Genomic DNA, 288,358 nt, shown 5'->3' with positions numbered 1-288,358 from the left:
ACATCGGCAGGGCCCAGATACAGCGGAGTGAGAAGGTCGGGGCGGATGAGCGGCGAGTGTTTGTGACGAGATGCAGTGAATGTTTATGGCGGAGGAGCGGTGAGAGATCGTGGCGGAGGTGCGACAGATGAGGGTATGGGGCCCAGAAGAGCCGAGGGCCCAGGGACAGCACGGGCCAGCCCACACTGCGATATGTGTGCGTGCTAGGTTCGTGCAGCAGAGCAGGTCTTCAGTCATCTTGGTTAATCCTTGCCACTGGACCAAGACCTAGCTCTGTCAAGCCCATGAGGTGGCTGGTGTGCAACGGTCACCACACGTTAAAAAAATTCACGCACAGGCATCTTCCACCCCCTCAATTGGAGTTCAGGATTGGAACATCGGGTCCTTCATTGAAACATCTGTGAACTCATGTGGAAGCAAGTCATCCTCGTTCAAGGGACCGCCTATGATGTGGTATGGACTGCTCAATTATCTGAGGATTTGTGGATGGCACTGAATACTGTGCAATCATCAGCAAACATCCCCACTTTTGAAAAGGCAGAAATGAAAATAATTCAAAGAATGAAGTGCAGCAAAGTGATTCTTCATATTAATGAGCCTGAACCTAGTGCAATGGAATGGTTAATTTCAGAGTTACAGTAACCCATAACTAGGCTTCCAATGTAATCAGGCATAGGTGTTGATTATCCCAGGCCATTCTTGCACATCTGGTGGCTATGCTGAATAGCATTGGCAGAGATCTGGGAATCTGATTTTGCTACATAAATAGTGGGTGGCAAAACCAGGAAATCTATAAATTTACTGTTGTCGATATATGGATAGAATTGAATAATATTGGTGTAACTGGAGCTCCTTCAGTATCTCAGCAAAGTTATCCAGTGGACAGGTGACCGATGGAGCTAAGATATTCCTGTGATCCTCATGCAGTGCAACAGAGTAATGAAAATATTGACCCTGAAATTCCAATGTCCCGGGTGCGTACGAAGTTTCTACCCGGGAAGGCATCAGAAAAGCCGGTTTTCAGTGCGCAATGCGCATACGCTGAAAACCGGCTTTTCCAATCTGTCAAGTTTCTGGCATGACAGATCTCGCGCATATCAGGAGCGAGGACACTTGCAGGGCAAGATTTCCGATATTTACGCATATCTTGCCCTGCAAATGTCCTCAAAAATCTTGCACCTGAAAAAGCAGGCGTATAGCCTACATTTACAGGCGCAAGTATATAAAAATACTACAAAAACTGTTATGTATGTAAACCTGTAAATACCATGTCTAACCACCAGAAGGCTTATTCCCTGTCGTCCCAAGGGATCCCACAATCCCTTGGGAGCACCTGAATACAAGGAGACCTCACAGGCTGGAGAGGCACTCTGAGATCTGTAATAAAGGACTGCGGTCACACCTTACTTTGAGCTTGCAGTATCTAGTCTGACTCTTTATTCAAGACACAACAAAAACATTTTAAAATAAAGTTATAAAAACACATTTTATTGTTTAAAAACCCTCCCTGATACGGTAAGTTTATTTTAAGACATAATTAAAAAAACTTTTTTAAAAATTGGGAAAATATTTCTTTTCATAAGACATTAATAACTTTAATTTAAATGAATCTTAAATATGTAGTGTATATTTTTTATTCGTGTTTTGGGTGTTTGGGGGGGTTTCTCATTCATAGTAATAGGAGTTTCGGACTTAGGAAACTCCTATTACTATGAATGTGAATATACTATACCTGATTGGCTGCCCAGAGCCATGTGACTTCAGCTCCAGGCCTGCGCATGTCCCGACGTGCAAGCGCTGCGATGTGCAGCAAAAGGAGGCCTGTGTATCGAAAAGTCGAGCGGGCGCAGCACCTTCAGGTAGGTGCGTATTGTTTCTCTAAAATCTAGTCGAACACCCGCAGAAAGGAGAAAACGGAATTTCTGGGCCATTATGTAGATCTGCTGAATATTGCAGGCACTCTTGAGTATTATTGTCCCTGTTCTCATCGGTTCAAGACCATAATCACTACAATATGTGGAGGAAATAATGTGAACTGTTGCAATTATCTGCATAAAATCCCATGTTGCTAAATAGGAAAGGTTCACCGTTGGAATTGGATGAAGCCATATGTCACATGAGTGGGTCTCACATTTGTCAGTGCACTACTTGCTGCTAGGAAACTAGGGTCAGTTTGTAAGTGTCAGGAAAAATGCAGTATTGATTTGATTAGACCCACATGTTCAAAATGCCGCAAATTACGATTACAGTTATGTGATTTTAAGTTTATTTTACACATGTAGTTGCATGTCCAAAAATGATAAACTAAAGAAACTGGCATTTCCATTTACACCTCATCTAGACTCATCTTTTTTTTCTTAACTTGGCCCATTACCAACCCCTTTTGGCTTGTACCATCATCCCTTTAGTCTCTTAGTCTCTTTTGCCTTCCACCCTACCATCCCTTTTGTTCTTTCCTCCCCTCCCTCCACCCTTTCCCTGCCCCGGCACTTGCTTAAAAATCTGTTACATCTCTAATTTTTTCCAGTTCTGATAAAAGGGTTATCGACCTGAAACGTTAACTCTGTTTCTCTCTTCACAGATACTGCCTGACATGCTAAGTATTTCCAGCATTTTCTGTTTTTATTTCAGATTTTTAGCATTTGCAGTATTTTGATTTTGAAATAAATAATAACATTGCTTTTGAAACCATTTTTTTTTTTACCCTCAATGTGTTCTTTCTAATGCACCATCCCCTCCCAATATCATTTCCCATTTCTCAGCTAAGATTATGGTCAAACTATTTATTTCCAGGGTTTTGTTGATTCTGCTCACCACTTGGAGATGTACAAAAATGGCCAGGGTGACTCGGATACTTCTCCTCTTCTAACCTTGACGTGGCACCTCCCCTTAATATTGGTATCAAAAATGTACTGAGAAGGGAACTGCAGGTGAGAAACATGGTACTGTACTGTGCTACCATATTCAAGTACCAGTTTGTTATGATCACAATATTTCCTCAGCTGACTGCAACAGAAAATAAAAATATATAACAGTACACTTTTGCATGTTGCTAAAGTGGAAATTTTTCTTGCTAAAGCATAATCTAGTGAGTACTGGGAGTCTTTTGGTACATCGCCCAAGCGGCCATTCATGTGTGAGACAAGATAGTTATGCTTGGAGGATATTTCGCAATGGAAAGATCGGCAACTGAACCAGATCCTGTTCCCACCTGACATCCAAACGAGTATCACTGGATAACAGTCAGGGGTGGTTGATTTTTGCCTCTATGACTTGGAGATACTGAGGTCAATTATAATGCCTCACCTGAGGTTAACTAAATCACCATAGACGAGGAATCAAGCTTGGGACATAGAAACATAGAAAAATAGCAACATAGAAAATAGGTGCAGGAGTAGGCCATTCGGCCCTTTGAGCCTGCACCACCATTCAATATGATCATGGCTGACCATGCAACTTCAGTACCCCATTCCTGCTTTCTCTCCATATCCCTTGATCCCTTTAGCCGTAAGGGCCACATCTAACTCCCTTCTGAATATATCTAACGAACTGGCCTCAACAACTTTCTGTGGTAGAGAATTCCACAGGTTCACAATTATCTGAGTGAAGAAGTTTCTCCTCATCTCGGTCCTAAATGGCTTACTCCTTATCCTTAGACTGTGACCCCTGGTTCTGAACTTCCCTAACATCAGGAACATTCTTCCTGCATCTAACATGTCAAATCCTGTCGGAATTTTATATGTTTCTATGAGATCCCCTCTCATTCTTCTAAATTCCAGTGAATATAAGCCTAGTTGATCCAGTCTTTCTTTATATGTCAGTCCTACCATCCCAGGAATCAGTCTGGTGAACCTTCGCTGCACTCCCTCAATAGCAAGAATGTCCTTCCTCAGATTAGGAGAACAAAACTGTTCACAATTTTCAAGGTGTAGCCTCACCAAGGCCCTGTACAACTGCAGTAAGACCTCCCTGCTCCTATACTCAAATCCTCTCGCTATGAAAGCCAATGTGCAATTTGCCTTCTTCACCGCCTGCTGTACCTGCATGCCAACTTTCAATGACTGATGTACCATGATACCCAGGTCTCGTTGCACCTGCTCTTTTCCTAATCTGTCACCATTCAGATAATATTCTGCCTTCCTGTTTTTGCCACCAAAGTGGATAACCTCAAATTTATCTACATTATACTGCATCTGCCATGCATTTGCCCATTCACCTAACCTGTCCAAGTCACCCTGCAACTTCTTAGCTTCCTCCTCACACCTCACACTGCCACCCAGCTTAGTGTCATCTGCAAAATTGGAGATATTACATTCAATTCCTTTGTCTAAATCATTAATATATATTGTAAATAGCTGGGGTCCCAGCATTGAACCCTACGGTACGCCACTCTGCCATTCTGAAAAGGACCCGTTTATTCCTACTCTTTGCTTCCTGTCTGACAACCAGTTCTCTATCCACCTCAATACATTACCCCCAATACCATGTGCTTTAATTTTGCACACTAATCTCTTTTGTGTGGGACCTTGTCAAAAGCCTTTTGAAAGTCCAAATACACCACATCCACTGGTTCTCCCGTGTCCACTTGTCTAGTTGCATCCTCAAGAAATTTTAGAAGATTTGTCAAGCATGATTTCCCTTTCATAAATCCATGATGACTTGGACCGATCCTGTCACAGCTTTCCAAATGCGCTGCTATTCCATCTTTAATAATTGATTCCAACATCTTCCCCACTACCGATGTCAGGCTAACCGATCTATAATTCCCTGTTTTCTCTCTCCCTCCTTTTTTAAAAAGTGGGGTTACATTAGCTACCCTCCATTCTATAGGAACTGATCCAGAGTCTATAGAATGTTGGAAAATGACTACCAATGCATCCACTATTTCTAGGGCCACTTCCTTAAGTGCTCTGGGATTTATCAGCCTTCAATCCCATCAATTTCCCTAACACAATTTCCTGATTAATAAGGATTTCCTTCAGTTCCTCCTTCTCGCTAGAACCTCAGTCTCCTAGTATTTCCGGAAGGTTATTTGTGTCTTCCTTAGTGAAGACAGAACCAAAGTATTTGTTCAATTGGTTTGCCATTTCTTTGTTCTCCATTATAAATTCACCTGATTCTGACTGCAAGGGACCTACATTTGTCTTCACATATCTATAGAAGCTTTTGCAGTCAGCTTTTATGTTCCCTGAAAGCTTACTCTCATACTCTATTTTCCCCCTCCGAATTAAACCCTTTGTCCTCCTCTGCTGAATTTTAAATTTCTCCCAGTCCTCAGGTTTGCTGATTTTTCTGGCCAATTTATAAGCCTCTTCCTTGGATTTAACACTATCTGTAATTTCCCTTGTAAGCCACGGTTGAGCCACCTTCCCCGTTTTATTTTTACGCCAGACAGGGATGCACAATTGTTGAAGTTCATCTATGTGATCTTTAAATGTCTGCCATTGCCTATCCACCATCAACCCTTTAAGTATCATTCGCCAGTCTATCCTAGCCAATTCACGTCACATACCATCAAAGTTACCTTTCTTTAAGTTCAGGACCCTAGTCTCTGAATTAACTGTGTAACTCTCCATCTTAATGAAGAATTCTATCATATTATGGTCAATCTTCCCCAAGGGGCCTCGCAAAACAAGATTTTTAATTAATCCTCTTTCATTATACAACACCCAGTCTAGGATGGCCAGCTCTCTAGTTAGTTCCTCGACTTATTGGTCTAGAAAACCATCCCTTATACACTCCAGGAAATCCTCGTCCACCTTATTGCTACCAGTTTGGTTAGCCCAATCAATATGTAGATTAAAGTCAACCATGATAACTGCTGTACCTTTATTGCACGCATCCCTAATTTCCTGTTTGATGCCATCACTGTTACTGTTTGGTGATCTATACACATCCCACTAGCGTTTTCTGCCCTTTGGTGTTCCGCAGCTCTACCCATACAGATTCCACATCATCCAAGCTAATATCCTTCCTTACTATTCTGTTAATCTCCTCTTTAACCAGCAACGCTACCCAACCTCCTTTTCTTTTCTGTCTATCCTTCCTGAATATTGAATACCCCTGGATGTTGAATTCCCAGCCTTGGTCACCCTGGAGCCATGTCGCCATAATCCCAGTTACATCATATCCGTTAACAGCTATCTGTGTAGTTAATTCATCCATCTTATTACGAATGCTCCTCACATTGAGACACAGAGCCTTCAGGCTTGTTTTTATAACACTCTTTGTCCTTTTAGAATTATGTTGTAACGTGGCCCTTTTTGATTTTTGCATTTGGTTTCTCTGCCCTCCACTTTTCCTTATCTCCTTTCTATCTTTTGCTTCTGCCCCCGTTTTACTTCCCTCTGTCTCCCTGCATAGATTCTCATCCCCCTGCCATATTAGTTTAACCCCTCCCCAGCACTAGCAAACACTCCTCCTAGGACATTGGTTCTGGTCCTGCCCAGGTGCAGACCGTCTGGTTTGTACTGGTCCCACCTCCCCCAGAACCGGTTCCAATGTCCCAGGAATTTGAATCCCTCCCTCTTGCACCACTCCTCAACCCATGTATTCATCTGAGCTATCCTGCTATTCCTACTCTGACTAGCACGGGGCACTGGTAGCAATCCTGAGATTACTACCTTTGAAGTCCTCCATTTTAGTTTAACTCCGAGCTCTCTGAATTCAGCTTGTAGGACCTCATTCCGTTTTACCTATATCATTGGTACCTATATGCACCACGACAACTGGCTGTTCACCCTTCCCCTCCAGAATGCTCTGCAGCCGCTCCTTCTGATCTGTGTGGCTTATTGCTACGGTGGACCATTGGTGGTTAATACAGGGCTTCTAACCAATCGGCCCTAGAATCAGGTGGATTTGATACAAGGATGTTCCTGATATTCCTCTGTAACTTCAGCAGAAATTACATAATTTCTGCCCACATCTTTATAACCTGGCGCTTTAATAATTTAATAACATTGTCCTAGATTTTAAACAAACAGCACAAAATGAATGTAGATGAGGCAATTCATTTGCTCATCTTAACTCAGCTACTCAGAACGTAAACCTGCAGTCCTCTATCATCCTATCCATTAGGCTTTTGACTAGCACTAAGGGTTTTGCTTCTGTTCCTTTCTTGTATGTTTATTTTAAGTGTTAATTACACTTTGTGGGAAGAATTTTTTTCAGACATCTCAGCCATAACTTTGCATTCACCAGTTTGAATTTATGCTCCCCTGTCTTACTGTTGTGATTTACTCTAGAGTACTACTCTCGAGTAACCTTTCCTATACCTGCTAATATATAAGTTTTTGACTGCCTCCTCTGTCTCCCTCCCGCAAGGCTATAGAGCCCTATTTTCTTTAATCTACCGTCATAGCTTAGTCCTCTGATATTGGGAATTTGTTTTATGGCATTTTTCTGTACTGCCTCCAGTTCAATTGCCCTCCTGTCATTAGATACTGGGCTCTGCTGAAAATGGGCAAACTCCAAACCATCCACATTTTGGAGCATTGCATGAGAGTATGCATCTTTCAAAATTCAATACTTAGATTAATTTGTTACCTTTATATTTAAATAATTAAGCAAATTTGCACAGGAGAATCTTTTCTCAACAATATATGTTTCCTTTTGATATGAAATAAGCTGGAGGTTGTACTTTAATAATCAATTACCCAATTTTCAATGGCCCAAAATCTTTAGCATAGAATTTGTGCTTGTGGGCACAGTGACATAGAAACATAGAAAATAGGTGCCAGGAGTAGGCCATTCAGCCCTTCGAGCCTGCACCACCATTTAATATGATCATGGCTGATCATATAACTTCAGTACCCCATTCCTGCTTTCTCTCCATACCCCTTGATTCCTTTAGCCGTAAGGGCCACTAATGTGCTGTGTTATAGAGTGACAGGATGTGGTTGAATCACATACTGAGTTCAGAGTTCATGACCCACTGAGGGAAGTGGCGAGCAAAGGCCAGATGTTTCTCCCCATGAGGAAGTAATCCTCAGATGTAAACTCAACCCAGACTGCACTCTTGCATTGTACAGAGTTACATAAAAGAATCAGCAAAGGACTGAGAATGTCACCTACCTGCCTTTTTGAACAATGATACAGTTTGGATGGAACTGTCCCTCCCCCATCCAATTATTAAAAAAAACATACTGTCAATCCTTCAAAGCACTCTTCACAAAATAATATTTATGTAGTAATTTAAAAAAAGTATATCTTATTTAATTCACATCTTTTATTTCATTAGTTCATCCACCACCTGCGACCAAAAGTGTTATGTTCAGAATAAATCCACAAGACTGTGTTGTAAGCTCAAACTGTTGTGACCTTGGTCTCTTTATTCAGACTCCAGAGTGGGGAAGCAGCATGGTGGATCACCTTTTATACCTGCTAGCCTCAGGTGACCCTTAGATCTCCCACAGGTGTGCCCCCTAGTTGCAAGTCTTGCACATTGGTGAGGTTTACATACATACATAACATCACTCCCCCCCCCGCAAAGTCTTATGTACAAGTTATTTGCAAGTTGAGGCGATCTGGCGCCCTGCGTCCCCGGGTCAATCACCTGAGTTGAAGTCCTGGCATGGGTGAGTTGGTTGGTTGTGTTGTTGGGTCGCTGGGGGCCAGGTCCTTTTACAGTGGTTCCGGGTTATCTGTAGTTTGCAGTTTGGTCTGGTCCAAATGCTTTCTGTGTTTGCCCAGTTCATGGTTTCACAACAAATGCTCCATTTTCATCAGAAACACTCCATTCCCCTCTTTGGCTAACACAGTGCTAGCAGCCCATCTGGGGCCCTTAACATGGTCTACATAATTTATTATGATGTTGTGTGGAGGAGCCGTGCAATCATGGTACATTCTCTGTTGATTGAATACGGAAGGCTCAGTTCTGAGTGATTCTGTCTGGTGACTGCGTAGCATCCGGGATCGCTGGGTCTGTAGGGAATCTACTGTGACACGTGTGGTGCTTGGCTTTATGATTTGAACTGCCTGCTCCGAACTATTGTCGCTGTCTGGCAAGCCAAGGATGGGCGATGTGGTGGCGGGAGACCGCGTGGTCCCTGTGGATCCTGGACCATGGTATGGAGGCCCCGGACCACCAACTGTGTGTAGCCTCACTGCCTTTCTTTGCAACGTTGCAGGGTTGCCCCATAGGGGGCAATCTGATGGGATGAGCATTTTGTTTTTGCGACGGATAAGGTGCAACATCCCGTCTAGCGGTTCGCTGTTCTCAGGCAGTAACCTGGGATCCTGGCTGGTCCAGGTCCTAAACTGGGGGGCCGTTACGGTTGACCCTTCGCTTTCTAGCACTTCCACGACAATGAGTAGGTCTGCAGGCTGCGCCGTTTCCACCCTGGTGGTGGGCAACAGTAGCCAACTGAGGGCATTAGCACCGTTTTCAGTGCCTGGCCTGTGGCAGATCATGTTACAGTGCACAGACGGTGTTGGACATTCTTGAAACAAAGCATCGATAATGGTGCCTCTGCTCTCCCAAAACTGTGGGATGGGCAGCTTGTCTGACTCGAGCAAATATTGGGACACTCTTTGGTACATCTCTTTTGTCCCGTGAACCCAGACTACTGCCTTGGTTAACTTATTGGCTACATGGGCAACCGGTTGGGGCTCGCCTGCTACTTTGGCTTGCTGTACAACACACCCAACCCCGAGTGATAACACATCACTTGCTACAATTACTTTGTTAGATACATATACAACTGGTTGGTGTTCTCCCGCTACTTTGGCTTGTTGTAAGGTGCCCCCAATCCCATATGATAACACATCATTGGCTGCGAAAGAGCCCTCACATGGGTTACATAGTGCAAACAACTTATTGGAACGTGGTGGGTTCCTGGCCTTCTCAGCGGTCGCCCCTTTACCTTTGCACCAAACCCAGTCATCTTCCTTGCTGGGCAACACATACCTCTGTTTCATTGCGGTGACATCCCTTGGTCTGGACGCTCTCTCGTCCCGTGGTCTGGACGCACTTTCGTCCCGTGGTCTGGACGCACTTTCGTCCCGTGGTCTGGACACACTCTCGTCCCGTGGTCTGGACACACTCTCGTCCCGTGGTCTGGATGCTCTTTCGTTCCGTGATCTGGACGCACTCTCGTCCATGTCCGTGATGCCGACTGCCGCGATCTTCCTCCCCAGGGATTTTGCCTCTGGCGTCGGGAAGACGCATTCGGATCGTTTCGGCTGGAGTCCCGCTGTGCTTGGTCGACCTAAAGCCTCTTCAATTGTTGCGAAAAGGTCGTTGGCTTTGGGTGGTGGGTACCACGCCTATACCGTTGCTCGGTTGATCTTTACCTCCTCGTGGTCACGATGAGCAGCCTGTGCCTCGGGGATCTGCAAATGGATCTGCACTTCGATGCCTGGTTCAGCTGAAGGTGATGGTTTGCTCAGCCTTTGAGCAAGGGAGACGTCGTACGCCGGAGAAGGTACACAGAGGTCTTCCCAGTTCCATCGAATCTTCCCCATCGACCTTCTGCCAAGCAACGTTGGCTCATCACCTGAAACAATCCACAGTGGTAAATCGTGCACCGCTCCCTCATGGGATACTCTTATGTCTGCACAACCAATAACTGGTATCAGTTCCTTGGTGTAGTTGCGCAGCTTTGCCTGAATCAGGATCAGCTTGGGTCATTGTGCTCTGTCGCCCCACAGCCTCTTGAACGCCTTCTGGCTCATTATTGATTGACTCGTTCCCGTGTCCAGTTCCATGGAGATTGGAGTGCTATTGAGTTTAACTTTTAACATTATCGGAGGGCTTTTGGTGGTGAAGGTGTGTATCCCATACACTTCCTCTTCATCCTCAGGTTGAGTTGCCTCTCCTATTCATTCAGCGTGATCATCGCTGGATCGGTCGTCCTTTCCTGACTCTGCCATGTGGTGAGTCACAGGTTGTTTGCACATTCGCTAGAGGTGCCCCATTGTTCCACAGCCCTTGCACACATAGGGCTTGAATCGACATTGATGAGCTCTATGACTGCTCCCGCAGTGCCAACATGGTGTTAATGGATACGCATTCACGCCCCACGGCGGATTCTGAGTCACCCTCGGCCTAGGTCTGGCCTCTGCAGTTGTGTGGGCCCTGTCCTGTACAGTTCTGCCTGCTGCAAACATTATTTTATGCACAGTACTTGCTGGTAAGCTTCGATTCTGTGAAGATATCTGTTTCGTGTTATTGCTCATGGATATGAAGGCCTGGGCTATCGAGATGGCCTTGCTCAGATCCAGGGATTCGGCAGACAGCAGTTTGTGAAGAATGACCTCGTGGCCGATTCTAAGCACGAGAAAGTCCCGCAACATTTCCCTCAAAGATCCTGCAAATGCACACTGTCCCGCAAGGCGTCTTAGGTTGGCGACAAAGCTCGCCACGTTCTGACACTCGGAGCGATGGTGTGTGTAAAAGCGATACCTGGCCATTAAGATGCTCTCCTTTGGCTTGAGGTGTTCCCAAACCAGCGCACACAGCTCTGTGTAAGTCTTGTCCGTTTGTTTGACCGGTGCCAGCAGATTTTTGAGGAGGCCATATATCGAAGACCCACATATGGTGAGGAGAATCGCCCTGCGCCTGATCGCCGACTCAGCCGTATCCAGCTCGTTGGCCATGAAGTACTGGTCGAGACGCTCAACAAAGGCTTTCCAATCATCACCCTCAACAAATCTCTCAAGAATACCAACGGCAACCATTACCACGTGAAAGTTCGTGATCCGTTACTCGTCGCCAATTTGTTATGTTCAGAATAAATCCACAAGACTGTGTTGTAAGTTCAAACTGTTGTGACCTTGGTCTCTTTATTCAGACTCCAGAGTGAGGAAGGAGCATGGCGAATCACTTTTTATACCTGCTTGCCCCAGGGTGCACAGGTGACCCTTAGGTCTCCCACAGGTGTGCCCCCTAGTGGCAAGTCTTACATATTGGTGAGGTTTACATACATACATAACAAAAAGGATAATCCATATCTTTCTAGGCCTGAATTAATCTCGCCCTCAATTGGTTGCTGGCTCAGAGATGATGCTTCCCTCACGTTCTGCAAATATGAGGTATAGCTCAGTTCCGTGGTGTAAAGTAAATCCTGTGATGGATCTACAACTGACCCTGTCTACATCATTTATTGACGGAGGCTGTGTTGACTACCACTCTATTCCTGAACATCACTGGATCAGCGCTTCATGTGGGCCAAGTAAAGCCGGAGCTCACTGGGTTCATAGACAAAAGAATAGTGTAAGATAGGAAAACAAATTTAATTGTCTTTGGTTTAATGGATAGCATCTTGTCCAGTGTCGTCAATGCTCTAGAAAGTTGAGATGGCATTGTAGGTCCCAGTAAAATCTGACACACATAGGTGGGAGGACTGGAAACCGTCAAGGAGAAATTTCTAAAATATAATATTTCTAACTTTTTTCCCCTTTTATCCATATAGCTACTCTGAATAATATTTTCTAATTTCTTCTTTATTTGTACAAAACTATTATACTCCAGCCTTTTGAAAAAATAACACATGCCAGGTGCAATATTTGCTGAGCTAAACAAAATCCTAGATTTCAGTTTCTTTCTGATGTCACCTCTGTTAGCGAGATCATGTTAGCAGTGTTTGCAGCATTGTTTTGTGATCGTTTTGTAAGGTCAATCTATTTTGGGCTAGCAAAGTGAGCACTGCCTCCTAAATTATATATCTGAACTGTAATCATGTCACTCCACTGATTTGCTGAGAAAAAATGGTCACATTGTTACATTGAAACTGCATTCTAAAAACTGCATATGCCGTCACTGACTCTTCTCGATGGTATTGGAAGTCACATAGTTTTTAAAAAACTTCACATCTCTATAAAGTGTATACATTGCAACCTGCACTGTAGCTTTTTTCGTCACTAATTTTCTTTCCTCCTCTCCTGAGGGTGTTGATCCCTTGCTGTGGTATAGAAGCAGACCAACTGCTGGTATATAGTCAAGTGGTCTTTCTCTCTGTTGTTTGACCCCTGAGCGAATCATCCTCCCACACATCCACTTAATTGCTAAGATTGCTTCCTTGCTAACCTGCCACCTCCCTAACATTCCTGCCTCTGATTGTACCCCTACTTGCTTCCACCCCGAATCGTCTCTGCCCTTACCCTCGTAGTCACACAAGCCCTAGTCCATGCCTGAATCACCTTGAGGTCAATTTCTCTTAACGCAATCCTAGGTCACTAAAGAAATAACTTTTGTTTATATAGTGTCTTTTATGACCTCAGGTGGTCCCAAAATGCTTTACAGCCAATGAAGTACTTTTGAAGTGCAGTCACTGTTGTAATCTAGCCTCCACAAACTTCAACTTATCAAAAGCACAGCATTCTAAAGCAGCCATGATCTTATTGAATGGTGGTGCAGGCTCGAAGGGCCGAATGGCCTATTCCTGCACCTATTTTCTATTTTCTATGTTTCTATGTTTCTATGTCCTGACCTACATTCCCATTATCCCCATCATTCCAAACCCCTCCAGCTCCCTATGCCTCAGTGAGTTGACATCAAAATTCTCATCCTAATTTTCAAATTCTACCTTTACCGCAAAACACTTCATGCTTTTCACCCTGTACTCACCATCGACTCCAACATTACTGACTTCTCCTGGTCGCCTGTCCCTCCTCTCCAGCATTGACAGCCACTCATTCAGCCGCTATGGTGCTGATTTCTGGAACTCTCTGCCTGGCTCCCATTGGCTTTGCATTTCCATCCCTGCTTTTAAAAGCCTCGAAACCTTTCTCTTCAGCCAAGTCTTCAGTTCCCCAATGCTAATATGTTCCATTTCTCCCCTTCTCCTCTTGCATAGCATCAACCATTCTGTTTTCCTTCTTAATGTAAAACACTTTGGGACGTCTGGCTGCCAGGAGATACAAGTTGTGCTTTGTTATACTGCAATAAGTACAGGTGGCATGTGGCATAGCAGTGTACTAGTGAGCAAATACAGGCATTCATCCCCTTGTCAAATTTTGCAAAAATAAGCTTTCTGTTCTGATCCAGCATAAAGGTCAATATTCCATAATTTATATGTAGATATGAAGGACATATATGGATTTTTACATCAATTTGCACAACTATTTTTAGATGCAAAGAAGCATCCTATATAATGAATCTTGCTTGAGCCTTTGAGAGCTGTATGCTTGAATTGGCTTGAGCTTTTCCATTCCAAGCATTAATCTTGTTGGACCATCCACTATATCAGCAATAACCATAGTTCAGATTGAGGTATTGTGACAAAAGCAAAGCATCAACTAATAAAACCTGTGAGTATTATAATTTTATAAGGCTTTACATAAAGTAAATGTGATATAAAAATTGATTTCAGCTAGGCCAATAGTAACTTACTGTGTCTGATTACTTCTGTAAATAAATCTTACCTTTACTTGTAAATAAATTTAACCATTAGTTTTAGCCTGAAATGAAAGGTATTTACAATCATTTTGAGCGTGCAGAAGAGTGTGGTGGGCGTACAGAAATATACTGTAGTTAAGGAGTAATTTTTAGTTCTACAATAGACGATCCATTCTACTAGATTACCGCCCAAGCAATGAAGGTGAAAATGACACCCATAGTCTTTTTCACCCTTCCCTCACAAAAGTTTCTACTCCTACTGGATACAATTCCATATGCACCAGCAGCCCTCTTGCTCAAGCTGTCATTCCTCATTTGTAAATCGAGATAGTAAGTGAAAGCAGGTTAATTAACTATGGGGAATTGTTACATATGTAAATTTGTATTTACTCTGTTCAGCCACCAGAGGGCTCATCCCCTGGAGTCCCAAGGGATCCCATAATCCCTTGGGAGCACAGGTATTTAAGGAGGCTTCACAGGTTGGAGAGGCACTCTGGAGACCTGCAATAAAAGACTAAGGTCACACTTTACTTTGAGCTCAGTGTTCAGTCTGACTTTTTCTCCATACACAACAACTGGCAACGAGATACAGATAGTGAACCCAAAGGTGCAGAGAACAGTGGGCATCCTGGAGTAATTTTCGGAGGGAGATGATTGGGAAACTTTTGTGGAGCGACTCGACCAATACTTCGTGGCCAATGAGCTAGATGGGGAAGAGTGCGCTGCCAAATGAAGGATGATCCTCCTCACCGTCTGTGGGGCACCAACGTATGGCCTCATGAAGAATCTGTTCACTCCCGCGAAACCCATGGAGAAATCGTACGACAATTTGTGCACACTGGTCTGAGAGCATTTGAATCTGAAGGAAAGCGTTCTGATGGCGAGGTACCTACAAAAGGTCTGAAGGCCAGGAGTGGTGAGTTAGGTCATCGAGTTAAGACACCTTGCAGGACATTGCGAATTTGAAGGACATTTGGAGCACATGCTCAGAAACATTTTCGTACTTGGCATTGGCCACGAAAGCATACTTCGCAAACTTTTGACTGTAGAAACCCCAACCTTGAGTAAGGCCATAGCGATAGCCCAGGCGTTCATTGCCACCAGTGACAATACGAAGCAAATCTCTCAGCACACAAGTGCTGCTACAAGTACTGTGAACAAAGTGATGTTGTTTTCGAATCGTAACGTACAGGGCAGGTCACACATACCTGCAGCTGCACGTCCGCAGATGTCTCAGCGTCCACCATCAAGGGTGATGAATGCAAGGCCATTAACACCTTGTTGGCGCTGCGGGGGTGATCATCGTTTCCATTCAAGCCGATTCAAAGCGTACGTTTGCAAGGGCTGTGGAACAATGGGACACCTCCAACGAGTGTGCAGGCGAGCTGCTAAGCCTGTAAAACCTGCAAACCATCATGTTGCAGAGGAGGACAGATCTATGGAGGATCACGACGAACCAGAGCCTCAGATAGAGGGGGCAAAGGTACATGGGGTGCACACATTCACCACGAATTGTCCCCCGATAATGCTAAATGTTGAACTAATTGGACTCCCGGTGTCAATTGAGCTGGACACGGGCGCGAGCCAGTCCATCATGGCCAAAAAGACTTTCAAAAGGTTGTGGTGCAACAAGGTCTCAGGGCCTGTCTTAACTCCAATTCGCATGAAACTAAGAATTTACAAAAAAGAACTGATTCCTGTAATCAGCAGTGCTACCGTAAAGGTCTCCTACGATGGAGCGGTGCACAAGCTACCACTCTGGGTGGTACCGGGCGATGGTCCCACGGTGCTCAGCAGGAGCTGGCTGGGAAAAATACGCTGGAACTGGGACAACGTCTGAGCACTATCGCCCGTTGACGACACTTTGTGTACCCAGGTCATAAACAAATCTCCTTCGCTATTCGAACCAGGCATCGGGAAATTCCAAGGAGCAAAAGTGCAGATCCATCTAATTCTGGGGACGCGACCCATCTATCACAAGGCAAGAGCAATACCGTACATGATGAGAGAAAGGGTAGAGATCGAGCTAGACCGGCTGCAAAGAGAGGACATCATTTCCCCGATCGAGTTCAATGAGTGGGTCAGTCCTATCGTCCCAGTACTCAAGGGAGATGGCACCGTCAGAATCTGTGGCGATTACAAAGTAACTATCAATCATTTCTCCCTGCAGGACCAATACCCACTACCAAAGGCTGACGACCTCTTTGCAATGCTGGTGAAAGACGTTCACGAAGCTTGATCTGACTTCAACCTACATGATGCAGGAACTGGAGGAATCATCGATGGCCCTGACCTGCATCAACACGCACAAAGGTCTTTTTGTTTATAACAGATGCCCGTTTGGAATCCGATCGACGGCGGCGATATTCCAGAGAAACATGGAAAGCTTACTGAAGTCGATCCCGCACACCGTGGTCTTCCAGGATGACATCTTGGCACAGGTCGGAACACAGTCGAGCATCTGCAGAACCTGGAGGAGGTTCTTAGTCGACTCAACCGCATGGGGCTCAGGTTAAAATGCTTGAAATGCATTTTCCTGGTGCCTGAAGTGGAGTTCCTGGGAAGGAGTGTTGCGGTGGATGGCATAAGGCCCACCAACGCGAAGACGGAGGCAATCGAGAACGCACCGAGGCCACAGAACACGACGGAGCTGCGGTCGTTTCTGGGACTCCTGAACTTTGGTAACTTCTTACCGGGTCTCAGCACACTGTTAGAACCACTGCATGTCTTACTACGAAAATGGGGCAAATTGGTTTGGGGCAAAAGCCAAGAAAATGCCTTTGTAAAAGTGAGAAAATTGTTATGCGCAAACAAGTTGCTTGTGTTGTTTGACTCATGTAAGCGTTTGGTACTAGCATGTGATGTGTCCTTATATGGCGTCGGGTGTGTATTGCAACAAGCTAATGATTTTGGGAAACTGCGACCGGTCGCTTATGCCTCCAGGAGTCTGTCTAAGGCTGAGAGGGCTTACAGCATGATTGAGAAAGAAGCGTTTGCGTGTGTTATGGGGTAAAGAAAATGCATCAATACCTGTTTGGGCTAAAATTCAAATTGGAAACTGACCATAAGCCACGAATATCCCTGTTCTCCGAGAGCATAGGGATAAATACCAACGCATCGGCCCACATCCAGAGATGGGCGCTCACGTTGTTCGCATATAACTACGCCATCCGCCACAGGCCAGGCACAGAAAACTGCACCGATGCTCTCAGTAGGCTGCGATTGCCCACCACGGGGGTGGAAATGGTGCAACCCGCAGATCTAGCCATGGTTATGGAAGCATTTGAGAGTGAGCAATCACCCGTCACTGCAGATCAAAACCTGGACAAGCCAGGACTCCTTATTATCTCTAGTCAAAAGCTGTATGCTTCACGGGAGCTGGTCCAGTGTCGCAGTGGAAATGCAAGAAGAGATAAAGCTGTTACAGTGGCACAAAGATGAAATGTCTATACAAGCAGGCTGCCTTCTGTGGGGCAATCGATTGGTGGTCCCCAAAAAAGACAGAGACACCTTCATCAATGACCTTCACAGTACTCAGCCAGGCATCGTAATGATGAAAGCGATAGCCAGATCCCACGTGTGGTGGCCTGGTATCGATGCGGACTTAGAGTCCTGCGTTCACAGATGCAATACATGCTCGCAGTTAAGCAATGTACCCAGGGAGGCACCGCTAAGTTTATGCTCTTGGCCCTCCAAACCGTGGTCTAGGGTACACGTCGACTGTGCAGACACATACTTGAGTAAAATGTTCCTTGTGGATGTAGACGCGTACTCCAAGTGGATTGAATGTGAGATAATGTCGGCTAGCACGTCCGCTGCCACTACTGAAAGCCTGTGTGCCATGTTTGCCACTCACGGCTTACCCGATGTCCTGATGAGCGACAACGGGCCATGTTTTACCATTGCTAAGTTCAAAGAATTCATGAACCGTAACGGGATCAAACATGTCACATCTGCTCCGTTTATACCAGCATCCAATGGTCAGGCAGAGAGAGCAGTGCAAACCATCAAGCAGGTCTTGAAGAGGGTAACTGAAGGTTCACTGCAGACTCGCCTATCCCGAGTCCTGCTCAGCTACCGCACTGACTGGGATCCCACCTGCTGAACTGCTCATGAAAAGAGCACTTAAGACAAGGCTCTCGTTAGTTCACCCTGATCGACATGAACAGATAGAGAGCAAGTGGCTTCAACAAAGAGCATATCATGATAGCGCAAATGTGTCACGCGATATTGAAATCAATGATCCTGTATTTGTATTAAATTATGGACAAGGTCCCAAATGGCTTCCCGGCACTGTCGTGGCCAAAGAGGGGAGCAGGGTGTTTTGGGTCAAACTTTCAAATGGACTCATTCACCGGAAACACTTGGACCAAATCAAACTCAGATTCATGGACTGTCCTGAACAACCCACCTTGGACTCTACCTTTTTTGATCCCCCAACATACACACCAATAGCAACTAGCACCACGGTTGACCATGAAGCAGAACCCATCATCCACAGCAGTCCAGCAGGGCCCAACACACCAGGTAGCCCAGCAAGGCCAGCTGCTCAGCAGCCCAGCGAGGGCTCAACAAATGATTCAACAACACCAGCTTTCACACGGAGACGATCAACCAGGGCAAGAAGGGCTCCTGATCGACTCACACTTTAAATAGTTACCATTATTGAATTTTGGGGTGGCGGGGGGGGGGGGGGGAGGGAAAGTGTTGTTATATATGTAAACTTGTATTTACTCTGTACAGCCACCAGAGGGCTCATCCCCTGGAGTCCCAAGGGATCCCATAATCCCTTGGGAGCACAGGTATTTAAGGAAGCTTCACAGGTTGGAGAGGCACTCTGGAGACTGCAATAAAAGACTAAGGTCACACTTTACTTTGAGCTCACAGTGTTCAGTCTGACTCTCCATACACAACAGGAATAATACAGCAAAGGCCGATTTTATCCTCATTTGACAGCCATACACTTACAATTTCCAGCATGTATTGCCACACCATGGTCTGAAGCAGAACACTTGACTTATGTTGTTCCCTCTTGCTAGCCATGAGCTGCTGAGAGCAATTCCAATGGCCACACAGCTAACCTGACTCAGATTAGTTAATTCAACAGAACCTGGATATGAATTGCTTGATTTTACACGCTCACTACCAGCCAAGTCACGCAATTATTCATTAAGAATCAGGAGAGTCTTGAATATACCTTTAACACAGAGCTTTTGAAGGCCTGAGTCAGTTTTATTACTTCATTCAAAATAAATGAATTAACAAAATGTATCATTTTCATGAATAAAGTTTGCATGGCAATAAAGATGAATTTGGCTAAAGGTGCTGTTTTACAAACATACCCAACATATCTAACCAGTTTGTCCATATGTTCAGCATCTGGTCTGTCCTAGTTATGAGGTACCATCTTATATTGTTTTTGTCATGTATCTCACAATACTGTATATAACTGTATCTTACCATGCTATACATGACTGTAACTAGATATGACCTGTAGCCACAAGCATATTTTACCACCAGGGCTGCACTTTCAGGAGACACTGCATGCCTGTTCCACACAGATATATAAAGGCAGGTCTCAGGCAAGTGTGGCACTCGAGAGCTGTGAAATAAAGGTGCAGGTCCAGAGTGACCTTGACTTCAGCATGTGCCTCGTGTAAGTCTGTACTGCAGGGTTAGGACTTTACAGTGGCGACGAGTTACAGGATCACAGAATCCACAGAATAGCTACCAACGGCTCAGATGAGAAATACAATGCTGGAGACAATTGGGAGGACTTTATAGAAAGGCTCTAGCAAAGCTTTGTAACCAAAGACTGGTTGGGCGCCAAAAGGCAGACAAGAGAAGAGCCCATCTCTTGACCAGCTGTGGCTCGAAAACATATGCCTTAATAAAGGACCTGCTGGCACCTGAGAAACCAGCAAGCAAGTTGTTTGATGAGTTGAGCACCTGAAGCCAGCGAGCAGCCTACACATGGCCAGACACAGGTTCTATAACTACAGACGCTGTGTGGGCCAGAGCATACCCGACTTTGTGGCGGAACTTCGGAGGCTGGCTAGTTTATGTGAGTTCTCCGATGAACTAAGGAGAGAAGTACTGAGAGACTTTTTTATTGAAGGAATAGGCCACGCAGGCATATTCCGAAAGCTTATAGAGACCAAGAACTTGACCCTAGAGGCAGCAGCGCTGGTCGCACAGACATTCTTGGCAGGAGAAGAAGAAACGAGGTTGATCTATACTGCGGGCACAACAACTAACGAAACATCGGAACAAGGGGTTCACAGCGTGAAATGAGCCGCTATCCCCACACACAGACAAAGACAGGAGAGCAGGCCTTCAACAGCAGGCAGTGGCACCAGAAGCCATCAAGGGCCAAATGAACGGCCGTTCACACCTCATCAACCCACAATGCGAGCAATCAACTACAGACTGAGAGAAGCTCAAGAGAGATCAGCCAGACGCAGCTCATCCTTTGGAAACAATAGAAGCGGTCTGTGCTGGAGATGTGGGGGAAGGCACTCAAAAAGGGGGTGTTGATTTCAGCATGCTATTTGCAGAAACTGCAGCTATACAGGGCATCTGGCTCGCATGTGCAGAAAAACAGCAGCTCGGCTGGTATACAAATCGGAAGGGTCGGAAAGCGGACCAGAAGACGGTGGGGACAGTGTCCGGGACGCCGGGGTACAGCGGATCAACACGATCAATGTCCACTGTTCTTACAAGACGCCTCCAATAATGATGAGGGTCCTACTCAACGGGATACCCGTCAACATGGAACTGGACATGGGAGCTAGTCAATCTCTCATGAGCATCCAACAATTTGAACAGCTGTGGCCGCACAAAAGCAACAGACCAAAACTCACAAGGATCGACACCAAACTAAGGACCTATACCAAAGAAATCGTTCCAGTCCTTGGCAGCGCCATGCTCTCAGTCACACACAAAGGGACGGTGAACCGACTTCCCCTGTGGATTGTCCCCGGAGATCTCCCAGCACTGTTGGGAAGAAGCTGGCTGGCAAAACTAAATTGGAAATGGGATGATGTTCACGCCATGTCGTCAGAGGAACGGACCTCCTGCTCAGCAGTTCTAAGTCATTTTGAACATCTCTTTCAGCCAGGTGTGGCAACCTTCAAAGGGGCTAAAGTTAAAATCTACATCACACAGGATGCTAGACCGATCCATCACAAGGCTAGAGCTGTGCCTTATGTGATGAGGGAAAAGATTCAACACGAACTGGACTGGCTTCTGCGGGAACGCATTATCTCACCCGTGGTATTTAGCGACTGGGTAAGACCCATCGTCCCCGTCATGAAGCCTGATGGATCTGTACGAATCTGTGGGGATTACAAGTCTACCATAAACGGAGTCTCCCTACAGGACCAATACCCGCTGCCCAGAATGGAGGATCTATTTACCACATTGGCTGGAGGAAAACTTTTCTCAAAACTAGATCTCACATCTGCGTATATGACGCAAGGACTGACCGAAGAGTCTAAGCTATTCACCACCATCAACACACATCGAGGCCTTTTTATGTACAATCGATGCCCATTCGGCATCAGGTCAGCAGCTGCTATATTCCAGTGTAACATGGAGAGTCTGCTCAAGTCCATCCCGGGGACGGTTGTGTTTCAAGATGACATACTCATCACGGGCAGGGACACCGACTCCCATTTCCGCAATTTGGAGGAAGTACTAAGTCGATTGGATCGGGTAGGCCTAAGAGTTAAGAAATCCAAGTGTCTGTTTCTCGCGCCCGAGGTTGAATTTTTGGGCAGAAGGATTGCCGCTGATGGAATCCGCCCAACAGAATCCAAAACCGAAGCAATTCATCTGGCACCCAGGCCCCGGAATGTCTCGGAACTGCACGCCTTTCTCGGGCTACTCAATTACTTTGGGAACTTTATGCAGAACTTGAGCACGCTGCTGGAGCCTCTCCACGTGCTACTCAGAAAGGGGTGCAATTGGTTTTGGCGGGACGCCTAAGAACGCGCCTTCAATAAGGCACGCAACCTTCTATGTTCCAACAGTGTTTTAGCCTTTTTTGACCCAGGTAAAAAGTTAGTTCTTACATGTGATGAGTCAGCGTACGGGGTCGGGTGCGTTTTACAGCATGTCAATGATGCGGGTAAATTACAACCCATTGCTTATGCCTCCAGGTCACTTTCGCGGGCGGAGCGCGGGTACGGTATGGTTGAGAAGGAGGTGCTCGTGTGTGTGTAAGTTGTCAAAAAGATGCACTAATACCTTTTCGGGGCCAAGTTCACATTAGAAACCGACCACAAACCCCTCACGTCCCTACTATCTGAGTGCAAGGCAATAAACGGCAACGCCTCGGCGTGAATTCAGCGGTGGGCACACAGGCTGGCGTCTTACGACTACACAATAAGGCACAGATCAGGCACAGACAACTGTGCCGACGCGCTCAGCAGGCTACCCCTGGCGACCACGGAAGGGTCCGACGAACAGGACTGTGAGATGGTCATGGCAATCAATGCCTTTGAATCCACAGGTTCACCCATGACGGCTCGCCAAATCAGAGCCCGGATGACCAGCCAAATCTGCCGAAGGCATGTCGACCAAGTAAAAAGTAGATTCACCAACAACACTGCAGAACCAGAGGCAGACTACAATGTGGAATTCACACCACACCTGGTGGACAGACAGGTGGAACAACCTGAGGAAAGGGCAGTCTCAACAGACAGCCCAGGTGAGATACCAGCAATCATACTGAACAAAACAGATAGCCCAGACGAGATACCAGCAATCACACCGAAAGAAAAACAGGCACCAAGGCAAACAACTGAACCACAACTAAGACACTCCACACGAGAGCGTAGACCAATTGAGAGACTGAATCTATAAAGACAATAAGACCTTGGGGGAGGGTGATGTCATGTATCTCACACTACTGTATATAACTGTATCTTGCTATGCTATACATGACTGTAACTAGATATGACCTGTAACCACAAGCATACTTTACCGCCAGGGGTGCACTTGCAGGAGACACTGCATACCTGTTCCACACAGGTATATAAAGGCAGGTCTCAGGCAAGTGTGGCACTCGAGAGCTGTGAAATAAAGGTGTAGGTCCAGAGTGACCTTGACTTCAACATGTGCCTCGTGTAAGTCTGTACTGCAGGGTCAGGACTTTACAGTTTTATTGTCTGTTAATTTTTGTATGTTCCTACAAGTTTTGTGCCTAACAAGGTGAGATAGTTCTAAAGAAAAAGTAGGACCTATTAGGGACCATAAAGGTAACCTGTGTGTGGAGGAGCAATACGTGGGTATAGTTCTTGATGAATACTTTGCATCTGTTTTCATAGAAGAGAGGGACGATGTAGACATTGCAATCAGGAAGCAGGAGTGTGAAATATTAGATGAAACAAACAAAATGAGAGAGGAAGTATTAAGGGGTTTAGCATCTTGGAAAGTGGATAAATCCCCAGGCCCAGATAAAATGTATCCCAGGCTGTTAAGAGAAGCAAGGGAGGAAATAGCAGTGGCTTTGACCATCATTTTCCAATCCACTCTGGCTACAAGTGTGGTGCCGGGGGACTGGAGAACTGCAAAAGTTGTACCGTTGTTTAAAAAGGGAGAAAGGGATAGACCGAGTAATTACAGGTCAGTCAGCCTAACCTCGGTGATGGGAAAATTATTGGAAAAAATTCTGAGGGACAGGATAAATCTTCATTTAGAAATACATGGATTAATCAAGGACAGTCAACATGGATTTGTTAAGGGAAGGTCATGTCTGACTAACTTGATTGAATTTTTTGAGAAGGGAACAAGGAAGGTCAATGAGGGCAGTGCGTGTGATGTAGTGTATATGGATTTTAGCAAGACTTTTGATAAGGTCCCAAAAGACAGACTGGTACGAAAGTAAAAGCCCATGAGATCCAAGGCAAAGTGGCAAGTTGGATCCAAAATTGGCTCAGAGGCAGGAAGCAAAGGGTAATGGTCGATGGTGTTTTTTGACTGGAAGGCTGTATCCAGTGGGGTTCCACAGGGCTCAGTACTAGGTCCCTTGCTTTTTGTGGTATATATCAATGATTTGGACTTGAATGTAGGGGTATGATTAAGAAGTTTGAAGACAAAAATTGGCCCTGTGGTTGAAAATGAAGAAGAAAGCTGTAGACTGCAGAAAGACATCAATGTACTGGTTAAGTGGGCAGAATAATGGCAAATAGAATTCAATCCAAAGAAGTGTGAAGTAATGCATTTAGGGAGGGCTAAAAAGGCAAGGGAATACACATTAAATGGTCAGACACTGAGAAGTGTAGAGGAACAAAGGGACCTTGGAGTGCATGTCCACAGATCCCGGTAGCAGGACAGGTAGATAAGGTGGTTAAGAAGGCTTATGGGATACTTGCCTTTATTAACCGAGGCATAGAATATAAGAGCAGGGAGGTTATGCTTGAACTGTATAAAACACTAGTTAGGCCACAGCTAGAGTACTGTGTGCAGTCCTGGTCGCCACATTACAGGAATGATGTGATTGCACTAGAGCGGGTACAGAGGAGATTTATGAGGATGTTGCCTGGACTGGAGAATTTTAGCTATGAGGAAAGGTCGGATAGGCTGTGGTTGTTTTCTTTGGAACGGAGGAGGAGGCTTAGGGGAGACCTAATTGAGGTGTATAAAATTAGATAGAATGGATAGGAAGGACCTATTCCCCTTAACAGAGAGGTCAATAAACAGGGGGCATAGATTTAAAGTAAGTGGTAGGAGGTTTAGAGGGGATTTGAAGAGAATTCTTTTCATTCAGAGGGTGGTGAGGGTCTGGAACTCATTACTTGAAAGGTTGATAGAGGCAGAAGCCCTCATATCATTTAAAAAGTATTTGGATATGCATTTGAAGTGCCTTAACCTACAAGGCTACAGACCAAGAGTTAGAAAGTGGCATTAAGCTGGATAGCTCTTTGTCGGCCGACACGGACACGATGGGCCGAATGGCCTCCTTCTGTGCTGTAAATTTCTATGATTCTATGCTGTGAATGATCAACAACAACTTGCATTTATATAGTGCCTTTAACATAGTGAAACATCCTAAGGCACTTCACAGGAGCGTTATCAAACTAAATTTGACACTGAGCCACATAAGGAGATATTAGATCAGATGACCAAAAGCTTGGTCAAAGAGGTAGGTTTTAAGGAACATCTTAAAGGAGGAAAGAGAGGTAGAGAGGCAGAGAGATTTATGGAGGGAATTCCGGAGCTTAGAGCTACGGCAGCTGAAGATATGGCCGGCAATGGTGGAGCGATTATAATCAGGGATGTGCAAAGGGCCAGAATTGGAAGAGTTCAGATATCTTGGAAGGTTGTTTGGCTGGAGGAGAGTACAGAAATAGGGAGGGACGAGGCCATGGAGGGATTTGAAAATAAGAATGAGAATTTTTAAATCGAGGCGTCACTTGACCGGGTGCCAATATAGGTCAGCGAGCACAGGGGTGATCAGCTATACTCCATCTGAACTGCCCCAATGACATGCCTTAATCCGTGATGTTGCAGTACTTTTAATGAATTAAAAGCCATATGTTTGAGTTTCAGCCTCCACTATTCTCTTCTCTGTAGCCCACACTTATCTTAGACTGAAAGGTCAATTTTGCCCAAGTTCTCTGTCAATCCCACTCTGTAAAATTGTTGGCCAATTTGCAGGAATGGCCTCAGGAAATTCTGCAGAGTTAATTTCTCTTACCACCACTGGGTGCCAGCTCAAAATGCTCCTTCTGGAGCACTGCTGGATATCAACCTACATATTGATACTTGGTCACAAAACAAACTGATACATGAATGCACTCAAACACCAGTTCGGTGGACCAAACTTGGTTTAAGAACATTAAATTTATCTCCGGTTGTACAAGTTCAAATACCAAGTCCAGTCAGTATTGTCTGAATTCGCAGTCTATGGTGTGTTGACGGGAGGTGGGGAATACTCCATTACTGGGTGAGTCATAAAAAAACAACATTCATGGTATCCGTGGAAACATCCATGGTCTGTACGGTTCCGCCAGTCCAACTAGTTTGACCAACGTGCATGTGTGAGGGAAGTAAATAAGGGGAAAAGTATGCAATGGAAATCACAATGGAGAGGGAGAAAGAGGCTGCGAAAAAAATCCCAAAAGCCTTCCACAGCTGGTAAAAATATAAAGCTCCTGTTCAAGCCAGCAGGGCGATTGTCTGCGAGATTAAAAAGTCTTCCCTAAGGATTCATTTTACCATCTGTTTATAGCAAGATACCAAGTGACACTGGTCACTTCAGGGAAGTCTGACCTTCTGCTTTGCTCCTGAGATTACAATGGTATTCATGACTGAGGAGTTCTCCAACAATGTGCCAATGCAAGTTTTACAGATTTCACCCAGAGGGGGCCAGGGAACTTCTGAAAAAAGATTTGCTTTTATATTACATTTATGTCACTTCTCTCATCAATATTTAATTTAATTTTTTTCTACATGTTCAGTAATTTCTCAAATTCCTTTTGCAATTGCTATATGAGATGGTGACCCATTATATGTAGGAATAAGTTAAATTGAGTCTACCATCTGAAAACATGTTTATAAATTGCTGCTAACAACATAATACCATACATATTTACTGAAAGACTCATATAGATGCTACGGCACATTATTTTGATGACATTAAGTAACTAATTTGTCACCGCACTCAAAACTCTGACTTGGAATTTATTTTGACTGCAATTACATCATGATGCTATCTTACAACAAACCTGGTTCGATAAGGTTGTTGACAAGTTTTACAATTTAGCTTTGCTTTTCCTATTTTCTCCAAATTTCTTCTCTACCAGCAGTGACTCGTGCCAGAATATGGTTCCATCGATGCTAACAGACCTTCATTAACTTGCCCAATGGGCCACTCGTTAGAGAAAAAGGAAAAATTAATTAAAAACAGTTAGTCAAATTTAAGTGTACTAAGAAACTGGAAATTCCACTTCTGTGAACTCGAACCATTCAAAGTGCCGAAGTTACAATTATCGGTTGTCAAGTGACTGAAAATAGTTTCTTTTAGCAAAGTGTATAATTGCAGAACAGTTACATTTACAACAAATGATAAAGTACTTCTGTGATTATATTTACCAACTTTAAAATATACATCATATATTAGATTGTCTATTCTATTCTTATGAATGTAAATTATCTATTTCAAAAATATGTTTCTAATGGCAAGGTTTGTAAGTGGATAAAAATGTTAGTTGTTGCAAGGTTAGGTCAATGCTGGTTGTTGGGCATAATCTTCCAGCTCATGACCATGTGAACGTTTTGTTGTTCATCAAAATAAACTGCTCTTAAAACTATGCTGCTCAGCTTCAGTCTCTTACATAGTATTACATAGTATTTACAGCACAGAAGCAGGCCATTCGGCCCAACAGGTCCGTGCTGGTGTTTATGTTCCACAGGAGCCTCATCCCACCTTCTTCATCTAACCCCATCAACATATCCTTATATTCATTTCTCCCTCACGGGTTTATCTCACTTTCCCTTAAGCGCATCTATGCTAGTCGCCTCAACTACTCCTTGTGGTAGTAAAGAAATTACTCCTGAATTTCCTATTGGATTTATTAGTGACTCTTATATTTATGGCCCCTAGTTCTGGACTCCCTCGCAAAGGCAAACATCGTCTCTATGTCTACCTTATCAACCCCTTTCATAACCTTGAAGACCTCTATCAGGTCACCGCTAAGTTTGCTCCCCTCCTCTCAGCTGACTTTTGTGATGCCAGGGTTCTACACGAACCAGCAGCCCTCCAGTGGCCATACTTGATAAGTGGGCCTAGACAAGGAGCTTCAGCACAAAGGTCAACCATGGGAAGGAAGGGAATCAATGTCAACCAGATCCTGTTCTCACCTGACATTCACACATTTTAATCATGACATTGTGACACAGCAGGTACTAAGAGGCTATAAAGTAACTTGTGTTTCAGAAAATTGCACAAACTACTGTTACAAACAATTTAAAGAAACACTTCAGGATAAAGTTCCATTGTGGAATTACCTTACAGGTGCTTGAAAGGGTAGATGTAGGGGAGTACTTTCATTTTTCAATGTCCTTCCCTCCTCTTCTGAATACATTGACTCATATTGTGGTGAGGTTCATGCGTACTGGGCATTCTCCAGTACCTCACTCAAGTAACCATTCTTCATGTGTGAACACAGGAACAGGAGTAGACCACTTAGCCCGTCAAACCTGTTCTGCCATCCACTTGATCATGACTGATCAGTACCTCAACTCCATTTACTCACCGTTGTTCCATATTCCTTGATCTACTGATCTCAGTCTTGAATAATCCTAGCATCCACATCCTTTTGGGGAGCGTGTTCCAGATTTCCACAGTGTGAAAAAGTGCTTCTTGATTTTATTCCAAAATGGGCGAGCTCTAATTTTATGATTATGTCTACCAGAGTAAATATTTTCTCAGTATCTACTTTATCAGATTCCTTTATTATTTTTAAACACCTTGATTAGATCACTCCTCAACCTTCCAAACTTAAGGGAATACAAGCCAAATTTATACAACCCGTCGGCATAATTTAACCCTTTAAGTTCTGGTGTAATTCTGGTGAAATTGTGCTGTACCCCTTCCAAGTCCAACATACATTTCCTGAGGTTTGGTGTCCAGAACTGAATGCAATACAGCAGATGGAGGCTGACCAAAGTGCCGTACAACTGAAGCATTACTTACAAACTTTTGTATTCCAACCCCCTTGAGCTTAGACAATGAGTGTTTGAGTGTTGGTAGGTTAGTTGATTATTGAGGAACACCATACCCAACTCTGATATCTTTCCTCGCCCAATATTTCCACAAATGTATTTTACAATGGCACTGACTTGATATCAATTAGGAGTGGGAACCTTGGCTGATTTTTCCCTTGTCTAGCCTAGAGGCACTGAGGGCAATTATAGTGTCTGTATTGCCTCTGGCTGAGATCTGCTGACTCAATACAGATCAGGGATTGAAGCTGGGAATTTCCTGTTCTATAGGTCTCAGCAGTTCAATTATAATTCAATCATTGGGGGAGACAGAGCAGAACTTTCAATGACACATTTTTTCAGCTCAGATGCATCCAAACCGGCATCAGGAGCAACCTAAATGCCCAGCTAAGGATTTCCAATGGAGTCACTCACAAATTTTCTTGGGATACTTATTATTAAACATATCAAAATCAGCTCTTTCATAAAGCATTTGAATAAAATAAGCAGTTTAATTTCTTCCTAAGGTTTGTTTGTTATCCAATGTGATGTACTAACATGGGGCCTGAGGTGGTTTTGTTGTAAATCGGCATGCAAGCTGCTTCTGGATTGTATTTCACAGTATAGTGGTATGATATTCAATATATACACAGTGATTTTAGCTTTTGTATATTATAGTACTAATGCATTATCAAGTTCCTTTCAATAAAAACTTATGTTGGAAAAATATTAATATACAAATACCAACAATAGGTTAACAATACACATTGATATTTTTGGTTAATATTTTCTTCGTTGGTCATTCACTCAATCTTTCATTCACATTCCCTCATGAGAATTACTATTTCAAAGCAATCAATTTGCTTTTGGGAACTGAGAATGATAGAATCTCAGGAATTACATCATAGGGAGCCATTTGGCTGTTGAACCTTCCTTATCCCGCACTCTTGGGATCTGGCTTGTACCGAACAAGGGATTTTGCCGAATGAGGGGAGGTCACGTGTTTGGGTGGACTGCACCTTTAATTACTTTTGCTGGGGTAAGTATGTGTGTATGCCGATTGACTGGACTGACAGTCAGTCAGTCAGTCAGCCAATCAGTGTGCAGGGGGGCCAGAAGAGCCAGCGGGCCCAAAAAGCCAGTGGGCCTTGGAACAGTTGGTGGGTCCCGACGAGCCGGCGGGCCACAGCGGGCCTCAGAACAGTCAGCGGGCCCCGAAGCGTCGGCCTTCCGAGAAGAGTCGGTCCGACCCCCCGAGGGAGCGCTGTGGGGAGGAGCGGCCGGCCCGAGGACTGTGGTTGCAGGAGTTCCAACAGGGCATCAAGGTGAACGCAGCCAATTGAGGAGAAAGATTATATTGGTGAGTAGGATTTTGACGGTCGCGTTCTGCGCATGTGCCACCCGGTGGCCGGGAATGGTGCCGGACGAGGGGTGATGTCGGATAAGGGAGTCCTGGATAAGAGAGGTTCAACCTGTATTATTTTATATTCTTCCTTTCCAAATATATATCCAAGTTTCCTTTACAATTGTGTTATTATCTCTGCCTTAGTATCAAATGATGGTCAAGCATTCCATACTTTAATAACTCCATGTGTGAGAGACAATGACTCACACAAGGTAAGTTTAGAAACAGATATTGCTATCCGGTTGCTTTGTAATTCGCTAAGATTCACATCTTTCTGTATCCCTTTGCACCACTAATGAAGGGATGTTTGTATTAGACACTGAGTACTCGTTATCTATCCACAGAGAGTTACTATTCATGTAAGATTCTTTAAAATACTCAACCAGAATGTAGCAAAAATCATAGGTTTGTATATGGCTTTGTTTCATCAGACACATTTTTCAAAAAGCACGTTGAGACTCCCCAATGAACTTAGTGGGTAAAAGCACCTCTGAGCCTCAGTCTGAGCCCAGGTGTACCCCTGAGCAACAAGGACCAAGACATTTCTGGGTTCAAGCCCTGAGTGAGATGTTAGAGGTTATGGAGAGCGGGCAGGGAAGTGGACCTGAGTCCATGATCGGATCAGCCATGATTGTATTAATGGCGGAGCAGGCTAGAGGGGCCGTATGGCCTTCTCCTGCTCCTAATTCTTATGTTCTTATGTCCTTAGCTAGAGTACTGGAGAGGTTGATGCAATTGGCCTCATTGTCCTAAGACTATGGAACTAATAAATCAGCCAGGATTGTTGTTCCCAATCACTATCCAATGACTCCCGATAATTTATACAGCTGCACTCACTGTTGAGTTGAATTCCTAAATGTACATTACTGTGCTGAAGTTGATGTTTACACATTTACTTTGCAGCTCTCATGTTGATGGCATAACTAAGGTAAAGAAGTGGGTTAAGCCAGTGCCTTTCCCCTTTTGGTAGCAATAAACGTTGATGGTGGCCAACAAAACAATTTTTCACTTGCTGAATTGCATGGATCTTCCCCAGCCATTGGAGAAGATCTGATGGCAAAGTATAACTTAAAAAGCAACTACTCATGTGCAAGTTTGCACAGTTGCTTATGTGCTTTTCAATGTTATGGAATCCACATTATAGACAGGGTGCATTCCACGGCACCTGGCACCTGGGGCAATAATATAGAATCACTTCAAGTATTAAAAATGCAGCAGAAAACTCCCTGGAACTTTCTCCCCAATAAGCTGTTGAGGCTAGGTCAATTGAAAATGTCAAAACAGAGATTGATAGATTTTTGTTAGGCAAGGGTATTAAGAGATATGGGGCTAGAACCTCCACTTTTTTTGCATGCTTAACGCCCACTTAATGCCCATTTTACCGCTGAAATGACGTATAATGTCCATATATCACCCATTCTGCACAAAATGGAAACTGATGGGCTTTTTTAGGAGACTTATCGCCGACGTTATTTTCCTAATCGGTTTAACGCCGAGAAAAAATATCACTGCCCACCCACATTTTTGGGCGGGATCAGCAGAATGGGCAAATTCAACGCCTATAATATCGCCCAGCGTCACTTTCCGCAAGGAATTAACGCCGAGATTCAATATTAACGCCCGCACACTGTTTTTTGTCATAAAGAGCATATTTACCCAAACTAGCGGTCATGGAGACCACCCATCTTCAATTTCACCACCTCGCACACATATTGCCCACAATATCGCTCGCTCAATAAACCGCCCACAAAAAGTGGAACTAACCGGAACAAATGCCAACGGTGTGGCTGGCATTTGTTAAATCCCACTCTTATGTGAGGAGCTGATATCAGAAAGATTTGCCTGAAAGACACACTGCTGTGTGTGTGTAACTCAGACATCAATGGTGTTCATCACCTTGATGCCAGTTAAAGTTTACGTTGATTGATGTTAAGTTGTATTTAACCCTTTCATGGTAAGGAATCACCAGTGTGTAACGGTCCAGCTATCTGAGACAATGCGCAACAAGGTTATGTTCAATAACAAAATTTTAATACCAACATTGGTCTGAAATCATAAGTATCACAACCAATAACAACCAACCTCAGCCCACACGCCACTTTTTCCACCATTGACATAAATCACATGTTCAACATGTCCAGCAACACAGAATACAAAGGCAAAGCAGGAACGTGGTCCCCAGCCCCCATACATTGCAACAAATTGCATACACCCAGATGGAGAGAACACAGCCATCACTTGCGCAGATGCACCTCAGTTTCCTTCACCCCTCTCCTTCTCTCTACCTCCACCCCTTCCCCTCCTCGCTCCACGGCGCCTGGCCGAGGAGCTCCTCAGGTGGTGTCTCATTGGGGGGGATGAAGGCAGATGCATTGGTTGCACGGGTACCAGAGTGGGGGGAGGGGGGGCGGTGCTGAGGGGGCAACATTTCTCTGATGCAGAAGCAGGATCTTGGTCCTAGCTCTCATCTGTCGTTCGCAGTGGTGGTGCAGAACCTAGAGGTGGAGTGCCGTGCTTGGGGACCACTGGGAGGCCTGTGGCAGCAGTGTTCCTAGCTATCGCATCCAGGGACTTCGTCATGCGCAGAATGTACTCAGTCATGGTGGCCAGGTGTCAGGATATGCCCCCCAATGCTTCGATTAGCTGGTCACCATGTCTACAGTCCTCCTGGACAACTGTACCATCTCTCCGCTGTCATCGTCGCGCTCGTGGAACAGACCTGCCGCGCCCACGAGGCCTCCATGGGATCGGCGTCATCCTGGGGACAAATGGGGTGCCCTGTGGAGAGGTGCTTGGGGCCGGCAACTCCAGAGTGGAGGGGGGAATAACCGGAGGACCATTAGATGGCCTTGGGGTGGAATGGCTTCTAGAGCATGGCGATGCAGGTTCTTCGAAGTCCGCGCTCTCATCCGTCGCGGATTGACGGGCGACAATCGGAGCTCCTCTGCACCAGATGTAGTAGGATCATCCGCCGACTCCTGCCCCGCGCCCCCACCTTCTGGCTTCTGTGGCCTTGCCTGGGGCCGCGCTGCTGGCTGAGCTGCAAGACACAAATGAGGTTATTAGAGGAGAAGGAGGTGCTAGGGTGACAGAGCATATGCACGACAAAAGCACCACCGCTCTCAAAATCATTGCAGGCATCACATTTCATGATCATCAACACATTGTGGATTGCAGTGATTTTTCATTAGGCCAGCTTTATTTCTATGACACTTTTAGCAATCATATGTCATATATGATTGTTCGGATATGAGTTGGTGTGGCATCTATTGATTTTACATCACGCAATGGTATAAGCTTTACTCATGTGGCATCACTTCAGGGTCTGCAGATGCGTCCGTGGCTGTCCGGGGTGCTTCCCCACGAGTGCGAGCACCCGCTCCTCTATCTCTGTGATGTCGCTGGGGACTGGTGCCCCCCCCCCACCTGTTCGCCTCTGCATGGATCTCATCATCAATAGCTTCTTCTGTAAAAGGTGACAGGATGACATGGCATGAGATCATTGCGTGATATCATTGCTAGGTACTGTCACAGACACTGATACAACACATAACCGACAGATGTAATCATGATTATTATGATTATTATCATTCTTTTCCTAAAGACGTACACCGTGACCGCAGGCTTTGAGTAAAACGTTCCCGGTAAAAGTGCAAGACCTCACATCTGCTGATAGTCGCTCATGACTATTACAAATCAAATTATATAAATACATAAATACATGTAAATCAATGTAATACTTACTTTTGCGGATCCCACAAGGTCGTTCCATCGTTTGCGGCATTGGTTGCCCTCACGCACCTTGTTGGTCGCCGACGAAACCACCTCTGTTATCTTGGTCCATATCCTCTGGTAGGCCTTTGGGGTGGGCTTCCCACACCCTCCATGTGTCAAATCACCCCAGCATTACTCGACCTCCTGCAGGAGGGAGGCATTTCCCTTGTCTGAGAACCTCCTGGCTCTATTGCGGCCTCCAATGTTCTCCTCTCCCACCTCCTTGCTCTCTCCAGCGTCAGTCTCCACAGCGTGCTGTGATGCCTCCCCCTCTTCCTCCATTATACGACAAATTCGGTCAAATATGTGGCTGGTAACAGCTACTTTTTGTTTGCCTAATTACTGTGAAGCTCTAAAGACTCCCTCCTTCCTCCCAAAGCAGCCACACCACACCCAGCCACACCTTCAGTCCCTCTGAGCTCCCTCTTTCTCTGTCTCCTCTTCTGCACATGTCATGGTGACCCTTGACCTCCAGAATCGCGGGAATCGAGTGTTGCCATGCCATTGCTAAGGACGGCCACACTTTATGGCAGAAGATCAAAAAAATTTAACGCTACCGCCCATTTGATATTGCTCACGGTAACGCCCATTTTCAAAAATGTAAACTAGGTGTTTTGAGAATGGGTGAGAGACCAACGATCTGAAAACACTTTTTTGCCACCCATGCCGGAAATAACGCCCATTTTTGGGCGATAAGCACAAAAGTGGAGGTTCTAGCCCATGGAGCCAAGGCGGGTAAATAGAGTTAAGATACAGATGAGCCATGATCTAATTGAATGTTGGAACAGGCTCAAGGGCTGAACGACCTAGTTCTGTTCCTATGTTCCAAAAAAATACACTCAACTGGTGCTAATCTTGAGGGAGTGATGCATTGTCAGCAAACACCTTTATTGCAAAGATGGAGACTGGCATTCTTTTTATTCCTGCATGTTTTATATTTAATGCTTGTTGCCGAACTTGATATTTGAGTCCAGCTGTCAAGAGGTAAGAAAGTTTTGACAAAATGAGATATGAAAGACTGAAAGCACTTGAAACCTACAAATAATCCCACTCCTTTAATTCCACCCAAACTTGTGAACACTGCAGTCTAGTTGCTTCTGACACAATGACATTTCCTTACCTTCTTGTTAAAGATTACTTCATTGTCAGTGCTTTCATATATCAGAAGAAAAACATTAAAAAAATGAAAGAGACAATCCATTGTGATTCAGTAACTGTAAAACCCGTGTGTTTCTACCTCTGATAATGGGTGTACAGCTGCAAAAAATTGTCAAAGCCTCTTGCTTCAATTGTGCTTTCATTGTACTCAAACAGACAGTAAAAGTCGGCGAGTTGGTATTTGTGGAAATGTTCAAACTGTATAATACCAACTAAAGAATATGCAATGACGAATTGCCATGAGATACGTGATGGATACAAAAAAGGCACAAATAAAAGGCTGCCGAATAGCTTTGGCACCATCTGGTATGCAGGCCAGCTGGCTGAAGTTCATCTCCTGGTCTGTGCTGAGTTGGCTGACTGCACCTAGCATACACAGTTGAGATACGAGAACCGAAGGAAGATGTAAAATACATTTAAAAAAAGTGAAAAATGGAAATAATATAAACAAATGTGGCTGGTAGCTCAGGAAGCTTATCCAGTGGATAGCTGAGCCATACAGACTAGAAAGATCCCTGATTCAATCTGTGGGCTGACATAGAGTTTGTTGATCCGAGCCAGGGCAATGACGGCTGCAAATAGTCTTAAGGGTTAAGGAGTGGGAAAATCAATTCATGTTTTTGCTCTTCATTACTATCCAGCCATTTCTACTGGAAGTGTGCATGTTTGATGTTGATCAAGAACTGTATCAATTATGGTTGTCATGCCCCTATGACAGAATAGCTTGCCAGCACGTACTGTTAAGGCTCAAACTTGAATAATGACATTTGAGTGAGGTATCAAAGGAGCTGTAAAACTGTAAAACTGTACCCAAGGAAGGATTGCACATCTTCGAGAAAGGAAGGGGAGAAAACTAGCCAAAGAAATAAAAAGAAGTATGGCTGCACTTTTCAACATTAGTATGTGCTGTTCTAAGCAAGAACTTGTAGAATAAAGATACAGAGCTAAATGTTACACTTTTTGCATATCGCCCAAAAATGGACGTTATTTCCGGCGTGGGCGGTAAAAAAGGGTTTTCAGATCATCGGCTTCTCGTCCATTCTCAAAGCACCTAGTCTCCATTTTTGAAATTGGGTGTTACTGCGAGCGATATGAAATGGGCGGTTGTGTTAAATCTCTCTGACCTTCTGCTGTAAAGTGTCGCTGTCCTTAGCAACGGCATGGTAATGCTCGATTCCCGCGATTCAGGAGGTCAAGGGTCATCATGACATGCGCAGAAGAGGAGACAGAGAGAGAGGGAGGCACTGAAAGCGCACGTGGCTGTAATGTGTGCTTGTTTGGCTGTTGTAGGAGGCACTAGGGAGATTCAGCAGCAGCAAAAAGCCTACTAAGCATCAAGAACATAATTGGCACCGAGTTTTTGTGCAACGAATAAGATATAACATGGAAGGGATGGTGGAGGCTCTGGAGCTGGTATCCAGGAACACTGATGGCAGAGGGCTCCCAGTGATCCCGGAGCACGGCACTGCACCCCAAGGTGCCACACCCCCATTGCCAATGACACGAGAGCTAGGAGCAACATCTTGCTTCTGGCTTGGAGCACGTTCCCACCTTGGGACTGTCCTCTCCCGTATCCGTCCAAGCAGTGGTTTGGCCATCATCCCCCCCCCCAATGAAGCAATGCCTGAGGAACTTCTTGGCCAGGCGGCCTGGAGTCAGGAGGGGAAGGGGAAGGGGTGGAGGTGGGAAAAAGAAGTGCGGGGGGGGGGGGTGGGGGGGAGGGTTGGTTTTTACAGAAATACTGATAATTTCAGACAAATGTTCAGTTTAAATGTTTTTTGTTTAACAAAACCTTGTTGCAGATCGGCTCAGATAGCTGCACCATTACATTCTGGTGATTCCTTAACATCAAAGGGTATAATTAAACTTAACTTCAATCAACTTAAACTTTAACTGTCACCAAGGTGATGCCCACCATTGATGTATGACCTGCACACCCAACAACATGTGAGCCTTGTAAATAACACCAACGTTCTTTCAGGCAAAGTGATCATTGATGAACTCCTGACATAAGGCTCTTGCAGCTATCATGCCACCACCGGCCCTTTCATGTGGTCTACAGGGGGCCAGAGGCATGGCTTCAGTGCCAGCCTGATTGTTTGGGCCAATTTCAACATCCGCCTCCTCGTCCTCCTCTTCCTCTCTCTGGTGAGGTGGACTGTCAGACTCATCGGGCAATTCTTGTCTCCTGATAACCAAGTTGTGCAGCATGGAGCACACCACCACGAATTGAGATACCTGCTCAGAGTGATATAGGAGCTCGTCTCCTGAGTGGTCCAGGCATCTAAAGCGCTGCTTAAGCAATCCAATCGTTTTCTCCCCGATATTGCGAGTGGCTCTGTGGCTCTCGGCTTCGGTGTGAGTGTCACACAGGGGCGTCATCAGCCAGGTGGTGAGGCCATATCCTTTGTCACCAAGCATCCAGCATTGACCTTGTGGCTGACTGTTAAACAAGTCAGATACAGTGCTCTCACGCAGGATGTGAGCATCATGGAGGCTTTCCCCGAAATTTAGCATTCACTGCCAGTATAATTTGCTGGTGGTCGACAACGAGTTGGACATTCAAGGAGTGGAAGCCCTTGCGGTTCCTGAAAACCTCTACATCCTGAAAAGGTGCCCACATCACGATGTGCGTACAGTCTATTGCTCCCTGCACCTTGGGGAAGTTTGCAATTCTGGAGAATCCTAGAGCCCTCTCACTCTGTGCCTCCCTGGTCATAGGGAAGCTGATCAAGTCCCTCCCGCATGCATACAGGGCTTCAGTGACCTGTCTAATGCAGCAATGTGTGGCATGCTGAGACAGACTGCAAATGTCGCCAGCTGAGGCCTGAAAAGAACACGACGTGTAGAATGGCAGTGCCGTCGAAACAATATAACCCGTCTTTAAAATATCTTCTCCCACACTCCTCTCCTGGTGCCTGCAATAGATGCACTTTGTGAAACTCCCCACATCCTCACTGTCAGGGTGTGTTTCCACTGCTCACTGTCCAAGAACAACAGACATGGTGAGATTGGAACTGAATCATGAACATTCACTACTGATTTGCAGAAAGAAAGCAGCAATGATTTGAAAGAGCGAGGTGATTTACTTTCTCTGTTACCTTACACTGTCCACACACTTTGACCTTGATGGATAGTGCAGTACTGATGGTGCTGGCAGGCTGCAGATCTCCCCTTATGAGCTGGCATACCTCAGTGATAACCTCTTTGTGGAAGCGCAGTCTCTGAAGGCAGGTGGTGTCGGGCAAGTCGAGGTAAGACCGCTTGTCCCTGTACTTGCAGGGGGTGCAACGTCTGGTGCTCCTCATCACTCTGGCACGTCTTACATTGGGCACATAATGCTGTGGAGCGTACCTTCGGCCATCTCGAGTCTGCAGCATGTAATTGGTAATCAAGAGAGGATGAGAAAGGACAGGCCCCATTGCAATAACTCTCTGTTTTCCACCGATTGGTCACAAACAATGAATGTCCCGACGAAGACACCTATTAAATTCCAATCGGTCACAGTATGGTCAAGATGTTTGTACAGATGTTCACATCAACCCTAATGACCCCCAGAGTACATCTGAACTCCCTCGAGGTTGAAGCACAGCAGCCTTTTAAAGGATGCGACATGTGATGTAGAACATGGCGTCCATAACGATCTGATTAGTTCCGGTTAGTTCCACTTTTTCCGGGCATTTTTTTGGGCGAGCGATATTGTGGGTGATATGTGTGCGAGGTGGTGAAAGTAATGCTGGCCGATCTCATGGCCATTAGTTTCGGCAAATGTGATCTTTACGACAAAAAAAGGTAGGTGGGCGGTATTATTGAAATCTCGGCATTAATTCCGTGCGGAAACTAACGCTGGGCGATATTATGGGCGTTGATTTCACCCATTCTGATGATTCTGCCTAAAAAAAGTGGGTGGGCGGTATTATTTTTTCCCGGCGTTATGCACAGGGCGAAAGTAACGGTCGTCGCTAAGTTTCCAAAAAATGCCCGTCAGTTTCCATTTGTGGCTATATGGGCGTTATACGTCGTTTCAGTGGTAAAATGGACGTTAAGTGGACGTTAAGCATGCAAAAAAAGTGGAAAATCTAGCCCACAGTGTTTTATATTTGTGTTAAGAGAGCTCTTTTGGAAAAATGACATAGAAGCCATCAAACATTTAACGATAAATTAAACAAGTAGGAACAGGAGCCAGGTTTTAGAAGACTGAACAGGAGGGATGATAAGCAAAGTGGTTACAGATTGTTATATACAGCACTTCGTTGTAGGTTAAATGCCTGGATATCATTGAGGAGACTAAAAATGATACTGGTCTTATTTGTATGTTCTTCATTTGTTACTGAAATCTCAAATATGGAATCAAACATCCTTTAGGAGTAAATATACAATACAGGAAAAATGTGACTTTCTAAAGGATCATGCTGTTGAATAATTATTTTGAACATCTGTTAGTTTGGCTCAGTTGGTAACACTGCTGCCTTTCTGGTCAGAACTATGTGGGTCAAGCCTCACTCCAGAGTTTGATCTCAGGTCACTGCAGTACTGAGGAAATGCTGCAGTGTCTGAGGTCCAGAAACTTTGGATGGAACTTTAAACAGAGGTCCTGTTTACCTGTTTAGATGGTGTTAAATATCCAATGACACTATTTGAAGAAGACCAAGGAGTAATCCCAATGATCTGGTTGACATTTTTCCCATAACAAATATCATCAAAACCAAATTGACTGGTCATTTGTCTCTGCTTTTTGTGGGACTTTGCTGGTGCAGAATGGCTGCCATGTTACTCACATTGTAACATAGTCACTTCATTCCAAACTGCTTTTTTTAATGTAAAGTGCAAGATCATGACATTAATGACAAGCTGAATATAAATGTAAGTATTTATTTTAAAAGTGGATTTAAGTGAAATTATACTTTGTTTTTTCTCTTGTTGCTAGAATTCCAAAGGTGCATTAGGAGGAATTAACCTGCTGCGATGTAACACAAACCTTCGTCAATGAAAGAAGATCAGTAGCTCATTTTGGGCAGTTCTTCTCAAGTGGACTTTAAAAACAATGGTGTACTGAGCCAGGATGTTCCTGGATTTAATCTCTTGTTGATAATTTTGTGAATCTCAGCCAGACTGTCAGTGTGGCGGTGAGGTACCACAACTGTTCTCCGTCTTCCTGAATTGAGTAGGAAGCAATATCAAGTCCTGATTGTTATCTGAAAACTTCTGTTATAATGGGCCCAAGTTTCGAGCAGTGTCTAAAATGGCGCAGCCCGGACCTGGACGCCCGTTTATCGCGCCACAAAGTGCGCCTAAAAAAACCTCACCTATTCTCCGGCTCCCTGCAGGTCCTCTGGAGCTGGGCGCGGCGCAGCATGAGCTGTGGGGGGGCGGAGCCAGGTCCCTGCGCAGAAAACAGTGCCGGGACCTCTGCACAGGCGCGCTCCAGGCGCCCAAAACTGTGGGAGGGGCCCGAAGCACGCAACCCCTAGCCCTGGCCGAATGGCCTCACTGGGGCTGCGTGGATAAGGCTCACCTCCCGCCCGGCCCGACCCGACTTGACTCCCGCTCCCCAGACCGGACCGGACCCGACCCCCGCTCTCCACCCCGCCCCCCGGCGACCCGACCTCTGCTCCCTTCCCCGCCCCCCGGCAACCCTACCTCCACTTTCCCCCCCCCCGACCTCCGCTCCCCCCCGCCCCCCGACGATCCAACCTCCGCTCCCCCCACCAACCCGACCTCCGCTCTCCCCCGCCCCGGCGACCCGACCTCCCTCCTCCCCCCCCCCCCCCCCGGCGACCTGACCTCTGCCTCCCCCTCCCCCCTCCGGCGACCCGACTTCCGCTCCCCCTCCACTGCCTACGGCGACCTGACCTCCGCTCCCCCCCCCTCCCCCCGGCGACCCGATCTCCGCGACGCCCCCCACCGACCTCCGCGACTCCCCCCCCGACCTCCGCGACTCCCCCCCCCCGGACCTCCGCGACTATCCCCTCCGACCTCTGCGACCCCCCCGACCCCTGCCTCCGCGACCCACCCCGGAACTGGGACCCGACGCCACCTACCTGTAAATCCAGCCCGAAGTCTTGGGCCAGGCCGTTCAGCCTCCTTCTCTCCCTCCCTCCCCTCTCCTCCCCTCCCTGCCCTCTCCCTCCCCTCCTCTCCCCTCTCCTTCCCTCCCTCCCTCGCTCCTCTCTCCTTCCCTCCTCTCCTTCCCTCCCTCCCTCCTCTCTCCTTCCCTCCCTCCCCCTCTCCCCTCCCTTCCCCTCCTTCTTCTCCTCCCCCTCCTCCCCCTCCACTCTCCTCTCCTCCTCCTCCTCCTCCCCCTCCCCCTCCCCCACCCCCTCCTCCCTCCCCCACCCCCTCCCCCTCCTCCCTCCCCCACCTCCCCCTCGCTTTCAGAAACACAGACACTGACAGAGAGTGAGAGACACACACACAGACAGACAGAGAGATAGAGACACTGACAGAGACACACTGGGGGGGACCGTCCCAGCACGCTGTTGGAGGACACCCAGTGCTGCAGTCGGTAAGTAGAAAATGTTTTATTTATTGATTTTTAATTTTTTTTTATTTTTTATTAATTTTTTTGATTGATTTATTGGTTGATTTATTGATGTATTTATCATTTATTATTGATGATGGCTCTTTATTTGTAAAACTGAAGTGTTTAATGTTTGTAAACTTCCCTTTAACCGCCTCCCCCGCCCCGCATTCCCTACGTCTGATTTGGAACCTACGCCTGATTTTCGAAGTGTAGACAAGGTTTTTCTGAGCGTACAAAAATCTACACTTACTCCATTCTAAGTTAGTTTGGAGTATGTTTTCACTGCCTAAACTTTCAAAACGGGCGTAAGTGGCCGGACACGCCCCCTTTTAAAAAAAGAAATCTGTTCCAAACTGAAACTGTTCTAACTGACTAGAACTAGAGCAAACTAAATGCCGAGAATTGCAATTTCTAAGATACTCCATTCTAAACCAGTTGCTCCAAGAAAACAGGAGCAACTCAGGCCGAAACTTGGCTCCATAGTGTGTGTTTGTGTGGACATCTGATTTGGTGCTGTTGTAAAGCCCCCTGACTTGAATATAAATTGCTAGCTTCACTTTCCAGGTTCAAACTGTTGTGTATCTGTAAAGCATGCACTCCCATGTTCCGCCACCAGGGAGCTCATCCCCTGAAGTCCCAAGGGATCCCAGCATCCCTTGGGAGCACTGTATATAAGGCGGCCCCTAAGGCCTGTTCCTCATTTTGGAGTGTCTTATTAAAGACTGAGGTCACTGTTATTTTAACCTCCCTGTGTGCAGCCTCATCTGTGTTCGGAACACAATACAAACATCAAGAACTGACATTTGCTGATGCCTGTGCAAGTCTACAACAGCATAAGTTAATACACAAAATGAGAATTGTTCCATTTCTCTGGCTTAATAGCCATCACTTGCTCATCACAACAATTTACCAAAAAGAAAATATAGTTTAGTTTTATATTTCTTCTAATTGAGTCACTGCAGGAGAAACCAGAGAATTGTGAGGATGCTTAAAATGTTAGACCTTTGATTACTCAGCCGGTTGTCTGAAGTGTCACCAGCTTTTTAAGTGGCATTTTTTTTAAAGATCAGTCCTTAATGCTTAAATAATTAACCCCAGAGCAGCGTAAAAGTTTAGAAACAGGAAAACAAACAGAAAATATCAGAAATACTCAGAAGGTAGGCAGCATCTGACTTGCTATGTATTTCAACACTTTTTAAATTCCAGAATTCCAGTAAAATTTATACTATGTTTATATTATGTCTACAATTAGAAACAGGGATCTACTAGGAGAGGTCTATACACAGTGGAATGTTATAAGACTCTTGGTTAGATAAACATTGGTTGCTGGAGTGAACAAAATGCCCCAGAAAAATGAATGAAATCCCTTTTCATTGATCCAAATGACAAGGCTAGAGGGAGATGAAAGTCTGAAAGAAGTAATCATCTACATGACAGAAAACCAGCATGTTCAATGTTTTCAGAAAAAGTTATTAAATTTGATACAACAGAAGGAGGGACACTTGGAGTTTTACAATAATTATATTCTGAAAATTCTGAGTGATAGAAGGCCCATTTCTCGGCAGCCACCGGGCAGGAGTTCCGTTTTTGGCGCCTGATGCCTCCAGGTCCCATCGGGAGCCGCTTTGGTCGCCGTTGTGTGGGCGGCAGCGGGAGTGGCAGTGGGCGTCAGTCGGCGGGCAGGAGCGGAACTCGCCGGCAAACGTCATAAGAGTGCGTCAGGTGGAGGCCTCGCCACTTGGGTTTTTTTCGGAGGGCCTCCACTGCACATGCGCGGGATTTCGGTGTTTTTTTTTGCAGTTTTGGGGATGGGACCTGTAGTCCTGTTGTGGCCCTTGTACGCTAATTGAGGAAGTGCTCATGGCCATAAAAGGCGAGCACTCAATTGCACAAGCGAGGGGAGAGGAGAGAGAGGAGACAGGAGACAGAGAAGAGAGGAGACAGAGGTTACAGAGAAGAGAAGAAAGGGGGAGAGAGCGAGGAGAAAGAGAGAGAAGAGAGGAGAGAGAGAGGAGAGAGGATACAGAGGGGACAAAGGAGAGAGTTGAAGATTAGAGAGCAGAGGTGGCATTGGAGAGGGGCCAGTCTGAGTTGCAGAGGGGGCAGTGTGAAAATTTATACCCAGATTCTTGAGCAGCCATTCCTCTCATCATCGAGGATGAGTGGGCAGAAAGCGTCAATGAAGACTGGCAGAACCAGGCCCAGAGCTCCGTGATTCAATGAGCAGGAATTGGAGGTGCTCGTGACAGAGGTGGAGCGGAGGTACAGCGAACTCACCCGGGATGGGCGTGGTAAGCCTCTACCAGCCCAATATCGATGTCTTTGGATGGACATAGGTCAGAGGTCAGTGCAATGGGCAACATGGAGTGGGATGGGGACCAATGCCGCAAACAGTGGAACGATTTGGTGGTGGCAGCTAAAGTGAGCACAAATTTATTTGCACCCTCCTGTCCAAGGCCAAAAAGGTTGCGCGCGCGATGTGTGTGTATGGGGGGCATGAGCAAAGAGGGTAAAGACTGTAACATTTCTTTGTGCAGAGAAAACAAGCAGCCAAACAAGCAGCCTGCGTGCAACGGGAGGGGGCCCACAAGATGTGGTCCAATTGACCAGGCTGGAGGAGCATGGTGGGACATCGCCACATTCCAAACACAAAAGTTTCTGCAGATCTGGTGCTACCGCAGGGTAAGGCTACCCTCATCTCTGTTGTCAATGATGGTCATAGCATGAAAGTATATGCAATGTTAAGGCACTCGCGGTTGAACATACACTTTGTTGCCCATTGTTGGTGTGGACATGTAGTGATGGAACTCCTTGCTGGTAAAATGTGAGATGGAACGGCTCACATCTCACTTTCACCACCAGCACCCCCCCCACTCCCCCATCCTACAGATTGAAGACTGAAATTTTGTCCTCTACTTGCAGATCTGGAGAGACCATCGACCTCTGGCCTTCACAGATGCTGTCACACCCCAGCATCTCCCACCCCGATGTTCTCCACACCCGAGGACACCGGATCCTTCCTGCACCCCCAGGCCACATCATCCATGTTCATCGCTCCCACCTTCGCCACCCAAGGCCAGGAAGAAAAGGAGAGAGAGGAGTGAGAAGGGCCCATATTTGTGGCCCTTCACCTAGAGGATCCGGAAGCGCCTGACATGAGCCTCCTGCCAAGTCAGCCAAGTATCCGCAGAATCTCAGCAGCGGGCTCAGATTTCCTGGGATTTCCAACAGACTTCATCCAAGCATGCTCAAGCAGGCACAGAGTCCGTGGCTCAAAGGGAAGCAAGGCCCCACCACCCAGCAGCAGCAAGCAACCACCTGCGGATGCAGAACGGCTTGCTCTATTTAGCCAGATGGGCCAGCAATCAACCACCGGCGTGGAGGTAGGTCGCGAGATGCTGCAGACCATGGCTAGGATAGCTGCTAGCATTGCCAGAATCACTCAGCAACACGATGAAAGGATGGAGTGCCTCCTCACAGTGTTGGAGAACACATCAGAAAGCGTCAAGGCCATTAGGCGGGAGATGGCTTCTGCACACGTACTGCAAGCCCCCGACCCCACACCATCAAGGCACACAGATGTGGAGAAGCAGGAGATCCTGGTGCCTTCAGTCCCGCGCCCTACGTTCTGACCGAGGCGTACACGTCTGCATACATCCCGCTGTCCTCCTGCACAACCTCTTGAACCGGAGGCAGTGAGGGGCAGGGGAGGGCCACTCCGTCGTGTAGGCATGGGGAGCAAGAGGAAATTGGGCATAATTGCAAGAGGGGGAAGGGAGGTGGTGGTGCTGGGTAGAGGGGTGGGTGTTGTTTCCTCGTGTAAATATATGTATATGTCATAATATTATGTAATGTTTGTCATTGTGCACTTGTAAATACACTGACATTGTTGACCCTGTTTGTGCCTGTGTCATTTTAACATCATATGTGTGGTGCGTTGCGCCAACCACACTTCTGTCCCTCAGGTCATCTGCTTCATCAGAAATATCTTCCCATCCACATCTGACTGCAGTGTATAATGGGTCCTGCCATCAGACCATCGCAAGATGACAATGAATGCAGGAAGGCTGCCATTCAATTACTCTAGTTTACCAAGTTGCAGGGCAGACCTTAAGGCTTGCACTTCAACCCTCTTTTTGCGAGTCCAAACATGGAGGAGTGCCCCCCCCGCCCCCCCCACTCCGAGATGACATGGTCATCAGTTACATTGCAGTACATTGTGCGAGACAATGAATGAATCAGCTTGGATGTACAAAATATGAGATGCTGAACACTTTTCAGTTACTCCTCATAATTTTCCATTTGCCATTGGCCTTCTCTTCTCAGTCTTCCTCACTGCCATGCTCCACCTCAGTCGACAAGCTCCCCGCTGGAGTTGAATTAAACTACAGAACCAATGGGAACCTGTCCAACCTTCGCCAGGCTAGGTCCAAGACCACCCTAATCTCTGTCATTGAGCTACAGTACGCAGATGACGCCTGCGTCTGTACACACAAAGAGGCTGAACTCCAGGTCATAGTCAATGTATTTACTGAGGTGTACGAAAGCATGGGCCTTACGCTAAATGTAATACAAAGGTCCTCCACCAGCCTGTCCTCGCCGCACAGCACTGCCCTCCAGTCATCAAGATCCACGGTGTGGCCCTGGACAACATGGACCACTTCCCTTATTTTGGAAGCCTCCTAATAACAAGAGCAGGCATTGACGACGAGATCCAACACCGCCTTCAGTGCGCCAGTGCAGCCTTCTGCCAGCTGAGGAAAAGAGTGTTTGAAGACCAGGCCCTCAAAGCTGTCACCAAGCTCGGTCTACAGGGCCATAGTAATACCTGTCTTCCTGTATGGCTCAGAGACGTGGACCATGCATAGTAGACATCTCAAGTTGCTGGGGAAATACCACCAACGATGTCGCTGCAATATCCTACAATTCCCCTGGGAGGACAGATACACTAGCGTCCTCGTCCAGGCCAACATCCCCAGCATTGAAGCACTGACCACACTTGATCAGCTTCGCTGGGCAGGCCACATAGTTCGCATGCCAGACACGAGACTCCCAAAGCAAGCGCTCTACTCAGAGCTCCTTCACGGCAAACGAGCCAGAGGTGGGCAGAGGAAACGTTACAAGGATACTCTCAAAGCCTCCCTAATAAAGTGCGACATCCTCACTGACACCCGGGAGCCCATGGCCAAAGACCGCCCTAAGTGGAGGAAGTGCATCTGGGAGGGCGCTGAGCTCCTCGAGTCTCGTCGCTGAAAGCATGCAGAAATCAAATGCAGACAGCGGAAGGAGCGTGCAGCAAACCAGACTCCCCACCCACCCTTTCCTTCAACCACTGTCTGTCCCACCTGCACAGAGACTGTGGTTTTTGTATTGGACTGTACAGCCACCTAAGAACTCATGCTAAGAATGGAAGCAAGTCTTCCTCGATTCCGAGGGACTTCCTCTGATCTCAATGAAGGACTTTCAACAAGATGCAACAAAAAAGCCTCCATTAGCTTACACACATTTCAGTCGGTTTTATCACATCAAATTTAAATATCACCATCAGCAAGAAAGTAATGCAACTTCTTTCCAGTAGTCCCACTGATATGGTGCAGAATCCGACTCGCTGCCATGATGTGATGGCACTCCCTCCCAGCCGATGTGCCAGAGCTGCCCAATTCCACTGCACTGCTGCCTCCCTCCCTCTCTCCCACCCGATCTGCGATTGCTGGCCGACTGCCGCCCAGCTCAGACCTACTTTTCCAGAGCGGTCCTTCTGGCGGGCGGCAGGTCGGCTGGAGGCCACGAAAAGTGACCAAAATACAGATTCACAGACATCCAGCATGGGCGGGTGGGACGCTGTGACGTGGTCAGAACCCTTCCACACCAGGATCCTGCCGGGTGCAACCTCCACAGGAGATGGGCGATTCCAGCGATAGGAATCGCCCAGAAAACGGCCATTTCTGGCGGAACCTCGGCGGCTGTGGGCGGGACACGATGAAAATCGGCCCCAGAGTGATTTCACTTGTGATCACAAGTTGGTGTTGGTTTGAGCCATACATATTCGAGGGTTTCATATCCAGTTTCTAGTCTGCTCTGTGTAGTTGTAGTTGCCATAATTCTCTTTGTTGCCTGGGCCTAGAAAGGGGGAAAAATCAGCCTGTAGGATTGTCCGTGATCACAATCTAATCATTCCCTGATGCACGATGTGGATATTGGGTCTGGGCGAGGACAGGATTAGGCTCTACTGTCACGCCTCCAGTGGTCGAATAGTGTCGTCTCACACATGAATAATGGTCATAGAGTGAGGTATCAGAGGGCTGCCAATCTCTGGGGTACTGCAGTCAAGCATGGGGTGGGGCAGGTGAGTTAGTAAAGAAGCAACAAATGATACACTTCGAGCATAAGTCAAAACTGTGGTGATATCATTAACTGAGGTAGGTCTAGTTAGCAAGGGTTCAATTCAGCATTCAGTAATTTGTTTGTGTTCTTGCAGACATCAGAGATTAGGTTGTTTTCAATTTTATGGCCCCTCTGACCTCCAACATGCAGTATTAACCAGAGTATTATTCTCAACATCAATAAATAAAAGGATTGGGAAAGAAAAAAAAGCTGAAGGGGGAGTTGAGGATTTCATTTTTTACTATCAGTGCTTCATATTCACATTGGCTTTTCCTGGAGATCACATTTTTTTCTGCATTCTTCCTGTATTTGCTTTGGGGTTTTAGCTTTCCCTGCATATTTTCTTATATACACGTGCACACAAATGTTACCGAGAGTAAAACTGTTTTAATACCTTTATATATTTTCAAGAGTCCACCATTTTTATTAATAGTTATGTTATTGATATTTATAACTTTTTGTTTACTCTCAAATTGTTTCTCTGCTTCCTGTTATAGTATGTTCTCTTCTGATGCTTGTGTGTATTCCTCTTCTGCTGTTTCCCTATTTATCCTCTGATATTATTTCATTAATTGTTCTCTGCTGTTTTTTTAAATTCTTCCTCTTTTGGTGATTGTCACTCTCATTTCACTTTCCCTCCAGTGTTTGTGACAATGATGTCCTTCTTGTTTCATGCCTTTTACCTGCTTCACCACTGCCAACTAATGTGCCTACCTTTTTAATTTTTTTATGGGTGACACTGGCAAAGCAGTATTTATTGTCCATACTTAGTTGCACTGAGAGTTTTAAGAGTCAACTACATCGGATGGGACTGGAGTCACATGTCTGCCAGACCAGGTAGGAGTCCCAAGTCCCTTTCCTGAAGGACATTCGTGATCTAGTTGGGTTTTAAATATCAGCTTTCATGGACATTTTCTTTGGTTCTAGCCTACAAATTGAATTAAATGTTTTAACTTAGAATGGTGGTAAGAACTCACAACATCTGGGTTGCTAGTCCAGTACCATAACCAGTAGACTACTTACTGTACCTTGGCTGCCTTGTTTTATTTGCTCCTCCTGTAGCCCACAAGATCAGTTAATCAACACTACTGGGTCCAGGAGGTAGAACCATCCCAGTCACTATGAGATTAAACTGTTCTATTCCTTTTGTTAGTCTTACACTGCTTTTATAATGTAGAGGGGGTTTATATAGCCTTGTCTCTTAGTAGTGCCCATTGACACGTGCTGTGAGTACAATTGCCAGCAAACATTTGTCCAGGTGGAGCTGGAAGGAGAGGGCATGAGGGAGATTAATCAGGAGAGAATAAGAAGGTGGCAGATAATGATGCGGCAAGGTGCAGCTTTTATAGATTGGTCAGAAGAGCAAGTGAGCAGATTGGGTTCAAGGGTGACATGGAATTGGATAGGGCAGAAGAGGGACAAGGAAAACATTGGACGAATGCATTATGTACAGCTGTCCGTTTGAAATGTTTTATTTTTCATCAAGAAATGTTTTCTGTAGTTTCACATGACTATATGAGCGCAGTTATATATTTTAAAATTCTCCTTTATGTTTCCATTACAATCAGATTTCATATTCTATGGTGTTCATTTGTTAAGGTAATTGATCACTGGCATTGTCGCACTGAAATTGATCTTTTTTCAATAGAACAATGTAGATTATGGGGCAATATAATAGAAGTGTTTAAAATTATTAAAGAATGGGACAAGGTAGTTAGAGTCCAGTAGTCGAAGGGTCAAGAATGAGGGGCCATATGTGCAAGATTAAATGTAAGAGACTTAGAACAGAGGGTAGGAGAAACTTCCTCACGGATCTGTGAGGCTGTGGAATTCACTTTCAGGGTTAGTGGTTCAGGCAGAAACTATGTCAACATTCAAGATTAGATTGGATAGATGGATGAAGGAAAAGGGATGTGAGAGCAGGGTGAGTAAATGTGATTGAACTATTTCCTTGCATGGAGGGTGAGGTCAGGGACTAATTGGACAGAATGGCCTGTTTCTGTGTTATAACTTCTATGTATAATCACACAGATTAATTTCTCCTCATTTTAATTCCTGTATCCTGCACTTGGAGTCAAATTGATTCTACATATATTCTTCTTTTTGTCAGAATAGAATTGAAATACTAACAATAGAAAGACTAACACACGAATTAATTCGTACACTTCTTTCAATAAATCAGCAATATCTAAAGATTTAAAGATAAATGGTTCATCTAAGAACTTGGTCTTTTCACTGATACTTCCCGATCCACGGATTGGTTGATGATGAGTAATGCACAACGCTGCACCATTAAAACTGCATTACCGAATCCCTTTTTTGGTAACAGCAATCAACACGAGAAAAAGATAATAACAAAAATCAGTATTTAGGTATTCTTTATTTTATGAAGAAATGTGCTGTAGTTTCCGCACAACCAGAAATGGAAGGGGGAAAAAAATCAAAAACGTGTGACTTACACTTAGATTCCCCTTTCAAATAAAAATGGGTGTTGTTTTTCCCCCTCTGATCTGCAGTGCAATTATGTCACGAATTGGCAGGCTGCTAGCGTGTGAACACATTCAATGTTGCCAACTTTCAATCAGCAGGAAAATTAAATGGATATAAATTTACATTATATTTTGAGCTGGAGTTTAAAAAAAATTTGCAGATACTGATTTGAATAGTTACACCCTTGAGCTGAGGTAAAGGAGGGGAGGAGTGTATTGTTGGTGAGGCGGGGGCTGAGCGCTGGCGGGCGAACACTTGCCCCTTTCAGGGGGGTGATTGTCTCTGACATTGTGTGTGGCGCGGCCCGGCATGCAGTGCAGCTCGGTGCCAGCCCCCCCAGCGCGAGTTGCGATGGAAGCGCCGAACGCCAGCCCGGGATAGAGAGAGAGAGAGAACGCTCGAGCTGGAGCTGGAGCTGGGCAGTAGCAGCGGCGATCCCGAGCCGCGCTCGCACTCCCCGCCGTTCGCTGCATACCGCGCACCATGACCGCCAACAACACCGCTGGCTGCCGCTTTGCCGATTACTTCGTCGTCTCTGGTCTGGACATCGAGACCGGCTTGGAGCCGGACGAGCTCTCGGGTGAGTGTCTCTTTCGGTACATAACCTAAACCCCCAGCCGCTTCTGTGATTGGAGCCGAGCAGAGCGCAAACTTCAAAAAGCTCTCAGCTACCTGGCGCATTGCACTAAAAATAAATGCACAGCCAGGAGTACTTCAGAAAAGTCTTTCGGAATCCCAATGAACAGAAGTAAAGATTTGAATGGTTCGGTAGCTCTTTTAGTCCACATAAAGCCAGCGTTGTTGCCATCGACTGTTGCAGGAAGTGATGATGGAAGAGCTGCCTTTTGACAGTTCGCAGTCCCTGGAAATGGAGTTCGCTTTGTCCACTCTTTATTTCACAGCAGATTCTGAAATGTACAGCATCACTGTTGGTTTGGTATTTTGAGCCCTGTAATAGTTAGGCAAGTTTTCATTAGTGCAAATATATATTGGTGGGTAACTCAACTTAGAGAAGTACTGTGATTTGTAGTTTAAAAAATGCAATTATATTCGTGCCTACAGTGATACAACTGTAAACAAAGGCGTTATATTTAACTAACGTACATCAGCATGTCTTGCATTAATTCACAACGTGAATGTCTGCATGTGACTTTACACAGATACGAAAACCACTTGTGTGTGGTTATCAGTTTCCTCTTTTGACCATATTAAATAGGTCGCGTACTAACATTTCTAAGTGATCCACAGGGCTTCTGGTGACTATTTTAAGCTATGACCTAGTTTTATAAATTGTAACGTTTTGAACAAAGTCCTGCTCGGTGTATTGAAGTCTAGCTATCGGAGGTATAATTAGTCTTGCTCCTGCTATACTACATTTTTGATACATAAAAAAGGTACAGCAAATAGTTGCAGCTTCTAATTTCACGATTAATATTTTGTTTGTGGAATTAAACGCACTTCCGATTTTAATGCTAATTCAGTGTTGCACTTATTATATGGTACACGCTGCTGTGTTCTTTATCAGAAAGTTTATCAAGTACACCAAATTTTCTTGACTCCTAAGTTTTGCAGATATATATTTCAAAGAGTGTCTTAAAATTCATGTACTGTTGCATCAATCCTGTACATGAATCCTTCCAGTGCTAAATTTCACTTTTTCATGTTCCACTTTTTCTTCAATCAGTTAGGTAAACTAAAATGTTCTTTAAATTTCTATAAGTACATGTTTATAAATGAGTATTACAACAGTGTGGAAGTATGCTATTTTCTGAATAAATTCAAACTTTTTGTTGTGAAAAATGCTACTGTAGGCCTTATCAGAAAGTATCTTTGTGTTGTACACTGCATTGTATGTATTTGTGTATGTTAGTATGCAATGCATTCAATTTTGGTCTGTTTCTGAATATATAAATTTTATAAATCCAGTAGTAGCACAGCTCTTCCTGTGCACATGCGTAGTGCTTAGTATGATAAAGTTGCTTGAGATATTAGTTATTTTGCCTGGTGAATGCAGTGCTACTTTTATTTTTGTGTTGGATTACATTGGCTTGAGCAATCTACACAGTCTTGTAAACAATAGAGAGATCCTTAGAGGTGGTGGGGTGGGGGTGGGTTTGAATCGTCTGCATTCAAATTGTCCTTGGGGTCCTTCCACATCAGCTCCTCTCAAGCGAGGCTCTAAAAGGATGATGTCATTGTAACTGAAACTCTCTACAGGAAGACAGCAACTGCTGCATGCATCCCTGGGGATGCTGAAGGGCCAATCCTGGCACAGGCTTTGGTATTTAGCTAATGCGGTTGTGGATGAACCGAGAATATTGCTGGGATACCAAAGAATATTATTATTTTCTTAGTTAATGCATACAGCTGCTCTTGATTTTAAATGGTTTGAATGAAAAGCTTTAAAATGTGCACCAGTGTATTCCATTTCCTGTGCAGCTCTATTGCTAGAATGAATGATGAATTTAAATAAAAAATATACACGGAATAACCAGGCTCCTATTTTCATTCAAAAAATTCTGCTAAGAAAACAATGCATAGACAGATGTTTTTACAGGCTTAGGTTTCCTTTGTCAGAATATTTGAGTTTCCAGGGGGCATTCTTTTATAAATTGCTTTCAGATATTATAATTGCTATTCTACTTATTTGGAACCAACTAGATGTTACTTTTAATGTGGTGCAATTTGTATTTAGAACAAAATGTTAAAGAATTGCAGAACTCCTCCCATAACATCAGCAAGTCTACCATTTTAATGTACAGCAGCAAAGGGGTACAAGCTGGCATATTATTCATGGTTTCAGCAGTGGCTTAGTGGTAACACTGTCACCTGAATGTGAAGGTTGTGGGTTCAAGCCACACTCCAGGAACGAAGGCCCTGTTTGCCCTCTCGGGTAGACTATAGTGCAGTGACACTATTTTGAAGAGCAGGGGAGTTCTTCCTGGTGTCCTGGCCAATAGTTATCCTTCAACCAACACTACTATGTTGCTGTCACGTTACTGTTTGTGGGACCTTGCTATTCGCAATCTGGCTGCTGCATTTGTAAAGTGCTTTTATTTTTTCTATGGCATTTTTTAAATGTCTACTGTGTTTCTACAATCACCAAGTTTAAGAATCTTCAAGTCAAGTTATTGAGTAATCTATAATTTTTATTTGCTTAGTATAGAGTGCACACACACTCCTTGCTCACTTAAGTCCAGAGAGTTTAGGTACAGGTTGGCAGAGACTTGGGGACCCAGAAGTGTGCATAGATGTAAGACTCTAGATTAATCAGGTGAGATCGTGCAGCTTATGACACATACAACTGCTAAGCTTTCTGCTTGTCCAGCTAAGACCATCCGACCAGTTATGGCATTAGCTTGCAGAGTTATTTGAAGGTGAGTGCAAAGGTTGCCCTTTCTTCTTTTGAGGACCCCCAGTTTCTTCATACCCTTCATTGCTCCTATGTGAGATCAGTTTCAAAACTCTTTTCTGAGGTCTGAATGTTTCTCTTGTGTCTTAGTGACGAAAACTGGATGTGGTTACAAATCTTACAATTCGCTACTTGCCAACAATTTGGAACATGAGTTTCTTTGTCCTTATTTGCACTCCAGTACGGACTACTACCACCCAGTATGTATGTTACTTTGTTACACAACTGCACTGTATCATGATTGGTGGTATTGCTAAAAATGTCAGGAATGAGACAAAAATTGACCCCTCTTTTCAGGAATTGGGCCATGTTTTATTGCCAATCTTGTTTTATTTCCCAAATTAAGAGTAACACAACAGTGTGGAATTTATTTTGCTATGTGGATTTCTTTTGCCCCTTAATGTCAGTTGAGCTAGAAGAAAAGCACTTTTTAAGCGTTTAAATAATATGCCTGATTATATTGGTCTAACTTCTGTCTAATTGAACTATTTAATGAACCATGAACTCTTTGGAAATGTTTCCATCTTCACTTGACTGAATTTGGATCAGAGAGATTTCATCGTTAAGCATTAAGCTGAGTAAATGAATAAAATATTACAGGTTGAACCTCCCTTATCTGGCACCCTTGGGACCCGGCCTGTCCCGAATGAGTAATTTTGCCGGATGAGGGGAGGTCACGTGTTTGGGTGCACTGCGCCTTTAAGTGCTGTTGCTGGGGTAAGTGGGTCTGTGCGCCGATTGGCTGGACCGACTGTCAAGTCAATCAGTCAGCCAATCAGTGTACAAGAGGCCCCGAAGAGTCGGCCCGACCTCCCCCGGAGGGAGCGCTGTGGGGAGGAGCGGCCGGCCCGAGGACTGTGGCTGCAGGAATTCCAGCAGGGCGCTGAGTAGGAGGCAGCCGATCGAGGAGAACAATTATATTGGTGAGTAGGATTTTGACGGGTCGTGTTCTGCGCATGCGCTACCCGGCGGCTGTGAATGATGCTGGATAAAGGAGTCCCGAAATAAGAGAGATTCCACCTGTACTTAAATGGAAATAAAATAATGTGCATGGGACATGAAAGACTTCTGGGCGTCCTGATTGACAATAAATTGAAGCTATCGCAACAATGCTCGGTGGCAGTGGGTAAAGCAAATTGGAAATAAAACCAGAAAATTCTGGAAAATACTCAGCAGGTCAGGCAGCATCTGTAGAGAGAGAGAGTTAACATTTCAGGTTGATGTTGGGATGTATTGAAAGGTCAATACTCAGCCAAAATAGAGGGATAATCCTGCCACTTTATAATTCATTGGTGCGGTTGCACGTAGAATACGGTGTACATTCTGGTCTCCACAGTGCAAAAAAAATATTGCAGCTATTGAAAGGATACAGAAGAGTGCAACCAGAATGATGGAGGGATTGGATTATGAGGAGCAGTTTTATAAATTGGACAGGTTCTCAATGGAAAAACGGTTGTGGGATGATATGATTGCTGTTTTTAGGATTCGAAAGGGACAAGATCATGTAAACCATGACAAGCTATTTCACCTTGTCGAACCAGAGGCTATGGTCTGCGCTTGAAGGGGGAGACAGTAGAAGCAATTGGTATTAATTAATTCAACTGCAAATTAGATAGACTACTTTGAGCAAGTAACATTTTGGGATACATGATATGAGTAATTTGAGACATGGCATATGGTACGTGTAGCATGCTTGGGAGAAAAAAAGTGACTTTGGTCCTAAGGTTCCCAAAGCTCTCCACCACATGTCCTCTCTGGATCTGTTGTTGACGAATTGATACGGATTGATTGCTATGATTAGTGAACACCTAGGATTTGAGGAAGGGGGGGAGAAACAAAGGGATGAGGTGTTCAAGAGGATTTTATCCCTGGTGTGGTTTTTTTTTTTGCTCATCAAGGCAAGGGCTATTTATGTTGGAAATTGAATTCTTTCCCAATTTGGGCACTGTGCATCATGCAGAATAAAGCTGCAGGCATTTTTATGCTGTTGCCAGTTTTGGAAGAGTATCTGTGCTGACTTCCTCGTACTGCTCCTGCACCATTTTACTATTTTCACCTGCTACCATATGCTGGTCAGAAGCAGAGCTAGCAAATCTAATGCAGTGCAAAAATAAATGGTGGCTGTTGCTGACAGGAAAAAGTCAATTGGCCCTTTTTTCTTTGCAAGCACCTTTTTAAAAAAAAATCCTGCTTCACAACCAGATAAGGATCAATATTGCATTTTACATTTTCAGCCATCTACACAGCCTCCCATTGGAATTGCCAACTAGTGCTAAATTAGGGATAATTTATAACTAACATTATAGACCAGTGTCAAAGACAGGTTCTCAATGGAAAAAGAGATGTCCTTGAGACTTTTTAATTGGTTTTTTTTTTGGAATAACTTGGTTGGTACTGTTAACACTTAGTAGATTGTATAGATTATCTTTCTTTGATCGTGCACTAGGCCAAGAATCTGTTGCAGTCGATGTACTATGAGTTATTTTTCCCTGAATCTTCTCCTCCCCCCCCCCCCCCCCCCCCGGATCATTACCTCTGGTGTCCCCCAAGGATCTATCCTTGGCCCCCTCCTTGTTCTTATCTACATGTTATCCCTTGGCGACATCATCCGAAAACACAGCGTCCATATGCTGATAACGCCCAACTCTACCTCACTACCATTTCTCTTGACCCCGCTCCTCGGTCGCTAATTTTCAGATTGCTTGTCCGACATCTGGTTCTGGATAAGCAGAAAATTTCTCCAATTGAATATTGGGAAGATGGAAGCCATTGTTTTCGATCCCCGCCACAAACTCCATTCCCGAACCACTGACTCAATCCCTCTCCCCAAATTTTGTCTGAGGCTGAACCAGACTGTTTTGTAACTTTGGTGTCATATTTGACCCTGAAATAAGCTTTCGTTCGCATAACTATGACCGTCTATTTCCACCTCCGTAACATTACCCGTCTCCGTCCTTGCCTTAGCTTATCCATTGCTGAAGCCCTCATCCATGCCTTTGTTACCTCTAGACTTGACTATTCCAACACGGGCCTCCCACATTCTACCCTATGTAAACTAGAGGTGATCCAAAACTCGTCTGACTGTGTCCTAACTGGCACAAAGTCCCGCTCACCCATCACCCCTGTGCTCGCTGACCGACATTGGCTCCCGGTTAAGCAATGTCTCAATTTCAAAATGCTCATCCTTGTCTTCAAATCCCTCCATGGCCTCGTCCCTCCCTATCTCTGTAATCTCCTCCAGCCCCACAACCCCCTGCCCCTTCCCCCCGAGATGTCTGTGCTCCTCCAATTCTACCCTCTTGAGCATCCCTGATTATGATCGCATTGGTGGCCATACCTTCTGTTGCTCAGACCCTTAGTTCTGGAATTCACTGCAGAAACCTCTCTGCCTCGCTACCCCTCTTTCCTCCTTCAAGACACTCCTTAAAACCAAGCTTTTGGTCATCTGCCCTAATTTCTCCTTATGTGGTCCAGTATCAAATTTGTTGTCTCATAATACTCCTGTGAAGCACCTTGGAATGTTTCACGACGTTAAAGGCGCTATATAAATATAAGACTCTGGATCAGTTCCTATGGAGTGGAGGGTAGCCAATGTAACCCCACTTTTTTAAAAAAAAAAGGAGGGAGAGAGAAAACAGGGAATTATAGACCAGTCAGCCTGACATCGGTAGCGGGTAAAATGATTGAATCAATTATTAAGGATGTCATAGCAGCGCATTTGGAAAGAGGTGACATGATAGGTCCAAGTCAGCATGGATTTGTGAAAGGGAAATCATACTTGACAAATCTTCTGGAATTTTGTGAGGATGTTTCCAGTAAAGTGGAGAAGGGAGAACCAGTTGATGTAGTGTATTTGGACTTTCAGAAGGCTTTCGACAAGGTCCCACACAAGAGAGTAATGTGCAAAGTTAAAGCACATGGGCTGACGTGGATTGAGAACTGGTTGGCAGACTGGAAGCAAAGTGTAGGAGTAAATGGGTACTTTTCAGAATGGCAGGCAGTGACTAGTGGGGTGCCGCAAGGTTCTTTGTTGGGGCCCCAGCTGTTTACATTGTACATTAATGATTTACATGAGGGGATTAAATGTAGTATCTCCAAATTTGCGGATGACACTAAGTTGGGTGGCAGTGTGAGCTGTGAGGAGGATGCTATGAGGCTGCAGAGTGACTTGGATAGGTTTGGTGAGTGGGCAAATGCATGGCAGATGAAGTATAATGTGGATAAATGTGAGGTTATCCACTTTGGTGGTAAAAACAGAGAGACAGACTATTATCTGAATGGTGACAGATTAGGAAAAGGGGAGGTGCAACGAGACCTGGGTGTCATGGTACATCAGTCATTGAAGGTTGGCATGCAGGTACAGCGGGCGGTTAAGAAAGCAAATGGCATGCTGGCCTTCATAGCGAGGGGATTTGGGTCCAGGGGCAGGGAGGTGTTATTACAGTTGTACAGGGCCTTGGTGAGGCCACACCTGGAGTATTGTGTACAGATTTGGTCTCCTAACTTGAGGAAGGACATTCTTGCTATTGAGGGAGTGCAGCGAAGGTTTACCAGACAGATTCCCAGGATGGCGGGACTGACGTATCAAGAAAGACTGGATCAACTGGGCTTGTATTCACTGGAATTCAGAAGAATGAGAGGGGATCTCAGAGAAACGTTTAAAATTCTGACGGGTTTAGACAGGTTAGATGCAGGAAGAATGTTCCCAATGTTGGGGAAGTCCAGAATCAGGGGTCACAATCTAAGGATAAGGGGTAAGCCATTTAGGACCGAGATGAGGAGAAACTTCTTCACCCAGTGAGTGGTGAACCTGTGGAATTCTCTACCACAGAAAGTTGTTGAGGCCAATTCACTAAATATATTCAAAAAGGAGTTAGATGTAGTCCTTACTACTAGGGGGATCAAGGGGTATGGCGAGAAAGCAGGAATGGGGTACTGAAGTTGCATGTTCAGCCATGAACTCATTGAATGGTGGAGCACGCTCGAAGGGCCGAATGGCCTATTCCTTCACCTATTTTCTATGTTTCTATCAAATTGGCAGATTTTTTCCATCTATTCTACACTTAAATTTTGCTTGAACCATACAATTTTTGTACTTATTCAAAAAAAATCTCTTAAGATTTTAGGTTTGTTGCCTGTCACATATGCAATCATTCTGCCTTGGTTAGAAATCAGAACTGTTTGTTTTGACTAAGTATTCAGAATTGTTTGTTAACTAAGTTATCAGTTCAGTCTCTGCTCCATGACAACAACAACAACAACTTGCCTTTTTATATAGCACCTTTAACATAGTAAAACATCCCAAGATCCTTCAAATGAAATTTGACACATTGCCACATATAGAGAGCTTGGTCAAAGAGGAAGGTTTTAAGAATTGTCTTAAAGGAAGAGAGAGAAGTAGAGAGGCATAGAGGCTTCAGGAGGAATTCCAGATCATTCCACACTCTTTGTGCAATCAGTTTGCTACCAGAATACTTATTCCTGCACGGCATTGCATTAAACTAGGTAAAGATTGAGGTTAGTCAATCCTTTGAATAACTGACGAGAATAAGCTTCTCTCAGTAATGTTTTGTGTTTGATTTATTTTCTTTATTTACTGCGTATAAATTTATATGGTCAGGGCAGAGATGAATAGATGACTTGGAAAACCTTTTTTAAATTGAAGAATCTGTGAAGAGTCGCAGCTCATAGTGCAGGAACATTGAAGAGTAGAAGAGAAGATGCATAAATCAAGAAGTAGTAGTTCGATTATCAAGCCTGGGTTTTAAAAGTCTATAGATTGCAAGAGGAAAGAAAAGGCTGAGGAAGGTAAGAAGTTCCATAGATTCTGAGGTCCTGGGAAAGATTATAGGAGATGGTGCCATTTCAATAACAGGAAAGTGCTTGTGAAGAAAGTTGATTTAAAATAGATAAAAATTGGGAGCTAGAGGTGAGAAGAACTGGGCATTGTACAATACAACGTTGTTTGTATCCTCTCCAGGAATTCGAGACGTGGAAGCCGATACCATAAATTATTTTAAAAGGATGTTGGACAGGTACTTGAGGCTGAGGAATTTACAGGGCTGCAGACAAAAAGCAGGGATGTGGGACTTAGCATGACTGCTTTTTGAAAGAGCCAGTACAGACACAATGGGCCGGATGGCCTCCTACTGTGCTGTAAGTTTCCAATATTCTAGGTGCTTAAAAAAAAAACTCCAGAGTTTGCTGAATTGGCAAAGTTTTTGATGACAAAATCAAAGTGATGCAAAACTTGACTCAGTTTTCAAGCAGACTTATGTTGTAACCTTTGACCCTGATCTGTTTTCTATCATAAAGCAATTTCTTGACACAGCTGCAAACTAGTTGTTAAAATCTATGAACTGGATAAATAGTGAAGGCCTCTCCATAGTCAGAAATTACTTCCATCTACTATACAGGTGTGTGCTCAATGGTCCACAATCACCATCTATACAGAAGACCTGTCAATAAAAAGCTAGATGCCACAGATATCTGCCAGATGATTCCTCTATTCACACTTGTAATAAATGAATCATTCTTACAGTTTCCCCCAATCTCCAATATATTTTGATGAATTATTAGGTGAGGGATGTCAGTGCTAGGGACTGGAACTGCTAAATGCAGCATAAAGTCCTCAGCTTTTAAATAACCCTTACGGCAGAATTGTGAATCTTCCATTTCCCACACCAGTAATCTTTTGACCTTTCTGAGATTCCCAATTTGTGTTTTATCGTAGGATTTTCGAGACTTGCCATTTGGGTTTAAAATGGATTCAGTTTAAATGAAAAGTAAGTGAAGCTCCATTTTATGTGGATTTATAACCTTAATCATAAATCATATCAGCACTCCCCAGTGATGACCTTTATGCACCGATGGGGGTTGAGACAGCCCTGCCCAAACTCTTGCAATGTGCTAATCAGCTGATACTGTGGCTCAATAAACATCTTTACCATTGTATATCTTTCACTTGGTCCGTTCTGCTGCTTTTTGAAGTAATCCTGGGTTCGGTACAAGGATAAAATTGACGAGGTTGCTGTTCTCATTTTCAATACTGCCCATCTTGAGGTTACTTTGGTCAAGTTGAGAAGAAGGTAGGCTAGAAAATGTAAAATTTTAAGGTTTCAATAACAATTGATCAGTCGGTTACTCCACCTTGTATGTAGTTATTTCTCTTTTGTTATTTGACTTCCAGTGTATTCTGTTAAAGTTTTTTTTCCTATTTGTCAAATGTACGGATGTCTAAAGTTGGTTTTATTTTCAAATATCGTTGCATTATCTCCAGGTGGCTCTCCAAACAAAGCCCTTTCTTGGATTAATACTGCTTCTAAGTTCTCCTGTATCTTATTTTCTTTTTGGAAAACTCGTCTCTGGACAAGTTACTCCATGGGTTGGATTTTCGAGCAGTATGCGACCATTTTAGCACTTGGGCGAAACGCTAAAATGAGTTTTTTTGCGCTAAACAAGGCAAACAAAATTTAGTGCCAGGGCGGAACGTTCGGCAGTGGTTTTGCAACGGCGCTAAAACTTAGCGCCCGCCCGATTGTTAAGACGTCAGTCGTCCTGCAACGCTGCGCTAGTACCCCGGCGGAACTTTCGAGCATATTGCTCGATTTAGTATCCACCCGCCAGCAAAAAGCTGTCGCACCCAGGGCGCCAACGGTGCCATCTTGAAAACCGAGGATCGATAAGTTTACTGCTGTTTTGTAAGAATATATTGTTGAAGTTAATAAAAATTTAGAACTTTACTGCAGTACTGATCTTTTCTGCAACTCCAAACCTGAATATATCCTTGGCATTTGGAAGGAATAGATGATGTCACTTTTGACCTTGCTTTGGTGAGTAATAATATGTTGTTAAATTTTCTGTTCTGAGCAAACTTTTTCTTGTGTTTATGGATCATTCTGGCAAACAGATGTTGCTCACTTCATTGGCATTATTGTGCGATTTTCTTCTCTTCGAAGCCAATAATGGCTCACCACTGTCCTGGCTGAGATCAGCAAACTTCACGCAGGCAAGTGGGTTAAGCCTGAGACTTTTATGATCTGCAGACCAGTTTTTAATGTTCCATTTTCTTCATGTAGTGAAAGCGAGTGGAGGGCTAGGGAAAGGGATGGCCAGGTGCAGCCTGTTCTGACTAATCATCCGTATGTGTGGAATTTCTGGAAGGTTCACTGAACCATCTGTCATTGTCTTGGGACATAAGCCAATAATATAGTGGCCATTGCTTTCAAAGAATTGGGAGAAGAAGGCTGCGTTTTTCATAGTGAAGTGATGTAAAGGACATTTAAGGACATTTTAAAATATGGGGGCTCTACTATGTCTGTCATTATTCCTGGCTGCTATATTTATACAGCGTCGAGCTGCAAGACGCCTTATTGATGATCATGTTGAACGTAATTGAAGAGGTCGCAGAAGTATGGGGAGGAGGCCTTACCCCCAACGAGTTTACAGGGAACAGCGCTTACACAGGAACAGCCGGCGCAGACACGATGGGCTGAAATAGCCTCCTTCCGTGCTATAAATTTCTATGATACCTGCAGCTACCTCAGGCGCTGCGCTTACGAAAAGAAGTGCTGACTGAGATATGACAACTCATAAAGGCAGACCAACAGCCTACCAACAGGACTGCACTGTCCGTCAAGGTGAAGGTGACTGCGGCACTTGCCTTCTATGCCTCCGGCTCCTTTTAGCAGGGGACATATACTCCATCTCCCAGCATGCTACACATTGCACATTCGCCAGGTGACCACGGCACTGTACGCACGCAGGATGGACTTCATAAACTTCCCAATGACCAAGGAGGCCCAGAATGAGAGGGCTGTAGGTTTTGGATGATTTGCTGGCTTCCCCAAGGATTATGAGTGCCATTGACTGTACACACATCGTCCCGTGGGAACCTTTACACAATCCAGAGGTTTACCGAAACTGCTACTTCTTTACTATACAGTATAAATGCACACGAGGCCCATGCTTGAGAGAAGGTCAGTCTGTGACCTGTCCTTTATTCCTTAGCACTCAAGTGATGAAGGTGGGTGGAGCTTCCCCTTTTATACCTGAAGGTCCAGGTTAGGAGTGTCTCCCACCTACTGGTCATTGTTCTCACAGTGTACAACTTAGGTCCGATTATACATGGATTACAATGCTGGTTGAATACATGACATCACCTCCTCCCCATAGTCTTATTGGGATCACAGGTTGAGTGTCTCTGGTGGTTTGCGTTCCCTTGTAGAGCACCTGAGTTCGGGCTCCGGTTGTTGGGCGCTGGCCTGAGTGTCTGCTGTTTGCGGTGCCTCAGGCCTATCCAGACTGCCCACAGTGATTGGGCTCTCCTCCCTTTGGTTCCGGTGTGTGGTCACTTGTAGTGGAGTGAATTCTACATCGTGTTCTTCCTCTGCTTCTTCTATGGGGTTGCTGAACCTCCTTTTTGTTTGATCCACGTGTTTGTGGCAGATTTGTCCATTGGTAAGTTTAACTACCAGAATCCTATTTCCCTCATTTGGGCCCTGCAGCGCAGTTGAGGACAAAAACAGCATCATTTACATCAATACATCGCGGCCTCGCATTCCTGTCATGGTAGTCATATTGTGGCTGGCGCCTGCTCTCGACAATTTCTTTCATGTTGGGGTGTATAAGGGATAGCCGGGTTTTGAGCGTCCTTTTCATTAGCAGCTCTGCGGGTGGAACCCCTGTGAGCGAGTGTGGTCGGGATCTATAGGCCAACAGAAGACGTGATAAGCGCCTTTGTAGGGAACTCCCTTGGATTCTGAGCATCCCCTGTTTGATGATCTGCACTGCTCGTTCTGCCTGGCCATTTGAGGCCGGCTTGAACGGTGCCGTTCTGACATGGTTAATTCCATTGCCTGCCATGAAGTCCTGGAATTCAGTGCTTGTGAAGCACGGGCCATTGTCGCTGACCAAGACGTCCGGTAGATCGTGGGCGGCGAACATTGCCCGTAGACTTTCTACTGTGGCAGAGGATGTGCTTGAATTTAAAATGTCACACTTGATCCATTTGGAGTAGGCGTCTACTACAACCAAAAACATTTTTCCCATGAAGGGACCTGCGTAGTCCACATGGATGTGTGACCAAAGCTTGGCGGGCCATGGCCAGGGGCTAAGGGGGGCTTCCCTGGGCGCATTGCCCAGCTGGGCACACGTGTTGCACCTGTGAACACAAAGTTCCAGACCTGCGTCTATCCCTGGCCACCAAACGTATGACCTGGCAATTGCCTTCATCATGACAATGCCCGGGTGCTCATTGTGGAGTTCTCTGATGAACACCTCTCTGCCCATCTGGGGCATGACGACACGGTTTCTCCACAGTAGGCAATCGGCCTGAATCGAGAGTTCATCCCTGCGCCTGTGAAATGGTTTAAATTCCTCAGGGCATGCCCTGTACGTGGCTGCCCAGTCCCCATTCAGAACACATTTCTTGACTAGAGACAATAGCAGGTCTCTGTTTGTCCAGACTTTAATCTGACGGGCTGTCATGGGTGAGCCTTCACTTCCGAAAGCTTCAACAGCCATGACCATCTCAGCAGCATGCTCGGTAGCCCCCTCAGTGGTGGCTAGTGGGAGCCTGCTGAGTGCATTGGCGCAGTTTTCTGTGCCCGGTCTGTGCCGAATTGTATAGTCATAGGCGGCTAACGTTAGTGCCCACCTCTGTATGCGGGCCGATGCGTTTGCATTTATGGCCTTGTCGGCCAAAAGGGACGTTAGGGGTTTGTGATCTGTCTCCAGCTCAAATTTCCTGCCAAACAGGTACTGGTGCATTTTCTTTACCGCATATACACATGCGAGCGCCTCCTTTTCTACCATCCCATAGTCCCTTTCTGCCTGGGACAGACTCCTGGAGGCATAAGCTACCGGCTGTAACTGACCCTTGACATTGACATGCTGCAACACACACCCGACACCTCCGGAACCCTCAGACAGAAGCCGAGCATCGCTATAATGAGAGCCATATAGCCAGACGCAGCATCGTCGAATGGACAATTGGAGTGCTCGAGCAGCGCTTCCAATGCCTGGACCACTCTGAAGGCTGCTTACAATACTCCCCTCAGCAGGTCTCTGAGTTCATTGTGGTGTGTTGCATGCGACACAACTTAGTCATCATGAAGGGACAGGAATTGCCAATGGGGATTGCAGAACCACCTCAGGAGACGGGAGGAGGGGGAGGAAGATGACGAGGAAGAGGAACCTGGCAAAGAACCCATGCCACCACCAACCCCACCACAACCACAGGGGAGGCATCGTGGAAATTTCGCCTCTGCAAAAGCCTTAAGTCAGTAGCTGATAATTAAATGCTTTGCTTGAAGGGTGAACGGCACATTTGACCGCTGCCTGGCCACTCTATATCCCACCATGTTGACTATTCCCCCTCTTATTCTGCAGATGAGACACTACACAGAAATGGTTAAGGTAAACAACAGATTTTATCTAAAATGTAAACTTTTCCAACTTTGTAAATGTTAAAACAAACTTTAAGCATTGAAAACTTTTATAACTTAACTTTAACATCATTTGAAAACTTTTAAAACTTTAACAAAATAACAAGAAGAACAACAACACAACAACCCATATCCCAATGTTTTTAGCATCGGGTGTCCTCCCTCGCCTGCTCCCCCTTCCTAAAGTGGCACCAGTTCGTGCAGCAAGGTGGCCAGAGTCCTGCAGATATGCGGGGGGAAGAGACCTTGGAAATGCCATGTAGGGAGATGCTTGGGGTATGGAAGGCCCAGCTTCTGACTGGCAAGCCTCTTGTTTGGCCTCGCCACTCACGGATGGTGTGGTCTGCATGTGACACTGGAGAACTATCAGCACGTTTGCATTGACTGCCTCGCAGGTTTCATGGCTCGCATGGACAATCTGTGACCCTACCTCCGTAAGGGTCGCAGTGCGTGTTGCGATGCTCGTGGGAATCCTACCCAGGACCTCGAGGAGCTGTCGGCTGAGCTGGACGCTCTCCCTCGACAGTGACACCATGTCCAGTTGGACGGCAGCCTGTCTGTCAGCAGACCGACTTTGCTGACTCATCCTCCGGAGAGACGGCATATGGGATTCGACCCCAGAACTGCGTTGCTGCAAGCCACTAGTAGTCCCAGGAGCCTCGGATATGTGAAAGCCCGAGCATGTTTGCTCATCCTCGGGTGACATGTTTCCCGGTGCCAAAAGAGGTGTGGAGTACATCTGCTTTCCTCCCCGCCCCACCCCCTCGCAGTCGGCTCATCAATTGTGTCTTCCTCCTCCTTACTCCCGGGCCCCCCCCACCCCACATGATGGCCTGATGTGGAGGGTTCATAGGAGGCATGTGGTGCCTGTGACTCTTCATCTGTAAGTAGAAAGCAACAGACCAGTGGTTAGCAGCAGGGAGGGGTCAGGGTGACATGAGGAAGGTCACCTAACACAGGCTCATTTGAAGGACTGCCGCTTCTCCATTATATGTAGTCCATAGAGACTACATCATATTGCCCCAACCCTAGTCCACAGACACGGCATCACATTGCATCAACCCAACCCAGGAAGTGTGCAGGACTTACCAGAACCTTCCAGTCAGGGGTCAGCACCCCCATGGGCAGTTGCCCAACTGTCGGCGCCGATGAGGCCTACCACTTGCTCCTCCACATGTGTGAGTGGCAAGGTGTGAGCCCAACCACTGCCTGTTCGCACCGGTTAAGCGACTTCTTTGCCTGTAAAGATGGAACTGAGAATGTTTACCAGAGGGTCCATCTCTTGTGGCACATACAGATAGCCACCAAAGCACTTATACCATACTGTGTGAATGTAATACAGTTGTACCTCTCCAGTCCGGCACCCTCGGCGCCTGACCAGTGCCGGAACAGAGAATTTCCCGAACCACAGGAGGTCGCGCTTACCGGTACCGGTGGACAGCGCCTGGACTCCTGTATGTGAGCGCATGCTGGCAGCTTGTGGGCGACTCCCTCAGCACCCACGCACGCACTCACTGACTGACGGGCGCTCCCAGCCGATCGCCGAACACACTGATTGATCAGCCATTGCAGCCGATCGAAACTTTAAAAAAAATAAACGCTCCTCTCCCGCAGGCCCAACTAATGCCAAACCGTGGATGTTTCAGGATGAAAGAATCCTGGACTAGAGAGGTACAACCTTTACAGTCCTCTGTTTAATTGCCTTGGAAGTTGCACGTGGTTTATCAGGAGGACATCGAAGTGCAGCAACATCTTAAGAGATCTCAGAAAGCAATCTTAATAATGTGTAAAGATCATTCATAGCAAATAGTCATGCATTTTAGGAGGTAACTGACAGAGATCTGAGACCCAGCAAACAGCATCAGAACAAATAGGGTGTCAGGTTTATAATTTCAGTAATGAAGGAGTACATGAATGAAAATGGTACTCTGACGACCTTCGTGAGATGGTAAAAAAATTTTCTACACTGGTCCGCTGTTCTTGCTACAGTTCCGAAGAAAGAGACCTCCTCTGCAATCTCCGCCCAGATTTTTCTAAATATTGCTGGGAGTGGTCTACTTCCACCCCTCCTACGTAGATTTCCCCATCTGCTCCCCACAGAAGTAACCAGTGCGCCGTTTGTCTCCATAGTGAACCTTCTGGCCCGTTGCCTATCTTCATCAATGTCTCTGTGCTGCTCCATGGTCGAAATCCAAACTCAAATGGCTGATTCAGCCTCTGGTGTACTGTGCAGATACGGGCGCTCCCTGCGATCGGACAGCTGATCAGAAGCCCGGGAAGAAGAAAATAGATGTTTCAAAAAAATCGCGCATGCGTAGAAGGACCGATTTTTTTTTTTTCCATGGCAGAACTTTCGGCTCCGATGCACAAAATCTGTTGTGCAATGCAGGAGTTAGCACTAACGCTAATTCTCATTGCCATTTGGTGAAAGTTGCGTGCTCTAGCGCTAACGCTGACCCGGTGTTTTTTAAAAAAAAATTCTCCATGATTTGCGCCCAAAAACGGGCAAAATTGCAAAAACCGGAAAATCCAGCCCTTTATCTTTGATTGCTGCTGGTAAGCTGAATCGCACCTTTTTTAGTTGATGCAATGCCACATAATTTACCTAAAGACCTGCTAACCTTCAGAGAATTCTCCTCTTTTCAGTACAAGAACCAGATAGTTGTGACTCAGTAACTTAGATTAGTGATCTGTATAACTTCCCAGGTAAGATTAGTGGCTCACCAGCTGAATTGCTGTGCATAGACAACAAACTGTGGTGTTTTTGTTTCCTGTTGCAAGTATCAAATTATTCTGCCATACAGGTCTTGACAGGCCATAACATAACATAGCCGAGTTAAGGAACTCAGTGGAGCTGGGAGGGAATTTGAACTTGTGTTCCTCCACTTATGTTCTTGTTTGTTCTTCCACTGCACAAATGTTATCTATTTATTTAATGTATGCAGAGTTGGTACAGGTGCATCGTCCCGAATCTGAAATTCCGAAAATCAGACATTTTGTGCATCGCAGATGGAGTCATCTGGAATCCGGAATTATTGTCCGAAAACCGGATATTTTTGAGGCGGCCAAGATGCTGCCAGCGGGCAGCGAGGGACGAGCGCAGTGCCGGGGGGCCGCACGCGGTGGGAATTAGCAGGCGGTAGGAATTGGCGGGCGGCGAGGAGCGGAGGATTGGCAAGCTGAAAACCCAAAATCTGGCACGGATTCGGCCCTGAGGATTCTGGATTTCAGTCGTTGTACCTGTATATAATTTTAGCCTTCGAGCATTGTCATCACTAGCCTGCGAAGTGCGTAGGCCATGATATAGTTTAATTAGTGGGCATGAATCAACAATGTAAGATATGATTTGTATTTACCTGCATTTGTTTTCGTCAGTAAGGCCCAAAAGGTCTTCAAGGCCCACTGTCTCTGTCCAGTCCGACAGTGGAGAAGTGCCCCACTACGGGCAATGACCTTTTGATTTATAGGAAGTTGCTAGAATTGGTCTCAGCATTTAGGTTAAGGGGAGGAAGAAAATTAGGTCGGGTTCTTGCTCTAAATTGGCAGGAAATGACCTGGATGACGTACTGGAGCTTGAGTAGCACCTGTGGGACAATTCTTCAACAAGGTGTTAGTAGCTTCAATAGGAGACTGAAAATTGGTGAGAGTTTTTTTTAAAAAAAGGTGAAAAATAAACCTTTGATTTCTTCATGAGGTTACCCATTTGCCATCGCCCCATAACTACATACGTATTATGGAATTTTTTTTTACTAATCACCATTATTCCTGGAAGTTTATTTTTTTAACGTAATGACCCACAAAATGTGTGGGTGTTTTTACGAGTTGGTGCGGATCACACTAGGCCTTCTCAGTAGAGGTAATATTTACATGTTCCGTTTCAACTTTTTCCTCCTCCCCCGCCTCCCCCACATGTTTGTCATTTGCTACCAAAAAGTATGTCCAACAACAACAACAACTTGTATTTATATAGTGCCTTTTAACGTAGTGAAACATCCCAAGGCGCTTCACAGGAATATTATGAGACACCAAATTTGACACCGAGCCACATAACGAGAAATTAGAACAGGTGACCAATAGCTAGGTTAAAGAGGTAGGTTTTAAAGAGCATCTTGAAAGAGGATAGAGAGGTAGAGAGGTTTCGGCAGGGAATTCCTGAGCTTAGGAGCTAGGCAACAAAAGGCACGGCCACCAAGGATTGAGCGATTTTATAATCCGGGATGCTCAAGAGAGCAGAATTAGAGGAGCGCAGACATCTCGGTTGCGGGTTGTGGGGCTGGAGGAGATTACAGAGATAGGGAGGGGCGAGGCCATGGAGGGATTTGAAAACAAGGGATGAGCATTTTGCTTAACCGGGAGCCAATGTAGGTTAGCGAGCACAGGGGTGATGGGTGAGCGGGACTTGGTGTGAGTTCGGACACAGTCAGCCGAGTTTTGTATCACCTCTAGTTTACGTAGGGTAGAATATGGGAGGCCAGCTGGGAGTGCGCTGTAATAATCAAGTCTAGAGGTAACAAAGGCATGGATGAGGGCTTCAGCAGTGGGTGAGCTGAGGCTAGGGCGGAGACGAACGATGTTATGGAGGTGAAAATAGGCGGTCTTAGTTATGCTGCGGAAATGTGGTCGAAAGCTCATTTCAGGGTCCAATATGACACCAAGGTTGTGAACCGTCTGGTTCAGCCTCAGACAGAAGTTGGGGAGAGGAATGGAGACAGTGGCTAAGGAATGGAGTTTGTGGTGGGGACCGAAAATAATGACTTCGGTCTTCCCAATATTCAATTGGAGAAAATTTCTGCTCACCCAGAACTGGATGTTGGACAAGCAGTCTGACAATTTAGAGACCGAGGACGGGTCGAGAGAAGTGGTAGTGAGGTAGAGCTGGGTGTCATTAGCGTACATGTGGAACATGACACACTGTTTTCGGATGATGTCGCCAAGGGGCGACATGTAGATGAGAAATAGGAGGGGGCCAAGGAAGAGAAGTAATTCTAGGTGATTCTCTGGCTACGATAGATAAATACGAATGGAACCAGGCAAGTGCAGTCCCACCAATTGGACGACGGTGGAGAGGCGTTGGAGAAGGATAGATTGGTCAACCGTGACTTGTCTTCAGCCTTTGACAAGAAGGATGAGGAGGGATAGTTTTCCATTGTCACAGTCAGAGTGTAATTTGTGACTTTGATGAGAGCCATTTCGGTATTGTGGCAGGCACGGAAACTGAATCGGAGGGATTCAAACATGGAATTGCGGGAAAGGTGGGCACTTTGGTGAGGAATGGGAGGTTGGAGATGGGGCTGTAATTTGCAAGAACTGAGTAGTCGAGAGTTGGTTTTTGAGGAGAGGGGTGATGACGGCAGATTTGAGGGAGAGGGGACAGTACCTGAGGACAGAGAACCTAAAGGATCCCAGCTATCATGGGAGCCAAAAAAGGAAGTTGGGTAATCAGCAATTTGGTGGGTATAGGGTCAAGGGAGCAGGAAGTGAGTCTCATGGACAGGATGAGCTCGGAAAGATCATGAGGAGAGATGTGGAGTCAGGGCTAGGGCAGGGGGATTCTTCGAGGAGGTTTGGCCCGGTGGGCTAGGGGAAGGAAGGGAAGAGGCAGAGGCGGCTGAATGGATAGTCTCAATCTTGGAGACAAAGACGTCTGAGCTCCTCACCCTTATTGTCGGAGGTGAGGGTGGAGACTGGGGAGAGGGGTTTAAAAAGACAGAATAAGAGTCGGCCTTTATCTTTGCAATCCAAAATGATTCTGGAATAGTGAACAATTTTGGCAGACGAGAGCAGGACCCGATAATGCTTTTGGTGGTCCAGCCAGATCTGGCAGTGAATGTCTAAACTAGTTGTCCGCCATACCTGTTCAAGTCTGCGTCCCTTGGACTTAATGGTGCGAAGATCAGGGCTGTACCAGGTGGAACGGCCAGTGTGAGACAGAGTAATTGTTTTAACAGGGACTAGGGCATCAAAGGTGGTGGTGAGAGTGTGATTAAGCACAGGTAGCAGCAGAAATGTCATGGTGAATGGAAGGCCAAAGGCTGGACAATTAGAAGTTCATAAGCGCAGTTGTAAGAGAGTCAGGTGAGAGATTTTTCTCGGGGCGGACACTGAAGGAGGTAGGTTTTGGGGGGGGTGGGAGGTGGTGGAAGGGGAACGTTGGTGGAGAGTGATACGAGCAAGTGGTCAGAGATGGCCTTATCTGCGATTGACACGATGGGAGTAGCGAGGCCACGAGAGATGGCAAGGTCGAAGGGATGGCTGTGAATATGGGTTGGGGAGTTTACATGAAGGGCAAGATTAAGGGAGGATAGGAGGCGAGTGAACTCCGAGGAGAGAGAGCATAATGAATTGAGATGGAGGTTGAAATCACCGAGGGTGAGAAGTCGTTTGGTGCACAGTCAGAGAGAGGAAAGTAGTGAAGAAAAATCGGTAATAAAATTTTTATGGTACTTCGGTGGGCGGTAGAGAATGAGCATTTTAAATCAAAGAGAACAACAAGGAGGAATAGCAGAGGATTAAAGTGAGAAATTTAAACAGAACATAAGAACATAAGAATTAGGAACAGGAGTAGGCCATCTAGCCCCTCGAGCCTGCTCCACCATTCAACAAGATCATGGCTGATCTGGCCGTGGACTCAGCTCCACTTACCCACCCATTCCCCGTAATCCTTAATTCCCTTATTGGTTAAAAATCTATCTATCTGTGACTTGAATACATTCAATGAGCTAGCCTCAACTGCTTCCTTGGGCAGAGAATTCCACAGATTCACAATCCTCTGGGAGAATAAATTCCCTCTCAACTGGGTTTTAAATTGGTTCCCCCGTATTTTGAGGATGTGTCCCCTAGTTCTAGTCTCCCCGACCAGTGGAAACAACCTCTCTGCCTCTATCTTGTCTATCCCTTTCATTATTTTAAATGTTTCTATAAGATCACCCCTCATCCTTCTGAACTCCAACGAGTAAAGACCCAGTCTACCCAATTTATCATCATAAGGTAACCCCCTCATCTCCGGAATCAGCCTAGTGAATCGTCTCTGTACCTCCTCCAAAGCTAGTATATCCTTCCTTAAGTAAGGTGACTAAAACTGCACGCAGTACTCCAGGTGCGGCCTCACCAATACCCTGTACAGTTGCAGAAGGACCTCCCTGCTTTTGTACTCCATCCCTCTCGCAATGAAGGCCAACATTCCATTCGCCTTCCTGATTACCTGCTGCACCTGCAAACTAACTTTTGGGGATTTTCATGCACAAGGATCCAAAAGAGTTTCATGCACAAGGACCCCCAGGTCCCTCTGCACCGCAGCATGTTGTAATTTCTCCCCATTCAAATAATATTCCCTTTTACTGTTTTTTTTTTCCAAGGTGGATGACCTCACACTTTCCGACATTGTATTCCATCTGCCAAACCTTAGCCCATTCGCTTAACCTATCTAAATCTCTTTGCAGCCTCTCTGTGTCCTCTACACAACCCGCTTTCCCACTAATCTTAGTGTCCCCTGCAAATTTTGTTACACTACACTCTGTCCCCTCTTCCAGGTCATCTATGTATATTGTAAACAGTTGTGGTCCCAGCACCGATCCCTGTGGCACACCACTAACCACCGATTTCCAACCCGAAAAGGACCCATTTATCCCGACTCTCTGCTTTCTGTTAGCCAGCCAATTCTCTATCCAAAGAGAATCAAATATAAAACATCCGGTCTGTTTTCTGTCAATTCTCTACTTTAAGAGGCTTACACCTCTCCTACAGAAAAAAACACCGAATTTAAAAATAACATTTGGTGGAAAACTGAGACGATTTTTAGTGAAGCAGAGATATGGGAGAAGGAAGTGAGAAAGCAGGCTCTGATACTAGAGAACAAGTACAGGAGTGGTCAGACTTCCTCCATACATTATCAATAGAGCACTGTTTTAAAAATAAATACTGGAACTCTATTGTACTACCCAGCATAATTCAAGTGTTGTGATTAAAATGTCATTTAAATAGGATGGCAAGAAATGCTCCTGAGCTAAATGTGTCCTGGTAACTGTACAATGAAAAGAAATGAAACCCAGAACCAAGCCAAATTAATCCTGGAATAAAGGGTTGCTTTGCCCAGAATTTTGAGTCATTCTCTCTTCCCTTTCTTCCCTTCCCCATGCAGCTTCTAGATTCTGCATTCAATTGTAAATAACGTGGTTTCCTGTTTTTGTGTATGGCTGTTTCCACAATATTATGTATAGAACAAAATGGATTCTACACCTTAAGATGCCAAAACTGCATTTAGTCACTCCATTTCTTTTTTTCTCCTGGTTGGATACTAAGGTTCCAGTATTTTCAAATTAACCTATTTAGGATGTGGGCGGCCCTCACTGATTTGGATCATACGCAGTAGTTTGAGGTCCTTCGGAGTGGGAACTGTAAATATGCACTATTAAAGTTAAGTTGAACCTGAACCAAGTCAGATACGTAGTGGACTTTTTGAAGGCAAAATAGTGAAGTATGATGCAGGACTGTGCCAATGATGGACAAAATATGAATGGTGCTTTATTATGCATGATAAAGAGGAGAGTATTGCTTCTTTTCTGGGAAGATGAATAACATTCGTGTACATATTAAAGTTTTTTGCTATTGTTTCCCTGATGAGCTATTTTTCCTGTAACTTCACTTGAGTGGTTTTTTTTCAGTCAGTTATTTTTCTCCTTTTTACTGCTAATGTTCTACATAAGAACATAAGAACATAAGAATTAGGAGCAGGCCATTCGGCCCCTCACGCCTGCTCTGTCTGTTAGTGAGATCATGGCTGATCTTCTACCTCAACTCCACTTTCCTGCAGTGCCCCCATATCCCTTGATTGCCTTAATAGTTATAAATCTCTCGATCTCTGTCTTGAATATACTCAAAAGACTGAGCCTCCACAGGCCTCTGGGGTAGAGAGTTTACCCCTTGCATGTTCCCTTTCCAGAAGTCAATGAAAATTTGGAGTACAGTTTCAAGAGTGTCAGCTGCAGGTGGGCACCAACTTAGTCTTTTTTTTATCTCTATTGGTTGGCTATCTGGCTGCATGGTTTGTATGATTCATAACACTCACCACCTTTACCAGCTGAACCATCGGGAGATGACTATGTTTTTTTTAATTGAAGGCAGGAAGCATCCAAGAAAATGATTCACCATCAGAATTTTCAAAATAATTTTTTTTCTAAGGAATGATTTTAAGAATACCAGGGTTCTACTGATGGCTCGGAGATTCCTGGATAAATACGGTAAATGGTGTTAGCGACAGTCTTGTACCCTCATTTGTGCTGAGTTGATTTCATCATCATAGGCAGTCCCTCGGAATCGAGGAAGACTTGCTTCGACGCTTAGCATGAGTTCTCAGATGGCTGTACAGTCCAATACGAGAACCACGGTCTCTGTCACAGGTGGGACAGACAGTGGTTGAAGGAAAGATTGGGAGGGGAGCCTGGTTTGCCGCACGCTCCTTCCGCTGCCTGCGCTTGATTTCTGCATGCTCTCGGCGACGATACTCGAGGTGCTCAGCGCCCTCCCGGATGCATTTCCTCCACTTAGGGCGGTCTTTGGCCAGGGACTCCCAGGTGTCAGTGGGGATGTCGCACTTTATTAGGGAGGCTTTGAGGATGTCCTTGTAACGTTTCCTCTGCCCACCTTTGGCTCGTTTGCCGTGGACGAGGTCCGAGTGGAGTGCTTGCTTTGGGAGTCTCGTGTCTGACATGCGAACTATGTGGCCTGCCCAGCGGAGCTGATCAAGTGTGGCCTGTGCTTCAATGCTGGGGATGTTGGCCTGGACGAGGACGCGAATGTTGGTGAGTCTGTCCTCCCCGGGGATTTGTAGGATCTTGTGGAGACATCGTTGGTGGTATTTCTCCAGCGACTTGAGATGTCTACTGTACATGGTCCACGTCTCTGAGCCATACAGGAGGGCAGGTATTACTATGGACCTGTAGACCATGAGCTTGGTGACAGTTTTGAGGGCCTGGTCTTCAAACATTCTTTTCCTCAGTCGGCCGAAGGCTGCACTGGCGCACTGGAGGCGGTGCTGGATCTCGTCGTCAATGCCTGCTCTTGTTAATAGGAGGCTTTGATTTAGCTGTTTGATGTTGGTGGTGCTGCATTTGACTTCAGTGTCCTGTTTGGGGGAGGCGTGGTGAACGGTGGAAGCAGGAAAGGATAGGCCAGGATTGATCATTATCGAGTAACATCCTTATGTGTGGACATCGTATGAGGACGCTATTAGGCTCAGTTCCACATTCAAATAGTCTCAAACATATGAAGAATCATTGGTTGTAAGAGGTATGTGAGGGTTACTGGTGCTTCTGGAACTGTATTGTCCAACAGGACTCAATATCTTCAGGATAGCATGAGAGGAAATTAATGTTACTTTTTCTCGACCAAGTCTGTTATTTCTAGACCACTGCAATGTGGCTGTATTGCAATTGGAATCAGTGTTTTGGTGAAGAAAACCACGTGTGCAGACATTAGACCTGCCTTCTGCTACATCCTGCCTGTTTAATCATAGTTTTGACTTGGGTATTATCTCTTCAAAAGAAGAATTTTCAGAGCTGGGGGAAGGCAGAAAATAGCTAAGGATTTAACACCAAATGAGTCTGAACTGTAAAGCCATTGGGAGTTGGGCAGTTCTGATATTGCCTTGCTGATCTTGATATTGCAGCTGCAGCCTCCTGTTTATATATGCGTCAGCGCTGAGTGGTTGTGTCATTCTGGTTCAAAATGTAGTAATTTTGTACTGAGCAGCTGCTAATGGTGTCAGCGTGCTTCCTGTGCTCCTGACTTCATCATGTGATGCTGACGCTACTGTTTCTTTTATTGTGTCAAGGAGCAGGCTCTGAGGGCCCCACTACTTTGCTGGGGGGGAGGCGAGGAGTGGGTGTGGCTGTCTGTTTGTTTTTTGCCGAATGAATATGGAGGAATTTAGAAAAAAAATTGGACCATACAGAATGATTAACAATTCAACAAAATACTTGGGACCCCGCCTTGATGGCCTTACCGCCCACTGCCACCTGCTGTCGCCGACTGCCGCCAAGTGTTGCTGCCATTTTCCTCTCTCCCAGTTTCCACTTGAGCTGAGCGGGCGGGAGTGGGGCACCGCCGTGAACTACCCGCTGATGGTCTGGCGGCCATGTCGCGTAAGTGGCCTCCTGCCCGCCGAGATGCCAGCAGGGAGAAAGACCGCTGCATGGAAGCTGTTCTTACCCCGACGGTAGGCATAAAAACCTGCAAAAGGTTAGTGAACAGCTTTTAATTTTTTACAGCGACTTACCTGGATGGGGTCCCCTGAAGGTGTTCCAGTGATTTTTTTTTTTTCTGATGTTTTTACTTTTCACCCTCCTTGGGCCAGACTCTATCCTCGGTGACACTTGGGCGGCAAGCTCCTTTACCCCTGAGATTGAGAGCTCCCACCCACTGCCACCCAGATTGACAGCGTAAACTGTTATTTTGCCACCAGGCGGTACTGCCACCTCCTTTGAGAGGAATCTTTCAGGCAAAGTACCACCTGGTGTCTCAGCGGCCCTTTGGGCGGCAAATGGGCGGTAACCTTGCAGCTCATGAAAACCAGAGCCTTGGTCACTATGCAGACATTAGTCTTGAAGTCCTTTTTATTTTTTTAAATTTTCAATTGTAAAATTGGCACCACTATATTTTATGTTAATGTCTACAGTGAATGTATACATTTTGCACTGATACAGAAGTTTGAGGTAACTAAACGACTTGGTTGGTATTTATATTAGCTAATTGTGCTGTGCTGTAGGATATGGGCTTGCTCCCAGTCTCGGCTGAACAGCGGCAATGCTATTTTTTAAATTGTCAGGGGAGGGAGAGAGGAAGGAAGCCTAAAATAAAAATTAGGAGCAGGAGTAGGCCAAACACCTTTCGAGCCTGTTCTGCCATTCATTAAGATCATGGCTGATCTTCGATCCCAACTTCACTTTCCCGTCCAATCCCCATATCCCTCGATTTCCCCAAGAGTCTAAAAAATCTATTTCTAGCCTTGAATATACTCAACGACTCAGCATCCACAACCCTTTCGAGAATTCTAAAGATTCACAACCCTCAGTGAAGAAATTTGTCCTCGTTTCAGTCTTAAATGGCTGACCCCTTATCCTGAGTCGATGTCCCCTAGTTCTAGACTCTCCAGCCAGGGGAAGCAACTTCTCAGCATCTGTCCTGCCAATCCCCACTCAGAATTTTATATGTTTCAATAAGATCACCTCTCATTCTTCCAAACTCTAGAGTATAGGCCCAATCTGCTCAATCTCTCCTCATAGGATACCCCTCTGTGAACATTCGTTGCACTGCCTGTAAGGCATGTATGTCCTTTTTCAGATAAGGAGACCAAAACTGCACACAGTCCTCCAGAAGTGATCTCACTAAAACCCTGTACAATTGTAGTAAGACTTCCTTACTTTTGTACTTCAGCCCCCTTGCAATAAAGACCAACATACCATTTGCCTTCCAAACTGTTTGCTGTACCTGCATGCTAGCTTTCTGTGTTTCTTGCACAAGGACATCTAAATCTCTCTGAACACCAACATTTAATAGTATCTCACCATTTAAAAATATTCTGTTTTTCTATTCTCCTATCAAAGTGAATAACCTCACATTACCCCACATTACACTCCCATCTGCCATCTTATTGCTCACTCACTTAACCTGTCTATATCCCTTTGCAGGCTCTTTGTGTCCTCCTCACAGCTTACTTTCCCACCTAACTTTGTATCATCCGGAAACTTAGATACATTGCACTCGGTCCCTTCATTTAAGTCATTAATATAGATTGTAAACAGCTGAGGCCCAAGTACTGATCCTTGTGGCACCTCACAAGTTACACTCTACCAACCTGAAAATGACCCGTTTGTCCCTACTCTGTTTTCTCTCCGTTTTCAAATCCTCCATTCATGCTAATATATTACCCACAACCCCATGAGCCCTTATCTTCTGTAGCAACCTTTTATGTGGCATCTTATCAAATACCTTTTGGAAATCCAAATATACTACATCCACTGGTTCCCCTTTATCTACTCTGCTAGTTACATCCTCAAACATCTCTAATAAATTTGTCAAACATGATTTCCCTTTCATAAAACCATGCTTACTTTACCTAATCATATAGGGCTAGAATTTGCACTGCATATCCGACCGGTTTCTCGGAGGTATTGGTCGGTTTGGGTGAAAACTGGGTTTGTGAAAATTTCCATAGAGTTCCGCTGGCGGTTTCGAAATACCACTGGCGAGCGGACCGCCGGTGTGCACCATCCAAAGACCGCTATTGCCCGATTTTTGACTCAGCGGTGGCCCGTAGGCAAGTAGAAAAAAATCGCCCATGAGAAACAGCGGGAGCTGGGCGGTAGGTAAGTAACCCTGCAAAAAAAGGGAAGTTAATTGGTTTTTAACAATTATTTTAAAATTCTTTTACAATGATTAAGTTGAAAAGGGTCCTGAGAATGTGTTCTGATTTTTTTAATTTTTAATTTTATGTTTTCTGGAAAAATTATATTTAGTGTTTTCCCCCCTTCTAGGCCCAACCCCGCAGCCTGCTCTAAATTTTAGTAATGACTGCCCATTTTGTTTAAGAACCGCCCAATTGGCCCAAGATTGCGTTTTCTGCCGTAAGGTCCATTTTTTTTCGCTGGGCGGAATTTTTTCCTTTTGCTGTGGAATTTTCTGCACGTAGTAATTTTAAAATCTTAGCGGTATTTTGGGCAGCAATCTGGCACTTCTAGCCTATTATGGTTTTCTAAGTGGTCTGTTACCACTTCCTTAATAAGAACCTAAGCATATAAGAAATAGGAGCAGGGGTAGACCAGTAGTAGGCCGATAAATCCCAAGGGCCTGATGGACTGCATCCCAGAGTACTTAAGGAGGTGGCCTTGGAAATAGCAGATGCATTGACAGTCATTTTCCAACATTCCATAGACTCTGGATCAGTTCCTATGGAGTGGAGGGTAGCCAATGTAACCCCACTTTTTATAAAAGGAGGGAGAGAGAAAACATGGAATTATAGACCGGTCAGCCTGACATCGGTAGTGGGTAAAATGATGGAACAATTATTAAGGATGTCATAGCAGCGCATTTGGAAAGAGGTGACATGATAGGTCCAAGTTAGCATGGATTTATGAAAGGGAAATCATGCTTGACAAATCTTCTGGAATTTTTTGAGGATGCTTCCAGTAGAGTGGACAAGGGAGAACCAGTTGATGTGGTATATTTGGTTTCAGAAGGCTTTCGACAAGGTCCCACACAAGAGATTATTGTGCAAAGTTAAAGCACATGGGATTGGGGGTAGTGTGCTGACATGGATTGAGAACTGGTTGTCAGACAGGAAGCAAAGAGTAGGAGTAAATGGGTACTTTTCAGAATGGCAAGCAGTGACTAGTGGGGTACCGCAAGGTTCTGTGCTGGCGCCCCAGCTGTTTACACTGTACATTAATGATTTAGACGAGGGGATTAAATGTAGTATCTCCAAATTTGCGGATGACACTAAGTTGGGTGGCAGTGTGAGCTGCGAGGAGGATGCTATGAGGCTGCAGAGTGACTTGGATAGGTTAGATGAGTGGGCAAATGCATGGCAGATGAAGTATAATGTGGATAAATGTGAGGTTATCCACTTTGGTGGTTAAAAACAGAGAGACAGGTTATTATCTGAATGGTGACAGATTAGGAAAAGGGGAGGTGCAACGAGACCTGGGTGTCATGGTACATCAGTCATTGAAGGTTGGCATGCAGGTACAGCAGGCGGTTAAGAAAGCAAATGGCACGTTGGCATTCATAGCGATGGGATTTGAGTATGGGGCAGGGAGGTCTTACTACAGTTGGACAGGGCCTTGGTGAGGCTACACCTGGAGTATTGTGTAAAGTTTTGGTCTCCTAACTTGAGGAAGGACATTCTTGCTATTGAGGGAGTGCAGCGAAGGTTCACCAGACTGATTCCCGGGATGGCGGGACTGACATATCAAGAAAGACTGGATCAACTGGGCTTGTATTCACTGGAGTTCAAAAGAATGAGAGGGGATCTCATAGAAACTTTTAAAATTTTGACGGGTTTAGACAGGTTAGATGCAGGAAGAATGTTCCCAATGTTGGGGAAGTCCAGAACCAGGGGTCACAGTCTAAGGATAAGGGGTAAGCCATTTAGGACCGAGATGAGGAGAAACTTCTTCACCCAGAGAGTGGTGAACCTGTGGAATTCTCTACCACAGAAAGTTGTTTAGGCCAATTCACTAAATATATTCAAAAAGGAGTTAGATGTAGTCCTTACTACTCGGGGGATCAAGGGGTATGGCGAGAAAGCAGGAATGGGGTACTGAAGTTGCATGTTCAGCTATGAACTCATTGAATGGTGGTGCAGGCTCGAAGGGCCGAATGGCCTACTCCTGCACCTATTTTCTATGTTTCTATGTTTCTATACACCCCCTCGAGCCTGCTCTGCCATTCAACACGATCATGGCTGATCCGCTCATGGACTCGGGTTCACCTCCCTGCCGCTCCCCATAACCCCTTATTCCTTTATCGTTTCAGAAACTCTCTATTTCTGTCTTAAATTTATTCAATGTCCCAGCTGCCACAGCTCGCTGAGGCAGTGAGTTCCACAGATCCACAACTCTGAGTGAAGAAGTTTCTCCTCATCTCAGTCCTAAATGGCCACCCCTTATACTGAGACTGTGACCCCTGGTTCTGGACTCCCCAGCCAGAGGAAACATCCTCCCTGCATTGACCCTGTCAAGCCCTGTAAGAATTTTGTATGTTTCAATGAGATCACCGCTCATTCTTCTAAACTCGAGAATATAGGCCTAGTCTACTCAATCTCTCCTCATAAGACAATACCCCTATTCCAGGAACAGTCTGGTGAACCTTTGTTGCATTCCCTCTTATGGTAAGTATATCCTTCCTTAGATAAGGAGACCAGAAGTGTACACAATACTCCCAGGTGCAGTCTCACCAGGACCCTATATAATTGCTGTAAGACGTCTTTACTTTTATACTCAAATCCTCTTGTATAAAGTCCAACATACCATTTGCTTTCATAATTGCTTGCTATACCTGCATGTTAGCTTTCAGTGATCCGTGTACAAGGACACCCAGGTCAATCTGAACACCAACATTTCTCATATTCTCACCATTTAAAAAAGAAATACTCTGCTTTTCTATTTTTCATATTAAAGTGAATAACTTCACATTTCTCCACGTTGTATTCCATTTGCCATGTTCTTGCCCACTCACTTAGCCTGTCTATATCCCCTTGAAGCCTCTTTGCATCATCCTCACAACTTACAATTTGGATCATCAGCAAACTTGGATATATTACACTTGATCCCCTCATCCAGATCATTGATATAGATTGTGAATAGCTGGGGCCCAAGCACCGATCCTTACAGCACCCCACTAATTATAGCCTGCCAAGCAGAAAATTACCTGTTTATTCCAACTCTCTGTTTTCTGTCCGTTAACCAATCCTCAATCCATGCTAGTACATTACCCCCAATCCCATGAGCCCTAATTTTGTTTAATAACCTCTAGTGTGGCACCTTATTCTGAAAATCCAAATACATCACATCCACTGGTTTCCCCTTATCGATTCTACTAGTTATAACCTCAAAAAGCTCAACAGATTTGTCAAATATGATTTCCCTTTCATGAATCCGTGTTAACTCTGCCCAATCCTATTATTATTTTCGAAGTGCTCTGTTACCATGTCCTTAATAATAGATTCTAGCATTTTCCCTACTGATGTCAGGCTAACTGGTCTGTAGTTCCCCGTTTTCTCTCTCCCTCCTTTCTTAAATAGTGGGGTTACATTTGCTACCTTCCAATCTGCAGGAACCATTCTAGAATCTATGGAATTTTGGAAGATGACAACCAATGCATCCACTATCTCTATAGCCACCTCTTTCAAAACCCTAGGATGTGGGCCATCAGGTCCAGGGGATTTACATAGAAACACAGGGCCCAAGTTTCCACATGATTTGCGCCTGATTTTTAGGAGCAACTGGTGGAGAACGGACTATCTTAGAAATCGCAATTCTTCACATTTTATTTTCTGCAGTTCTAGTCAGGTAGAACAGTTCTCCTTTGGAACAGAATTTTTTCTTCAAAAGGGAGCGTGTCCGGCCACTGACGCCTGATTTCAAAGTTTCCACAGTGAAAAGGTACTCCAAGCTAAAGTAGAATGGAGCAAGTGAAGATTTTTGTAGAACTGAAAAAACCTGTTCTACACATTAAATAATCAGGCGCAGGTTACAAATTAGGCGTCCAGAACGAGGTGGGGGGGGAGAAGGGAACTCATTAAATTCTACAATAAATCCTTATTTATACTTCTACAAATATTATACAAATAAATCCAACCTGAATAAACATTTATAAGCAAAGAAAAGATTAAATAAACCATCTTCCTACCTGTGTGAAAGTGCTTCAGGCACGGAGAATTCTGCAGTCAGCCTGAGACGCCCGTTCTTCCCGCGGTGGGGGGGGGGGGAGGGGAGAGAAGGCGCCCGTTGTTTCCCGCGGAGGGGAGAGGAGGATTCCGTTCTTTCCCACGGGGGTGGGGGGAGGCGCCCGTTCTGCCCGCGGTAGGGGGGAGGAGGGGAGAGGAAGCGCCCGTTCTTTCCCGCGGAGGGGAGGGAGGGGAAGGAGACAGCGGTTTGCTGCCGCAGAGGGGAGGGAGGGGAAAGAGACAGCGGTTTGTTGCCGCCGCGGAGGGGAGGGAGGGGAAGGAGACAGCGGTTTGTTGCCGCCGCAGAGGGGAGGGAGGGGAAGGAGACAGTGGTTTGCCGCCGCGGAAGGGAGGGAGGGGAAGGAAACAGCGGTTTGTTGCCGCGGAGGGGAGGGAGGGGAAGGAGACAGTGGTTTGTTGCCGCGGAGGGGAGGGGAAGGAGACAGCGGTTTGTTGCCGCGGAGGGGAAGGAGACAGTGAGAAGGCTGCAAGTGCTGATGTGCTGATGGTAATGTGCTTTTATTTAAAAAAAATTCAAAAATTAAACAGCTACAAAGAACTACAAAAATATCCTGTGGAAACTTGGGCCCATAGAAACATAGAAAATAGGTGCAGGAGCAGGCCATTCGGCCCTTCGAGCCTGCACCACCATTCAATAAGATCATGGCTGATCATGCACCTCAGTACCTCTTTCCTGCTTTCTCTCCATACCCCTTGATCCCTTTAGCTGTAAGGACCATATCTAACTCCCTCTTGAATATATCTAACGAACTGGCATCAACAACTCTCTGCGTAAGAGAATTCCACAGGTTAACAACTCTCTGAGTGAAGAAGTTTCTCCTCATCTCAATCCTAAATGGCTTACCCCTTATCCTTAGACTGTGACCCCAGGTTCTGGACTTCCCCAACATCAGGAACATTCTTCCTGCATCTAACCTGTCCAGCCCCGTCAGAATTTTATGTTTCTATGAGATTCCCCCTCATTCTTCTAAACTCCAGTGAATACAGGCCCAGTCGATCCAGTCTCTCCTCATATGTCAGTCCTGCCATCCCGGGAATCAGTCTGGTGAACCTTCGCTGCACTCCCTCAAGAGCAAGAACATCCTTCCTCAGATTAGGAGACCAAAACTGTACACAATATTCCAGGTGAGGCCTCACCAAGGCCCTGTACAACTGCAGTAAGACCTCTCTGCTCCTATACTCAAATCCCCTAGCTATGAAGACCAACATGTCATTTGCCGCCTTCACCGCCTGCTGTACCTGCATACCAACTTTCTATGACTGATGTACCATGACACCCAGGTCTCATTGCATCTCCCCTTTTGATAATCAGCCGCCATTCAGATAATTTTCTGCCTTCATGGTTTTGCCACCAAATTGGATAACCTCACATTTATCCACATTAAACTGCATCTGCCATGCATTTTCCCACTCACCTAACCTGTCCAAGTCACCCTGCAGCCTCTTAGCATCCTCCTCACAGCTCACACCGCCACCCAGCTTAGTGTCATCTGCAAACTTGGAGATATTACACTCAATTCCTTCATCTAAATCATTGATGTATATTGTAAATAGCTGGGGTCCCAGCACTAAGCCCTGCGGCACCCCACTAGTCACTGCCTGCCATTCTGAAAAGGACCCGTTTATCCTGACTCTCTGCTTCCTGTCTGCCAACCAGTTCTCAATCCACGTCAATACATTACCCCCAATACAATGTGTTTCAATTTTGCACACCAATCTCTTGTGTGGGACCTTGTCAAAAGCCTTTTGAAAGTCCAAATACACCACATCCACTGGTTCTCCCTTGTCCACTCTACGAGTTACATCCTCAAAAAATTCTAGATTTGTAAAGCTTGATTTCCCTTTCATAAATCTATGCTGACTTGGACTGATCCTGTCACTGCTTTCCAAATGCGCTGCTATTTCATCTTTAATAATTGATTCCAACATTTTCCCCACTACTGATGTCAGGCTATAATTCCCTGTTTTCTCTCTCCTTCCTTTTTTAAAAAGTGGTGTTACATTAGCTACCCTCCAGTCCATAGGAACTGATCCAGAGTCGATAGACTGTTGGAAAATGATTACCAATGCATCCACTATTTCTAGGGCCACTTCCTTAAGTACTCTGGGATGCAGACTATCAGGCCCTGGGGATTTATCGGCCTTTAATCCCATCAATTTCCCGAACACAATTTCCTGACTTATAAGGATTTCCTTCAGTTCCTCCTTCTCTCTAGACCCTCAGTCCCCTAGTATTTCCGGAAGGTTATTTGTGTCTTCCTTCGTGAAGACTGAACCAAAGTATTTGTTCAATTGATCTGCCATTTCTTTGTTCCCCATTATAAATTCGCCTGATTCTGACTGCAAGGGACCTACGTTGGTCTTCACTAATCTTTTTCTCTTCACATATCTGTAGAAGCTTTTGCAGTCAGTTTTTATGTTCCCGGCAAGCTTCCTCTCATACTCTATGTTCCCCCTCTTAATTAACCCCTTTGTCCTCCTCTGCTGAATTCTAAATTTCTCCCAGTCCTCAAGTTTGCTGCTTTTTTTGGCCAATTTATATGCCTCTTCCTTGGATTTAACACTATCTCTAACTTTCCTTGTTAAACATTGTTGAGCTACCTTCCCTGTTTTATTTTTACGCCAGATAGGGATGTACAATTGTTGAAGTTCATCCATGTGATCTTTAAATGTTTGCCATTGCCTATCCACCGTCAACCCTTTAAGTATCATTTGCCACTCTATTCTAGCCAATTCATGTCTCATACCATCGAAGTTACCTTTCCTTAAGTTCAGGACCCTAGCCTCTGAATTAACTGTGTCACTCTCCATCTTAATAAAGAATTCTACCATGTTATGGTCACTCTTCCCCAAGGGGCCTCACACAACTAGATTGCTAATTTGTCCTTTCTCATTACACATCACCCAGTCTCGGATGGCCAGCCCTCTAGTTGGTTCCTCGACATACTGGTCTAGAAAACCATCCCTAATACACTCCAGGAAATCCTCCTCCATCGTATTGCTACCAGTTTGGTTAGTCCAATCTATATGTAGATTAAAGTTGTCCATGATAACTGCTATACCTTTATTGCGCGCATCCCTAATTTCTTGTTTGATGCTGTCCCCAACCTCACTTACTACTGTTTGGTGGTCTGTACACAACTCTCACTAGCATTTTCTGCCCTTTGGTATTCTGCACCTCTACCCATACAGATTCCACATCATCCAAGCTAATGTCCTTCCTTACTATTGCGTTTATTACCTCTTTAACCAGCAACGCTACCCCACCTCCTTTTCCTTTCTATCTATCCTTCCTGAATGTTGAATACCCCTGGATGTTGAGATCCTAGCCTTGGTGACCCTGGAGCCATGTCTCCGTAATCCCAATTATATCATATTCGTTAATAGCTGCCTGTGCAGTTAATTCGTCCACCTTATTACGAATATTTCTCACATTAAAGCACACAGCCTTCAGGTTTGTCTTTTTAACACACTTTGTCCGTTTAGAATTTTGCTGTAATGTGGCCCTTTTTGATTTTTGCCTTGGGTTTCTCTGCCCTCCACTTTTACTTTTCTTCTTTGTATCTTTTGCTTTTGCCCCCATTCTACTTCCCTCTGTCTCCCTGCATAGGTTCCCATCCCCCTGCCATATTAGTTTAACCCTTTCCCAACAGCACTAGCAAACACTCCCCCCTAGGACATTGGTTCCGGTCCTGCCCAGGTACAGACTGTCCGATTTGTACTGGTCCCACCTCCCCCAGAACCGGTTCCAATGTCCCAGGAATTTGAATCCCTCCCTCCTGCACCACTCCTCAAGGCACGTATTCATCTTTGCTATCCTGCTATTTCTACTCTGACTAGCACATGGCACTGGTATTTATCGTCTTTCAGTCCCATTAATTTCTCCAGTACTATTTTTTTACTGACACTAATTATTTCGGTTCCTCATTCTCACTAGATCCTTGGTTCTCCACTATTTATTGGAGGTTTTTTGTGTTTCTTCCGTGAAGACAGACAGACAGTATTCCTCATTATAATTTCTCCTGTCTCAGCTAGTAGTGGACCAACATTTACTTTAGCTATTCTTTTCCTTTTTGCATTTCTATAGAAACTTTTACAGTCTGTTTTTATGTCTCTCGCTAGTTTACTCTCATATTATTTTTTCCCTTTCTTTATCAATTTCTTGGTCCTTCTTTGCTGAATTCTAAAATGCTCCCAATCCTCAGACTTACTGCTCTTTTAGGCAACATCATTATAAGCCTATTCCTTTGATCGAATACTATCTTTAACTTCAAAAGATTGTTGTTTCCAACACTGTGTGGCTGAGATTAATTCAACTAAAGATCTTTCATTGATTCTTTTACTCACCAACTAGGATGCTTCTATTGGGCTACTCGTTTGAGGGTAGGAGATGCAAATTCTCTCTCTCTTCTCCTCTCCCTTCCCCACACAAAATCATTGATTTGACTCTGTTACGCTTTGGTAACATTTTGTTAGCTTAACAAAGTGACCATTCAAATGTGTGAGCCGACAGTGTGTGTTGGCTGCTTATTCAGCTATTGAGGCCTCAGCCTGATCCTGTCTGCAATTGCATGTTTTCTGACCGGAATCAGTTGTGATTAGGAGTGTTAACCGTAGCTGAATTTTCCTCCCCATCCCGAATCCAGAGGTGTTGAGGCCAGTGCTAGTACCTCCAATGATATGTGGCTGCGATCAGCACAGACAATGAATTAGGACTGTAGTCTCAAACTGTAACCTAATGTGAAGTTTGGATCTCCATTCCTGATCAGCAGATAAGGTGTGCAAATGAAGTTAGCAATTTTACAGCTGTTTACACTGGGCACTTAGCGAATTTGTAACAAGTGCAAGTTTGTACCCAAACCCACAGCACAACAGACTAAAAATAGCACAGTAGCTGCTGGGGAAAAAAGACTAGCTTTCATCAGATATTTGTTTTTGTTATGGTCCAGTGAAGATTGGAGTGACCTTAGAATAGTAAATTTAAAAAAAATGTTGAATACTAAAATGGCTCATTTTTATTTAATTACAGGAAGCCTAGATGGGCGAGAATGAAGTTTAGTTCTGAATTCTGTTTCATCAAAAACCTTTTTTACAGCCACAAGTAATTTAACTCTGTCAGAAGTAGATGACAGTCTCGCAGAGAGGCGATCCACTCCGATAAAAGTACCAGTCTTCATTTTTAGATCTTTTTCTGATGACTGTATTTTAAGGATCTGTCATTAGTCAATGTGATGATGCTGTCGGTGATCTCATTTAAGCTGCTGTTGCTGTTGGAAACAGCCTTGGTTGTTAGAGATGGTGAGATGGCAGAATAAGTCCAGTTGGATGGTCAGAACCTTTTTCTCTGAGCAGCAACTTTTCCCTGTCCACACAAGACTCCTTCCATAATTAATCTTTTTCACAACAGCACATAGCAACATTTCTGTAGCAATGGCTGGACCTTAATGTTTTATTATGGCTGCATTTATTTCAGTATTTTTTTTAAATGGCACGGCAAAATTACACAACACATCTGCAAAAATGTTATTTATGACTTGGAGCAGTTATGTTGAAAATAGTTCTACAATTGTGCATCTCATTAAGAATGCACACTTTTTTTGATTCATTTAAACTGTTAATTAAAAGTATTACAAAAATGATACATTTAATTTAATGTTCAGGTAAAATGAAGAATTCAAATGCTGATTTACTCTGATCTTTTAGCTGTGTAGATCAATAACAAAACATTATGAAATGTCCTTCAGTACTTGATGGGCCTGGGGACATTTAGTAGCCTCTGATATTCATATTCTGACTTTCACTTCTTATGAATGTAAATGCTTGACATTTATTATTATATATGTGTCTGTTTACACGGTGGCTGTGAGCATAGTTAAAGTTTCTTGGTATGGTTGTGCTTGCATGGAAGCAATGTGCGTTTGCGGATGGAAGTGACCTTTTGATTGATGGGACTCAGTTGGGTTGGTTAGTTGAACAAGGTGGTCCTAATCATGCTTGCTTGGTTGTATTGGAGCTTACTCTGTGCCTTGGGAATATGCCTTGGTTGTTGTTCATCTCTTTCCCCCACACCCAGATAGAATGAATAAGATCATATTTACATGCACAAAATTGAACTGACAATATTCTACATCTGGATATTGCACTTGTTTTAATGTACACTTATGGCACAGTTACTCTGTTTATTTTCTAGTTTTAACCGGTCTCCTGAAGATGTCTTTTTTTCTCTTTCCATCGCCCTCCTCCCCAAGTTCTGGGTTGTTTTTTCCCCCCCGTGTATTCTGGTGATTCAAGCACTTACTGCTCATTGGAATATTCAACATCTCGCAACATGGTGCAGTCAGTAATGAAAACAGAAAACGCTGTACATGCACAGTACGTCTGTCAGCATTTCTGAAGAAAACATTTCTTGTGTGAACTCTTTGTCAAAATGGAAAACTGAATGACTAGTGAGCCCCTTTAATAGGACAGAACTAAAGGTAGGGGATGGGTGGAGAGACAAAAGAGATAATTGAGTTGAATTGATTTTTATTGAAAAGCTGGTGAAAGAGTTATGAAAATTATCTGAGAGGTAGTGAATATACATTAAAAGATCAAAAAGACATGGAATAGCTAATGAAAGAAACTGAAAATCTGATGTAAGACAGAAAATGATGGGAACATACAGCAGGCTGTAAGTACTTGTTGGTGCTGATACACACCTCCAATGTTAACTTAGTTCCCCAACAGACCCACTGCACAACGTTCCCTCTAAGCTGCGCGGTCATGCTGCTCTCTGCTGGTCCTGCGCAGCCCGGGACCGAATTTTTCAGTGTTAAATTTTGCGCATGCACGCAACTGTGAATGGGCCGCGCAGCCTCTTTAAGGGGCCATGCACCCAAAAAGAATCGGTGGGAGGGGCGGGTTTTGGGGACACATTGCTGTTGCACATCCCACAATTCTAAGAAAATGGAAGAGATAGTTAAAGTCTGAAGTGATAAAGTCAATCTTCAGAACAGAGGACTGCATGGTACTTAAGAGAAAGATGCTGCCACTAAGGCCATCTTCACCTCCCCTCTCCAGAGGGAGTATTCTCTGCAAGATACACATGCTCATTCTTCCATCAACGTGACTTCCAGTTGTCGTTCCATAACATGTTCCCATGTTATGGAAAGATGCTGCGCTTGAAGCTTGTGTTGACCTTGGTTGGAACCGTGTCAGAGGCCTCGTGGAGATATCTGAGTGGGATTGAAATGGTAAGCCACAGGAAGGTTAACATCACAATTGCAGACAGAATAGAAGTGTTTGGCAAAGCAGTTAACCAAACTGAATTTGATTTATTTGATGGCGAGAAGACCATACCATGAGTATTGAATACTGCATATTAGATTAGAGGAAGTATGTGTACATTTTTTGAATTGAATGAATGAGGTTGTGGGAAAAAATGAATGAATAGGTGTTGCACCTGCTGTAATTGCATGTTATGGAAAGACAACTGGAAGTCACGTTGATGGAAGAATGAGCATGTGTATCTTGCAGAGAATACTCCCTCTGGAAAGTGGAGAGGGGAGGTGAAGATGGCCTTAGTGGTAGGATCATATAGGTGGTGGAAAATTATCTGGGAAATGTGGAGGCAGAAGGTTAGGATGAAGGTTACCTTCTGGTATGAAAGGAGGTGTGGGGAATGAGGTGAATAAGGCCAAATACTTTGTCAGCTACTGCAAAAGGGAAGCCTTGGTTAAGGAAAAAGGAGATCATTTCAAAAGCTCCTTTGCCAAAAGTGGAGTCATCAGAGTCAATGATGATTGGGAAACTGGGAGAAACGGTTGGACTTTGCAAGAAGCAGGATGAAAAGAATCTATAATCTAGGTAGGTTTGTAAGTCTATGGGCTTGTAATATATATCTGTTAAATTCCCATTGCGAGAGATTTGAGGGGGAAGAGATAGAAAGAAAAAGTTTAGGAAGGAATGGAAGCGTCAGAGATTGACTGTGTAAAGGTGACAGATGGAGGGAAATTGGAAGCATACAATGAATAAAATTCTGATAATTAGAGTAAAAACAGGAAGCAGCAGTATTGGAGTCATCATGTAATACAGGGAGAGATTGAGAAGGATTGGAGCAAAGGGTGTTCAACGTACTCTATATTTAAAAAAAAGATAGTCATAGTTGAGACTCAAGCAGGTTCCCATAGTGATATTCTTTTCCTGGAAGAATTGATCAGACAAGTTATTCAGGGTGAGAAATTGCTCAGCCAAGCAGAGGAGACGGTGGCTGGAACTGGTTGGATTGCTGTTCAAGGAAGAAGCGAAGGACCCATTGACCATCCTAATGAGGAATGGAAATGGAAAGAAACCAAACATCTGTGGTTCAGAGATGATGATCGGGATCAGGGAACCTGAACTTGTCAAATTGTCAGAAGAATATTGGATCATGTGAGTCCTGATTTGGAAAAGGGCAGAAAGAATAGTCAAGATAAGAGGAAATTACTTCAGTGGGACAGGAGCAAGCTGAAATAAATGGTCCGTTGGGGCCTCTTTTGGGGAGCATATAAAAATCTGTGGAGACCAACAATCTTGGAGGTGCTGTGAGGGGAAGATCTCTGGAAAACATGAGATACATGGCGTTCTGGAAAATGATGGTTTGGGTGTTTGGGCGTCGGTATAGTCAGTAATTAGATACTGTAACTGATCACAATCTCTTCTGCATTGTAAGATGGTCATTAGAACAGGGTATTTAAATCATTCCTGTTAGACTTTTGATGAACTTTTTTGTTCCCAAATCACAAAAGTTAAGTTATAGTAACTTGCGTGTCTCAGCTATTAAAATACATAGCCCAAGTTTTGAAGATGAATTGTGAATCTGTTATTTTTGTCGAAGTTTTTTTCTAAATTGTTTGTCAGTGGGAAAATGCAGCACTTCTCATGCATATGCTAAATCATAGCACATTCTGAGCCAGGCATACAAGGGACAGATGTGAGCAGAGAGCAGCTGTGTATCAACAGCAAGACTCATGCCTGTGTTTGAAATCTAAACCCAGCTGGTGTATTCAGCCATCATGTGTAAAAAAAGACTTGCATTTATATAGCGCCTTTCATGATCACCGGACATCTCAAAGTGCTTTACAGCCAATTAAGTACTTTTGGAATGTAGTCACTGTTGTAGTGTGGGAAACGCAGCAACCAATTTGCACTCAGCAAGCTCCCACAAACAGCAATGTGATAATGACCAGATAATCTGTTTTTGTTATGTTGATTGAGGGATAAATATTGGCCAGGGTACAGGGGATAACTCCCCTGCTCTTCTTCAAAATTGTGCCGTGGGATCTTTTACATCCATCTGAGAGAGCAGACGAGACCTCGGTTTAATGTACCTTCCAAAAGACGGCACCTCCGACAGTGCAGCACTCCCTCAGCTCTGCACTGGAGTGTCAGCCTAGATTTATGTGCTCAAGTCCCCGGAGTGGGATGTGAACCCACAACCCTCTGACTCCGAGGCGAGTGTGCTACCCACTCAGCCACGTGTGAAAGAATTTATCTAGTTCTTTGGGTTCCTTTTTCTTTTGTTGCTGTGTGTGTTAATTGTTTGACATGAAGATTGATGTGTGAGCCTAGGGTTGGGGGAGTGGTGTTGGAATATAATTCAGTCAGGGTTCCTGCTACAGCTTACTATTCAGTAATCTCTGCTCACAATTACGGTACCTGTGTGCGGACATCTTTTGGGGAGGAGATTGGGCTCTGCTTTGGTGTTCCAGCAATTAAGTAGCTTGCGACAATTTAAAATTCACAAATGAAAAATGCTCATTGGGGTGAGGGCCAGAAGAATGTCTGCCACCTGTGGAACTCCAACGGGAAGAATTGGTGCCTTAGGAAGGAGACCAAAAAACTTGGAGCAGGTGGAATAACAGCAAACTCTACTCTGTTAATTACAGGCAGCATTTTTAATCTCCAGCAACCAATGTTTCTTTAAGTTAATCATAGGACATATTAATGTAAATGCTGGCATAATAATGTTATCTATTCCACCGTACTATTCTGCCAAATTGAAACTGCTGTTTTTTTAAAAATTGAAAAACCTAGGTCAAGGGTCAAAATCCTTAGATACTACCAAGTTGTGCATCAAGGTTCGCTGAATGTTATTGAGAAAGAAAAACAAGAAAGACTTGGATTTATATAGCGCATTTCACGACCACTGGACGTCTCAAAATGCTTTACAGCCAATTAAGTACTTTTGGAATGTAGTCACTGTTGTCATGTAGGGGTGAGCAGGGTCATTCGCATCCCACCTGTATGGTTACAGAAGAGAATATAGTAGGTACACATGTTGAACTCTGGTTCTGAATTTTCCACTTTGCAAAATGGGATACAGTTCTTATGCATGCTTTCCCATTCTTTAATTTCCTCCCCATTTCTCCTGAAATGTTGATTCATATTGAGATACAGTTCCATGGGTGCCAGTCACCATCCTGTACCTCTGCTAAGTTGTCCTTTTTCTAGTAATGTAGTCGATCAATCCTAAATCTAATTTTGTATTTACTGATCTTTGAGAGTCTTGTGGTTCTTATTGACTGAAATGTTTATAATGCTTCTAACTCATTCTCAAGGACCATTAGATAGTGCTCGATACTTGAGTTTCAATTGTCCTATTAATAAATGGAACCGTTATTGGCTTTGTGCTGTTTGGCAGGATTTCCTGTGCACTGGTCTGGTTGCTCAGAGTTCACTCAGTAAAAGCAGATCCTGTGAGGCAGAGCTGGTGCTGATTCAACACTGCAAGATATGTGCAGTACTTGTATCAATTGTGTATTGATTCAAAATTAATGCAAGATTAGAAATGTTCTATTTCCTTTGTAGTGCTCTGTGGCCGGAGATAGATATATTCCACTTGTCTTGCACTTAGTTCACTATGTGTGTGTGTGTGTGTGTGTGAGAATGGTTGCCTCCATGTCATTGCACAACATAAGTTGAAGGATATAGTCCGTGGCTTACCTGTCAATCATATGCTCTAGTTCCTCTGCTCCTTCATCATCGTGTTTACTGTCGGCTTAGCTCAGTGTTAGCACTCTGAGTCAAAGTTAAGGGTTTAAGAACCACAGCAGGACTTGTGTTCATGATTCTAAACTGATGCCTAAGTGCAGTATGGGGGGACGGGGGTGGGGGCGGCGGCGGGTGTGGGGAAGGACTGCTGAATTTGCAGAGGGGTTATCTTTCAGATGAGATGTTAAATCAAAATGATCTCATGACACTTTGCGAAGAAGAGTAGGGAGTTTTCTTGGTGCCTTGGCCAACATCCACTGGTCATGTATGGGATCTTGCTGTGTGCTTTGCCTACAAACAATGACTACACTTCAGAAGTAATTAATTGGCTGTAAAGCACTTTGGAACAAACAGACAACGCCAAAGGTGTTATACGAATGCAAATTTTTCCTTTCATTTTTCTTCATCTTATTTATGCTTTTCTCCTTTTATATTTTTCTTTTATTGCTCTTTTACTGCACTCCTCCCGTGTTTCTCCTTCTGTGCCCTACTGTTCTATGTTTTGGCTTGGATTGGAAAATTGTATTTGGGTTACATGAAGATGGGTGGGGAGGTGATTGGACATGGAAGCCACATTTTATGCTGTTAGTGGAGGGATTGGATTCTGAAGTTGTATTTTCGTACTGCAGTGGTGGGGGTGCTTATTTTTCAGGCTACAGGCAGATTAAGCCTGGAGGCTGAATTTTTGGGTGACTAATGCGGAGCACTGGTGTTCAAGGATAGTGCCTAAGGAGGAAAGCCAAACCATTTAACTGGGAGATCCAAATCTCAGGAATCGAGAGGACTGAAAGGTACGTATTATAAGTTTTATAGGAAAATTAAATCTTGCCAGCTTACATCTAATACCCAGGTGTGACAGAAATAGTCTGACATAGCCTTCCTCTATTCGGAAAAGTTTTCCGTATATCACTACTATACCTGTACCTCCATGACATGCTAATAATAAATCAGAGGATTTGTTGTTATAGCAATAGGGATGTTTATGCTACTTAGGGGACATCAGTACCACTGATTTACAATGACTGAATAATTAAAATTCAATTTTTATTAAATAGCATTCTGGGATTTTTTTTTAACTGGTCCTTTGTGCATTGAATTCCACAAATATATAAGTAGTGACGTCCATTTGTTTAACTGGTGAAGAGATTCAGGTAAACAGAATATTTGTGTTCTGTCAAGTATGTTGGGAGATAAAAATAGAAACTGGCATTCAGTTTCCAAGACTTTATCCTTCATTTGCTTTTAAAAATAAAATATGTTTTTGGGTGGGATAATTGGGTTAATTTAGATGACAGTATGCAACTGTTATCTTACCATTTTTTGGAGGGCCAGTATTGCATAATGACCAGATAATCCTGGCATTCATCAGTTCCAACTCTGATAGTATGTAAATATCTCCAGTGCTGCACTGATGCTGGCTAACAGTTGCGGTGGTTTGGGCTTGATAATGATGGCCCCTGTGGTTATTTGGTGTGCTGGCGTCATCAGTTGAGCCCTGCATTCTACTTATTCAAATGTGAATAATGCTCCACTTAACCTCTAGTTCCCCTCCTCAGGGAAAAAGGAGTTATTATGATGTTTTATCATTCTACACATTTTAAGCTTTGTGTTTTTTGCCGAGGGGATGTCTGTCTGCAGAAATACACTCCACTGGGGATAGATGATCTGATTATACTTCCATCACAAAAGAATGTTGTCATAATGATATTTTAGCTTTAATAGGAGAACCAACCTTCTGACTGAGCATATGCAAGTGCCAGTGTTCAATGCTGGGAATTGTAGTTTCTTCCTTGTCAGCCATTCTCCTACCCCTCCCACCCCTGAGGACATTGAGTCCATTTGTAATGCGGCTCTATTGGTACTGTCACCCTACAATACTTTGCACAAGTGGTCACACTTCATGTTCGAGGCCTAACAGTGAGTGTTGGCAGGCCATTTGAGCACATGATGAGCCTGTCTTCAGTTGATGTCAGAGGCTGTTCTCCAGTTTGTGATTTATTTTACTTTGGCTTCTCCCTATACTTTTTTGTTTTGTGCAACTTCTATGTACTTTCTCTGGTTGAGAAGATGGGCTCTGGATCTGATTGCATTGAGTATCAGTCAACTTTATTTCTAATCAACTCTTTTTTTTTTAAAAAGGGTGTCACTTGTATGGTGGATAGAGGAGTATCGATGGATGTGTTTATATGGACTTCCAGAAGGCATTTGATAAGGTTCTGCACAAGAGATTATAGGCAAAAAGGAAATCATGTGGAATTGATTGGTAATTAGTTGGAAGGTTGGAGACAGAGAGTAGGGATAAAGGACACCTTAACCTCGATGGTGGGAAAATTATAGGAAAGAATTCTGAGGGACAGGATAAATCTTCATTTAGAAAGACACAGATTAATCAAGGACAGTTGGCATGGATTTGTTAAGGGAAGGTCATGTCTGACTAACTTGATTGAATTTTTTGAGGAGGTAACAAAGGGGTTCGATGAGGGTAGTGTGCATGATGTAGTGCATATAGATTTTAGCAAGGCTTTTGATAAGGTCCCACATGGCAGCCCATGGGATCCAAGGCAAAGTGACAAGTTGGGTCCAAAATTGGCTCAGAGGCAGGAAGCAAAGGATAATGTTTGATGGGTATTGTTTTGACTCGAAGGATGTTTTGAGTGGGGTCTCGCAGGGCTCAGTACTAGATCCCTTGCTTTTTGTGGTATATATTAATAATTTAGACTTAAATGTAGGGGGTATGATTAAGAAGTTTGCAGATGATACAAAAATTGGCTGCGTGGTTGATAATGAAGAAGAAAGCTGTAGACTACAAGAAGATATTTATGAACTAATCAGGTGGGTAGAACAGTGGCAAATGGAATTCAATCTGGAGAAGTGTGAGGTAATGCATTTGGGGAGGGCTAACAAGGCAAGGGAATACACATTAAATGGTAGGACACTGAGAAGTGTAGAGGAACAAAGGGACCTTTGGAGTCATGTCCACAGATTCCTGAAGGTAGTAGGCCAGGTAGATAAGGTGGTTAAGAAGACATACAGAATACTTGCCTTTATTAGCCGACACATAGAATACAATAGCATGGAGGATATGCTTGAACTGTATAAAACACTAGTTAGGCCAGAGCTAGATTACTGCGTGCAGTTCTGATCATCACATTACAGGAAAGATGTGATTGCACTAGAGAGGGTACAGAGGAGATTTACGAGGATGTTGCCTGGGCTGGAGAATTATAGCTATGAGGAAAGATTGGGTCGGCTGGGTTTGTTTTCTTTGGAACAGAGGAGACTGAGGGGAGACCTTATGGGTTGTATAAAATTATGAGGGGCCGAGATAGAGTGGATAGGAAGGACCTATTTCCCTTAGTTGAGGGGTCAACCACCAGGGGGCATAGATTTAAAGTAATTGGTAGGCAGTTTAGAGGGGATTTAAGAACATAAGAAATAGGAGCAGGAGTAGGCCATTTGGCCCCTCGAGCTGCTCCGCCATTCAATAAGATCATGGCTGATCTGATCATGGACCCAGCTCCACTTTCCTGCCCGCTCCCCATAACCCTTTACTCCCTTATCGCCCAAAAATCTGTCTATCTCTGCCTTCAACATATTCAATGACCCAGCCTCCACAGCTCTCTGGGGCAGAGAATTCCACAGATTTACAACCCTCTGAGAGAAGAAATTTCTCCTCATCTCAGCTTTAAATGGGCGGCCCCTTATTTTTGAGGGAAAATATCTTTACCCAGAGGGTGGCGGGTGTCTGGAACTCACTGCCTGAAAGGGTGGTAGAGGCAGGAACCCTTACCACATTTAAAAAGTACTTGAATGTGCACTTGAAGTGCCGTAATCCTCAGGGCTATGCACCAAGAACTGGAAAGTGGGATTAGACTGGATAACTCTTTGTCGGTCAGCGTGGACACGATGTGCCGAAATGGCCTCCTTCTGTGCTGTAAATTCCTATAATTCTATGACCCGTGCTCTGATTGGCGGCATGTGATATGTGATGTTCCCCAGGGATCTGTAATGGGGCTTCAGCTTTTCAGCATATATATTGGCTTGGATGAAGGAATAGAGAATTGTATATCCAAGTTTGCTAACTTAGCACAGACAGAGGATTATACCTGGGACATTCCTGGTCTATAAGGCTCATTTATTCAATGGAAAAATTCTGCAAATCAATGCTATTGATAAATTTACATGGTAAGTGGGTTCTGAAGAGTAAAATAAATGAATTCATACAACCCCTTTGTGATGAGTTGGCTTTTCTACAAGAATATTTTAGTGATTCAGTTTTGTGTCTTGCATTTTATCTGTCACAAATCTATCTTAATCTGAATTATTTATCTATTTTGATCAGCATTGAATTAGATTTTTAGTGCTGTGCATATTGGGTTTTCTGAGTATTCTCTAAATCAACTCAAATGGTGCTTCTACCTCTTTGCAGTAATGATCTTATCCTATTCAAACCGAGCAGCCAAAGGCTGTTGTAAGTGCTTGTGAATGCAGTTTATTTTCCTATAGTAAAAGTTCAAATCTTCTTACACGCTATGATTATTGAATAGCCCAGGGGGCATGTTTACTAAATGACTATCCATGGAGCAATTCAAATAAGTCTTTTTTTGTGTGGGAGACCTTCTGCTTCCAAGTACACTCTGTTATGCTGTTTGGAAAGACTAAAGCATCTAGTTTGTTGCTAGTTAAAGGATGTTCATTAATGCCAGTGAGCAGGATATGCTGGCTTGTGCCAAATAAAACTTGCATGTAACTGGGATTGGTAGACCTAGTGTCCTGCTTCCCTTTCAATTAGAATCATAGAATTGTTACAACACAGAAGGAGGCCATTTGGCCTATCAAGCCCGTGCCAGCTCTCTGCAAAAGCACTTCAGCTGGTCCTACACCCCTGCCCTTTCCCTGTAGCCCTGAAATTTTTTTTCCTTCAGATACTTATCCAATTCCCTTTGGAAAGCCACAATTGAATCTGCTTCCACCACCCTCCCAGACAGTGCATTCCAGATCCGAACAACTCTCTGCATAAAATAGATTTTTCTCATGTTGCCTTTGGTTCTTCTGCCAATCATCTTAAATCTGTGTCTTCTGGTTCTCGACCCTTCTGCCATTTGGAACAGTTTCTATCTACTCTGTCCAGACCCCTCATGATTTTGAATACTTCTATCAAATCTCCTCTCAACCTTCTCTGCTCTACGGAGAATAACCCCAGCTTCTCCAGTCTATCCATGTAACTGAAGTCCCTCATTCCTGGAACCATTCTCGTAATTCTTTTCTGCACCTTCTCTATGGCCTTTGCCCTCCAGTTGAGGTCGGACCAGTGTTTTATAAAGGCGCTTCATAACTTCCTTGCTTTTGTAATCTATGCCTCTATTTATGAAGCTGAGGATCCCGCATGCTTTTTTAACCACTATCTCAACCTACCCTGCCATCTTCAACGATTTGTGCACATACACCTCCAGTTCTCTCTGTTCATGCATCCCCTTTAGAATTGTACCCTTTAGTTTATATTGCCACTCCTCATTCTTCCTACCAAAATATATCACTTTGCACTTTTCTGTGTTAAACTTCATCTGCCACATGTCTGCCCATTCCATCAGCCTGTCTATGACCTCTTGAAGTCTGTCGCTATCCTCCTCACTGTTCACTATGCTTCTAAGTTTTGTGTCATCTGTAAATTTTGAAATTGTGCCCTGTACACCCAAGTCCAAGTCATTAATATATCTCAAGAAAAGCAGTAGTCCTAGTACTGACCCCTGGGGAACACCACTGTATACCATCCTCCAGTCTGAAAAACAACCGTTCACCACTACTGTCCGTTTCCTATCACTCAGCCATACTCATATCCATGCTGTCACTGTCCCTTTTATTCCATGGGCTTCAACTTTGCTGACAAGCCTATTATGTAGCACTTTATCAAATGCTACATCAACCACATTGCCCTCATCATCCCTCACTGTTACCTCATCAAAAAACTCAATCAAGTTAGTCGAATATGATTTGCCTTTAACAAATCCATGCTGGCTTTCCTTGATTAATCCACAGTTATCCAAGTGACAATTTTGTCCTGGATTATAGTTTCTAAAAGCTGCCCCACCACAGAGATTAAACTGACTGGTCTGCAGTTGCTGTGTTTATCCTTACACCCTTTTCAAAAAAGAGTACGACATTTGCAATTCTCCAGACCTCTGGCACCACCCCCATATATAAGGAGGATTGGAAGATTATGGCCAGTACCTATGCAATTTCTACCTTTACTTCCCTCAGCATCCGGGGATGCATCTCATCAAGTCCTGGTGACTTACCTACTTTAAGTACAGCCAACCTTTCTAGTACCTCCCCTTTGTCAATTTTTATCCCATCCAAAATCTCAACCACCTCCTCTTTCACTGACTGTGGCAGCATCGTCTTCCTTGGTAAAGACAGATGCAAAGTATTCATTTAGTACCTCAGCCATGCCCTCTGCATCCATGGATAGGTCTCCTTGTTTGTCCCTAATTGGCCCCACCCCTCCTCTTACTACCAGTTTACTATTTATATGCCTAAAGAAGACTTTTGGATTCCCTATTATGTTAGTTGCCAATCTATTCTCATACTCTCTCTTTGCTCCTCTATTTAGAAACATAGAAACATAGAAAATAGGTGCAGGAGTAGGCCATTCTGCCCTTCTAGCCTGCACCGCCATTCAATGAGTTCATGGCTGAACATTCAACTTCAGTACCCCATTCCTGCTTTCTCACCATACCCCTTGATTCCCCTAGTAGTAAGGACTTCATCTAACTCCTTTTTGAATATATTTAGTGAATTGGCCTCAACAACTTTCTGTGGTAGAGAATTCCACAGGTTCACCACTCTCTGGGTGAAGAAATTCCTCCTCATCTCGGTCCTAAATGGCTTCCCCCTTATCCTTAGACTGTGTCCCCTGGTTCTGGACTTCCCCAACATTGGGAACATTCTTCCTGCATCTAACCTGTCTAACCCCGTCAGAATTTTAAACGTTTCTATGAGGTCCCCTCTCATTCTTCTGAACTCCAGTGAATACAAGCCCAGTTGATCCAGTCTTTCTTGATAGGTCAGTCCCGCCATCCCGGGAATCAGTCTGGTGAACCTTCGCTGCACTCCCTCAATAGCAAGAATGTCCTTCCTTAGGTTAGGAGACCAAAACTGTACACAATATTCCAGGTGTGGCCTCACCAAGGCCCTGTACAATTGTAGCAACACCTCCCTGCCCTTGTACTCAAATCCCCTCGCTATGAAGGCCAACATGCCATTTGCTTTCTTAACCGCCTGCTGTACCTGCATGCCAACCTTCAATGACTGATGTACCATGACACCCAGGTCTCTTTGCACCTGCCCTTTTCCTAATCTGTCACCATTCAGATAATAGTCTGTCTCTCTGTTTTTACCACCAAAGTGGATAACCTCACATTTATCCACATTATACTTCATCTGCCATGCATTTGCCCACTCACCTAACCTATCCAAGTCGCTCTGCAGCCTCATAGAATCCTCCTTGCAGCTCACACTGCCACCCAACTTAGTGTCATCCGCAAATTTGGAGATACTACATTTAATCCCCTCGTCTAAATCATTAATGTACAGTGTAAACAGCTGGGGCCCCAGCACAGAACCTTGCGGTACCCCACTAGTCGCTGCCTGCCATTCTGAAAAGTCCCCATTTACTCCTACTCTTTGCTTCCTGTCTGACAACCAGTTCTCAATCCATGTCAGCACACTACCCCCAATCCCATGTGCTTTAACTTTGCACATTAATCTCTTGTGTGGGACCTTGTCGAAAGCCTTCTGAAAGTCCAAATATACCACATCAACTGGTTCTCCCTTGTCCACTCTACTGGAAACATCCTCAAAAAATTCCAGAAGATTTGTCAAGCATGATTTCCCTTTCACAAATCCATGCTGACTTGGACCTATCATATTACCTCTTTCCAAATGCACTGCGATGACATCCTTAATAATTGATTCCATCATTTTACCCACTACTGATGTCAGGCTGACAGGTCTGTAATTCCCTGTTTTCTCTCTCCCTCCTTTTTTAAAAAGTGGGGTTACATTGGCTACCCTCCACTCCATAGGAACTGATCCAGAGTCAATGGAATGTTGGAAAATGACTGTCAACGCATCCACTATTTCCAAGGCCACCTCCTTAAGTACTCTGGGATGCAGTCCATCAGGCCCTGGGGATTTATCGGCCTTCAATCCCATCAATTTCCCCAACACAATTTCCCGACTAATAAGGATTTCCCTCAGTTCCTCCTCCTTACTAGACCCTCCGACCCCTTTTATATCCGGAAGGTTGTTTGTGTCCTCCTCAGTGAATACCGAACCAAAGTACTTGTTCAATTGGTCCGCCATTTCTTTGTTCCCCGTTATGACTTCCCCTGATTCTGACTGCAGGGGACCTACGTTTGTCTTTACTAACCTTTTTCTCTTTACATATCTATAGAAACTTTTGCAATCCGTCTTAATGTTCCCTGCAAGCTTCTTCTCGTACTCCATTTTCCCTGCCCTAATCAAACCCTTTGTCCTCCTCTGCTGAGTTCTAAATTTCTCCCAGTCCCCGGGTTCTCTGCTATTTCTGGCCAATTTGTATGCCACTTCCTTGGCTTTAATGCTATCCCTGATTTCCCTTGATAGCCACGGTTGAGCCACCTTCCCTTTTTTATTTTTACGACAGACAGGAATGTACAATTGTTGTAGTTCATTCATGCGGTCTCTAAATGTCTGCCATTGCCCATCCACAGTCAACCCCTTCAGTATCATTCGCCAATCTATCCTAGCCAATTCACGCCTCATACCTTCAAAGTTACCCTTCTTTAAGTTCTGGACCATGGTCTCTGAATTAACTGTTTCATTCTCCATCCTAATGCAGAATTCCACCATATTATGGTCACTCTTCCCCAAGGGGCCTCGCACAACGAGATTGCTAATTAATCCTCTCTCATTACACAACACCCAGTCTAAGATGGCCTCCCCCCTAGTTGGTTCCTCGACATATTGGTCTAAAAAACCATCCCCTATGCACTCCAGGAAATCCTCCTCTACCGTATTGCTTCCAGTTTGGTTAACCCAATCTATGTGCATATTAAAGTCACCCATTATAACTGCTGCACCTTTATTGCACGCACCCCTAATTTCATGTTTGATGCCCTCCCCAACATCACTACTACTGTTTGGAGGTTTGTACACAACTCCCACTAACGTTTTTTGTCCTTTGGTATTCTGCAGCTCTACCCATATAGATTCCACATCATCCAAGCTAATGTCCTTCCGAACTATTGCCTTAATTTGCTCCTTAACCAGCAATGCTACCCCACCTCCTTTTCCTTTTATTCTATCTTTCCTGAATGTTGAATACCCCTGGATGTTGAGTTCCCAGCCCTGATCATCCTGGAGCCACGTCTCCGTAATCCCAATCACATCATATTTGTTAACATCTATTTGCACAGTTAATTCATCCACTTTATTGCGGATACTCCTTGCATTAAGACACAAAGCCTTCAGGCTTGTTCTTTTAACACCCTTTGTCCTTTTAGAATTTTGCTGTACAGTGGCCCTTTTTGTTCTTTGCCTTGGGTTTCTCTGCCCTCCACTTTTCCTCATCTCCTTTCTGTCTTTTGCTTTTGCCTCCTTTTTGTTTCCCTCTGTCTCCCTGCATTGGTTCCCATCCCCCTGCCATATCAGTTTAAATCCTCCCCAACAGCACTAGCAAACACTCCCCCTAGGACATTGGTTCCGGTCCTGCCCAGGTGCAGACCGTCCGGTTTGTACTGGTCCCACCTCCCCTAGAACCGGTTCCAATGCCCCAGGAATTTGAATCCCTCCCTGTTGCACCACTGCTCAAGCCACGTATTCATCTGCGCTATCTTGCGATTCCTACTCTGACTATCACGTGGCACTGGTAGCAATCCCGAGATTACTACTTTTGAGGTCCTACTTTTTAATTTAGCTCCTAGCTCCTTAAATTCGTTTCGTAGGACCTCATCCCTTTTTTTACCTATGTCGTTGGTACCAATGTGCACCACGACAACTGGCTGTTCTCCCTCCCTTTTTAGAATGTCCTGCACCCGTTCCGAGACATCCTTGACCCTTGCACCAGGGAGGCAACATACCATCCTGGAGTCTCGGTTGTGGCCGCAGAAACGCCTATCTATTCCCCTCACCATTGAATCCCCAATCACTATTGCTCTCCCACTCTTTTTCCTGCCCTCCTGTGCAGCAGAGGCAACATACCATCCTGGAATCACGTTAGCGGCCGCAGAATCGCCTGTCTATTTCCTCTAAACTTTCTATATTCAGCCTAGTTCTCATATTCTCAGCCTGTCATACGCCCCCTTTTTTCTGCTTCATTTTACTCTCTGTCTCTTTCGTCATCCAGGGAGCTCTGACTTTGGTTGTCCTACCTTATTTACCATGCTTTGTGCGTTTACAAACATGCACTGTAAACGTAGCTTAGACTTTCTTCTATTCTCTATTCGCCTGACCTCACCTAAAACCATACAATTTCTTACTCTAGTGCTATCTGTCTCTCCCAATTCTTTGTGCACTTTGTTTCTCATTTCTAACACTACATTCTGGTGTCCAACCCCCTGCCAATTAAGTTTAAACCCTCCCCAACAGCATTAGCAAACTTTGCCGCGAGGATATTGGTCCCGGCTCTGTTGAGTTGCAACCCGTCCGGCCTGAACAGGTCCACCTTCCCCAGAACCGGTCCCAATGTCCCAGGAATCTAAAGCTCTCCCTCCTGCACCATCTGTCCAGCCTTTCATTCATCTGCTCTATCCTCCTCCTTCTACACTCACCAGCTCGTGGCATCGGGAGTAATCCGGAGATTACTACCTTTCAAGATCCTTCTTTTTAATTTCTTTCCGAGCTCTCTAAAATTTGCCTGCAGGACCTCATCCCTCTTTCTACCTACGTCGTTGTTCACCCCTCTGCCCCACAATGTTCTGCAGCTGCTCGGTGACATCCTTGACCCTGGCACCAGGGAGGCAACATACCATCCTGGAATCACGTTAGCGGCCGCAGAATTGCCTGTCTATTTCCCTAACTATCGAATCCCCTACTACTATTACTTTCCTGTTCTTCCTCCTTCCCCCCACCCCTCCCTCACAGCTGAGTCACCCATGGTGCCATGGACTTGGCTCTGCCTCTACTCGCCAGAGGAATCATCGCCCTCACCAGTATTCAGTATTGTTTGCCTCTCGTGTCTTTCTGGTTTATTGTCTCCTTCTTTCACCACTTTTCCGTGCTTCTTGATTTCTCGCTCTGCTTACTACAAGAAAGAACTGATTGGTGGTTCAAGGAAGTAAGCATTGGAGGGCAAGTCAACCTACAGCGCACACTCCTTCCCAAAGAGCTGCTTTGGAGAAAGACCGGTCACTTTATGTGCGGTATGATTTCTTTGGAGTTTAGCCTTCAGAAAAGCCTTCACAAAATTCTGTTTCAATTTTTCTTGGTTCCATTTATTGAGAGAGTGAGAGACTGCGACTGGAGTTCTTGGAAGCTCTCAAGTCCCAGATACTTTTCCCCCACACACACCGAAACCAATTCCCAAGACGGTTAGACTGGAGTCACTAACTCAGTCGTCTACAAAGGGTAACAAATTAACCTGCCAAAGTCTTTCAATATTAGGCAGCACTGTTGCATTCCCCTGACCCAGGCAAACTCCAGAAACTGTAATTGAACTATCCGAACCCGAGTGTATGGATAGCTATAATTGCACTAAATGTGTGCCAGTCCCATAAAATATGTGTATGTATCTTAAAATGAGAAAATTGTGATTTTTGTTAACTGCTTCATGGCTGTTGATTGTTGCACCCTACACTGCTCAAAGAAAATGAAAACTCATAAAGCATTGCTCCTATCTACATCCAAGCTTAATTTTGCTTGCTAGTGCAGTACAGGATGGATGGCGTGTTATTAGACATATTTTCGAGTAATCCTATCGTAATCATCATATCGTCTCCTCCCAGTGGCTGAAGAGCTCATCCCAGAGTCGCAATGCAGATTCCGCCCATTAAGGGGTACAACGGATATGATCTTCACCGCGTGACAAATCCAAGAAAAATATAGGGAGCAGCATCAACCTCTGTACATGGCTTTCTTTGACCTTACAAAGCCCTTCGACTCTATCAACCGTGATGGATTGTGGAGTGTCCTTCTCAAATTTGAATGTCATCAAAAAATTTGTCACCATCCTCCACCTGCTTCACGATGACATGCAAGCAGTGATTCTTACCAACAGACCCAATACAAGTGTAGACCGGGGTCAAGCAAGGCTGTGTCATCGCACCAACACTCTACTCATTCTGCCTCACTGCAATGCTTCATCTCACCTTTAACAACCTCCCCGCTGGAGTGGAGTTAATCAAATTCATTGGCAGGATAGGCGCACCAGCGTTAACGTTCTCTCTCAGGCCAACATCCCCAGCATCGAGGCATTGACCATACTCGATTGGCTTTGATGGACGGACCACATTGTCCGCATGCTCGACACTAGACTCCCGAAACAAGCACTCTACTCCGAGCTATGTCACAGCAGGCGAGCCCCAGGAAGGCAGAGAAAACGCTCTCAAAGTCTCCTTGAAAAAAAGTAACAACCCTACCGACAGGAATCCCTGGCCCAAGACTGCTCAAAGTGAAGGAGAAGCATCCGAGAAGGCACCAAACACTTTGAGTCTCTTCACCAGAAGCATGTGGAAGCCAAGTACAAATTGCGGAAGGAACGTACGACAAATCAAGCACCCCACCCACACGTCGCTCCAACCACCGTCTGTCCCACCTGTGATGGAGACTGCAGATGCTGCATTGGTCTCATCAGTCACCTTAGAACTCATTTTAGTGTGGAAGCAAATCATCCTCGACTCTGGGGACTGCCTAAGAAGAAGATGTGCAAATCATAGCAAGACTTTTTTTTGCTGTTGACTGCTTTGTTAATTGTACTCTATCTATACTGAGTAAAAACAAATAGTGAAGATAGCTGGTAGAATGGTTATTCTCAGAAAAGGCTGGCCTATTTCTGAGAGGCGGCAGTTGGAGGACTTTGGGCAGTCCAGGGAGCATCGAGAGGCCTATAAAGGCCCAGCGCTTCGGAGAGGCAGCAGTCGGAGGACTTCGGGCAGTCCGGGGAGCGTCGAGAGGCCTATAAAGGCCCAGCGCATCGGTGAGGCGGCAGTCGGAGGAGTTCGGGCAGTCTGAGGAGCGTCGAGAGGCCTATAAAGGCCCAGCTGATGCAACTGCAGCAGGGAGAGAAGGCAAAAAAGAAGTGGAAAGAAATCGAAAGGTGACGTCACAGCCAAGGGGGTTGGTGATTGGTAAGTAGTTTTTCTTTTCTATATCAGTAACATTTAGCATTGTTGTTGCCAATTTAAGTTTATCTAAGGGTTAAGTCATGGCAGGACAACTCGGACATGTGTAATGCTCCTCCTGTATTATGTGGGAAGTCAGGGACGCTTCTGGTGTCCCTGACGACTACGTGTGCGGGAAGTGCATCCGCCTCCAGCTTCTGACTGACCGCATTGCGGCACTGGAGCTGCGGGTGGATTCACTCTGGAGCACACACACGATGCTGAGAATGACGTGAATAGCACGTTTAGCGAGTTGGTCTCACTGCAGATAAAGGGTACACAGCCAGATAGTAAATGGGTGACCAACAGGAAGGTTATGCAGCGGTCATACCCCTACAAAACAGATACACTGCTTTGGGTACTGTTGGGGATGACTCATCAGGGGAGGGCAGCAGCAGCCACGTTCATGGCACCATGGGTGGCTCTGCTGCACAGGAGGGCAGGAAAAAGAGTGATAGGGGATTCGATTGTAAAGGGAATAGATGGGCGTTTCTGCGGGCCGCAACCGAGACTCCAGGATGGTATGTTGCCTCCCTGGTGCAAGGGTCAAGGATGTCTCGGAGCGGGTGCAGGACATTCTGAAAAGGAAGGTTAAACAGCCAGTTGTCGTGGTGCACATAGGTACCAACGATATAGGTAAAAAGCGGGATGTGGTCCTACGAGACGAATTTAGGGAGCTAGGAGCTAAATTTAAAAAGTAGGACCTCAAAAGTAGTAATCTCAGGATTACTACCACAGGATAGCCCAGATGAATATGTGGCTTGAGGAGTGGTGTAAAAGGGAGGGATTCAAATTCCTGGGACATTGGAACCGGTTCTGGGGGAGGTGGGACCAGTACAAACCGGACGGTCTGCACCTGGGCAGGACCGGAACCAATGTCCGAGGGGGAGTGTTTGCTAGTGCTGTTGGGGAGGAATTAAACTAACATGGCAGGAGGATGGGAGACAGAGGCAAAAGATAGAAAGGAGAATAGTAAAAGTGGAGAGCAGAGAAACCCAAAGCCAAAAACAAAAAGGGCCACATTACAGCAAAATTCTAAAGGGGCAAAGTGTGTTAAAAAGACAAGCCTGAAGGCTATGTGTCTCAATGCGAGGAGTATTCGGAATAAGGTGGACGAATTAACTGAGCAGACAGCAGTTAACGGATATGATATAATTGGCATTACGGAGACATGGCTCCCGAGCGACCAAGGCTGGGGACTCAACATCCAGGGGTATTCAACATTTAGGAAAGATAGGCAGAGAGGAAAAGGAGGCAGGGTGGCGTTGCTGGTCAAAGAGGAAATTAATGCAATCGTAAGGAGGGACATTAGCCTGGATGATGTGGAATCGGTATGGGTGGAGCTGCGGAATACCAAAGGGCAGAAAACGCTAGTGGGAGTTGTGTACAGACCACCAAACAGTAGTAGTGAGGTTGGGGACAGCATCAAACAAGAAATAAGGGATGTGTGAAATAAAGGTACAGCAGTTATCATGGGCGACTTTAATCTACATATTGATTGGACTAACCAAACTGGTAGCAATGCGGTGGAGGAAGATTTCCTGGAGTGTATTAGGGATGGTTTTCTAGACCAATATGTCGAGGAACCAACTAGAGAGCTGGCCATCCTAGACTGGGTGATGTGTAATGAGAAGGAACTAATTAGCAATCTTGTGCGAGGCCCCTTGGGGAAGAGTGACCATAATATGGTAGAATTCTTTATTAAGATGGCGAATGACACAGTTAATTCGGAAACTAGTGTGCTGAACTTCGACGGTATGAGGCGTGAATTGGCTAGAATAGACTGACAAAGGATACTTAAAGGGTTGACGATGGATAAGCAATGGCAAACATTTAAAGATCACATAGATGAACTTCAGCAATTGTACATCTCTGTCTGGAGTAAAAATAAAACGGGGAAGGTGGCTCAACCGTGGCTAACGAGGGAAATTAAGGAAGAGGCATATAAATTGGCTAGAAAAAGGAGCAAACCTGAGGACTGGGAGAAATTTAGAATTCAACAGAGGAGGACGAAGGGTTTAATTAAGATGGGGGAAAATAGAGTATGAGAGGAAGCTTGCAGGGAACATAAAAACTGACTGCAAAAGCTTCACTAATCTTTTTCTTTTCATATATTTATAGAAGACAAATGTAGGTCCCTTGCAGTCGGATTCAGGTGTATTTATAATGGGGAACAAAGAAATGGCAGACCAATTGAACAAATACTTCGGTTCTGTTTTCACGAAGGAAGACACAAATAACCTTCTGAATGTACTTGGGGACAGTGAGTCTCGTGAGAAGGTGGAACTGAAGGATATCCTTATTAGGTGGGAAATTGTGTTGGGGAAATTGATGGGATTGAAGGCTGATAAATCCCTGGGGTCTGATAGTCTGCATCCCAGAGTACTTAAGAAAGTGGCCCTAGAAATAGTGGATGCATTGGTGATCATTTTCCAACAGTCTATTGACTCTGGATCAGTTCCTATGGACTGGAAGGTAGCGAATGTAATACCACTTTTTAAAAAAGGAGGGAGAGAGAAAACGGGTAATTATAATCCGGTTAGCCTGACATCAGTAGTGGGGAAAATGTTGGAATCAATCATTAAAGATGAAATAGCACTGCATTTGGAAAGCAGTGACAGGATCAGTCCAAGTCAGCATGGATTTATGAAAGGGAAATCACGCTTGACGAATCTTCTGGAATTTTTTGAGGATGTAACTAGCAGAGTAGACAAGGGAGAACCTATGGATGTGGTGTATTTGGACTTTCAAAAGGCTTTTGACAAGGTCCCGCACAAGAGATTGGTGTGCAAAATCAAAGCGCAAGGTATTGGGGGTAATGTACTGACATGGATAGAGAACTGGTTGGCAGACAGGAAGCAGATAGTCGGGATAAACTGGTCCTTTTCAGAAGGGCAGGCAGTGACTAGTGGAGTGCCGCAGGGCTCAGTGCTGGGACCCCAGCTCTTTACAATATACATTAACAATTTGGATGAAGGAATTGAGTGTAATATCGCCAAGTTTGCAGATGACACTAAGCTGGGTGGCGGTGTGAGCTGTGAGGAGGACGCTAAGAGGCTGCAGGGTGACTTGGACAGGTTAGGTGAGTGGGCAAATGCATGGCAGATGCAGTATAATGTGGATAAATGTGAGGTTATCCATTTTGGGGCAAAAACACGAAGGCAGAATATTATCTGAATGGCGACAGACTAGGAAAAGGGGAGGTGCAATGAGACCTGGGTGTCATGGTTCATCAGTCATTGAAGGTTGGCATGCAGGTACAGCAGGTGGTGAAGAAGGCAAATGGTATGTTGGCCTTCATAGCTAGAGGATTTGAGTATAGGAGCAGGGAGGTCTTACTGCAATTGTTCAGGGCCTTAGTGAGGCCTCACCTGGAATATTGTGTTCAATTTTGGTCTCCTAATCTGAGGAAGGACGTTCTTGCTATTGAGGGAGTGCAGCGAAGGTTCACCAGACTGATTCCCGGGATGGCTGGACTGTCATATGAGGAGAGATTGGATCAACTGGGCCTTTATTCACTGGAGTTTAGAAGGATGAGAGGGGATCTCATAGAAACGTATAAGATTCTGACGGGACTGGACAGATTAGATGCGGGAAGAATGTTCCCGATGTTGGGGAAGTCCAGAACCAGGGTACATAGTGATAGGATAAGGGGTAGGCCATTTAGGATTGAGATGAGGAGAAACTTCTTCACTGAGAGTTGTTAATCTGTGGAATTCCCTGCCGCAGAGAGTTGTTGATGCCAGTTCATTGGATATATTCAAGAGGGAGTTAGATATAGCCCTTACGGCTAAGGGGATCAAGGGGTATGGAGAGAAAGCAGGAAATGGGTACTGAGGGAATGATCAGCCATGATCTTATGAAATGGCAGTGCAGGCTCGAAGGGCCGAATGGCCTACTCCTGCATCTATTTTCTATGTTTCTGTTTTGTCACTGGCAGAAAGCAAATATCCATTTGTGAATATTGTCGCCTTTCTTGTCGGGCTGCAGGGAAGAAATTTCTTGCTCCTGGAATCAAGATAATTGAAAGAAATGCTAATATCCTCCATGTATAAGACTTGAGAGCTGTGACCTGTCATTTCTCATACGACCAAAGAATGGCAAGTATTTATGACAAGAACATGAAGTCCCGTAGCTTCACCTCAACATTTTGTATCAGACTGAGATTCCGCTCTCCCTGGCTCCATCAAGTGCAGAAATTTAAATAAATAGACTATTTTCCTATTTGTGTAAGTGCTGAAGTTGGTTTCTTCTTCACAGGAAATTGCTTACTGGAGGAGTTGCTAATGTGAAAATGACAATTCATTATAATTTTATTCCCTGGAAATTAAAATGTTTTAATTAAAATATGAATCAAAATCGGAGTTCTTGCACCCATGTCCTTGATAACAGCCATGGTTCCACTCCTGATAATTATCTATTGACCCTTGCTAGACATTAAGACTAGCTACTAGGGTCATTAATACCTGTGTCACTGCCTTTTGAAGAGAAGGGAGAAAATAAATATGGCTTGTAAACTGATGTTCATGGACTTAGTTTTCGAGAACAATTGTAACGGCAGTTCTAGTTTGGGACCCCTTATTTGCTTCGCTATGGTTTTGTGTCTGGATTGGTGCAGGGTTTTAATTTTGTTGCAGTCTACCTTTGTCTTTCTGGGTTTTAAGTCCCATCAGTTGGCGGCCAATGTCTTGTATTCGAATGAGATTACTCATGCTCGGAAAGCAAAAAAAACCTCAAGCAAAATTATTAAATCAAGCAGAGCAACAGTCAATAAATCTGATGCATGCACTTAATGGACTTTTATTAAATTTCTGTTTGAAATTCTGATTTTAAATGATCCTGGGGGAATCTTCAGTTACTCACAATAATGCTCTCAATTTAACCCTGCACAAAATTTTCCTTCATGGGTTTTTTTTTCTTAAGTCTTTTTGATTTGGTAATTTCTTGTATTTAAAGAGACTGTGAAGATTTCTTGCTACTGACTGCAGTGTACTGAAAATTAGAAATGCAAACAGATGAAGATCTTGCTCATTTGCCTTCATAACAACAGTGATTGCACTGAAGAAAAGTAATTCATTTGAAATGCTTCTCAGCCATGTGATAAGAAATTCGATAAATACAAGTCTCTTGCTCTCTGTTTTGTAATAGGAACATAAGAAATAGGAGCAGGAGTAGGCCATACGCCCCCTCGAGCCTGCTCCGCCATTTAATACGATCATGGCTGATCTGATCATGGACTCTGGTCCACTTCCCTGCCCGCTCCCCTTAACCCTTTAAGCCCTTATCATTTAAGAAACTGTCTATTTCTGTCTTAAATTTATTCAATGTCCCAGCTTCGACAGCTCTCTAAGGCAGCGAATTCCACAGATCTACAACCCTCTGAGAAAATCAATTTCTCCTCATCCCAGTTTTAAATAGGTGGCCTCTTATTCTAAAATCATGCCCTCTAGTTCTAGGCTCCCCCATCAGTGGAAACATCCTCTCTGCATCCACCTTGTCAAGCCCCCTCATAATCTTATACGTTTCGATAAGATCACCTCTCATTCTTCTGAATTCCAATGAGTAGAGGCCCTACCTACTCCAATCTTTCATCATAAGTTAACTCCCTCATCTCTGGAATCAACCTTGTGAACCTTCTCTGAACTGCCTCCAAAGCAAGTATATCCTTTCGTAAAGATGGAAACCAAAACTGCACGCAATATTCTAGGTGTAGTCTCACCAATACCCTGTACAACTGTAGCAAGACTTCACTGCTTTTATACTCCATCCCCTTTGCAATAAAGGCCAAGATTCCATTGGCCTTCCTGATCACTTGCTGTACCTGCATACTAACCTTTTGTGTTTCATGCACAAGTACCCCCAGGTCCCGCTGTACTGCAGCACTTTGCAATCTTTCTCCATTTAAAAAAATAACTTGCTCTTTGATTTTTCCTGCCAAAGTGCATGACCTCACACTTTCCAACATTATATTCCATCTGCCAAATTTTTATCCACTCACTTACCCTGTCTGTGTCCTTTTTTGCAGATTTTTTGTGTTCTCCTCACACATTGCTTTTCCTCCCATCTTTGTATCGTTGGCAAACTAGGTTACGTTACACTCAGTCCCTTCCTCCAAGTCGTTAATGTAGATTGTAAATAGTTGGGGGCCCAGCACCCCACCCTGCGGCACCCCACTGGTAACTGATTGCCAACCCGAGAATGAACCATTTATCCCTACTCTCTTGTTTTCTGTTCTTTAGCCAAACGTTAGAAAATTAAGCAATATTGGGGATTGGCTATCGTTCTCCCTGCCCCTCTCCCAACTCTTCCAAAACCTGAATTGGCAGGTGACTCTAGGCATCAGCATTGTCTAAGTGATCATAAGAATGTAAGAAATAGGAGCAGGAGTAAGCCATCTGGCACCTCGAGTCTGCTCCGCCATTCAATAAGATCAAAGCTGATCTGATCATGGACTTAGCTCCACTTTCCTGCCCGCTCCCCATAATAACCCTTTATTCCCTTATCGCTCAAAAATCTGTCTATTTCCTCCTTAAATATATTCAATGACCCAGCCTCCACAGCTCTCTGGGGCAGAGAATTCCATAGATTTACAACAAGAAACTCCTCCTCATCTCCATTTTAAATGGGCGGCCCCTTATTCTGACTCTATGTTCCCTAGTTTTAGTTTCCCCTATGAGTGGAAATATCCTTTGCATACACCTTGTCGAGTCCCCTCATTACCTTATATGTTTCAATAAGATCACCTCTCATTCTTCTGAACTCCAATGTGTATATCTTCCGAAGTCAACCCCTTCATCTCTGGAATCAACCTAGTGAACCTTCTCTGAACAACCTCCAATGCAAGTATATCCTTCCTTAAATATGGAGACTAAAACTGTACGCAGTACTCCAGGTGTGGCCTCACCAATACCCTGTACAGTTGTATCAGGATTTCTCTGCTTTTATACTCTATCCCCCTTGCAATAAAGGCCAACACTCCATTTACTTTCCTGATTACTTGCTGTATCTGCATACTTTTTGTGTTTCATGCACAAGGACCCCCAGATCCCTCTGTACTGCAGCACTTTGTAATTTTTCTTCATTTAAATTATAATGTGCTTTTCCCACTCACCTTAGCCTGTCTATATCCCTTTGCAGATTTTTTGTGTCCTCCTCACAATTTGCTTTCCCACCCATCTTTGTATCATCAGCAAACTTGGCTACATTACACTTGGTCCCTTCATCCAAGTCATTAATATAGATTGTAAATAGCTGAGGCCCCAGCACCGATCGTTGTGGCAGACCACTAGTTACTGTTTGCCAATCGGAAAATTACCCATTTATCCCACCTCTCTGTTTTCTGTTAGTTAGCCAATCCTCTATCCATACCCCCAACCTTGTGAACTTTTATCTTGTGCAGTAACCTTTTATGTGACACTTTATCGAATGCCTTCTGGAAATCCAAATACACATCCACTGGTTCCCCCTTATCCACCCTGCTCGTTACATCATCAAAGAACTCGTTAAAATTTGTCAAACATGATTTCCTTTTCATAAAACCATGTTGACTCTGCTTGATTGAATTATGCTTTTCCAAATGTCCTGCTACTACTTCCTTAATAATGGACTCCAGCATATTCCCAATGACAGATGTTAGGCTAACTTGCCTATAGTTTCCTGCTCTTTGTCTGCCTCCTTTTTTAGGAGGCATGTGGGGATCATTTAAAGTACACTGCAAGGTCCTGATTATTCCTTCTCATTGATTGTATGCCTCCTCTCTGTTCAGTACTGTGATTGAGCAGCAGGTTAAGGCTGTTTGTTCGAAGGAAGCGTAACCTTCAGTTGAAGCAGGAACCAGAATCTGGCCGCTCGAGGTATCGTTCACTTCCTTATTTCTTTTTGGCAAGCTGGAGCAGATTTATTTTATGAATTGTCTTTCTTATCGGGAATTTTCTTGTGGATAGAACTTTTACGAGGTCATTTCCATGTTAGTGGTCATTTTTTTTTGTGGAGAGAATGTAGCAAACCCAAATAGGGTTTCTTCTCGTTCTCTTTGTCAATTCATTTTCACTTCCTCTTTGAATCCATTTGGGGACCGAAATCGCCCCTTTCGATAACGCCTCTGACCGCCGGAAAGCAGCAGCCACGGGGCAGCATGGAATGGCCGCTGACTCTCCGTGGAGGGGCCGCCATTTTAGAAATTGCCCTTCCTCAGGAGCGGAACGGTGTCCAGGATCCCCTTATGAAATTGCTCTGGCGATATTGCCCCTTACCTGAAATTGCTTTTGCTGTCGGTGCACTCTGTGAAATGGCGGCATGGCCGCCCTTCAAGGGGAAGATGCACTGCCATAGCTGGCATGTTGTTTTTTTGGTTGGCCGACTGCCATGACAGCCCGACTATTATGCCCCCAGGCTCAGTGGACCTAACTAAAATGAATGCAGAGTTCGCAGTGGCTCTTCCCTTTAAGTGAAGGGGAGAGACGTTGTGAAGCGCCAGCGCGATGATGCCCCGCTAGTGTCGGCCACAGCGCTCCGCTGGGAAAACCCCCCCGAGAAGCTGACTGTCACCGGATATGCCACCGCATCTGAACACTTCAAAAACGGGAGATGCGCCCCGTTTCCGACAGAGGACAATTTCTACCCCTTGAATCCTTGCTGTGGTATAATATGATGGTGACCGTTGTCCTCTATTGCTTTGTCAAAATAGCATTTTTTTTTTATGAGCCTCGTTGGTGAGTGTCAACGAGCTATTGGGTCACGATGGGGTGTGTCGGAGTCTGGGGTGTCACTGCCTAAATTAATCATTCTATCACCTGCATCCATCTATGACCACTTCTTGATTGACCTCGTTTGCGTGGAGCCTTTCCTGCGCCTCTTGCGGACGAGGTTGACGGGACTGGCTCTGCAAGGGCCGGGCGTGGAGGTCGTCCTCTCGGCTTACGCCGATGACGTGCTCCTCGCGGTAGAGGATCCCGCTGACCTGCGGAGGATGCGTGAGTGCCAGGAGATTTACTCGGCCGCGTCCTCCGCCAGGATCAACTGGGAGAAATGTTCCGGACTCCTGGTGGGTCAGTGGCGGGTGGACTCCCTGCCGGAGGAGCTCAGGCCTTTTGCCTGGAGCACGACCCATCTCCTCTATCTGGGAGTCTACCTTAGCCCCGACGAGGAAGCCTGGCCGGCGAACTGGCAGGAGCTGGAGGCCAAGGTCGCCGCTCGCCTAGGGCGCTGGACAGGACTGCTCCGAGTGCTGTCCTACAGGGGTCGAGCGCTAGTCATAAACCAGCTGGTGGCCGCAATGCTGTGGTACCGGCTGGTCACTTTGACCCCTCCCCCTGCGTTTGTCGCCAAGATACAGAAGAAGCTGGTGGACTTCTTCTGGAACAACAGGAAGCACTGGGTCTCTGTCGCGGTCTTGAGTCTCCCGCTTGAGGAGGGCGGTCAGTCGTTGGTGTGCGTCAGCGCCCAGCTCGCGACTTTCCGTCTTCAGACCCTGCAGAGATACCTTTACGTCGAGCCCCCTCCTAGGTGGTGTGCTCTGGCGAGGTATTTCTTCCGCCAGCAGCTCGACCTCAATTATGACACGCAGCTCCTGTTTGTGAACTTGGGGGGTGCCAGGACCGCCCTCCGGGAGCTGCCTGTCTTTTACAGGGAACTCATCAGGGTCTGGAACAAAGTCTCCACCAAGCGCAGCTCTCCGCCGGCTGGAGTGGCGGCCGTCCTGCAGGAACCGCTGCTCGGGAATCCGTACCTCCACGGCCGAGGCTTCATGTGGCGGTCGGAAGAGAGGGCTGTGGCTGGTGAGGTGACCAGGGTCAGGGACCTGCTCGATGGCGGAGGAGCGGGCTGGATGGCGCCAGTCACGCTGGCGCGGCGCCTAAATTCTGCCAACGTCCGCCGCGCGGCCGATGCCATCGAGTCGCTAAAAACAGCTCTGGGCCCTGACTCCGTTAGGTGTATCGAGGAGGCTCAAGCACGTGGGGAGATCCCGTCCGAACTGACCCCCGTCCGGACGGAATTCCTCATCGGCGCCAAACCCCGGAACCTCCCTCGGGGGCCGGCGCCTCACAACTTGAGCCGCCTCGGGGAAATCCCCTCCGTGCCTTTCAGTTCCGCGCGGAGGGGTTTCCTGTACGGGCTGCTCCTGCACACCCTCAACTTTGCCATCCTCGCCGGCCGTCCGGACACGCCATGGCGTACCATCTTGCCGTCCGGAGGAGGCGGGGGTCCCCGATGGAGGGCCCTCTACGCAGGGGTCCTCCCACTATTCATCGGGGACTTGGCCTGGAGGGTGGTGCACGGAGCAGTGCCGTGCAACAAATTTTTAAGCCGGTTCACGGACTCCCAGGCCGCCTGCAATTTCTGCGGTCTGGAGGAATCCGTGTTCCATGTTTTTATGGAATGCACGAGGTTGCAGCCCCTGTTTTATTATTTGAAGGGGCTGCTCCTGAAATTCTGGCTGCACTTCAGTCCCACTCTCCTGATCTTTGGGCACCCTGTGCGGAGGGGAGCGGGTAGGTCCGAGGGCCTCCTCGTAGGACTGCTCCTGGGCACGGCCAAGGGTGCCATCAGCCGGTCCAGGCAGCGGGCGGTCGAGGGGGTCGTTCAACCTGACTGCCTGCCTCTCTTCCGCTCTTACATCCGATCCAGGGTGTCCTTGGAGATGGAGCACGCGGTGTCCACCGGTACGCTCGCGGCCTTCCGCGAGAGGTGGGCACCGGAGGGACTGGAGTGCATCATCACGCCCGGCAACCAAATTTTAATTTGATTTTACGTTTTAAAGTTTAATTTGTTTTAATTGCCGGTGCTTTTAGTGTCCCCCTCTCCTTTTATAGGGGGCACTGGAAAAAGGAAAAATTTGATTTTAGTGCCCCAAAAAAAAAACACAAAAAAATAAATAAAAAAGGGGCCTTGTAAATGTCTTGTGTGTGTCATCCAGGTCGGGTGGCACGGATACATGTTTTATGTTTTTGCAGGTGAACTCCAAAAAGAGTTTCTTGATTGACCTGCCAACAATCACTGTCTAAGCTCCTGCAGGAAAACTGTCCACTTGGGCATTATAAGGATGGGTTGCTGTTGTTTCAGGAACTATACCCAGCATGAGTTAATATCTTTGGAAGAGAGGAGGCACAAAATCATTTCAGAAAATCCGTGTGTGGAAAACTGGCTGCAGGTTAATGTGATCTGGTGTATTTAAAAACAGGAGTAACCTGACATTCAATCTGCTACTTGCCTGTAGGATGAACATCACAGTGTAGCCTAATCCGGTAGCGAAACAGATGTCCACCTGCGCAGGTCCGAAGGAGGAGTGGAGGGAGAAGCGTGGCCATTTGTGAAGGACGTGGCATCAGTAGAAACTGAAGATGGATGAAAGGCCACTTCAGTGTTCAGGGATGGAGGGGAGGGCAGTTGGTCAGGAACAGAGAGATGCAACAGGACTGACTGAGCATTGGGTGAGAGGCCTGATCAGTATAGGCTTAGTCAGTTCTCCAGAGCTCTACCGCACTTCTGGACTGAGCTGGGAGGAATCAATTAGAGGTAATTATAATAAATAGGTAATATTAAGTGTGACAGAAATGGAAAGTGTTGCAGATAATAAATTGTAGGCAATGCATGTTACTGCAAGACTATATAAAAATATCTTTAATTTGTTGGTAAAGAAGTTTAGTGCTGTTTTCTGTGTTGTTTTGGTGGGTCAGGTAGGACAAAATGGTCCATATTGAATGTTTCTTCTGTGAAAACTAAAAGATAATGGAGTGATGATCTCCAAATGATTGTCAGGAAATAACTTAATGAGCATTGTATATTGGAGGGGTACAGTTTAAAAAGATATAGCTTTTAAATAAGGACAGTTCTGCTGCAGAGTGGAAATGAAATCTTGCGTGGCTTGGCGTCAAATTTTGTTTGATAACGCTCCAGTAAAGGCGCTATATAAATACAAGTTGTTGTCGTTGTTATTGGCTCACTGTCACTGAGTTGACTGAAGCTACAAATGAAAAGAATCCAGAATATAACTGGACTGGCACTTGCATAGCTGTGCTTGAATAAATGTAGAAAGCACTTCACTTTCACAGTCCCATTTTGGAAAAAGCAGCTCTAGCACCAGCAACAAGTAATGCGCCAACTGCAATTTTTTTTTTTGCATATTTGCACAGTGAGGCAAAGCACACCTTATTTCACACTCCTCCTCCGCATATGTGAATATTGATAATTTTAAGTGGTAGATTTTCTCTGCCTCAGAAAGGAACAGATCATTCTTTTTGCACATATCTTAAAAGGGCCAACTGAGCACATTGCCTCTTCTAATCAGTAATCCTGCTCGCCGAGTAATTTAGAAATTGATCGCTAGCAAATATTCTACAATTTGGCTGATTTGCTAATGCAATTTTTATTTTGTAGTTTACTGCACTGCCTCGGATTGTCAAGCTGCTTGTCCGACATACAGTATTGGATGAGCAGAAATTTCCCCCGATTAAATATTGGGAATACCAAAGCTATTGCTTTCATTCCCTGCCATAAACTCCATTTCCTAGCCACCAACTCCATCCCACTCGCTGGCCTCTGTCTGAGACTGAACCAGACTGTTTGCAACCTCTGTGTCGTATTTGATCCTGAGCTGAGCTGCCGACCTCCTCTTCATCAGCAGGACCATCTACATCCATCTCTAACATCGCCCGACTCTGCCTTGGCCTCAGCCCTCTGCTGAAACCCTCATCCATGCCTTTGCTTCTTCTAGACTCGACTATTCCAATGCTCTCCTGGCCAGCCTCCCATCTACCACCTCCTGTAAACTTCAGCTCATCCAAAGCTCTGCTGCCTGTATCCTAACTCACTTAAGTCCTCTTCACCTATCACCCCAGTGCTCGCTCACCTACATTGGCCCCCAGCGCCTCAAATTAAAAATGATCTTTGTTTACAAATCCCTCCATTGGTTTGCCCCTCCCTATCTCTGTAACCGTCTCAGCTGCACAATCCTCCGAGATCTCTGTGCTCCTCCAAAGTTAGTCTCTTGCGCATCCCTATTTGCATCACTCCACCAAGGGTAGCTGTGACTGCAGCTCTCCAGGCCCTAAGCTCTAGAACTCCCTCCCGAAACCTCTCCGCCTCTCTACCTCTCTCTCTTCCCTTAAGATGCCCCTTAAAACCTACCTCTCTCTGTCCTAATATTTCCTTATGGGGCTCAGTGTCAAATTTTGTTTGATCTCGCTCCTGTGAAGCGCCTTGGGACATTTTACTACGTTAAAAGCCCTACGTAAATGCAAGTTGTTGTTTACCTTTAACAGAAAAAAAGCCTGCTGTTATACTAGGCACAACTGCCAATCCATCCATCAACCTACTCTTTACTTACAGCTGACTACTAATATTGCACCTATGGAGGGAGAAAAGGTAATAATTTGCTTACTCCAATAGCTCACCAAGTTTATTCATTGACTAACTGAGCCATACAGACCGAAAAGTTCTTGGGTTTGATCCTTGACCTGTGCTTAGTCAGCTGATTTTAGCTAAAGTGTCTGTGGGGACACCCCAACTGGCATAACTGTTTCTGGATTAGGAAGGGGAAAGTCAGCCTGGGCTACTGCACCTGATTGTTATTCAGCGACTTTTGCTGGAAATGCATGTAGGCATCTTTTGTGAGCTCTTGGTCGTGGGATGCCCCCATGTTCAAATAGCTTGCCGGCACTTGCTGTTGAGGCTCAAAAATAAATAATGCACGAGGTAAGGGGTAAGCCATATAGGACCGAGATGAGGAGAAACTTCTTCACTCAGAGAACCGTGAACCTGTGGAATTCTCTGCCACAGAAAGTTGTTGAGTCCAGTTCGTTGGGACATCTTCAAAAGGGAGTTAGATGTGGCCCTTACGGCTAAAGGGATCAGGGGTATGGAGAGGGATCAGGGGTATGGAGAGAAGGCAGGGGTGGGGTACTGAGGTTGCATGATCATATTGAGTGGTGGTGCAGGCTCGAAAGGCCGAATGGCCTGCTCCTGCACCTATTTTCTATGCAAGACCCTCTCCTCAAATCTGCTGATACATCTTCAGCAAACACAGATGTTGAAGAAAATAGACTTGTTTCTTTACTGAGCTATTATTCTGGGTTATCTGTCTTCCACATTCAAAAAAAGGAAGACCCAACAAAGTAGTAATTTAGTGCTCCCAACATGCAGCAGTATAATAAATCTCTATACGCTAGTAAGACCCAACTCTACCATGTTCTCTCCTCCATCAACCCTAAAAGAAAGAAAAACTTGGATTTATATAGCGCCTTTCATGACCACTGAAGGTCTCTAAGCCCTTTACAGCCAATTAAGTACTTTTGGAGCGTAGTCACTGTTGTAATGTAGGAAACATGGCAGCCAATTTGCGCACAGCAAGCTCCCACAAATAACAATGTGATAATGACCAGATAATCTTTTTTTTGTTAAGTTGATTGAGAATAAATAGTGGCCAGAAAACTGGCGATAACTCCCTTGTTCTTCAAAATAGTGCCATGGGATCTTTTATGTTCACTTGAGCGGGTAGACGGGGCCTTGGTTTAACGTCTCATCCGAAAGATGACTCCTCCAACAGTGCAGCACTCCCTCGGCACTGCACTAGAATGACAGCCTAGATTTTTTTTTGTGCTCTTGCACCCACAACCTTCTGACTCAGAGGCACGATGGGGAGGGCATTCCAGAGCTTAATGTCTAAGCCACTGAAGCACGCCTGCCACTGATGGAACGATGAAAATCGGCGATGCGCAAAAGGCCAGAATTGGAGGAGCGCAGAGATCTCAAAGGGTTGTCAGGCTTGAGGAGGTTACAGAGATTTGGGGGGTCCGGAAGGAGGTGGGGGGTGCGGGCGTGAGGAGATGGAGGGATTTGAAAGTGAAGATAATTTCTACTTATGCAGCTGGGTGTTAAATTTAAGAAAAAAAAATCCGAATATTCCTGTGAAGCACCTTGGATGTTTCACTACGTTGAAGGTGCTATATAAATACAAGTTGTTGTTGTTTGTATGCATTAATAAATTTTAACTTGTCCTACCTAAATTTCCCAAAGAAACCTTGAATATATTCATGTCCCGGCCTGCTATTGTACTAAGTATGCTGTTTTGCACATTCATTTGAGCTAGATGTACTTTGTGATCTTGTACATGTGGCCTCCATTATTTTAGTGTAAAATAAAGTACTTGAAATAAGCTTCAGGTAACCAGTAGTTTTCACTTTTGGCAGTGACGATCGGGCACTTGTTAGATGCTCGGCCTGATTTTTCCTTTCCATTGATTTTTGCTACCATCAAACATTTTTTTACCCAATTCAGTATGATGATTTATTTTAACACAAAAGCAAAATACTGCGGATGCTGGAATCGGGAATAAAAACAGAAAATGCTGACAATCTCAGCAGGTCAGTGCTTCAATGCTGGGGATGTTGGTCTGAGCGAGAACACTGATGTTGATGCGTCTATCCTCCCAGTGGATTTGTAGGATCTTGCAGATGCAAAGCTGGTGGTACTTCTCCAGCGCTTTGAGATGTCTGTTGTATATAGTCCACGTCTCTGAGCCATATAGGAGGCCAGGTATCACTACTGCCCTGTAGATCATAGGCTTGGTGACAGATTTGAAGTCCTGGTCTTCAAACACTCTCTTCCTCAGGCGACCGAAGGCTGTGCTGGCACACTGGAGGCGGTGTTGGACCTCGTCATCGATGTCTGCCCTTGTTGTGGAGAGAAAGCAAAGTTAACATTTCGGGTTGACGACCCTTCGTCAGAACTGGAGAGTGTTCGGAAAGAACACATTCTTAAAGAGCACTGAAAGGGGGAGGGGAAGAAAGAACAAAAGGAAAGGTCTGTGATAGGGTGGAAGACAGGAGAGATTAGAGAGACAAAAGGGATGATGGATCAAATTGAAATGGTAATGCCAGGAGTTAGAAAAACATTAGTCAAGATAGGGTGTGAATAATGACCAGCTGCCATTAGAGATGAGGAGAAAAAAGAAACCGGCTCGGGTCGGGGGGTGGGGGTGGGAAAGGGAGCCAAAGATTGGCAGCAGTTACACTCTGAAATTGTTAGACTCGATGTTGAATCCAGAAGGCTGCAAAGTGCCAAACGAAAGATGAACTTGCATTGAGCTTTGTTGGAACAGTGTCGGAGACCGAGGACCGAGTGGTCAGAGTGGGAGTGGAGAATTAAAGTGACAGGCAACTGGAAGCTCAGAGTCACACTTGCTGATTGAATGGAGGTGCTTAGCAAAGTGCTAACCCAATCTACATCATCAAAAACGGGCATCAATCTACATCACCCAAGCGATTTATCAAACTCCATGGCGCGGCCTTGGACAACATGGACCATTTTCCATACCTCGGGAATCTACTATCAACAAGGGCAGACATCGATGATGAGGTCCAACATCACCTCCAGTGCGCCAGCGCAGCCTTCGGTCGCCTGAGGAAGAGAGTGTTTGAAGACCAGGACCTCAAATCTGCCACCAAGCCAATGATTTACAGGGCATTAGTGATACCTGGCCTCCTATATGGCTCAGAGACATGGACTATATACAACAGACATCTCAAAGCACTGGAGAAGTATCACCAGCGTTGCATCCGCAAGATCCTGCAAATCCACTGGGAGGATAGACGCATCAACATCAGTGTTCTCGCTCAGACCAATATCCCCAGCATCGAAGCACTGACCACGCTCGACCAGCTCTATTGGGTGGGCCACATCGTCTGCATGCCTGACATGAGATGCCCTAAGCAAGCGCTCTACTCTGATCTCTGACACGGCGCGTGGGCAGAGGAAATGTTTCAAGGGCACCCTCAAAAAGTCTCCTTGATAAAGTGTAACATCCTCACCAGTACCTTGGAATCCTTGGCCCAAGACCGCCCAAAATGGAGGAAAAGCATCTGGGAGGGCGCTGAGCATCTCGACTCTCGTCGCCAAGAGCATGGGGAAATCCAGCGCAGACAGCGGAAGGAACGTGCGGCAAACCAGGCTCTCCACCCACCCTTTCCTTCAACCACTGTCTGCATTGGATTGTACAGCCACCTGACAACTCACCTTTTAGAGTGGAAGCAAGATTTCGAGGGACTGCCTATGATGATGACCCAATCTATGCTTGGTCTCCCCAGTGTAGAGGAGACCACATCGTGAGCAGCGAATTTAGCATACTAGATTGAAAGTAGAAGTAAATCGCTGTTACACCTGGAAGGAGTATTTAGGGCCCTGGATAGTGGGAAGGGAGGAGGTAAAAGGGCAGGTGTTGCATCTCCTGTGCTTGCACGGGTAGGTGCCATGGGAAAGGGAGGCGGTGCTGGGGATGACTGTGGAATGGACCAGAGTGTCGCAGAGGGAGTGGTTCCTTTGGAATGAGGGGAGGGGAGGGGAGGGGAAGATGTGATTGGTGGTGGGATCACGCTGGAGATGGCGGAGGATGATCCGTTAAATGTGGAGGCTAGTGGGGTGAAAGGTGAGGGCAAGGGGAACCTTGTCATGGCTCTGAGAGGGAGGGGAAGGTGAGAGCAGAGGTGCGGGGAAATAGAACGGACGTGGTCGAGGGCCATGTTAACCACGGCAGAGGGGAATCCTCTGTTGAGGAAAAAGGAAGACAGGTCAGAGGCACTAGTGTGAAAGGTGGTGGTGTCAGAGCAGATGCGACAGAGATGGAGAAACTGGGAGAATGGATTGGAGTCCTTACAGGATGTGGAGTGGGAGGAAATGTAGTCCAGGTAGCTGTGGGAGGCAGTGGGCTTATTGTGGATACTGGTCGAAAGCCCAACCCCAGAGATGGAGATGGAGAAGTCGAAGAAGGGAAGGGAAGATTTGGAGATGGACCATGTGAAGGTGAGATAAGGATGGAAATTCGATGCAAAGTGAATGAAATTTTCAAGTTCAGGGCGAGAACAGGAAACTACACCAATACAGTCATCAATGTATCAGGAAAAGAGGTGAGGGAGGGGACCCGAGTAGGACTGGAACAAAGAATGTTCCACATATCCCACGAAAAGGCAGGCATAGCTAGTACCCATGCGGGTTCCCATAGCAACACCTTTAATTTGGAGGAAGTAAGTGGAGTTAAAGGAGCAGTTGTTCAATGTGAGAACAATTCAATGTGAAAATAATTTATTTTGTTGGCTGCTCATGATTTTTGGAGGATATCTTCCAATACAGTAATATGGAACTTGCAAGTGAGGGGAAACTTGTGATACGATAATCAAAGATGGACTCTGGATGAAGCTCTCTTGATGGCCTGAGTGACTTTTTCCTCATTCTGGACTTAGTTTTGATTTATTATGCATTGTTTGGCATTGGGTTTCGAGACTTGAGCAGATAATCTAGGCTGACACTGTAGTGCAATGCTGAGGGAGTGTTGCACTGTCTGAGGTGCCATCTTTCAGATGAGACATTAAGCCCGAGGCCCTGTCAGTTGGACATAAAAGATCCCATAGCACTATTTCGAAGAAGACCTGGGGTGTTCAAGTTAATATTTATCCCTCAACCAACATCTATAACAGATGATCTGGTCGCTTATTTCATAGCTGTTTGTGGGAGCTTGCTGTGCGTAAATTGGCAGCCACATTTCTTAAATTACAGCAGCGACTGCACTTCAAAAGTACTTAATTGGCTGTGAATTACTTTGGGACATCCCAAGGTTGTGAAAGGTGCTCTATAACTGCAAGTTTATAATTTTATTTTGTTTTCACAATAATAGCCATTAGTCAGTGCTATGTGCTGATCATATCTAATGTACTTTCATGGACTGGTTCACATAATCCATAGCGTAAAATTATATTTAACCAAAATTGTTCCTAATTGCATTCTTTTTAAATTGGCTGTGGAATCGAAACATTACTGTTAGAATGTGACTGCATTGACTTTTAAGACAACGATCCTATGGCACTGCCCAACAGGTTGAGCTGTATGTTTAAGGGAGCAGTAAACTATATTCTCAAAGAGTTGTTCAATCCACTGTATAATTGAGATTTTATCAGCACTGTAGAACAATAATTATACAATTTAGGATTACCAACAAAATTTACATTGCTGTATTCTGTTCACAAATTATCTGCTTCTGTTCTGTTATATTTGTTGTTGACGTCATTTTTTCCTGTTGTGGAATTAGAACATAAGATTCTAATGCTGAAAGCAACTGGTATCTGAAGTGACTATTTTGTCATTAACCATTCCTGTAAGTAGGAACAATTAAAAGTGAAAGAGATCAGTAGCATGATTAGTAAGGCTGAATGTGAAGTGCTTTTATCACAATTTTTATCAACATTTAAAACATTAAAAAAAAGAATGGAACTGTATATTACCTTTCTTGGCATAAGGTAATTCTCTCAAGTCGGAAGCAAACCGTCTCCTATTTATTATAAAAATTCAAAATTCACTGGCACCTAATAATTGCCATAATTTTTCTATGGCAGAATCATATTCAGGCAGTAAAAATGCTCTTTGCCTTTCCGTTTGTGAATATATTTTAGTGTTGTAAAGTGATTCAGTTCTCCATGATGTGCATTTATTTTGTTGACGGTCATCATGGTTACTTTTTTTTTGTTCATTTGTACACCAAGTAAATAGTTTGCTTGACATTCATGTTACTGATTCACTTACATAACTATATATCTGTGATTTTCAGAACAATGTCGTGGGATTGCTTCAGGTTTACCTTTCTAATATTGTTCGCTCATCACAAGTAATTAGTTTGAGCCTCACCAGTTGCATGTCATTGGACAAGTAAAAGTGAGCTAAGTGAAAGGCGTGAAAAGAACGTTTAAGAGTTTAGTCACGGTCTGCTCACTGAGCTCTGACATTTTGGTTTAGTTTTCAGGAGGAGAGTAGCAGAATATTGATTGATCAAAAATTCCAGAACCTGTTAAACATTCACAATGATTTATTTTTATCGTAGTGTTTTTTTGTGTATTTTCTGTGTGTCTTCATTTTCTCTGCCTGCATTCTTACACAATTGTGCAAAGATGGGACTATACATGGCACATTTTAAAACTGTTAAAATATTTACATGATCTTTAGTTTTCCTACATCATACATTAATTAATATCATTCGACAACTTGGTCATTGAACCGTTTTCGTTCTGACCTCTTCATTAGCTTTATTTATCGCTTCAATGCTGTCAATTTTTTTGTAACAATATTAAATGTCAGTTTTGAAGTAATTAACTCTTGCAGTTTATGCACAGGACACCTGAAGTAAAAGATCTAAATTGCTTCATTGTTCAATCAGTAATCTTTTTACTGAGTGTCCCAGAAAAAAGTTGTTTAAAACATCCTTGCAGTTCTGTGTTTGGTACTAATCTACTACTGTGCTATGGAATAGTAAGTATGGTTTGTGCTATGTGAGATCTTTTCTCTTGCCAATTTTCTGTTGCCCTCGCCGAAAGGCTTTGATTCATTGCTAGATTATGATTGCACAAGCACCAGTTTTACTCCAGCACCTTGCTCAAGTGGCCAATCTTCATTTGTGTTTCAACAGTGAGCAATTAGGCTGAGGTTATGAGATTTGTCTTGTGATGATCCTTTTGTCAACCTTTTTGCTACCCTATTTGTTTGACTATTGACTTTCCTTAATTACAACAATAATGTATACTGAGGATTATCTGTTTCTCTGAGTATGCAGCCTAAGTCATTCCATCATTAAGCAGTAACTTGTCAGTTCAACAACTTCAGCAAATGTTTATCTGATTCTCACCAAACATAACTCCATGCTCATATTTTTTTTGTGGAAGTGGGGATGCTGAGAACTGTTAGTGTGGAATGCATTAACTCACTACTTGAATATTAAGAATTCAACAAAATTTGTGAAATAATTTCCTTTCATCAGGCTGCATTTGGCCAAAAATAGGAATGCTCTAAACTCATTGATGTTTTTATGATCAATAGTATATGGAGTCATGAATTTGTCATCTTTAATAAGAATGTATTCAACAGTACATTGTGTTCTGTTCCCTCTGGTATTTTAGTGACCAGAATGTAATGAGAAAGCATGTAGTAAAAGGGTTGTTTTTACAAAATGTGTACCGCCATTGCCTGCTCTGTCTTGTACTGTACATTTTTTAAAGTTCCTAAGGGAAAGTTTAGCAAAAAATTCTCCCACGTGCCCAAAGTTTAATTGAGCAGAACTCCAGCATACCTATCTAATCTAACTTTCCACTATTCATCAGTGGTCCCACTCTCATAGAATAATAATCACCATAGTCCGTGGAGTATTCGATCACTTCTGCCTGTCTTTATAACCATCAGTCCTGCTCCTAACGAGCATGCGATCTCCAATTTTCAGCAGCATATCTCTTCTGGTGTTTATCTTTTTCTTAGATTTGAACTGCTTTTGTAAATTGTTTATAAACCTTTCCAGATCAACACTTGGATGTTTTTTTGAGAAGACAACCAACCTTTTTGAAAAATCAAAAATATATTTGCAGCCCTGCATCTGCATCATGAGTGATATGCGATCCAAAGAATATACAGAAAATTAATGGGCCTTAATGCAGTTCATCTTTTATTGCCAAAACTGACCGACAAGATGACACATTTTCTGATATTTTTGCTACTTTCCTTTTGAGGTCTGGAAAATTAAATGCTTGTTTTGCATTATGCCTAGGACTGAACGCAGATATATGATTTGTGGTACCCTTGGCTCAAGTTTTCTTGTTTACAGAAATTAATTTATACTGGATTTTTTTCTGATCTAATTATTTGTGCATTGGATGTCCTGTTCCATTTTAATGTCAATCATTATTTGTGTTTAAATCATCAATTCAGAGTTGCTCATCTGCTCAAGTTCTTAAAAGTGAGATACCTTCTGATTTACAATATTTTAAAATCTGCAATGTCCTCTGGAATAATCCTTTTTGGAATCTCTACCTCTCTAGTCTTTATCCTTTGAAACCCTGCTTACAGCCAAGCTTTTTTTTGTCACCCCTCCTAATATCTCCCCTTAATATCAGCGTTGTTTTTTTATTTGTTTACGCCTCTGTGAAACACCTTGGAATGTTTCATTTTACTGTTTTTTTACATTAAAGGCACTCTATAAATGCAAGTTATTGTGGCAGCAGTCCTTCTGTACCACACTGAAGCCTTGACAGTGAGTGTTATTCAACTGTTGCGGGGAGGCCTCGTAGTTGTGTCTGATCCTGTCTTTGCCTGTTATCTGCATATATCTTTCCAGCAGAGTTTGCCGGTTCACCATTAAGATCGGGCGCCTGACCAATTTTCTCCTCCCGAGCCCAGAGACATTGTGGCCAGTTGTAATGCCTGTACTGTTGGCACAGTCGGATATCAGTGAACTCGGCTCAGAAAATGGAACTGAATATACTCACTGTGCCACTGGGGAAACACTCGCCTGTTTTTAATTGCAACATTAGTTCTTGGTGATTTCATGAAGGTCAGTTGAAACCACAAGGAAAAAATTAGATCATCAATAAAAGAGGGGAGCAATTTTGTTCCTACAAATGACATGCATCCCCAATAAATAATGTGTATTACAAAAAAGTATTGATCAATGTAATTTATTGAAATAGAAGAAAAGAAAGACTTGCATTTATATAGCAACTTTCATGGCCTCAGGATGTCCCAATGTGTTTTACAGCCAATTAAGTACTTTTGAAGTGTAGTAATTGTTGTAATGTAGGAAACGCAGTAGCCAATTTGCACACAACAATCTCCCACAAATAGCAATGAAATAAATGACCAGATGGATTATCTGTTTTTGGTGCTGGTTGAGGGATAAATGTTGGCCAGGAACCGGGAGAGCTCCCATGTTCTTTGAATAGTGATTTGGGATCTTTGACATTCACCTGAGAGGACAGATAGGGCCTCTGTTTAACACCTCAGCTGAAGGACGGCACCTCCAACAGTGCAGCACTCCTTCAGAAGTGCCAACCTAGATCATCTGCTTAAGTCTCTGGAGTAGGGCTTGAACCCAGAACCTTCTGACTCAATTAACAGTCTCGTTGAGCAGTATTTTCAAATTGGATTTCCTGGATTCTAGGGAGTCCACTGTGGCCATTCCTGTATTTTGACATGTTAAATATTGTCTGCACTATTTGAGCTCCAGACTTCTTAATATTGCAAATGTTTCATTTTTCATTTAGCTTCAGTTACAATGATATTAGCTTCACCAATCTGCAGCACATATATCGCAGTTACAGCACAGTTCATTGGCTTTGCATTTTCAATTTATCTTTATCACAGATTGACCTAATGTCCTTCATGATAACTCCAGCTCTTTGTAGTAATGCTCCTGTGTCACTGTCCACAAGGCATTTCAGAATCATGTTTTCATATTCATATTTAAAATATATAATGTGAATTTCCATGTAACTTCTGTCACTGCAGCTTCACTGATAGCGTTGTGGAAAACTTGGAAATACCATGCAAGAGCTGTTTACATTATATTTCTGGGGCTTCCTCGACTCTTTGCGGAAGTTTTGGTGGATGAGCGGGAGAACCCCCGCAGAAATTCACTCCCTACATCTGACCCTGAATGTATACTGCTTATGAATGACTTGTTGAGACAATATTTGAGATGGCACATTGTAATTAATCCAACCACATCTAATATGCAATGTCTCAGACTTCAACAGTTTTATATTTAAATGGTTATTGTGTAGTTTGTCTTCATTAACACGAACCTTACATTATTGGTCTGTACTAGATCCCTTTCCAGCATCCAAAACCCATCCCCTAATTCTTTTGTTGCAAACCCAATTTACTCAGCTCTGATGTATGAGTATGTATGTAGCCATCCTCTATTCAAGCTCTTCCTCCTGCTGTCCCGGTGTATCAGACTCTCTTAAACTATTATTCTTTGCTATTGGCTTAATAATGCAGCCTGAAAGTTATTGCAGTTACTTCCCAGCTATTAACTCTGTGCTTCAACAAAGTAGTAACTTCACAGGTTCTCCTGTGAATGAGATCATCTTGCCGTCATAAATTCACACTTTATAAGTTCAAACTCACAAAAATAAAATGCCAGTTGTGACCGGATGCCCACTCCTGCTTGTGTCGATCCGATTTGTCCATGGTGTCATATAGTTAACACAGGCCCCTGTTAGTCTGTTGTGTTGCGTGACTAATGTGCAATGCTACAGGCTCAATACAGTATTGGATGCACTGACATACAATGTTGTTCCACACACACTCAAGATTAATATTCGAGATAAATTGAGGAGACAAAGCTTAAAATATGTAACTATTTCAGGATAATATATTAGAGCATTTTAAAACTATTTCATGGTTGCTCAGCCCCCCTGTCCCCCCCGAAGTTCTATTTTTATTTGCAAAACTCCAGCTCAGTTGAATCATTTATCCCAGAGAACATTGTCTTGTACCCACTATTTAGTTTATTCCTTCTGCATGTTATTTTTACATTTCTTCACTCTTCCTGGAGATTTTCTCTTAGGCTACCTGAAGCTTCTTAACACCAGCCAATACATTTTCACCTGGGTTTCACTAACTCTTCCTTTTCTGGTTAAAAATCTATCTATCTGAATATATTCAAATCACCAATAAGCTAGCCTTAACTGCTTCCTTGGGAATTCCACAGATTCACAACCCTCTGGGAGAAGAAATTCCTTCTTAACTCGGTTTTAAATGGGCTCCCCTATATTTTGAGGCTGTGCCCCCTAGTTCTAGTCTCCCCAACCAGTGGAAACAACCTCTCTGCCTCTATCCTGTCTATCCCTTTCATTATTTTAAATGTTTCTATAAGATCACCCCTCAGCCTTCTGAACTCCAACGAGTAAAGACCCAGTCTACTCAATCTATCATCATAAGGTAACCCCCTCATCTCCGGAATCAGCCCAGTGAATCGTCTCTGTACTCCCTCCAAAGCTAGTATATCCTTCTTTAAGTAAGGTGACCAAAACTGCAAGCAGTTCTCCAGGTGCAGCCTCACCAATACCCTGTACAGTTGCAGGGGATTTTAACCTACATATCGATTGGTCAAATCAAATCGCACGGGGTAGCCTTGAGGAGGAATTCATAGAATGCATACGGGATTGTTTCTTAGAACAGTATGTTACAGAACCTACAAGGGAGCAAGCGATCTTAGATCTGGTCCTGTGTAATGAGACAGGAATAATAAATGATCTCCTCGTAAAAGATCCTCTTGGAATGAATGATCACAGTATGGTTGAATTTGTAATACAGATTTGGGGTGAGGAAGTAGTGTCTCAAACGAGCGTACTATTCTTAAACAAAGGGGACGACAGTGGGATGAGGGCAGAATTGGCTAAAGTAGACAGGGAACACAGACTAAACGGTGGCACAATTGAGGAACAGTGGAGGACTTTTAAGGAGCTCTTTCATAGTGCTCAACAAAAATATATTCCAGTGAAAAAGAAGGGCGGTAAGAGAAGGGATAACCAGCCGTGGATAACCAAGGAAATAAAGGAGAATACCAAATTAAAAACCAATGCATATAAGGTGGCCAAGGTTAGTGGGAAACTCGAAGATTGGGAAAATTTTAAACGACAGCAAAGAATGACTAAGAAAGCAATAAAGAAAGGAAAGATAGATTACGAAAGTAAACTTGCGTAAAACATAAAAACAGATAGTAAAAGCTTTTACAGATATATAAAACGGAAAAGAGTGACTAAAGTAAATGTTGGTCCCTTAGAAGATGAGAAGGGGGATTTAATAATGGGAAATGTGGAAATGGCTGAGACCTTAAAGAATTATTTTGTTTTGGTCTTCACAGTGGAAGACACAAAAACCATGCCAAAAATTGCTGGTCATGGGAATGTGGGAAGGGAGGAACTTGAGACAATCACTATCACTAGGGGGGTAGTGCTGGACAGGCTAATGGGACTCAAGGTAGACAAGTCCCCTGGTCCTGATGAAATGCATCCCAGGGTATTAAAAGAGATGGCGGAAGTTATAGCAGATGCATTCGTTATAATCTACCAAAATTCTCGGGACTCTGGGGAGGTACCATCGGATTGGAAAGCAGTTAATGTAACGCCTCTGTTTAAAAAAAAAAAAAAAGGGGGCAGACAAAAGGCAGGTAACTATAGGCCGGTTAGTTTAACATCTGTAGTGGGGAAAATGCTTGAAGCTATCATTTAAGGAAGAAATAGCAGGACATCTAGATAGGAATAGTGCAATCAAGCAGACGCAACATGGATTCATGAAGGGGAAATTCTTTGAGGATATAACGAGCATGGTGGATAGAGGTGTACCGGTGGATGTGGTGTATTGAGATTTCCAAAAGGCATTCGATAAGGTGCCACACAAAAGGTTACTACAGAAGATAAAGGTTCGCGAGTGAGAGGAAATGTATTAGCATGGATAGAGAATTGGCTGGCTAACAGAAAGCAGAGAGTCGGGATAAATGGGTCCTTTTCGGGTTGGAAATCGGTGGTTAGTGGTGTGCCACAGGGATCGGCGCTGGGACCACAACTGTTTACAATATACATAGATGACCTGGAAGAGGGGACAGATTGTAGTGTAACACAATTTGCAGATGACACAAAGATTAGTGGGAAAGCGGGTTGTGTAGAGGATACAGAGAGGCTGCAAAGAGATTTAGATAGGTTAAGCGAATGGGCTAAGGTTTGGCAGATGGAATACAATGTCGGAAAATGTGAGGTCACCCACCTTGTGGGGAAAAAAAACAGTAAAAGGGAATATTATTTGAATGGGGAGAAATTACAACATGCTGCAGTGCAGAGGGACCTGGGGTTCCTTGTGCATGAATCCCAAAAAGTTAGTTTGCAGGTGCAACAGGTAATCAGGAAGGCGAATGGAATGTTGGCCTTCATTGCGAGAGGGATGGAGTACAAAAGCAGGGAGGTCCTGCTGCAACTGTACAGGGTATTGGTGAGGCTGCACCTGGAATACTGCATACAGTTTTGGTCACCTTACTTAAGGAAGGATATACTAGCTTTGGAGGGGGTGCAGAGACGATTCACTAGGCTGATTCCGGAGATGAGGGGGTTACCTTATGATGATAGATTGAGTAGACTGGGTCTTTACTCGTTGGAGTTCAGAAGGATGAGAGGTGATCTTATAGAAACATTTAAAATAATGAAGGGGATAGACAGGATAGAGGCAGAGAGGTTGCTTCCACTGGTCGGGGAGACTAGAACTAGGGGGCACAGCCTCAAAATACGGGGGAGCCAATTTAAAACCGAGTTGAGAAGGAATTTCTTCTCCCAGAGCGTTGTGAATCTGTGGAATTTTCTGCCCAAGGAAGTAGTTGAGGCTAGCTCATTGAATATATTCAAATCACAGACAGATAGATTTTTAACCAATAAGGGAATTAAGGGTCATGGGGAGCGGGCGGGTAAGTGGAGCTGAGTCCATGGCCAGATCAGCCATGATCTTGTTGTATGGTGGAGCAGGCTCGAGGGGCTAGATGGCCTACTCCTGTTCCTAGTTCTTATGTTCTTATGTTATGTTCTTATTAATGTTGGGGAAGTCCAGAACCAGGGGTCACAGTCTAAAGATAAAGGGTAAGCCATTTACGACTGAGATGAGGAGAAACTTCTTCACCCAGAGAGTGATGAACCTGTGGAATTCTCTACCACAGAAAGTTGTTGAGGCCAATTCACTAAATATATTCAAAAAGGAGTTAGATGTAGTCCTTACTACAAGGGGGATCAAGGGGTATGGCGAGAAAGCAGGATTGGGGTACTGAAGTTGCATGTTCAGCCATGAACTCATTGAATGGCGGTGCAGGCTCGAAGGGCTGAATGGCCTACTCCTGCACCTATTTTCTGTGTTTCTATGTTTCCTTTTCTGGCAAGAACACAGCAGATCAGACATTAGTCTCATCTCTTTGAACCTTTATTCAGTGTGTTCACATTGCTTCAGGGGATTATTAGGGCCTGACCATAAAAGGTTGAAGTATTATACTGTCTAAACCTGTAAATACATAATAGTAATATGTATAATGGAATGACCTCGGTGCTTGGCAATAGTTCACAAGAAATGTGGTGCTTCAATCCTGGCTACTAAATCCAACACTTAAAAAAAAAAATCTGCATGCAGTGGTGTCGAACATCAAGTAGTAATTATTTAAAGTTCTGCACATGTAGACACTTGTCAAAACTCAATATTGATGTAATCTGCAGTGGGTTCCTGGGGAAATAATGCTGCTCTCTCTATTCTGTTGGCATTTAGTTACAGTATTTCTATTGAGTGATTTTAAAATATAAACCTGGATGATTGATTAAGGAATATTTGAACCCCATATATGAAATTGCTACCTTGCAATTATCACAGGTAGCATAATATATACAAACGTTTTGACAAGTATCAACATGTACAGTTCCAGCAGGGGTTACCAGAGAATTGGTCAGGATTTCATTTCTGGTTTCTATTTACTTGCTGCTTCTACCTTTCAGGGACACGAAGACCTGTTGTCACAATTAATTTCTGCCCTGAAGTCAGCTAACTCAACAGACTATCTCCTTACTTTTTGTGACTATCCCACATGAGGGAACAGAAACACAATGAGCCATTATGGGAAGTTCTGTTTATTGATTTTTATCGGATGTTACTTCAATTTTTTTTGTAAAATCAGCTTCTTCTGTTGAGATTAGCATTGGTGCATCAGTGATATAGCTGTAAAGATATAACACAGCAATTGATGTTTTGACTTGAAAAAATCATAATGGGATCTGTACTAAGTCTTCAACTTGTTTTGGGGAAATATTCCATGCAGTATATACTATATAGGTGAAAAACAAAACTGGAAATATGAAATAAAAAACAAAATGCTGGAAATACACAATAGGTATCTGGAGAAAAAAGGAACCGTTTAGTGCTTCAGGTGGAGACCCTTCATTAGACAGACAAAGAAACCAGATTTCTGATTGGTCCCCTTGGAGGATAAGACAAATCCAACAGTTTGGAATGTGTATTTGATCTTGCCCATTGTTGATAACCCTACAATGTGTAATTTGATCCAGTCTTGCCAGACAACAGAATGTGGAAGTCTAGTTAGCTTTGTGAAGAGCCTCTTAATATTCTGCAGTTGTAATTATAGTTGTCCTTGGCTAGTAAAATAAAAGACTTTATAATCTAATTAGTGGGTTAGTTACTTCTTTGGAGTTTTATGTTTTTTTTCCTTCTGAAAGTGATCAAAATTCTTTAACTCTGAATGAAGGGACCACATTTGGGGTTCATGGATGTGGTGTTCGGGTGTTTTGCTCATAGGTGCTGTTCCTAAGGTTTCGCCGGAGTTTGTAGCTCTGGATTGTTGCAGATTGGACTACAGGCTCACGGAACCTTATGTGGGAGCTGAGTGTGGATCGGCCGTAGCGCTCAGCGGATGTGCTCGTGAACATGTGGTTGGCACTGTCTCCGACCTCTAAGAGTCGGCCACAAGGTTAATGCTGGGTGACGAAGGATATGGCCTCACCACCTCGCTCTTGACCCCTCTCCGTAAGCCCAGACAGATGCCAAGCATCGCTACTATCACAGTCATATAGCCACACGCAATATTGTCGAAAAGACAATAGGAGTGCTGAAGCAGCGCTTCAGATGGCTGGAGGCAGCCTGCAATACCACCCTGAGCAGGTCGCTGCGTTCATTGTGGTGTGCTGCATGTTGCACAACTTAGCTATCAAGAGGGGGCTGGAATTGCCAGATGGGAGTGCCAGTCCACCTCAGGAGAGTGAAGAGGAGGAGGTGGAGGACGAGGAAGTAGTTACAAAACTGCAAAACTGTTACGTCAGCAGCTCATAAATGAACGCTTTGCTTGAACGGTGAGAGTTACATGTTTCACCCTTAAAGTTCCCCTTAAAACAAGGTACCCAATGGCGTGTCGAGTTCTTTGTCTAAACTTACCTCAAGGGGAGGGTCTTCACAACCATTATATATTTTTTCTTGTTTATATGTTTTGAAGGCCAATCCATCCATCTGGACTCTCTCACTCGGCTCTGTCCCCCCAAAGCTATAGCCTCTTGCCTCATCCTGTCTTGTCCTCCCTGGTCCAGCCGGTGCATATCTCAAGCATAACCTTGGACAATTAAATTAGAGGCCCCAGGCTTAGAGCTATCTGCCTAACTAGCCGCTATCCAAACCATCTCCCTTTTAATCTAACAGACTGTTGCATCCTGAGATGATACCGTAGCTCCCATAAATTCCTTCTATTCTAGGTCCTTTACACTAATTACCTTTGCAAGCAGTTCTGTTAAACAAACTCTCAATTCTACTGTAGCATTATAATTTGGTTATTAGTAATAATGGAAGAAATGTAGGTTGGGCCTTCATTTGCCAAAAAAGACACATTCGACAGAGTCAAAATCCTAAACTTAAAAACAACAGACAGCTAAGCCTGGCAAACCAAGGTCATGCTATGGGCTCCTATGTGGGACGTTTAGTATCCTCTAATCTACTGAATTAAAAACACTGTCTCAAATTCTAATGCAAATTTTCCTAGGAAATCAAAACTTACACAGTTCCAGTAAGACAACTTATACATTAACCCCTTGTTTGGAGCAGAAACACACAATCATTTAAACATGTATTATTCGGGTTAGTTTCATTCACATAACCATGTATTTTTAGCTATCCCTAATTTGTAACAGAACTCACTACCACAAGGAGAAGTTGAGATGAATAGTACAGTACAGATGTATTTAAGGGGAAGATAGATAAACACATGAGGGGGAGAGAAATAGAGGTAAATATTGAGAGTTAGATATTTATTAGGGTGGGAGGATGCTCATGTTGAGCATAAGCACTGGCATGGACCTTTTGGACTGAATAGCCTGTTTCTGTGCTGTAAATATTATGCAAGATTTGCAGAAACCCCAGAGAAATGGCATAATTTGTGTTTCTCCGGAGTTTCCATGGATCTTCCACTTTAGTTACAACAGACCATTCTGCGAAGCCTTGTGGAACTTCAACCGCAATGGCTGTAACCTCTTTCGTGGCTTCACAAAGCACACTTTGAATAATTAAAAAAAAAAAGGAAATCTGATTTGCAGTCTGAACAGCAATTAAACTGTGACCTCACCCAGTGTTTACTCAACAGTAATTCGACCGTTTCCGGCTTTTTTTCATTCCCAATATGTCCTGCCATAGAGCACTGTAAGTCTTAGTCATGAATTGCACTTTACAGTCGAATTGTGTACCGTGAGGAATGGTTTTTAAATGAGAACATAGAAGTTTTGCATTTAATCAAAAATATTAATACCAGGTTCATTCGTCTTTTTGGTACAAGGCTTCGCAGATCAGTAACCTTTTAAAATGTTTTTGGCCATGTAGTGCATTATCATTACCTTTTTGCTTTTTACTTTATTTGGTGATCTGCTTCATGGTTAGCTCAATCCTTTGTACTGTGTTCCTCTGACTTGTGGCCTTGTGCTTTAACCTCCTCCATATACCCCATATTGGAGGCTGTGCCTTCAGCTGTCGAGGCCCTCTGCTCTGGAATTTCATCGCTAAACTCTGCCATCTCCCTCCCCTCCTTTTTAAGAATCTCATTAAAACCCAAATCTTTGATCAAGCTTTTAGCCACTCATCCTAATATCTCTTCCTTGGGCTCGACATCCATTTTTGGTGCATTACACTTCTGTGAAGCACCTTGGAATTTTTTTTTACCTTAAAGGCACAATACAAGTATTAGTTGTTGAGAAAGTGTGTGCGAAGCTGTCATATGCTTGTCTTGAGCAATGCATTTGTTCTGGCTGGTAAGTTGGATGGATGGTCTGTTCTCGACTTCTGCCGGTGCTGCTCTGAATATGCCGTTAGTTGTTCCGTGTTATTACAGTTTATGAATGGCTGTACCGTGTGCATTTCCCTGCCATCATTCCTGTAGGAGGGGACCTGATTTCTCTTTCAGTGCCTCTCCACAACAGCGTGACTGAGCTGGAGAACTCTGCTTAATCTGGGTGCAGCCTGCTGATGTGGAGCAGTGCATTGATGCTTGATGTGAGCTGTGCCCCAGCGCCATCTCCGAACGGATTAGTTATTGAAAGTCGGAAGATGTTGAACATTGTTATTGGGGAGGAGAGTAATGAGGAAATTAGATCTTAATACCATCAATTTGTTGAGTTCTTAAAATTGTTGTCGCAGCGATCCAGATAAGTCTCCAGCAGTTGAAGTTTTTGTTGCTTCATCTTTTCTTCTTCTTGAGTTCTGGTCTTCGGTTTGCCAGAATCTGAATGATGTGCAGCCATTATTTGTTCTTTTGTGAAGTAGTTTTTTTTCCCCCGAGGTCTTTTATTCAATATGTGATTTTCAATTTTGGAGCAAATGCTGCTTTAATTGTGGTGTAGCTGACTTTTTAATCTAATATCATTTTGTACAACTTTTAGTTTTTTGTTTTACTCATTATCATCTGTGAAGATACTTTTACTAATCGAAGAAATTTGTTTGTTTTAATTTTTTAAAACTTTTTTGGTAGTTGGGTTCAAATTTAGCCATAGATTGGATATAGACTGTCGATGGGTTCTGAAGATTCCAAATAGATTGGTTTTGATCCAATTAAAAATATATGTATATTTCTTCAAAATACTCTAGCTGTATGATTGCATGAGTGAGTGATTGATTTTGAAGTTCTTATTAATTTCTCCAAAAATGATTTTAAAACTAGGTTTGTTATGAAGTGTATTCCGATATTCTGCTGTTATGCATTCTGAGTAGACTGGATAACAAAATTGTCACTATTATACAGGTTATGGAAAAGTATACTAATTATTAAAGCTTCCATGCACTATTTTTGTACTGGTCTAATAACCTTACACCACTGGATTGATATTTATGTACGCATTCCTTTTCTCTTGTTAAATGTACCAGGAACAAATCAATTTGTAATTAATTGTTATTTTATTTGTTATATAGCTTTATGCCAGTTCTTACAGGCTTCTAAAGGCAGAGATGGTGCTGGCCGTGTCAGTTCAAGTACAGACGAAGGTAAAATCCCTTCTGATGGTCCTATGTCATCCTTGTGACTCTAGTGACCTTTTGATCTTTTAACTTTCCAGTTCCTTCTTTTCACAGCCATGTTGCTTAGCAGGTGACGGGACTTCCAGATTGTATTTTGGGCTCCTCACCTGGATACAGCTCTTGGAACAGCCTTTCTTTTTAATTTTGTGGTGTTTTCATGAAGCTCTACCTCCTCCTGAAATGATGCCGTCTCTGTTTTGTGCGCTTTTCTCTTCATCTAATGCAAAAAAACACAGCAAGCTTTCCAAACTTATTCTGTTAAACAAAGACTATAGTTAGCAGTGCTTGTAGCTTTCTCTCAATTGCTCCTGTACAACATAGTAATGGCTAAAAGCAATTGCTTCCCCCCAATTGAAACCTTTTAATAACACCAAACTTTGCCATTTCTGTTTATTTGTTAACCTATTGGGATTGAAGAAGAATAGTGTAAATAAACTGGCTTATATTCAAAAAAATATTTTCAGACTAGCAAAAAAAATACAAGTAGCACAAATATAGCTACAAAAAAGATGACTCTTAAAATAGGTGGTGACTTGTGCAAAGATCTTGTTATACCATTTTCCCATAATTGAAGCAATCCAAAAAAAGAATGAAACTGCATTATTTTTAACTTGGAGGTATGAAAGATCAGCACTGTGCACTTTTCAAAGCTTCATTATGCACATTTAAAGCCTTATAAATTTTGGCCTTAAATAATACTTTACAGTGTTTGTTATGTACATATCTTTGTGCACTCTTGACCACGTTTATGACCAGTACTTTATGGATTCTGCCTTTCCTTTTGTAGGGTGAATGATTGTGATTCATTCTATCCTTTCTTGGATTTTGGTCACTGCTGTGCTGTTGTGCATGTGTCAAGGATGGAAAACTTTTATCAGTCCGTATGTTTGTTTTCTTTGTTTCAGGTGAAAACTATGAGCAGAGTCCGCTGCGAAGAACTTTTAAATCTAAAGTGTTGGCTCACTATCCAGAGAATGTGGAATGGAACCCTTTTGACCAGGATGCTGTTGGGATGGTTAGTATGCATAACGTGTTCTGATAAACTGGTCCAAATCCAAACAAACAAGGAAACCTTTTTTTCTCCAAAGGGAATAGATCTCCTTGTTTTTACATCCTGAACCCTGGGTGGCAATCGTGAGACAAGTTCATATGGTGGGCTTCAGATCTTGGCTGTCCCTTCAAGTGAAAGCTTGAGCTGAGGGCAGATGCTTCCTCATGCAGAAAGAAGAAAAAGTGGTAATTGAGTCACCTCGGGCAACAACTGAGTATCTCCTTTTCCCCCCCAATAGAAGCCCGAGAGCCAAGTTATCTGTTATTGTAATTGGACAATCCGTATGGTGGCCGGGAGGGTCCCGATCACGGTAGGCGGACAAAGCAGATGGTGGTCAGGGGGGCGTTTGATGGTGCTGGGGGGAGGGGGCAGGGCAGACAGATTGCCGGAGGTGGATTTACTGGGTAGCATGTTGGAAGGCCTGGAGGAAACACTTCTGCTCCTCCTGCCTCACAAGCAGTGTGTAAAGGCACTTACCTCATGCATTCAGCCCTTCTCGCCTCCTTTCAAAATAGAATCACTGTCAAAATGAAGGCAGGCAGCCTCATTATAATATTTAAATGACCAATCCGTCTCTGGTAAGCAGATTGGTTGCCATCCCTCATCCTGCCTCCGTTAAAACCGGAAGTGGATGGGTTTGGTTCCAATTTCAGATTTTTTGAATTTTAACCTCTGACCCGACACCAACCCATGCATTTTTCAGAGTTAAAATTCAGGCCGTAGAATTTAAACCAGAAAATATAAATTATAATATTCATTGTAAAATCATGTACAAAAAGCGAAATAAAGTGAGAGAAGCAAAGATGAGATTAAGAGAAGGAGATAAAAGAGACTGAAAGTAAGAGTAAAAGCAATGTTTTCTCATTTAAAAAAAATCTCGAACAATAATTAATTCTAAAGGAATGAGACTCCACACTTGTAAAATTAAATTGTCAATGCACGGCAACTATCTCAGCCAGTTTCGGATTTCATTGTTTAACTGCGCATGTGTGTCTGTCTGATTTGCTCCATAATAACGGTGAGCGCTGTTGGCCACACTGTTATTCTTATCGCCAAATCTGGGCCAATAAGTATTTTCCTCTCCCACCCTCTTAAAATCTTGTGGGAACAGCACAGCTGGTGAGTATTGTATGAATGAATCTGGCAACTCATTTTTAGTCAGCACAGTGTTATAATCCTGTACAGCAGAATAAGCTGTGGGGTAACTGGCATGACTTTAGCTACCATACTGTTGACGGTAAATGAAATAAATGGATAAGAAATTATCTAAAGTTAAATTTTAAGAACAAGCACTGTTGACGAGGTTTCCTCTGATCAAATAAAATTCAGGAATTCCTGTAAACCACAAAACCAAATGGCGACAGAGTTGTATTTTGTTTTCCTTATGTCAGTTTCTGTGAATCTGAAGGCCAATTTGTGAGAATTGACTTGGAGAAGTTACTGATTGCAACTTACTAAGCAAATTGAATTAATTGGTGTTGTGGAAAAATATTTCCGAGACTGTATAATATATATATATATATATATATATATAAGGAGAGGTTTATTAAATCGGAGACAAAGCTTTTGGAGAAGTGTTAAAGACCCTGTCTTTGAACCATCTTCTCAAATTGGTATCTGCAGTGAAGTTCTTTTATCTTACAAATTACGTCACTTTACAACACATGCTTTAGCACTACAAAGCTTTGACTATCGAAGGCTAAGCTTTTGATATAACCCATCCTGCATTGTGACAGGGCAGTATAAACAAGTGCAGGCTTTTGACACTGGTATAAACAAACATACCCAGTACTTAACTCTCCAGTGTTCATTATCTCACTTTCCTATCTCCATTAACTCAAGGCCAGCACGCCTTAAAGTCTAACTGTTTGAAGCATAATGCATCAGTATTGTCCCTTACAAAATTCATTGAAAGGGGAAAATAAAACAAATGTTTGGTCCTGTATACAATCAAGTATATGTCCAAAAATCCGCTCCAACAATTGGTCAAGATGTATTCTTTCAAATGGGTTGCCACAGTAAGCTTGTGACTTAGTTCCCTCACACTGCTGGGTTTCATAACTTCTAACACCATGTCATAATTCCAAAGACCATCCCAGAAATTGCAGTCGGAGGCTTCCCGTGGGCAGATGCCTCCGACTTGAAACATTTCTACGAATGTACCTGTTGGTCCGGGAGGTGCGGAGACTTGTGGTCCGGGACTCTATGCAAAGGCCTGCGTAGATAGAGGTCCATGTATTCCAGGGACGTAAGTGCTTTGCATGCATCCCTGGGATCACGTGGTCCGGCCCAACCAGTCCAAGTAGGGGTATTCCCATTCATACTTGTGGTCAGTTCCGTCTATACGAATCACCGTAAATATGAATTGGAATATTCCCCCCCGCCCCCCCGCCCCAAAACAAACAAACGCTTAAAATAAATAAAAAATAAAACATCACATTTAAAATTATTCAAAATGGAATTTAATTAATTACTTAAAACAAAATCATTTTTTGAAAAATAAATGTACATATTTTAAAGGGTCTAAAAATAAACTTACCTTATTTTAAATGTTTAAATTATTGAAAATAATGTTATTCTGTCCTTTTAAAAGTCTTACGCTGATAAAAGCAGGCCTTAACTTTTATCAGTCATAAGAATTTCAAGGGCATTTGCTGGGCAGAAAAGCCCAACTCTCTCTTTCCCCCCCCCCCCCCCCCCCCCACCCACGGAGGCCCTTTTTTTTGAGTTCAATAAATTTATTTATAATAACAAGTACAACTAAAACAATTGCTGGCTCCAAACTCAATTACAGACACAATAAACCTTTGACAAAAGCAATGCCTGAATCATTATGTAGTAGACCACAAAGATTCACATATCACAAGCACAGCCAGAAGTCAGCAAATAACTGAGTTCCCAACATAGAAACATAGAAACATAGAAAATAGGTGCAGGAGTAGGCCATTCGGCCCTTCTAGCCTGCACCGCCATTCAATGAGTTCATGGCTGAACATTCAACTTCAGTACCCCATTCCCGCTTTCTCGCCATACCCCTTGATCCCCCTAGCAGTAAGGACCTCATCTAACTCCTTTTTGAATATATTTAGTGAATTGGCCTCAACAACTTTCTGTGGTAGAGAATTCCACAGGTTCACCACTCTCTGGGTGAAGATGTTCCTCCGCATCTCGGTCCTAAATGGCTTACCCCTTATCCTTAGACTGTGACCCCTGGTTCTGGACTTCCCCAACATTGGGAACATTCTTCCTGCATCTAACCTGTCTAACCCCGTCAGAATTTTATATGTTTCTATGAGGTCCCCTCTCATTCTTCTGAACTCCAGTGAATACAAGCCCAGTTGATCCAGTCTTTCTTGATAGGTCAGTCCCGCCATCCCGGGAATCAGTCTGGTGAACCTTCGCTGCACTCCCTCAATAGCAAGAATGTCCTTCCTCAGGTTAGGAGACCAAAACTGTACACAATACTCCAGGTGTGGCCTCACCAATGCCCTGTACAACTGTAGTAACACCTCCCTGCCCCTGTACTCAAATCCCCTTGCTATGAAGGCCAACATGCCATTTGCTTTCTTAACCGCCTGCTGCACCTGCATGCCAACCTTCAATGACTGATGTACCATGACACCCAGGTCTCTTTGCACCTCCCCTTTTCCTAATCTGTCACCATTCAGATAATAGTCTGTCTCTCTGTTTTTACCACCAAAGTGGATAACCTCACATTTATCCACATTATACTTCATCTGCCATGCATTTGCCCACTCACCTAACCTATCCAAGTCGCTCTGCAGCCTCACAGCATCCTCCTCGCAGCTCACACTGCCACCCAACTTAGTGTCATCCGCAAATTTGGAGATACTACATTTAATCCCCTCATCTAAATCATTAATGTACAGTGTAAACAGCTGGGGCCCCAGCACAGAACCTTGCGGTACCCCACTAGTCACTGCCTGCCATTCTGAAAAGTACCCATTTACTCCTACTCTTTGCTTCCTGTCTGACAACCAGTTCTCAATCCATGTCAGTACACTACCCCCAATCCCATGTGCTCTAACTTTGCACATCAATCTCTTATGTGGGACCTTGTCGAACGCCTTCTGAAAGTCCAAATATATCACATCAACTGGTTCTCCCTTATCCACTCTACTGGAAACATCCTCAAAAAATTCCAGAAGATTTGTCAAGCATGATTTCCCTTTCACAAATCCATGCTGACTTGGACCTATCATGTCACCTCTTTCCAAATGCACTGCTATGACATCCTTAATAATTGATTCCATCATTTTACCCACTACCGATGTCAGGCTGACCGGTCTATAATTCCCTGTTTTCTCTCTCCCTCCTTTTTTAAAAAGTGGGGTTACATTGGCTACCCTCCACTCCATAGGAACTGATCCAGAGTCAATGGAATGTTGGAAAATGACTGTCAACGCATCCACTATTTCCAAGGCCACCTCCTTAAGTACTCTGGGATGCAGTCCATCAGGCCCTGGGGATTTATCGGCCTTCAATCCCATCAATTTCCCCAACACAATTTCCCGGCTAATAAGGATTTCCCTCAGTTCCTCCTCCTTACTAGACCCCCCGACCCCTTTTATAACCGGAAGGTTGTTCGTGTCCTCCTTCGTGAATACCGAACCAAAGTACTTGTTCAATTGGTCCGCCATTTCTTTGTTCCCCGTTATGACTTCCCCTGATTCTGACTGCAGGGGACCTACATTTGTCTTTACTAACCTTTTTCTCTTTACATATCTATAGAAACTTTTGCAATCCGTCTTAATGTTCCCTGCAAGCTTCTTCTCATACTCCATTTTCCCTGCCCTAATCAAACCCTTTGTCCTCCTCTGCTGAGTTCTAAATTTCTCCCAGTCCCCAGGTTCGCTGCTATTTCTGGCCAATTTGTATGCCACTTCCTTGGCTTTAATACTATCCCTGATTTCCCTTGATAGCCACGGTTGAGCCACCTTCCCTTTTTTATTTCTATGCCAGACAGGAATGTACAATTGTTGTAGTTCATCCATGCGGTCTCTAAATGTCTGCCATTGCCCATCCACAGTCAACCCCTTAAGTATCATTCGCCAATCCATCTCAGCCAATTCACGCCTCATACCTTCAAAGTTAGCCTTCTTTAAGTTCTGGACCATGGTCTCTGAATTAACTGTTTCATTCTCCATCCTAATGCAGAATTCCACCATATTATGGTCACTCTTCCCCAAGGGGTCTCGCACAACGAGATTGCTAATTAATCCTTTCTCATTACATAACACCCAGTCTAAGATGGCCTCCCCCCTAGTTGGTTCTGATTTGAATCCTGGTACTGGACTTCACTTCAACTTACTGAAGATATGTTCAGCCACGCAGTGGTCCCGGGCATGCAGGAAGTCAAACAGCTCCTCAGTACAGATCTCTTCTGTTTGTGATCGAGAGTTCACTCGCTCTGTACAGGTGTCCAGTCATTATCGAAGTTCCACACACTTCCCATTCTGCACACATTTCTCTCTCTGACAGTCGTTAAGGAATCCACCAAATCTTCCTCCTCCTCCTCCTCTGGCTCTCCGGTGCTCAACATCACTTCATCCCCTAGACCCATGGCATCAACTTTCTGCTCAGACAAGACCGCAAGTTCCAGGTTTAGGCGCATGCGCTTCGCATGCCTAAACCTGGAACTTGTGGGACCCTTATGGGCGCATGTGCATCTGCCCCATAGGGGCCGTGAATTCAGGACCATTGGCATCTGCCCAAAGCAAAACAGTTTCTTCATTATAGAAACTTTTTTTAGTGTGTAGCAACAGATATAAGATGCTAGTCAGTCACCAGGTATACTGACCTCCTCTCCCTTTACTCAGTGATTGGTGAGAATGTGGAACTCACCACGACATGATGTAGTTGAGGTGAATAGCATAGTTGTATTTAAGGGGAAGCTAGATAAGGGACTCTGATGGGGAAAGGAATAGAAGAATATGGTGATGGGGTGAGATGAAGTAAGGTGGGTGGAGGTCTGTGTGGTATAAAAACTGGCATAGACCTGTTAGGCAAATGGCCTGTTTTTGTGCTGTAAATTCTATGTTAAATGCAGAAAAAAATACAGAATTCTCAATACATTGCTCATTTCCCAGGCTGACAAATATGACGACTTAATGAATCCGTTGGGATCTCTTCGTGGATTCTCAAGCATCTATGGACCTCCGTTTGAAAGCCTATGTTTTAAAATAATGCGTTTTGCACTCTTGTGTATATAATCTAACTTTCTTGTGTTTTTTTGTTCAAGCTATGCATGCCCAAAGGGCTTTCCTTTAAAACACAGTCTGACAACCGAGAGCCACAATTCCATTCGTTCATCATCACCCGTGAAGATGGTTCTCGCACTTATGGATTTGCCCTCACATTTTATGAAGAGGTGGCTAGTAAACAGATCTGCAGTGCAATGCAGACATTGTATCACATGCATAACGCAGAACAATATGACATTCTTCACACCTCGTCTACGATCTGCATAAACTCATCTGAGAGTATCTCTGATAATTGCAGTGACTTACCTACTGGCATGTCAAAGCTGCAGCGTTTTAATTCGTACGATATTAGCAAGGACACGCTGTATGTCTCGAAATGCATTTGCTTGATTGCACCCATGCCTTTCATGCAAGCCTGTAAGAAGGTGCTTGAGCAACTCCATCAAGCTGTGACTTCTCTTCAACCTCCTCCACTACCACTAGAAAGTTATGTTTACAATATACTGTATGAGGTGCCACTTCCACCGGCAGGGAGGTCTTTAAAATTTCTGGGTGTATATGGCCCAATTATTTGTCAAAGGCCAAGCACCAATGAATTACCACTTTTTGACTTTCCAATTAATGAGATGTTCGAGCTATTGGGTCTGGAAAATGTGCTACAACTCTTCACCTGTGCATTGCTGGAGATTCAAATCCTGCTGTACTCCCAACGTAAGTCCAACATTTATGAATTAATTTTTCATTTTATGGAAGATAAATTGACTACTACAGAAAGTAATTATAAGAGATTATAAGGGCAATGATTTATATGCAGTAGATATTGTTTATCAAATGCATTCTGGAAGTTCATATGAAGTACTGCTTAAGAACATGGTTGAGAAAATTGGGGCCATGACATAAGAGAAATTGGTGGCATGGCAGAAAAATGACAAAGCCAAACAGTAATGGCTGTGATAAACTGATGTTCTTCTGAATTACTAGTGGGAGCTATAGGGATCAAAGTTATTCTTCCACCTATAATGTACTGCATGTAAACCTTTTGGCTGCCATTTGTCTTATTAACTGAAATTTCTCCATTCTAAAATATGGCTTTAAACAGAGACTCATGGGCTAGCCCTGTCTCATGGTGCAACCTATGTGAACTATGACCCCCATCCGCACCCCCTCCAGCTATACTAGCCACTCAGTCTCATGAGAGAGAAAAAAATAAAAGATAAAATATCTCACTTTGGGGGAAAGAACTATCGGCAATTCCTCTCTGATCTTCAAAAGGTGATCAAACAAATTACAGGAGACCTTTGTGAGATGCATCCCCAATACCCCAGTTATCTTTTATACACACTGATGTCAACCACAGTTACAAACTTGTCCCTTTTGAACATTTGCAACAAATGCACGAGGTGGCAACTTGTTACATAAGTTGGCAGCTGTGTGTGAAAAGAAATATCTCCTGATATCTAACCTATGCTTATGTAACGTATACTTTTGCCCCCTGGCCCTCCCTAACCTATTTAACTCAAATAGCCTGTTCGCATAGATCGAACCTAATCCTTCCATTATTTTAAAGATTGTAACCTTATTTCCAATATCAGTTTTTTGTGTTGCGTTATTTAACATTTAAACTGGAAAAAGCCTATTTTGGCATTTGCTTGTCATGCTATGATCACAGGCTTCTGGCAACTAATGGTCCTGCACTGTGAGTCATCCAGGTCTGTCCACTATTCTACCTTTTCACCTGATTTTGGGGTCTTTTGAACCCGATTTTTACTACCTAATCTGTCGGACAACTGGGGATCCCCACTCTCACTGGACTCGTGTGAAGCCCCCTCGATCCACTTTTGGGTCTCTGGCTGTAGCCTAACCATTTTCCACCTGCCCTGTTTGCTTTCCTTGATATTAGCAGGTGTACAAACCCATTTTGTGGCAAGCAGGATTGATATATGGGCTGTCAACTGTCCCGTCCTCACCGATTTCATAATTTTGTTCGGCTTGTGGCCTGACCACTGCTGTCACCTTGGATTTTGAATCTCTCCCGTCCACACCAATTGCGACCTCTGATCTCGCCAATTCCCCCCCTCTCCCCCTATACTTAGCAACACCTTTTCTTCCCTCCTTGGAGTTTTATTCCAACTGAATAATCTTCATGCTGGCTAAACAAACAGTAAACTCTTTTTTTAAAAAAACTGAACCATTTGCAAGCATTTAGTGATATACTACACATGTATGTAGTATTAACTATAAGTATTTTAGCAAATTAAAAATCTGTAATTTTAAGTGGGCTTTTAATTTTTTAAAAATCTTTCAGGTTGCTGAGGATGGTGCAACAGTGCCTGCCTTGGGAGTCCAGCATTTCTGGATTTCGGTACCCTGACAAATATGTCAAGGAACAAAGACAAATCCATAATCCCTTTGTCTAAACTTCTCGATAAAGAACCATCTGGGATTTATCGACCACCTTGGGTCGAGGAGTGAATGATAGAATCATAGAAAAATTACGACACAGAAGGAGGCCATTCGGCCAATCGTGTCCATGCCGGTTAAGTTGGATTGAATATGAGTTCATCTTACCAACCCTCAATTCGGATACCCACGAGCTGCTGAGCGAATGAATTAACCCTTTCTTGTTAAATCATCAAAGTCATCCAGTGCAAGCCATGCACTAACAATCATTTTTTGACTTCCAAATCATAACTTGCTGAGTATATAATTAGTAGACATAAATTGTAGACAGTCAGTTAGCAATTTGAATAACAATTAATAGATAGTCACTTAACATAATGAATAACGCATTATAAAGGCAGTTCCGTATATCACTGTAATGCAGCATTAACGAGATCATTGATCATCAAATTAAAATTGAGATCAGTGTCTGTGACTGTTGCAAATTGAGATAATTTCAAGACTGACTCCTCAGAGAGCTGACAAGTTAACAACATTTGATGACCAGTCTATTGAATAGATTAGCGTCTATGTCAGGTGGTCAGCAATGTTCTAGAATTTACACAACCTTGTCATTATAGATGAGTTGATTATTTGCATATTTTTGGACGGTGATGTAGGCGTCTGGGATGTTGGGTGATGAACCTCTCTTGGTAAAGGTGTTATCTATTTGAGGATCTTCTGCTCTAGGCCAAATCTATCTTGTGCACTAGTAACTGAAGGAGGCGAATTAACTCTCGCCTTCCTTAATCTCAGACAATTTATACATTCAAGTGATACGCATTACTCTGCCTGTCACTTGCTCATATAGCCGAACAATCTGACTTGAATAACCACTACCTTTTTGTCCTGGTTATACTTTGCCACTTGTAAATGTACCATTCTGCATATGCTCGGTAACAATTACTACAGAAGAAGATTCTACATCTAAGGGAAACTGAGAATATAAAATAATCCAAGAGGTATGCCAAACGCCCTTTTATCTACCTTAATTTAAAACAAAGCCTTTCCATTCAATTGACTAGTCGATGAATTGACTAATCAGAAGAATTAGGTGCGAATCACTTCTCTCAGTCCTGTAATTACACTGGAAGACCTTTAGATTAATGGATGCTAGGCATTCCAAAACACAGTTTTACTCCCTAGCTCCTCAATCTTATCTTTAACAGAGGGTCTTGCACTGGATCAGCTAAAGCATGACATGTTTATACCTCCTGGTTTGTGCCTTTCAAAATGGATTTTCTGTCACTAGTAAGGAATGTTTTGTTTAAATGTACATCTTCATGGCTTTAATTAGTTTCAGTCCCTTGGATCCTCCAGCATTGAGTTTAACTACTGACACAATTTCCTTTAAGCTGAAACTCCATTTTGAAGAACCATTTCAGGCAACTTACATGGCATTTTTCTTACAATTTATCAACATCATAATACATTCTCCAATGCACACACAATCCTCCCATTATCAAGCAGCACACAATGTACACATATAAAGACAATCGTGGAAGAAGTCTGAAAGTGCCACATAACTGCCACAATATTCTGTAGTAAAAGCACAATTTGACTTATTTAGTTGTGTTAAATAGCTCCTTATAATTTATTGTATGTAACATTAGACTCACCACCATTACCATTAGCATTACCATGGGAGCTAAATAAATAATCTGAACATGGAATTAAATTGGTGAAGTTTACTGATACTGGAAAGAATAGCAAACTGCCAGGATGAATATAGGAGACAAAAAGGGGAATGCAAACAGCAGATTGAACAGGCAAGTGGCAAGTACAAGTTAATGTAGAAATATGTGCAATAATACGTTTTTGAAACAAGAAGGGAAAATACATTTAAATTTGTTGTAGTGGAGGGGCAAAAGCTCATGTGGAGCATACATTCAATCTTCACCTTCAGTTCCATTTTTGATAACTGAACAATGTATTTCTTAGCTTGAGCTGAGTCCCACCCAGTTTTTCTCTCCTTCTGGCTTTAAGCAAGAAAAATAAATTAAGTTAAGGGGCCCAAATTTGCCCAGGAGTTGCTCAGTTTTTTTTTTGGAGCAACTTGATTTTTCTGGAGTATCTTTAAAAATCCTCATTCTGCACATTTAATTTGCGCCAGAGTAAATGAGTTAGTTAGGATTTTTTTAGTTTAGTTTTTTTTCACCTACGCCTGTTTTGGCCATTTAAGCCAGTGTGGACAGGTAATAGTTGCTCCAAATGAACTTAGGCCAGCGTATGCGGCCACTTGTGACTGCATAGAAAATCCTTGCGGAGGGTTAAGAAATTAACGCAGGTAGCCAGAGATAGTTTGGGGGAGGGGGGGGGGCAGGCGCGGAAGGGAAGAGGAGAGGACCTTGCAAAGCACTAAACATCTTCACAACAAAATTCAAGAAGCATAAAAACCATCAATAATAAATAAAACTTAAGTCCTACCTTCCTAACTCGGCTCGGGAAGTCAGCGTGCCGACTCCGACTTTCGAGGACTCTCTTGAGGACTCTCCGACTCTCCGAGGACTTCTCTCCGACGAGGACTCTCCAGCTGGGGGCAGGAACTACTGCGCATGTGCAAAACCTCCACTGCGCATGCGTTGAGCTGCTGGCACTGTTTTTTGTGCAGGGCCCTAGCTCCGCTCCCTAATGGACAGACCACACCGCGCCAAGCCATGGGAGAAGCCACAGAGCGGCCTGAATCCGGGAAGATCTTTTCGGCGCCGTTTTCACTCAAGGAAGTCGACGCATCTCCAGTGAGTGCGCTGAAAAAAATGGGTGGGCCAAATTTGGGCCCCATGAACTATTCTAAGAAGGAGTGGGGAGTGGGTTTCATAGTGGGTTACAGAACATGACTTTCATTTTGGAGACTCCGGATTATGGACATGAAAGATTGTAATTACAATGATTTTTGGGAGCCCTGATCCGTTTTCTAATGGGTGTAAATTAATAGCACAAAGCTGCCACTAATTATATCAAATTAGAAATATCATCCAGACTACCAGATTAGCTGGTGTGAGACATGGAAAGAAGCACTGCGGCAGCTGGAGTAGAGGATGTTTAGAGATTGGGGTTAAAATAATTTGGGAACAGTAGAGGGAGTTTTTAACTATACATATAGTTGCGTCACATCGGACTTGGTGGTAGAATTGATGTTGATACTCTATGCCAAAGAGGAGCATTGATGTCATTCACCTTAATTCGATAATTTAACAGTTTATAAAAGTAGTAGCGATTTGGTAATCAATGCTCTAATTTAATGAAGGAAAATCAAAAGTAAACAAAATAAAAGTGAGAAGTAGATATAATAAATGTGGAGATATTAACATTCAAAATCTTTGAAATTAAATTAGGTTTTAATTTCCCATTTGGATTAATTCATTATACTGCGTTATCTCAAATTTTAAATTGATGCAGAGTGACAACTGCAGTACAAATTTACCAGGTACTCAGAAGGAGTTATTTATTGACAACTACGGGTTGAATCTAGTCTGTACTGTCACTATTTATCTTAGTCAGTTATCTTTGACACTTTCCGAAATGAAGTTGACATTGTTGGTGCCTCAGTGGCCTTGTATCTAATACTTGGTTGAGTATTTTCAATTGATATGAAGTGTGAATGCTGAAAACATAAATCTTCGGTAGTGATTGAATCCAGAGTTTGCAATATTGTTTTAATGATTTGTAACATGAATTCCGAATTTAAATAATTGCTAGTTCATGAACATTGCAATTTTGGAAGAAACTGAGGAATCTTTTTTGTTTTTGAAACCAAAGATGGCCGTCAAATATCAAGGCAAGAAGAAAATAATGTCATCTTCCTGAGCCCAGAAGCTCTAGATAATTGCTTATCTTTATCTGTGATTGTGTTGAGTTGAAAATCACAAGTCCTGCTGTTCAGTCTGCATTTCAGTAGCATGTGTTGACACTTTAATAAAAACTTAGCCCTGATATGCCAGTGGTGTTTTTCTGAACGTGAACTACAATATAATTTGCATTTGTTGCTGTGAATGACCCAGTTTTGCACACTGCAATGACTTTTCAAGGTTGCTGTATAATCTGGAATGAAGTATGTGAAATATAAACACTGAGGTGCTAACCTGAATATTCCTAAGGCACAAATGTACTAAATGGGCTGAGATCCTTGGTCAAAGGACCACAGCATCTATGCTCGCCAGTCTTGGCTCTTTATACATCATTTAGTGGCCTCTGGTATCCTACACTGGAAAATTCTGAGAGTCTCATTACCAGGTATTTGCAGGATACATGTGGATTGATGGCATCTGAAAGAAAGATAAGTTACAATTTTGGGTGCCAACTTTGAAATCATTCTTATGTGCTTTTTTTTCCTCTAATGTAATCAAGTATACCACAGAGCTCGAAATGGTGGTTTTCTGCTTGTTTGCATGTGATAACTTCCACACTTCAGGATTGGGTTCAGAATTGTGATATCATTACTAGATGTTTAGTAGAATGTACAATACTGTAAAAAGCGCAGTCAATGTTGGTGTTTTAGAAGATTTCTTCTAGGCTATTTACAAGGTTTGTAAAGGGTCATAAGAGCAGAAGTTGCTATTCATTTAATATATCCATTGTCTTCACACACAAGCAACAAATATCGCCAGAGATAGTGGATGCATTGGTTGTAATGACCAAAATTCCCTGGATTCTGGGGCGGTCCCAGCGGATTGGAAAACCGCAAATGTAACTCCCTATTTATAAAAGGAGGCAGACAAAAAACAAACTATAGACCAGTTAACCTAACATCTGGAGTTGGGAAAATGCTGGAGTCCATTATTAAGGAAGTAGTAGTGAGACATTTGGAAAAGCATGATTTAATCAAACAGAGTCAGCATGGTTTTATAAAAGGGAAATCATGTTTGACAAATTTGCTGGGATTCTTTAAGGAGGTAACAAGCAGGGTGGATGTGGTGCATTTGGATTTCCAGAAGGCATTCGATAAGATGCCACATAAGAGATTACTGCACAAGATAAAAGCTCATGGGGTTGGGGTAATATATTAGCATGGATTGAGGATTGGCTAACTAACAGAAAACAGAGAGTTGGGATAAATGAGTCATTTCCAGTTGGCAAACAATGACTAGTGGGGTGTAGAAGAGATCGGTGCTTGGTCCTCAACTATTTACAGTCTATATTAATGACATGGATGAAGGGACCGAGTGTAATGTAGCCAAGTTTGCTGATGATACAAAGATGGGTGGGAAAGCAAATTGTGAGGAGGACACAAAAAATCTGCAAAGGGATATAGACAGGCTAAGTGAGTGGGCAAAAATTTGGCAGATGAAGTATCATGTGGGAAAATGTGAGGTTATCCACTTTGGCAGAAATAATAGAGAAGCAAATTATAATTTAAATGGAGAAAAATTGCAAAGTGTTGCAGTACAGAAGGATCTTGGGGTCCTTGTGCATGAAACACAAAAAGTTAGTATGCAGTTAAAGCAAGTAATCAGGAAGGCAAATGGAATGTTGGCCTTTATTGCAAGGGGGATAGAGTATAAAAGCAGAGAAATCCTGCTACAACTACAGGTTATTGGTGAGGCCACACCTGGAGTACTGTGTACAGTTTTGGTCTCCGTATTTAAGGAAGGATATACTTGCATTGGAGACTGTTCAGAGAAGGTTCACTAGGTTGATTCCGGTGTTGAGCGGGTTGACTTATGAAGATAGGTAGTGTAGCTTGGGCCTATACACATTGGAGTTCAGAAGAATGAGAGGTGATCTTATCGAAACGTATAAGGTAACGAGGGGGCTCAATAAGGTGGATGCAGAGAGGATATTTCCACTCGAAGGGTAAACTAAAACTAGGGGACATAGTCTTAGAATAAGGGGTTGCCCATTTAAAACTGAGATGAGGAGAAATTTCTTCTCTCAGAGGGTTGTCAATCTGTGGAATTCTCTGCCCCAGAGAGCTGTGGAGGCTGGGTCATTGAATATATTGAAGGCAGAGATAGACAGATTTTTGAGCAATAAGGGAGTAAAGGGTTATGGGGAGCGGGCAGGGAAGTGGAGCTGAGTCCATGATCAGATCAGCCATGATATTGAATGGTGGAGCAGGCACCTGCTTATATTTCTTCTGTTTCTTATGTTTCAAATGGCAGATGGTGAGAGTGGGATAACTTGTCTTCATAGCTATTGTTTTTGATCGTGGTGTTTCCAGGTCAAGTACATTAACTGGAAAAGAGAGTTGAGTTACTGCATGGACTTAATAATAACACTTTCATGGTTGTGTGTATTTTTATAAACAGATTACCAGCGACTGATGACAGTAGCAGAAAGTATCACTGCGATACTCTTCCCCTGTCAGTGGCAGCATGTGTACGTCCCTATCCTCCCTGCATCGCTCCTTCATTTTTTAGATGCCCCTGTTCCTTACTTGATGGGTTTACATTCCAATGGGGAGGATGACCGGTCCAAGTTAGAGCTACCGCAGGAGGTAAGTCTCTCTTAATTTATTTAAATCCAAATATGCAATATTTTTAGCTGTCGAGAAAAGGATTGTCTGGTTCTCTATTATAGTGTCTTTTTCTCGTGGGATAATTAGCTGGCTAAATTGTCAGACTGCTTGTCCGACATCCAGCACTGGCCGAGCAGAAATTTTCTCCAATTAAATATTGGGAAGACCGAAGCCATTGCCTTTGGTCCCCGCCACAAACTGCGTTCCTTAGCCACTGACTCCATCCCGCTCCCTGGCATCTGTCGGAGGCTGAACCAGGGATGGGCAATAAATACCGGCCTTGCCAGTGACACATTACAAGAATGAATATACACACGCACATAAATTACATTGATAAATGTATTAACATAATGTCTGGTTAATAGCTTTTTTTTTTCCCCTCTGCAATTTCCACCGCCCCCCCCCCCACCCCCCCCAACCCGTGCCCATGGTTAGCCTGCCTCTTGTTGGCTGACCTAAGAAATGGCTGGAGTACAATTTATTTTTACATTATTTAATGGCAGCATTTTAAATGAAAGGAATGAAACACTGTCAATAACAGGAAGGATTGGAAGTGTAAAAAGGTGAAACATTTTGATACTAGATTGAACAAGTCAAAGTCACCTGATTTTCCAGAATGAGTGTGTATATCTATTTCATTTTTTAAAAAACTCTCAGATCGGCACACATTTTTCTGTCAGCACAGCATGCCATTTTGTCAACCTTTTTTCACTATAAATTCCCATATCGACATTTAGCTGCTTCCAAATGCAGATAATTACCTTCCCCTTCCCCAGTACTGCTAAATACCAGCTATCTACCTCCAATTGCGGCACCTTGCCTATCATCCTGCAGACTTTATAAGTGGTGAAGGATTAGCAATAAATACATTGATAAAGATATAATGTTTTCATAGCATTGGATAGTGTTGTGGAAACCAACTCAAAGTGCAGCAGAAATCCCAGAATACATTTGAATACATTGCTGTTTGTGGGAGCTTGCTGTGCACAAATTAGTTGCCGTGTTTCCTCCTTCTTAGGCAGTTCCCCGGAGTCGAGGATGACTTGCTTCCACACTAAAATGAGTTCGAAGGTGACTGATGAGACTAATGCGGGATCGACAGTCTCTGTCACAGGTGGGGCAGATGGTGGTTGGAGGGACGGGTGGGTGAGGTGCTTGATTTGTCGTACGCTCTGCCTGCTGTTTGTACTTGGCTTCTGCGTGCTTCCGACGAAGAGACTCGAAGTGTTCGGCACCTTCCCGGATGCTTCTCCTCCACTTTGAGTGGTCTTGGGCCAGGGATTCCCAAGAGTCGGTTGGGATGCAACATTTTTTCAAGGAGGCTTTAAGGGTGTCCCTAAAATGTAATTCTTGAAACTGGCCCCCATGGTTGATTATAAAACTTATTCTCATTTGCTTAAATAATAGAATTAATTTGCTCTTTCTAAGAGGTTTTGCAAATTGCAATCTGCTGATTTATTCCCTTCATTTTGTTTTTTGGCTGACTGTGAAAATTTATGATCGTTATTTATGCCAAGGCAGCTTTGGAATTGTATGTGGAAAAAATAGAATACAGCTTTGCACTATATATCACTTTTGTGCAGTTACTGTAAGAAATAAACCGGATAAAGGTAATTACTGGTGGTCCATTACTAGTGTGAATGATTTTACTTACTGCCATGACCATAGTAATTCACTGTCTTCCACCCATTTTATATTAAATCAATACCATCAATGGGAGCTGCACCCCTGAGGCAATGCCATAATATAAATGGGGAAATGCTGTTAATGCCAGAGGTGGCAATAATAGGGACTTCTACCTAAAATGGATGGGATTCTATTTCACGTAGAATTATATTCAGGTTCACGCAGCTCCCTGGATGGCTTGTTGGGTAAATGCATGATGTAATGTAAACCCTAATCTATAGAGATCCACGTGTCTACATTTTAAACTGATAGAAACATAGAAAATAGGTGCAGGAGTAGGCCATTCGGCCCTTCGAGCCTGCACCGCCATTCAATAAGATCATGGCTGATCATTCCTTTAGTACTCCTTTCCTGCTTTCTCTCCATACCCCTTGATCCCCTTAACCGTAAGGGCCATATCTAACTCCGTTTGAATATATCCACTGAACTGGCATCAACAACTCTCTGCGGCAGGGAATTCCACAGGTCAACAACTCTGAGTGAAGAAGTTTCTCCTCATCTCAGTCCTAAATGGCCTACCCCTTATCGTCAGACTATGTCCCCTTGTTCTGGACTTCCCCAACATCGAGAACATTCTTCCCGCATCTAACTTGTCCAGTCCCGTCAGAAGCTTATATGTTTCTATGAGATCCCCTCATCCTTCTAAACGCCAGTGAATAAAGGCCCAGTTGATCTCGTCTCTCCTCATATATGACAGCCCAGCCATCCCTGGAATCAGTCTGGTGAACCTTTGTTGCACTCCCTCAATAGCAAGAACGTCCTTCCTCAGACTAGGAGGCCAAAACTGAACACAATATTCCAGGTGAGGCCTCACTAAGGCCCTGTACAACAGCAGTAAGACCTCCCTGCTCCTATATTCAAATCCCCTAGCTATGAGGGCCAACATACCATTTGCCGCCTTTACCGCCTGCTGTACCTGCGTGCCCACTTTCAGTGACTAACGAACCATGACACCAGGTCTCATTGCACCTCTCTTTTTTTTTTCTAGTCTGCTGCCATTCAGATAATATTCTGCCTTCGTGTTTTTGCCCCCAGAATGGATAACCTCACATTTATCCACGTTATACTGCATCTGCCATGTATTTGCCCACTCACCTAATCTGTCCCAGTCACCCTGCAGCTTCTTAGCATCCTCCTCACAGCTCACACCGCCACCCAGCTTAGTGTCATCCGCAAACTTGGAGATATTACACACTCTTCCTTCATCCAAATCGTTAATGTATATTGTAAAGAGCTGGGGTCCCAGCACTGAGCCCTGCGGCACCCAACTAGTAACTGCCTGCCATTCTGAAAAGGACTCGTTTATGCCGACTCTCTGCTTCCTGTCTGCCAACCAGATCTCTATCCACGTCAGCACATTACCCCCAATACCATGCACTTTGATTTTGTATACCAATCTCTTGTGCGGGACCTTGTCAAAAGCCTTTTGAAAGTCCAAATACACCACATCCACTGGTTCTCTCCTGTCCACTCTACCAGTGACATCCTCAAAATTCCAGAAGATTCGTCAAGCATGATTTCCCTTTCAAAAATCCATGCTGACTCGGTCCGATCCTGTCACTGCTTTCCAAATGGGCTGCTATTTCATCCTTGATGATTGATTCCAACATTTTCCCCACTACTGATGTCAGGCTAACCGGTCTATAATTACCCGCTTTCTCTCTCCCTCCTTTTTTCAAAAGTAGCATTACATTAGCTACCCTTCAGTCCATAGGAACCGATCCAGAGTCGATAGATTGTTGGAAAATGATCAACAATGCATCCACTATTTCTAGGGCCACTTTCTTAAGTACTCTGGGATGCAGACTATAAGGACCCGGGGATTTATCGGCCTTTAATCCCATCAATTTCCCTAACACAATTTCCCGCCTAATAAGGATATCTTTCAGTTCCTCATTCTCACTAGACCCCCTGTCCCCTAGTACATTCGGAAGGTTATTTGTATCTTCCTTTGTGAAGACGGAACCAAAGTATTGGTTCAATTGGTCTGCCATTTCTTTGTTCCCCATTATAAATTCACCTGAATCCGACTGCAAGGGACCTACGTTTGTCTTTACTAATTTTTTTCTCTTCACATATTTATAGAAGCTTTTGCAGTCAGATTTTATGTTCCCTGCAAGCTTCCTCTCGGACTCTATTTTCCCCTTCTTAATTAAACCCTTAGTCCTCCTCTGTTGAATTCTAAATTTCCCCCAGTCCTCAGGTTTGTTGCTTTTTCTCGCCAATTTTTCTGCCTCTTCCTTGGCTTTAACACTATTCTTAATTTCCCTTGTTAGCCATGGTTGAGCCACCTTCCCAGTTTTATTTTTACTCCAAACAGGGATGTACAATTGCTGAAGTTCATCCATGTGATCTTTAAATGTTTGCCATTGCTTATCCACCATCAACCCTTTAAGAATCCTCTGCCAGTCTATTCTAGCCAATTCACACCTCATACCATCGAAGTTACCTTTCCTTAAGTTCAGGACCCTAGTTTCCGAATTAACTTTGTCACTCTCCATCTTAATAAGGAATTCTACCATATTATGGTCACTTTTCCCCAAAGGGCCTCGCACAACAAGATTGCTAATTAGCCCCTTCTCATTACACATCACCCAGTCTCGGATGGCCAGCTCTCTGGTTGGTTCCTCGACATATTGGTCGAGAAAACCATCCCTAATACATTCCAGGAAATCCTCCTCCACCGCATTGCTACCAGTTAGGTTAGCCCAATCTATATGTAGATTAAAGTCGCCCATGATTACTGCTGTACCTTTATTGCACACACCCCTTATTTCTTGTTTGATGCCGTCCCCAACCTCACTACTACTATTAGGTGGTCTATACACAACTCCCACTAGCGTTTTCTGCCCTTTGGAATTCCGCAGCTCCACCCATACCGATTCCACATCATCCAGGCTAATGTCCTTCCTTACAATTGCATTGATTTCCTCTTTAACCAGCAACGCCACCCCACCTCCTTTTCCTTTCTGTCTATCCTTCCTAAATGCTGAATACCCTTGGATGTTGAGTTCCCAGCCTTGGTCAAGCTTATCTGTTCACACACACAAATTCATATCGGCTATGCAGATTTACAGTACTTGAAAATATTTGTGCATTATTCAAAAGCTTCCTACATTTAAATGTACTGAACTATTACAGAAAATAGTAATTCCAAAAGATATTTCAATCTTCCCTCCTGTATATGCAAGTTCTTGCAGAAGAAAATCTGAATGTGCATCTTGGTGATGTTTTTGGTAATTGGCAATTATAAGTGGACCATCTTTGTTTAGGTTTTTCAAGGTTTTTTTTAAGTAATCAAATCTTCTATTGCATGTAACTATTATTATGAACGCATCTTTAATGAAAACCTCAAGATGTAGGAATGTTCCAATTTCCTGGTGACTTAACTCGTAGGAAGAGGTAACTGGATAAGATCATAGTGCTGCCTTTCTATCAGCCCACCACTTTCAAACTTAAGGAAATCCTTTAATATGCCACCTATGTCCCAGCACCAAACTAACTTGTGGAAGATGAAATCAGAGGTGACATCAAACTTGTGGCCCATTCATGTGTGACAACTTGCAAAACCAGTCTCTTAATCACTGGATGACTGAGGTAACTTTTGTTAATTGTATCGTGCCCTTGAACTACACATAATAGTGCCGACAACTTCATCATCATATGCACTCTCTCGCAATCGAGGAAGACTTGCTTCCACTCTTAATGAGTTCTTAGGAGGCTGTACAGTTGAATATGAGAACGACAATCTCTAAGGGGTGGGTGGCACTGGTTTGCCGCGCGCTCTTTCCGTTGCCTGCGCTTGATTTCTGCATGCTCTCGGCGACGAGACTCGAGGTGCTCAGCGCCCTTCTGGATGTGCTTCCTCCACTTAAGGCGGTCATTGGCCAGGGTCTCCCAGGTGTCAGTGAGGATGTTGCACTTTATCAGGGAGGCTTTGATGGTGTCCTTGTAACATTTCCGCTGCCCACCTTTGGCTCGTTTGCCGTGAAGGAGTTCCGAGTAGAGCGCTTGCTTTGGGAGTCTCGTGTCTGGCATGCGAACTATGTGGCCTGCCCAACGGAGCTGATCAACTGTGGTCAGTGCTTCGATGTTGGCTTGGTCGAGGACGCTAATGTTGGTGCGTCTGTCCTCCCAGGGGATTTGTAGGATCTTGCGGAGACATCGTTGGTGGTATTTCTCCAGCGACTTGAGGTGTCTGCTGTACATGATCCATGTTTCTGAGCCATACAGGAGGGCGGGTATTACTACAGACCTGTAGACCATGAGCTTGGTGGCAGTTTTGAGGGCCTGGTAATATGTAACTGTATGGATTTACAAACCATTATATAAACAGGAGTGTGCAGTAAGTGTATCATCAATGTGTACCTATTAATTTCTAATTTAAAGAACACGTGCATTAGCTGACCTATTGCACTGTATAATTGGAAGAAGTAGTAACTTTTAGTATGGAAAGGTTATACCCTCTTGCTGATGCAACATACTTATAACATTAATTAGATAAATAAAATTGGATTGTGGTTACTTGAACTGTGAAGTTTATTAAATGAATCATAAGAATGCAATGTGAAAAAGGGAAAAGACTTGCTCACTGCTTCCGGCTAAAACAATGGAAATCTGGGCCTTGTCCATTCTTTTGCATTTATCAGTGACTTGTTGTTTACTACTTGTCCCTCCATGGGGTGTGTAATGTTCAGTGAGCCAAAGAACTAAACGGCTCAGCCAGTTGTATATCATCTTGTTATTAAGCATTGACCATGTCACGATACAACAGATTTAAAGGGATGTTCTAACTTTTGCAGAGCCAATGGAATAATTTGTTGGCAGAGAGATTGTTTATAATCAGTATTTCATCTCTCTGCTGCCTTTTTCTTTTGCAAACTATTGCTGTGTTTTGGAATGTACTTTAGAACATTTCTCCTTAAAGGGAGACATTTGCCTGCACAACAGTCAATGCACTTCAAACCAAAATTTGTTGTAAAATGCTTTAAGACATTTTAACAGTGATAAAATGTTACGTAAACAATGTTTTAAAAAAATATATGTAATGTTGGGATAGATATAAGGAATTATGTTTACTTACCCCAATATGACTCCTTTTGGAACTGGCATTTGTCCATTTTACCAGGGAGAACTGGTGGTCTATTCACAGCCGAATCAGTGGAGTGCTTTAGAAAATAGAAGAACATAAGAACATAAGAATTAGGAACAGGAGTAGGCCATCTAGCCCCTCGAGCCTGCTCCGCCATTCAATAAGATCATGACTCATCTGGCCATGGACTCAGCTCCACTTACCTGCCCTCTCCCCGTAATCCTTAATTCCCTTATTGGTTAAAAATCTATCTATCTTTGACTTGAAAACATTCAATGAGCCAGCCTCAACTGCTTCCCTGGGCAGAGAATTCCACAGATTCACAACCCTCTGGGAGAAGAAATTCTTTCTCAACTCGGTTTTAAATTGGCTCCTCTGTATTTTGAGGCTGTGCCCCCTAGTTCTAGTCTCCCCTACCAATGGAAACAACCTCTCTGCCTCTATCTTGTCTATCCCTTTCATGATTTTAAATGTTTCTATAAGATCACCTCTCATCCTTCTGAACTCCAACGAGTAAAGACCCAGTCTACTCAATCTATCATCATAAGGTAACCCCCTCATTTCTGGAATCAGCCTAGTGAATCGTCTCTGTACCCCTTCCAAAGCTAGTATATCCTTCCTTAAGTAAGGTGACCAAAACTGCACGCAGTACTCCAGGTGCGGCCTTACCAATACCTTATACAGTTGCAGCAAGACCTCCCTGCATTTGTACTCCATCCCTCTCGCAATGAAGGCTAACATTCCATTTGCCTTCCTGATTACCTGCTGCACCTGCAAACTAACCTTTTGGGATTCATGCACAAGGACCCCCAGGTCCCTCTGCACCACAGCATGTTGTAATTTCTCCCCATTCAAAGAATATTCCCTTTTACTGTTTTTTTTTCCCAAGGTGGATGACCTCACACTTTCCGACATTGTATTCCATCTGCCAAACCTTAGCCCATTCGCTTAACCTATCCAAATCTCCTTGCAGCCTCTCTGAGTCCTCTACAAAACCTGCTTTCCCACTAATCTTAGTGTCATCTGCAAATCTTGTTGCACTACACTCTGTCCCCTCTTCTAGGTCATCTATGTATATTGTAAACAGTTGTGGTCCCAGCACCGATCCCTGTGGCACACCACTAACCACCGATTTCCAACCCGAAAAGGACCTATTTATCCCGACTCTCTGCTTTCTGTTCGCCAGCCAATTCTCTATCCATGCTAATACATTTCCTCTGACTCCGCGTACCTTTATCTTCTGCAGTAACCTTTTGTGTGGCACCTTATCGAATGCCTTTTGGAAATCTAAATACACCACATCCACCGGTACACCTCTATCCACCATGCTCGTTATATCCTCAAAGAATTCCAGTAAATTAGTTAAACATGATTTCCCTTTCATGAATTCATGCTGCGTCTGCTTGATTGCACTATTCCTATCTAGATGTCCCGCTATTTCTTCCTTAATGATATTTTCAAGCATTTTCCCCACTACAGATGTTAAACTAACCGGCCTATAGTTACCTGCCTTTTGCCTGCCCCCTTTTTTAAACAGAGGTGTTACATTAGCTGCTTTCCAATCCGCTGGTACCTCCCCAGAGTCCAGAGAATTTTGGTAGATTATAACGAATGCATATTCAGCAGGAAATTGGGAGTTGGAGGGGGAAGAGAAATATAAAAGGAACTTTGATGATACATTGGGCCCAAAATTCAGGACCGCTGGAAAGCTGGTGCTCCCCCCACCTTTTTGTGGCCTTTAGTGGCAAAAATATTTTGTGGCTGGGCCATCCCACATTCAGCTCCAAAAGTGAACAAATGGGTTCCAGCCCAATGAATCCTTCCAAAGTGAATTTTTCAGCAGTGTGGCTATCTTAATTTGAGTGTTGTCACCACTGAGAAATTCAGCATGCAGGTAAGAGTTTCTAATAAGCCAGCTGCGAAAGGCCAGGGTTTGCAGCAAGACCTGGGGGGGGTCGGGGAAGAAGGAGGTTGGGAGGATGGCTGATGTAAGAGATGCAAGGAGGGCCAGCAGGTTCACTGATATGGAGCTGGAGACACTGGTGGACGGTGTGGAGTGTTATGTATGGAGAAAGAGTCAGACTGAACACTGTGAGCTCAAAGTAATGTGTAACCGTAGTTTTTTATTGCAGGTTTCCAGAGTGCTTTTCCAACTTGTGAGGCCTCCTTAAATATCTGTGCTCTCAAAGGATTATGGGATCCCTTGGAACTCCAGGGGATGAGCCCTCTGGTGGCTGTACAGAGTAAATACAAGTTTACATATATAACAACACTTTCCCCATGCCACCCCACCCCCCCGCCCCGCCCCAAAATCAGAAGTGTAGCTATTTACAATGTGATTCGATCTGGGGCCCTTCTTGCCCTGGTTGATCGTCTCAGTGTGAAAGCTGGTATTGTTGAGCCCTCGCTGGACTGCAGTGCAGCTGGCCTTGCTGGGCTACCTGGTGTGTTGGGTCCTGCTGGGCTGCTGTGGATGATGGGTTCTGCTTCATGGTCAACCGTGGTGCCGGTTGTCACTGGTGTGTATGTTGGCGGATCAAAAAAGGTAGGGTCCAAGGTGGGTTGCTCAGGATAGTCCGGGAATCTGAGTTTGATTTGGTCCAAGTGTTTCCGGTGAATGAGTCCATTTGAAAGTTTGACCTGAAACATCCTGCTCCCCTCTTTGGCCACGACAGTGCAGGGAAGCCACTTGGGACCTTGTCCATAATTCAATACAAATACAGGATCATTGATTTCAATCTTGCGTGACACATATGCGCTATCATGGTATGTACTTTGTTGAAGCCGCCTGCTCTCTATCTGTTCATGTAGATCAGGGTGAACTAACGAGAGCCTTGTCTTAAGTGCTCTTTTCATGAGCAGTTCAGCAGGTGGGATCCCAGTGAGCGAGTGGGGTCTCGTGCGGTAGCTAAGCAGGACTCGGGTTCGGCGAGTCTGCAGTGAGCCTTCAGTTACCCTCTTCAAGCCTTGCTTGATGGTTTGCACTGCTCTCTCTGCCTGAGCATTGGACGCTGGTTTAAACGAGGCAGATGTGACCTGTTTGATCCTGTTTCAGGTCATAAATTCTTTGAACTCAGCACTGGTAAAACATGGCCCGTTGTTGCTCACCAGGACATCGGGTAGGCCGTGTGTGGCAAACATGGTCGCAGGCTTTCAGTAGTGGCAGCGGACGTGCTAGCTGACATTATCTCACATTCAATCCACTTGGAATACACATCTACAACCATAAGGAACATTTTACCCAAGAACGGGCCTGCATAGTCGACGTGTACCCTGGACCGGGGTTTGGAGGGCCAAGACCATAAACTTAGCAGCGCCTCCCTGGGTACATTGCTTAACTGCGAGCATATATTACATCTGTGAATACAGGACTCTTAAGTCCGCATTGATACCGGGCCACCACACGTGGGATCTGGCTATCACTTTCATCATTATGATGCCTGGGTAGGTACTGTGAAGGTCATTGATGAAGGTGTCTCTGCACTTCTTGGGAACCACTATTCGATTGCCCCACAGAAGGCAGTCTGCCTGTATAGACATTTCATCTTTGCGCCGCTGGAACGGCTTTATCTCTTCCTGCATTTCCACTGGGACACTGGACCAGCTCCCGTGAAGCACAGGGCTTTTGACTAGGGATAATAAGGGGTCCTGGCTCGTCCAGGTTTTGATTTGCTGGGCAGTGACGGGTGATTGCTCACTCTCAAATGCTTCCATAACCATGACTAAATCTGCGGGCTGCGCCATTTCCACCCCCGTGGTGGGCAATGGCAGCCTACTGAGAGCATTGGCTCAGTTTTCTAGCCTGGCCTGTGACGGATGGCGTCGTCATTTGCGGGCAACATGAACGCCCATCTCTGGATGCGGGCCGATGCGTTGGTATTTATCTCTTTACTCTCGGAAAACAGGGATATTAATGGCTTATGGTAAGTTTCCAATTCGAATTTTAGCCCAAACGGGTATTGATGCATTTTCTTTACCCCATAGACACATGCTAACGCTTTTTTCTCAATCAGGCTGTAGGCTTTCAGCCTCAGACAGACTCCTGGATGCATAAGCAACCGATTGCAGTTTTCTGAAATCATTAGCTTGTTGCAATACACACCCGACTCCATATGACAACGCATCACATGCTAGTACCAAACACTTTCATGGATCATACAACACAAGCAATTTGTTTGAGCATAACAATTTTCTCACTTTCACAAAGGCATTTTCTTGGCTTTTGCCCCAAACCCATTCGTTCCCTTTGCATAGTAAGACATGCAGTGGTTCTAACAGTGTGCTGAGACCCGGTAAGAAGTTACCAAAGTAGTTCAGGAGTCCCAGAAACGACCGCAGCTCCATCACGTTCTGTGGCCTCGGTGCGTTCTCGATTGCCTCCGTCTTTGCATTGGTGGACCTGATGCCGTCCGCCGCAATCCACCTTCCCAAGAACACCACTTCAAGTGCCAGGAAAACACACTTCGAGCGTTTTAACCTGCGCCCTATGCGGTTGAGTCGACTAAGAACCTCCTCCAGGTTCTGCAGGTGCTCAACTGTGTTCCGACCTGTGACCAAGATGTCGTCCTGGAAGACCACGGTGTGCGGGACCGACGGTAAGCTTTCCATGTTTCTCTGGAATATCGCTGCCGTTGATAGAATTCCAAACTGGTGTCTGTTATAAATAAAAAGACCTTTGTGCGTGTTGATGCAGGTGAGGCCCTTCGATGATTCCTCCAATTCCTGCGTTATGTAGGCTGAAGTCAGATCCAGCTTCGTGAACGTCTTTCCTCCCGCCAGCGTTGCAAAGAGATTGTCGGCGTTTGGTAGTGGGTATTGGTCCTGCCGAGAGAAACGATTGATAGTCATTTTTTGTAGTCACCACAGATTCTGACGGTGCCATCTCCCTTGAGGACTGGGACAATAGGACTGGCCCACTCGTTCAAATCGATCGGTGAAATGATGTCCTCTCTTTGCAGCCGGTCTAGCTCAATCTCTACCCTTTCTCTCATCATGTGTGCTACTGCTCTCGCCTTGTGATGGATGGGTCGCGCCCCCGGAATTAGGTGGATCTGCACTTTTGCTCCTTGGAATTTCCCGATGTCTGGTTTGAACAGTGAAGGAAATTTGTTTAAGACCTGGGCACATGAAGTGTCGTCAGCGGGCGATGGTGCTCGGACGTCGTCCCAGTTCCAGCGTATCTTTCCCAGCCAGCTCCTGCCGAGCAGTGTGGGACCATCACCCGTTGCCACCCAGAGTGGTAGCTTGTGCACCGCTCCGTCGTAGGAGACCTTTATGGTAGCACTGTCGATTACGGGAATCAGTTCTTTTGTGTAAGTTCTTCGTTTCGTGCGAACTGGAGTTAAGACTGGCCTTGAGGCCTTGTTGCACCACAATCTTTTGAAAGTCTTTTTGCCCGTGATGGACTGGCTCGCGCCGGTGTCCAGCTCCATTGACACCGGGAGTCCATTTAGTTCAACATTCAGCATTATCGGGAGGACCATTCATGAGGAATGTGTGCACTCCATGTACCTCTGCCTCCTCGATCTGAGGCTCTGGTTCGTCGTGATCCTCCATAGATCTGTCCTCTTCTGCAACATGGTTTGCAGGATTAACAGGATTTGCAGCTCGCCTGCACATACGTTGGAGGTGTCCCATTATTCCACAGCCCTTGCAAATGTACCCTTTGAATCGGCACGAATGGAAACGATGATCACCCCTGCAGCGCCAACAAGGTGTTAATGGCCTTGCATTCATCACCCTTGATGGTGGACTCTGAGAAATCTGCGGATGTACAGCTGCAAGCATATGTGACCTGCCCTGTACGTTACAATTCGAAAACAACATCACTTTGTTCACAGTATTTGTAGCAGCACTTGTGTGCTGAGAGATTTTCTTCGTATTGTTACTGGTGGCAATGAACGCCTGGGCTATTGCTATGGCCTTACTCAAGGTTGGGGTCTCTATAGTCAAAAGTTTGCGAAGTATGGTTTCGTAGCCAATGCCAAGGACGAAAAAGTCTCTGAGCACGTGCTCCAAATGTCCTTCAAATTCGCAATGTCCTGCAAGGCGCCTTAGCTCGGCGACATAACTCGCCACTTCCTGGCCTTCAGACTTTTGTAGGTGTAGAACCGGTACCTTGCCTTCAGAACGCTTTCCATCGGGTTCAAATGCTCTCAGACCAGTGTGCACAAATCATCATATGATTTCTCCATGGGTTTTGCTGCAGATTCTTCATGAGGCCATACGTTGGTGCCCCACAGATGGTGAGGAGGATCGCCCTTCGTTTGGTAACGTTCTCTTTCCCCATCTAGCTCATTGGCCACGAAGTATTGGGTCGAGTCGCTCCACAAAAGTTTCCCAATCATCTCCCTCCGAGAATTTCTCCAGGCTGCCCACTGTTCTCTGCATCTTTGGGTTCGCTAACTGTATCTCGTCGCCAGTTATGTATGGAGAAAGAGTCAGAATGAACACTGAGCTCAAAGTAACGTGTGACCGTCGTCTTTTATTGCAGGTCTCCGGAATGCGCCTCCAACCTGTGAGGCCTCCTTAAATACCTGTGCTCCCAAGGGATTATGGGATCCCTTGGAACTCCAGAGGATGAGCCCGCTGGTGGCTCTACAGAGTAAATACAAGTTTACACATATAACATGGAAGACAAAAGAAGAATACTGTTTCCTGATGTGGGGAGACCTGGCAGACAGGCAGTACCTAATGCACGGAGGGAGATTGCAGGGGAGGCTTCGGGCACCTCCATATATGTGAGGGCGCACCCTCCAAGCAGGGTGCTGGCCAATCTGCACCCGGCCCTTCCAGGGTGGCGATGGGTCGACGCCTCCTAGCTCTGGGGCGACGGGGAACCTCCTCCTCCTGCGCCGTCGCCTCCTCGGGTGGTACTGCTGGATCGACCTCCAGCGGCTGTCCCCTCATAATGGCCAGGTTGTGCAACATGAAGCAGACCACGATAATTATGGAGACCCGTGAGGAGAGTACTGCAAGGTGCCACCAGAGTGGTTCAGGCACCGGAATCTCTGCTTCAGGATGTCTATGCACTGTTCGATGATGCACTCCGTGGCACAATGAGCGTCATTGTATGCATGCTCTGGCACTCTCCTGGGGTTTTGCAGTGGAGTGAGCAGCCAAGTGGACAGGGGATATCCCTTGTCCCCAAGCAGCCAACCACAATCCTGATTCGGGCCAGTGACGACGGCGGGCACACTGGTCTGGCACAGAATGAACAAATCATGGTTGCTGCCTCCCTTGCCCGCTGCCTGTCTGCACGGTGCTGACGGCGATTCCTTCTCCTGCATACCACCCTGCTTCTGAGCAGGTGTGGCAGGTGTCGCCCTCCCAACACTCCTCCCATGCGCAGAGTGACCCCTGCCGAGCAGATCGCTGCAGCCCACAGGACTCCACGAAAGAGTCAGACCTGAAAGTTGTACAAAAGTACAGGGGTATGTGGAAACCTCTGACAGCACTCAGCAGGTTTAATAGAGCCAAAACAATTAATAAAACTATATGAAAAGATAAATACTGTAGATGCTGGAAAATGAAATTAAAACAATAATTAATAAAACTTTTTACCAACCAAAGGGCCCCAGCAGTGTCGCATTCGCGCACCAAATCGAAAACCTCGCGGGGGTACTGCCGGGAAAAGTCCTACTTTTTCTTCGGTGAATTTCGTTGCGGTAGTCCCTTTCCAGCGGCCCGCTGCTGCAGAGCTCACTGCTGGAAACCCTCCTTTACAGCAGCTTCACTGTGCCGTTTCCGGCGGAAGTGAACACCGCTGAAATCCTCCCCGAGCTGAATATGGCTCAGGGAGGGAAAAGTACCCGAGGTGGCGGCCCATCGATTTTTTCCGATCGACCACCCAAACTCCGCAGTCGCCTTCCCTGCGGGGATGGTGAATTTCGGGCCCATTGCCTGCACAACAGTGAAGGATCCATAATCATTTTTAATCTGTTATATCCTGATACCTTTTTCATAACATTTTTCTTTCTCCTGGCCTTTCCAGTCAGGTTAGTTTCTTGTCTATGGTAGTTTTTAAATATATATTTATTGATATTTAGCAAGCTACAGCCTTTTCTCGGCAACAATGTCTGCAGCCTGTATCTGTCTGTAGTTTATTTTCTCCCTGCATTCATCACACCATAGTGTGGTGGGTACTGGAGCAGGGACTGTGCTACCTCATGAAAAAGCATGTGGGCCACTTGAGCAGCCGGAGTCTCAAACCATCGGGCTGTATTTATCGACCAATAGAATTGCCCTCATGTCAAAAACAAACTTTGCACAGATCTCCAGGTGCCGGAAACAGCATGGTTAGCACCCTGGACTGGCGTGCAGCTAGCGATGATGTCATTGCCGTGCGCGCTGACCCCTTTCCACCCCATGGGGGAAATTGCTCCGTGGGCTGTGAGGCTGGTGCGGGCGGATATGAACTCCAGCTTCGCAAGTCACGAAGCTGACGGACATCCGCTGCTGGGGCCTTATTTAAAGTGGATGCCTTTAATGCCCTGGGCCGCCACCTTTTATTTGTCGGCCAACTCTTGGCCTTTAACGTCCATCGGGCCACCATCGTGCGGCTCGGCATTCCGTTTTGGGTGCCGGGCTGCTGGCCAGGTCTAAAACGTGCCTGGTGGTCCAGTGACGGCCATGCAGAGTGCGTAGCGGCCCCCTTTAATGGAAGGGGAGGGGCATTGTAGCACGTCAGCACTACGCGGAATACCTGCATAGCGCTGGCCTGCTCCACGTACTGCTGGACTGAGTGCCGTGCTAACGCCCGGTAGTGCTCCTCAAAGCAAGTGTCAGCGGTGGGACTTTCAGGCTGGGCAATAAGAGTCCCGGCCCTGGAAGGTTATTGGCTCGGGGCAATTTTGCCCCCTCTGTCTCCTGCCGCTCAGCCAATTTCCTAACCAGGTCAATAATTGTCCCTCAGTTCTGTTATTAGTTATTAGTCTCTTATGTGGGACTTTTATCAAATGCCTTCTGGAAGTCCATATAAATAACATCCATAGACATTCCCCTATCCACTACTTTAGTCACCTCTTTCAATCAGGTTTGTCAGGTATGACCTACCTTTCACGTCCATGCTGGCTTTCTCATCAACTGAAAATGTTCAATGTGCTCAGTCACCCTATCCTTAATTACAGACTCTGGCAATTTCCCGACAACAGATATTCGCCTAACTAGTCTATAATTACCTGGTTTCCCCCTCTCGCCATTCTTAAATAGCAGAGTGATATATGCAATTTTCCAATCTAAAGGAATGGTTCCTAAATCGAGAGATTTTTGGAAGATTATAGTTAGGGGATCTGCAATGTGTTCACCCACTTCCTTTAAAACCCTGGGATGGAAACCATCCGGCCTTGGGAACTTGTCGCTCTTTAGAGCCATTGGATAGAACCTCCACTTTTGAGCTTATCGCCCAAAAATGGACGTTATTTCCGGCGTGGGTGGTTAAAAAAGGTTTTCAGATCGGCGGCTTCTCGCCCATTCTCAACACACCTAGTTTACATTTTTTTAAATGGGCGTTACCATGCGCGATATCAAATGGGCGGTAGTGTAAAAAATCTTTGACCTTCTGCCGTAAAGTGTGGCCGTCCTTAGCAACGGCATGGCAACGCTCGATTCCCGTGATTCAGGAGATCAAGGGTCATCATGACAGCGCAGAAGAGGAGACAGACAGAGAGAGAGAGAGAGAGAGAGGGAGCTCAGAGGCACTGAAAGCATGTGTGGCTGTGGTGTGTGCTTGTTTGGCTGTTGTGGGAGGCACGAGGAAGATTCACCAGTAGCAAAAAGCCTGTTAAACAACAAGAATAGTTTTTGTCCAACAAATAAGATATAACATGGAAGGGATGGAGGAGGCCCTGGAGCTGGTAGCCAGGAACACTGGTGGCAGAGAGCTCCCAGTGGTCCCCGAGCACGGCATTCCACCCCGAGGTTCTGCACCACCACTGCGAATGACAGATGAGAGCAAGGACCAAGATCCTGATTCTGCATCAGAGAATGTTGCCCCCTCGGCATCCCCCCGCTCCTGTACCTGTGCACCCACCGCATCTGCCTTCATTTCCCCCCCCCCCCCCCCCCCCGCAAATGAATGTTGGTATTAAACTTTTGTTATTGAACATAACCTTGTTGTGCATTGTCTCAGATAGCTGGACCATTACACACTGGTGATTTCTTACCATGAAAGGGTTAAATACAACTTCACATCAATCAATGTAAACTTTAACTGGCACCAAGATGATGGGCACCATTGATGTCTGAGCTGCGCACACACAGCAGTGTGTCAGCATTGTCACTCAGATCAACGCTCTTTCAGGCAAATCTTTCCGATATCAGTTCCTCACGTAAGAGTAGGACTTAACAAATGGCAGCCACACCGCTATCGTCCGTCCTGGTTAGTTCCACTTATTGTGGCTGTTTTTTTGAGCGGGCGATATGTGTGCGAGGTGGTGAAATTGACGTTGGGCCATCTCCATTGCTGCTAGTTTCGGTAAATATGCTCTTTATGACAAAAAACAGTCGCCGGGCATTATTATTGAATCTTGGTGTTAAGTCCGTGAGGAAAGTAATGCTGGCCGATGATATGGCAGTTGAAATCGCCCCATTCTGCTGATTCCGCCCCCAAAAAGTGGGCAGGTGATAATATTTTTTTTCTGCATTAAACACATGGGGAAAATAATACTCTGCAATAAGTCTCCTAAAAAAAATAACCGTCAGTTTCCATTTTGTGCCAAAATGGGCGCTATCTGGGCGTCATTTCAGCGGTTAAGTGGGCGTTAAGCAGGCCAAAAAAGTGGAGGTTCTAGCCCATGGTCTTCTACTACCAGCTGCTGCTGCCTCATGATGGCTAAGTTATGCAGCATGCAGCACACAACAGTGAACTGACCAACAATCTCAGAAGAGTATAGCAAGTAGCCTCCGGAATGGTCCAGGCATCGGAAACGCTGTTTCAAGATGCCAATTGTCCTCTCTATGATGCAGCGTATTGCAATGTGCAATATGTTATATTCCCGGTAAGCTTCCGTCCGGGTTACGCATGGGGCCGTCATGAGCCAGGTGGCGAGGCCGTACCCTTTGTCTTCCAGTAGCCAGCTCTGCCCTTCTGGCTGCTGCTGAAACATGGCAGATATAACTCTCGCGTAGGATGAACACATCATGGTTGTTCCCAGGGTATCTTGCATCAACTGACATGATTTGATGCATGTTGTCACACACGAGCTGTACATTAATAGAGTGGAAGCCTTTTCTGTTCCTGAACACTTCGGAATCCTCCAAAGGTGCTCGCAATGCGATGTGGGTACAATCAATGCAGCCCTGTACCTTTGGGAAGCCAGCAATCCTGAAGAAGCCCACAGCCGTGTCACACTTTACCTGGGAGGTCATGGGGAACTTTATGTAGTCATTCCTCTGTGCATATACTGCAGCTGTCACCTGCCAAATGTAGACATGTGTTGCATGTTGAGAGATGGCGCACACATCCCCAGTTGTAGCTTGAAACGATCCGGAGGCATAGAATGAAAGTGCAGCTGTAACTTTCACTTCAACTGACAAAGCAGTCCTCCTGACGCTCCTAGGGTACAGGTCTGCTTTCACCAACTCACAGATCTCAGTTACAACTTCTTTGCGGAAACACAGCCTTCTGACACAGTCTGCATCACTCGGGTGGAGGTACGAACGCCTGTCTCGATATAACCAATGTGGATAAAGCCTCCTGCCCAGCATCCTAGGGGCTCTGAGGCTCCTCATGAAATGACGTCGAATCAGTTGTCTCCTACGTAGCACCATCATGCAGAAGGCTCGCACAAGGGTATGACTTTCAGTATTGCCCCCATAGTAAAACCTTACCTTTGCAGCAAGTTCAACATGGCAGGCAGGCAGGACAGGTTCTTTGTTCTCTTTCCCCAAGGTCTGTATGGATGGACCACACCCAGGTCGTGTGACTTCTTCTCCCTCCCACCCCGCCCCGCCAAACTCATTGCAGTCTTGTGCCTTGTGCAGCAGCCTTCCGATCGCCACCTGCCTCCCCGGGCTCAGTGCAGAAGCCTTCCAATCAACAGCTCCCTCACCCCTCCCATCCTCACCCTCGGCTCGGTGCAGAAGTCTTCCGATCGCCACCTCCCTTCCCGCCCCCCCCCCCCCCCCCCCGGTCCCCGGGCTTGTTTTCTAGCCGAACCAGTGTCCGGGCGCGGGGACGATTCTGACGGCCCCCAGCCCTGCTTGAAGACGTTCAGTGATGGCGTATGAGTAAAAAAAAAAAAATCTTCAGAAATCCAAGAAACTTCCATGAATTTCGTTGAAAGGTAAAAAGAAGTAGAACTTTATTATGGATATTTCAAGTGTTAGAGACTCCCTCTAAAAACTTCAATGAAAAACAATGGCCTCTTTTTCAATGTGCACTGCTTTCTGTTAACTCACCAGAAGATTTTTCGGGAGTGGCCAGATACGCCGACGTAGTATAAAACATTTTTGTGCAAACTGAAAAATACTGAAAACTGCGCAGATATGAGGGAACAAAAAAACCTAACGTAGAAAAATTGTAACTGAAGCAGTTATGCCGGCGCAGATTCCAGAGGAGAACTTTTAATTAAATAATTACGCCAGAAAAAACAGCACGTGCAAATGGCTCAAATGACCCGGGAAAATTGAGCCCTAGAATTGTACATCTCAACCACCTGGGCCCCATGCTCTGTAATTCCCTCCCTAAATCCCTCTGAGCTATTGAGACCTCTGACCAAACGTTTGCTCACCCTCCTATTATGAAGCCTTTCGCTCAGTATGCCTCTGTCAAGTATCTTAGGACATTTTCTACTTTAAACGCACAATATCAATGACATTTCTTCTCCTTCCGAATTTGTTCTCCTGTCCTGAGATTATGCTGTAATAAGGGTGTTATGAGCACGACTGAAACTAGAACCAATGATATTCATTCATTCGAATTGTTGTTTGGCTTTTGATCTAAACTATAATTTGGAATGTAGAATTTCAATAAAAGAGTTGAAGGATCTACAATAAAATCTAGTATGCAATTTGCTTCCCAGTTTTACAGTTGATAGTTTTGATTCAGTTATAAGTCACACCATTGTACTCAACATATATAAAAGTATGCATTAGGGTACAACTTATCCATTGGATTTTATGTAAGCTTCAGTGGGAATTAACCAGGCACTGAATTTAGGTCAAATGTATTTTTACTAATTATTTAATTGTGTCAGCAGTATGAATGTTTTATTTTTACTGAATAAGAGTTTAGTTTGCTACTTTAAGAGGTTTTAGTTCATTATAGTGTGCTGGGGGTTGGAGGAACGCAAGGGAATAACACCGACACCTGCAAACAATTAAATTGGCAGGAAAATGTTCGATGAATTTAAAGCAGCAAATGGATTTTCACTTCTGAAAACTTAAATTCTAGCAATGTCTCCTGTGCCAAGTGAGGAAGCAAAGTTAGACTGTTGGCAGTTGTGCAGAATGGTGTTTCTTTGTCTGGCACGGTATGTTTTGTTCTTGGCATGCAACTGACCTGTTATCTGAATACCACATTAAGATTTCGGCCAAATAGTCACCTATTGTGTAATTTCTAATAGCTGCTGTTCTCTGCATAAGTTATTTCAGAGCAATATTGTTTGATGTTTCAATTCATGCAGCAAGAAGAAAGAAAGTGTGTGAACGTTTGTCCACATAGATAGGAATGTTTAAACAACTGTGGGGAAAATATCAGAAATTTGGACTGATAGAAAGATTACTTGAGTGCCAGACATTCTTGGTTAGGGTACTTGAGCTTTGTGCAATAGTGTTGTATTTGGCCTGGGACAAAAATGTTTAATTATCTAACATATTGTTGCATCCTTTTCTGTACTGTCTGCGCTCCTCAAATTCTGGCTTCTTGAACATCCCTCTTTATAACTGCTCAGCCATTGGTGGCTGTGCCTTCAGCTGTTTGGGCCTTGAACTCTGGAATTCCCTCCCTAAACCTCTCTGCCTCTCTACCTCTCTTTCCTTCTTTAAGATGCTCCTCAAAACCTGCCTCTTTAAACAAGCTTTTGGTCATCTGCCTTCATTTCTTCTTTTGTGGCTCAGTGTCAAATTTATCTGTTTTGTCATGTAACACTGCTGTGAAGCGCCTTGGGACTTTTTACTCCGTTAGAAGCTCTATATAAATAAAAGTTATTATTATTACTGGAAAACAAATATATCCCTTAGATTTGGGGGGAGGTGGTAAGAATTGATTTTTTGCTTTTGTAAAGTGAAAAAGTAATTGGTTTATTCAGAAAGTTACACTTGCTATTTAAATACAAGAGCATCTGTTTCTACTTATTCTGTAGTTGCCAGTTTTCAGTGGAGCCTGGGGACGCAATGGGGTTCGGCATGTAACCATGATACAGAAGAAGTCCCAATTTGCCATTGTTAAAGCGGCAGAGGAAAGTTGTGGATTTTTGGTCCCATTATGGTCTATTTTTAAGCAGATTTTCTTTGTGGGTCTGTGGTTGTAGGCTATGAAAATGTAGGATGCAACTCCTTCCAGGTTTCTCCCCTCCTGCAAAATGGTAGACTAGCTGAAAACCAAATAAAACTTGGCAAATATGATCAGGTAAGTTGAAATGCCCAATATAACTGTGATTAACAATCTTTGGATCATGGTGGCTGCTAGAGCTGTTGAACATTGTAAAATTTTCTTCATTCCTAATCCAGTTTTCTCCCTTTTATTCCTCCTCATTAAGGTAATGAGACATGATAGCGTTGAGTTGTAGTCTACTTAATTTACCATTTTTCCTATGAGCCTGAATGATGAGTATTTTGGCTGCCCATATGTTCTACCGAAAACTGATCCGGTTTTTACCCAACAGTCTTGTATGCTTCCAGCGGGATTACTGCGTCCTGAAAGAATTGGAAACCCTAGCTGATTTTAAAATATGTTTGTTTATTGTTGGAATTTAAGCTCAAGGAGCTCGAACCCTATTGTTGACTGACACAACACAGACCAGGAACCAGCCATAAAACCATACTGATCTATTCCTTAGTCTACACTAGGCGAGGGACTGATGGCATGTGTCATTTTTTTCGTTGTTTAATGCTAGTAGCATTATAAATGTGTGTATTTCTCTCAGAACTTTAAATCTTTCTGAATATATACTTAACTTTTTCAGGCAAATCTGTGCTTTGTGGACATAGATAACCATTTCATTGAACTGCCGGAAGACTTGCCACAGTTTCCAAATAAACTAGAATTCATTCAAGAAATCTCTGAGATCCTTATGGCGTTTGGGATTCCACCTGAAGGGAACCTGCACTGCAGTGAAAGTGCCTCTAAGCTGAAGAATCTTAAAGGGAGCGATAAGAAGAACGGAAATGTAGCCGGGTCAGCACTGAGCACGTATGAATTGCTAAAGGAAAACGAGACCATGGCAAGGTTGCAGGCCCTTGTCAAAAGGACTGGTGTCAGTTTAGAGAAGGTTAGTTTTTAATTTATTTAGAGTTATACGGCACATTGAGGTTGTCTCCAAATGATGGCTGTGAAGATCATTGCAGTCTCGGGGAGCCATTAAAATGCACTGCAAATATAGCCTCATCCTTGGATTTATTCATCTGAAAAATATAAAAATGCTGAATCTTTGATATGTAAACGCTTGGTTTTGTTTTTCTTCTGTCTTAATCTATTTTTAATTACCCCTCATACTGATGATACGAATGCAAAAATGTTTTGAGGGGTGAGGGAAGAAAGGGTTTTATTTTTGTTATTTTTTTACTGTCATTAGAGGATGGGCAATCTTCTGAGGGACTGCCTATGATGATGATGATGATGACATTAAAGCCATTGAGAAAAGGTGGATTGGCAAGAGACATTTGTTTTTGTTTAATATTTTTGTCATGTAAGCTTATGGACCCCACCAGTGTCTATACTAGTGAGAGCTCTGCATTTTGAGGTGTTCTATTTATTTCACGTCAATCAATGTTATGAAATTTGTAGTTACAAACAGGAATCAATCACCCAACTTTAATATTCTTATTTTTCTCACTCCCCTCCCCCCACTCCCTACCAATGTCGCTGCTATTTGAGAGTATGAAATTGCATATTAAAGAGATCTAGTGGTTGCTGTAGCTTTTTGCTTTTTTAATCAAATCAGCATGTGTATATGATGTCTGGATGATTAGCTTTGTGGTGTTTTTGACAATCCGTGAAAACTGTACTCTGACTTGATGTGATGGCAACAGATCTAAGATCTGTCGGGATTCAAATTGGAATAGACGCTGTTTTAATTTTTCTTGGATTTTGCAGCTGGTGAGCATCGTAATGAGTTGAACATTTTGGTTGCTGCTCTGATTGAGCATTTGGCCATTTGAAATACACACATTCTCTGGCTCAAAGTTATGTGAGTCTTTGGACAGAGCAGGGAAGGTTTGATATATCAGAGATTTGATATAGTTGTCCAAAATCATGAATAATTATGGCAGAGTAAATAGGAGAAACTGTTTCCAGTGGCAGAAGGATCAATAACTAGAGGAGGCAGATTTAAGGTGATTGACAAAAGAACCAGAGGCGACATGAGGAAATAGTTTATTATACAGCGAGCTGTTGTGCACTGGAATGTACTGACTGAAAGAGTGGTGGAAGTAGATTCAATAGTAACATTCAAAAAAGAATTGTATAAATTCTTGAAGGGAAAAGAATTTACAGGGCTGTGGGGAAAGAGCAGGGGGAGTGGGATCAATTGGGTATCTCTACAAAAGAGCTAGCACAAGCGCAATGGGATGAATGGCCTCCTTCTGTGCTGTATCATTCCACAAAGCAAAATGTTGCAGATGCTGGAAACCTTAAAAAACACAGAAATTGCTTTAAAAAAAAATCTACTCAGCAGACAAGGCAATATCTGTGGAGGGAACAGACAAGTTAACTCTCCACATGTGGACCCTTTGTTAGTTTGAAAACTCCATATCTGAACCGTTATCTTGTCTGTTTTCTCCACAGATGTAGAGTATCTTTGGGTTCCTTCTCTGAAGTTGTAATATGTAAATAGGCATAGACCGGTAGAATGGAAGTTTTATCACTGTTTTTCAGGAGGACATTGGTACGCTAACTGGATGTGCAGATAGATGGAGTTCAAAGTAGAAAAAATATGTAGTCATTGGAATTAAGGAAAGGAAATACACCTTCAATGGCAAGATATTAAATGGAGTCAAGAGTGAAATAAAGAACTTGCATTTATATGATTGCAGAATGCCCAAAATGCTATTGAATTATTTTTGAAGTATAGTCACTGTTGTAATGTGAGGAAACGAGGCAGCCAAATTGCGCCCAGCAAGCTCCCATAAACAGTAATAAGATAAATGACCAGTTGATCTGTTTTTGGTGATGTTGATTGAGCAATAAATGCTGGCCAGAACTACAGGAGAACTCCCCTGCTCTTCATTGAATAGTGCCATGGGATCTCCTGAGTTTAACATCTCATTCAAAAGACGGCATCTCTTAAGTGCAGCGTTTGCTCAGTACTGCACTAGAGAGTCAGCCTAGATCATCTTAGAATAAGGGGACGCCCATTTAAAACTGAGATGAGGAGGAATTTCTTCTGAGGGTTGCAAATCTGTGGAATTCGCTGCCTCAGAGAGCTGTGGAAGCTGGGACATTGCATAAATGTAAGACAGAAATAGACAGTTTCTTAAACTATAAGGGGTTATGGAAGTGGAGCTGAGTCAATGATCAAATCAGCCATGATCTTATTGAATGGCGGAGCAGGCTCGAGGGGCCGTATGGTCTACTCCTGCTCCTATTTCTTATGTTCTTATGATGTGTTCAAGTCGCTGGAGTAGGGCTTAAACCCATGACCCACTGATTCAGGTGAGAGTGCTACCACTGAGCTAAGGCTGACCATGATAGAGGAGAAGAGCCTTGGTGTGCAGATACACTGGTTGTGGTTTTCCCCTTGCGGCACTGAAGCACTTCAACATGTTTTTCTGTTAAAAGGCACTATATAAATGAAAGTTATTGTTATTGTCGTAAAGGCAACTGTACATGTAAATAAGGCCATTAAAAGGTTAGTTTTGTAAGCAGAAACATAGGGCTTAATTGTGGCCAGGAGTTGCTCCTTATTTTGGAGAAGGCTGCTTTTTCTGGCCTAAATTTAAAATCCCCAGTTCCCCCAATCAATTTGCATCAGCGTAACTCGCTTAGTTACGTTTTTTTTAGGTTAGTTTATTTTTTCTCAAAAGGGGGCGTTACCAGCCACCTACGCCAGTTCTGGCCATTTAGGCAACTTTGGCAGCCAATAGTTACTCCATTTCTACTTAGGCCAGCGTATGTGGCGACTTGAGAAAACTCTTGCGGAGAGTTCAAGAAATCGGCGCAGGTAAGTATTTCGGAGGCCATTCGGCTGGGATAGGGGCGGGAAGCAGAGAGGACCTGGACCTGAACCAACCAAACCTTAGGGAACAGACTTGCAAAACCATCCTTCCATCGCAGAATTAAAATAAGAAGAAATAAAAAATTAAAGTCCTACCTTCAGCATCTAACTGCAATTCATCTTTCTCCACTTGGCCTGGGACACTCAGAATGCATGCAGGAGAACTCACGGAACTCACCAGCAGGCAGGAGAACTCAGAGATCACACCAGGAGGCCACTCGGCTTTGGCTAGGGGTGGGAGAACAAACAGGGAGGCCACTCGGCCTGGGCTAGGGGCAGAAGAACGAACAGGGAGGCCACTTGGCCTGGGCTAGGAGCGGGAGAACGAACAGGGAAGCCACTCGGCCTGGGCGAGGAGCGGGAGCGATTGGAAGTAAAAATAGGAAGCACTTAAACCCACTCCATTGGGCCTGACTTGTAATTACTCCGAGATTGCATTTAAATTTCAAATCTCCCAAGATCCCTGTCATATTACTTTTAGAATAAAAGGTTTCTTAGTTCCAGAAAATAATTTATTTCTTATAGTAATGAAATATCAGGTAAAACTTAGAGGTTCCTTATTAATAACGCTGAATAATATATTTTACCTTGATGTCATTTGGCAGCGGAAGAATTGCTGGGTAAAGACAAAACTAATTTCATCTAACCTCTCCTGATTAAAAGTCTTTATCTGTCTCTGTTCAGTGCTGTGCTTCAGTAACCTTCCTCATGAGAGGAGCTGGCTATTGTTTTCAGAACAGTGCCCAATCTGTTATGGCCGATTGCCAACTCCTCACCATTCTTCATGCGCATGTGCTGACGTCCGGCACATTTTCCAGCATTTCCCCTCCCCCCAAGGTGACTGGCCACGCTGCGTGGCTGCAGTGAAGAGGCCAGACAGCGGCCAAAGTTGGAACATTTTTTTCCGGAACATCTTCGGACGTACTAAAGCGCCGCAACTCGGGTATATACACTGAAAAATGGGCTCGGCCAAAATTGAGCCAATAGAACACAAATAACTTGTCCAAGACCTTGATTAGGCTGTTATTGAAATACTGTGTGCTGTTTTGGGCTCTGATTTTTCCACATTTAGTCTGATATATGTATTAATGTACCAAACTTGCCTTTTGTGATGACTGTCTCAACAGGTGATTAGACTGCTGTGTTTTTGGATATATTGCAAGATATTCTACTCTGGTTTTGCATTGTCAACTTTGTGTCCTATATGTTCTGACGTGTGCCTTTACTGCTCATTAGCTATGTAAACAATAGTGAGACCCAGGGATTGAACAGGAAACCTTTGCCACTGCATGCCAGCCTATTGGAATGTAGCATGGGCTGTCATGAGATTATCTTGCCAGTGGGTAGAATAAACATGGACTCTATCAGACAAAGACTCGGGCTAAAAACCAAGAGACAATTTATTTAATGTAGAATAGGTAAATTTAGAATAGGTAAGTTTTCAGTCTGAATTGTAACAATAATATTGCAGGAGGTAAATAAGAAATTTGATTTACACCTTTTGGAGCACCCATCTCATCTTTCAGGTATATCCTGATGTGAAAATTTCTCACGGTTAGGGCTATATCTGTAATCGAATTCAATAAATAGGCAAACTTTATTGAAGCTATTCTTGGAACTGACAAGACCTTGAATCTTGTTGCATGTGGGAATTTTGATACAGAAATGCAGCTGTGGCCCTTAAAGGGTTTAAAGTCTGTGCATTAACTTCTTGGTTAATAGCTTTGGTTCTGAGCAGGATATGGTGTTAACTGTGATCCTCCAAACCAGTGTTAATAAAAGAAAAAATTCAGGCTTGTCAAAGTTAAAAGAATATGATGGATAGTGGAGCGATCTAGTAGGGGCTCAATTTTCCCCAATGCTGTTTTTTGGCATATTGCCAGAGTTACTCCTTTTTTGTTTGGCCCCAACAACTCCCAAAAAATAAGTAGTAAGTTTCCCCGTTCTATTTTTTGAATTTGGCACCACGCAGCCTGTCCTGTAGCTTCGGGGGGTGGGGGTGGAGCCTAATGTCTGCGCCAAAAAAATGATGCCCCCTCCCCTTCTGCGCATGCGCAGGGAAAAAAATTACGTTTTTGACGTGATTGCTATGGGCGTGCATGCCCAGTACAGCTCCCGGTCTACACTCGGCCATTTTTAAAGAGCCAGTTGTGTGTGAGAACTTTTTAATTCTCATTGGAAAAATCGGAGCTGCAATACAATATGCAACGCGGCTCAAGGATCAAGAATTTCTTAAGGGATGAAGTGGAGGCACTAGTTACTGTGATTGAGGACAGATGGCACGAGCTGGACACCAGCAGAGGTCATATAAAAGTTTCACCAAAAGAAATGAAGAAACACTGGAAGCAACTTGCAGAAGATTACTGTGCAATGGTATCCTCATCATCATCATCAGCCACTCTCACCTCAGGTTGGTCGACTACCAGCTGCTGCTGCCTCATGATGGCTAAGTTACACAGTATGCAGCACACAATGGTGAACTGATCGACAATCTCAGGGGAGTGTTACAAGTAGCCACTGGAATGGTCCAGGCATCGGAAATGGTATTTCAAGATGCCAATGGTCCTCTCTATGATGCTGCGTATCGCAATGTGCAACATGTTGTATTCCCGGTCAGCTTCCGTCTGGGTTACTCGTAGGGGCGTGATGAGTCAGGTGGTGAGGCCTACCCTTTGTCTCCCAGTAGCCAGCTCTGCCCTTCTGGCTGCTGCTGAAACATGGCAGATATAGCGCTCTCACGTAGTATGAATGCATCATGGATGCTCCCAGGGTATCTTGCATCAATTGACATGATGTGATGCATGTCATTGCACATGAGTTGCACATTAACGGAGTGGAAGCCTTTTCTGTTTTTGTGCATCTCTGAATCTTCCAAAGGTGCTCGCAAGGCGATGTGGGTACAATCAATGTAGCCCTGTACCTTTGGGAAGCCAGCAATCCTGGAGAAGCCCACAGCCCTTTCACACATTGCCTGGGTGGTCATGGGGAACTTTATGTCGTTATTCCTCCGGGCATATAGTGCAGCTGTCACCTGCCGAATGCAGATATGTGCTGCATGTTGAGAAATGGCGCATGCATCCCCAGTTGTGGCCTGGAACGATCCAGATGCATAGAATAAAAGTGCAACTGTAACCTTCACTTCAACTGACAAAGCAATCCTCCTGATGCTTCTAGATTGCAGGTCTGCGTTTATTAACTCGCAGATCTCAGTTACAACTTCTTTGCAGAAATGCAGCCTTCTGATACAGTCTGCATCACTCGGGTGCAGTTATGGACGCCTTTCTCGATATACCCGACGTGGGTAAGGCCTCCTGCCCAGCACCCTACAGGTTCTGAGGTTCCTCATGCGATGACATCAAATTGTCTCCTCCGCAGCACCATTGTGCGTAAGGCTTGCGCAAGGTATGTCATTGTCCGTATTGCCCCATGATTACATTTACCTTTGCAAGAAGCTCAAAACAGCAGGTACGACCAGGTTCGTTCGTTCTTTCTCTTTCAACATCCTAGTATGGACCACACTCAGGTCTGAGCATGCACAGTGATCAGGAAACACCTCCCCCCCCCCCCCCCCAGGGCTTCATTTGATGCAGAGTGGCATAGTGTAAGGCTTCTCATGTCTTCAGTTCGCTGTCCAGACCCCAGGCTTCTTTTCAAGCCGAGCCCTGGGCGAGGGACCGATTCTGCTGGCTGACCCTCAAGCCCGGTTTGGAGATGTTTGGTGGTGGCGTGGCACTTTTATAAAAAAATAAATAAAAACTTAAAGAATTCCATGAAACTTCAATTTTCTGCGTTTTACGTTTGAAAAATGTAAACTTGGTGGTGCATATTTATGTGTTCTTGACTCCCTCCAAAACTTCGCCTAAAAACAATGGCATCTTTCTGCACCGACTTTTTGATGTGCGCTGGTTTTTCTTAAGTGCCCAGAAGGTTTTTCGGGAATGGTCACAAACGCCATTCTAGGAAAAATGTAATTTGGCCAAACTTGCATAATTGTGAAAAACTGGTGCAGACATCAGGTTATGCCCCCATGACGCAAAAAAAAACGAACCTAAAAAATTCATAACTAGCTGAGTTACGCTGGCGCACAATATTTGGGGAAACTTGGATTTTTAAATTTAGGCCAAAAAAAGCGGCGCGTGCCAACAAAACAGTGCAAATTACTGGGGAAAATTGAGTTCCTTGACTTCATCATGAAATTGGAAAAATCCCCAAAACTATTCTTTTGAAAGAAAAAATATAGGGTGAACATGAGAACTTCAAAATCAAAGTTCGACCAATTAATTTCCACGATAGTTATTCTGCAATACTTGTTCATGTGAAAATCACTTCAATATTTTGAAAAAATCTTGTTCTTTGATTTGTGGTCTTTCAAGAAAATGATGGAAGGGACATCTTTATTGTTTGTGTTATTTATATAGACTGAGATGTAATTGATTTTAACCTAACACACCATGCAGCTTTAATATATTCTTTAATATATTTCCTAATGATTATTTCTCAAACTGCAGCTAGCCAATTAAGGTGAGCCAGATAACAGGAGGAAAAAAATCAGTGATTTATGTATTGTAAAGGAGGTTGGGGAAATTTATCTTGAAATTTATCAATGCGTTTTACCAGCAGTATTAACCATTGTTAAATTTATTTCCTCTGTAGTCACCTTGGAAGATTTAGTTTGATAATTTATTCAAATTGTGACATTTAAAAGTGATTGCACACATCAATTGGAGGTAGAAGGCAGATCTTTTAATTGGCCATCGAAAGTTAACATTTCATGAGGGCATGTTTGTTCTGCTGTCACGAGTCTCCAGATCTTTAGAAGGATTTTGATATTCACATTAAAATTATAGTAACGAATAGATTTTTCAGGTGTATATCTTGCTTCAGGTCATCTCATTGCACCAGGTAGGAGGAATTCAAAACAGTTTGTGGAAAAATCATTGCCCTGTTATATGCAAGTGATTTTGAAGTTGGTTTAAATGGGAAGTTTACCTTTGAGTTAAAAAGTTATGAATTTTGCAGAAAGAAGTACATAAAGTGGGTTTGTCATCTTACCATTGGAACCCACTTTCATCTACTTTCCCTCCAGTTGTATTCCAATTATTAATCCACTTTTTTCAAATTGTGCTACTAATTTGTGCACTCCCCCCCCCCCCCCCCCCCACCCCCTGATCTGAAACCCTGGCGATGTGGGGGTGTTTTGTGCAGCAACTCTTAGCCCACATATTCGTCTGTTCTGAACCTTTAGTTCCCTTTTTGAGCTATTTCTTGCAATGACTATTTCCATTAGTCTGTGTCTTTTTTGTGACAGTTCTCTCTACAAATGCTCATTTTTTGTGTGGATTTTATATTTGTGTTTTGAAACTAATCAAAAGATGAGGTCAAATAATCTTGTGTCTATTAATGTTGTGGTTATATCGCCTTCCTGTTGCCCAAGGATGTTCTGTTTTGTTGTAATATGAATAGAAATTTCAGGCTCCAAACCCCTGCTGGACTTTTGATTGTCTAATGCCTCAGTTACCGGCCAGATAAAGAGGGTACCAACCGGGAGCGCAGCGTTTAGCGCCCCGACCGAAAATTTATTAGAGGCTCACTGGGGGCATAAACCAGTAGCGCCTGGCTCCTGGCGATCACTCCGATCATGGCGTATTCCTGGTGCAATGCACATGCTTGCACCCCGGTCAGATAATTAGGTGCGCCACCTCATTTAGCAACCGCCAAGAACAACGTCTGGAAAAACAATCGGTACAGACTTGCAGAGTTGTTAACTGGTGGCTGCTTAAAGAGATGAGGAATCGCTTCCGTTAGAGATAACAGTCAGTGCAATGTTTACACAGCACGGTGGTGAGCCTCTGAGTTTGCAGCGGCTACAGACATATCAGTTGAACTTGAGAGAAACTTATTTCTAAAACTTTAATGGAGGCATTACTTGTTCGCCAGCATTACATTGAACATGCTCTAGCAAGGTGCCGTGAAGAGATAAGGGCTGTTGGCAAGAGGCCTTACCTCCTACAGCTTTACCGGCGGCAATGCTTATACCTGGATCTGTTCGAGGAGCAGTGTGTCAGAAGGCTGTATTTCTGAAAGGAAATCATTATAGCGATATGCCATCTCCTTCAAGAAGACCTGCAGCCTCACATCAGCACTAGGATTGCGCTGCCCGTCACAGTGGAGGTCATGGTGACACTCACCTTCGGCTCCTTTCAGGTTGCAGAAAGGGAGATATGCAGTATCTCATATTTTGCAGCAATTTGCTGCATCCGCGACGTCACACAGGCACTCAACACACGCAGAATGGACTTCATTAACTTCCCAATGACCAGGGAGAAACAGGATGAGTGCAGATGTGGATTTGCCAGGATAGCTAGCTTCCCGAGGGTGCAAGGAGCAATTGACTGCACCACGTGGCCTTGCGAGTACCATTCCAGAATGCATAAGTCTTCAGAAACAGAAAGGGATACCACTCCCTAAATGTGCAGCTGGTGTGCAACCACATGCAGCGCATCCTCGCCGCCGATGCTCGCTATCCTAGAAGTGCACATGATGCCTTTATCCTGCGGGAGAGCATTGTGCCATGACTATTTCAGCTCCCATGGCAGGGTTGAGGCTGGCTGCTCAGGGACAAGGGATATGGCCTGGCCACCTGGCTAATGACCCCTCTCTGCAGCCCCACCACAGAGCCGGAGGGACGCTACGAGAGCCATGCTGCCACCCGCAACATCATAGAGCAGACTATAGGGGTCTTGAAGCAGCAATTCTGATGCCTGGACTGCCCTGGAGGCAGCCTTCAATACTCTCCTCAACAGGTCTCACCATTCATTATGGTGTGCTGCATGCTGCACAACTTGGCGATCATGAGGGCCCAGGCCTTGCCAGTGTGGATTGCCAGCCCACCTCAGGTGGAGGGGGAGGAGGCACAGGATCTTCCCGACGCCCTGAATAAACAGCAACACGATGAGGACCAGCAGCATCCACGGGGGAGGCAGCGTGCCAATGTTGGCGGCGGCAGGGCTATTCGGCAGCGGCTCATAAGGGAACGCTTCTCTTAAATGGAGTGTGCTGAGGAATGCAGCTAATAATGAGCACATATTGAGGCATGATAATGCCACCTCTCCGTTACAAGTCAACTGTCATACACCAGAGGCTGAAGGAAACATTCAAAGTTACCTTTTTATTGTAAACACATCACTCAAACAGCCCCTAAAACCCCAACCCATCAAAGAAAACTAAATAGGGCACCTGTCCCTTCAAATAATACAATAGATGAATAACATTTTGACCTTTTCAACATAGGGCCCATGGCCACATCTTTCATCAGTGGGTCTTGCGACGACATTTCCCACCCCTCTGCCTCACCCTCCCTCCCACGCCTACTGTTCCTCCTCAATTGGTCCTCAGTGCCTGCAGCAAGGTCGCTTGAGGCCAGCTGTGTGTGTGAGGGAGACGGGACAGATGGCCTAACATGATGCCCTGGACGAGCTCTGGGCCTAGAAGGCCCAGCTGCTGATAGCATCGCCTGAGAGTGAACAGCAGCAGTGTGGGATGACTGGGGTGCAGACCGCGGTAGGTACAAAGGCGGAATGGCAGTGTCGGGAGACCGAATGATGTCCTCCTGAGAAGACATCATGTTCCATCTCGACCGAAGGCCTGCCACTTACCCGGGGCACAGCCTCAGCATCCGGAGCAATCTGGTGGAACGCAGATTGCTGGCCTACTTTGGCACCGTCACCTCCCTGTTGGACTGATGGGGCCCCAGACATGATGGCAGCAGTCAGTGCTTGCGTGGCATCAATTTGACCCTGCATCAGAGCACACAGCGCATTGATTCCAGCTCGCACTGACGATATGGCAGAATGCAGGTATTGTGTGGTCTTGGCCTGCCATTCAATGGCTACTGCCATGTTAGCCATGGCCCGCGCCATCTCTTGTACCCTATGGCCACTTGTGGCGTCTAGCGTCAAGGATGGGTTCGAAGGGCCCCCGAACCGCAAATGCCACGGTTGAGGTAGTCGCCATCACATTTAACACAAGTGCATCGACGCTCGGCGGGATCCTCGCCAATGCACCGATGAGCTCACGGTGCATCTGCATTGAATCCCTGGACATAGCCTCCAAGTCCAGGTCTTCATCTGCCTGTCTGTGAGCAGGACTCATGGGCCGACTTACCCTCCGGAGAGCTGGCCCCCGAGCCTCCCCTCGAGCTTGCGTTGCTGCAGGCCACTGTGGCCAGGAGCCTTAGGTTCAGCTAACCCCGGGAAGACGGCCTCTTTGACCGAAGTGCTCTCCCCACTTGATCCAAATATTGACATCTCGCCCTGTCCTGGCACACTGCTCTCCAGCTCCTCATCTTCCCCGTCATCTGAAGACGTCCACTGACAGGCAGGCTGGCGCTCTTCTGGCTCATCATCTGTAAGCACAAAGCAACAGAAGTGTGGTTATCAGCTGGGGAGTGGGCAGGAAGGAGGGGAGAAATCATTGTTTTGGTTGCAACATCTTGCAAGGCATGTGGCCTCAAGGCTAAGGGGATTCACACAGAACGCCCATCTGATTCACACATCGTCACTGTCGCACGGGGGCTCTGCCTCCCCGTCCTCCAGCGCCACGAATGCAGCGCCCATGAGGCTGTACACTCGCTCCTCCTCATCGATCAGATTCTGCAGGTAGGGCTGGCCCTTTCCCCGACAATCCAACTTGGGCAGATTGTGCTCGAGTTTGTCCTACAATGATAAAAGCAAAAAGTTGTTCGTGGCTGTGTAGGTGCTGGTGTGCCACATGTGTCTGCAGTAGGTACTCACGAGTAATATGGCGAAGTGAGCATATCGGCATTTCATGCTGCGTGGCATCGCATAGTGGATGTGTGAATGGTGGGTCTGGGGCACAAGCAACTACCAGTAAGTATGAGGCTCAAGACTGGGACCGCATATGAAGAGTTGAAAGGTGTTGGTAGGTGGACTCAGACTGAGTAAGGAGCTAGGTCAGAGACGCTTGCATGGGCAGAGCATGTCTGGTGAGGCAACGGAGAGGTCTCAGGCTCGTTTCAGCAATGAGGAGCATGGCTTGGTAGGCAGAGAGAAGGGGTAGGCAGTGAAACGTCTTTACATTGTGTGGGAGAGTGAGATTCACATGAAAGCATTGGAAGGTGAATGGAAACGGTACTCACCCTGACGACCGTAGTAAGGCCGTTGAATGTATTGCGACATTGGGTTACTGTTGTGGGCACCGTGCTCCGAGCTGTAACGTGCTGAGCTATTTCCCTCCAGAGCTTTCTGCAATCCCGAGGCACTGACATTCGTCTCCCTCCAGGCTGAAGAGCACTCCAGCGAATCTCCATTGCCTCCATCAAGGCATCGAGGGTGACGGGCGAGAAGCGAGTAGAAATCTGGCATCCTCCTTGCTCCTCCATTTTCACGCTCTGAAGACCCTGTGGAGATGGAACTGCAAATGGGCGAACTTGAGTTGTCGTTTCTTTAAGACTCGGCTGTTGCCGGGGTCTGACTCAGTTCCACGCATATGCAATGGGTCCGCCAAATTTACTGACCAAACTCTCGTTACCGCCCCTCCAGCTCTGATTTAGCGCCCCCGTCAGCTCCTCACCCGATGCTGACGAATTTCTGGGCGGAGGATGCAAAACGTTTTCAAGGTGCTAAAATTACCGCTCCGCCTGGGCTACCACCCCAAATGAGGTGTGACCAAATTTCTCCCCCTTTGTCTTCTCTGTCCCAACAATTAACATCAATATAGAGTGCACTTCCAGTGGTGTACAAATGATTGAGTGAAGTGCTGTGGGAGAGGAGGCTTTAACGATGCTGCTAATGATATGTACCACTTCCTTTTAGCATTATACTTTGCGAAGACAGTTGTGTTTATTATTTAAATGTTTTATTTATTTTCCAAAATTGTGTTGCTAATGAAAACTAAAAATAAACAGATTTACTTTCAAATGATTGCCATTGATAATTTTATCCAAATGTAGGAAAATTTAAAAAAACTTAAATCAGAAGATTTACTTATAAATGCAACACTCCCATCCCCATTCATCAGCGAACAGAGCAATATCACTAGACCACTGAAGAAGATGAGGAAGAGTTTGGATGAAGCATGCTTTCTTGAGGCACTCTTGTATTGTTTTTAGAAGATGGGCAGTTATTGGCCAATAAATGTTTTAGAGAGTTCATGAATAGATTTTTGACAGCAGATGAGGAAATTCTGCCTCATTTTTATAAGAAAGGCACATTTCTTGATATAGCAGAATTGCTGTTAACTAGCAGAATATGCTCCTACTTTAATGCCTAAACTTTTTTGCCACGGAAATTACCGTATATGTTTTAAAAGGCAGTTATTTGGACCCTTTAACCCCATAAAGCCAATAAGTAGCTTTATAATGTCATCATCTAGGTGGAAAAACACTACTGGGGAAGTCCTTTTTCTAAAGTTTGTTTTCCCCTATTGCCTCAGTTAGAACATGCGCTGCTTATTGTAGAACTGAATCATACAGACCAGTAAGATCACATGCACATCCCCAGCCTGTCTGAGTCAGTGGGTCAAAGCTGGGGCAATAGTGGGGGTGCTATAATTGACTTTGGTGTTCCTCAGTTTGGGAGAGGAAACAACAGTTTTCTGTTCCTCCTTTGCTGTCCAGTAAACCCTTCTTGAAAGCTTTGTACATGTGAGACAGCTTCCCTCACAGTGTGTGAGATTCCTCCTTCCCCCCCACACAGTTGATCAAGCCAACACTTACCGTCTGGATTCATTCCTGACGATTGGTGAGTGCAATGCCAGAGGGTGATTGGTGCCCATGATGCTGTATCTTGGCATACGTTGGCTTCTTTGGGATCATTGGGGAGGGATGGAAAGAGAGAGGAATAGAGAGAGATGAAGATTGTGGAGAACAAAAAGCAATTAGGATGTGGGATTTGGAGCCTGGACTTTCACTTTAATGGAAATGTCTAATTCTCTGAGCAAGCCATTGTTCAACTTGATTTTTGAGCCAATTAATTTTCTTACAGGTAGATATTTTATCCTGCCATCCAATCAATAAGAAAATAACTCATAATCGTGGGCTGTAAATTGTATTCAGCGCAGGTGTTTGCACATGAATGGGTTGAACTCCTATTGCACTGGAAGATCAGCAATTTCTATTATGAATATGTTTTTCTTAATTCCAGCCTGCTGCATTCGCTGAGAGGTGCACAAAGCTTTTAATTAAAAGCTGCCAAAGAAATAGATAATTTCACAAGTACTTGGCAGCTGTATATAAAAAAGTGTAACTAATTGCAAAGCATTGAACTCTGCGTGGCTTCCACTGTGGTATGAGATTGGCTTTCGTGTTTGAATTAATTCCTTTTTCTGACTTTTCTTCACGAGCTTTAAATCAACATAGTTGGTTGAATAAAATGGATTTTTCAGCTACTGTTATTTCATAAAATAGTTTGGATCTTGTTTCATCATGTTCATTTCCTATGAACTTGATTTAGTTCTGTTATTGCTTATTTTTCTAAGTTCAAAGTGTGTGGAATACTTAAAAAAAAAAATAGTGAATGTATTATAAGTCATGAGCTTTGTACATTAAAATTTGGGGGGATAAAAGTGGTCTCAGCAGTAAGCAGATAAAGTTCAGGGCAAGGAAATGGAGCTGAGCCCATGATCAGATCAGCCATGATCTTATTAAATGGAGCAGGCTCGAGGGGCCAAATGGCCTATTCCTGCTCTTATTTCTTATGTTATTATGAAATAGACTTTGGCTAAAAGCTATCTGTTTAATCCAGATTGAACATTTGTCCTCATTTGGAGCCCTTTATTTTCCACTCGATGTAGTATGGTTGTAAGTTGTAAGTAATGTTTTGAACAATCAGAAATTCTACTGTGTGTTCGATAAATGAATAGCTATCTTTCAGCAAAAGTCAGTAGCTAAATAGCTTGAACAGTGAGGCCGAGGCAACTCGGGGGTGCCCCCCCACTCCCTGCCCACCCCACTCCCTGCCATCCACAGTGTAGGGAAGGATTGATTGACCTGTTGCCTGTTTTATTATTGCAGTTGGAAGTGAGGGAGGAAGCTGGAAGTAACAAAGATTTAAAGGTTCATTGTAATGAGGAAGAGCTGAAGATTCATCAGCTTAACATCCAGATCAGGGAAATCTTTGCCAATCGCTTTACTCAGATGTTTGCAGATTATGAAGTGTTTGTAATTCAACCAAACCAGGACAAGGAATCCTGGTTCAGCAACCGGGAACAGATGCAGAACTTTGATAAGGTAAGTTAAACACGAAAGATACATTGTTTGCTGCTTGCTGAATACCTCCTTAAGTAGAGCTTGAAGGGGTGCATACAAGTTTAGAATTGTTGAAGATGTCATGGAGTTGAAATTTTCTTGATTTTCCATTTTTCTTCTGTTTTCCCATCCTTACTGTCATGTATCCTACATGGTTACTGTTTGTACAATAACAAGATTTGCCACCAGAGGGCACCTCAGTGGAAGACTTGTAGGTTACCTGTACAAGGGTGCCAGGCCTAGTATAAAAGGCAGGCCACCAGGTGTGATCCCCATGCTGGAGTCATCAATAAAGGACTAAGGTCACTCCAGTTCAAGTACAACACATTGCTTCGTGGAGTCATTACCAGAGCATCTAAAGACATAACACTTACCACTCTTCTGAAGGCGGTGTCTCCCGTTGAGAGAGAATTTCATGACGGGGACCTTTTAAATAAGACTTGTAAAAAGATTTATTTCTGTATCTTCAGGCTTTTTTGTGTTAATTCTGCACTTTTCCCCCTTTGTCAACACTCAGTTGCTCAGGAGGCTTTGAGAACAGGTGTTTTGACACTTCCTTTTTCTTTTGAACATCTGCAATATTACTTGTGTTTTTTGGAAGAAGAGGAAAGATGCCAACCAGGTATGACTATAGCAGAGGCAGACGCACCCAAACAGTCGCACCCTCACATCTGCATTTGCAAGTAGAGGCACACTTACTGGGATTGATCAGAGGAGCTCTACCTGCAGATGTTCTGAATCACCAGGAAAGTACTTAAAGCTGTGCCATCTCCTGCAAGAATAACTACAGCTAGCATGCAACATTGGGTGGCACTGCCAGTAGCAGTAATGGTCAGCTGTGCCCTCAAGTTCTCACCTCTGGCTCCTTTCAAGCACGCTGCAATCATCCTATGGAGAGGATGCCCTGGAGTGACAAATTGAGCTAGCCTTCTCACTCGTGCAAGGGCTCTTCACCAATTTTCAAACAGGTGGTTTTCAGTGTCGCACTGCTCTACCCATGACAAAAGATCCAATTTCCCTCCTCCACATTTATTGCACCACCCACTGAGTTTTTTGAGCTGGTTTAGTTACCCAAACAGCCTTTGCAAAGACTGAAACATACACAATTCCTTAAATTTTATCCATCACCAATTGTAAGTAACTCTTTCCTGCCCCGAACCAGTGCAGCAAGCTCATGATGCCAGGCCTTCCCCAGATAGAAGCTCACCTATTTTATGTAAATTAACCTGTGCCAGGAAATTAAGGACATGTCGGTACATCAATGGTAGGAGGGGCTGGGGGGTGCTCATTGCATGTCACCCAACTCGTGCCTGATTGGAGGCTAGATTGGAAAATTTATCATAAAAGGAAGAATGTTTATATAGCACATTTAAGTACCTTTTTAAGTGACTGTTAACCACCTTATCAGCCAATACATTTATTGTATATTAAATTCAGTGCATGAAGTGCACATTCCATCAAAAACTTTCATATGAAGCTTCCTTATAGTGCCAGTAGTACCAATTCCACCTGTAGCTGGTGCTGTGATGAGGTTTCAGTGCTAAGAATGTTACAACTTGCCTGTCCCACACAGTAGGTGTTCTTATTATATGTCGAGGTTCTACGGTTAAAAAAGAAATTTCACCTACATTAGAGTAGCAGCCTTGGCTCAGTAGTAGCACTCCCACCTCTGAGTCAGAAGGGTGTGGGTTCAAGCCCTACTTCAGAGACTTCACATAGTCAAGGCTGACACTTGAGTGTAGTACTTTTGGAGGTGCTGATTTTTGGATGAGATGTTAAACCAAGGCCCTGTCTACCCCTTGTGATTCTTCAGTCTGCTTCTTTTCTTCACTGTCCTGTCACATACTCCTGATGCTGCCACATATTGTGGCCCAACTTCCACCCCTGCTGAGATCCCTGCACTGCATTCCACTGAGTTATTTTTCATCCTGGCTTCTCTCTCTCCATCCTTCCCCAATTACACCTCTGCACTCTAACCCTGCTTGACCTGAATACTGCACTTGATCTTGACTCCCTATGTGCAACACTAAGGAAGATCAACGAGATTATAATTAAAACTGCTGGGTAAAAGTTGCAGTTATAGTAACTAACAGTGCCAGAAGTAGTGATTTTTTTTTGCAGTATTCCAGGAACTGATGTCACCCACATCAATGAGGTCACCCATTTAAGCATACAGACTTCTGCATCGCAACACAGGCACTCTCCTGGTGCATGCTAGCTACATTTTAAGTAGACCGTGGCAACTCCAGACAAAGTTTAGATCATCAGGCCTTTCATTACTTTTAGAATAAAAACATTCTTTACCTCTAATCGGTTGTATGTTGTTGAGCCATTTTTGTTGTATTCTGTTTCCATAGGCATCTTTCCTTTCAGACCAGCCTGAGCCTTATCTGCCATTCCTGTCCAGATTCCTTGAAACACAAATGTTTGCTTCGTTCATTGACAATAAAATAATGTGCCATGATGACGACGATAAAGACCAAATCTTAAGGGTATTTGATACCCGAGTTGACAAAATCCGAACTTTGAATGCGAGAACACCAACACTCCGTACGTCAATGTATCAGAAGTGTACGACCATAGATGCAGCAGGTAAGGGCGCCATGGGATGTCCGATGTTTGAGCTATATTCGACTTAATTTCAGTTTTTCAGTTGACTGTTGTCAGTTTTAATTTCACTTAAACACAATAATATCTGGATCAAAAAGACATTGACTCAACTGTACTCAATTGATGGTTTCTTTTTAGCTATGGTGCAATAATCACATCACACCAGAATAAGTTGAGATCCATTCAGCTGGATAGGTTGGTTTGTCTGACACTGATGCTGCCTTGAGTTTGAGCCATAGCAGTTTCTGATTTTGATCTGCCCATCTAACCACTAGTCAGTTCTCAGCTGGAGCAGATTGTCAAAAGCTATATATCTATAACTTGTGAGGTGTGCACAGATGGATCTATATCTTCCCAAAGCTGAATTCCACGATGTAATGGTACTAAGTGGAGGCAAACATTCATTTTTTTTTTTAATTACTTTTTTCCCTCAAATTTTTTGTTTGGTAAGCTGAGGAATGTTGGTTCAGAGGAATGGAACACCTTCCATTTTGGAGACCAATATCTACCTCAAGCAAACTCAGGCCACATATCGTGGCTATATGCACAATAAACTACTCCTACTCTACCCCAACAATATATCTCCAAAGTGTAACAATATAAATGTTCCCATTTCCAACACCAGCCATTATTTGCCATTTCTGAGCATGACTGACGGTTGATTTAGCGATGGGCCTCATCAAATTACCTGGGCAACAAATAAAGCCTGACCAACACTGCTCACATGACGACAAAGGTTTATTTTTAAATTGCCCAACTTCATTTCACTTTGGATCTGTGAGAAAAACATTCATTATAGACAAAGAAGAAAAAACTTTTTATAGTGTGTGAACATAGGTGGACACTTTGGAGTCACACTTGCACTTCAGTGCCTAGCCCAGCAAAAGTTAGCATGGTAGTGAGCTTTTGAAGCAGAATTGTTGAAGGAGAATTGTGTGATGCAAAATGAGTAAACTACTTAATCGCTGGCAACATTTGACCTTGGAAAACTGTTCAGAACATCTCTCTGTGGGTTTTGAGTGAAGTGTTTAATTTTTGTTCAGTTAAATTACTTGGTTTTTTTATACTCGTATTTTGATCCATTGGCAGTATAGTAGCTCCAGTTGGAGCTTACAACACATTGTGCTGTGTATGGGACACAAGTTTTATCCTTAGACTCTTCAAATATGGCAAATTCCCAATCTTGGCCTTGTGAAGGGAAGTACTCTGCAGAGTCTGACCTTTTCCTGATAGGGAGAGGGAAGAATTCATAATTGCTTAGTTCTGCTGGCCAAGTTAAGACTGGAATTTGTAGGGATCTAGGAGCTAGACACATGTACACCCCTTCAATCGGGGTGATGTAGTAAAGGACAAAACAGTGGAAAGCAAAATAGAGGGATTTAAGTATATTTAAAATGGGCAAAATAAAATTTATTTAAAAACTACTTGTCTAAACACACGGGGCTGAAATTGACCCCAGACTAAGAGCAGGCACACTTGCTGATCTTTAAGATTTTTCTCCGCCCCAATCCGTGGGGAGAATCTTGTGCCGATATGCACCTCTTTGTTTTGTATTTCTGGTCTGGGCGGTGTTGAGGGGCGGAAGTGCCCTTGGATCGGGTCGGCGGCCCCAACGAGTTATCAGCGCCGTGCTACTGACAGCAGTGCAACGCGAACGTGCCACTTCACACTGCTGTGTCACAACATCCCTCCCCTTCAGTTAAAGGGGAGGGCCGCTGCGAGTGCTGAAATAACTTTAGTTAGGCCCATTGGGCCACCAGGAAGGGTTTCGGCGTACCGAGGGTGGGGGGGGGGCGGGCTGCGCGTGCACGGCCGATATTCCCCCGATCGCAAAATTCCATGGAGAAAATCTTGCTGCCGCCGCTCGGTGCCACCAACAGCTTTTTCTTTCGGTGCACTGTGTTTGCAATGCTTCTAAAATGTTGGTGTGGCTGCCATTGAAGGGGAGCACCTACTACCATGGCCGGTATGTTAATTTTTTTTGTCGGCCGACTGCCATGTCGGACCAACATTTATGCCCCCAGGTTCAGCCAGGCTGCCAAACGACAGCCTGGCACATCCTCTTGGGTGCCAGGCCGCTGGCCCAGTCAAAACCCTCCCTGATGGCCAAGTGGACCGAACTTCAAGAATTGCAGCAGCTCTCCCCTTTAAGTGAAGGGGAGAGACGTGCTGGCGTGCCGGCATGATGACATCATCAGCGCTATACTGATGACTGACAGCGGAGGACACTCCACCCGCCCCCATTATGATTAACTTTGGTCCGCTGGGGGGAAAAAAGCCAAAGAGTGGAATTTCGTGCAAGAGGCCACCGTATCAACCACGCCGGTAAAAACATCTGAAACCGGGTAGGCCCCCAGGAATTATAACAGTTACAGCACAACAAGCCTACCATTAAATGAGTTATTCTTTTATTTGGTAATCTTCAGAGCGTTGGCTGATGACAAGGCTTGAACTGCCACTGATTTCTAATCAAATGCTGTTGTTTCTAACCTGAAGTACAGCTATAAAGATTGAGAAAAAGTGGTGTGTGTGGCAGCCAGTGAACTGAAGGTTTGGATTTATTTAACAAATTATTTTATTCATGTAATTCTCATATCAATTATACTGGGAATTGAACTGGGTGATCTCCAGACCTTCATTCAGTCACATTTTTCTTCCCCTCTCCCTTGTCTCCTGCACGCCCCAGTCAGGCTCGTTATTCAATTAAAGTAAATGATGTGGAAATTATACACCTTGCTATTTAGAAGTTCAAGCTGATGGCGTTTTAATCCTTTATTTGTTTGCTGTTTTTAGATGCACTATTTAAAAAGAGGTTTGAAAATATTGACATAGTAGCAGCAGTGCCTCACGTTGGAATGGAAAACTGCAAAGCTCACCTTAGTAAATACAGTAACGTCTTTTGCATTAGGGTGTGGTGGTGCTAAAGTTCCATTTTATCTTTTGAAATTTTCTACCGTTTTTACAATCAAGGATTTGTTGAAATTTTACATATAAAGTACTGTACTCTGGCTTCTCCGACTCCATTTACATTATCAGTTTGAATTCAGATTTTAAAATGGATTTAGAGCAGATGTCAAACAGTATATAATTTTAAAATTGTGGTTTAGTTTAAATTTGGATTGACAAGCATTAGATGAGATATGTGGGTGGGGAGCGGTGCGGGTGGGGGTGAAGGAGAGCCGAGTTCAACACAGTTTGAGTCGCCTGTGCTAAATGGGAAACAGAGTGTGTTCTGCATTAAATGCAGCAGATGTGAGCTGTGATAATTGACATTTGATGATGTCATAGTGTAGTACCTGTAATAGAGTGTTATTTCAACTTAACATCACCAAAAATCTGCAGAAAAATAAACTTAAAAATCTATTCTAGTTGTCCTGAAAAAGAATGTTTATGTAAATGGAGTTTGAGTAGCCATGATACGATTGACTTTTTGATAATTAAGCAGTGTTTATTTTACTGGACTATTAAGCTGCATTTCCAAACCTAGCTCAGCTTCAATCCGAACAGTTTACACGAAAGTTGTGCGTAATTCCTAAAATGCCAAATTCCTGGTTACAGTATGTCTGTTTTTCTGGAAGCTGAGGCACTTTCAAACAGGGAGGGTAAACCTCTATTGTTTCCTAGGAGCCTCCTAATGGCTTAATCAAACGCTGAAAACCTCTTGGACCAGTTAGCTTGTTTATTATATTTTTGGGAGGAAGTACCTTGGAAAATTTGGGAACAAGAAGAATGAATTGGGGAACGGTGGTTGGAATGTGCTCCAAGCTAAATTTGTCAACAGCACTATTGAAAAAATGACTTACCACCCGTAGTGATGTTGACACCATGAAAACGGTTCAGATTTTTTAAATTATAAAATTGTTTACTGAATAATAATATATCAAAAAATAAAGATGGCAATGTAGGTCTGTCTTCAAATTGGCCGCTATTAAAATGCAGCCTATATGGACCTAAAAATGAAAACTACTTTTTGGAGATGGGAGATTAAAGAACGCTTTCTACTAAACATTGGTCCTTCAATCCTTACTTACTGATTATTTCCTGTGCTCATCTACTTTTCATTTGTTTTCTTATTGCGTGCTTTGGGCAATCTGACATTCTCTCGTTCCCTCTCTCCCGCCCCTTTCAGCTTTCTTCCCGTATCTCTCCTCTCCTGAGGTGCTGATCGCCCACCAGATGCTCCAGACCCTCCGGTCCTGTCCCCCATGACCATTTTCCTGCAGTCTGCCTGTGGAGGCCATCACTGTTGAACCCAGTCACCTGCTGGCACCTGATGTCTACATATATACATTTTCCAGCAACAGTCACTGGATAGAAAGAAAGAAAAAGAACTTGCAACTATATAATGTCTTAGCACATTTCAGAAATGCCCCGAAATGCCACACGTATAATTAATTATTATTTGAAGTGCAACCAAACACAGCAACCATTTTGCACACGGCCGAGTTCCACAAAGAGCAATGAGATTAATTAATCTAATTCTGGTGGCAATGGTTGACAGGTGAATCTTGGCCAGGGCACCAGAAGTACTTCCTGCTCTTTTTAAAAAAAAAAATAAAAAAAAATACTGTAGGATCTTTTAACAACCACCCGAACCACTAGAACCAGTTTAATGTCTCATCTAATTGACACAATTTCTGACAATGTAGCAGTACCTCAGAGTCAGCACCAGAGTGTCAGTCTAGTTTATGTGCTGGAGTGGGGCTTGAACTCTCAAATTTCTGACCCGGGTGCGAGATTGCTGCCAACTGAGCCAATTTGACACACGAGGCTCAAGCGTGGGAATCCTGGCTTTTTCATTTCCTTTCTCTCCTCTCTTCCCCATCTGTTTTTCGCTTTTCTTTCTTTCATCCCCCCATCTCCTATCTCGCCACCTTCCCCCTGTTGCTGCCTTCCCTCTTCCTTTCCTCACACCTTCTTTCCCTCACCCTTCCCTTTCTGTTCATTTCCCATTGCTAGCTCCATCTCTCAACCCATCGCTTCGCATCCCATGGCACTAGGATCAAATGTGGCACCCCCCACTGCTACACTGACTGAGATCAGCTCATCTACCAGGATTGAACCTGTGATCATTCTGGTCTGTATAACTCAGTATCGCATCATGCAGGACATTTACTCACTGAGGAACCTCAAGTTTTTCATAGGACACGACTTTACTGCATTATGTTCCAGCATTGCCTGTTCTTACACTTGGTGAAGGGGTGTCATATGAAAAGGTCCTACGGAAATAAAATGGAAGTGACACTCACTTCAACCCTGCGTGGAGAATACGCTCTTACATATTTGCTTTGCTGCATCAAAAATGCAAATTATTGTGGTGAGTTTTGAATTAATAAAATCTGGTGAGCATATGATTGCATGGTATTTGTGTTGGGACTTCACACATAATTGCATTGCTTGTGCTCTGATTCAGTAAAATCCTGCAGGCCATTGAAGGGGTTAATTTTCGGAATCTTGCCCAGTGGGCACAAAAAAGTGTTTTTCAATTTTTTTTTGTACTTGCATAATTGAGAACATAAATCAATCATCAAAGTGACTCGTATTCTACAGAGAAGGCGATTGAGCTGAGACTAGCAAAAATTGACCACACTGCAGTACACCCTCACCTGCTGGATATGAAGATTGGGCAGGGAAAGTATGAATCTGGATTCTTTCCCAAACTGCAGTCAGACGTGCTTTCCTCTTCACCAGCCAGTAACAAGTAAGTAATTCTGGTGTCTCCCAGTGTACATGGGCTGCTCAGTTACGATGTCCGAATGCTCTATTTACCGTGCTCCCCTCCTCTGATCTAGTTCAGTTTGATTGAAAAAATTGTCTTGCAGAAAAACCTGCCTGAGATCCTAAAGTGATCATTGAAAAATACACCTTTGTGTCTAATGTCCATTGATTCATCTCTCCATTTTTGTGCTTCACTATTTCTACGTTATACTTGATATGCAAAATATGCATTAGCCTTGCACTTGATTGACTCAAAATTCATCTTCCTAAAACAGCATTCACAATTGAACAGACAGGTACCATATCAATCGAAGTTGGAAAGATAGATAAATATACATGCAATGGAAAAATACTCTGATGTATGAAAACAACCAATCCTGAATGACTAGTCAGCAAAGCCTACTCTGAAAGGATAAACTAGCTATGGAAGGATGAGTTGGATAGATGGGCCCAATAGCCTCCCTGATCTGCACTGATCTTTATGATCAAAGGGAAAGGAAAGGCAAATCAATGAAATCACTCGCATATTTTATGTAATTATTTTTTTTGCCACCATTTTGGTTCGTTTGCTAGCCAATTGTACAGGTAACATACAATTTATAACATAGAAAACATGTAAAAGCATAACAAATGTGTTCAATTTATCCAGATAATTGTCCACTTTGACTGGAAGTGTGTCAGTTAAGTTTATCAGGTGTCCAAGGCTTGTCTTTGGCTCTGAGGCTACAGGCTGGTCCAAGTGCTGCTTTCTGGCAGCTCTGGTGCGCCCTTGAGCTATGCCACAGGATGTTTGCTATTTTTATTTTTGAACAAAAACCATGCCCATCTCACCAGAGTCCATGAGCAGTCATCCCATTAAAGTGGCTATTCATATGTGCACCTGAACTGTGAATGTTATTTGATTATTAGACTGTGGCAGTAACCAGCAAGGTAAATGAGCGATTGTGTACCTCCTTGCACTGTTATAATGTGTTTAATCCCTTTAAGGTGGGTGAAGCGGAGTGCCCCAGCCCAGTGGAGACGAAAGGACAGGCAAAAGCAGCACACAGAACACCTGCACCTGGACAATGATCAGAGAGAGGTCAATAATTTTATTTACAGACATTTACTTAGATTTTCTGACTACCTGGCCTTTTATTTTTAAAAAACATAATACTTCAGACTGTTTGCTGCCATGTAATGTATACCTATTGCACTAATCAATATAGGAGGTTGATTGTTGGTCTTCTGGATGCTTGTGCTCTTTGCGGCAGCATTAAATGATAGGGCATAATCCTTGCATAGACTCTAGAAAGGGTTCACTTTGCTCCCTATGCTGTTTTTAGTACACTGGTTAATGTGCTCGCAAGGGATTTTCTCCCTTGCTTCCCCCCCCGCCCCTATGTTTGCAGTATTCAAAGTAAATTTAGCATACCTTTACTTTGAGCATAAAGAAACATTATCCTCACGTTGAAGGGCCTTGCAAGACATTTACAACGAAGTAGTGTTGAGTGTGTTAATTCAGTCATGTGCAAACAAATTTAAAAATGTATGGTAAACCATTAGATTAGTGAAACTGTGTATACCGGGGAATTCTACATTAAACAATATTAATTCAACACAGAAATAGATTTACAATATGGTAAAACGACACCGGGAACGCTCAATTTGTATAAGTGGCATTCCATTTTATTTTTATAAAGAAGACAGACTTGGATTTATATAGCTCCTTTCACGACCACCAGAAGTGCTTTTGGAGTGTAGTCACTGTTGTAATGTGAGGAACGCAGCAGCCAACTTGCGCACAGCAAGCTCCCACAAACAGCAGTGTGATAATGACCAGATAATCTTTTTTTTTGTTATGTTGATTGAGGGATAAATATTGGCCAGGACTGAAAGATGGCATCTCCAACAATGGCTCCCTCAGCACTGCACTGGAGTGTCAGCCTAGATTTATGTGTTCAAGTCCCTGGAGTGGGACTTGAACCCACGACCTTTTGACTCCGAGGCAAGTGTGCTACCCACTGTGCCATGGCTGGCACACAAGAGTCATCTTGAAAAGGACAACCCTGTGTATTTTGGGGAACTAATTAATGTTTAAAAAGCTTACATGAGTTAGTCTCCCAGTTAGAGGTGTAATTTTCAACAACAGGTGTAAGTGTAGGTACAGAAACTTGATGCACCTTTTCCTATCATTTGGGGCTGGTGGGTTGTTTGGTGAGATAACAAGATTAGAAATGCACATGGGGACTACCTTATTTGGGGCTTGATTGTTTTCAAGTATAAGAACGCTTCATGGAGTGCAGTAATGGGAAAGTCCAAAATATTAAAAAATCTAATTATTCTAAACAGCAGCCAGTGTACTGTTGTTTTAAGAATCCTTTATCTGATTTCAGTTCCACTTTATCTTATTATGTAACTTCTTCAGTTTCTGTTGCTTTCTGTGATGACTTACTTTCATGTTCTATTCCTGTCTATCTGTTTGTCTTTATAAGGTTGAATATTTGTCTGTATTGCTTTATTTCTTCTTTTCTTTTTGTTACTCTGGTCGTTTGTCTGTCTGTGTCTCACTCGCACGATTCCTGTCACGTCAGTTTGTGGATTATCTGGCGCCTGAACTGGAGATCGTATTGTATTTCAACTTGGACAGGCTTAATCAGACTACTAGGACCTCTATAAAATCTGTGTCTGAGTTTTATCTGGTACGTTGCAGCAGCTCACCTGCTGCTCAATCATTTAACACCTTTGTCACTGCCTGCATCCTTTGCACCCTTCAAAACTCTGGCAAACCCATCAGCTGTAATGTTCATGGACTTGAGATGTGGCTGTTTGTTTGTATGTTGTCATTAAAGACATTTTTACCCTTGTACATAAGGCTTTGGAAGAGCGACAAAAGAACTACCTCCCTGTGCTATTCTCCAGTGTTTATATTGCCATTTGCTTCCGCTCTTCTGTAGGTCCATTAGAACCTGGGCAGAGGTTGATGGAGTCTCGCTCTTTGGGACATAAGGCAATGGTGACCATATTAAAAATTTGTCCCTAGTGCCCTGTAAAAATAAATTGACTCCGTGGGCCTCAAATACTGTAGTGGGTTTGGGAATCGGTGCTGAGGTCCTTCCATGTGTCAAAATGCTTCTCAACATGTGTTACAGTGGGGCAGCCAGGATGGACCAGCTAGTCTTTACCTGCTCGTCATTTTCGTATATTCAAATGTAAGCATTCTGACACACTAAACTGAGTTCATTTAATGGGCCAGAGAAGGACCCAGTTCATGGATGGTAGATTCTAAAAGCTTGTGGGGGAGAAAAATGGGTCTGCGCTGAAGGGAACAGGGTATGCACATGAGACTGCACATGCACGTGGAGCACAAGCTTCAACATGGCCTGGCTCTGTGTTGTAATTTATAGGAATTCTATGAAGTTCAGTGTAGAGAATGTGTAGACAATGAGGGTACTGTGCTTCTGCAGTCAATAGCATTCTAGTGAGTTATAAGAGCCACAAGATGAGAAATAATATTGCTGAGAAATGGAATCTTTCTCCATGTGCCAACTCACATGGTTGTTCATGGCATCAATTAAGTTCCCTTTACATAACAAATCCGTCTTTCCTCTTTTCCTGAACAGAATCCAAGTTTGGGTGTCAGCTGAGGGCAGAATCCTGAAAACAGCATGCCTCCAGTTTCTGTGGAGCAGTCCTCTGCTTAGATAAAATTGAAGAATTGCATGTGCCTGTTTCACTTCACACAGGATCTTTCACTTGCATGTTTCTTCCCTGGCAAACATATGGCAAATTATCAGTGATACGTGGCAACTAATTGAGACTTGTATTCAAAAAAAAAATTTAATCAACCAAGATGGAATAAAAGGGACAATGGATGTGAAATTGGCTAAGTGACAGGAAACAGAGAGTAGTGTTTTTCAGACTGGAGGAAGGTATACAGTGGTGTTCCCCGGGGTCGGTACTAGGACCACTGCTTTTCTTGATATATATTAATGACTTAGACTTGGGTGTACAGGGCACAGTTTCAAAATTTGCAGATGACACAAAACTTGGAAGTACAGTGAACAGTGAGGAGGATAGTGATAGACTTCAAGAAGACCTAAACAGGCTGGTGGAATGGATGGACACGTGGCAGGTGAAATTTAATGCACAAAAGTGCAAAGTGATGCATCTTGGTAGGAGGAACGAGGCGAGGCAATATAAACTAAAGGGTACAATCTGAAATGGGGTGCATGAACAGAGAGACCTGGGGGTATATGTGGCACGGCAGGTTGAGAAAAGAGTTTTAAAAAAAAAAAGCATATGGATTCCTGGGCTTTATAAATCAAGGCATGGGGAAGAAATTGGGTGCATTTGCAGCTCGCGTTTCGCCTGAAGATTGTGATGTCATCACCGAGTACATAGCCCGTTAGCGCCCCAGCACCTAAATTAGGTTTTGCCCCCTGAAGCTGCGCTGGACGATAACAGTAACCGCTTCAGGGGGTGCGTATCCGGCGGCCGGCCACTACCGGGGGCAAAATTTAAAGGGGAGGTGGCCGGCTGCTGCTGGAAAAAACCTCCTGTTTTGCTTCCCGCTCCGGTGCAGCTTGGCCGCGGGGTCGGTGTCGCAATCGCTCAGCCTGGCACACTTCTTGAATTGCGTAGCACCCCTGCACCCCGGTGAATGAGTGTGGGAGTTTCTAAGTCATAGTGTACAACAGCAAAAAAGTTATGATGGACCTTTCTAAAACACTGGTTTGGCCACAACTGGAGTATTGTGTCCAATTCTGGGCACCGCACTTTGAGGAGGATGTGAAGGCCTTAGAGAGGCTGCAGAAAAGATTTACAAGAATGGTTCCAGGGATGAGGAACTTCAGTTAAGTGGATAGATTGGAGAAACTGGGGTTCTTCTCCTTCAAGCAGAGAAGATTGAGAGGAGATTTGATAGGTGTTCAAAATCATGAGTCTAGACAGAGTAGATAGAAAGAAACCGTTCCCATTGGTGGAAGGGTAGAGAACCAGAGGACACAAATTTAAGGCGACATGATTAAAAACTTTTTTATACATCGAGTGGTTATGATCTGGAATGCACTGCCTGAAAGAGTGGTTGAGGCAGATAATCGTGGCTTTCAAAAGGGAATTTGATAAGTATCTGGTTTGCAGGGCTACAGGAAAGAGACTCGGTGAAGTGCCCTTGCACGGTCCTCTTCTGTGTGGTAACCATTCTATGATTCTAAAATCAACCATTCTATGGGCCCAAGTTTCCACATGATTTGCGCCTGATTTTTAGGAGCAACTGGTGGAGAACGGACTATCTTAGAAATCGCAATTCTCCACATATTTTTTTTTCTGCAGTTCTAGTCAGTTAGAACAGTTTCACTTTGGAACAGAATTTTTTCTTCAAAAGGGGGCATGTCTGGCCACTGACGCCTGATTTGAAAGTTTCCACAGTGAAAACGTACTCCAAACTAACTTAGAATGGAGCAAGTGAAGATTTTTGTAGAACTGAAAAAACCTGTTCTACACACTAAAAAAAATCAGGCGCAGGTTACAAATTAGGCGTCCAGAACGAGGCGGGGGGGGAAGGGAAGTCATTAAATTCTACAATAAATCCTTATTTATACTTCTACAAATATTATACAAATAAATCCAACCTGAATAAACATTTATAAGCAAAGAAAAGATTAAATAAACCATCTTCCTACCTGTGTGAAAGTGCTTCAGTCAGCTCAGCGGTGTAGCGTCGTTCCCGCGAACGGGAGGGAGGGAAGAGGCAGCCGTTCCCGACGGCGGGCAGGGGGGGAAGGAGGCAGTGAGAAGGCTGCAGGAAGCCTCAGAAGTTGAGCAGCCATTCCCGACGGCAGGGGGGGGGGGGGGGACAGACACAGAGACAAGCTCGGAGGGGCGCCCGTTTTGTAGCGTGTGAAAACTTGGGGCCTATGATTCTAAAATTAACATGTTTAACATAAACTGAGTTCAATTGAGTTGAATTTTTAGAGGGCAAAATTGCTCAGCGCCCGATTGGGGGCGGTATCCTGCTGGGGCCGGGAATTCCTGCGCTTGGCACAGAAGCCCTGCCCCGGCAGATGAATTGGGCATATCGCCCTTCAAAGGAAATGAAGCGCAATTACGCGCATTCCACTTCCTTTAAGGGTGGGTCCCAGAACGCTGTGGGACGAGTAGTGCAACATACGTAAATGCTCCTCCCCTTTACTGAAAGGGGAGGGCCACTGCGCACTCTATAAGGCCTCTAATGGCCTCCACTACACCACCAGGGCAGCGCGGTACCGTGGCACCCAAAACGGAGTGCCGGGCTGCACGATGGCGGCCCGGGCCACGCGAAAATGCACGTCGGGAAGCTAACCTGACAGTCGGCATAAAGAGCAAGATGGTAGTGGTGATCTCCCCTTTAACTTCTGCCCCGCGAGCGGATGTCAGCCAACTTTGCAACTCGCGAAGCTGGCATTGATATCCACTCGCGCCAGCCTCGTGGGACGCGGGGCAATTTCCCACGCGGGGCAGTAAGGGGGCGGCACGAGGCGATGACATCATCAACTCCTGGCAATTACCTGGGAGTCAGTCGTGGGCCCCACCCCCGGCGAAAAGTGTTAGCGCCCTTTCAGAGATGCTAACGGGGCCTATGAAAAGGGGCAATTCCGCCCCCTAGTATTTCTGCATCTTGCACAAAAGCTTCCACAATAAAGAAAGAGAGTGTTTCTATACAATTGCATTCTTGATTTGTGTGTAGGAGCTAAAGAAGTTATCTTGAGTGAGGGAAGAAAGAGTTCTAGTACCATTTCTTGTGAAGACATTTGAACAATTGCATGAAATTGATTGTTAAAAAGGGAACCAGTAACTGAGACCAGGAAGGTTCCAGTCCTTTGGTACCTTTCTTAAGTGACTGTACGTCATGTGTGAGCCTAGACAGTGAGTGCTGATAAGATTTTTGACTGTGGAGGGCAGCACAGCCAAGCCCAATCCCTTAAATTTCCCACAAGAAACTGGACATTGATCAGGAGTGGGAAGCACCCCAGGGGCACTGAAGCCAGTTATAGCATCTGACTGCGAACAGCTAACTCAGTGCAGACCATTAATTAAACATGAGATATTCTGGTCTTTGGGTATGTTTGATGTATTTAAAAAAAAAAAAAAAAAAATTATTGGTAGTCTTTGCAAGTCACATATTATCTAGTGATTAAATTGGGTTGGAGAGTGGAAACTGATCTCTCAAAAGTTTGTGACAAATTAAAACAGTCAAATTTTTACATACTGGTTGGATCACTAGTCTAGATGTTGAGTTTAAATTTTAAAAGATATTATAAAACACCAAGGGCCCAAACTTGGTGGAAGCTAAGTTCTGCCCAAGTGCCGCCCAAAGGACCGCCGAGATACCAGACTGTACTTTGGTCGGGAGTTTCGTAGAAAAGTCCATGAAAAACTGCCCAGCGGCCAAAAAGGGACTTGCGGCGTGAATCTGGGTGGCAGCGGGCGGGAGCATCCGATCTCGGCAGCAAATGCAATCCTCGCCAAAGTACCGCCAAGGATTGAGTCGCGCCCAGGGTGGGGTGAGCACATAAAAATAAAAATTTACACAAAAAAAACCCACTGGAAGACCTTCAGGGGTCCCCATCCACATAAATCGCTGAAAAAATAAATAAAAGAAGTAAACTAACCTTTTTTTGCAGGTCTTCATACTTACCGTTGGGGTTAGACCTGCCACCACGCAGCAGTCCTTCCCCCTGCTGCCACCGACTCCCGCCCGGAGGAATCTGCTAGCTCAGAGGGGGAAGGACACTTGCATGCCCTGCACGCTAGCGGGCGTCAGCGGGCAGTTCCCAGTGGGAGGTCTAGTGGAAACTGGCACCGAGGGGAGACCACCCAAAAACTCGGCGGCGGTAAGGCCACCCAGTTCGGGGCCCTAGAGTTTCACTTTAAGATCAATGCAAACATTTTCCAAACAAAATTAGCCATGAATTTGTTTTCTGTAAAATGTTTATGGGATTATTTACGGTGTTCATTGAAAATAATTATCCACATGATACTGAATTTAGTTCGCAAGGTCTGATTTTCTGCTGCTGTTGGGTGCTTGAGGGCAAGAATTGAAGAAAAAAGCTCTGGAACTCGCTACTGCATAAAGTGGTTGAGGCGAATAACATAGATGCATTTAAGGGGAAGCTAAATAAGTACACGAGGGAGAAAGAAATAGAAGGCTATGTTGATGGGGTGAGATGAAGTAACTAGAGTGGGCAGAAGCTCGTGTGGAGCATAAACACCAGCAGAGACTGAATGGCCTGTTTATGTCCTGTAAATTCTATGTAATCAAGGCTTATGCACATGTAAAATCCTTTTTCAACCTGTGTGTGAACAGCAGGTATGGTTGACTCGAGCTAATTCACATTTTTAGTAATTTTTAAATAATGAACAAACCAGAACAAGAACACAGAATCAAGTCCACATACTTTAACACCACAGCTGTGCTATTCGACAGAACTGCAGTTAGTGCAAAGAAAACCAAAGTAACAAGCTGAGGCGAGTTGTCACGCTTTTTAATCTAAGGAATGTGTACACTTTAAATGCAGTTATGTTCCTTCTGCTGTGCCCAGTAATATACCTGGGCACATCTTTGCTGCCATATGGCATCAGTGTGGAATCTTCCATTTCCTGAGCAGACTGTCCTTGGCTGACTTGGTAAGTTTGCTAATTTGTGCTGTGTTACGGACAAAATCTTTTATTTTGCTGTTGCTGTGTTGCCGCAAATCCATTTGGGAATTGGATGGTACAGTATCCTAAACTTATTCCACATCAAGCCCTTGGTGTCAGAGAGACGAGACTTTCATTCCATTAGCCTGAACTGGATCTGAAATTCGGTCGCAGAGGTTAAAAGGACAACTTCTTGCATTCATTTTATTTTTAAAGAAATTTCAGATCCAACGCTGTTTCAGGATTTAGGACCTGATGGACAGGATTCTAAAACAGATTTTCAGCAGTTTAACAAAATACAAAAACCCACTGCACACAAATTAGACACGAGAGAGCCCAGTCCTTTTTATGCATGCAGCCTGCCCATAGCTGGAAGTATGTGTTCTGCCCTGTGTTTAGTGTCAGTGCATGTGTTCTAATGGGTCATTGTGTACATCTGCACCTGGGAAATGGCAGTATATATGTGGAATAGTTCAACCGTAATATTGAAGGTTATTGCAGAATTTGTTCTGAAATTTCTCTTCAGTGGGAGGATAACATTCCCTGTTACTATATCTGAAACTTTTTTCTGATTTAAAATGGCATTTTAGTACATATTCAATGCTGTTAGTTGACTTCAACATTATAAAATGTAATTATTATGGGAGTGTATTATGAAAAGAATTTACATTTCTGATTTTACCATAACTTTAAACTTGGCTTTTCTCCAGTTAATCATGCTGGTCCATTCATCGATTTAAAAAAAAAAACATTTAAACCTACCTCTCCCCAATATAGAATCACATTCAAAACTATTTGAACATGATGATCTGTTGACTTTGAATGCAAGTTGATTGTACATGCACCTTCTCATAACATTTATTCTTTTGTCTCTCCGATTGCAGAAATACATACAGGAAGCTCGGAATCTGGGAACAGGCATGCGTCAGCCTAAACTGTCCAACCTCTCTCCATCAGTAATTGCACACACCAACTGGAAGTTCGTTGAGGGCTTGTTGAAGGAATGTCGTAATAAGGTAATTGTATTTTTCTGTGTAATTTTCTCTCCTTCCCTCCTAAAAACACTGACTGTGGCTGGGGTATGGTACCACTGCACCAGCACCTTTTTAGGAGGTCGACCAAGTTCATGACTAAGCTTAGATCGTGATTGTTACCAGATTATTTGAGCATGTTAGTTATTGCAGCCAAGCTCAATCCTGTCTACACGTACAGGCATCTTTCAGCAGCAGTCACTGGATCGTAAATAAGAGCAGAAAGTTTGGCAGTCATTTTTTGTGCCCTTCCCCTTCCTCAGCCCAGGACCATTGAGGCTAGTTGTAGCCAAAACTCAAAACTCTTCCTTGCTGAAATCAGCTAACTCAGCACAGGTCAGGGATCAAACCTGGGGTCTTTCGAGTCTGTATAATTTTGTGCTATGCCAGATGTGCATCAGTTCACAAAGCCAATGAGAAGGTCTCACTTTTTTTCTGAAAGAAAGCCAGTATTAATATCTTGAGTCATTGTGTTTATTGTTGAATGTGCTTATCGATCCACACATTTCTCTGTTGCAGACTAAGCGCATGTTGGTAGAGAAAATGGGGCGAGAAGCAGTAGAGCTGGGTCACGGTGAGGTGACTATCACAGGAGTGGAGGAGAATACACTAATTGCCAGCCTCTGTGATTTGTTAGAGAGAATATGGAGTCATGGCCTACAGGTCAAACAGGTAAGTAACCAAGGCCCATCTAGGGGATTTCTAATTATTTCATTAATTTCCTCCACCATTCATTAAGGTGAAGGAAAAATATTCAGTGAATGTAACCAGTCATTTCTGTGTGAAATATATGTATATCTTCTGTGGCATTGCTTATGGTTAGTCAAAGGATACACTGTTTTATAGCAATAAATGTGTTTAGGCACTGTAGGAAATAACCTCAGGAATGCTGATTTACACTTGCTGAATAAGACAAATTCTAGTTTTTGTTAAGTGGTATTTTGCAATTTTTACTGATGCCTTGGATCAACTTCCACGACTGTCCATTATTCTGTGAAAGCCATAAATGAGTGCCGCATATATTTCTTCCTTTACTCGTGTATTTAATTTTTACCTCTTACCAATTTTAAACCTGAGACTAGACAGTAAAATAACATACAGAATGTCCCGGTTGGAGTTGGATATCTGTGCTGGTTGTTTATCCCAATCAGGTATATCCCGATCGGCCTCTATAACTGTGGCGAAATGGGGTTTACACCGAAGTCCTAGCTGCTGATCAAGAGAGCACCCAATGAATTTGCCGGCTCTGATGTTTTGCAATACTGGGGAGCAGGGAGCGGGGTTTAGTTGCACTAGAGATGGTCCAATGGGTTGGTAGCACTAGAGACAGACCTGGGCTTTGGAAGCATGGGCCTTAGCAGAACAGGGGTAGAGGTCCTAGACTTTGACAGCATTACAGTGGAGCTTTATTCTATATTTCTTTCTTCGATTCCTTGCTTTCTTTTCTTTTTCTTCTTTTTTTCTTTCATTTCTTTGTTCCTTTCTCTGTCTCTCGTTCACACTCATTCCCTTTCTCTTTCTCACGGTGTCCCTTTTTTCCTCACTCCCTTTCACTCCCATTCCCTCTCTCTCTCTCTCTCTCCCTTTTTTCTCTCTCTCTCTCTCCCTTGCTCTGGCTTTCTCTCACTTTTGCTCCTTTTTTCTCTCTTGTCCTTTTCTCCCTTTGTCCCTAACTTTTTCTTTTTCTTTCTTTTGCTCTCTCCTTTTTCTTTCAGATCAGCCATGATCTTTTTAAATGGCGGAGCAGGCTCGAGGGGCGAGATGGCCTACTCCTGTTCCTAATTCTTATGTTCTTATGTTTTCTTTTCTGAATCAAAAAGGTGGAAAGGATCTTGGGTTGCTATCTCAAATTATTTAAACCTAAGTGGAAGATCTGTTGGCATTATTAGGTTCCTATTGTTGGCTATTGGCCCGAGCCCTGAACTTGCATTTTTCTCCAGTTCTCTCCGATCTCCCCTCTTGACCTCTCTATGCTCATCCTGTCCATGAGACCCACATCCCGCTCACCCGACCCTATTCCCACTAAACTGCTGATCACCTAACTTTCTTTTCTGGCTCCCATTTTAGCTGACATTGCTAACAGTTCTCTCTCCTCAGGTACTCTCCCCCTCTCCTTCAAATCTGTTGTCATCATTACTCTTTTTAAAAAAAAACAACAACCCTTGAAACCTCCGTCCTTGCAAACTACCTTTTCTCTCAAGTCCTTAAATGTGTTGTCATCTCCCAAATCCATGCCCATCTTTCCCAGAACTCCATGTTTGAATCCCTCCAATTCGGTTTCTGCCCCTGCCACAGTACCAAAATATCTCGCAACAAAGTCACAAATTACATCCTTTGTCACTGTGACAAAGGTAAACTATGCCTCCTCATCCTTCTTGACCTGTCTGCAGCCTTTGACACAGCTGACCATCCATCCTCCTCCAACGCCCCTCCACCGTCATCCAGCTGGGTGGGACTGCACTCGCCTGGTCCCATTCTTATCTACCTAATCATAGCCAGAGAATCACCTGCAATGGCGACACCCCTGTGTTTCCCCACAGATCTATCCTTGGCCCCCTCCTATTTCTTATCTATATGCTGCCCCTCAATGACATCATCCAAAAATACGGCGTCAGTTTCCACATGTATGCTGACGACACCCAGCTCTATCTCACCACCACTTCTCTCGACCCCTCCACGGTGTCTGAATTGACACATTGCTTGTCCAATATCTTGTTCTCGATGAGCAGAAATGTTCTCCAATTAAATATTGGAAAGACCGAAGCCATTGTCTTCGGGCCCTGCCATAAACTCCATTCCCTAGCCACTGACTCCATTCCTCTCCTTCACATCTGTCTGAAGCTGACCCAGACTGTTCGCAATCTTGGTGTCATATTTGACCCTGAAATGAGCTTTCGACTACATATCCGCAGCATAACTAAGACCGCCCATTTCCACCTCCGTAACATCGCCCGTCTCTGCTTATGCCTCAGTTCATTTGCTGCTGAAACCCTCATCCATACCTTTGTTAACTCTGGACTTGACTACTCCAACGCACTCCTGGCTGGCCTCCGATGTTCTACCCAATGTAAACTTGAGCTCATCCAAAACTCGGCTGCCCGTGTCCTAACTCACACCAAGTCCCGTTCATCTATCACACCTGTGCCCGCTGACCTACTTTGGTTCCCAGTTAAGCAATGCCTCGATTTCAAAATTATCATCCTTGTTTTCAAATCCCTCTATGGCCTCACCCCTCCCTATCTCTGTAATCTCCTCCAGCGCCACACCTCAAGATATCTGCGCACCTCAAATTCTGCCCTCTTGAGCATCCCTGATTTATAATCGCTCCACCATCAGTAGCTGTGCCTTCAGCTTCTAGGCCCTAAGCTCTGGAACTCCCTCCCTAAACTTCTCCGCCTCTTTACCTCTCTTTCCTCCTTTAAGACGCTCCTTAAAACCTACCTCTTTGACCAAGCTTTTGATCATCTGCCCTAATTTCTTATGTGGCTCTGTCAATTTTTTGTCTTATAATACTCCTGTGAAGTGCCTTGAGATGTTTTACTACGTTAAAGGCGCTATATAAATACAAAGTTGTTGTTGTTGTCGTCAATTACTGCAAGCCACTCTCCTCTATATTCTGGTAAGAAATTCAGTTTTAAAATATGTTCCTTTCTGGTCTCTGCCACCCCAGAGACACTCGAGGCTAGTTGTATTAGCATTGTCACTGCCCTGACTAAGAATAGCGAACTCAGCCTGATCTGGGAATGACATCTTCCTGGTCTGTGTGTCTACGTTGCACACAAGGAAATTGACTTAAAAACTGATGCACCAAGAAATCTTCACATGGTCTTTATAACCACTGTATTTTCTATATATTGCCGACCAAGGGTCGTGTGGTTAGATGTTTGCCGCATTGTAGTAATGATGTATTTTTTTTTTAAATTGTGCTTGTCGAGTGCTGGTCTTTTAAATTGCACTCAAACAAGAAGTTCAGGATCAAGTAGTGGAAAGGATTCACTCACCACCCACCGCCCTGATGTTTGCTGGAGACATTCACCAGTAAAGACATCTAGGCTAGTTCTTTCCAACCAGATGTCTATGAGGCTGCTTTTCTGACGAGGACAAATTAAAATATGTCATTCAGGAAGGAGGTTTATTAAAAGATTGATTTCTGCAGTAATTCTTCATATTTTTACACAAAATCCAGCTTTTGCTCCAGGCTTCCTTTCCCCACCTACCCCTGGTGATGCTCCACTTTTACTTATTTTCCACGAGCTGTTTTATTTCATTGTAGTACTGATCTTTAAAATTATCAGAAGGCTTTTGAATTCTTTAAGAATTTTTAAATCTTAAACTATAAATTATTTTAATACATTTTAACAGTGATTTAGTACATCGCTGATGCCCTTGTCTTCACTGACCTCCATTTGACTCTTTGTCCACAGCAAGACAATTTCAAAATACTCATCTTGAATTCTCTCTCTCTCGCTTCACTCCACCTTTCTACTGTAACCATTCTGCAGCCCGATGTCCTGTCCATAATCCTCCAATGTTCCAGTTCTGGGTATACTATGTCCTCTTCATCCTTCACCTCCCCTTCCCCCAGCTTCACCATCTGTAACCAGACTTTCAATGATTGTACGCCTTGCTTTTTGCCTTGCTATATCTCTGTCTACCGTCAAATGTTTCCACAACACATAGCTTTTGATCGTTTTTTGAGCTATTTCCTGCTCAGTGTCCCTCACCTACCTCTCGGAGAGAGATGTTTTGATGCATGAAGGGCACTATATAAACGTAAAGTGTTATATCGCATATGTTGTAATTTCTGTTGATAGGGTAAATCAGCACTATGGTCTCATCTGTTACATTACCAAGAGAGTAAGGAGAAAAAAGAAGCTGTATTAGGAGGCACCAGCGGCTCAGGTAGGGAGCTTTCAATCTTTGAATGTGTAGCAATAGAAATTTGTGTTGATCATATGTGGAATACATTTCCAGATAAAGTAGTGGAGTCAAAAACTCAAAAACCATGTAAGAAACAATTGAATGCTACAGTAGGGTGGCGTTCGCGTCTCTCTGGATGGATACATTCAGATGGGCCAAATGGCCTTCCGTGACTGTAATTATCTTGTGAATATCTGAAGGAGAAAGGTGGATAAATGTTTTAGGTGATAACTTTTTTCTCTGGGTAAGGATGGCAGCTTACCTTCCCGAAAGGAAATTAGTGAACCAGTTGGGTTTTTACGACAATCAGACAGCTTCATGTTCACTTTTAGTAATACAAGCATTTTATTTCCAGATTTTTTTTTAGCAGATCAAATTCAGATCAGATTATTAGTCCAGGCCTCTGGATTACCGGTCCAGTAACAATCATCACACTACCGTTGCCCCTTATGACACTACCATACCCCATTGCAGTAAATCAGTGTGGTTGGTACCAACTGATAAAGGATGTATGGCACAGAAATGGAAATGTTAAAATTCCAAATGATTTTATATGTTGTTGTTATCCTTAGGAATCATCCAGGATCAAGAGAGGAGAAAATTTGATGGTCCTGCCATGCCTCCCTTAAAGATCTCACTGACCCAGGATATGAGGCGAGTTCATTATCCTAACCTGCGTGTTACTTGGTCCCAAATAAATTTTCATTGTGTTTAAATTATCTTTTGAAAAGGTTTAATGTTAATTTTGAATTGTGCGATTCAGTTCTCAATTATAGAATCAGACAGCACAGTAGGAGACCTGTTAAACTCCAGGATGAGGGAGTTTAATGGGAATTTAACAATTGAATTAAGTTTTTTTTTAAATGTTCTTAATTTTTTGAGAATTAGTTACACTATAATCCCAGCACAGAAGGAGGCCATTGTAAGATTTCTAAATCTCTGGCATTAAATTGATAGCGCGACTGATTATTTTAAAACACTTCAGAACAATTTATTAAACGCACACACATGCACATTTATCAGCAGTCGTCAGTTACTCGTTACAACAGATACAATGTTGCAATAATGATTTATAAAAAGGTATACGTCACTTTCCTCCGACTGGCTGAACACACTGCTTGCTGTTTCAGCTGGTCTTCAGCAGGAGGTCTGCTGTGCTCAGGAGAGAAGGAGAAGAGCGAGAAAAATATTTGGCTTGAGTTCTTATACCTCTCAAAGCCATTGTTCCTCAGAAAGCCCCAGGATTGGATCTTGGTCCCAGGGCAGTTCCTTATTGGCTCTCCTCACCCATGTGTCTGTATGGATGCATTCCTTGATTAGGTTAATGGCTTTCCAATTAACACCATACACAAACACCATGCTGGGGGTCTGTGAGCTTCCATTTTGAATCTTTCAAAACTGTCCTTTCGTATAGTCTACACTTTTTAAAACATTTATACATACACAGAATCAATTTTATTACTGAACACTTTTATTCTTACACCATTCAAAGCTTTGAAAGAGCTATCCAATTAATCGCACTCCCCTGCTCTTTCCTCACAACCCTGCAAAGTTTTTCTCTTTTATAATGGTGTTACAAACATATAAAAATGATAGGCAGGTGAAGACCAGCTGGTTCACCTAGCCTGTCGCTTACTGTCATGGTGCAACTTAACAGCGTGACCCCATCACCCTCTCCCACCCACCCACCCGCAGCTACCTAATGTCCTGGGGAAGGCAAAAAAAAGAGATAGCAATCCTAGACCAATTTTGGGGGGTGGGGCAGGGGCAGGAAACCTTGGCAATCCCTCTCTGACCCCTGAATGTTCACAGACTAAGTAAATTAGTGGCCCTGACCATTTTGTGTATCGAAGTTGCAATAGGTAAGAAAGCTATACAATGCCATCTGCTGGGCAATTGTGCAAACAAGCTGGAATTTAAGGAACAGAAACAAGTAGTATAGGTTATTTTTCCAATTACTTTACCATGTTGCTCAAGGCACAAGAAATTAATGTAAACGTAATACCATTTAGAATGGTAAATATTTTATTTTTTAAACATGACCCCCGGTTATGAGATTTTCTGTTTGACATGGTTCAAATGCACTGTTTAATGCATAATTGCTTTAAAATAGTTTCTGTAAATTCCATCCAATCATCATACGATATTGTAGCAATTAAACTTTCTGACAGTAATTTATTTTTGTTTTTCTGACATGTTTTAGACAATGCATTCCCTTATTTTTCCCCCATCGGGCAGCCTTGGTTCAGCGGTAACACTCTCTCCTCTGAGTCAGAGGTTGTGGATTCAAGTCCCACTCCAGGGACTTTGAGCGCAAAATCTAGGCTGATGCTTTAGTGCAGTATTGAGAGTGAGCTGTGCTGTCGGAGGTTTGTACAATGAGATGTTAAACCGAGGCCCCGTCGGTCCTCTCAGATGGACGTTAATGATCCCATGGCACTATTTCGAAGAAGAGCAGGGAAGCCCTGGTCAATATTTACCCTTCACCAACACCTAAAACAAATTATCGGGTCATTATCAAATTGCTGTTTGTAGGAACTCGCTGTGCGTTAGTTGGCTGCCGCGTTCCTACAACAGGTGACGACACTTCAAAAGTACGTCTTTGGCTGTAAATCAATTTGGGATGTCCGAAAGTTGTGAAAAGTGCTACATTAAATCCATGTCTCTTTTTTTTCTCCAGAAGTTGTTGAATCACCCTGTAGGTGCCAGTACTTTGCCCAAATAGCCATTCTTCATATGTGAGCCAAGACTCTGAATGTCTGCAAGCTATGTGCCAGCGGATATCAGCTGGGCAGAATCTTGTTCTTGCTTGTCATGCACGTATGCGCACTTCAAGTACATAAGAACATAAGAAAAAGGAGCAGGAGTAGGCCATACGGCCCCTTGAGCCTGCTCCGCCATTTAATACAATCATTGCTGTTCCGATCATGGACTCGGGTCCACTTCCCTTCCTGCTCCCCATAACCCCTTATCTCCTTATTGTTTAAGAAGCTGTCTATTTCTGTCTTAAATTTATTCAATGTCCCAGCTTCCACAGCTCTCTGAGGCAGCAAATTCCACAGATTTACAACCCTTTGAGAGAAGAAATTTCTCCTCATCTCAGTTTTAAATGGGCAGCCCCTTATTCTAAGATCATGCCCTCTAGTTGTAGTCACCCCCATCAGTGGAAACATCCTCTCTGCATCCACCTTGTCAAGCCCCCTCATAATCTTATACGTTTCGATAAGATCACTCTTATTCTTCTGAATTCCAATGAGTCGAGCCCCAACCTACTCAACCTTTCCTCATAAGGCAACCCCCTCATCTCCGGAGTGAACCTTCTCTGAACTGCCTCCAAAGTAAGTTTATCCTTTTGTAAATATGGAAACCAAAACTGCACGCAGTTTGCCAGGTGTGGCCTCACCAATACGCTGTATAGCTGTAGCAAGACTTCCCTGCTTTTATATTCCATCCCCTTTGCAATAAAGGCCAAGATTCCATTGGCCTGCCTGATCACTTGCTGTACCTGCATACTATCCTTTTGTGTTTCATGCACAAGTACCCCCAGGTGCCGCTGTACTGCAGCACTTGCAATCTTTCTCCATTTAAATAATAACTTACTCTTTGATTTTTTTCTGCCAAAGTGCATAACCTCACACTTTCCAACATTATACTCCACTGCCAAATTTTTGCCCACTCACTTAGTCTGTCTATGTTCTTTTGCAGATTTTTTGTGTCCTCCTCACACATTGCTTTTCCTCCCATCTTTGTATCGTCAGCAAATTTGGCTACGTTACACTCAGTCCCTTCTTCAAAGTCATTAATATTGATTGTAAATAGTTGGGGTCCCAGCACTGATCCCTGCGGCACCCCACTATTTATTGATTGCCAACCAGAGAATGAACCATTTATCCCGATTCTCTGTTTTCTGTTAATTAGCCAATCATCTATCCATGCTAATATATTACCCCCAACCCCGTGAACTTTTATCTTGTGCAAGTAATCTTTTATGTGGCACCTTGTAAAATGCCTTCTGGAAGTCCAAATACACCACATCCATTGGTTCCCCTTTATCCACCCTGTTCGTTACATCTTCAAAGATTTGCAGCAAATTTGTCAAACGTGACTTCCCCTTCATAAATTTATGCTGACTCTGCCTGACCGAATTTTGCTTTTCCAAATGTCTTGCTACTGTTTCTTTAATAATGGACTCCAACATTTTCCCAACCACAGGTGTTGGGCTAACTGGTCTATTGTTTCCTGCTTTTTGCCTGCCTCCTTTTTTAAATAGGGGCGTTACATTTCCGGTTTTCCAATCTGCTGGCACCTCCCCAGAATCCAGGGAATTCTGGTAAATTACAACCAATGCATCCACAATCCCTGTCGCTACTTCTCAAGACCCTAGGATGCAAGCCATCAGGTCCAGGGGATTTATCTGCCTTTAGTCCTATTATCTTACTGAGTACCACCTCCTTAGTGATTGTGATTGTGTTAAGATCCTCCCCCCTCTATAGCCCCTTGACTATCCACTGTTGGAATATTGTTAGTGTCGTTTGCCGTAAATACTGATGCAAAATATTTGTTCAGAGTTTCTGCCATCTCCATTTTCCCCATTACTAATTCCCCGGTCTCGTCCTTTAAGGGGCCAACATTTACTTTAGCCACTCTTTTCCTTTTTATATACCTATTGAAACATTTGCTATCTGTTTTTATATTTCGTGTTAGTTTACTTTCATAGTCTATCTTCCCTTTCTTGATCATTTTTTTTAGTTATTCTTTGCTAGCTTTTAAAAGCTTCCCAATCTTCTGTCCTCCCACTAGTTTTGGGCACTTTGTATGCCCTTGTTTTTAATTGGATAGCGACCTTTATTTCTTTAGTTAGCCACGGATTGCTATCTTTTCTCTTACACTCTTTCCTCCTCACTGGAATATATTTTTCTTGAGAGTTTTCTTAAATGTACACCACTGTTCATCAACTGTCCTACATTTAATCTATTTTCCCAGTCCACTTTAGCCAACCCTCTTACTTTTATAGTCTCCTTTATTTAAGCTTAGTACGCTGGTTGGGGATCCAAATTTCTCACCCTCCATCTGAATTTGAAATTTAATCGTGCTATGATCACTCATTCCAAGGGGATCCTTTACTAGGAGATTGTTTATTAATCCTGTCTCATTACACAGGACCAGATCTAAGAAAGCCTGCCCCCTGGTTGGTTCCGTTACATACTACTCAAGGAACCTGCCCCTTATGCACTCTATGAACTCTTGCTCAAGGCTACCCTGACCAATTTGATTTGTCCAATCAATATGCAGGTTAAAATCTCCCATGATTATTGCTGTTCCCTTTTTACAAGCCCCCACTATTTCCTGGTTTATGCTCCGACCAACAGAGTTGCTACTGTTAGGGGGCCTATAGACTACGCCCACAAGTGACTTTTTCCCCTTATTGTTCCTCATCTCCACCCAAACTGTTTCAACATCCTGATCATTTGAGCCAATATCATTTCTTACTATTGCAGTGATTCCATCCTTTATCACTAGAGCTACCTCACCTCCTTTTCCTTTCTGTCTGTCCTTCCAGATTGTCAAATACCCCTGAATATTTAATTCCGAGTCCTGGTCACCTTGCAACCACGTCTCTGTACTGGCTATTAGATCATACCCATTTGTCTCAATTTGTGCTGTCAACTCATCTAACTTGTGGTCCCTGGCTTGGAATCAGAAGTGGAAAAATGGTCCTGCGACCCCCTCTTCCCAACCCTCCCCCCCCCCGCAAGTCCACGGTGCCAAGGCAATTATAATACCTGTACTATTACCCCATGTCGGGTGACTTAGCACAGACCAGGAATCGAACCTGGGAACTTCTTCATCTGCACAGCTCAGCAGAAGTAGGCAGTACATTTTGCACAGTGTCATTGTGCAATTAAAGTATGCCCTTGTCTTCTGTTACAAAACATCCATAACTGGCTTGTTTTTTTCAATAAAGTAGAAAATGAACTTCTGGCTTACAGAAACTCCTTTTTCAGACCTTACTTTGAGTCACTAATACTACGATTTTTAAGGGTGAACCTAGTACTGTTGTGGGGAGTTCTAATGTCCACATACATTATATAATGTAGGTGCTCACATTTTAGGTCTCCTTTCATTTTATTTGCTATAGTAAATGCAGGTAAAACCTATAATTGACCTTGGATTTTGCTACAATTTACTTGAAAGTCAGTGTATCGCTTGTGGGACTGATCCATACGAGGATTTAATTATGTAACTATTGTTGTGAACCTGGCACTGGTTTATAGAATGACTTGCTACCTCTGATTTGATGCTGTTCTATGAATGAGAAACAATACTGATGTAGTTATGCCAGTTGGGCAAATGCAAACTTGTGTTGTGCTGACTACAGCTGAGCACTGCTCTGGCATTATCATGACCTGAAGTGCCATAGTTGTAAGAGAAGTGTAATCTTAGATCTGTTTCTTACATATGAGACTGATTATACTTTTGAGTGGAAAGTATAACTCTTATGATAATGTAACACCATCAATTGCAACATTTTAAAAATAAGCTTCATGGTGAAAAAGAGAACCAATTGTACACCGTTTAAACAAATTGTATGAAGTCCCATATCAAAATTGATTATGTATGTTTGTAAAGCAAAAATAAGCCTGATATGAAATTTTTCAAAACTGTGTGCAGATGAACAATTTGTATAAACGACCAACTTAGAATGTAATTTACTTCATTTTTTTTGCTGCTGCAGTGGTTTCCTGACCTATTCTGTATTTTCAGCGCTACTACAGGTAGCAACATTTCATGGATGTCACTCAGAGACATTTAAACTTTAAGCATAAAGTTAAGTACAGATAGTTGAACACACCACAGAGCTTATATCCCTGGGGCTTTAAGACAGGATCAGACTTCGTGACATATCAAAAACTATCAAGTGAGGCATGAAATGGATTTGTGTAAAGCCATTTTTAGTCTCTGAAATTCAGTGGCCGTGTTTGTTTGGTGGGCATTGTTGGCATTTCCACATGCTTTCCTTTTGATCTTCCACACCAGTGAAAGTAAAAACATCTCCCAAACGGACAATTACAAATGCCAAAAAATGGTGGTTTGTGTTGTTTGAAATATTTTGGAATGATTCCAAAATGAAAGCCATGAAAATATGAACATTGTATGAAAATGCTGTGTTTTGCATTTTACTTTGGTACTTGTAAGAGAAGTGTAATATATTTCCGTTGGTGTGATTGAATCCAAGGACAATCTAAATATACAGATAATTTAAATTAAAACTTCTAGTGGATTTCAAGTGAGATTTACAGGCTTAAAAAAAAAATTATCTCAAAATTTGGTAGAATCATAGAATGGTTAGAGCACAGAAGGAGGCCATTCGACCCATCAAACCTATGCCGGCTCTCTAAGAGCTGGTCCCACTGCCCCGCCCTTTCCCTGTAGCCCTGAAAATTATTTTTCCTTCAGTTACTTATCTAAAGCCGTGATTGAGTCTGCCTCCACCATCCTTTCAGGCCGTGCATTCCAGATCCTAACCACACGCGTAAAAATGTTTTTCCTCATGTCCCCTTTGGTTCTTCTGCCAATCACCTTAAATCTGTGTCCTTTGGTTCTTGACTCTTCTGCCAATGGGAACAGTCTCTATGTACTCTGGCTGGACGACCTCATTTTATCTTCTTTTTTGCCATCCACCCTGAAAGCATCAAGTCCTCACCAGAGTCAAGTTCCACATTTTTGCCCAAGTGGCCATGAGTTGTCAGCAGCTGGAGCGACACAGCACAGCTGAGCCAAATGCTGTCCTTGACCAACATCCATACACAGCATCTCCAGAGGCAGTGGCTGGGAACCCGAGTTGATGTGGGATTTGTTTTCTATTTCTCTGCTCTTTTTGTACTGGGGTGATGCTACTTTTAGTGCCGCTGTGGCTGTGATCAGTTATCCCACCAGATCAAACCTAGGACCACCTGAGTTAGTATGGCACTACTACGGAATTGTTAAGCTCAGAGCCATCAAGGAGAGTAAAATAGTTTGCAGCAATTGAAGCTCAGGTCTGTTCATCTAGGCAGAGAACGTGTGTGTGTGTGTGTGTGTGTGTGTGTGTGTTTTCTCTCCTAATTCTTTCCCCTCTTTGTCATTCCCTTACTCAGGTTTAATCAGTTTAGAAACCCTGCCTTTGCAATCCTGCTTGCACTTAGCTGGACAAGCACCTTATCACAAAGAATTTGATGCTTTGTATTCAATTTGAATAGTTGAACACTTGTAAACCAGACAATGAAGTGGCTTTTTCTGAAATATCAACATCTAAACAAGCCATTTAAATTGCTTACATAATAAAAACAGAAAATGCTGGAAATACTCAGCAGATCAGGCAGCATCTGTGGAGAGAGAAACAGAGTTAACGTTTCAGATCAATGACCTTTCATCAGAATGGGGAAATGTTAGAGATGTACAGAGGCAGGGAAGAAAGAACAAAAGGGAAGGACTGTGATAGGATGGAAAGCAGGAGAGATTAAAAGACAAAAGGGATGACTCCAGTTGGGGTGGAGTATAGAATGTTTCAGTGTAAAGGGTGTCGCAGTTGTGTGAGGCGGAATGGTTGGGCTGGGTGTTCTTTGCCTTTCCACCTTTGTTCATTGATTGTAGATTTATATGTAACCTTCAGGGCTGCTGACTGAGGGCCGTGTGGTTCTTTGTCGGCCGGTGTGGACACGATGGGCCGAAATGGCCTCCTGCGCTGTAAATTTCTATGTTTCTATGATGGTGCAAGGCAAAAGGGGATAGTAATGAGGCAAGTAAAGAAACAAAAAGATGGGTCTAGAGGAGGTGTAAATGGCAACAGCAGAATCATTTTCAGCACTTGCTGTCTGAAAATCCAGAAGGTTGTGGTGCCTCATTGAAAGAGTTAATGGGCTGTCTTCAGGACAAATGAGAATCCCTTCCCAAGCTTTGCACAATCATTCCTTGGAAGACTTGTCATGATTTTCCTTTTCATTCCTCCAGAGAACATATCAGCCTCGATTTTGCGACAGGAATAGCGGTGAGGCCATCAGCGCTCACCGTTATAACCGGGTAAATCGGACAGCAATTTCTGGCGTCCGCACATGCTCAGCTAAATGTGGAAATCTGTCAGATATACCCCACTCCTCCACAGGGTGTGCTGTTGCAGTCCTCTCCCGATAGACTCGGCATTGAAATGAATGCAACGGCGTGAAATTGGGGTACTTGTCCTCTAGTTCCCCACTGAAAAAGTTAGGGCTGGTGCATTTAGGAGTAAGTGAGTGTTTAATGACATAAAAAGTGATAATTACTGCTGATCAACCTCTCTGACCCTGAAAAGTTAATTTTGCAAGTGTGGAGTCTCAGTTGTTCAGAAGAAAGTTAGTGCTGCAGATTTTTTTAAAATATCTTTTTTTACTTTTTCCATCTGTCACTTTTATCTTTCTCAATTCCATCTGTATTTTCACTTTCTGTACATGATTTAAATCTATATTTCCTGTTTTATACTTTTATATAGAACTACAGTAGCATAGTGGTTATGTTACTAGACTGGAAAGGGCGCCAAAAAACTTACTTAGTATCCTGGCCCCTCTGCAGAGTGTCCCGGGTCCGAGCGCGGTGTCCATGGTGGAGTGGGGTTGGGGGGGGGGGGCGGAGCTACAGCTCTGCGCTGAAAACGCTGTCGGCAGCTGTCGCATGTGCAGTGTGTCCTGCAAGCTGTCAGCAGGACCCGATGTTCGCCGCTCCTAGCCGTGGCCGACTGGTCGCCCGCGTCTGAGTGCAGCCCAGGCTGTCAGAACCCTACCCGAGATGCCGCCGAGCCCAGCCTTTCCTCTCCCTCCCTCCCTCCCTCCCTCCCTCCCTCCCTCCCCCCATCCCCCCCCCCTCCAGCCTCCTGATACATCTTTGCCGGCCATCCCTATCCCACACCGAATGGCTTCCCGTACAGGCCAGCCCGCTGCCTTCCCCGGCCCAAGGTAGGATTTACTTCAAATATTTAATTGTTAATCAATTATTTACCTGAGTTCTTTATTTTTATTTAGTTATTTTAACTTTTATTTGGAATGTTTGCTGCTTGGTGCTTGCGTACAGGTCCTTACTTACTTACCTGCTGCGATTTCTTAACTGTCCGCAAGGTTTTTCAGAACTGGCCACATACGCTGACCTAAGTCAATTTGGTGTAAGTATTAGCTGGCCAAACTGGCATAAATAGCCAAAACTGCCGTGTCTGGGAACGGCCCCCTTTGAAGGAAAAAGTGAACTAAAAAAAAATCGTACCTAACTAAGTTACTCTGGAAGAAGTTATTGGGGAAACTGGGTTTTTTTTAAACGTACGTCAGAAAAACCAACTTACTCCAAAAAAATTGATTCAAGTCATGGCCAAAATTGGGCCCCATGAAATTACCAGATTGTCGTAATATCCTATCTGGTTCACCTTTAGTGAAGGAAATCTGCCATCCTCATCTTCTCGAGGGCAATTCGGGATAGGCAACAAATGCACATATCTCATCATTGAATAAAAAACCACTTCCTGGTTTAAAGAATTCTTCAATCTGATGCACTATTTTCTGCCCTGCTCACAGATGCCACAGATGCCCTGTAGAGGGCTGGATTAGAGCAAGTCAGCACTCTAAAGCCTGTGAAAACTTTGCGGGCAGCTGTCAGCGAGATGAATAGCAAGCACCATTCAGCGCAAAACCACAAAATTCGGGCCATCATTAAGTCAGCTCTCTAGATTTTCCTTCAAAGAACTTGTGATTTCTGAGCTCTCCTTGGAGATAAGATTTTGAGAAGATTTTTCAAGTCGTGAAGATTAGCAGCAAATTATGTCAAATACACACAACATTGTAAAAAATGAACATAATTCCTTCTCTACTTTTATTCAAAATATTGTCAAATTATCTGTTCACCTTAAATGTAAAATAAAATTCTGATCACATATCTCTTCAGGATTGCATCAATGATTGGATTTAGGGAGCACCATCATGTTGGCACATATCTTGCTGCTGTTTGAAATTTTGTTCAGTACAAATCAAATCACTTTTAATTCTTGTAGTCAAGCAAGAAAAAATGGCTGCACCTACAGCATTTTTGATTTCAGTCCGAGCTCAATTTTGCAATATCCTTTTTTGCAGTATTGTGTATTATATACGATGAACAATGTGCAATGTGGTTCTGTAACAGAACAGGCACAGCTGATAACTTGGTGTAAGTATTACAAACTTGACCAATGCAGTAATATGTTTTTCTTTTGAAGAAATTTCTTGAAAAACCTCCTGACTCCCATTTTTAATCGGGAGGTCCTGACATTAAACAACGCTAATGAGAAAAGCAGCAAGATGCACAAGACTTCTTCACTGGCAAAATCAGCTGACTTACTCGTTCTACAGTCTCGCCCCAAAGCTGACTTGCAGCTCATTGCATTGTAGAAACCTAAAGGGCCTTCCACACTGAAACATTAACAAATACAGTACTACCATTGGAAATAATTGGTAATGCCTGTACTGAATCAGTTAGATACAATGATTGCCATGCCCTCATTTCCCAGAGTACAGTTTTCGTGCAATATCTAAATTACTGCACACTTGAATGGTTAGGTCAAGTCTGCATTGAAGTGCATCTGTCATCAGACAGGCCGTGTTGCACAGCATGAAACATTTCAGCTCCTTCAGCAGCAGTCAATTGCAGCTTGTTTCCTTTGGATGTAGTTCATCTGCTGTACTTTGCGAGGAGATGATTTTGCTTCACTTGTCTCACAGCTGTCTTGTGTCAGTCACCAGTTAAATCATTCCATCCGCCATGGGACATCTAGTCTGCAGAATCCTTTGTGCTCATCTTCACTACATTTGGCCCTCCCGTCGATCATTTCACACGGTTACTTGGCTGTTTTCCAGAAGTTCTGCTGCAGCAGTCTTATTTGTTGATCAATGACAAAAATAATTTAATTTTGTTTAAAATTTGAAATGAAGATTGAAATATTCTACTGTATTCCTGGTTCTATGATGAATTTTTAAAATTACTTTAAAATGAATCATTGTCACTTTGAATCTCCAGCGTGCCTCTTGCATTGCTAAATTGAGTTCACACTGTTTGTGTGGCAGTGCTAACATTGCAACTGATGGAGAAGTTGACAGATCAGCACATATGTGTATTTAAATCGACAAAATGCAATTAATTTGCTCCCGGTCCTGCCACTGTATTGTACTTTGATAACACTTATCCACAAAGTAAGCAACCGAATGCAGTGGGAGAAGCAAGGATAACAAATTCATCAAGTGAATAATAACAAATACCTAAGAAATTGAAGAATGGTTCAAATCATTTTGTCAGTGAGTGGGTGAGAATCCATAGGCTGTGAAGATGTGACTGGTCCCTAATTTCTAGATATGTTACATAAATAGAATACAGCTAGTTACCAAATTATGCCTGATGAGGGAGTTTAACAATTGGATTAAGTTTTTTTTTAAATTGATTTTAGTGTATTAGCTACACTGTAATCATAGAATCATATAGCACAGAAGGAGGTCATTCAGCCCATTGTGCCTCGGCCAGCTCTTGGAAAGAGCTACCTAATTGGTCCCACTCCCCTGTTCTTTCCCTGGGTTTTTTTCAAGATTAAGTACCTATCCAATTCCCTTTTGATAGTTACTATTGAACCTGCTTCAGGCAGTGTGTTCCAGATCAAAACAACTTGCGGTGTGAAAAATCTCTCCTAGTTCTTTTGCCAATTATCTTAAATCTGTGTCCTCTGGTTACCGACCTTCTACTCCCTATCTACTCTATCAAAACATCTTATAATTTTGAACACCTCTATTAAATCTCCCCTTAACCTTCTCTGCTCTCAGGAGAACTGCTATGTATGTAAATCTGTAAATACCATGTCTAACCACCAGAGGGCTTATCCCCTGGAGTCCCAAGGGATCCCACAATCCTTTGGGAGCACCTATGTATAAGGAGGCCTCACAGGCTGAAGAGGCACTCTGAGATCTGTAATAAAGGACTGAGGTCACACCTTACTTTGAGCTTGCAGTATCTAGTCTGACTCTTTGTTCAAGACATAACAAGAACAATCGCAGCTTCTCTAGTCTCCACATAACTAAAGTCCCTCATCCCTGGTATCATTCTAGTAAATTTGCACCTTCTCCAAGGCCTTGACATCCTTCCTAAACTGTGGTGTGCAGAATTGGATACAATACGCCAGCTGAAGCCTAACCAGTAAAGGTTTAACATAACTCCCTTGCTTTTATACTCTATGCCTTTATTTATAAAGCCAAGGATCCCAGGTGCTTTTTTAACAGCCTTCTCCACTTGTCCTGCAACCTTCAAAGATTTGTGCGCATACACCCCAGATCTCTATCTTCCTGCACCCCTTTAAAAATGTAATGTTATTTTTTCCTGGAAAAACTTGGACACTTGCTTATTTGGCATTCATGTCTTTGCATTTACACAGCACCATGTCATATCATTGAAACATCACAAATCACTTCACACATGCACTGGCTGTTATGCAGGCAAAGCTGTATTTCTTGTTGCTTATTATTGTGCTTTGGAGCCATCCAGTACTGTCTGGTTTTTGAAAACCCTTTTTTAAAAAAATAAGTCATTCACTGCAGCAACACTGACCATATAATGGCCAGTTTATGCTGAGTCCTGGTACCATATTCTGGACTCAGTTATATTACTCTGCACTGGAAGGTTGAAATGAAGTACACCATTTATGCTTTTGCTTCTGTTTTTTGCAACTCCCCAGTAGCTCAACTAAGTGGCCATTTTTCATGTGTGAGCTTAGGCAATGAGTATCTATAGGCTATTCAATTGTAGACAACATTACTGCCCTAAACTGCAGTTCGAGTCTTGCAATTGACGTCAAGTTCTCCAGGATAACGAGCAAAAAATCCTGATATTTATCCAGTGCTTTTATTTATTCATTCATGGGATGTGGGCGTCGCTGGCAAGGCCGGCATTTATTGCCCATCCATAAATTCCCTTGATAAAGTGGTGGTGAGCTGCCTTCTTAAACCATCTGCAGTCAGTGTGGTGAAGGTACTCCCACAGTGCTGTTAGTTAGGGAGTTCCAGGATTTTGACCCAGCCACGATGAAGGAACGACGATACATTTCCAAGATGTGTGACTTGCAGGCAAACTTGAAGATGGCAGTGATCCCATGCGCCTGCTGGCTTTGGGGAGTCAGGAGGTGAGACACTCGCCACAGAATACACAGCCTCTGACCTGCTCTTTTAACCACCGTATTTATATGGCTGGTCCAGTTAAATTTCTGGTCAATTGTGACCCCCAGGATGTTGATGGTGAGGGATTTAATGGTAATGCCATTGAATGTCAAGGGGAGGTGGTTAGACCATCTCTTGTTGGAGATGGTCATTGCCTGGCACTTGTGTGGCGTAAATGTACTTGCCACTTTTCAGCCCAAACCTGAATATTGTCCAGATCTTGCTGCGTGCATGTACAGACTACCTCATTATCTGAGGAGTTGTGAATGGAATTGAACGCTGTGCAATCCTCAGCGAACATCCCCACTTCTGACCTTGTGATGGAGGGAAGGTCATTGATGAAGCAGCTGAAGATGGTTGGGCAGAGAACACTGCCCTGAGGAACTACTGCAGCGATGTCCTGGGGCTGAGATGATTGGCCTTCAACAACTACAACCATGTTCCTTTGTGCTAGGTATGACTCTAACCAGTGGAGTGATATCCCCAATTCCCATTGACTTCAATTTTAGTAGGGCTCCTTTATTCCACACAGGGTGAAATGTTGCCTTGATGTCCAAGGCAATCACATTCACCTCACCCCTGCATTTCTGCTCTTTTGTCCATGCTTTATCCTGTAATGAGATCTGGAGCCAAGTGGTCCTGGTGGTACACAGCTGAGCATCGGTGAACAGATCATTGCTTGATAGAGCAGTTGACAATACCTTCCATCACTTTGCTGATGATTGAGAGTAGACTGATGGGGTTGTAATTGGCTGGATTGAATTTGTCCTGGTTTTTGTGGACAGGACATACCTGGGCAATTTTCCACATTGTCGGATAGATGCCAGTGTTGTAGCTGTACTGGAACAGCTTGGCTAGAGGCGGGGTTAGTTCTGGATCACAAGTCGTCAGCACAACAGCCGGGATGTTGTTTGGGCCCATGGCCTTTGTTGTATCCAGTGTGCTCAGCCGTTTCTTGATATCATGCGGAGTGAGTCGAATTGGCTATCCCCACCACCGCAGACTGGTATCTGTGATGGTGGGGATCTCAGGAGGAGACGAGACTTGGCACTTCTGGCAAATGTTTCCGCACTCATGTGTTGGGCTCTGCCATCATTGATGTTGGGGATGTTCATGGAGCCTCCTCATCCCATTAGTTGTTTAATTGTCCACTACCATTCACAATTGGATATAGTTGGACTACAGAGCTTTGATCTGATCCGTTGGTTGTGGGATTGCTTGGCTCTGTCTGTAGCATTCTGCTTCCACTGTTTAGCATGCATGTAGTCCTGTGTTGTAGCTTCACCAGATTGGAACCTCATTTTTAGTAATGCCAGGTGCTTGACTAGTCTGTGGGACAGCATTCCTGATTTTGGCACAAGTTCCCAGATGTTATTGAGGAGAACTTTGCAGAGGCGACTGGGCTGGGTGTGCTTTTGTTGTGTCTGAATCTGATGCCTAGGTCGATGTTAGGTGGTCCATCCGGTTTTATTTTTCTTATACTTTGTCGTAGCAGTTTGATGCAACTGAGTGGCTTAGTAGGCGATTTCAGAGGGCAATTAAGAGTCAACCACATTGCTGTGGGTCTGGAGTCACATAGAGGCCAGACCAGGTAAAGGACGGCAGATTTCCTTCCCTATAGGACATTACTGAACCAGATAGGTTTTTACAGCAATTGGGTAGTTTCATGAACACCATTACTGATGCTTGCTTTTTATTCCAGATCTATTTAATTAATTAACTGAATTTAAATTCCCCTGTGTGATCAGCAACAACTCTTGAAAACACCGTCATTTTGTGGTTCATTCTCTCACATGTTGAAAAAATATATTTCCAGGAATAAATGTGTTTAAATCCCAAAATACTGTTCCAGGACAGTGGCAAATGGAAAACCTTATGATGGATTTATTTTTGGGAAAAAATCTTTCATCAATTTTTGCAGTCTCCTGTTGAAGTATAGATCCACAGGTGCTACTCCACCTCCAGTACCTCATCCAGGTCATTTCCTGCCAATTAAGAGCAAGTTTTTCATCCTCTCCCTAACCGAGGTGCTGAGGCCAATTCCAGCAGCCTGCTGCCACTGACCTAGTTAACATTGACTCAGAGATCCTCTAACTGAGCAAACCATGTTTCTGGTCACTATTGCTCACTTCTGAATAAATTCTTCTTCGAGGAAACTTCCAGAAATCACTATTTTAGTAACATTTAGGAATCTAATAGACATTAATGAACCAGATGTTTTTCTAAGACAATCCAAGAGTTTCATTACTGATACTAGCTTGTTGTTCCAGATTCATTTAATTAACTGAATTTAAATTCTCCAATTGCTGTGGTGGGATTTGAACTCATATCTCTGGATCATGTCTTTGGATTACTAGTCCAGTAACATAACCACTATGCTACCAAACTTATACCAGTCTGATATCATACCCGTGTAAGTGTTTACTGTAGGCAAGAATGTTATCTGGCTCATAGGTACTGTTCCTGTGGTTAAATAGCTTATTAATGTTTACTATCTACATTTATATGTAAAGAATGGCCACTTGGGAGTGCTGATGCCTGTGGTGCCATATCTCAGCAAAATTGAGGAAGGGGAATAGTGCAGTCAAAGTATGCCAGGATTTTTGCACCTGTCTGCAATCCACCAGCCCATGGTGGAAGTGCACATGTGTGGATGTTAGGTGAAGACAGGCTCAGATCTCTCTTGTAGTGCAATAACTTGCTAGACTCTGTTTCCACGTTCGCACATGAATATTAGGTATTTGATACTGTAGGAACATTTTCGCAGCAGGGAATCGACATCTTCAGGAGATGAGGGGAGAAAATATACAGAAGGAAAACATTTTCATGTTACGAATTTCATGTTGCTCGCTCAGTATTATTGTGGTTTTGCTCTGGCACCATTGAAATACCTCGATTTTTAATAAGTCAGTCTAACAATGATAAGTGGGCAGTACATTAAGTAAGCAAGGGGGAAAATACATTTACCACAGAGATTTTCCATTATTTCCAACCTAGTTAACATTAACCCTGCAGAAATATAAATAATGAATGCCTGAGTCCATTTTTCTAAATGCAATTCTTTTCATTCCAGGGCTATCCTGCTGTTAAGCATTTATTGTCCGCATATGACTCGATCACTATAACTGCAAGTAGATATTGTTATAAAGAGCCAAATGGAATCCTTTTGCCAAGAATACAAAATGAAAGAGAGAAAACAAGATCGAAGGCCACAGTTGGAGAATTTTTTTTTTAGATATCCCATTATAGGACGGTTATAGAAGCAATTTAAAAGGTGTAGTGTGTATTCACTAGGATGTTACCAAGGATGAGGGGTTCCAGTTATAAACAGTGGTTTGAAAAGTTAGGGTTTTCTTCATTGGAGCTGAAAAGGTTGAAGATTGACCTGATCAAAATGCTGGAGATAATGGAGGTTCATGATGGGGTAAATAGTGACAGATTGGTTTAACTGGTCATTGAGATGGTAACGAGAAAGTAAACATTAGAAACATACTGCAAATTGAAACACAGACCATTGAACAACAACAGTCAGGTATAAACAGTTTGAAAAGCACTTTTTTTCTCAAGAGAAGAGTTGTACACAGGTTTCCACACTGATGTAAATTTGCAGGTTAGTAGATTGACGGTCTAATTGTGCATATCTGTACAGTAATTGGACTACAGGTACAATGTCTGAAATCCGCCAACCTCGGGACCGAGTCCGTGCTGGTTTTCGGGTTTTGCCAAATTTCAGACCTTGCTGTTGCTGCTCCTCGCTGCCCGCCGATCCTCTGCTCCTCGTCACCCGCCGATTCCCGCCACTCCTCACCACCGGCAGCGGCTCCCCGACGCTGCGTTTTTTAAGTGTTTCCTCATCCCTCGCCGCTCAATGTCATCATCTTGGCTGCCTCGAAATTCTCTGATTTTTGGACAATTCCGGTTATTGAAATTCCAGATTCGGGACATTGTACTTATATTTAATACGTTTAGGAAGATATCAAGGCAGTTGTGAGAGACGCTATTGGCTCTAATGAACAAAATGTTGAATCATTGTGGGTGGAGATTAGAGATAGTAAGGGGAAAAGTCACTGGTGGGCGTAGTTTATAGGCCCCCAAATAATAACTTCACGGTGGGGCGGGCAATAGTCAAGGGAATAATGGAGGCATGTGAAAAAGGAACGGCAGTAATCATGGGGGATTTTAACCTACATATCGATTGGTCAAATCAAATCGCATGGGGTAGTCTTGAGGAGGAATTCATAGAATGTATACGGGATTATTTCTTAGAACAGTATGTTACAGAACCTACAAGGGAGCAAGCGATCTTAGATCTGGTCCTGTGTAATGAGACAGGAATAATAAACGATCTCCTAGTAAAAGATCCTCTCGGAATGAGTGATCACAGTATGGTTGAATTTGTAATACAGATTGAGGGTGAGGAAGTAGTGTCTCAAATGAGCATACTATGCTGAAACAAAGAGGACTATAGTGGGATGAGGGCAGAGTTGACTAAAGTAGACTGGAAACACAGACTAAACGGTGGCACAATTGAGGAACAGTGGAGGACTTTTAAGCAGCTCTTTCATAGTGCTCAACAAAAATATATTCCAGTGAAAAAGGGCGGTAAGAGAAGGGATAACCAGCTGTGGACAACCAAGGAAATAAAGGAGAGTATCAAATTAAAAACCAATGCGTATAAGGTGGCTAAGGTTAGTGGGAAACTAGAAGATTGGGAAAATTTTAAATGACAGCAAAGAATGACTAAGAAAGCAATAAAGAAAGGAAAGATAGATTACGAAAGTAAACTTGCATAAAACAGATAGTAAAAGCTTTTACAGATATATAAAACGGAAAAGAGTGATTAAAGTAAATGTTGGTCCCTTAGAAGATGAGAAGGGGGATTTAATAATGGGAAATGTGGAAATGGCTGAGACCTGAAACAATTATTTTGCTTCGGTCTTCACAGTGGAAGACACAAAAACCATGCCAGAAATTGCTGGTCACGGGAATGTGGGTAGGGAGGACCTTGAGACAATCACTATCACTAGGGGGGTAGTGCTGGACAGGCTAATGGGACTCGAGGTAGACAAGCCCCCTGGTCCTGATGAAATGCATCCCAGGGTATTAAAAGAGATGGCGGAAGTTATAGCAGATGCATTCGTTATAATCTACCAAAATTCTCTGGACTCTGGGGAGATACCAGCGGATTGGAAAGCAGCTAATGTAACGCCGCTGTTTAAAAAAGGGGGCAGACAAAAGGCAGGTAACTATAGGCCGGTTAGTTTAACATCTGTAGTGGGGAAAATGCTTGAAGCTATCATTAAGGAAGAAATAGCGGGACATCTAGATAGGAATAGTGCAATCAGGCAGACGCAACATGGATTCATGAAGGGGAAATCATGTTTAACTAATTTACTGGAATTCTTTGAGGATATAACGAGCATGGTGGATAGAGGTGTACCGATGGATGTGGTGTATTTAGATTTCCAAAAGGCATTCGATAAGGTGCCACACAAAAGGTTACTGCAGAAGATAAAGGTACGCGGAGTCAGAGGAAATGTATTAGCATGGATAGAGAATTGGCTGGCTAACAGAAAGCAGAGAGTCGGGATAAATGGGTCCTTTTCGGGTTGGAAATCGGTGGTTAGTGCCACAGGAATCGGTGCTGGGACCACAACTGTTTACAATATACATAGATGACCTGGAAGAGGGAACAATGTGTAGTGCAACAAAATTTGCAGATGACACTAAGATTAGTGGGAAAGCGGTTTGTGTAGAGGACACAGAGAGGCTGCAAAGAGATTTAGATAGGTTAAGCGAATGGGCTAAGGTTTGGCAGATGGAATACAATGACGGAAAGTGTGAGGTCATCCACCTTGGGGAAAAAAAAAACAGTAAAAGGGAATATTATTTGAATGGGGAGAAATTACAACATGCTGCGGTGCAGAGGGACCTGGGGGTCCTTGTGCATGAATCCCAAAAAGTTAGTTTGCAGGTGCAACAGGTAATCAGGAAGGCGAATGGAATGTTGGCCTTCATTGCGAGAGGGATGGAGTACAAAAGCAGGGAGGTCCTTCTGCAACTGTATAGGGTATTGGTGAGGCCGCACCTGGAGTACTGCGTGCAGTTTTGGTCACTTTACTGAAGGAAGGATATACTAGCTTTGGAGGGAGTACAGAGACGATTCACTAGGCTGATTCCGGAGATGAGGGGGTTACCTTATGATGATAGATTGAGTAGACAGGGTCTTTACTCGTTGGAGTTCAGAAGGATGAGGGGTGATCTTATAGATTTCCACTGGTCAGGGAGACTAGAACTAGGGGGCACAGCCTCAAAATACCAGGGAGCCAATTTAAAACCGAGTTGAGAAGGAATTTCTTCTCCCAGAGGGTTGTGAATCTATGGAATTCTCTGCCCAAGGAAGCAGTTGAGGCTAGCTCATTGAATGTATTCAAATCACAGATAGATAGATTTTTAACCAATAAGGGAATTAAGGGTTATGGGGAGCGGGCGGGTAAGTGGAGCTGGGTCCACGGCCAGATCAGCCATGATCTTGTTGAATGGCGGAGCAGGCTCGAGGGGCTAGATGGCCTACTCCTGTTCCTAATCCTTATGTTCTTATGTAATTAATGCTGGGGGTTGGGGTTGGTTTCTGATTGAATTGAAATCATTATGGAAGAGTTAGCTGATGGTGCTGATCTGTTTACAGTTTAACAACTGAATTGTCAATAATGAGCCCAATGCCATAATTCACAAAGGATGGAGTAATGGGAAATTACTGCATAGGAGACCATTCAGCATATTGTGCCTGTACTGATGAATACATATCTTGGAATTGTCTGTGAGCATTCTTGGTTTGATTCCTTTAAAACTTGAATCTTCCCATTGTTATACCTGACAATAAATTAATTACAAAACTGTCAATTCCTTCAAATGATTTGTTGCTTTTGTTCACGAGGGCTGCAAATGGCTTTAAAGTTGCAGTGGAACCTATAGTACGAGTTCCTGGCAGAACTGCACATGGATGGCAGGACTGACATATGAGGAGAGACTGGATCGATTGGGCCTGTATTCACTGGAGTTTAGAAGAATGAGAGGGGATCTCATAGAAACATATAAAATTCTGACGGGACTGGACAGGTTAGATGCAGGAAGAATGTTCCCGATATTGGGGGAGACCAGAGCCAGGGGTCACAGTCTAAGGATAAGGGGTAAGCCATTTAGGACCGAGATGAGGAGAAACTTCTTCACTCAGAGAATTGTGAACCTGTGGAATTCTCTTCCGCAGAGAGTTGTTGATGCCGGTTCATTAGATATGTTCAAGGGGGAGTTGGATATGGCCCTTACGGCTAAAGGGATCAAGGGGTATGGAGAGAAAGCAGGAAAGGAGTACTGAGGTGAATGATCAGCCATGATCTTATTGAATGGTGGTGCAGGCTCGAAAGGCCAAATGGCCTACTCCTGCACCTATTTTCTATGTTTCTATAACAGTTTGAGATCACAAAACTGGGCTATTGTGGCAAACTATCTGAATCTTTTTTCTATTCCAGGCACATCCAGAATATTGGTGAGATCAAAACTGATGTGGGCAAAGCCCGAGCTTGGGTGAGACTCTCTATGGAGAAGAAACTGCTGTCTAGACATCTCAAACAGCTCCTCTCAGACCATGAGCTAACAAAGTAAGGAGTGTACAGTATACTGTTCCTGTAACCACCCAAGCCCATCTTTAGTGTGTACTACATCAGTGACTAGTATGACCAGTTAAAAGTCTAAACTTATAAGTGTAAACATGTATAAGTGATTGCAGAATTTCTAATGTATCAGAGTCAAATTGATGCCATCACTATTTACACTATGGCTGATACCCCAATGTAAAATGTGTTCAAATGGGTTAGAATTAAGTTGTAGTTTCAAGATGGTGTTAAAACCGGAAGAAAAAAAGAATTGCAATTCAGAATCCAGCCACTATATTTGAAATTATATTTGAAACTTTTAATGGGGAACTTAAGCTCTGATATTTGATTTTCATCTCTAAATTAAATTACAGTATAAAACATATGTAAATTCTGATTAAATCCTCCAATATTTCCTATTTTGAACCCACAGACCTGAAAAGTGCAGAAAATGAAATAATCTTGTTTGAGTTAATAGCCAGTTTGTAGATATGTTTAACAAAAAGAGTCTGCCCACAGAGTATACAACAATGAGATAAAAGGGTACTTACAGACAATGGGCTCAACTTCCCCAAAGTATCTTTTTAGCATACTTGAGAGATACGCCTGATTTTTTGGGGCCTAAGTACGGCAAAAAAAATTCTACGTTTCCCCGTTGAATTTCTTCATTTTGGCATGGCATAACCAGACCTTTAATTTTGGGGTTGGAGCCTTGATCTGCGCCAAAAAGATTGGGCTGCCATGGTAACTAGGGATACAATGCGAGCTGAGCCTGCAAATTGAAGCATACAGCCAGCTCCCAACACATTATAAGAATTGAAAACCACATAGCAGCAACTTACCTCCAACCCTGCCCAAAGGGCTTGCAGGTCAGGTCCCATTCTCGGTCCCCATTCTCCCGGTCCAGTCCCATTCTCGGTCCCCATTCTCCTGGTGCAATCCCATTCTCTGTCCCCGGATATTTTTCTCTCTTTTTCTCTCTTTCTCTCTTTCTTTCTCCTCTCTCCTCTCTCCTCTTTCTCCTCTCTCCTCTCTCTGTGGACCGGGGACCGAACTGGGAGAATGGTGAGGTAAGTTGCTGCTATGTCTTTTTCAATTCTTTTAGTGTGTCTGGGCATCTGCTGGGCCAATTTCCTTAAATCTCCGGAAGGTTTTTCAGCAGAAGCCACGTACGCTAGCCTAAGCACAACTGGAGTAACTCCTAGCTGGCCAAACTTCTCTAATTGGCGTAGGTGGCTGGTTACGCCCCCTTTGGCTGAAAAAAAACCGGACCTAAAAAAATCGGAACTAACTGGCGCAAATTGATTGGGGAAACTGTGGTTTTTCAACTTCGACCAAAAAGAGCAGCCTGCTCCAAAAAACGGCGCAAATCACTGGGGAAAATTGAGCCTAATAACATTGTAATAATGTTGACTTTGACCCAGTCTCAACTGGAAATGTCCAGAAGGAAGTGAGGCAACAGAATTAGAATTAGTGAATGTGGTTTTGGATTGTTTTTTGACTTTGTGTATTATGATCACTACTAGGGTTAATTTTCCTCTAGACCTAGTTCCGACAAGGGATCAAAATAATATCTATAGTGAACAAAAGAAGAAATTGCATTTATATAAATCGCTTTATGCCCTCAGGATGTCTCAAAGCACTTCACATCTAATAAATTACTTTTGAAGTTCAGTCACTGTCATGTAGGAGAATGCAGCAGCTCATTGTGCACATGAAGGCCCCACAACACACACAACAAATTAGATAAATGATAGTTAAGCTGACGAGGACATCGGGAGAACACCTTGTTCTTTGACAGTGCCTAGGGATCTTCTGTGTCCACCTAAACAAGTAGAGTGGGACTTAGTTTAATATCTATTGCAAAAGATAACATCTCTTGCAGTGCAGCAACTCCTCAGTACTGCACTGAAGCAGGAGCCTAGATTATGTGTCATACACCAGATAAATGAGTGCCTTGTCTCCTTTTCCTTGTGACTTCCCTGCTTATTCCCGGTTTCCTGAAAGTGGTGATGACTCGTTTTTATTCTGTACAGAGTGGGTATCAAACCAGAAACCTTTAAGATATAAATGGCTCCGATGTTTTAGATAAACTTGTTAAACCATTGTGACCCTCGGTAGTACATTTTAGTTATATTGCCATTCTATCCACGTCTTGTTGTGACGTTGTTTGATTCTGTAGATTTTTGTGTGGTAGAAAGTGTTCTGTTTTGTGGATTCCATTTATAGGAAACTGAAAACTCCAGGGTATCTTTTTTTGTGTTCGGATTGTTTTTTCTAAATTCAATACACAAGCTAGTGTCCTATGAAGTTGTACTGAGGCTTGCCTTATTTGCTTGAATTAATCTTGGCGGTCGGCTTGTCAGAATACATCAAAAAGTTTAGACCTGTTTGGCAAAGAGGAGAAATTGCTGGCCTGACTAACACAAAATGTTATTGAGAAGTCAATAAAATGAACAGAGCTATTAAAACCACACTCGCAGGGTTAGAATAGACCGGAGCACTCTGCACACTGGCAGAAGTGTGAGAATTGGCCAGACAAGCCTGCAGAATAGAAAAATACCATGTAAGCATGTGCTAGTATGTTCAGCCAGGCATGTGCAGACAGTATTTGCCAGTTCATGATTTGATGATGAGACTGTCTCAGAAATCCACTTTCACAGCTTTTGTTCTGTCTGTCAGCTAGCATTCAGCTCTACACTATAACATCTTTTACGGTAGGATTATAATTAATATTGGTGATTACAGTTTAAAAAAAAAAGCTGATATTTGGCATCAATCAACAATCTAAATTATAACAAAAGCAACCGTAATTTAAGTGTATCACAACATCTTGGGGTCCTAGCTGGATTTTGCTTAGTAACTATCACGACGTCATGTTCAATGTCCAAGATTATAGTATGGATTTGGCAAGATGAAGTTTACAATCTGTATTTAATGCATTGATACTGTGTATCTTGACTTCATTTCCCCTCTGGTAACCACTTGCTCCACACTGCTGTGGTTTTGCTTTGTGCTTGGCTTCCTCTTGAGTTGTGATTGTCATAGGTATTCAGCACTGAATACCCGTTTGTCAATTCATTGCACTCAGGGGATTGCTGCTTGCCTTCTCACTCCTCTTCCTTTCCTGATAGATGGCCACCCACTTCCCTGCCTGACTAACTTGCTTTGCCTGCAGGGTAACTACCTGCTGGAATGTGAACTCCAGGAGCCCTTTAGCCTTCCCTGTATAATAAAATGCCCTCGCTGTTCCTCGAGCTTGAGTGCAAGCAGTCGAAGACACTTACCACACATATGGCCATCCCAGACACAGGAAACATCCATGACATCCCATATCACTTGGATACCATATATGACCGGCTTCAACTGCCTTCTCATACTACACTGTTTTCAACAACTTTGTGATTTAACCTCTCAAGTATAATTTTAGATGAAGTAGATGTGAAGGCTCAGGGATACTCGGGATAAACTCCACACACTCCTGGCCTTTTCCATCTACCAGTCTCTTGCTGCGCAAGATTAGTCTCACCAGCAAGATCAATTTTATGCTGTTTTAATTTAACAATAGCCAAATAGTTACAAGAAGAAAACAGCCAATTATGCCATTTATGTCACCAATTAATTAAGCTCTTAATGGAACAATCCAGCCAACAGGTAAGGCACCAATGAACCTAATTTGAAATTTTCTGGTATTGAATAGATAAAATGAAATTAATGTTAAAATATATTGAAATAAGTAAGTAAATTATTCAGTACTGAGGCAAAAAAAACACCAACGTGTTGACCATTGCACACCACCTGCTGTTCAAGACTATTCTCTCACTAGTAGGCATAAGTCTCTTATTAGTGAGAAACTTGATTCATCATGCACGAGACGCACATTCAGTTTGATTCCCCCATTGACAAGATGGGAAATTTTAATTTTTTTTAAACTAACTAGCAACCATGATTTTAAAAAAATGGTTTTGTTTTTTTAAGTACTATTAAAAAGATTTTTTTTTTAACTTTTGAATTCTTCTCCTGCAATAATAGCCTGTTAGACTCCTAGGACCCAAGTTTCCACAGGATAAAAAACGGGCGTCCCTCCGAGCTGGGCGCCCGTTTTTCACGCCTAAAACGGCGCCAGAAAAAAACCGCGCTGTTCTCGAGCGCTTTGCAGCTCCTTGTCTGTTTGGCGCGGCGCCCGGGGGGCGGAGCCTACACTCGCGCCGATTTTGTAAGTGGGAGGGGGCGGGTACTATTTAAATTAGTTTTTTTCCTGCCGGCAACGCTGCACATGCGCGTTGGAGCGTTCGTGCATGCTCAGTGTGAAAAAAACATTGGCACTCGGCCATTTTTGTAGTTCTTTGTAGCTGTTTAATTTTTGAACATTGTTTTAATAAAAGCACATTGCCATCAGCACTTGCAGCATTCTCACTGTCTCCTTCCCCTCCCCACCCTCCACGGCAACAAACTGCTGTTTCCTTCCCCTCTGCGGCAGCAAACCGCTGTCTCCTTCCCCTCCCTCCCCTCCGCGGCAACAAACCGCTGTCTCCTTCACCTCCCTCCCCTCCGCGGCAACAAACCGCTGTCTCCTTCCCCTCCCTCCCCTCCGCGGCAACAAACCGCTGTCTCCTTCCCCTCCCTCCCCTCCACGGCAACAAACCGCTGTCTCCTTCCCCTCCCTCCCCTCCGCGGCAACAAACCGCTGTCTCCTTCGTCTCCTTCCCCTCCTTCCCCTCCGCGGCAACAAACCGCTGTCTCCTTCCCCTCCCTCCCCTCCGCGGCGGCAACAAACCGCTGTCTCCTTCCCCTCCCTCCCCTCCGCGGCGGCAACAAACCGCTGTCTCATTCCCCTCCCTCCCCTCCGCGGCAACAAACGGCGGTTTCCTCCCGCGGGAACGAACGATGGCTGAAGCACTTTCACACAGGTAGGAAGATGGTTTATTTAATCTTTTCTTTGCTTATAAATGTTTATTCAGGTTGGATTTATTTGTATAATATTTGTAGAAGTATAAATAAGGATTTATTGTAGAATTTAATGAGTTCCCTTCCCCCCCCCCCCCCCCCCCACCTCGTTCTGGACGCCTAATTTGTAACCTGCGCCTGATTTTTTAATGTGTAGAACAGGTTTTTTCAGTTCTACAAAAATCTTCACTTGCTCCATTCTACTTTCGTTTGGAGTACGTTTTCACTGTGGAAATTTTGAAATCAGGCATCAGTGGCCGGACACGCCCCCTTTTGAAGAAAAAATTCTGTTCCAAAGTAGAACTGTTCTACCTCACTAGAACTGCAAAAAAAAAATGTGGAGAATTGCGATTTCTAAGATAGTCCGTTCTCCACCAGTTGCTCCTAAAAAATCAGGCGCAAATCATGTGGAAACTTGGGCCCCTAATTTGGCCAGGGAAAGATGAAAAGGAATACAATTACAAAAATATTTTTATGTTATGCTTCTTTAAAAAGAGTTTAATATTAAAAAAAAAATATATAGGCTCCTCAAATGAAACATAAGAGTATTCAAGTGTAGCAGTCCAGGGCATGCTAGCTTTATGTCATCAAGACTGCATGAGGGGCAAAGAGGGCAGATCATTATTCAGAGCCACAAACCAGAGTCCTGTTGTTTCACTGCGGGAAGGCAAAAATAGAGATTTTCCTGGACTGTTCCTGAGAAACTAATTATAGACGATAATAAGCAGAGGCCTGTGAGCCTTGCCTTTTCTCCTTACTCCACTCTTGCATCCCTTTGAGGCTTGGTAAATTATTGATCTGCTTAATGAATTGGTGTTACTGAAGCCCTGCCTGCTTGGAAAATACATTTCCACTGTGGTTTTTTTTATGTTGATATTTGAGACTACTATGGGATGCATTTAAATGAGAGAAACTACTTTTCATTGAAGCTTAATCATTAGTTTTATTTCTTTGTATGGAATTTTAGTTATTGACTTAAATTGGATAAAGGTCATAGGGTTATGTATTAGAATGAAATATAATGGGACTGGGGTCAAGATTATGCAGGGTAGGGATTGAGTAACTATAAAGAATATGATTTGGTTTAAATAACAGTTGTGAGTTATCCCTTTGGCAAACAGATGACACTGCAATACCCAATTTCTGTCACTAGGCCATCTTATAATCTGCTGAGAGTTTTCAGTTGCAAAAACCAAAAACTGATTGGATCTTTGCTTTATTTCTCTGGACTTTGAACATTTCTGTTACACCCTGATACAATAATACAGATGAAAAGAATATTTATTCTTCATGTAGTCAATCATTTATTTATCAGGCAGTTGTAAAATCCAGCAAGTTACAAATTGTGTAATTCTTTTAAGCTAACTTTTCATGTCAACTTTGGAATCAAAATATATATTTTAAACTTGCATTGGATTCTTCTCCGAGTTAATTGATGTGTACACTAGAATCCAGTTTCTACCTTTTACTGCTATGGATCCAAGTTTGATTTTACCGTATTCTGAAAAAGACTTGATGGCTTTTACATAGAAATATAAAAACATAGAAAATAGGTGCAGGAGTAGGCCATTCGGCCCTTCGAGCCTGCACCACCATTCAATAAGATCATGGCTGATCATTCCCTCAGTACCCCTTTCCTGTTTTCTCTCCATACCCCTTGATCCCTTTAGCCGTAAGGGCCATATCTAACTCCCTCTTGAATATATCCAATGAACTGGCATCAACAACACTCTGCGGTAGAGAATTCCACAGGTTAACAACTCTGAGTGAAGAAGTTTCTCCTCATCACAGTCCTAAATGGCTTATCCCTTAGCCTTAGACTGTGTCCCCTGGTTCTGGACTTCCCCAACTTCGGGAACATTCTTCCTGCATCTAACCTGTCCAGTCCCGTCAGAATTTTATATGTTTCTATGAGATCCCCTTTCATCCTTCTAAACCCCAGTGAATACAGGCTCAGTCGATCCAGTCTCTCTTCATATGTCAGTCCTGCCATCCTGGGAATCAGTCTGGTGAACCTTCGCTGCACTCCCTCAATAACAAGAACGTCCTTCCTCAGATTAGGAGAACAAAACCAAACACAATATTCCAGGTGAGGCAACTGCAGTAAGATCTCTCTGCTCCTATACTCAAATCCCCTAGCTATGAAGGCCAACATACCATTTGCCTTCTTCACCACCTGCTGTACCTGCATGCCAATTTCAATGACTGATTTACCATGACACCCAGTTCTCATTGCACCTCCCCTTTTCCTAATCTGCCGCCATTCAGATAATATTCTGCCTTCCTGTTTTTGCCACCAAAGTGGATAACCTCACATTTATCCACACTATACTGCAACTGCCATGCGTTTGTCCAGTCACCTAACCTGTCCAAGTCACCCTGCAGCCTCTTAGCGTCCTCCTCACAGCTCACACCGCCACCCAGCTTAGTGTCATCTGCAAACTTGGAGATATTACACTCAATTCCTTCATCTAGATCATTAATGTATATTGTAAATAGCTGGGGTCCCAGCACTGAGCCCTGCGATACCCCACTAGTCACTGCCTGCAATTCTGAAAAGACCCATTTATCCCGACTTTCTGCTTCCTGTCTGCCAAACAGTTCTCTATCCACGTCAGTACATTACACCCAATACCATGTGCTTTAATTTTGCACACCAATCTCTTGTGTGGGACCTTGTCAAAAGCCTTTTGAAAGTCCAAATACACCACATCCACTGGTTCTCTCTTGTCCACTCTACCAGTTACATCCTCAAAAAATTCTAGAAGATTTGTCAAGCATGATTTCCCTTTCATAGATCCAAGCTGACTTGGATCGATCCTGTCACTGCTTTCCAAATGCGCTGTTATTTCATCTTTAATAATTGATACCAACATTTTCCCCACTACTGATGTCAGGCTAACCGGTCTATAATTACCTGCTTTCTCTCTCCCTCCTTTTTTAAAAAGTGGTGATACATTAGCTACCCTCCAGTCCATAGGAACTGATTCAGAGTCGATAGACTGTTGGAAAATGATCACGAATGCATCCACTATTTCTAGAGCCACTTCCTTAAGTACTCTGGGATGCAGACTATCAGGCCCCAGGGATTTATTGGCCTTCAATCCCATCAATTTCCCTAACACAATTTCCCGCCTAATAAGGATTTCCTTCAGTTCCTCCTTCTCACTAGACCCTCGGTCCCCTAGTATTTCCCAAAGGTTATTTGTGTTTTCCTTCGTGAAGACAGAACCAAAGTATTTGTTCAACTGGTCTGCCATTTCTTTGTTCCCCATTATAAATTCACCTGAATCTAACTGCAAGGGAGCTATGTTTGTCTTCACTAATCTTTTTCTCTTCACATATCTATAGAAGTTTTTGTTGTCAGTTTTTATGTTCCCAACAAGCTTCCTCTTATACTCTATTTCCCCTCTCCTAATTAATCCTTTTGTCCTCCTCTGCTGAATTATAAAATTCTCCCAGTCCTCAAGTTTGCTGCTTTTTCTGCTTTTTCTAGCCAATTTATATGCCTCTTCCTTGGATTTAATACTATCCTTAATTTCCCTTGTTAGCCACAGTTGAGCCACCTTCCCCGTTTTATTTTTACTCCAGACAGGGATGTACAATTGTTGAAGTTCATCCATGTGATTTTTAAATGTTTGCCATTGTCTATCCACCGTCAACCCTCTAAGTATCATTTTCCAGTCTATTCTAGCCAATTCACGTCTCATACCATCAAAGTTACCTTTCCTTAAGTTCAGGACCCTAGTCTCTGAATTAACTGTGTCACTCTCCATCTTAATAAAGAATTCTACCATATTACGGTTACTCTTTCCCAAGGGGCCTCGCACAACAAGATTGCTAATTAGTTCTTTCTCATTACACATCACCCAGTCTAGGATGGCCAGCCCTCTAGTTGGCTCTTCAACATATTGGTCGAGAAAACTATCCCTAATACACTCTATGAAATCCTCCTCCACCGCATTGATATCAGTTTGGTTAGCCCAATCTATATATCAACCCATGATAACTGCTGTACCTTTATTACACGAATCCCTAATTTCTTGTTTGATGCTGTCCCCAACCTCACTACTACTGTTTGGTGGTCTGTACACAACTCCCACTAGCGTTTTATGCCCTTTGGTATTCCGTAGCTCCATCCATACTGATTCCACATCATTCAAGCTAATGTCCTTCCTTACTATTGCGTTAATTTCGTCTTTAACCAGCAATGCCACCCCACCTCCTTTTCTTTTTAAAGGTTCAAAGTGAATAACACTTACTATATTTAGTCCACACTGTTATCCAACTACCATCAATTTGGTAAAAATGTAAGAGAATTATGACTGTGGTGTTTAATCTCATGTTGCTATCCACACTTATATATTTATGCTTCAGATGCAACATGCTATTCAGTTCAGTTATCAAGTGTCATCATAGCTGGTTGGTGGCACTCATGCCTGAATGAGAAGGTTGTGGGTTCAAACCCCAATCCAGAACTTGAGTGCGCAATCTCAACTGATGCTTCAGTGCTGTGTATTGTAGGTGTTGCTTTCGGTTGCGATGTTAACCTGAGGCCAGGTTTGCGTGTTCAGGTGGACTTAAAAGATCCCATGGTAGTATTTGAAGAAGAGTAGAGACTTCTTCCAGTGTCCTCCTCAATATTCTCACCTCAACCAATACCACCAAAAACATTATTTGTGGGTACTTACTGTGATCAAATTGCCTTCCACATTTGCTTGCATAACAACAGTGACTACATTGAAAGAATAATGCATTGGTTGTGAAGTATTTGGGATGTCCTGCAGATAATGCACTATATAAATGAATCCACAACCACCTGACTCAGAGGTGAGAGCTACTACTGAGCCAAGCTGATACTTCAAACTATCAATTCCTTTAGTTATCAAATGCAAGACAAAGAAATATTGGAGAAGAAAATAAAACTTAAAAAAATGTGATAACAGCATTGCAGTGGGGCTTGTACTTTTTCAAGCAATAAAGGATTCTGTCTCAGCAGTTCAGCCCATCCACAGTAAACAACATATAAACACTCATCAATAATTACTTCTTCTAGAGCTTTTTTGCAATTCATTTATTTTCAGTGATCTGAAATAGTTATGAACTTGCATTCTCTGCTTAAAAGTAAATGGCTGCAGAACTTTTTATTTTTTGCTTCTATAAGTTGTCAAGTTGTCTATGTTGATTTGAACATTTATTTAACATCATCTGATCATTTGTTTAATGTTAAACAATACTGCAGATTTTGTAAAATTTAAAACCATGGAAGCAATCTTTCTTCTGTTGGAATGAGTTTTTTATTTTTCTCAGATTTCATATATCATGTTAATAATACAGAATGTGTTGAATTTGCAGCTTTAAAAAAACATGTATTTGTTCTTGGGATGTGGGCAACACTAGCAAGCCTGCATTATTGCCCATCCCTATTTACCTAAAAAAGTGGTGGGGGGATTTCTTTAATTGCTGCAGTCCATGTGATGATGCTCTCAGTGCTTGCTGTCATCACTTAACTTAAATAAAGGCAATTACAAAGCTATGAAGACAGAGTTGGCTACAGTGGACTGGGAAAAATATATTAAAAGGTAAGCCAGTACATAAGCAGTGGCAGACTTTTAAGGAGATATTTCATAACTCTCAGCAAAGAGATAGTTCAGTGAGAAAAAAAGAGTCTAAGTGAAGGATGAACCATCCGTGGCTAATTAAGGAAGTTAAGGATGGTATCAAATTGAAAACAAAGGCATACAATGATGTGAAGATTAGTGGTAGGCTAGAGGATTTGGACATTTTTAGAAACCAGCAAAGGACGACTAAAAAAGTAATAGAGGGAGAAGCTAGATTACGAGAGTAAACTAGCAAGAAATATAAAAACAGACTGTAAGAGCTTCGAAAGGTATATAAAAAGGAAGCGAGTAGCTAAAGTAAAAGTTGGTCCCTTAGAGGATGAGACTTGGTCATTAATAATGGGAAACAGGGCAGAGACTTTGAACAAATATTTTGTATCGGTCACGGTAGAAGACACTAAAAGAATCCCAATCATAATAGATAATCAAGGGGCTATAGGGAGGGAGGAACTTAAAACAATCATTATCACTAGAGAAAAAGTACTAGACAAACTAATGTGACTAAAGATGGACGTCCCCTGGACCTGATGGTTCGTGTCCTAGGGTCTTAAAAGAAGTGGTTGCAGAGATAGTGGATGCATTGGTTGTAATCTACCAAAATTCCCTGGATTCTGGAGAGGTCCCAGCGGATTGGAAAACCGCAGATATAACGCCCCTATTCAAGAAAGGAGGGAGACAGAAAGTAGGAGACAATAGATTAATTAGCCTAACATCTGTCGCTGGAAAAATGCTGGAATCCATTATTAAGGAAGTAGTAGCAGGACATTTAGAAAATTACAATACAATCAAGCAGAGTCAGCATGGTTTTATGAAAGGGCAATAGTGTTTGACAAATTTGCTGGAGTTCTTTGAGGATGTAACGAGCAGGGTGGATAAAGGGGAACCAGTAGATGTAATGTATTTGGATTTCCAGAAGGCATTCGATAAGGTGCCACATAAAAGGTTACTGCACAAGATAAGAGCTCATGAGGTTGGGGGTAATATATTAGCATGGATAGAAGATTGGCTAATAAACAGGAAACAGAGTCAGGATAAATGGGTCATTTTCAGCTTAGCAAACTAACTAGTGGGGTGCCACAGGGATCAGTGCTGGGGCCTCAATTATTTACAATCTATATTAATGACTTGGATGAAGCGACCGAGAGTACTGTAGCCGACTTTGCTAATACAAAGATAGGTGGAAAAGCAAGCTGTAAGGATGTCACAAACAATCTGCAAAGGGATATAGATACGATTAAAAAATTGGTAGATGGAGTATAATGTGGGAAAATGTGAGGTTATCCACTTGGTAGGAAGAATAAAAAAGCAAATTATTATTTAAATGAGGAGAGACTACAAATGCTGTAGTACAGAGGGATCTGGGGGTCCATGAAACACAAAAAGTTAGCGTGCAGTAATTAGGAAGGCTGGCATTTATTGTAAGGGGGATGGAGTATAAAAGTAAGGAAGTCTTGCTACAACTGTACTGGGCATTGGTGAGACCACACCTGGAGTACTGCATACAGTTTTGGTCTCCTTATTTAAGAAGGGATATGCTTGCATTGGAGGTAATTCAGAGAAGGTTCACTAGGTTGATTCCTGAGATGAAGGGGTTGTCTTATGAAGAAAGGTTGGGCCGATGCTCGTTGGAGTTTAGAAGAATGAAACGTATAAGATCCTGAGAGGGCTTGACAGGATAGAAGCAGAGAGGATGTTTCCCTTTGTGGGGGAATCTAGAACTAGGGGACATAGTTTCAGAATAAGGGGTCGCCCATTTAAAATGGAGATGAGGAGGAATTTCTTCTTTCAGAGGGTGGTGTATCTTTGGAATTCTGTACCCCAGAGAGCTGTGGACGCTGGGTCATGGAATATATTTAAGGTAGAGATAGACAGATTTTTGAAAGATAGGGGAGTCAAGGGTTATGGGGAGCAGGCAGGAAAGTGGAGTTGAGGTTAAAATCAGATTAGTCATGATCTTATTGAATGGTGGAGCAGGCTCGAGGGGCCAAATGGCCTACTCCTGCTCCTATTTCTTATGTTCTTATCACCATTTGGGAATCGTAAATGTATCTTTCTTTCTCCTTTTTATTTTCTGGGTCCAATCATCACTTTGAGTATAGTTCAAAAAAATCTTCAAAAATGGAAAAAAAGATGTACGGTAACTCCTATGTTGCCTGAATTGCCTTTAGATTGCTGTAATTTTAAAGTGGGCCAGCCTGATTGATTCTGATTATATTGAATAATCCATGATGCAAGCTGTTCCATTTTATTTATTCACAGTGTGCAGAGGTTGAAAGGAACTGGGTCATGTCTGCCTTGTTAGCTTTGTGACTGATGTGATAGGCTGGGTGCTGAAGGACAGGGAAGAAAAATCTCATCGAAATGTCTGTGGTAGAGAATAAAAACTGAAATTTCAACCTGCTGCCTTACAAACAAAGTAACAAACAGCAGAATGTATAAGTGATGGTGTCTGTGCTACAGAAATATTACTCTGTCTTTGAATATTTTTAGTTAAGGGCAGTTTCTTGCCCACATTTCACACCTTCCCATTCTTTCCTCCTCCCCTGAAGATGATTACAGAAGGAGCACAAGAATACAGCAGCCATCCCTTGCTATTTCCAATTTGCCATTTCTTATGTGCGAATCTCGACATTAAACATTTGCTACAGTGTGAGCTTTTTCCGAATACTTGCTCCTGTGTTCAGTGCTAGATTAGAGTTTCTGTAAGTACACAAGAGTCCCTTATGAACTGAAACCAATGTCCTTATTTAGTGTATTGTACAGAGTTAGCTTGAGCAGATTTAATCCAACTTCCTTCTGTGTCCGCCCTCTTACAACTGCACTTATGAACTCCCAACTGTCCAGCCTTTGGATCTCCATTCACTATGACAGTTCTGCAGCTACCGATCTGCTCAACCACATCCTCACCACCTTTGATACCCTAGTCCCTGTTAAAACAATTACTCTCTCACACCCTGGCCATTCCCCCTGGTATGGCTCTGATCTTGGTTCCCGTAAGTCCAAGGGACGCAGACTTGAACGGATATGGCGGACAGCCGGTTCAGCCATTCACCGGCAGGTCTGGCTGGACCACATAAAGTATTATTGGGTCCTGCTCTCATCTGCCAAAATTATTCACTATTCCAAATTCATTCTGGAATGTAAAGATAAACTCCAGCTGCTATTCTCCACTGCTAACCGTCTTTTTAAACCACTCTCCCCAGTCTCCACCCTCACCTCTGACAATAATTGTGAGGAGCTCATGGACTTCTTTGTCTCTAAGAGTGAGACCATCCGTTTGGCAGCCTCTGCCTCTTCCCTTCATTCCCTTAGCCCACCGGGCCAAATTTCCTCGAAGGATCCCCCCTGCGTTAGCCCTGACCTCATATTTTTCTCCAGTTTCTCTCCAATTTCCCGTCATGCCCTCTCTGAGCTCACCCTGTCGATGAGACCCACTTCCTGCTCCCTTGACCCAATTCCCACCAAACTGCTGACCACCCAACTTCCTTTTCTGGCTCCCATGTTAGCTGACATTGTTCATGATTCTCTCCTCGGGTACTGTTCCCCTTTACCTCAAATCTGCTGTCATCACCCCATCTCATAAAACCAACCCTCGACCTCTCCGTCCTTGCAAACTACAGCCCCATCTCCAACCTCCTTTTCCTCCCCAAAGTTCTTGAACATGTTGTCGCCTCCGAAATCCGTGCCCATCTTTCCTGCAATTCCATGTTTGAATCCCTCCAATCCAGTTTCCACGCCTGCCATAGTTCCGAAATGGCTTTCATCAAAGTCACAAATGACATCCATTGTGACTGTGACAAAGGCAAACTATCCTTCCTCATCATTCTTGATTTGTCTGCAGCCTTTGACATAGTTGACACTATCCCCTTCCAATGCCTTTCCACCGTTGTCCAGCTGGGTGGGAATGCACTCGCTTGGTTCCATTCCTATCTATCTAATCGTAGCCAGAGAATCACCGGCAACGACGTCTCTTCCCGCCCGTACATCGTTACCTCTGGTATCTCCCAAGGATCTATCCTTGGCCCCCTCCTATTTCTCATCTATATGTTGCCCTTTGGCGACATCATCCAAAAACACAGCATCAGTTTCCACATGTATGCAGATGACACCCAGCTCCACCTCACCACTACTTCTCTCAACCCCTCCACAGTCTCTACATTGTCAGACTGTTTGTCCGACATCCAGTTCTGGATGAGCAGAAATTTTCTTTAATTGAATATTGGGAAGACTGAAGCCATTGTTTTTGGACTCCGCCACAAACTCCGTGCCCTCGCCACTGATTCCATCCTTCTTCCCAACTTCTGTCTGAGACTGAACCATACTGATCGTAACCTTGGTGTCATATTTGACCTTGAAATGAGCTTTCAACCGCAGCATAACTAAGACCGCCTATTTCCACCTTGCCCATCTCCGCCCTTGCCTCAGCTCATCCGCTGCTGAAGCCCTCATCCATGCCTTTGTTACCTCTAGACTTGACTATTCCAACGCACTCTTGGCTAGCCTCCCACATTCTACCCTACGTAAACTAGAGGTGATCCAAAACTCGGCTGCCCGTGTCCTAACTTATACCAAGTCCCACTCACCCATCACCCCTGTGCTCGCTGAACTACATTGGCTCCTGGTTAAGCAACGCCTCGATTTCTAAATTCTCATCTTTGTTTTCAAATCCCTCCATGGTTTCGCCTCCTCCCGATCTCTAATCTCCTTCAGCCCCACAACCCCCCCAAGATGTCTACGTTCCTCTAATTCTGCCCTCTTGAGCATCCCTGATTATAATCGCTCAACCATTGGTGGCCATACCTTCTCTTGCCTAGGCCCTAAGCTCTGGAATTCCCTGCCTAAACCTCTGTGCCTCTCTACCTCTCTTTCCTCCTGCAAGACGCTCCTTAAAACCTAGCTCTTTAACCAAGCTTTTGGTCACCTGCGCTAATTTCTCTTTATTTTGCTTGGTTTTTGGGACATTTTACTACGTTAAAGACGCTATATAAATACAAATAGTTGTTGTTCAACAAATAACCCCTAAGTGCAGTAAATGGTTATTGTAGTATATATGATAACACACCGCCAGGCCAGTGCATTATAGGCTAAAGCTTCTCGGTGAGATTGATTTACAGATGAAATACAGAGAAGTAAAAGACCTAAAACAGTAAAATACTTAATCTCTTGTAATCTCTCTTATTGTTAACGTGAGCTACTTCTTAATCTATTGTTAGCCAACGGATCCTCTGAATAGATCCGTCCTGATTTTCTTTTCTTTGGTAAACCTTCAAGGTAAGGTGTTGCACATGGATGACATAAGTTCCAGTTTTCCTACTGAATTTGCCACTCTGTGTTCCTCAAAGTAGCATCTTTCATCCCAGTGTCTGCCACCTTTGTGGCAGTTGCGGAGATGAAATGAACCCTGCCTCTGAAACTTTTGCCCAACTTTAATAGGCTTACGACTGTTGCATTTCTGTGTTATATTGATAATTGCAACATAGACACTACAGCAATAATTGTTCAGTGTATTATCTACGGATACATGGTTTTAATGCTAAAGACATTTCAACCTCTGGAATCATTTTACTTTTTAAATGACAGTCCCTTTATTTTAAGGTATAAATCCAGTATAATGTTCCATGATTGATCATTACGAGGTATAAATCCTGGTGTCCCTTACCTGACCATTGTGGGAGCACCATCAGCGCAAGAAATGCAGCAGTTCAGGAGAAGGCCCATCACCACTTTCTCACGCGAAATTGGGATGAAGAATAAATGTGGCTTTGCCCACATCACCCACATCCTGGGCTTTGCCCACACCACCCATATCCTGTGAACAAATTAAAAAAAACAATTAAATATTTCTTTAATCCCGTACACTGCTGGGCACAGAAGGGATTTTTTGTTGTTCCTTTGGATTTTTCCAGGCTCCTGGCTGTTTATAGACAAAACATGGGTGGCAGTGTGAGCTGCGAGGAGGATGCTATGAGGCTGCAGAGTGACTTGGATAGGTTAGGTGAGTGGGCAAATGCATGGCAGATGAAGTATAATGTGGATAAATGTGAGGTTATCCACTTTGGTGGTAAAAACAGAGAGACAGACTATTATCTGAATGGTGACAGATTAGGAAAAGGGGAGGTGCAACGAGACCTGGGTGTCATGGTACATCAGTCATTGAAGGTTGGCATGCAAGTACAGCAGGCGGTTAAGAAAGCAAATGGCATGTTGGCCTTCATAGCGAGGGGATTTGGGTACAGGGGCAGGGAGGTGTTGCTACAGTTGTACAGGGCCTTGGTGAGGCCACACCTGGAGTATTGTGTACAGTTTTGGTCTCCTAACTTGAGGAAGGACATTCTTGCTATTGAGGGAGTGCAGCGAAGGTTCACCAGACTGATTCCCGGGATGGCGGGACTGACATATCAAGAAAGATTGGATCAACTGGGCTTGTATTCACTGGAGTTCAGAAGAATGAGAGGGGATCTCATAGAAACGTTTAAAATTCTGACGGGTTTAGACAGGTTAGATGCAGGAAGAATGTTCCCAATGTTGGGGAGGTCCAGAACCAGGGGTCACAGTCTAAGGATAAAGGGTAAGCCATTTAGGACTGAGATGAGGAGAAACTTCTTCACCCAGAGAGTGGTGAACCTGTGGAATTCTCTACCACAGAAAGTTGTTGAGGCCAATTCACTAAATATATTCAAAAAGAAATTAGATATAGTCCTTACTACAAGGGGGATCAAGGGGTATGGCGAGAAAGCAGGAATGGGGTACTGAGGTTGCATGTTCAGACATGAACTCATTGAATGGCGGTGCAGGCTCGAAGGGCCGAATGGCCTAATCCTGCACCTATTTTCTATGTTTCTATGAACCTGCCTTTCTCTTTCAGATGCTTGTATTTCCAGCATTTTCTCTTTTTACTTATTTTTGTATCTTAACTATTAACCTATTATCTCAATAACTTACTTTAAAAAAAAGTATCAGATGTACATTTGGTAATTAACTTTGATGCATTAGTTCTATTTGAAAGCTATTTTTCTGGGAACATTTGAGTACTGTCTGTCCTTCCATAAGCAATTACTCACCTTTATTGTGTATCAGTGTCTCCTTGTACAGTACTATAATGTATGGTAAGAAAAATACATTTCATAATGACTAACATTTTGTTGGATTTGGCACATATAGAAACATCCTAACACATTGTTAGCATTTGGTCAAACAGTTAAGTGACCTTTCTCAATTACTTCCTTAAATGAAGATATTCTTGCTTGAATGTAACTTTTTTTTAATTTCAGAAAACTATATAAGCGCTATGCCTTCCTTCGCTGCGACGATGAGAAGGAACAATTCCTCTACCACCTGCTTTCATTCAATGCAGTCGATTACTTCTGCTTTACTAATGTCTTTACAACAATCAGTAAGTAACTGTTAGCTAAGAATGACTGAGCCATTAATAGGAACCTTTAGGACTTGATAGTAATTCGCAACTACAGAGTATCTTGAACGTTTCTGTCAATACATTTATTTGATATTTATTTACTTGATGCACATTAATTTTTGGATTCATACATTAGTAATTATGTTGCTTATATATCACTTCAATGTTTTTAAATCTGTACAGTTCGTTCATATTGGCACTTTAAAAAAAAAAGTACAATGCTATATGTGGGTGATAAATCACATTTAAATTTTGAGGAAAAAAATCCAATTTCTATTGAATTTAGACAAATACCATAGAAAAATTAAAATGAAATGTAAATTTGTAATCACATATTAAAACCATTTTGTGTAACCCACTTTGTATCTCGAGGTTTCACAATGAATTCCATTCTACTTAACAAAGGCCCTTGTTCAACAGAAAAGCTAACCTTTAATTCAATACTGATTATTTGTTTGTACAAGAAACCTCTAGACAGTATAATCTCAGAAATTTGTAAATGAAAACCATCAATTGATTGTTTAATAACTTAATTTATTTCTTTCTTGAGGCCAGGAGTAAAATATCATATAAACAAAAAGGATCATACTGCAGATGCTGGAAATCTGAAACAAACGCAGAAAATGCTGAAAACACTCAGCAGGTCAGACAGCATCTGTAGAGAGGACAAGTTGATGTTTTGGGTGGAGAGTGGAAGATAGTAATCATGAACACATTTGAAAATCAGCAGAACAAATGGAAATGGGAGGGAAATCAAATGCATGCACATCATATGCATGCACGCAAACAACTTGCATTTATACAGCAGCTTTAACGTAGGAAAATGTCACACAGCTTTTCATAGAAACATACCGGTAATCAAAAAATTGACACCGAGCCCAAGATAGAGAGTGAAACTATAAGCTTGGTCAAAGAGAGAGGTTTTAAGGAGAGCCTTAAAGGACGAGAGAAAGGTGGAGAGGTAGGTAGGTTTAGGAAGGAAATTCCAGAGCTTTAGGGCCAAGACTGCTGAAGGCACGGCCACCAATGGTGGGGTAGTGGACGGATGCACAAGAGGCCAGAGTTGGAGGAACTCCCAATTTCTCAGAGGGTTGTAGGGCTGGAGGAGGTTACAGAGATATTGAGGAGCGAGGCTATGAAAGGATTTGAACATGAGGATGAAAGTTAACAAGCATAAAGAAATAGAATGACCTGTAAAGTGCTTAAGTGGAAAACAGAAGCTGGTCAAATGGCAGAAGTGATATTAGAATAAGACAATAGGAGACATAATGAGATAAATAAAAGATATTTACAAGACAAGAGGAACATGTGAATAGCACAATTAGGTGGAGGATAAGCATAAAATCATAGGCAGTCCCTCAGAATCGAGGCAGGTAGAAAGGGAAGCCTGAACAAGTGGCAAAGCAGAGCAGGCTCCCAAAGCACAGGGGCCTGGTAGATGAAATTAGCAGTTTGACTAATGGTTCAGATTACCTCGACAGCACAGAGTTCTGATGGAGGGTTCCCGCCTCAAGCATCAACCCGCACATCCCCACCATCACATTGCCATCGCCTGTGTGACTGTTGTAAAAATCAGTGTATTGCGGTGGGGAGATTGGCAGCCGTTTGCTAAATAATTCGAATAATTGTTACTGTCCAACAGCAAAAAATTTAACTTTTGTTCCTTGTCACTAAGATGAGCCATTTGGGGAGTTCCTAGTTACTTAGGGCTAGAACCTCCACTCTTTTTGCATGCTTAACGTCCATTTTACTGCTGCAATGACGTATATCGCCCATTTAGGCACAAAATGGAAACTGACATGCATTTTTAGGAAACTTATCGCTGAGCATTACTTTGCCCATGTGCTTAACGGCAGGAAAAAATATTACCGCCCGCCCATTTTTTTTTGTCGTAAAGAGCACATTTGGCGATCAGGAGATCGCCCACCATCACTTTTACCACCTCTCTCACGCATCACCCACAATATCGCTCGTCCCAAAAAATGCCCAGAAAAAGTTGAACTGTTCTGAACGAACGCCAGCGGTGTGGCTACCATTTTTAAAATCGCAGGTCGCTTCATTCAAAAGGCTGCTTCAACTTTGGGGGAGTGTGCATTGACTCTGGAGTTCTTCTCAGGTGAAGTGACCATCTCAACAGACATATTTTCTGACTCTGGATTATTGGGGTTTACTCTAGGTGTATTTTAGTGAGGAAATCATTGCTTCTGATCAATCGCTATTATACATTCATTGCAATGGGGCCAGCCATTTCTCAGTCTGCATCGATTAACACACACATGCTGCAGAGTGCAGATGGCTCAATGTGTGATGCACATCATTATGTCCTCAATATAACACTTTCAAGAATGAGGAGGAGGGCCAGTCCATACATTCCCCGCACGTACAAGGAAAAGAGGTCTTCCCTTGACGTCTCCGACGACACCTGCCTTCAGAGACTGCGCTTCCACCAGGTGGTGATCAATGAAATATATGAGCTCATCAGGCCACATATGCAGCCTGCCATCAGGACATCAGTGTCGGTCAAGGTCATCGCGGCACTGTCTTTCTACGTGTCCGGTCCCTTTCGGACCTCCGCGGTCGAGATTTGCCCTCTGTCTCACCATGCAACCCATCGCGGCATGAGACAGGTCATGGGGGTTCTGTACGCGAGAAGGATGGAATTTATCAGCTTCCCCATGACCACGGAGGTTCAGACTGACAGGACTGGAGCATTCTACAGTATTGCTAAGTTCCCCAGGGTGCAGGGAGCTATACAGTACACTCAAATCACCATGCGGCCACCTTCACAGAGTGTTTTTGTAACACAAAAGGATTTCACTCCCTGAAGGTCCAACTAGTTGTCAACCACAACCAGATCATACTGGCAGTGAATGTCAACTGTCCGGGCACCTTCAATGAGGCTCACATCCTGCATGAGAGCACTGTCTCTAACATCTTTAAGAGTCAGCCACAAGGACAATACTGGATGCTTGGTGATAACCGATATGGCCTAGCCACCCGGCTGATGTCCCCCTGCGTAACACCCACACCGAGGCCGAGAAGCGATACAACCGGAGCCACAGAGACACGCAATGTGGTTCAGAAAACAATAACTGTGCTTAAGCAGCACTTCAGATGTCTGGACCACGTAGGAGGGGAGCTACAACACAACCCTGAGCAACTAGGTAAATTTGTGGTCGTGTGCTCGATGCTGCACAACCTGGCTATCAGGAGGAGCCAAGAATTGCTAGAAGGCACTGATGCTCCACCTCAGGAGAGAGAGGAAGAGGACGACGAGGGGCTGGACGCTGACCTCGGGCCAGACAATCAGTCTGGCAATGCAACCATGCCCATGACCCCCTCCAGACCGCAGGAAAGGGCCCGTGGTGGCTACATAGCTGCAAGACTCTTACGTGAGGAGCTGATATCTGAACGATTTTCCTGAAAGAACGTTGATGTAAGTGACAACGCTGACACACTGCTGTTCAGGTACGGGAGCTGGGGGGGGGGGAGGTACCGAGGGGGCAACATTCCCTGATGCAGAAGCAGGTCGAGGCCCAGGAGCAGCATGGAGACATGCCACTACAAGGTACAGCGCGAGCTGGTGCAGGAGGGCAACGGCAGAAAACAGTGACGTCAGCAAGGTCCAAGTCGGTGATTGGAGCATGGGCAGATACAGCAGAAGTGGCAAGGTCGGGAGGAAGGAGCTGTGAGAGATTGTGGAAGGATGTGATCGGGGCCCAGGGGAGGCATGAGTTCGGGGCCAGGGGCCCAGGGGCAGCACGGGCCAGCCCACACTGCGATATGTGTGCGCACTCGGTCTGTGCAGCAGAGCTGGTTTCCATTCGTCTTGGGTAATCCTTGCCACTAGACCAAGACCTAGATCTTTCAAGCCTGTGTGGTGGCTGGTGTGCAACGGCCACCACACGTTTCAAAAAAAAAATCTATGCACAGGCATCTTCCACCTTCGGATGTAGTTCGAGTTCTTCATTCGAAACACCTGTGAACTCATCCTTTTTTTTGGCGTGGAAGCAAGTCATCCTCGTTTCGACAGACCACCTATGATGATGATGATGACACTGCTGGGTATGTGCAGCTCAGATGTCAATGGTGCCCATCACCTTGGTGCCAGTTAAAGTTTACTCTGATTAGCATTCCAATGATTTTCATTAGGCCTGCATTATTTCTATGACAGATGATTTCTAAAATTATCATATATGACTTTCGGATATAAGTGGGTGTGGCATCTATTGACTTTACATCACGCAATGGTGTAAGCTTTACTCACGTGGTATCACTTCAGGTTCTGCAGATGTGTCCGTGGCTGTCCGGGTGTGCTTCCCCACGAGTGCGAGCACACGCTCCTTTTTGTCAATGATGTCACTGGGGACTGGTGGCCCCCTACCCGTTGGCCTCTGCACGGACCTCATTGTCGATAGCTTCTTCTGTAAAAGGTGACAGGACGACATGGCATGAGATCATTGCGTGATATCATTGCTAGGTACTGTCACAGAGACTGATACAACACATAATCATGATTATTATGAAAATTATCTTCTTTACCTAAAGACGTACACCGTGACTGCAGGCTTTGAGTAAAACATTCCCGGTAAAAGTGCAAGACCTCACATCTGCTGATAGTCACTCATGACTGTTACAGATCAAATTATATAAATACAAAAGTACATGTAAATCAATGAAATACTTACTCTTGCGGATCCCACATGGTTGTTCCATCGTTTGTGGCATTGGTTGCCCTCACGAACCTCGGTCGCCGACGAGACCACCTCTGCTATAGAAACATAGAAACATAGCAAAATAGGTGCAGGAGTAGGCCATTCGGCCCTTCGAGCCTGCACCACCATTCAATGAGTTCATGAGTGAACATGCAACTTCAATACCCCATTCCTGCTTTCTTGCCATACCCCTTGATCCTCCTAGTAGTAAGGACTACATCTCGGTCCATATCTTCTTGTAGGCCTTTGGGGTGGGCTTCCCACACCCACCCCGTGACAAATCACCCCAGCGTGACTTGACCTCCTGCAGGAGGGAGGCATTTGCCTCGTCCGAGAACCTCCTCTCTCTTTTGCGGCCTCCAATGTGCTCCTCTCCCACCTCACTGCTCTCTCCAGTGTCCGTCTCCACAGCGTGCTGTGATGCCTCCTCCTCTCTATTATAGGCCAAATTCGGGCAACTATGTGGCTGGTAACAGCGAATTTTTCTTTCCCTACTTGCTGTGAAGCTCCCAAGTCTCCCTCTTTTCTCCCAAAGCAACCACACCACACCCAGACACGCCTTCAGTCCATCTGAGCTCCCTCTCCTGCACATGTCATGATGATCCTTGACCTCCTGAATCACGGGAATTGAACGTTTCTATGACGTTGCTAAAGACAGCGACACTTTATGGCAGAAGGTCAGCGAGATTTAACACTACCTCCCATTTCATATCGCTCGCGGTAATGTCCATTTTAAAAAATGGAGACTAGTGCGTTGAGAATGGGCGAGAAACTGGCGATCTGAAAATCCATTTTTACCATCCACAGCGGAAATAATGCCCATTTTTGGGCGATAAGCACAAAAGTGGAAAATCTAGCCCTTAGAGTTACAGTTAACTAACTTTCAACTCCATTTTATAGCAAATGCAGCTTTTAGGGAGTTTCCATAGCTATTTTAGTTTTCAAGTTTTGGACAACTCTGAATGAATCCATTGACTCTTATACAGAATTATCCTGTAACTTGACTGCATTTATTTATAAACCTTGAGATCTTTTTGGCCTGTTTGACTCAGTCCTGCAATACACATGATACAGTGCATTTACTAACTGGGTCACGATGCTAGTCACCTGCTGCATATAAAGTGCTGTGCTCTAATTCCCAAGGTGGATTTGACTGAGCAAATTAATGGTGGTACTGACCCTATTCATCGGTGAAATTCTATAGAACTAAATGGACTCTTGGAATACACACCTGATAGTAATGTGCTATTTAATTCATCATCATAGGCAGTCCCTCGGAATCAAGGAAGACTTGCTTCCACTCCCAAAGTCTCTGGTGGCTGAACAGTCCAATACGAGAGCCACAGACCCTGTCACAAGTGGGACAGACATTCATCGAGGGAAGAGGTTGGTGGGGCTGGTTTGCCGCGCGCTCCTTCCGCTGCCTGCGCTTGACCTCTTCACGCTCTTTGCGTTGAGACTCGAAGAACTCAGCGCCCTCCTGGATGGACTTTCTCCACCTGGGGCGGTCTTCAGCCAGGGTCTCCCAGATGTCAGTGGTGATGTCGCACTTTATCAGGGAGGCTTTGAGGGTGTCCTTGTAACACTTCCACTGCCCACCTTTGGCTCGTTTACCATGAAGGAGCTCTGCATAAAGCATTTGCTTAGGAAGTCTCATATCTGGCATGCAAACTATGTGGCCTGCCCAGCGAAGCTGATTGAGTGTGGTCAGTGCTTCAATACTGGGGATGTTAGCCTGGTCGAGGACACTGATGTTGGTGCACCTATCCTCCTAGGGGATCCACAGGATCTTGCGGAGACATCGTTGGTGATATATCTCCAGCGACTTGAGGTGCCTTCTATACATCGTCCATGCCTCAGATCCATACAGGAGGGCGGGTATTACTACAGCCCTGTAGACCATGAACTTGGTGGTAGATTTGAGGGCCAGGTCTTCAAACGCTCTTTTCCTCAGACGGCCGAAGGCTGCACTGGCGCACTGGAGGCGATGTTGAATCTCCGCATCAATGTCTGCCTTTGTTGATAAGAAGCTCCCGAGATATGGGAAATGGTCCGCGTTGTCGAGGGCCACGCCGTGAATCTTGATGACTGGGGGGCAGTGTTGTGCAGCGGTGACAGGCTGGTGGAGGACCTTTGTCTTACGGATGTTAAGCGTAAGGCCCATGCTTTCATATGTCTCAGTGAATACATTGACTATATCCTGGAGTTCAGCCTCGGAATGTGCGCAGACACAGGCATCGTCCGCGTACTGTAGCTCGACGACAGAGGTTGGGGTGATTTTGGACCTGGCCTGGAGGTGGCGAAGGTTAAACAGCTTTTTAATTAGCTATTTAATTAGCATTCCGCAGAAACAACAAATTTCTGAAATTTGAATGAGGAAGGGGTCAGGAGAAGTTTTAACTACATGATGACATTTGAGGTCAATAGAAGGTGTAACTATATAATGAGTTGACTTGTTCTCTATAAAATGTCTTTAAGGATTGATGAAGGAACCGAGTGAGTGGATTAGAGACAAATCAGGTACAGAAAGAGAAATAGAGGGAAAGAAAGATGGTTTGAGAGAGAGGAAAAAAAGACAAAGGAAGAGAAAGAAAAATATTTTAAACTTTAAACTTTTAAAAATCTCGAACAAACAATTTACTATCTGTGGAATGAGACTCCATAGTTTAAATTGTTCCCTTCCTGGACAGGAATGGTTGATTGGCATTGCAAGAACATAAATCTTCTCTTTAAAAAGATACTTGCGTTGATAAGTACCAGTCCTAACTTTTTCTGGCGAGTTTAATTGGCAATTAATGCACAAATACAGCAACTTCATGAAACTCACGGGGTGATTGAGCAAGAGCTGCCATTTTCTCAAGATTAAAAGCAGAGCAGCGCAAATTGCCCAGAAACTTGTCGCAATTCGCAATTCACGGGGTATCTCTTCCTCACCACAAGTTGTTGGACGATTTACACAAAAATACCGATGAGCGCCATTAAACTGACAGTTATGTTGGCAGCAAATTCTCGGCCATTATCGATCAGTAAGATAAAAGAGAAAGGATTTCTGCACTCTTTGTACTACAATAATAGGAGTGTCACGTGCAGTATGTTTTATGTAAATTATGTACTTTATATTGACAGTGATTCCATACCATGTGTTGGTCATTCCCAGTAAGAAGTTAGGTGGCTCCATGTTTACAGCTAATCCCTGGATCTGTATATCAGGAGAGCTGGGAGAGACGGGTATATTACAAATACCCAAAAGTATCCTTGAAATGACATTTGAGGTTAGTAGAAGATATAACTATATGATGAGTTGACTTGTTCTCAATATTTATTTTTATTCTTCATTGCCAAGTTTAATGTACAATTTTCCTTTATTTTTATTGTTGTGAGACATGTAAAATGCTCAGAAAATGTAAGAACATAAAAACATAAGAAATAGGAGCAGGATCAATACGATCATGGCTGATCCGATCATGGACTCAGGTCCACTTCCCTGCCCGCTCCCCATAACCCCTTATTCCCTTATCGGTTAAGAAACTGTCTATCTCTGTCTTAAATTTATTCAATGACCCAGCTTCCACAGCTCTCTGAGGCAGCGAATGCCACAGATTTGCAGCCCTCAGAGGAAATTTCTCCTCATCTCCGTTTTAAATGGGTGGACCCTTATTCTAAGATTATGCCCCCTAGTTCTAGTATCCCCCATCAGTGGAAACATCCTCTCTGCATCCATCTTGTCAAGCCCCCTCATTATCTTATACGTTTCGATAAGATCACCTCTCATTCTTCTAAATTCCAATGAATAGAGGACCAACCTCCTCAACCTTTCCTCATAAGTCAACCCCCTCATCTCTGGAATCAACCTAGTGAACCTTCTCTGAACTGCCACCAAAACAAGTATATCCTTTCTTAAATATGAAAACCAAAACTGGACAGAGAAACATAGAAAATAGGTGCAGGAGTAGGCCATTCGGCTCTTCGAGCCTGCACTGCCATTCAATGAGTTCATGGCTGAACATGCAACTCCAGTACCCTATTCCTGCTTTCTCACCATACCCCTTGATCCCCCTAGTAGTAAGGGCTACATCTAACTCCTTTTTGAATATATTTAGTGATTTGGCCTCAACAACTTTCTGTGGTAGAGAATTCCACAGGTTCACCACTCTCTGGGTGAAGAAGTTTCTCCTCATCTCGGTCCTAAATGGCTTACCCCTTATCCTTAGACTGTGACCCCTGGTTCTGGACTTCCCCAACATTGGGAACATTCTTCCTGTACCTAACCTGTCTAAACCTGTCAATTTTAAACGTTTCTATGAGATCCCCTCTCATTCTTCTGAACTCCAGTGAATACAAGCCCAGTTGATCCAGTCTTTCTTGATATGTCAATCCCGCCATCCCGGGAATCAGTCTGATGAACCTTCGCTGCACTCCCTCAATAGCAAGAATGTCCTTCCTCAAGTTAGGAGACCAAAACTGTACACAATACTCGAGGTGTGGCCTCACCAAGGCCTTGTACAACTGTAGCAACACCTCCCTGCCCCTGTACTCAAATCCCCTCGCTATGAAGGCCAACATGCCATTTGCTTTCTTAACCGCCTGCTGTACCTGCATGCCAACCTTCAGTGACTCATGTACCGTGACACCCAGGTCTCGTTGCAACTCCCCTTTTCCTAATCTGTCACCATTCAGATAATAGTCTGTCTCTCTGTTTTTACCACCAAAGTGGATAACCTCACATTTATCCACATTATACTTCATCTGCCATGCATTTGCCCACTCACCTAACCTATCCAAGTCACTCTGCAGCCTCATAGCACCCTCCTCACAGCTCACACTGCCACCAAACTTAGTGTCATCCGCAAATTTGGAGATACTACATTTAATCCCCTCATCTAAATCATTAATGTACAATGTAAACAGCTGGGACCCCAGCACAGAACCTTGCGGTACCCCACTAGTCACTGCCTGCCATTCTGAAAAGTACCCATTTACTCCTACTCTTTGCTTCCTGTCTGCCAACCAGTTCTCAATCCACGTCAGCACACTACCCCCAATCCCATGTGCTTTAACTTTGCACATTAATCTCATGTGTGGGATCTTGTCGAAAGCCTTCTGAAAGTCCAAATACACCACATCAACTTGGTTCTCCCTTGTCCACTCTACTGGAAACATCCTCAAAAAATTCCAGAAGATTTGTCAAGCATGATTTCCCTTTCACAAATCCATGCTGACTTGGACCTATCATGTCACCTCTTTCCAAATGCGCTGCTATGACATCCTTAATTATTGATTCCATCATTTTACCCACTACCGATGTCAGGCTGACCGGTCTATAATTTCCTGTTTTCTCTCTCCCTCCTTTTTAAAAAAAGTGGGGTTACATTGGCTACCCTCCACTCCATAGGAACTGATCCAGAGTCTATGGAATGTTGGAAAATGACTGTCAATGCATCCGCTATTTCCAAGGCCACCCCCTTAAGTACTCTGGGATGCAGACCATCAGGCCCTGGGGATTTATCGGCCTTCAATCCCATCAATTTCCCCAACACAATTTCCCGACTAATAAGGATTTCCCTCAGTTCCTCCTTCTTACTAGACCCCCTGACCCCTTTTATATCCGGAAGGTTGTTTGTGTCCTCCTTAGTGAATACCGAACCTAAGTACTTGTTCATTTGGTCTGCCATTTCTTTGTTCCCCGTTATGACTTCCCCTGATTCTGACTGCAGGGGACCTACATTTGTCTTTACTAACCTTTTTCTCTTTACATATCGATAGAAGCTTTTGCAGTCCGTCTTAATGTTCCCTGCAAGCTTCCTCTCATACTCTATTTTCCCTGCCCTAATCAAACCCTTTGTCCACCTTTGCTGAGTTCTAAATTTCTCCCAGTCCCCGGGTTCGCTGCTATTTCTGGCCAATTTGTATGCCACTTCCTTGGCTTTAATACTATCCCTGATTTCCCTTGATAGCCACGGTTGAGCCACCTTCCCTTTTTTATTTTTACGCCAGACAGGGATGTACAATTGTTGTCGTTCATCCATGCGGTCTCTAAATGTCTGCCATTGCCCATCCACTGTCAACCCCTTAAGTATCATTCTCCAATCTATCCTAGCCAATTCACGCCTCATACCTTCAAAGTTACCCTTCTTTAAGTTCTGGACCATGATCTCTGAATTAACTGTTTCATTCTCCATCCTAATGTAGAATTCCACCATATTATGGTCACTCTTCCCCAACGTGCCTCGCACAACGAGATTGCTAATTAATCCTCTCTCATTACACAGCACCCAGTCTAAGATGGCCTCCCCTCTAGTTGGTTCCTCGACACATTGGTCTAGAAAACCATCCCTTATGCACTCCAGGAAATCCTCCTCCACCTTATTGCTTCCAGATTGGTTAGCCCAATCTATATGCATATTAAAGACACCCATGATAACTGCTGCACCTTTATTGCATGCACCCTTAATTTCCTGTTTGATGCCCTCCTCAACATCACTACTACTGTTTGGAGGTCTGTACACAACTCCCACTAACGTTTTTTGCCCTTTGGTTTTCTGCAGCTCTACCCATATATATTCCACATCATCCAAGCTAATGTCCTCCCTAACTATTGCATTAATCTCCTCTTTAACCAGCAATGCTACCCCACCTCCTTTTCCTTTTATTCTATCCTTCCTGAATGTTGAATACCCTTGGATGTTGAGTTCCCAGCCCTGATCATCCTGGAGCCACGTCTCTGTACGCAGTATTCCAGGTGTGGCCTCACCAATACCCTGTATAACTGTAGCAAGACTTCCTTGCTTTTATACTCCATCCCCTTTGCAATAAAGGCCAAGATTCCATTGGCCTTCCTGATCACTTGCTGTACCTGCATACTAACCTTTGTGTTTCATGCACAAGTGCCCCCAGGTCCTGCTGTACTGCAGCAATTTTTCTCCATTTAAATAATAACTTGCTCTCTGATTTTTTTCTGCCAAAGTGCATAACCTCACACTTTCGAGTGAGGTTTTTTGAGTCCTCACACATTGCTTTTCCTCCCATCTTTGTATCGTCAGCAAACTTGGCTACGTTACACTCAGTCCATTCTTCCAAGTCATTAATATAGATTATAAATAGTTGGGATCCCAGCACTGATCCCTGCGGCACCCCACTAGTTACTGATTGCCAACCCGAGAATGAACCATTTATCCCGATTCTCTGTTTTCTGTTAGTTCACCAATTCTCTATCCATGCTAATATAGCACCCCCAACCCCGTGAACTTTTATCTTGTGCAGTAACCTTTTATGTGGCACCTTGTCAAATACCTTCTGGAAGTCCAAATACACATCCACTGGTTCCCCTTTATCCACCCTGTTCGTTACATCCTCAGAGAATTCCAGCAAATTTGTCAAACATGACTTCCCTTTCATAAATCCATGCTGACTCTGCCTGACTGAATTATGTTTTTCCAAATGTCCTGCTATTGCTTTTTTAATAATGAACTTCCAACATTTTCTCAACCACAGATGTTGGGCTAACTGGTCTATAGTTTCCTGCTTTTTGTCTGCCTCCTTTTTTTAAAATAGGGGCATTACATTTGCAGTTTTCCAATCTGCTGGGACCTCCCCAGAATCCAGGGAATTTTGATAAATTACAACCATTGCATCCCTGTCGCTACTTCTCTTAAGGCCCAAGGATGCAAGCTATCAAGTCCAGGGATTTATCCGCCTTTAATCCCATTATCTTACTGAGTACCACGTCCTAGTAATTGTGATTGTGTTAAGTTTCCCCCCCCCCCCCCCTATAGCCCCTTGACTATCCACTGTTAGGATATTGTTCATGTCCTCTACCGTAAAGACTGATACAAAATATATGTTCAGAGTTTCTGCCATCTCCATGTTCCCCATTAAAATGTCTTATCCATCGGCCCCATTTTTTTTAATTTTGCCATGCCACAAACTATTTCCCAGCTGAAGGGATAGGTGGATGAATTCATTTCGTAGCTCTCTGTCTTTGCAACTAATCTCAAGTAGGTGTGTGAGAATGTCATAGATTGTTTTGTAGTAATTAGGATTTACGTTTAAATTTGATTCTCGTGTTTTTAATCTGTGATGCTAATTTAGTTCTTAAGTTCTACATAAACCAACTCAAAAATGCATTAAAACTTTGGCTCACCCTGAAGAAAGCAAAGACTCAACAGGTCACAGTTTTTGATAGAACTACTAATTATTTTATTACACGACTTCAATATAGTTGAGGTTTTTATATTTATTCTTGGGATGTGGGCGTCACTAGCAATACTGACATTTATTGCCCATCCCTAGTTTTTTGCTAGAGGAGGTGGTGGTAAGTATTCTTCTAGAACCACAATGCTGTTCGGTAGAAAGTTCTATGATTTTGACCCAGCGACAAGGAACGGCGATATATGTTCAAGTCAGGATGCTGTGTGACTTGAAGGGGAACTTAGAAGTGATCTTGTTCCCATGCACCTGCTGCCCTTGCCCTTCTCGGTGTTGGAGGTTGTGAGTTTGGGAGGTGGTGCCAAAGAAAACCGTGGCGAGTTTCTGTAGTGCATCGTGTAGATCCTACCCACTACAGCCACCATATGTTGGTGGTGGAGGGAGTGGATGTTTACGGTGGTGGATGGGCTGGGAATCAAGTAGATTACTTTTGTCTTGGATAGTGTCGCGCTTCATGTATTGTTATTGCTGCACACATCCAGGCAAATGGAGAGTATTCCATCACACTCCTGACTTGTGCCTTGTAGGCAGTGGAGAGGCTTTGGGGAGAGAGGTGATGAGCCACTCATTGTAGAATATCCAGCCTCTGACTTGCTCTAGTAGCCACTGCATTTAAGTGACTGGTCCAATTGGGTTTCTGGTCAATTGTCACTCCTCCAGGATGTTGGTGAGGGACTTGGCAATGGTAATATCATTGAATGTGAAGGAGTTCGGCTCTCTCTTGGAGATAGAAATTGCATGGCACATGTGTGGCACAAATGCTGCTTCAGCCCAGTTGTCCAGCTCTTGCTTTGCTTAGACTTTTATTATTGTGAAACATGGAAAATATTCAGAAAATGTCTTTACTATCTCCCCCATTTGTTTGATTTGCCAGTGCCACAAATTATTTCCTTACTGAGAGGATAGATGGATGACCTCCTGCCTTGGCCTCTGTCTTTGCAACTAACTTTCAGTTGGTTTATGAGAATGCCATAGATTAGTTGTAGGAATAATGGATTTAGGTTTCAATTTGTTTTTTGTTTAATCTGTGATGCCTAATTTAGCTCTTAGGGTTAAGACAACTATCAAGGATGTTGGGCGAAATCTATAAATGGCATTAAAGTGCTTTTCTGTGTAATTGTCAAAGTGAGTTGTTTTCTTGCTTGACATAACAACAAATCTTATCAAATATTCTTCCGCTATTTCTTCACTTCTCTAGTGTCAGAACTTGGGAAAGCTTACAACTGTGCTGATTGGCCATGATAACTCAGGGTTGTACGCCAAATGGTTGGTGGACTGTGTCGTGGTTAGGAATGAGATAACTGGTCATGCATACAAGTAAGTCATTCAGAATGTTAAGATGTCGAGAGATTTCAGGAGCTTTCTTTAAAACTAAAGCTGTAGCAGAAAGTAAGAAAACAAGGCTGTTCAGTCCATCCAAGTCTATTCCTTCGACATAACAAATGCAATCTGCTCTATTGTGGACTCTACCTAGCATACATTCTCTTGGGGAGGGGGAAAGGCATCGGCCTGGCTGCCTACAGCCAACTAAACAAAACTGCAGAATATCAATACAATCTGATATCCTGAACTATATATCCTGAAGCAGTAACTTATCTTGACATGGCATACTCATGGTCCTAACAGCTGAAATGCCATTATGTTCTTCACTGCATTTGCTCTTTACCTTCTGTGATACATTTAAGAGACTAGTATGTGCAATGTGCTTGTGAACATTTGGATCATGGTTGGAATTTTTGTATTTTCCAACTGTGACATCTTGCTCTTGTTGGTGCTGAATGACCCAGTGGGCTGTATTTTCAAAGGAATTGATGTGAGCCTTTGATCACTAACAGTAACACTTCACAACTGCTCAACAATAATGACAACACATATAATCAGTATTGCACCTTGGAATCACCTTCATATCAATTTCATGGAAGCAAAAAAAAAGTAGATTTTAAGGCATTTTAGTTTGAAATCTCTCGACTGGAAAACAATGTGATTTTTATAAATGACAAGAACTTGCAACACATTATAGAAATATCTAGTAGAAATAAGATACAACATCATCAAGCTGATCTCCACTCTCACCTGTGAGGATTGTCAAAAACTTACATTTTCTTCTTTCTGTATTATTAATGGGGAAATGACTGGATGTACAAAGTATAAATGCACACCAGTGGGTACATAAGAGTAAACGGATGCAAAGTGAGCCAAAAATATATAGCTAAAGCCAGCAAATCCACAAAGAAGGATATTCTTCAAATACAACACATTTCATTTATCTGAACAGTTAGTCTGGGGTTTGTCTGATAACATTGATGGTACTGCCATTGTATGGCAGTGTTCCTGCTCCTGATAACTGCTCCATGATGGTTGCTGGAAGTGCATATGTAGACATCAGGTGAGATAAGGCTCTATTTTAATAGACGCCACAGTGAATAGTCCACTAAAGTGCATTGACTATGAAGAATGGGCACTTAGTTAAGGTACCTGTGAGTTGTTATAACTCTTGGAACTGAATGCCTTTAAGAGATATGTATTTATTCTTTCAGCTCTGCAACACAATGAAGTCAACTATTTATTCTGTTGGCAGGTTTCCATGTGGTAGGTGGCTAGGAAAAGGGGTAGATGATGGGAGTCTGGAAAGGATCCTGGTTGGTGAACTTGTAACAGCCACTCAAGAAACTGATGAGCGTCATTGTCGAACGCCCCCAATGCAGCAATCTCCGAGTATGATCAGGAGATTTGTCAATATAACTCCTACCAGTAGACCAAGTAAGTAAAGATGGGATTTCTACTCGGATGAATTGAGAATTAAACCGCAGTAATAAGAAAGAATACAATTTAATCCTCAACTGGATATGTGCTTTAGCAGCAGAACTCTATTTACTGGGACTATTAGAAGTTGAGAGATTAAAAATATTTTCCATCATCGGATAAAATTTGCATGTTGCCATTGGTGCAGTGGAATCTGCTGTGCAGTTTAATTGGAGTGGATTTCCTAGAACTTATGAGCCTTGGATATTAACGAATTATGGAGTGTTCGTTTAGGCAGGAGTCACTGAGTTAAGGCAGAACCATTTCACAGTTGCTGGTCTATCTCCTACATCTAGCGATGACAGAAACCAAGGAGTATGTCCTGTCCATTCTTTGGACTGTAAAACATTGTTATTTGGGAAGGGGAAATTAATCTGATTAGTTTTTGAGCAACATATAATCATTGTTAAATGATCATGTTTGTACCGCTGCAAACCTGCGATATCCCTTAGAAGGACTTTAATAAATCCTTCCACTTGTTAAATTTGTCTCTCTTTAGTAGTTGATCATCTTAACACACTGTACTCTGTAATATATCACATTTGAAAACTCAGTAGAGAATAAGCTGAGTTATTTTGAAGGGTTTCCTTTATTGTCACAGAGCTAAACACTGGCCAGATACAAGAGTCTGTTGGTGAAGCTATCAATGGGATCGTCAAACACTTTCATAAGCCTGAGAAGGAGGTAAGAAACTGGTGTTTAAATAATCAAATGAAAAACATTACCTACAGAATAATGGAAGTTTGATATTACCTCATTGGCCAAGAACTCACTTTATTAAAATCTTCTTTCAAAAGCAGATTTTTTTTATCGTAGATAGATTACAAATCAAAATGCTGCAAGTAATTAAATTTTCATATGATGGCATTTGTTAAAATTGACAGCAATGCTGATGGTGACTTTGAGATATATAAAGTTTCCTTCTGGGCTCCTTGATCTTCCGTTGAGGTTAAGTATTGAAAGTCAGGCTGTTGATGTCACATCACCTAACTTCAGCCTGTATTATTAAGTACTATTGTACCACACAAAATGTATTCTACTTGCCAGTTGTGATGTGAAAAATCTCGTTCGAGACATTGGAGAGTACATTTCCCAAATGTTCTCGCAATCTCATTTACAGGTTCACAAATTCCACTCGGTTATTTCCTATAATCCACCACTTCCAGTCGATTGGTACATTGATCTTAATGTAAGCTTTCCAAGTCACGCTGTCCTAAAAAAAAAAAAAATATATATATATATATATATATATTTATACACATCAACGTATTTGTTTATTATGTGATTGTAATATAGAGAGGCAGCCTGACATTACTGCTTTGTGGAGAAAATGGACTTGTGTCAGCTTTAGAACAAGTGTTCCACCATGGATTTAAGTCACCTCGACTCTTCAAAAGTGTTTTCATTTGGGATTTTTTGGGTAAGTATGATATTTGTAGTTTATTTAAAGAAAACTCGTGGCTTTTTTTGCAATATATCATGCTTTTATTATTAATGGTTACATGAGACTATCAGAGTATGTTGTCGTAGCAATTTGTCGTGGAATAATTTTGCAGAAATTTTTCAGAGGGAGACCTTTTTGGGATCCATTTCAACAGAACGGAATTCAGTGCCATTGCACACAGTTGTGCTTGACCTCTGATTGGTTGATACAATTTAATTTTTGGCTGCAAATCTGTGATGGTACTAAAGGAAAACCCAAATGTCTGGCCACTGACCAAGTGTCGGGATATACAGAATCCAGAGTTGTTTTAAAATACCCTGTATTTAAACTGTAGACTTAGAAGCACAAATTAAAATTATCCAAAATAGGCATAAACATTGTGTAGGGTTAAGGGATACAGGTTGAACCTCCCTTATCTGAAACCCTCGGGATCTAGCCTGTTCTGGATAAGGGATTTTTCCGGATGAGGGGTGGTCACGTTAAATTGGATGTTACAGGTACTGAGCAAGGGGATATCGGGGCTGGCTGGCTTGGGGCTGGGAGTGCGGCAGAGAGATCATGGGAGTGGGGGCGGGGGGGGGCGTGGATCGCGGGGTCAGGCCAGCGATTGCAGGAGTCGTCAGCGAGAAAGGACTTCAGTTAGTTCATGTCCGAGTTCTGCGCCATCTGGTAGTCGGGAATGGTTCTGGATGAGGGGTGCTTCCAGATAAGGGAGGTTCAACCTGCAATTACCAGTGCATTTGCATGACAATGTCATGTAGCCACGGTTGTACCATTTATAATTTCATTTTCTTCAGAAAAAGCATATGTGTACTTTGAGAGCTTGGAACATACCGAACTTACCCAGGAAGAGAATTGGCAAACCAGGGCCAAGAATTTTTGCAAGTTTGTTGCTGCTATCAATAGTGCCCCCAGGAACATCGGAAAGGATGGGAAGTTTCAACTACTGGTGTGTCTGGGAGCAAGGTAATAAAATTGCTTATCATTTTGTGTACAGGTGAAAACACATTCATACTGCAACCTACATGATCTGGACTAGAATCATTGGTTAATATGTTTTAAAACTAGCTAAATTATATTTTTGTTTTGAGCAAACTAATGGCCCGAATTTGCGGTCAGCAGCGAAACAAAGGCGTTCGCTGCTGGCCCCAAAGAAAGCTGCCCACAGAGGAGGAAAAGTCTATATTTTTTGATGTTCATTTGATTTTAGCACTCTATAATGGGAATCGCTAACGTCGTGGGCTGATGTGATGTCAACAAACTGTCTAAGCAGCCAATCACATTGCAGAATTCTCAGATAGGAAACCGGGAAATGAAAAGGTGCTTTTATCCGAATTTTTAAAAAATGTTAGAGAGCGAAACAAAGATTGGGACTCTCACATGGGGATAAGTTAGAACCTGCAATATCATGAACAAATTTTATATTAAATTTAAATAGTCATTTTTATCATTGTGGATAAATTTGACATGCCCCAAATATAAAAAATAGATGTTCAGAGCCAGAATGTTTGTTTACCAGTCAATACACTTTTGAAACCCCAGTTACACCTATTCTATGTCGACGTAAAAGAAAAAAGAAAGACTTGCATTTATAGAGCGCCTTCCACAACCACCTCAAAGCGCTTTACAGTCAATGAAATACTTTTGGAATGTAGTCACTGTTGTAATATGGGAAATGCGGCAGCCAGTTTGTGCACAGCAAGCTCCCCCAAACAGCAATGTGATAATGACCAGATAATCTAATTTTGTTATGTTGATTGAGGGATAAATATTGGCCAGGACACCAGGGATAACTCCCCTGCTTTTCTTTGAAATAGTGCCATAGGATCATTTACATCCACCTGAGAGCAGAGGGGGCCTCGGTTTAACGTTTCATCCGAAAGACGGCACCTCCGACAGTGCAGCACTCCCTCAACACTGCACTGATGTGTCAGCCTAGATTTATGTGCTTAAGTCCCTGGAGTGGGACTTGAACCCACAACCTTCTGACTCTGAGGTTGAGGATGCTACCCACTGAGCCACTGGCTGACACTTAACATTTAATGGCATATTTAACAGCAATATTACTGCGGAAAAGCCCAAGTTTTTGACAGTTTCACTAATTATAATGATTGCCAGGCTATGGGGGTGGGTGAGAAGAGTTGGAGCAGTGAATGACTGACCGCAACTTCAGGGTTTCTGCGTTAGGATGCGCATGTGTTACTTCCTGAAATTGTGGTCAGTTTCAATGAGGTAATAACGGTGAACACTGTTAGTTTGCCATTATTATGCACTGTAAATTCCGGCATAATATAGTTTATGGTGGGGCCGAGATGATGACTTTGGTTTTCCCACCTTGTTCAGATGGAGGAAGTTGAGACCCATCTGACAGAACGGAAACAATGGAGGAGTTGAATGAGGTGGTAGAGGGGTAAAACTGGGGCTTGCACTGTATGTCACAAGCACATATGTGGAAGCTTACTCCACATCCGCACATAATGTCGATGAGGGAAAGCACGTACATAAGGAACAGGAGGGAACCAAGAGCGGATCGTTGGGAGTCTCTGGAGGCATTGTTGTGAGGTAGAAAGGGAAGCCATTGCTAGAAATCCTCTGGCTATAATTGGATACGTAAGGACTCAACCAAACAAGGATAGTCGCACGGACAATAGAGAATAAGAACATAAGAATTAGGAACAGGAGTAGGCCATCTAGCCCCTCGAGCCTGCTCCGCTATTCAATAAGATCATGGCTGATCTGGTCGTGGACTCAGCTCCACTTACCCGCCCGCTCCCCGTAACCCTTAATTCCCTTATTAGTTAAAAATCCATCTATCTTTGACTTGAAAACATTCAATGAGCCAGCCTCAACTGCTTCCTTGGGCAGAGAATTCCACAGATTCACAACCCTCTGGGAGAAGAAATTTTTTCTCAACTCGGTTTTAAATTGGCTCCTCCGTATTTTGAGGCTGTGCCCCCTAGTTCTAGTCTCCCCCACCAATGGAAACAACCTCTCTGCCTCTATCTTGTCTATCCCTTTCATGATTTTAAATGTTTCTATAAGATCACCCCTCATCCTTCTGAACTCCAAGGAGTAAAGACCCAGTCTACTCAATCATAAGTTAACCCCCTCATTTCTCGAATCAGCCTAGTGAATCGTCTCTGTACCCCTTCCAAAGCTAGTATATCCTTCCTTAAGTAAGGTGACCAAAACTGCACGCAGTACTCCAGGTGTGGCCTTACCAATACCTTCTACAGTTGCAGCAACACCTCCCTGCTTTTGTACTCCATCCCTCTCGCAATGGAGGCCAACATTCCATTTGCCTTCCTGATTACCTGCTGCACCTGCAAACTAACCTTTTGGGATTCATGCACAAGGACCCCCAGGTCCCTCTGCACCACAGCATGTTGTAATTTCTCCCCATTCAAATAATATTCCCTTTTACTTTTTTTTTCCCAAGGTGGATGACCTCACACTTTCCATCATTGTATTCCATCTGCCAAACCTTAGCCCATTCGCTTAACCTATCCAAATCTCCTTGTAGCCTCTCTGAGTCCTCTACACAACCCGCTTTCCCACTAATCTTAGTGTCATCTGCAAATTTTGTTGCACTACACTCTGTCCCCTCTTCGAGGTCATCTATGTATATTGTAAACAGTTGTGGTCCCAGCACTGATCCCTGTGGCACACCACTAACCACTGACTTCCAACCGGAAAAGAACCCATTTATCCCGACTCTCTGCTTTCTGTTCGCCAGCCAATTCTCTATCCATGCTAATACATTTCCTCTGACTCCGCGTACCTTTATCTTCTGCAGTAACCTTTTGTGTGGCACCTTATCGAATGCCTTTTGGAAATCTAAATACACCACATCCATCGGTACACCTCTATCCACCATGCTCGTTATATCCTCAAAGAATTCCAGTAAGTTAGTTAAACATGATTTCCCTTTCATGAATCCATGCTGCGTCTGTTTGATTGCACTATTCCTATCCAGATGTCCCGCTATTTCTTCCTTAATGATATTTTCAAGCATTTTCCCCACTACAGATGTTAAACTAACCGGCCTATAGTTACCTGCCTTTTGCCTGCCCTCTTTTTTAAACAGAGGCGTTACATTAGCTGCTCTCCAATCCGCTGGTACCTCCCCAGAGTCCAGAGAATTTTGGTAGATTATAACAAATGCATCTGCTATAACTTCTGCCATCTCTTTTAATACCCTGGGATGCATTTCATCAGGACCAGGGGACTTGTCTACCTTCAATCCCATTAGTCTGTCCAGCACTACCTCCCTAGTGATAGTGATCATCTCAAGGTCCTCCCTTCCCACATTCCTATGACCAGCAATTTTTGGCATGGTTTTTGTGTCTTCCACTGTAAAGACCGAAGCAAAATAATTGTTTAAGGTGTCAGCCATTTCCACATTTCCCATTATTAAATCCCCCTTTTCATCTTCTAAGGGACCAACATTTACTTTCGTCACTCTTTTCCGTTTTATATATATGTAAAAGCTTTTACTATCTGTTTTTATGTTTTGCGCAAGTTTACCTTCGTAATCTATCTTCCCTTTCTTTATTGCTTTTTTAGTCATTCTTTGCTGTTGCTTAAAAACTTCCCAATCCTCTAGTTTCCCACTAACCTTGGCCACCTTATACGCATTGGTCTTTGATTTGATACTTTCCTTTATTTCCTTGGTTATCCACAGCTGGTTATCTCTTCTCTTGCCGCCCTTCTTTTTCACTGGAATATATTTTTGTTGCGCATTATGAAAGAGCTCCTTAAAAGTCCTCCACTGTTCCTCAATTGTGCCACTGTTTAGTCCTTGTTTCCAGTCTACTTTAGCCAACTCTGCCCTCATCCCACTGTAGTCCCCTTTATTTAAGCATAATACTCTCGTTTCTGACACAATTTCCTCATCCTCAATCTGTATTACAAATTCAACCATATTGTGATCACTCATTCTGAGAGGATCTTTTACGAGGAGATCGTTTATTTTTCCTGTCTCGTTGCACAGGACCAGATCCAAAATGGCTTGCTCCCTTGTAGGCTCTGTTACATACTGTTCTAAGAAACAATCCCGTATGCATTCTATGAATTCCTCCTCCAGGCTACCCCCTGCGATTTGATTTGACCAATCGATATGTAGGTTAAAATCCCCCATAACTACTGCCGTTCCTTTTTCACATGCCTCCATTATTCCCTTGATTATTGTCCGCCCCACCATGAAGTTATTATTTGGGGGCCTATAAACTACGCCAACCAGTGATTTTTTCCCCTTACTATCTCTAATCTCCACCCACAATGATTCAACATTTTGTTCATTGGAGCCAATATCATCCCTCACAACTGCCCTGATATCATCCCTTATTAACAGAGCTACCCCACCTCCCTTCCCTTCCTGCCTATCTTTCCGAATCGTCAGATACCCCTGTACGTTTAATTCCCAGTCCTGGCCACCTTGCAACCATGTCTCTGTAATGGCCACCAAATCATACCCATTTGTAATGATTTGTGCCGTCAACTCATTTACTTTATTTCTAATGCTGCATGCATTTAGGTAGAGTGTTTTCATCCTAGTTTTTAAACCATGATTTTTAGTTTTTACCCCTCCTGCAGCCCTTTTATATTCAGTGGCCCTTTTTGTTTCTTGCCTTTGGTTTCTCTGCCCTCCACTTTTACTCATCTCTTTTCTGTCTTTTGTTTTTGTCTCCTTTTTGTTTCCCTCTGTCTCCCTGTATTGGTTCCCATCCCCCTGCTATATTAGTTTAACTCCTCACCAACAGCACTAGCAAACACTCCCCCTAGGACATTGGTTCCGTTCCTGCCCAAGTGCAGACCGTCCGGTTTGTACTAGTCCCACCTCCCCCAGAACCTGTTCCAATGCTCCACGAATTTGAATCCCTCCCTGCTGCACCACTGCTCAAGCCACGTATTCATCTGTGCTATCCTGCGATTCCTACTCTGACTAGCATGTGGCACTGGTAGCAATCCCGAGATTACTACTTTTGAGGTCCTACTTTTTAATTTAACTCCTAGCTCCTTAAATTCGTCTCGTAAGACCTTATCCCTTTTTTTTTTTACCTATGTCGTTGGTACCAATGTGCACCACGACAATTGGCTGTTCTCCCTCCCTTTTCAGAATGTCCTGCACTCGCTCGGAGACATCCTTGACCCTTGCACCAGGGAGGCAACATACCATCCTGGACTCTCGATTGCGGCCGCAGAAACGCCTATCTATTCCCCTTATGATTGAATCCCCTATCACTATCGCTCTCCCACTCTTTTTTTTATGCCCTCCTGTACAACAGAGCCAGCCACAGTGCCATGAACTTGGCTGCTGTTGCTCTCCCCTAATGAGTCATCTCCCTCAACAGCACTCAAAACAGTGAATGGATGGACAATAATTTGTGCAGGAGTTGTTACTGACCCATCAACCAATGAATGTGAGTGAAATTTTACCTGCTTGCGTAGAAACTACCAAAGGTTAGATTCATGTACGGATTCTTAACGTGGTCATACTGCACTCCTATGTGCACTATTGTTACCAGATGTTCTTTTTAAATGATTTAGAATAGTTAACTTTATTTGTGTTAACCACACAGACTCAAAATAGCAAAATTAAAGGTTTTGGAAAGCTGCTTCTACTTTTTTTTTTAAAGTGAACTGTTCTTCTAAAAAGGAAAGTGACACAAAGAAACTTCATAAATATAATTGTTGAGGAGGGAAAAATGCTAATCAAGTGCCTGCAATTTCTGACACCGTCTGCAATTTCTCTCACTGACTGCTTTATTCAAACAACAGAGTTGCTCCAGTGGTTATTCTCTATTACACAAGGTAAGGTTTGTCTCCAGGAACTGTTGCACCAGTTGGAGAATAAGAACTCAATGGGCTAGAACCCTTTGGGCGATATTTCCAGTGTGGGCGGCAAAAAAGGGTTTTCAGATCGCCGGATTCTCACCCATTCTCAAATCACCTAGTCTCCATTTTTGAAAATGGGCGTTACCGTGAGCAATATGAAATGGGCGGTAGTGTTAAATATTTTTGACCAGTGTCACTGTCGTTAGCAACGACATGGCAATGCTCGATTCCCGCGATTCAGGAGGTCAAAGGTCATCATGACGCGCAGAAGACGAGACAGAGCGAGAGGGAGCTCGGAGGCACTGAAAGCGTGTGTGGCTGTGGTGTGTGCTTGTCTGGCTGTTGTGGGAGGCACGAGGGAGATTCACCAGCAACAAAAAGCTTACTAAGCACCAAGAACATAGTTGGCACCGAGTTTTTGTCCAACAAATAAGATATAACATGGAGGCCCTGGAGCTGGTAGCCAGGAACACTGGTGAAAGAGGGCTCCCAGTGGTCCCGGAGTGTGGCACTACACCCCAAAGTGCTGCATCCACATTGCCAACCACACGAGAGCCAGCAGCAACATCTTGCTTCTGGCTCGGAGCATGTTCCCACCTCGGGACCGTTCTCTCCCATATCCGTCCAAGCAGCATTTCAGTCGTCGCCCCCCCCACCAATGAAGCATTGCCCGAGGAGCTCCTCGGCCAGGTGGCTTGGAGTCAGGAGGGGAAGGGGTAGAGGTGGGGGGCGGGGAAGGGTTGGTTTGTACAGAAATACTTACGATTTCAGACTAATGTTTGGTTTAAATGTTTTTTATTTAACAAAACCCTTGCGGTTCCTGAAAACGTGCCCGCATCGCGATGTGCTTACAGTCTATTGCTCCCTGCTCCTTGGGGAAGTTTGCAATTCTGGAGAATCCTAGAGCCCTCTCACTCTGTGCCTCCCTGGTCATAGGGAAGTTGATCAAGACCTTCCTGTATGCGTACAGGGCTTCAGTGACCTGTCTAATGCAGCAATGTGTGGCATGCTGAGAAAGTCCGCAAATGTCTCCAGCTGTGGCCTGAAAAGAACCCGAGGCGTAGAACGACAGTGCCGCGGTGACTTTGACCTCGACGGACAGTGCACTACTAATGGTGTTGGCAGGCTGCAGATCTGCCCTTATCAGCTGGCATACCTCCGTGATAACCTCTTTGTGGAAGCGCAGTCTTCGAAGGCAGGTGGTGTTGGGCAAGTCGAGGTAACAATGCTTCTCCTTGTACTTGCGGGGGATGTAATGCCTGGTCCTCCTCATCAGCCTGTCACGTCTTACATTGGGCACATAATGCAGTGGAGTGTTCCTTCGGCGATCTCGAGTCTGCTGCATGTAATTGGTCAGCAAGAGAGGGTGACAGGCCCCATTGCAGTAGCTCTCTGTTTTCCACTGATTGGTCACAAACAAGGAAGGTCCTGACGAAGACACCTATTCAATTCCAGTCGGTCACAGTATGGTCAAGATGTTTGTAGAGATGTTCACATCAACTCCAACGACCTGCAGAGTACATCCGAACTCCGCCGAGGTTGAAGCACAGCAGTCTTTTAAAAGACATGACATGTGATGTAGAACATGGCGTCCATAACGCTGTGCTTAGTTCTGTTTAGTTTCACTTTTTTTCTGGGCGTTTTTTTGGGCGAGCGATATTGTGTGCGAGGTGGTGAAAGTGACGCTGGGCAATCTCATGGCCGCTAGTTTCCGTAAATATGCTCTTTACGACAAAAGAGAGTCGGCGGGCGGTATTATTGAATCTCGGCGTTAAATCAGTGCGGAAATTAACGCTGAGTGATATTATGGGCGTTGATTGCGCCCGTTCTGATGATTCCGCCCCACTTTTTTCCCAGTGTTAAGCACATGGGGAAAGTAACGCTCGGCGATAAGTTTCCTAAAAATGCCCGTCAGTTTCCATTTTGTCTGGGCATTATACTTCATTTCAGTGGTAAAAATGGGCGTTAAGTGGGCAAAAAAAGTGGAGGTTCTAGCCCTATGAAACATTTAAGTTCCCTTTAAATATTTCAAAGAATTATTCAAAACGTTTTTCTAATTTAAATCTTAGTGCCATACTAATCTTATATTTATCTTGTTGGCTGATCAGATGTATGTATGCCCCTTTCTTTTGTTTTTTTTAATGAAGAAAAGTCTGCATCTCAGCCTCACTGAATATGACCTTTTCATTCCTGCTTGTGCCCATCTGATATTTTGTTTAAAATCCCAGTTCTGTGTTTTTTTTCCAGTTGTGTCTCTCTTGTTATCCATAATTGAATAAATGGATTGATTCATCATCGTGTCTTTTTTTTAACCTGACAGGGATCATCTCTTACATCACTGGATTGCGCTGCTTGCTGACTGCCCCATCATCGCTCAGATGTATGAAGATTTAGCTCTGATTAAAGACCACACCTTAGTTAACTCCTTAATCCGAGTGCTGCAAACCTTGCAGGAATTTAATATCACACTCGAGACATCGTTGGTCAAAGGAATTGACATTTAAAGCCAATCACCAGCACCCAAGGGAAGAGTTTGCAGAAAATGGTGCATACATGAGACAACATTTTGAAATTACAGACAAAATGACCTGCAATATTGGAATTCAGCAACTTGTTTTGAAGTTGCAGGAACTACTTGCCATATAGTATGTCCAGTGAGCCTTTTTGAACCTGTACCTGAGATCACATCAGGCTATTGCAAGGTTTGAAAGAATAAGCATACACTCCGATTTTTAATGTTTACTGTCAACCGTTGGTAGGTTTTCTTGGTTGTACAGTGCTGCGCAGCCTATTCAAGAACAATGCTTGTTTCAAACTTTTTTTTTCTAAAGGAAGAAAAAATAAGTATTAATTTTGATTTATTTTTCTGCAGATGGCCAATACTTGCACTGTTAACTTGCAGTTTAAATAGTGTCTGAATTTTTTACAAAGTGTACTGAATTGTGTACAGCATTTACTTTGTAGCTGCTATAAAAAAGTGTACATATATACATATGTTTGAAAGAATATATATATATGTGTGTGTGTAATATATATAATATACATACATACACATAGACAGTATTCTTGTAAATTTAATTGGGAAATAGGTAGTATTTTTCAAATGTTGATGGTAAGGGTTGAAGATAAGAGACTGATATTGTTCTGGTAAAATATACTCATTTGTAACTCTTTTTGATAAAAAATTGATACTCGTCCTTCCTCTCCCCTTGGTTGCTTTTCATTTGCCTTCTGTAACATGAAAGTTGAGATTTGATTGCCCATAATTAAACATGTTCCCTTGGCATTTAAATTGCTATGAAGTCTCTATGGGAAGTATTGACTTTAAACAGAATTTGTTTAGTGTGGTTAAGGTTCAAGAACAAAATGTATTGTGAAAAGTCATACATTGACGACGACAATTTTTTGTGTGTGAATGCATGACTATTGGTGTTTAATGCATTTTCCAATTAGCCGCTGCTACCTATTGTAATGCCATCTGTAGTCTAGGGAACAGAGGAGGAATTTCCACCCACAGGGTTATCACCCTTGTATTCAATGCTTGCTCTCTTTTCTTTTGTGTACGTTGGTCAGACTTTTAACATTTCAGAACATGATAAATATCTTCTTGGTAGTTTTAGGTTTATCTTTACCTACATTTTCAGGTTTATTTTTTATTTACAACCAATATACAAATGCTCTGTCCAGTTTTTTACTGTGTGGCAAAAAATAAGGCAACAATGAATGTTCATTCAAAAGCTTTCAGATTACCTCTGATGTATGAATAATTATGGCATCCAGTTATGATTTAAGTGAAGTTGCTGAACTTTTCATCAATTCACCCACTTGAAAATTATTTTTCTGTAAACTGGGCTGCATCCACATTCTCCCCAGCATTCCCATTGCATCATTTTTATTATGGCAACACTTTATTTTCCATAGGGTCTGAACCTCAGTATTATTTCCCAGCTTTTCCCAGATGAGCTTGCTAATAGCCCCACTTACTGCCCAGCATGTTGCCCTGACATACCTTGAAACATTTGTAAAATAAATTAAATATAAACAAGTCTCTAGTTTTATATGCAAGGTAGAAAAAATACCTATAAGCCATTAGTAATGACTTAGCTTTACCAGAGAAACTGGTAAGCTTCTGCTTCCAGTGGCATTTATCAGCCAAGAATTAGTAGTGAGGAACAGTGAAGCTTCTAACTTTTGGGGTGCTTTAGCAGCCAGGTGGTGGTGTGAAATTGGGAAAGTTCTGTCTCCAGGTGCTGCTACTGGCTGGGAATTGGTGGCAAGCAGGTGCTATTAGCAAACTGGGGATTGCGTATTCCTGAAGAAAAGAGATGTCGAGCTACATCTGTTGATAGGCTGAACAGAAACACCTTTCTTTCTCCCTCTCTCTCTCTCTCTCTCTCTCTCTCCTTCTCTGTTCCTTTTAGAAGTCACTAACACTGCTGCAGAGCATAGTTGCTGCCAGTGATTTCTGCCATTATCCCTCCTTGTGGATATCAACAGTGGGTTTCCATGCATTAATTACATTCCAAAATTTGATGACTTTGTTGAATAGAATTGAAAGAGATGAGCCATTATGACAGTGTTGCATGAAGAACTGTTTGTTTTCAATTTATGCTATGAGCAATTGCAGTGTGCAGTAAACCATGAACTTCAATCAAATAGCACGTTTTGCATTTCTTGAAAACCAAACTATTATCATGCTGCATTCATAATACTGTTATATGCATTTTTTAATAGTTTTTAAGAAAAGTCTTTGTGCATTAATGTGGAAAAACTTAATACATTCAAAATAATGAACAGTGTGCAATTGAAAAGCTTAAAGTTATATACAAGAATGATTTTTAGCTCATACTAATGATTTGTACTAGTATAGGTTATTGTTATAGTCGGCAGTTTCTGGAATACAATTAACCAGACGCTGCTAATAAGATGGGGGTGGGAGACTTGCACCACCTTGGTTTGACCCTGCATGGAGTTTAAATTCAGTGTGGTGTCAAACTAGGTGTAACTAAATCACTTGTAGCTTATGGACTCTAATCTACCTGCATTTAACTTACAATGTCAGGGCTTTCAAAGTATTTAATTGTTGGGAAAGTATATATCTGAAGAGTTCTATCCTGGGAAAGAGAATTAATTAATGGCCAAGATTTTGCTGTAGCAGGACATCTAACAGCATCTGCCATTAGTTAGACTTGCCCTTGCACATTTAGGTTTTAAATTTTTTTTTGTATGGCAAGTGACTGAAAGTGCGAGTTCATAACGGCGCAGTGAGGGAAACGGGCCATCCGGAACCTGAGTAAACCGGGCAAGCAACTGTGTATCTTCTTAACCAATCAGATTGAAGGATTGGGAAATAAACAGTGCAAGGACTGAGAAGCAAGTGTAACTTGGAGAGGGTGAATTCAATGTCAATTCAGGTACAAAGAGGGAAAGAAAGATTGTTAAGAGAGAGGAAAGTTTAAAAAAAAATTATAAAATTTTTAGAATTTCCTACTACAATGAAAACCTGAAGGAATGAGACTCCACTGTTCTAATAGTTAATTTTCAGTGCCAGAGAGGTTGATTGGCAGTAATTAACATTTATCACATTGTTAAAAGGGCACTTAGACTTAAAATGACAAACATAACTTTCTGTGGGGAGTTCAGTTTGTATCTACTGTGCAAATAAAGCAACTTCATGCCATTCAAAGCATACAATGGTGAGCCCAACAGCGAGGTGCCGGTTAAGCTAATGGCGGAGCGGCGTAACTTGGACAGCAACTTTTGGATACTGGAGTTTCATTGCGCAGCTGCCCCTCAGTTGTATAATTTGCACATAAATAACGGCGAGCACCATTAGCCTCACTGTTATTTTGACAGCAAATTCTGGACCAATATTTCAGCCAGTCAATATAAACCTGAACTGCAATTACGGTCTCAGTCCAATTGTTGCTATCCAAATGCATCTAAAAGTAGCAGCACTAAGTACATATACTGGCTTCTCTTTATCTGTACTGCATTGATGGTTTTATACAGTGTATAACAGTTGTGTTACAAGTGTAAAATAGAACTTTTCTAATACTTAAGATTTTTCCACTTGTGGGGAGACCAAAACTAGGGGCCATAAATATAAGTCACTGTTAAATCCAATAGGGAATTCAGGAGAAACTTCTTTACCCAGAGAGTGGTTGGAATGTAGAACTCGCTACCACAAGGTGCAGTTAAGGTGAATAACATTGCATTTAAGGGCAAGCAAGATAAAGACACAAGGGAGAAAGGAATAGAAGATGCTGATAGGGTTAGATGAAAAAGAGTGGGAGGAGGCTCGTGTGGAGGATAAACGCTGGCATGGACCAGTTGGACTGTTTCTGTGCTGTACATTCTATGTAATTCTATAATTTTAAATTCAGGTTTATTATGTGAGGTTGACATCTATGTATGATAGTTTTCAGAACTTTTACTTATCAAAAATAATGTGCATTCAGTTAATGCATTTAACAGACTTCCCTCAACTGAATTAAGACTTGTTTGGACACGCACAATACAAGAATACACATTTACCCGATTACCCAATAATCTGCATTCCTATAATTGAAACTGATCTCATGCCTTAAAATGATTTGATTCTTCACTGATATTTCACAAGATGTTACAAATTTTTGTTTATTCTGAACAATGTTTACTAAAGATATTGGAATAAATTTACCCATCTCAGCCTAACTATCTAAAATAGTACATTAATTTAAACACTACATTTTACTCTGTTTTTACGTTTCTAGGATGAAATTAAATTGCAAATGATAAAGTATAGTATATTCCAATGTAGATGATGAGTGCACCATTTGTGCCCCATTTGAATCTCGGAGATTTTTCCATCTGATTTTTCTTTTTGCAGAATGCTTTTATTTTTTAATAAACATTCCCCCAGACACATGATTAACAACTATTTTACTTAATATATGTATATCTGTCTATAATAAAAGTGTTGTATATAGCACACTTCCTGTAAATATTCACCTTATTTCCTTGTCATGATTTTTCAATTACATGTTTGCTGTCAACATTTTTGGCATTAACAATTTTGGTCTCAACACTTTGCTGTCACGCTTTGTTGATCGGCTCAAAGTAAAACCATACCAAATCAGAAGAGCTGGGAAACAACCAAATCAAAAGCAAGCAAGAAAAGCAGCTGGAAATGGTCAATTAGAAACTGCTAAAAAGAAAATAACCAATCTTGAATGATCAATGAGAAGAACCTACTGTCTTTGTAAAAATTGTGAACCTATCCAATCATTCAAAACACTTTTTCAAATGTTTTGACATCTATTTTTCCATCAATAACTGAAATTTCTATGTCCAAGATAAGGTTTTAAACAAAGTAAAAACATTAAAAAAATACATATTTCGCTATCAAATTTATCCACTGTAATACTTTTCCATAAGCTTTGATTTGAAGGCTTTAGGCTGTTCCAAGAGATTATGCTTGGACCTGGTATATTTTTGCCAGAGCTTTTCTCAGCCAGTTGAAGGCAGATCCTGCAATCTGAGCATGAGGATTTGCACAGTTTCCCAGGATGCATCAGCAGAGCTTAGTCAATCTGTCTGCGGGAATATTTTGCTGCATCTTTCATCAGTATTTTCAGATCAGTTATTTCTCAAAA

General features: G+C 43.5%; 1 protein-coding gene, 1 long non-coding RNA gene and 1 pseudogene across 8 annotated transcripts; 1 reads left to right on the top strand and 2 right to left on the bottom strand.

The window, feature by feature from the left end:
* Window positions 1-51,018: 51,018 nt before the first annotated feature.
* On the top strand, window positions 51,019-284,363 carry dennd5a (DENN/MADD domain containing 5A). Of its 7 annotated transcripts, XM_070899596.1 has the most exons (25): window positions 51,019-51,364; window positions 140,239-140,310; window positions 141,249-141,358; window positions 147,657-148,329; window positions 156,306-156,493; window positions 178,418-178,723; window positions 193,698-193,913; window positions 196,289-196,523; window positions 199,335-199,421; window positions 202,092-202,242; window positions 203,247-203,340; window positions 211,802-211,933; window positions 212,468-212,620; window positions 216,763-216,850; window positions 217,441-217,522; window positions 238,614-238,742; window positions 256,576-256,697; window positions 264,560-264,705; window positions 270,837-270,955; window positions 272,217-272,398; window positions 273,042-273,124; window positions 273,737-273,860; window positions 274,682-274,850; window positions 280,543-280,697; window positions 283,042-283,209. In XM_070899596.1, exons 1-25 carry the CDS (start codon window positions 51,268-51,270, stop codon window positions 283,113-283,115), a joined length of 3,987 nt encoding a protein of 1,328 aa, XP_070755697.1. In that variant the 5' UTR covers window positions 51,019-51,267; the 3' UTR covers window positions 283,116-283,209. The 7 variants fall into 7 exon arrangements, with proteins under 7 accessions (XP_070755697.1, XP_070755703.1, XP_070755698.1 ...); XM_070899602.1 differs by lacking the exons at window positions 199,335-199,421; window positions 280,543-280,697 and adding an exon at window positions 204,833-204,940 and having other exon boundaries at window positions 283,042-284,363; XM_070899597.1 differs by lacking the exon at window positions 280,543-280,697 and having other exon boundaries at window positions 283,042-284,363.
* On the bottom strand, window positions 140,240-171,028 carry LOC139280095 (uncharacterized). Its single transcript, XR_011596619.1, has 3 exons — window positions 170,860-171,028; window positions 163,284-163,368; window positions 140,240-140,560 (listed from the first exon to the last, which is right to left on the bottom strand). It is a non-coding gene; the product is annotated as an uncharacterized lncRNA (long non-coding RNA).
* On the bottom strand, window positions 146,694-146,978 carry LOC139279489 (cytochrome b-c1 complex subunit 6, mitochondrial-like; annotated as a pseudogene).
* Window positions 284,364-288,358: the final 3,995 nt, after the last annotated feature.

The sequence above is a fragment of the Pristiophorus japonicus genome, chromosome 14 (assembly GCF_044704955.1).
Source record: "Pristiophorus japonicus isolate sPriJap1 chromosome 14, sPriJap1.hap1, whole genome shotgun sequence".
In the NCBI taxonomy this organism is placed as follows: Eukaryota; Metazoa; Chordata; class Chondrichthyes; family Pristiophoridae; genus Pristiophorus; species Pristiophorus japonicus.
This window is presented reverse-complemented; position numbering and strand designations above follow the sequence as displayed.

Bases quoted from the DNA above. Each gene is read 5' to 3' on its own strand.
- dennd5a (XM_070899596.1), top strand. From the start codon at position 51,268: ATGACCGCCAACAACACCGCTGGCTGCCGCTTTGCCGATTACTTCGTC. The intron at 141,359-147,656 runs GTTAGTATGCAT...TTTTTGTTCAAG, and splicing joins ACCAGGATGCTGTTGGGATG to CTATGCATGCCCAAAGGGCT. The intron at 256,698-264,559 runs GTAAGTAACTGT...TTATATTGACAG, and splicing joins TAATGTCTTTACAACAATCA to TGATTCCATACCATGTGTTG.